The sequence below is a fragment of the Carassius gibelio genome, chromosome B24 (genome assembly GCF_023724105.1).
Source record: "Carassius gibelio isolate Cgi1373 ecotype wild population from Czech Republic chromosome B24, carGib1.2-hapl.c, whole genome shotgun sequence".
Classification (NCBI taxonomy): Eukaryota; Metazoa; Chordata; class Actinopteri; order Cypriniformes; family Cyprinidae; genus Carassius; species Carassius gibelio.
In genome coordinates this window covers 3,018,978-3,238,842 of record NC_068419.1, presented here as the reverse complement: position 1 = coordinate 3,238,842, position 219,865 = coordinate 3,018,978, and the positions used below count along the sequence as shown (strand labels likewise).

The window sequence follows — 219,865 nt, the reverse complement described above, 5'->3', positions numbered from 1 at the left end:
TAATTTAAATATTTTTTTACAGTGAAATTACATATTACTATGAAATAATATATTGCAAATATTTTATAAATTTTTTATATTTAGCCTTTTATGATCTGTAAGTTCTGTTAGAGATGGATCAATTTCCAAGGAGCATCTTAGATTTCAACATACTGTAAAACATATTTTTCCAAACAGAACAGACAGAGGATGTAAATCTCCCTTTCAGAGACTGTGAATCACCATTTGCATTTGTCTAAACAGAACTTTTGTGCAGGTCTGCAAATTTGATCAACACTATTGAGTTTGAATTGCTTCTGAAATGATAAAGTTGAGAACCAGTAATAGACCCACACCTGACATAGCCTTATTTCCTCTGCTCTACTTTTTTATGTCTCTCCCTCTGAAATAAAATAGAACGAGAAGAGTCTTCCCATGAGCCTGCTGGGCCAGACAGGAGATTTATTACCCGAGCTGGTATCTGAATGATGGATAGAGCAGTAAAGCCTGGTTATTTTAGATGCCCAGAAGAGGAAGAGGAGTGCAGGTAAAGCGGAGAAGAGGTGTTTCAGCGCTCCAGCTGTGTCCTGATAAATCTGCACTAGCTGCAGAAGATAAAAATCAACTCATACAGATTTATTAATAGTCATAACAAGATGTCCCTTATGTGTTTATGATCCCGAAGTATCATAGTGCTGAGACTGCAGTCATGTTTGACTCCTGGTTTCCACGGTAACGACAGCCCATGATGCACCTGACCTACATATGTTGTGTATGAACACAAACACCCAAAAACCATCAGCTCAAATCACACCCCATAAACACAATGTCTCACACACACACATATGTATACAATACAGTCTCATACTCTCACTTCTGACTAAAAATAGACACGACAAACAGATTAAATGTAGCTGTCTGCTCACACGTGCCAATACTTCATGTGTTTTACACAAATGTACAACTGTTCCGGTTTATTACATTCCAAACACAATGAAAACCTATCTAGATTTTTATTAACAAAATCTTTTAGTCTTCTATACATGTTGGCTTTTTTAAATATATTTAATAAAGTCCTATTAATATAAAGCAAGCATATTCAAGTTTTTATTTAATATGAATATATTCTAGGTTAGTTTTTTTATAATAATGTATTTTGGGTTAGTATTTTCTATTTAATATTAAAATGTTTTGAATATTGAAATAACATTAAATAACATGTCTAAACTATACATTATGAATGATATACTATTAACACAATTTTATGATAGATTTATCATAAATAGATTTAGATCTATAATTTAGTATTTTTATGTAATATTTATATATATATTTTTAAGTTGGATTATGTCAGCTTATTAATATATTCTACATTAAATACAAATATAATATGGAATATATTATTGTTTAGTTTAATATTAATATATTTTTGTTTAGCATATATATATATATATATATATATATATATATATATATATATATATATATGTGTGTGTGTATGTGTGTGTGTTAACGCTACATTTTATTCATTTTATAAAAGTATTTATTATAAGTTAAATAAGTTTCTTAATAACTGTACATTTTCCTAAATTTTTATATTTATTTGTATTTATATAAGTTTTTAAATATTTTATACATTTTTATACTTTAAATATTCTTAAATTTTAAGTTCTCACATCCTTCTTTTCTAATAGAATTAGTTATATGTTTGAATGTATTTCACTTTTTTTATTCTGCGAAGCAGCATTTTATGCATAAAAAGACCTACACATATTATATAACAATATCATGTAGCAGTCAATAACAGACTGATCAATAACTCTATTTAGCTGTAAAATATCAACTATAGTTTGAAGTTTAATACTTATTTTGACATTTATTACTTATTTTGACATGTATAATCACCAGCCAAAATACTTTCAAAATACTTTTTGTTTTTCTTTACTGTTTTCCATGATTGAACATTTTTATTTTCAAAAAAAGCAGCTATCAATCATTTCACATACATGTTGTGCTTGCATGTATCACTACAGCAGTCTGTTATGTGTTACAAGTCGATGATTCAAACATCCTGTGTGCCAGACTGAGTCAACATCTCATTCACAAATAAATGAACAGATGCTTGCATACGCACGCTGAGTACTGAGCCAAACATATCCTGAAATACCCTCCGCTGATGCCTCAAAGCCTCTTCATTTAACATGACAACACTTTCTTATAATCAGCCTGTCAAACACTCCCCAGGTGATCCCAGCTTATATGGAGAAACAGTTCAGAGGATTGAGGGAGAGAGCCCATAAGAGTTCAGATGCCCCGCCATCAGCTCTCAAACTGCCATCAAAACCTGTGTTAGAGAACCAATGAAAGTTAAATGGAGCTCAAACCCATTCTGATATGATCTGTAATCCGACAAGGATGACTGGACAACAAGATGATTTAACAACGGCAGATGAATGAAGCGGAAAAACTGGGCCATCTTTATTCTCTTATACTTTCTCTACATGACTTCTCAAAACATCTCATTACCGTGAGCCATGACGCATTCTCCTGTCCTTATCATGCAGATGTTTTATTAGATTTTTACCTGCCATTTTATATTACTTTAGCTTTTTATATTACTATATTTTAAGTTCGATTTTTCTGTTAAATTTAAGAATATTTTTAAGACTGAACTTACATATTATGGAATTGTATATGTATTAAAATATATTATTTAATATTAATACTTGATGTAATTTTAGATTTCATATTTTATCAAATTAAATAGAAACGCTAAACTATTCAATATTAATAAAGTAGTATGCCAGGGTTGGTTGTTAATAATCTATATGTTAGCTTGATATTTAAAATCAGTAATCAAATATAGTTGGCGTTATCATCACTTATAACAAATATTGTGTTATAGTTCTTTACGTTTTAAAAGTGTAAAATGAAAATGCAATAGAAATGCAACTGTGAAGAACAACACATTAAAACACAAATTTAGCTGACACTAATATGCATCTAAAGCAAATAAAGACTAAATTTAATGATGGATTTGTTTCTTATAAACAAGCAACTTTTCACTTCACAAGACATTAATTGATGGACCGGAGTGGTGTGGATTACTTATGGATTAATCTTTTGTTTTTATCATTCTGACGGCACCCATTCACTGCAGAGCATCCATTGATGAGCCAGTGATTAAATGCTACATTTCTCCAAATCTGATGAAGAAACAAACTCATCTACATCTTGGACATTCTGATGGCAAATTTCCATTTTGTTGTGAAGTATTCCTTTAATAAGGTCAACAAGATATAAACAGATTCAACAGCTCTACTCCACTTAACAATAACAGTTCCAGAGAAGGTGATAATTACAGCTCACACGTCATGCAAGACCTTAAAAAACCTCAGAGTAATTCACTGTACCACCAAAAACATGTGCCGTGTATTTACTTGTGGCTGTGTGTAGGCTGGTTTGGGTGTGATGTGTCTGCCAAAAACAGCTTTTGGCAGATTCTGTAGAATGAGGAACCGGCAGAGTACAGGAATTATACACAGAACAAGGCAATGATGCAGATCAAATACTATCCAGAGAGATCCAGACAGAACGGAAGCAGATTGAGGAGGTGTCTCTTGTCTAGCACACCTGATTCATCTCATCAGCTCATTAGCAGACACTTACATTTTCTGAAACGTGTAAAAAGGGTTGCTGCAATGTTTTGTCAAAAACCCTCCTGTTTTAAATCTCCATTGTGATGAATGAACATGAAGTAATATCCAGATATGATTTTTATACACAATTATACATACAAAGTAACAAAACTGAGTTATTTGACAACAATTGATCATATACTGTTTGCGTGCATGTGTACTGCATACTGTTACATATTCTATTTTATAAATAGTAGGCAGCATAGAATATGTACTGGTAAAGTATTCACTTCGCAGTATAACATACATAGCATGGAATGTTAAAAATCACACATTGCATTGTTTTGTACAGTATTCTACTTAGTGTACAACACATCATGTCAAATTTTGTAGGTCATCTGGGTATTCCATGCATGGAAAATCCACAATCTGTGCACAATATACATACTACCTACCTCTGAGATAATAAGTGTAGTATAGTAGTATGCTATTCTCAACAGAATCCAATACAACACCTAATAGTGTGAAGACAGTGACCCCTAGCGTTGCAAGTGAGAATTAATGGGTGCAGATTTGACGGTTTGAACCGGTTTGAACCCTTTTTTAATGATGTAATGATTTATTATTATTTTAATATTCTACTTTGAACTGCAGAATGAATGTTGGTACAGTTGTGTAAGGTGAACGGGGATTTAAAGTCTGCTATTCTGTGTTAATACAGCGGAATGAAGAATCATAATCCCAAACAGCACACACTTATTAATGGGTCAGAAAATGTCAACACTTACCATGTAACGTTACTTTATGCACAGATAATGGACCTCCTTTTCATGTGACGGGTAAAAAATGCCACACAGGAATTCTGGAGAGAAAAAATTAATGATTTAATCAGGTATTTGTATGATAAGGACAACAGCAATGCTGATAAACTATGTCCAGACCGTAAAAAATTTAATTAACGTTAAGTTACCCAAGAACAATACGTTTGAAGTCACATTTTACCTTTACACATATATCTGGTGCAAATTAAAATAATTCTGTTCATAAGAGATATGTACCTTGTTTTTTTTTCTTTGTTTTCTTTTTCTTGGGCTATTTGTTTTGTCCTTTTAAACAGCTAACGTTACACATTTTATTAGTGGAAAAACTGGTCCGTTGGAAATGACGTCACAACTGTTGAACCGCCGCGTAAAACGGTTTAAAATCATTTTCACATAGGTATTGCATTTATTTCACTCGTTGTTTAGTCTGGGACAATTAAAAAATTAAGGTCATCTGAAACATATAGCAAAAAATGTGAACTTTATATAGCCTAATAAATGGAAACACTTTCACACTGTTGTACTTTTTTTTTTTTTTTTGCAAAGATTTTTGATATTTTCTATCTTAATAATAATATTTACTTTTTAAGTGTGACTTAAATGTATGATTTCCACAGACATGCAGAACGTGATGTAAAAATGTAAAAAATGTAAATAATTCTTCTGCCAAATAATAAATTGAATTTATATAAATATAGTTGTATTTATCCAAATTAATTAATTGAATTTAAATCAGTACACAGTTTTATTTATACCAGTTAATAACAGTATACAGTTAAAAGTAATTCAATGTAATTCATTTTTTAAATATACATTATTTTTTTATTTATGCAAATTAATAAATATATTTAATTTTAAAATAGTTTGAAAAAAGAAATACTGTCATTTTATTTATGCTGCTTATAATATTAGAATAAAGTTGAACTTATTTTATTTTAAAATTTTAAATACATTTTATTCATGCCGATTAATTAATTGAAATAATACTAATATACAGTTTAAAACTAGTTAAATGTTTTTTAAACTTAAAATAATCTTGATTAATTCACTTCATTTACCATACTCCTCTTTTAACACACAAAATGCTGAAAAATGATTCTTGATAAATTCCAAATTTTGTCACTTTTAAGACATAGTCTTATTCTTTTGGATGATAAAGCAGTATAGCCTCACTTTTCTTTAAGTACGGTGGAGTACCATGGTAGAAATTATGGTACCATGAATATTATCATCATTCTGTACAGTGGTATATATCAAAGTACCATCATCTCCTATGGTATGGTATTGTCTTATTTCTAAGACTTCTGTTGTCTTTGTTGTGGGATCGGACCATTTGTAGGATGAATGTGTCCTTGTGTGCATTTTTAGCATTTCAAAAAACATATTATGTTAAAAGCATTCATTGCAACTCATTATGTGTACATGATCTTTTGGCATCTCTCCATGCAGCTGAGCCAACAGGCCAAGACACACTGCTCGATCTCGAGTGTGTTTGCATGAGCGTGCGTGTGAGTGTGGATGAATTTAAGCAGGATCATAAGTGTTTGAGCAATTTTTTTTTTTAAAGATGAATGTGTTTATACTATAGATGAATGCAGGCTCACAGTTTTATCAGAACCACTTTGATAATGCAATGTTGATATTCCAGAGATTCTATTAAGACATCAGGATGTTTGATTTATTCTGTGTTTTATCAAAGGTTCCAAAAAGCATTCTTTTATTGTATTTTTGTTTCATAATGTGACTTTGAATTGAATTGTCATTAGTCAGTACAGTAAAGACTGTAAAAAAAAAACCAACACAATAATAGTTATAACAAAGTAGAAATAATCAACAAATCTTAATTTTCGAAATCAAAACAAGATCATTCCACCATAAAAATCATGTTAGCAGTTTTAAATCTTAGCATATTGATGCATAGCTTTATTAGCATTTAACATGGTGCATCTTCAGAATTGATCTTCTGATTGCAATATTTGCTGTACAGAATCTTTCTGCAGGTGTTGTTTGTTTTATGGGTTTACAGATTTTCTTTTATGCATCTGCACAGCATTATCAGTTGTTCTCTGGGTCATCAGAGCAGTGTTTGTGACCACAGAAGCATCTCTGTGTGTAGAACTAAAGTGGCATTATGGTAAGACAGAGCAAACAACATTAGTTGAAGTTCACTGTTCGCTCAATTCATTTCCATTCTCGGTTCTTAACTGATCTTGAGATATTACAGTGTTCTGTCACTTAATTGTAATTCTAGGACAGCGGTCATGACACTGCATCAGACAGTCAGCTCGGCTTTCTTAAGACGGAGAGCAGAAAAACCCCACACAGGAAATAAAAGGTCGCGAAGGCAAGGTATAATGCTGATCACTCTTTTTGTCAGAGTAGAGGTGTAGAATTGAAATGTGTTCTATTTTGTCCATTTTGAAAGGCAAAACTTACAATTTGCAAAATACAATTTGCAAATGTTGCATTCTCACTGGTTCCTTTTAGGATTATTATTGTTATTGATTATTGATTGTCTTCATCTTTGATTTTGATTACCAGTCAATGTACAATTATTGGAAGAGGAATTTTTTTAATTTTTACAATAAATCTTTTTATTTGTTAAAATAGTATTCATGTGTGTTAATTTAATTGTATATTATTTATTTATAATATATAGATATATAAACATTTGGGGTTGAGATGTTTTTTTATGTTTGTGAAAGTCTATTTTGCTCACCAAGGATGCATTTATTGTACAAAAATACAGTAAAAACAGCAATAATATGAAATTTTATTATAATTTAAAATGCATTTTCTATTAGACTCTATTTTAATAAAATGTAATTTATTTCTGTGATGCAAAGTTACATTTTCAGTATCATTACGCCAGTCTTCAGAATCACACGGCCCTTTAGAAATCATTCTAATATGCTTGTTCTTATTATTATTAAATTAAATTCAATTAAAAATTAATTTATTATGATTCATTTATTATTATTATTATTATTTATTATTATTATTATCAGTGTTAAAAACATGTGTGCTGCTTCATATTTTTGTGGAAACAATGAAACTAATCCAGGATTATTTTAGTAACATTATAAATTTCTTTACTGTCACTTTTGTTCAATTTAATGCATCCCTGACCCCAAACTGACCCCATATAATTATCAATTACTTTTAGTGGTCTGAAACTTTGTCTTATTTCTCAATCTGATCTCAGTCTGTCTTTTCTCTTCCTGTTCTTTAATCAGCACTTCCTGTCCTGTCTGTGTCAAATGCATCTTCTTAAGACACTCACACATTTATTGACCTGCATTATTTTTTTCTGCATTGCATATGCATTTTTGGCACACATGCATGACCTTAGGCTGTCTGTGTTATTTATTTCACACAGCTGAAGTCATACGTCGAAATATGTGTTTTTGTGTTGAGTATTTTTACAGTCTGGTGCTTGTATTAAACGAGCGTGTGGAAGCGTGTGCATGTATGTATGTGTGTGGTTTTGTGCTCATAATGACAGCATGTCAGACGATGCTATGCGTCAAAAGTGCATCTGTGGCCTGCTGCACAGGAAGAGAAGGAGGTGCGACAGGAAGGATAGAAGAGAAGGATAGAAAAACACAGACGTGCGTGACAGAGACATTCAAACAGAGAAAGTGTCGAATGGAGGATGAAGATGAGGTCCGTGAGAAGTAGGGTAGAGACGAGCAGAGGTTAGCAGATGCCAGCGAGATTTCTTGTGCTCAGAAACACACCTGATGCTCCTGCGCTTCAGTTTGTGTGTTTGGAGCCTCCAGATCAACTCCACTCAATCAACAGTGAGTCTTAGCTTTCTTCATCAAGCGGATTAGCTATATTTATATCATTTATTTGTGTATATAAGGTGTTTTTCTCCTTCAAAATTAGCCGTTTGCAGTGAATGCTGGAGAATTTTTCTTTTTGAACACACAATCTTCAATAAAACGGTTTTTGTTTTTAAGGAAATGTTTTTATATACATGTATCTTGGTGTTCTGAATGGTTACTAGAGTATTTAGGATGGTTGCTAGGGTATTCTGGGTGGTTACTAGGATAATTATGGTGGTTTTTATGGTATTCTGGTTGTCAATTTCGAAGATGCTCTGGATATTTGTAAGGATTCGGTCAGTTTTAAACCTATTTTATATAGAGATCTAGTGTATGGTTATTAAAATACCACAAAGGAAGTGACCTAAGGTTGTTTGAACATGTTACGTCTAATTTAAACATTAAACATTGACACTGCTGTTACTGAACATATAGTATGTGAACATTTACATCTTCTTAAATTGATTTTAGGTCAGTAGAATTTATTTTAAAAACATTTTTTTTCAAAATTGACTGCAAAGCATTTATAATGTTACAAAATTGTGATTTTTATTTCAAATAAATCTTTTTTATTAGTCATGAAAGTGTCCTGAAAAATGTATCATGTCTTCCACAAAAATATGAAGCAGCACAACTGTCTTCAACAGTGATAATTATCAGACATGTTTCTTAATTTAACAGCAAATCATCATATTAGAATGATTTCTGAAGGATCATGTGAACTGAAGACATATATATATATATATATATATATATATATATATGTGTGTGTGTGTGTGTGTGTGTGTGTGTGTGTGTGTGTGTGTGTGTGTGTGTGTGTGTGTGTGTGTGTGTATATATATATATATATATATATATATATATATATATATATATATATATATATATATATATATATATATATATATATATATATATATATATATATAAACCTGTAGTCTCATTTTTCAATTTAACTGAGGCTATATTTGATCAGTGATTGCTTATAAATATATCAATTTAAATACGCTGCTAACTCTTTTATGTCTTTAGGCTACTTTGGTTCAAGCAGGAGGTTTTCAGAGCTCTCTGAATAACTTCAACATCTGCAGAATCAAGTGCTTAAAAACTTTCTGCTGATTGTGCTGTTTCTTGTTTCTGGATTACACATATTCCAAAAATATAGTACTTGTAATTAGAATATATTACATTTTAAAATTCTTGTTATCAGATTATAGTTACTTCTTTTATGGATTACATGATATAGTGGCAGTAAATTATTCATAATAATAATTCATTTTGATTCAATATTGATAACAGTTCATATTGATCGTGAAAGTCTGAACACAGATATTTCATACATGGGTGACTTGCGTGCTGATGTTTTTGTGTTTATTACTGTGTGTTTAATGCATGGATTCCCAAACATTTTTTGTCACCCGTAAAATACAATATTTGTTGAAATATTTCAGAAGTAACCTAGGTAATATTTCCATAATTTACAAAACATTTGAATGCTCACAGTTCTCTAATGTTAGTTAATGGTCACACTGACATGCACGTACACAAATACAATATTTTTATTTTTAGTGTTCAAGTGTTTAAATTGCTTTTATTTGACATTTTTATGATTTAATTCATTATTAGGTTATCAATTTACTATTCACTATTTCGCTCTCTAATAATTCACTACTGTAATTTATGATATTGACATCAAAACGTGGAATATATTTTCTTTCTCTTTGCTTTTTTTATATCGATATGGTACGTAAAGCAAGTTTGATAAAAAAAAATTATTCTAAAAGTAATCTAAAAAAGTAGTCAGATTACATTACAAGCAAACATGTTACCTAGATTGCATTACTAACTACAGTTTTCATCACTTAATCTGAAATCTGTAATGGATTACAATTTGTAAGTTTTCTACCCAGCTCTGTCTGTCATATTGGACTCATAAGGTGTTTGAGGGGAAGGCCAATGCTGCAGTTTCTACTTCCCCTGAGCTTTTAATATCTTAGCTGGTATGCAGGTTGTTTTGTTAGAAACAAGGCTTATTGTGGCATAATTGTTGTCTTGCTAGTACAGGCTTGTAAACTGTACCTTACATCTGTTTGGGACAGCTGTCATGCTGTTACCATGGTTGCACAGTGTTTGGTGAAGCATGTGGGTAATGAGGTTCTGTCTTGGTTTCCAGAAAACTGACATGTCCTCGTCAGGACCTTTCTCTGCATGTTTTATTCGAGATGGTTTTTTTTTAATCTGAACACAGTTAGATAGCGTGTCAATGCAATTCCACATTTCATAAATTACTAAATATACATCTGGAGGAAAGTGAGCAGTTTTTATCCGTGCAAAACTTGTGATGGTGACTCTGTCCATTTGATTGATGTGTGCGCCTGAAGATGCATTGTCGGTCTGTGTTACAGGAAAATGGATGCTAGTGAATGACACTGAGGGTCTGACACACACACAGAGCTGGACACTGTTTCCTAGCTCTCTGGGATGGATAGACATTCCCATATCCCATGGCAGGAGTACTGCTACCTGGATCTGAAGTCCAATGCTCAGAAACAAGACACTAGCAAAAGGATGGAAGGTATATATCCCACAAACCCATCACATTTTATGTATTTTTAATTGTTTACATCTTTCTTTCTTTTTTTTACTATTTAGATTACCATCATTTAGCATTAGTTTTACTAGGATAGTAATAGATTAAAGTAATTTTATGTTTAAGTTTTTTATTTTAGATATTTTTGTTTGTGTGTTTGTGTGTTTTTAGTGTTGTAATATTTTCATATATTTGTATTTAAAATGATTTAATATGTATTAATGTAAATTAGTATTATAGATTTATAACACAACATTAAATATTGAAATGTGTAAATATAAAAAAATATATATTTATCATTTTAAATTACAGTATTATACAATATTAAAGATAAATATTAAAAATATATATCAGTGCTGGCCAAAAATTTTGTATTTGTGCATCCACATTTTTTACATTTTATGCATTTATTACACTAAATTATATGTTTGTGTACCTATGTGTGTGTTTCTCAGATCCTGGGTGGTTACACAGACACCAGACATTGTTGCAACGGTTCTTTTCCAGCTCCATTTTGGTAAAAGTGGTCCATCACATGAGAAAGGCAGACCTGCTTAGTGCACAGGAGGCGGGGCTTATACAGGAAATGGGGTCGTTGAAGGATAAAGTGCATTTATTGGTTGAGTTCCTGTCTGTCACTGATCCACATGGCGCCGCCCTTCAGGCTTATCTTCAAAGTTCACACCTGACCGAGTACAATATTATAACTGTACATGGTTAGTATATGTAATAAACATATCTATTGTTCTTTAAAAAAAAATTCTCATGTATGTCTCTTTCTCTCCGTAGAATCTATGGTTCGACGGTATAAAGATGCTCTCATTCAGCGACTCAAAGAAGATGAAAATTCATTGGCGCAAGTCCCCGGCAACTCAAATTCCACATTACTCCTCATAGAGTGCGTATCTGACCTTCAGCAGCGAGAACACGACCTTGTACAGGTGTCAGTCAACAGAGGGGCGGGGCCTCTTCACGGTCGAACACTGGGATTGGACAAGTTGATCGCACCTTTAACGAGAGGTAGCACCGCCCCTCGCGTGACATTGACGATTGGTGTAGCTGGCAGCGGGAAGAGCCTAATGGTCCGCCGTTTCATCCAACTATGGAGCACCAGTCAGATCTATCCAGAGCTGAGTCTCGCAATCCCCATTGCATGCTGGGAATTGAGCAGTTTCGATCGGCTATCGGTCGAGCGCTTGCTACGACTGTTCATTCCGTATGATAACATGGACGTAATTTTATTTAACGAATCCTGCAAAGTGTTGCTCATTTTGGATGGATTGGAAGAATTTCGCCAGTCACTGGATTTCGCAGATGCCCCGCCCACTAGCGACCCTCGACGCGAAATTCCCGTGTCGGATCTCATTGCGAATATTGTGCGAGGTAACCTGTTGCCAGGGACAACACTCTGGCTTTTGTCAAGGCCTGGCACTGGTGCGAAAGTTCCAGCAGGATTGGTCGACCGTGTGACAGAAGCCCCGCCTCTTTCCCGAACCCAAATAAAGGATTATATTAATCACTGTATTACGAACACGCTAGATGCGTATTCGATATCACAAGACAGCTCACCGTCTCAAACAAGCACACCTGTGGATGTTTCCTCCAAAGTGTGGACTTACCTGAATACCCAGAAACCATTGCTCATTTTGTCTTCCGTGCCCGCAGTTTGCCACATTATCGTAACTACGCTATCGCGCCTTCTAAAGTTGGACTCAGATGCCACGCCCCTTCCTCGAACTTTAACAGAAGTCTACGCCCACTACTGTTGGCCACACCTCTCAGGATCAGAAGCACCCAGTGGTGGCATCAGAAAGCCACTTGGCACTCTGGGTCGCCTTGCTTTTTATAGCCTCTTACGACGACGGTATACGTTCAGTGAGACAGAATTGCGAACTTACAGTGTCGATGTACCAACTCAGGGCAGCATGCGTGGCTGCCGCATGCTCCAGCGCAGGCAAAGCTGGTTGTCCGATAGCGTGGCGTGGCAGTTCACACACACGTCTGTGCAGGAGTTCCTCGGGGCACTCTTTTACTACATTTCGTCAAGGCGCGGGATGTTCGATCTGTTTTCGGAAAGCAGCGTTTCCTGGCCCCGCATCGGCTTCCACAGCCACTACCGAGCTGCACTGCAGAAAACAAACCAATCAGACGCTGCGGCGCAAGGCAACCTCGATCTCTTCATGCGCTTCCTGTCAGGGCTGATGTCTCCGGCAGCTGGCAGTTTGTTAGGCGGTTCGCTGGGCGTTGGGCACGAAGAGCAGGTGACCCAGCGCACAACAGCATCAACTTTGCTTCAAAACGCAGTGTCCGGGACAGGAGGCGACGCCGTTAGCATGCGCAGCGTCACGATGGTAACATGTCTAGCAGAGCTGCAGCAGGTGGAGTGGCTACGATCCGTAGAGGACGATCTCATTAATTGCAGCCTGCGGGGAAAGCTAAAGGGCGGAGTTTGTGCTGTTCTCGCCTACTTGTTGCAAGTATCAGACGCATGCACTGAAGAGACGCAACTGTCCAACTGTCTAGACTCCTCCTCCTTGAAGAGGCTCCTCCCACAGCTGCTCTACTGCAATAAGCTGAGGTAAAAAAGTGCATGTTTATGTTAAAAACACAAAACTATATGGCAAAAAGTTAGTCTATACAGTTACTATAGTCCAGCCATGTTACAGATTTGTGTGAGAAACGCACAAGTTTTAATTCTTCTTCTTGTTGAATCTCTTATGTACTCTGTTAACTGAATTTGTGTGCTGTGCAGAATGGAAAACAATGAATTTAAGGAAGGCACCATGGAGCTGTTGGGAAGTCTGCTGAGTGCCAAAGAGTGCCATATTCTGATGCTCAGGTATGGACACAGATATAAACTACTGGTCAAAATATTGGGGACAGTAGTTTTATTATTTGACAAAAAAATTAAGACTTTTATTCAGCAAGGATGCATTGCATAAAACGGATAAAAAAATCAAAAACATTTACATTGTTACAAAAATTCCTGTCAAATAAACATTGTTTTTCTTTTTTTCTATTCATTAAATAATTATGTAAAAAAAACGTTATAACGTTTTAAAAAAATATGAGGAAGCACAAAATTGATAAACGTAAATGTTTCTCAAGAAGCAAATATTAGAATGATTTCTGAAGGATCATGTGACACTGAATACTGAGTAATGATGCTGAAAATGCAGCTGTGCATCACAGAAATAAATTATATTTTACAATATATTCAAAAAGAAAATGGTTATTTTAAATTGTAATAATATTTACTGTAATTTGTGAAATAATTGCAAGCTTGGTGAGCAGAAGAGACTTACAGACCCCAACCTTTTAAATGGTAGTATGTTTTGTTACAGCCTTTAACTTGTTTAACACTCTTTCTGTCTCTTTTCTAGTCTGGCTGATGACTCCATAAGCAGCAAAGGCATTAAACCGCTCAGTCGAGCTCTACTTGTCAACCGAACCCTCACAACCCTGGAGTCAGTGACTTTTTTTTATATACATAATAAAAAATTTGCATTTTCACCAGCAGTTACAAGGTCATTGAATAATATCAAGGAAACTAATGTGATGCGTCTTTTCCTGTGTCCTTAATACTTATAATCCGAATCAACAAGACAAAAAACTAAATTGATTGTTATATGAAACTGATCCATTTTGTTTTAGTCTTCGTGGCAATAATATTGGTGCCAAGGGAGCAAAAACATTGTGCGAGGCCCTAAAAATGAACCAGGTCCTCGTCTCAGTCAAGTAAGTTCTGATTAATCATTTATGGAATTGTTCCTGCTGTGTTTTTTTATGTTGTAATATGTATCATAAATAAAATCTGTTTATTTATTAATAGTATTTATTTAAACAATATATTTTTATATTTTTATTTTTATTAGTGAGTTCTGTCAAACATATAATTGTTACAACTTAATTATTTTTATGTTATAATATTTAATAACATTTGTTTTCTAATTACGATAATTATCTAATAATCGAATTAAAATTTTATTTGTAATTTAATACATTTAATAAAAGAACTAATGAGGTCCTTCTGTAAGTCAAGTGAATTCTGCATGTATAAAAAATATAAATAAAAGTATAAGAAATATTTATAATAAATAAAATTAATGTATTTATTTATAAAATAAAATACATTATTTCTGAAAAAATATATTTCAAATTTAATACATTATTAAATAAATCTTTAATCAATTATTTGATTTCTTTTGTAAATGCTTGTGAGCACATATGAGCAAACTTTGTGTTTTTTTTTGACTGGATGTGTGTGCGTGTTGATTCATGCAGTCTGCAGAATAACCACATAGAGGATGAAGGAGCGCGTGCGCTGGCGGAGGTTCTTCAATCGAACCGAAAGCTCACCACACTCAAGTGAGTCTGTGTTTTAGTGTGCATGTGCGTGTGTGTGTGTGTGTGTGTGTGCATGCACTTCAGCAGAGCACCATAAATACACATCTTCTTGTATTGCAGTGTTCAGAAGAACAGCATCGGGCCGGAAGGAGTGAAAAAAATCGGAGAGGCCCTTAAGAAGAATCAAACTCTACAAGATCTCAAGTAAGAGGCTGAAGTGTCAGCTCAAAATCTGATCAGATTAAACTCTCGGATAAGTATAATTCTGTCTGTATGACTGTCATTGCAGCATCTCCAGCAATCATTTGGGTGATTTGGGAACAGTAGCTCTGGCTCAGGCTCTCATGGTCAACCATGTACTCCACACACTCAGGTAAAACACATTAAATGGGCCAGTTCCTTACAGATGATCCAATCACTTCTGATGTGTCTCTCTCACGTTTTCAGTCTTCAGAGTAACTCGGTGAGTGACAGAGGCATTAAAGCTCTCTCACACGCTCTTCAGTCAAACCGAGGACTCAGCTGTCTCAAGTATGTCAATGTCAAACGCCACAGTATTCATCTGTTTAAACATGTATGTTTTAGTTGAGAAATAATGCTGATTTTTGGTGTCTATCTGATGGCAGTCTAAGGGAGAATTCAATAGGAGTCGCTGGAGCCAAAGACATTGCCAAGGCGTTAAAAGTCAACACTTGTCTTAGAGAACTCGAGTAAGTACACACAAGAAACATGTTTAAGGTCAAAATGAACACATGCCTTTGTCTTTTAACGATTTATATAAAGCTAATGAAGATTAAAAAGAATGTTTGTGTGTATTTTTTCACATATCTATATTAAAAATACTAATAAAATGTTTTCATATCGCAAATGAGTAAATAAAATTTTTAACCTTTAGTAATTATTAGCTATACATATATATTTAAAATGAATAAATTTAGAAATATTAAATTGTTCATGCAATATTTTTTTTTCATTTCAGAATTTAGTTTAACTAAATATTAAATTGTATTTAATACATAAATATTATATCTATTTATGAATTAATTATTTTTTTTTAGCCTTTAGTCATTATTATTAGCTTACATATACTGTATATATTCGTTGAAGCGATATAAGCATTTTTATTAATCTATCAAATAATCACATTAACTTTCTTGGCACAAGACTCAAGCATTTTGTTTCTCAAAGTCATTAAAAAATTAAATTCTCTTTGTGTCAGCATGTATTGAGCTTGTGTTATACTCACAACCTAAATGGATTACAAACGATTCATCAGTGTGTGTGTGTGTGTGTGTGTGTGTGTTTCAGTTTGACTGCTAATCTTCTTCACGACGAGGGAGTGACGGCCATCGCTGAAGCCATGAGGGTCAACAGAGCCATCACCTCCTTACAGTGAGATATATACCTTTTATACACTTAGAAATGAACCTACAAATGCATTAAGACAAAAGAGTTGAGCTTATAAAGATGACTCTTGGTCATGTAAAGAAATAATCAAGGTCAGGATGTGATATCTTGCTATCTATCACACTGACTTAATGTGAAGGTGTTGCTTTTAGAGATCCGTTTCATGTGTAAATGACTAATATATTCCTGTGTGTGTGTGTGTGTGTTTCAGTCTTCAGTGGAACTTCATAAAGGCTGGAGCTGCTAAAGCTTTAGCGCAGTCTCTCATGAGCAACACCTGCATTCAGCTGCTGGAGTAAGAACGTCTACATCTCTATCAGTCCTTTCCTGAGCAAAATCATTGACATTGTGTTGTTTTCTAATTGACACCACATTTTTCAAAATAAAAGGTTCTTCAGTGTTGCTTTGAAGCATTTTAGGATCGTAAGAGCTTACACTCTTAAAAATAAAGCTTTCAAAAGGGTTTCTTACAGTGATGCCATAGGAGAACTATTTTGGGTTCCTTTTTTTAAGAAAAGTTTTAAAAGTCTATGAAACCTTTTATGGAATGGAAAGGTTCCATGGATGTTAAAACCAATTATTCCAACAAAGAACCTTTATTTTTAAGAGAGTTCTTTATTTGGCATTTAACATCCAGGAAAACTGTTCTTTTAAATGTTTTTAACACAAAAAATGAAATTGCTCCAATAATAACTGTTCACTAAAAATGGCTAATTACTGTGAAACCACCCTTTTGGATCCTTTATTTTCAGTTTACTAAGGAACTACAGAATGAAACACTCTCTAATGCATTAGACTGACAAATTGGAAAAAATTAGAAATGAATGTTTATTTGTTCATTGTTACCTTTTATATTGTCATGTAGTGATATCTAGCTGTTGTGTGTTTCTCTGTCAGTCTGCAGGAGAACGCTCTGGGTGATAACGGGGTCATTGCTCTGGCCTTTGCTCTGAGGTCTAACTCTTCTCTCATTATGCTCTAGTGAGTCTCACTTCTTCATTATTTAAAGACTGGTTGCTAAAGCTGATTGTGTCTGACCTTGCATGTGTGTGTTGTGAAGTCTTCAGGGTGTATCGGCGGGGAAATCAGGGGCCGTTGCTCTAGCGGATGCTCTGGTGGTCAATGAAAGCCTTCATACACTAGAGTAAGTCTCTTCTGCTTAGTTAGCCTGCATTTATTTAGACAACATTTCTATTTGAATATATTTTAAAAAATAATTTATTCCTGTGATGTGCAGCTGAATTTTCAGCATCATTCCTCCAGTCTTCAGTGTCACATGATCCTTCAGAAATCAGTCTTATATGCTATTATTTGCTACTCAAGAAATATTTCTTATTATTGTCAATATTAAAAACGGTTGTGGTGTTTCATATGTTCATGGAAACCATGATGCATCTATTTTTCCATAATTTTTTTATTTGATGAATATTTCATTTATTTGAAATAGAAATCTCTTGTAACATTATAGATATCACTTTGGATCAATTTAATGCATCTTCTCTAAATATAATGATCGATTGCTTAAAAAAAAAAGATTCTTATTGACTTATTTTTTGCAACTAGGAAAAAAGAAACAAATAATTGGGACAGTGTATGCTAAACTCTCTTTAAAAACTCATAAATAACTCAATTTTATCATTTTTGTTTAGTCTGCGAGGAAACTCCATTGGGATGGAAGGAGCGAAGGCGTTTTCCAGCGCTCTGAAGAAAAACAGGAGCTTGAGAAGTCTGAAGTATGTCTACAGAACACATTATTCTCCTATGGAATCATATACTCTGATCAAAACATAATTGAGAGATGTTATTAAAACTTTTTTTGTAGTCTACAGGAGAACTCTCTGGGGATGGATGGAGCGATCTTCATCGCTACTGCGCTAAGAGGAAACCATCAGCTCAACTACATCAAGTCAGTCAGTGTGTGTGTGTGTGTGTGGGTCTATGTGTGAACCGCCGTCTGTGTGTGAGAGGTTCAACCACAGCGTGTCTGGAGTGCATGGCACACTGGCTGTGGGTGTGATTCTGAACACTGATCATCTGAATTTTGCTGTGAATGGCACATTTCACCTCAGCTTGATTGATCCGGAGTAAGATTCTGTGATGTGTGTCATCATTTCCTATTTCTGCTTCAGTCTCCAGGGTAACGGCATCGGGGAGTCAGGGGCAAAGGTCGTCTCAGACGCCATCAAAGCTGGCGCACCAGATTGTGTGGTGGATATCTAGCACACGCACAAACTTATTTACAGCCTTATTCGTGTAAATATTCCCAAAGTTTATGTATTAAAGTTGTGTAATAGTAAATGTTTATTTTATAAAACAGAACTGACAAAGATGTTGCCTTAATAAAACACATCATACAACAATTTTGCTGAACTTTCATTCAGATGAATTCAAATAACTACTTGAATACAACACTTGAATACAGATGAGAAGGTATATTCATACATACTGGAAATTACATTTTGTTATTTACTGATATTTATCTTGTTTCCGTGTCATGAAAAAACTTTAATGTGAATTGTTGGTCGATGCAGCAATTTACAGAAGCATTGAAGTATATAAAAAAAATGTTGGGAAGCAAATGCATGATTATTTAAAGGAATAGTTCACCCAAAATTGAAACTTTTTGAAAATTTACTCACTCTTAGGCCATCCAAGATATTGAAGAGTTTTTTTTAGAGCAGATTTGGAGAGATTTCATTTGCTCACCTATGGATCCTCTGCAGTGAATGGGTGCCGTCAGAGTACAACGAGTGTTGTGGATTATTGTGATGTTTTTATCAGCTGTTTGGACTCTTATTCTGATGGCACCCATTCACTGCAGAGAATCCATTGGTGAGCAAGTGACGGAAGCTAAATTTCTCCCCATCTCTTCCCATGACGAAACAAACTCAACTACATCTTGACTGCCCTGAGGGTGAATAAATGATCAGCAACTTTTCATTTTTAAGGGTGAACTATTCCTTTAATGCATGCTGGTTGCAGATTAAAAGTCATTATCGCTCTCCTCAAGGATTTGTGGGTGCAGCAATCGGTTTGAGCGTCCAGGTTTGGTGGAGGAGCCCTCCAGACTGTCATTGTCTTCATCCAGATCCTCGTTTTCCTCTTCCTCCTCATCTTCGTCTTCCTCACCATCTTCATCATCATTGTCTACGTCGATCTCACTGTCCTCTGACTGCAAAGCAAAGCAGATTGTGAATCATAGCAGAAGACACACACACAACACTCAGTGGAGCGGAACGGAAACAGGGCTCAATAGAAATGTCCCTAATTACGAATTATCATTAAATTTATTTTTGCAGAACCACCAGGTGTTCACATTTAGACGCACGTACGTCAGTGTTGCTGTTAATTCAAGCTAAACTATTCTAATTGTTTTTCACACTTGGAGAAAAAAACTAAAAATTGGAATTAGAAAAGGGGCCTTGGCAACTAATTGAAATAAAATAAGTTTAAATGCTAAAATGAATGAAACTAAAATAAAAATAAAGCTAAACAGAAATATTTCAACAACAACAAAAAACACTACAATAACACTGACACACAGAACACCTTTCTTCTCTTTTTCTTCCGGCCGCTGCCGGATAGATGGACTCGTTCCTTTACTCTGGGCTTGAAGAACGAGTGCAGAGAAAGAGAAAGAGAGATGGAGTGAAAACGGAGTGAATGAAATGAGAGCTGGTGGCATTTATATAGTGAGGAAAGAAAATGAAAGCACAGTGACTGTAGACAAGTTCTATAAGATCATGGAGGAAACACATGAAAACGTGAAGAAAGCAAGCCTAGGAAATCATGACTGGCTGAATAATCGGAGCACTGAAGAATATAATGGAAGAAATTATGTTGATATGTTGGTTCAGTCTTGTTATTGTTAAATAAAACTATTAAAAATAGTTGGAAAAAAAGAGAAAGCTGCCTTGGCAACTAACTGAAATAAGTACTAAAATTACTATAAACAAGAGTGAAAAAAAAAATTTAATCTATCCATATATATATATATATATATATATATATATATATATATATATATATATATATATATATATGTACACACACACACACACACACACACACACACACACAAACACACACACACAAACACACACACACACACACACAGTGGTGGCCAAAATTATTAGAACACTAGTATTTTTACCTGCTAAAAAAAAGTTATTTCTATCTTTTGCTGTAGTGTGTCAGTAGGAAATATCAGTTTACATTTCCAAACATTTTTCTTGCCATTGAGATTTTTGTCTGACAGAAGCCAGTGCTCTAAAATAATGTTTGGAAATGTAAACTGATATTTCCTACTGACGCACTACAGCAAAAGATGTAACTGACTTTAAAACCTTTTTTAGCAGGTGAAAATACTAGTGTTCTACAATTTTAACTTCTACAATTTCACTGCATGTATATATGATTGTATCATAGCAACAAAAACTCAAAAACAACATTTCTGAAAAAAATGATTTAAAAAATAAATTAAAATATATTAAAATAAAAGCTATTTCAAAATATTATAGTTTGTAAATAATACTAAATTAGCATTGTTTTAGTTGGTAATCTAGAGAGTGGAAGAGTGTTTTCACCTCTTCACTGTCTCCTCCCCTCATACTGCCAATGAATCGAGCGCCACCTCGACCTGCAGACGAGACAGATCAAGAACAATCAGACGCTCGCATGTGTCACGCGTGTGAGCGAGGCTGCAGATCATGATGGGCTACATACTGATCACCTGATATCTGTGTGTGTCGTGGTCGGGGCTGCTGTCCGTCCTCTATGTCACTGTCAGAGCCTTCGTCCTCTGGTATGTCCACATCGGAGTCTTCATCTCTTGCTACAGAGGAGGAGAACTCATGAGATCTTTTGCAAACATGTTCAGATGTATGTGTGTTTGAGTGTGTGTGACCAACCTCCACTCCTCATGAGCCTCTTCTCCTCCTCTTTTAATTTGTTTTGTCTCATTTTCATTGCCATCTCTGCTTCCTGGAGGAAAAGGGCAGAGGGAAGCATCAGGATAGGCTTTATAAAGTTAATCTGGGTGAAACTGATAGGTAAGGGTTAGCTGGATAAATGAATGATGTGGTTTATATACACGAGCAGCAGAGAGAAGCTGAGATGCATCTGCACTCAAGGTACCTCGAAGCGTTCTTGTTCAGCTCTGTGATAGTCATCTAGCTGCCGCTCCAGGAAGCTCAAGTTACGAAATTTCTCCACGTAGGTCTGGTACTGCTTCTGCAGGTCCTGCTCGATCTTCTCATATTCATCCATAAAGGCTGGACTACATAATGAAACCGCGTCAGAGATGTCAGTTTCTAAATCGTCTGTGCATTATGTTTTACATATATATATATATATATATATATATATATATATATATATATATATATATATATATATATATATATATATATATATATATATATATATATATATATATATATATATATATATTTATAAAGTTGAAGTACTAAAATAACTCAAACTTAAAAGTATATATTAAATAAATATTTAAGATGATAAAAACAGAACTAAATTCCTAAAACTTTAACTAAAATTAAAAATAAACCAGAAAAATATTCAATTCAATATTTGAACTAAATCTATAATAATGTTTCAATAATATGAGCTCACCGCACGCTCTGTAGAGTTTGTAAGCGTTTCTGGTTTCTCTCCAGGTCCTGTTTCTTCTTCTCGATTTTGGCCTCCAGACTGGCCTCATCTGACGATACGTTATTGAGCAGATCTTTTGTCTTTTGGATGCTCTCCTGAACACAGACGAGCAAACACATTCAGATGCCATTCAGAGCCGAAATAACATCCCAATTCCCTAAAGATGTTCCTCCATCTCCCGTTCTTTTGCTTGGTAAATATTTCAAGCACATTGCTCGCTGAATGCGCGCTTTTCAAGAACTGACCTGAAACAGAAGGCTACTTTAAGTTTTTGTAGCCCTCTAGAGACTGTCATAACAAACCTTCAAGAGCATTCAGGGATGAATTTCCTCAGGTTATTTCTCAGTACAGGCAGTTCTTTTCAAACTTCTTTCAGTTTTAATATTCTGAAGCATTGGTTCTCCACCAGAGAACCTCAAGGTGAATTATGATTAAGACAAAACAAGCATTAAAATCAGCTTAAAGATAAAAATCAAGAAAACTAAACAAATCATATGTGTTATATAATGAATTCCCTCAACAATTCCGAGTTTTATGCAAGTATCAGCATTTTTAAGTGCTTGGAAAATCTTGATATATGCAGGAATTTTAAAAAAGCGTGATTTTTAGACCTGGAAATGTCATGAAAATGAAGAAAATCATAAAAAGTCAAATACATTTTTATAAATAATATAAATTGTTCAAGTTATGTAAAGGTCTAAAATAGTTTATAGGGTATACATTTCTATTTGTAAGTATATATATATAAATATAAATATACATATACACACATATATATTAAAATCCCTGTAATCACAAATTACCCTGAAAACATTAAAAAAAAGTTACTGAAATAAACATTAACTGAAATAAAAAATGAAAAACCCTGACAATCATATTTAATTTCAGAAAGGTGCTGATTTTTTTATTTTATTTAAATTTAAGACTTAATATAATATAAATTAAAATGAATACAACTCTGTTCTTTTAACAAAATAATAAAAATGACAAAACGCAACATAATTACTAAAGCTGTAACTACAATTTAAATGAAATAAAACTAAAATAAAATTAATTTAAAATATCAAAATGACATGATCCTGAAGAATGTCCAGTTACTGATACGTCTTGAACTTAATTCTTTGAATTATTAATAATTATTTTACTGAATTATTTGAATACATTGCTACTCCGATATTGTTTTTGGCAATGGAAAGGTTACAAAACACCTTTACAATCCGGAGCTTGTGAACCTGTGCTTGCTGGTTGTTTTACCGTGACATCTTTGACAGCTGCTGTAAGAGCTCTCTCTGTCTCTGTGATCTCCAGCGGTCTAGCTATCGCAGCCGTCCTGCTCTCTCTCAGGTCCTCTTCGAGCCCCAGCAGGTCAAACAGGGCTGCTCCCTTTGCAGTTATTTCAGATCCCAGCTGACGTGCCACCTTTAAATCAGCTATCTGCCACAAAACATCCAAACATGATTCATTATGATGATAATAACTCATAAAAAGTCTGCTCTCGATAAAAGTGTAACACTAACCTTTGACCCCAGATCAAACTTGAACTTGCTGTTTTCGTCATTGTTGTGTTCCTCATCGGTGTTCTCTTTGGTTTTCATGGCATTGTAAAGGATGCTGGTGATTTTCAGCATCTCTTTCACAGCGTAACCGTCTGCCTGATACAGACGCTTGAGATTCAGCTTCACATGAGCTTTAGTTGCCTAGAGAAACACAGAGAACATGCAGCCATCTTGACATATATTTAATTCACGTTGACATTAATAATAATATAGCTTACCATGAATTGAGCCACGGCTTTGATGAAGAACACTCTGTCTGACTCTGTGTCAACATCACTGGGAATTTCCATCTGAGGTTCATATCTAGGGTGAAGATTCATATAATATTGCATAATATATACATATGCTAAGCATTCATATCAGATATAGAAAACATGGTATTTCTCTGCCCCCCTTGCTCTGTTTTAAAACACACATAATATAATATTTAATATATCTTACCGCTTAACAAGCCAGATGAGGATTTCAGCTACTAAAGGGAAGTTTGGAGATCTGAAGTTCTCCATGGAGATGAGACGAGGGTAGCCTAGTGCTCGCATCATCTCTGTGAAATCTACATATCCAAATCAGAACATACTGTAAGTGTTCTACTAACATTCACACACTTTCATGCAAGCATAAGCTTACTTTTCTACTGAAATAGTATCTGGATACACAACAGCTGCTCATTTCTATGATGCTTTATGACCACATACTGAATATATATATATATATATATATATATATATATATATATATTTATATATATGTGTGTGTGTGTGTAAAACATTTTAGTTCACTTACTTCTCAGATCTCTAAAAGACATGATTGCTGTCTTTTATTCAGTAAACAACTTTCACCTGTTAGACGACGAAAAAGGACACATTCCACTAAAAGCAATACAATACAATTGTTAACGCGCTTAATAAGACCTCAAATCTAATCTAAAGCGAATATCTTTTTAAAAATATGTCATTAATATATGAATAACTTCAAGTTCAATGAAAAACAAACTGATTACAACAAGCCACATCAGATAATAGCAGTTAAGCTCGTTTGATGAATAATGATCATCGTTCGATCTAAAATTAATATTAAAATGATGTTTATCGAGAATTATAACAAACTGGTACTGTTTTATTCGTAAATCTGGTCACATATGAGCGAGAATTAGCATAAAAAAGCGGAAATCTTGCCTTTCGTAAGCGTCTGTTGCTGCGTTCGTCACTATGGCAGCCATATGGAGCTACGGGAGCACAAGAAGAACAAACAACACTGCAATTTGGAAACGCGTTTTCAGAGGACGTTAATCTGAACATTATTTCTTGCGAAAATACAGTACAACCATTTTTACAGTACAGACATTTTTACGCTTGGTACCCACGTATATAAATAAAGAGGCATATTTTTTTTCATAAAGTACATTAGTGGTGATTTTTTTTAAATATGATATATAAAATACAAACAACGTCTAGAATGTTCAATAAACAGTTAATACACAAAATAAGACATATTAAACAACAACAAAATTCTCCTTGCATTATTATTTCCTGGATTTTCTCAAAAGCTGTCGTACATTTTGCGATAATGAATGAATTGTGCACAGATAATTTCAAACATCCCCTCTCCATTTCTTCATATGTACAGTACATTTCCACACAATGAGTAAAACATGCGTAAATAAAATAAAATTATATTTCTCTGCATTGTCTGTATTTCGGTGGTCACAGTTTTGGGCGTGATGACGTACGGTTTACGTCATGCCGTTCGAACGCGTCGCGGCGGTCTGCAGCGCGAGAAGATGAACGATTCATCAACTGGCAACGGCACAACAAACTCACAGACCTTCAAAACCCTTATAACTGCGACCAAAACCGAAAATTAAAGTCTGTAGTACGATGAAATGAGGTGCTGTGATTGATAATATCTTTCTGGACTCGTAGGAGACCGAAGTCAGTTAATTCCTGGTAGTTTGTGAGCTAACGTACAGTCCGCTAGCTGTCAACAGGTGAATCAGAACCGTGAAGTAAACAATAATGTCATCCAGAGGTAAGATTGCTTTACCCATTAAACACTTCACTATATGAGTAATAAGCATCTGAAATGGACCTGGACTGAATTAATTTGTTCGTTGAAAGATGGAATATACACTACAGCCCAATATGTACATACAATGCAGCAGAACACACTGTCCAAATCAATATAACGCAGTACAGTACAGATTTTATACCCTTCAAAAGAGGTTTTTAACCCTGCAGATGTCATAGACCCCATAAAATTAAGTGTAATTTTCGTGTATTAAGATTTAATTTAGTTTGTGGAAAATGAACATTATAAATATGTGTTAAATATTATTTAGAGAATGTTTCTTTTCTATTATCTTACGTTTGTAGCTACTATTATTTTATTGTTTATTTTATTTAATTTGTATTTTAATTTATTATTCATATAATTTTGTTCCTACTCACTCCTGAAATGTTTGGCGTTTGTACTATTAATTTATTTATTTATTTTATTTTAATCAATTAATTTATATTAATATATTTTATAGTTTAATCTTATTTGTATTATTTAGGTATGATACACTTTTCTTTTTTCTTTTTTTTTCTTTCTTTTTTTTTAAAGATTTATCTAAACCTTCTCTCACAGTGCTGTTAAAGAGTTAGTTCACCCAAAAATGATGTCATTAATGACTCCAACCCCGTAAGGTTCCAAACCCGCAAGACCTCCGTTCTTCTTAGGAAAAACAGTTTAAGATATTTTAGATTTGTTCCGAGAGCTTGAAAAATTGAAAAATTTATGTACGGTATACTGCTCACAACAGACCCGAAAGAGAAGACAATGCTGAATAAAGTTGAATTTTTTGTTATTTTTGGACCAAAATTTATTTTCGATACTTCAACAAATTCTAACTGCCCCTCTGATGTCACATGGACTACTTTGATGATGTTTTTCTTACCTTTCTGGACATGGACAGTAGACCGTACATAAATTTGACATTTACAGAGGACAGAGGCTCCTGGACTAAATCTTAAATATCTTAAACTGTGTTCCAAAGATGAACGGAGATCTCACGGGTTTGGAACGACATGAGGGTGAGTCATTAATTACATAATTTTCATTTTTGGGTGAACTAACCCTTTAACTATGTACAGCACACATGCAGAGGGGGGTGTATCTAAAATGAACATACAGCAGTGATTGATGTGCCTCTGTCTCTCTATCAGCTCTGTGGCAGCAGCCGTATGTGAATATCTTCAAACATATGAAGATAGAAGAATGGAAGAAAGTCAGCAAAGAGGGAGACGTCACCACATACATGGTAGGAGGTTGTTCCTTTCTTATGAGACTATAATATGATGATGTTACTACAGAGGATTCTCATTAGCATTCATTTTTTGTATTCATATTTTTATTATATTGTACTGTGTTGTTTATCGGTAGGACAAGAACCTGAAGTGCTCTGTGTTCCGGATCCGCGGCTCCATACCGGCCAGTAACTACATCCTCCTGCCCAAAACCAGCAGCCAGTCTCTGTGTCTCACCGGACGATACCTTTACCTGCTGTTCAGACCCAGCCCAAACAAACACTTCATAGTGCACCTAGACATTGCTGTTGAGGTGAAAAGTGTAGTTTTATGTGAATAATTATGCAATGATGCTATGTTTACAAATAAGGCCTTTGATAGTATTTCTATTATAATGATTATACGCATATATTTGGATAATTTTTCTTTTGATTCATCACTCTTTGTTACTTTGTTTATCATTCCGAAAAAATATTTAATATTTTCAGGTTTAATTTTATTTGTAGTTTGATTTTTTTTTTATATATATTTTTTATATTTCTACATAATTTTAATTAATTTATTATTAAGGTTTTAGTTTTAGTCATTTTAGTTCCTCAACTTAAACTTATTTGCATCAGTCGCCAAAGCAAAATCTCTCATTTTTAAATTGTTCATCTAATATTGTTTTATCAATGACCGAAAACGATTTTTAGTTTCTTTAGTTTTAACTAATAATATAAACATTGTTCCTGGTTGATGTAATTATACTGATCTACACATGTGTGTATGATGATTTTTCTTTTGATTTATCGCTATTTGTTGTCTTGTTCATCATTCAGGAGGGTCAGGTGATCCGTGTTTCGTTTTCTAACATGTTCAAAGAGTTCAAGTCCACGGCGACATGGCTACAGTTCCCTTTTCTGTGTGGAGCTGCACACGGTTCAGTGTATGAGAATACGGCCTGTACTGCTAAACAGGGTATCTCACACTTTTAGTTTTTTATTATGATGTTCTCTAGATGCAGCAACCATTTTTTTCTGATTGATAACTTGTGCATTTCAGGTTTAGTGGGCCGTGCGCCGCCGAGCACGAGGTGGACGTGCTTGACAATGGATCTACATTATGTGCTCTCGGTTTACCTCAACAGAACCCACAGTCACCTAAAGAGCATCAAACTCTGTGCCAATATGTCTGTTAAAAATATCATCACCAGCGACCTGCTGTTTGACCCCGGTACATTTCCATCTTAATTGTGTTCATGTGTGGTTGTGTCTGTTATGGTTGCTTATTGTATACTGTCTTTGCACTCTGGAAAGGTGCTATATAAATTACATTTATTATTATTACGCAGTAATTTTTTTTTTGTAGGTCTGTCATTCTCTGAGTTCAGGCAATCTGGTGTGATGTTGTCAGATTGCACTGCACCGATGCCCAGAGAAATGTGTTTCCCTGTACCGAAAGGCCAGAGATGGCACGACTTGTATGATTACATTAGGTGAGTGTAACCTGTTGTGGAGAATTAGGAGAACACATTTCTGTTAAACAAACACCTTGCTGAAAGGAATAGTTTCAGATGTTTTTTTTTGGTGAGCTGTTTCTTTAATAAACCTTTTTGGTATTATAGGTTGTCCATATATGTTTAAGCTTCTCATGTTCACTTGATATTCAACAATAACTATGTTTAAATAAATATCTCATTCCATTTAAGGTGTATTAACTATTAACTTTCTTGAGAGATTCAAGATGCTGTCGTTACACAGTATACTCAGTTATAACATTTTTTTTACTGCCTTTGCACAAATTAGTTAGCACTTTTTACAAATGCTTTTCAATTTAAAAAAAAAATCCCGACAACACTACATAAGACTGAGGTCCTTTTTGTGGATTTTATGCATAAGGTAATTACATGCAACAAATTTCAGTTTAAAAGAAGCATATTCTAGAATTTGTGGAATCAAGATATTGTCTATATAATAATTGTGGAAATCTGAATACTAAATAGAATATTGTTAAATGATTGATGTGCATTTAAATAAGGTCAGTGATTCACAAACCAGTGTTGTTTCATTGTTTCAGAATGTTTATTGCAAACATAGAACCTCTTGTGTGTAACTGACAGGTTTCCCTCAGATGGAACAAAGTTACCATTTGATTCCATACAAAAAGGATCCAGCAGTGAAACTAAAAGTGAGTCTTCTTGAGCATGCAAATGCACACAATCGCAGACAACGCTGTGCATTTTATCTGATGAAACCATATGCTCTCTCCACAGTCTCAGCCGAAAAAAGTCCTCAAAGAGAAGAGCGTCATGCTGTAAAGATCAGTAAACCTGTACAAGACAGAGTCTCCCTCATCCAGCAGATCACCACCCCCAAACCTGCGAGAGTGAGTGTTTGTGTGAACTTCATTTCAGCTTCACTCCAGTGCAACTAATGTTGACATTTACAACCCCCTAATGGCTTTTCTCTCTCTTTCACTTCTTTCTCTCTGCGTAGCGCACTAAGCAGCGTTCAGCAAACCAGACAAAGCTTGTGCCTGAGCTGAATTATGCACACTCTGGAGGCTCAGAGAGCCCGGGGTCACCGGGTCAAAGGTCACAGGTGGACGAACAGGTCACAGTCGTGCATTCTGATGATGCTGGAGTTCATGTCTACGCTCACTGCGAGGATGACGTCTATACTCACACGACAGACAGTGAGGAGGAAATAACAGTACGTAAAGTAGATACAAGATTAGTTTCCTCAGTTGAAATCCTAGCAAGACAAGAATTTGGAAGAAACAATCTAAATCTTTCATCTTAGGTGATCAATGCAGCATCTCCTCGGCCTGTCTCTCTGTCTTCTGAGCAACCAGTGAAGAAACCTCAGGTTAATGCGCATCAAAGCAAGGCTTACATGATAGAGCTGTGTGTATATCTACAACTAGGCTCTTTTTGTGTGATGTGGTAATTTGGAGGGTCTCTGTTTATATTTCAGAAGTTGTATCCTGACCCCATTCTGAAGCTGAACAGAATTATTGGCTTCGGGGGAGCTACAGTGAGATGTGTGAGTGACACACACAAACACACACACAAACACACAATAAAAGGGGCACAAAAATGCACCATCTGGAAATCAACATTTAATGCATTGATTATAGCATGTAATAAATGATTTTAATTGCTTTACCTGATGTTGTGTTGTCTCTCAGGCTGTGTGGACGTCTGATGAAGAGGAAGTTGTGTATCCTTGTCACGCCGTTATCGTCAGCATGACAGTTTCTTCCGGACAACAGAGATTCTTCATTGGACACACAGATAAGGTCTTAAAAAAAAAAAAACATTTTACAAACAAAGCTGCAGTCGGTAACTTTTGACGCTCTAGCGGTTAATAACAGAACTGCTTACCGGAAGCGGTAAGAGAAACAACAAATCAGAGCTGCGGTCCGTAACTTTGTGTTCAAAATGTAGAAAAATGTATATAATAAGCGAGTACACTATGAATCCATTTTCCAAACCGTGTTTTTAGCTTGTCCTGAATCACTAGGGTGCACCTATAATAAGTGTTTATATACGGACTATTTTAGATTGCTTCGGGGATACCGCGGCGGAGTAACCCAGTACCTTTGTGATTCTACAGACATAAACAGAGAGAAGTAGTTCCGGCTACGATGTTCTTCCGCAAGACGCAAGCAGTTCTGTTTATTAACCGCTAGAGTGTCAAAAGTTTAAATAATTAAATAATAGTTTTACAAAATTACAGTAATTTTATCAAGTTTTAGTGGTGGTTTGCATGATGTAAAGTGGAATAAACCATGGTACAGTCACTGTAACTGACAGCTTTCACTGTGGCTTGCATTGCTTTTAAAAAACTGTTACAGTGTACAATAGTAACATGATAAAATACATTGTTTGATTTATATTATATTATTTTTACATAAATATGTATTTGTGATATTAAGTGTAGTATTTAGTACGTATTATTTTATTGACTATTCTTTAAATAACTTATTGTTATTGTAAATATTATGTCAAACAATATAGCAGCTTGTCACATTAGTATAGAGTTTAATTAGTGTGGGGTTTGTATCCAGGCAAGTGGATAACATAGTTCATCCACTAAATATGGTTTATAAATATGGTCGTAACCTTATCATACACACCATTTTAAGTTATAGTTAGTCTAGCTGACACTGATTTCATGCTGATGTGTTCTTATTGTTCGTTAGGTCTCAGCTCTGGCGTTAAATAGCAGCTCTGCTTTGTTGGCATCCGCTCAGATGGGCGCAAACAGTCTGATTCGTCTCTGGAGCTACAGCAGAGGAGTGTGTCAGACCATCATTCCCACACACACACATGCTCTGAATCTGCTCAGGTACAACAAACACACATTTACAGCAGATCTGTCACTGTGTGCCATGCCAGCTGGATTTCTCAAGCTCAGGTGATGTTTTTTTTGTTGTTTCAGTTTCTCTCAGAGTGGAGGAGTGCTGTGTGGCGTAGGGAAAGACAGCCACAACAAAACTGTAAGTGTTTTGCATATAAGGAACTGTACTTAAAAAAAAAGATTGTGTATTTTTGAGATTATGCCTGAAAAGGTTTTGGATTTTTTTTATCATGTGTTAATTAAAAAAAAATCTTATATAATATGACTTGCTGTGTTTATTTATTTATTTGTTATTGTATTTATATGATATTTGTATTTTTTTAATTGTATTTTTGCCATGAAAATAGCTTTGAGTGCTGACATAACATTAAATAAAATAATCTGAATCTGTGTATTTTTGTGGTTTTATTTTTTATTTGCTGGTTTAGACGGTGGTCCTTTGGAACACTCGGCGTGTGGCAGAAGGAAGTGTGGTTCCTGTCTTGGCTAAAGCACACACAGATGTGGACATCCAGACAATGAGAATAGCATTCTTTGATGAAACACGGTGTGCATATATATTTATATTGTTACAGCCATTCAGAACATATTAGATATTTAATGTGGAGTGGGCAAATGCATGTATAGTATGATAGATATAATTAACAGGGTTGTGAATATGTGTTTGTGTGTGCAGTATGGTGTCGTGTGGTTTAGGTAACATACGTCTGTGGCGTGTGCGTGGCGGTTCTCTACGCTCATGTCCGGTGAATCTGGGACAGTATCACAATTTAGAGTTTACTGACCTCGCCTTCGAGCAAGGACACACTCAGGATCGTCCAGTGGATGAGCGCACACTGTGAGTACATTAAATTCTACACTGTCCACATAAATGACTGTAGTTTACAGACCTGCTCACATTAATGATGTGATCTCATCCTGAGGTGATTTGTGATTGGAGCAGGTTTGTCAGCAGTAGGAGTGGTCACATCCTAGAGATCGATTATGTCGCTGTGGCAATAAAAAACATCAGGAGGCTCCTCCCAGCTCAGGAGACCCACGCCCACCAGAGGGAGAAACAGACCTTTAGCACAGGTGAGAATTTATATTTTGTGAGCAGCAATAATAACAAGAATTATTTTCTGTCTAGGGTCTTTAGACACTTCATTATTTGATTTAATTTCGGTCCAAATCCGAATCTTTCATTCCTATCAGTTTTTCTGCAAAAGTAAAAAAAACTTTTTTTAACCTTTTTTTTTTTTACCAAACAGTTAAATTAAATAAAAAATAAAAATTAAATGTGCATGGTGGAATTTATAATTTTCATTAGTTATAATTTTTTTTTGCTTTATTAATCACAAAAAATATCATTGCAATATGAAAAAAAAATTCCAATGGAAATAATTTTTTTTTTATTCGTTTTTTGTCTTTCATCTCTAAAATCACTTTTTAATCATAATTGAGAACTATGGTAAAAAAACAAACAAACGTAGTATTTATTTATTATTGACTGTATTATACATGCATTTCCAGGGGCTGGTATTGCAGTGAATAGCATCAGTGTGTGTGATGAATTCTGTGTTACTGGTTCAGAGGACGGATTCATGCGTCTGTGGCCTCTTGACTTCTCATCTGTTTTCTTAGAGGCGGGTCAGTGCTCTACTGTCAGTCACTCTCACAATAAATTGTCTCGCTTGCTTAAAACTAACTTCATGAATCACTGAGGTTTTGGTGTGTTTGCAGAGCATGAGGGGCCTGTCAGTTTGGTGTGTGTGTCCTCGGATGGCTCGAGGGTTCTAGCCGCCACAGCCACAGGGAATCTTGGGTATCTGGATGTCAGTAGCCGCGGTTATCGTACACTGATGAGGTCGCACACAGCAAGTGTTTTGGGCTTTAGTGTGGACTGCGTTAGACGGCGGATCACCACAGTGTCCAGAGACAGCACTGTACGGGTGTGGGACATGGACACCATGCAACAGGTCAGTTATGGGAATATTTGTATTGAAACATGCATGGCATGTCTGGTGGCTGCACAGACGACAGACATGGACTGGTATTACATTAAAGCAATCTCTTATTTGTCTTGTAGCTCTATGATTTTGTTTCTGATGATGATGAAAGTCCCTGTTCAGTTGCTTTCCATCCCAGCATGCCTCTCTTCGCCTGTGGATCGAGCTCTGGAACTGTCAGGGTGTTTGATATCCAAACATCAAGCCTAATGGCCCAGCACAGGTACGTACACACTTTGTTCTGACAAATCAACACATTTTAGCACTCTGTAATGTTTACTAATTATGTAATGACCAGCACATACACTACCGTTCAGAAGTTTGGGATCAGTAAGGGTTTTTTTTTAAGAGAAATTAATACTTTTATTAAGAATTAACAAAACTAAACTATAAATGTCTTTACTGTTACTATTGATCAATGTCACAAAAGATTTCTGTTTTCAATAAATGCTGTTCTTCTTTCTGTGCGTGTGCGTGTGTGTGTGTGTGTGTGCGTGTGTGTGTGTGTTTGCAGGCAGCACTGTGGATCAGTTGAGTGTGTGATTTATTCTCCTGATGGTCAGGGTCTGTATAGCGCTGGTGCTCTTGGATACTTGGTACTTTATAACTCTTCTCAACATGACCATCATGTGGTCCGTGTTCTGAGTGAGTAAACGGTCGCTCTTACAGCACGATATACTGTAAAGTACACATTTGTAGAGAAGCTTTTCAGGAGATCTGAAATATCTGTGTAGATCCAGCATTCTGAATTATTGTTAATGTTTCGAAGGTAATGCGGTTGCATGGAGTGTGAATTGTGGCCCGGATACTTTGGCTGTGAGCTCTGACAGCCGCTGTCTGGCACTAGTTGGTCCGACCGAATACATTGTCACGATCATGGAAGCTCAGTCACTTAATGAGGTACATCAGAACCAGGAAAGCATTTTGTGACAGCATCTGGATCAGATGACCAGATCCCATTGTCTTTCTCACTGTTTCTTTCCTGTCTACTTACCACCTTCCTATAAAAAATGAAAGCCAAATGAATCTGGGACATTTAACTCTTTTTCCTTTTTTTTTTCTTTTGCATTTTAGTTAATTTTGAATTTAAGCTCAATTTATTTTTCACATTTATTATTGAAAATGTATTATTAAATTGTACTGATTTCAAGTTCAGTATATTGTTTTAAACAGCGATTTACAACCATTGTTATTTCTATACTATTATATTATTTATTAATATTTATTTATTTTTTCAGGTTTCATTTTAATTTTAGTTTTAGGTTTTATTAATTAAGCTTTTATTATTTTTATTTAGCTTTATTTTTTCTTTTTAGTAATCTATTACATAAAAACTTATTTCTGTTACTTGCAAAGGCAACATGTCTAAATTAAATTTTCTCTTTAGTTACATTTTTTATCATTTTGCTGTTTTCTTTTGTCATTATTAGTTTTTGTTTTCAAAACATATGTCTATTGGTATATTAAAGGTGAATATTGTCCTATATAAATATACTTTTAAATGTATCAGTAGCTTTAGTTTATTTTAATTTCACTTTTAGTTTTAGCATTTTTTAATTTAGCATTCCATTACCAAGTTTTTCATGTAATATTAAAATGTTATTATTTGTATTTTATTTCAGCTTTATTCAGATGTTTTAAATGATTGTAATAGTTTGTTTTAGTTAACAATAACAAAACAATTTGTGACATACTGTATGTGCTGAATAGTGTTTATTTGTGTGTGTCACAGTTACTCCGGGTTGATGTGAGTATTCTGGATGTTGAGAGCACAACGCTGGACTCTGCCCTGAATGTGTGTTTCTCACCCACGTCACTGTCACACCTGCTCATCACCACATCCGCCAATAAGATCCTCTGGATTGACACACATACAGGACAACTGCTCAGACAGGTGAAAGACTGAAGGGCGAGCTCTTTCTGAAAACATTTAAATATCAGATTTCAGAATCAATATTCATGTTCTTACAGGTATGTGAGGTGCATAAGCATCCGTGTGTGTCTCTGGCGGTCAGTGAAGATGGCCGTTATTTGCTGACGGCCGGTCAGAACTCTCTGAAGGTGTGGGACTATGACATGCACCTGGACGTCAATTCACAGGTATGTTTGCTTGAATGCTGGATTTGATGATGTTCAGATGATGAATGAGATCAAGAATGTGTCCGTTTCTCCTCCAGGTGTTTATTGGTCACTCAGAGCCCATTAGGCAGGTGAGGTTCACACCTGATCAGAAGGGTGTGGTCACTGTAGGCGACGCCCTCTTCTTCTGGGACTTCCTGGCACCTCCACAGGAAGCTGCGAACTGCAAGTAAGACCTCTATTATGTTTTCCATTATACTGTACATGGTACCAATCAAAGTATTGTTTTGAACTCATCTCTAATTATTTGTTATAAGTAACTAGTATTTGTTAAACTCTTTCTTTACTAGGTCTCCAGATATAAAAGTCTTCCCTTGTAAATCAGGTATGTTAAGCTAAATATTAATCTTGTCTCTTGTTAAATGAAGCTTGTGAATGCTTAGGTCAATCTCACAAATCAGGCAAAATCAAAGGAACAAAATGTTCCTTTATGTTTCCATATAGAAAATTATGTCTGTTTTATGACCTTTAAATTGTATTATTAAAATTATTTTATTATTGCATTATTAAAATTTAAAATAAACATTTTCACTAATGTTATGCAAAAAAAGTGTGCATATGTGTTTTTCATAACTATACTGTGTGTGTGCAATATATATATATATATATATATATATATATATATATATATATATATATATATATATATATATATATATATATATATATATATATGATTTGTAATAGTATACATGTGTATATATACATTTATTTATTTATTTATTATTATTTATTTTTAGGGTTGGTTCAAATGTATGACAGCTCTAAATTTGTTCCCTTTCTTCAGATCACAGTTGGGCAGAGCTAAATGGAGCCGAGCTGTCCAATGAGAGTCCTCGAAAGGCATTGTTTCAGCCCTCCTCACCACCTGTCATGAATTTTCTTTCCAGTGCTCTGAAGGACAGCGAAGGTATGTGTCCATCAGCATTTGTCCTCATTAATGAGTCACTGTTACATCTCGAATGCTTTACTTTTATAGGTTTCCTATGCGATACTACTACTGAACTACAGCTAAGTCCCACCACAGGCCACGCCCACTCCCCTCCTCCCAAACACGCCTCCTTCCTCAGAGTGACTGAGTGGGTGAAGGATGAGGACACGCCCACACTCTCAGCTAACCAATCAAAGATTGAGAAAATACAAGACACAGCAGTCCGTCCAGACTGTTATAAACACTTCACTCCACGTTTTAAGACTTCTGTGTTAGACCGGGTATCTATTTTTAATCCATTATTCATTAATATGTTAATCTCAAAGTGAATTGTGTTTTATGAATATTTAAAGTATTTAAAATACTTTTGTATAATGTGTCTTTTTTGGACCACTTCTTTCCTCAATTATTTTGTCTTTAGAACACAGTAGCTCCGCCCCCAGGACAGGCGGGGCTAAGCCTCAAGGCTGTGATTGGCTATAATGGCAATGGGCGTAACAATATGGTCTGGAATCCAGACACAGGTAAATACTAACCAAGTATAAACACTTTTATGATATCCGTCTCATAAAATATCCATCTTTTTGGCTATTAAAAAAATCTTTGATGCAACTTGAGCAGATCAAATTTAATGCTAATTTAATTTACTTTAACTGCTTTTTTTTGTAGATTTAAATACCATTTTTACCTCAAGCCAATGTTATTTTCTCACCCTGGCATTTGTACGCACTTGTTTTGTAGCTACTGTACATCTTGTGTGTGTTTGTGTGCAGGTTTATTTGTGTACACATGTGGGTGTGTTGTCGTCGTTGAGGATCTTCACACAGGCTCACAGAAACAGTGGTTCGGCCACACAGAGGAGATCTCAACGCTCGCCATCACCCATGATGCACAGGTGCATGATTTAGTATATACTGCAAATACTTTATATAAATCGCACAATCTTCATGAGCTTGCACTAGTAGTTAGTAATACTTTACCAATGATTGTTAGCAAAAATTAGGTGCATCCTTTGAATGAAACCTCTGTCTGATTTACCCTGCAGATGGTTGCATCTGCATCAGGGGGCGGAGCTTCTCACAGCAGCCTCATCTGCATATGGAACGCTTCAGATGGCTCGTGTACAAACCGCCTCTCCTACCACAAGGAAGCAGTGCAGAGCCTGACTTTTTCCAGGGATGACATGTATCTGCTCTCCGTGGGTCAGTGTTTCATGCTTTGCATTATGGGGTCCTGTTAATGGAATATTCTTAGTTAAATACAAGTTTGGCAAACAAATATTTTGGCTGTTTTACACAGAAATTGGAAGTCATTAGAGTTTTTATAGTTAACTAAAACTTAAAACATAAAATAAATGTTAACTGAAGGATGATAAAATAGTATTTTATTATATAAAATAGTAATTTCTCATTAAACTTTTTTTCTTTTAAAAATAGTTAACACGATAGTGTTATTTTAGACCTGTATTTCTGTTCACGAGTGCTACTGTCTATTACTGACTGTTACAATTTGTTATATTGTATTCATCGATGATTGTAATTTGTGCAAATAAATAATAATTCATAACTGTAAAGACATATTTAAAAAAAGAAAACACAACAAAATTACTAAACCTAACTTAAATTAAAGTGAAAACAAATATAAAAATGCAATCTAATTCGGAATATTAACAAGTATATTAAACATACTAAAATAACACTCTCATTTGCTGGGACGAAAATAATCCTGGTTACTTTAGTAGGCTTTTTTTTATGATAACCATGTCAAAAATGTTTAAATAAAACAAACAATTTGGAGCTGTATTTTTTCAATTAATAATATGAAATATATATTATTATAAATATTATTATGTTATTCATTTCAAGGCATTCCATGAAAATCCCCTCAAATAATGACTTTCTTTAATACAGATGATACATTTAGTGTCTTTTATACTGAATAAATTGTAATGGTGCAGTATATTATGCTCCTAGGTTATTTTTCGGAGCCGGTGGTGGCGCTGTGGAGCACACGATCTTTTGAGCTGCTCTGTACCGTTCAGATATCCGTCCCGCTGCATGATGCCTCTTTCTGTCCATTCAGTGCTGATGAGCTGACACTCGTCGGCAGCAGTGCTGTTGTGTTTACTCGGATACAAACAGAGGATAACAGCACTGAACTTCAGGTCCATACAGACACTGTATGAAAGAAACTCAAGTATGCATACACTGCTGCACAGAAGCACAGAAGCCAAAGTAAGCTTTCCTCCTCCCGCAGGTGCAGAAAGTAAGTTTACCTGATGCAGTCGGAGAGGCGGAGATGACATCAGTGTGCTATAGCACTCGCCGGATCCTGTACACAGGCACAAACAGCGGCCACGTGTGTGTGTGGGACTGTAACACACAGCGCTGCTTTGTGACCTGGGAAGCAGATGCAGGAGAGATCGGTGTGTTTGGGGTTTAGCTTTTTTGATCACATTTATGATCTTGGATGCACGGAAGCAGAATTAGCAACTGTTTTTGTTTTTGCATTTGTGTAGGTGTGTTAGTTTGCCGTGAGAATAAGCTGGTCACGGGCAGTAACACCAAAAAATTGAGACTGTGGTCTGTAGCTTCGGTCCAGAGTCTCAGTAATGCAAATAACAAGAGCAGCAGAACACAGGATGATGGGTAAGATGATACATTTTTTAGCATTCTTTGTTGAATAGAATGTAGAATACAGAAGAAAATATTTGAAATATAACTTTTTTTGTAACATTATAAATGTCTTTAATAAAGCATCTAAATAAACATAAAAAAAGAGCTCGAACGATTGTTTAAAGACATTTAAAGAACCCATTTCAACCTCAAGAGTAAAACATTTTAAAAAGTCATAAAAATAATAGATGTAAATTGACATTGTGGAAAATAAAGTTGCAATTGCGTGAAAATAAACAAAACATTTATATCACGCAATTTTCACATTGTGAAATATATAGTTGCAATTAAGGGAAATACAAAGTTACCTTTTCAACGAGGTGGAAACATGGTGTCCATATTTAGTTTGAACATATTTCCTTAGCTTTAATTTTGGCAAAAACAATTAAAAGAGCATCACTTGTTTTGACTCCGGAAGAGCTCAGGTGCAGCTGGAACAAGAACTGCTGTTGGATGGGACAGTGGTCAGTGCAGCGTTTGATGATGTCATGGACATGGGGATTGTGGGTACGACTGCAGGAACCCTTTGGTACATCAACTGGGCTGACAGCACCAGTATACGGCTGATCAGCGGCCATAAGAGCAAGGTACGACACAGCTGTGGAATTCATCCATAGCGAACGCTGAAATGCTTCAAAGAGCAACAGTAAGTTTGTGTTCTCATTGTAGGTGAACGGTGTGGTTTGCAGTCCAGATGAGCAGCATTTTGCCACCTGTGGGCAGGACGGCAGTGTGAGAGTTTGGGCGCTGCAGAGCCACGAGCTGCTGGTGCAGTTTCAAGTGCTGAACCAGGTGAGCATAAACACAGAGGTACTAGCCGCTGGGGCTTTTTTATTAAATGGATTCAATTACAAAATTCACTGACAAACTTCATGTTTGCTCAATCAATGACTGCGTGTCAATAGGAGGTCATAGTAGCCTACCATCTGAGCACAAAATTTGTTCACACGACTTTTTTAATGGATAAAAGTGTTTTCATCCTAGTTCATGTATGTGAATTCCTGCCAAATAATCTTTTTTTTTTTTTTTTACTTCACCAATATATTTATTCGTTTTTATAATTTTGGACATTTTATTCACTTTTTTTTTCCAGAGTTGTTTTAATGCGATAGAGCCATCAAAATTTTCATACAAACTTTGGACTTTTATTTATTTTTAATTTTTTTTTAATGAAAATAATACTTTTATTGAGCAAGTATTCATTAAACTGATCAAAAGTGCCTGTAAAGTCATTTATAATGTTATAAAAGATTTCCATCAGTGCTGTTCTTTTGAACCTTCAGGTTCATTAAAGAATCCTGAAAATAAATCTATCACGGTTTCCACAAAAATAATTGAACAAACAAATAAAATGAAATAAAAATAACAGTTGTCAGCATTGATAATGATCAGAAATGTTTCTTGAGCAGCAGATCAGCATATTAGAATGATTTCTGAAGATCATGCGATTGAAGACTCGAGTAATGATGCTGAAAATTCAACTTTGATCAATAGAATAAATTATATTTTACAATATATATAAATAGAAAACAGTTATTTGAAATGATAATAATATTACACATTATTACTGTTTTTACTGTGTTTTTGATCAAATAAATGCAGCCTTGGTGAACATAAGACATAAAAACATTTTACTGACCTTTTAGCTTTTAAATGGTGGTGTAACTTGTCTAATGGAATCATTGCTAATCTTTTTTCTGGTCGCCAGTCAAACTCTTGAGTATCAAACAATTTTCCATTGCAGTAAATTGATTATTTGTGTCTCTGTATGTTTCTCTGTGTGGCAGAGCTGTGAGTGTGTGTGTTGGTCTCCTCCGAGGGGTGTGTATGAGCCCACCGGGCGTGTGTGTGTTGCGGGCGGTTACAGTGACGGGACTGTGAGGATCTTCAGTCTGGAGTCGGCCGAGATGGAGCTGAAACTGCAACCTCAGCCTGTGTCTGTGTGTGCGCTGCAGTACTCTCACTACGGTGAGTGTGTGTGTGTGTGTGCTTTGTGTCTTTGTGAGCGTTATGTGTTTGTGTTCACTATATGCATGTGTGTGTATGTGTAGGTCATGTGCTGCTGTCTGGTGGTCGTGATGGTCTCATTACTGTCAGCAGTCCCGTCACTGGAGTCACTGTACGCACCATCCGGGACCACAAGGGGGCGCCCATAACTACAGTGCAGTGCACCAGCAAACAGGTTCGTGCTTGTGTGTTTGATTTTGTGGTTTTCAGTTTTGCAAGGCAAATGACTCGACATTGTGTATGATGTGGAATTGTGGGCCATACCTAGAAAATATGAAGTCGTGCTTAAAAATACATGAAATTATTATATTATGAAGACGAAAAGTTAAATTTAGTGAAGGAAAATGATTCTGCAGTGTTTGAGATACAGAGATACAGATATACAGATACTTAATGACATTGTCATATTTTAAAGTGTGACTTAAGTGTCCAAATACTTACAGGGTCGTTGTAACGCAACTGAAATAAAGATCATACCAAGATCATAATATAGCTTAATGCTGTTATCTTAAAGGCTGTGATTTAATTAAATATATGTGCTGTGTGTTTCAAAATGAAGCTTTTCAATGCAATCTGCTCACAATGGTTTAGCTTTTGAACATGAAGAGTTTAGCACAGCCATACATATAAGTATTGTGCAGCAGATGTACTGTGAAATATTTTATTTTTCTTTATTTTACAGTGAAGTATTAAAGTAGTAACAGTTCTAATTTTAATATTTTTATTCAGTAATAGTAATAATAATTATAATGAATAATAAATTGATATTATTATTATTATTAACAGTAATAATATTAATAATTATAGTAATATTGATATAAATTTTTCTTAAATAGTAATTTTTGTATTTTACAGTGAAATATTACAATAGTAAAACTTCTTATTTTTCTTATTATTTTATATATTTTTGTTAGTTTGTAATAATAGCAATAACAATAATGTATTATTGTTATTAATTATAGTGATTTTAATATACAATAACTTTTTTGTTGGCCAGTATTTAGTAATGATGCTATATAAAATAAAATAATTTGTTATTATTGTTAATAATAATAATTATTATTATTAATATAGTAGGTTTGATAAATAATAATTTTTTAACAGATTGTGCAGCCCTACAAACAAGCCCAGCAAACCCGGAGCATATTTTTATTGCATTTTAAATCACATTTTAATCAGAAAACTCCCAATTTGATCCCAACCCCAAAACCGTGTAGCACTGCTGCTGAGTGATGTCATGTGTGCTCATATAAATGTCTACTAGTATAAGGAGTTTGGCCTGGAGGGAAATGAGCTCTGGTTGGCTGTAAGCGCAGACAGGCGTGTCAGCATCTGGGCTGCTGATTGGATGAAGGATAAATGCGAGCTGCTTGATTGGCTGACATTTCCAGCGCCCAACTCACCAAAGGTGATTAATATTCATGAGCATTAGGCCAATAAATATACTTAGAACTTGTTTGTATATTATTTCCACTTATCTCATTGAGCTGCTCTGATTATTCATGTGTTTATTGTAGTTGAAAAGACTAAGAAGTAACTTGTTTTGTCTTTTTAATCAGGATGCTCTGGCTTTACCACCCAGTTTGGCTGCGTTCAGCCCCAGCGAGAGAGGAACGGTGGTCTATACGGGCTACGCTGTGGAAAAAGAGATCATCTTTTACTGCCTTTACAAGAAACAGGTACTGAAACACTTGATATTGGCCTTTCTGCCCATGACTGTGTACTCTCCACACACTTTTATTGTCCAAGTCATGTCATTGGTTCTGTGTGTGTTTTTGTGTTCCAGGTTTTGAGGACGATCTCTCTTGCTGATTGGGCGCTCTGTCTCGGTCTCTGTTCAACTGGAAGACTGATCGCTGTTGGATCAAACCGTTAGTGTGCTGTTTTACTTTAAAGCATAAGAAGGAAAGTCTTTTGAGTTCTATAGTTATATTCCGGTGATGCTTTGTGTTTCAGAGCGCGTCCTGAAGCTGATTCATTCGTCCAGCGGGCGTTTTCAGGATTTCACGTGTCACAGTGACTCGGTTCACATGTGCAGCTTCAGCTGGTCTGGATCTCAGCTCTTCACCGCTGCTCATAATGAGCTCTTCCTGTGGACTGTACACGGATTATAGAGCTGACACAACACTAATGCGAGAGTTTCATAGGTTGAGCCCTGAGTCAGAGTTAGTTTTTCTGTTTAGTAGAAATGTTGCATTGATGTAGCAGAGAAGTTTTGCCATGTTTTACATCCAGTTAGCATGACTTTAAGTTTAAATCTCATGAGTTTTTATTTGTTTTTAATGTTATTGATACACTTGGATAAAGTTGGTTGTCAGTTTTTATACTTTTACACGGTCTAAAATGATTTTGCTAGTAAGAAAGTCTATGGAATTGTTATGCACTTTGAGCTTCAGAAATAAAATTCATAAAAACTGAAGTACTCACGTTGCATTAAATAAGGCCATTACTATCTATCTATCTATCTATCTATCTATCTATCTATCTATCTGTCTGTCTGTCTGTCTGTCTGTCTGTCCGTCCGTCTGTCTGTCCGTCTGTGTCCATCCATCCTTCTATCTATCTGTCTGTCTCTCCGTCCCTCCGTCCATCCATCCATCCTTCTATCTATCTATCTATCTATCTATCTATCTATCTATCTATCTATCTATCTATCTATCTATCTGTCCATCCATCTATCCTTCCATCCATCCATCCATCTATCTATCCATCCATCCATCTATCCTTCCATCCATCTATCTATGCATCCATCCATCCATCAATCCATCTATCTATATCTATCTATCTATATAAATATAGATATTTTATATTTGAACCTTTTACTATATGAACTGTTGTATTTAAATGCTTTTAGTGGAATTACTATGTATTTTCCACAAATTTCTTAAAAACACTGAGCAATATATCCAAGGTAATCATTATTTAACCCCCCTTTTTGTAAGAGTCAAGAGTCAAAAAAGCTTTATTAGCATAACTGTTTATTTATTTTTAGAAATATATTTATTTATATGTATAATGTATTTATAATGGGAAAGTAGACCATAAATAGACCATAAATAAGTAGACCATAAATAAATAAAAACAAAGAAAAAGCGAAGGAAATGAACGGTAGAGGGCGCTCCATTTGGGCTCCAACCGGAAGTCTGTAGCGGTGACAGTTTCTTTGGATGTAATGGGGCTAGCCAGAAACTAGCAGCACCGAGCTTTGAATTGAATTTGAAGTTTACCGAAAGTTCAATAGAGAGCGGGTTGAAATGAAACGCGATGTCCGGATTCTGATGTTGGGGGAACGTAAGATATTGCTTCTCTTAAATATCAAGGGAATTAAACGTGAGAGTTTAATGAAAGTTAGCATGATTAGAGAGCGCTAAACCTCACCTTGAACTGCTGTAGAAATGATTTGAAGTAAACGCGCTGATCTCTAGAATTATCGACTCATTTAGTGCTCTATTTATAAGTTTTGTATGTTAAATCAGAACTCACGAACATGTACTTCATTATATATTTAGCATGTTGTTTAAACAGGCCAATGACAGTTCAAAATGTAATTAGACAGTAAATATCGGTTAATTAAACACCTGCTTTATTTAGTAGATATTTGCAGGTGATACATATTCAGATAAATGCATATTAAAACTCATTACACACTTTCATGTGCACTGTATTTAGTAGACGGTAGTATATTTATTTGCCACTTTATTATTTGTTTTGCATGAAGGTTTTGTTAGTAATTTTGCTTAGATTTATTTCATGTAGTTATATATATATAATATTTGTGTGTGTGTTAGTATATGAATGGGGAAATCTGTTCATTGATTGTTCGGCCAGTGATTAATAATGAAGGTGTTGGCATGGTAACTATCAAGGTGTGGAGTTTGTGCCTAGTCAAACATCAAAAGAAGCTGAAGAGTAAACAGATCCTGCAGCACCTGTGACACAATGCACGTATTCACAGAGAAACTCTGATAACAATACTGTGGATGGAAATATATCCTTCAGAAACTGATATGCTGATTTGCTGCTCAAGAAACATTTAATAATATTATCAATGTTGAAAACTATGACGGTCTTTTAGTGCCACGTTGAAGAAAAATTAAAGTCTGAGATTAAAGTTGATATATTAAGAGTATAGTCAAAATAATACAAAAATAAAGTTTTAACGTTTCGAGAATAAAGTCAAAATACTTAGAGAATAAAGTCATATTACATTAAATTATGTGTCTTACAATAATGTGTTTTTAAAGTTCTTTAATGATCAGATCGATGTATTTATGTGAAACAATTCAATAAATTAAACAGTTTTCTTTGTGAAAATCCCAAATATGTGAAAATGTATTCAGGAAAAATGTTTACTTTATTCTCAAAACATTTCGACTTTATTCTCATAATATTTCGGCTTTTTACACGAAATATTTAGACTTTGTTCTTGTATTATTTCGACTTTACTCTCTTAATATTTCAACTTTAATCTCATATTATTTCAACTTTATTCTCGTAGTATTACGACTTTATTCTCAAAACATTTAGACTTTATTCACGTAATATTTCAGTTTTATTCTCAAAATTGTACGACTTTAATCTCGTAATCTTAGAGAAAAAAAATTCAACGTGACACTAAAACGCCGTCGTAGAAAATGTAGCTGTGCCGCTACATATTTTTGTGCAAACCATGATAGATTTATAACAACAATTATGGAAGTTACAGAAGTAGAGTTTTACCCCGATACATCACGTATGAAGGATTGGAAACACTCGAAATCACAGCAGTGGCTGGAGTCATATAAACTCTGGGAACGTTTTTATTGAGATTTCATATTTTCCCATCCTTTGTTTCCCTGTAGCCAAAGTGGGAAAGACCTCTCTCATCATGTCTCTGGTTGGAGAGGAGTTTCCCGAGAAGGTGAGTTTACCCATGAGCCTCTCTGGTGTGTGTTTCTCTGATGCAGTAAGATGACGCTCGTGATGTGTTTGTGTCGTCAGGTTCCTCTCCGAGCAGAAGAGATCACCATACCAGCCGACGTCACGCCTGAGAAAGTGCCCACACATATAGTCGACTATTCAGGTGTGTGTGCGTGCGTCGAATGATATAATATGTTCCCTGTAGTATTTTATTAACACTTATTATCTCTCTACAGAAAGTGAACAGTCTGATGAAGTTTTGCGGGAGGAAATCGTGAAGGTGAGGATCCTCCTGATCTTGTCTGTGTATAACAAACATTAAATCACGTCTTTTTCATGATATTAATAGTTTTTGTCCTAACCAGCTGTAACCACAACTGCATTAATTTGACAAAAATACAATAATAACAGTAAAATATTATTCAAATGTAAAACAAGTGTATTATATATGAATATATTTTGAAATGTAATTTATTGTTGTGACCGAAGCTGTATTTTCAGCATCATTACTCCAGTCTTCAGTGTCACATGATCTTCAGAAATTATTCTAACATGATGATTTGCTGCTCAAGATACATTTCTGATTATTATAAGTGTTGAAAACATTGTTGTGCTGCTTCATATTTTTATGGAAACCGTGATGCCTTGTTTTTTTCAGGATTCTTTGACGAATAGAAAGTTCGAAAGAACTGCATTTATTTGAAATAGAAACGTCTGGCAACATGATAAATGTTGTTACTGTCACTTTTCATCACTTTAATGCGTCGCTTCTGAGGAAAATATTTTGTTTAGTTAAATAATGATTATTTTTATTATTATGTTTTAATGGTTGTGTATGACCGTTTCCACAAGAATATTATTAAACAAAAACATTTATAGTAATTTTCAACATTTATAGTAAAAATAAAGAATTATTTATTGAGCATCGAATCAGTAAAATTTCACTATGTATTTAATATAAACATAAATATTACTATTTTTAATTTATTTTTGATTAAATAAATGTGTGTGTGTGTGATTATTACATGAATTTGAAATGATTGTTTTCTCATTTTTAGGCCAATGTTGTGTGTGTGGTTTATGATGTCACACAAGAGGAAACCATTGACAAGGTTATCAATTGAACATTATCTGTATTATTTAGTCTCTTTATTTATTTTCCCTGAACTGATTTGATCCGGTTTGTTCTCTCAGATCAGGACTAAGTGGATCCCGCTGGTGAACGGTGGTGCTGAGAAAGGAAACAAGTATGTTCTTGATTTCTGTTCTTACGTCAGTGCATCTGCATTTTTTAGGAGTTCCATAAAAAATGTCTCTTTTCGTTGCCGTAGGATTCCCATCATCCTTGTGGGCAACAAGTCCGACCTGCGCTCCGGCAGCTCCATGGAAACTATCCTGCCAATCATGAACCAGTTTTCAGAGATTGAGACCTGTGTAGAGGTTCGAACCGCTCTCCACACAAACTCAAATGACACAATTCACACATATATTTCACATACAGTACAGACCAAAAGTTTGGAAACATTACTATTTTTAATGTTTTTGAAAGAAGTTTCTTCTGCTCATCAAGCCTGCATTTTTTTGATCAAAAATACAGAAATGTTTTCAATATTGTGATATATTATTACAATTTAAAATAATTGTTTTTAAATTTATTATACTTTTAATTATAATTTATTTCTGTGATGCAAAGCTGAATTTTTAGGATCATTATCACATGATCTTTTAGAAATCATTCTAGTATGATGATTCATTATCAAAGTTGAAAACAGTTCTGCTGCTTAATATTTTTTCAGAACGTGATACTTTTTTAGGATATTTTGATGAATAAAAAGTAAAAAAAAATATATATATATATATATTTTTTTTAATAACAGTATACACTACTGGTCAGTAATTTGGGGTCAGTAATTTTTTCTTTATTTTTTTTCAGTAAAATCAATACTGTTATTCAACAAGGATGTGTTAAATTGATAAAAAGTGATAGTAAAGAAAATATATTATTAGAATTTTTTTTTTTATAATAAATGCAGTTCTTTTGAACCTTTTATTGATCAAATATATTAGACAGCAGAACTGTTTCCAACACTCATAATAAATCAGAATATTAGAATGATTTCTAAATGATCATGTGATCGACTGATGTTACATGTGACACTGAAGGCTGGAGGAATGATGCTGAAAATTCAGCTTTGCATCACATTAATAAATAATTTTTTTTAAGTATATTCAAATAGAAAACTATTATTTTAAGTTGTGATAATATTTCACAATATTACAGTTTTTTCTGTATTTTTGATCAAATAAATGCAGGCTTGATGAGCAGAAGAAACAAGATTCCTCGCTATAGGAAATGAAATATAGACGTTTTTCATGACCATTTTTCAGCCGCTCTCTGACCTGACACTGTTTTTGCAGCTGTACCTTTAAGAATTCTATTTCTAAATGAAGAATACAAATGTTATTATATCAAGTTAATTTAGCAAACTGGAGAGGATGGTTTGCTTTGTGAATGTTGCGGTTTGTCCAGATTGAAACTCCAATTGTGTTAATGGTTACTGATGCTGTATTGAATATAAAAAAAAAAAGTAATGTTTTTTTTTTCTTATAACCTAGTCTGCTTTCTACCTAGATGGCATCTTTGGCCAAAAATACTGTTTATGAATGCATAATATAATATATATGATGATGTATTTGTGTGTGCAGTGCTCAGCAAAGAATCTGAAGAATATTTCTGAGCTCTTTTATTACGCCCAGAAGGCCGTTCTGCACCCGACTGCTCCGCTCTACGACCCTGAAGACAAGCAGGTACACACACACACACACACACACACACACACACACACAGAGCTACATGTCTGCCAGGCTTCATCTTATGAGTTTATAGAAGAAGTCTGAATGTCGGTGTGTGTGTTGTGCAGCTGAAGCCGCAGTGTGTTCGAGCTCTGAGTCGGATCTTCAGTATCTCTGATCAGGATAATGATCACATCCTCAGTGACGCTGAACTCAACTGCTTTCAGGTGAGCAAACAAGAGAATCAGTAACTTCAGAACAAAGTTATCCACCAACAAATATAATCAGGCATACCAAGCAGGTTTTTCACTTTAGACAAAAAAATAAATAAATCAAAGAGTATTCGTCCCTTCAGATTGCGGATTAAACCCCATCTGGAAAATATAAAAGTTGATTTTAATGTACTAAGTCAAGCACACTTTTGTTGTTTTCCTTGCTGACATATTAAAAAAACATTCATAATCATGGATCTAATGAGAAACAAATGATTACCACAAACAACTTTGAAGTATTAGAGAAAGTTTTCTATCATAAATCCCAATTTCTGCAGATGTCAGAGACTGAAGATCGTGTTTCAGCTGGCTTTGTGGTGAACCATCAGAAAGATTCCTCATTATAGTTCAGTTTTCACTGCAGGAGCCAATGCTTGGATTTATCCGCAGCGAAATTTCCTATGAAAGACAGACTCAAAATCTTGTCTTCAGACAAATATGAACATCCAGCAATGGTGGAAATCTGAAATAGTTTACAGTCCTATCCAAGATCAAATTAGAAAACTTTAACTTAACTAACTCTCTCCATGAATACAGCCGAGGTCGCTCACATACTGTTAAATCATAAACAAACTACTGAGCCCTTTATTAAGAGCTTTAAATGGGTTTATTAAATCAAAGAATTTAGTTTTGTGCTGTTTTGTTGTCTTTAAGTGATATTTTTGTTTTATTTATGTACTATTTAAATTAGTTTTTATTTTAAGATTTTCAGTTTTCATTTATAGTCATTATTTTCAAATATACAGTAGATTTTTTCTTAGTTAATTTTCTTACATTTGTAATATTTCTAATTAGGTTTGAGTTTTTTTTTTTTTTTGAGTTTTTTTGAATCTAAACTTATTTTGTTGGTTAATTGCAAAGGGAACGTTTGTCATTTTCTGATTTAAAAAAAAAAATCTGAAATTGTACTTTTAAACATTTTTGAACTTTTGAACATGATTTTTTTTTTTTTATGTAAATTTTTTTTTATTTTAGGTAACATTTCTGAATGTAATTTTTTTAATTAAAAAATGTAATAATTTTTTTAAATATAGTTTAGGTTAACATTTTTACTTTTTAAATTCCTTAGTTTTTAACACTTTCAGTAGGTTTGTTATATCTGTTTCTCTCTCTCTCTCTCTATCTATCTATCTCTCTCTCTCTCTCTCTCTCTCTCTCTATATATATATATATATATATATATATATATATATATATATATATATATATATATATATATATATACCATTAAAAAAAATACCCTCATAGTTATCAAATTGATACATTATAGTTACGGTACTTAATGTCATTCATTCTCCAAACCGATTGTCATGTGAAGAGTCGTTAATTGCTTATAATTAAACACTAAGTAAATATATTCAAATAATATGCATAAATATCCTATTGATTTGTATGAAAATGTTTGTGTTTGTAGAAATTATGTTTCGGGAACCCACTGGCTCCTCAGGCTCTAGAGGACGTGAAGACAGTGGTGTGGAAGAACACCAGTGATGGAGTCCAGGACAACGGACTCACTCTCAACGGTAACACACTTTACACATGTATTCATAATTACTGATGCTCACTCACTCACTCTCACACACGTGTTTGTGTGTTTTCCATAGGTTTCTTGTTCTTGAACACTCTCTTTATCCAGAGGGGACGTCATGAAACCACCTGGACCATCCTGCGTAAATTCGGCTACGATGACACGCTCGAGTTGACCGATGACTACCTCTATCCACCGTACGTCTGTGCATGTGAGAGCATGTGAGTGCATGAACAAAATCCAATATTGAAGTGACCAGTATGTGTGTGTTTCAGGTTACGAGTATCGGTGGGTTGCTCGACAGAGCTGAATCATCTGGGTCATCAGTTCCTCCAGAAGCTGTTTGATAAGTACGACGAGGTGAGCTCTCACATCTGATCCTCTAATCAACTTTGCGTGATTAGAGGTCCGTCCGGCTGATGGTTGCGACTCTCCTCCTGCAGGATAAGGATTCAGCGCTCTCCCCCGCTGAGCTGAAGAATCTGTTTAGTGTTTTACCCTACATGCCCTGGGGCCCGGAGGTGTACAGTAACGTCTCCTTATCAGACGACAACTACATCTCACAGCACGGGTTCTTCTGCCAGTGGATGTGAGTCAAAATAGATCATTGTTCTCATTAATGCATCAAAAACAATCAATTTGGTTTCTGATAATGATATTCTGGTAATATACATTGATTCAACTATGATTTGATTAGTTTAATATATTGGATCACTGGAAGTACTGCTGTTGTTGAATTCTTTCAGTGAATCAACGGATTGAATCATGCAGCAACTCATTAGAATGATTCATTAAAATGACTCGATCGAATGAGTCATTTGTTTGTGAATCAGAGACTGGTTGCTCTGTGTGTTTGTGATGGACTCAAAAAAAAAAAGTTAGTCATTTGTTTGCGATTCGGGCTACAGCGGCTTCATAGGAGTCATTTTATTGTGAGTCAGACTACAGTGTTTAATTTATGATTGTATTAAAACCTGTTAATAAGAGTTAGAGTAATGTGAATTGGACCATGCTGGTTGCACTCTGTATGCTTAAAAGAATCAGTTCATAAGAGTCATTTGTTTGTGAATCAGGCTGCATTGATTGCACTATATGTTTATGATTCACTTAAAAGAATCAGTTCATAACAATAATTTACTTGTGAATCAGACAACACTGGTAGCACTGCAGTGTTTGTTTATGATTAACTAGAAAGTACTGCTTCGTACGAGTCATTTTTCATGAATTAGACACTGGTTGTGTCATATGTTTACGATTCACAAAAAAAAAAAACTTCATAATTGTCAATGCAATTGAATCATACTACATAGGGCCACTTGATTATGACAAAAATCATAATCGTCGATTATTCCCTTGAAATTGTAATCGCGATTATTAATTACGATTCTCACAATTTACATTGAATGATGTTTAAACCATTGTTTGATGCAACTGCGTGCTTTATTTTTATATGAAAATAAACAAGCTGAAAACACTCTTAACTGAAAAACCTTTAGTGCTTTTCTGTAGTATTAAGCCTAAAATGTCAAATATACATGGGATTGGTTTCTACAAATTATAAAAAAGTAAAATATGGTTTTATAATGTTATACTAAAACTAAAATTAAAATAATGGGGGAAAACCCTTAAGATGATATGTAGAATGAAAAAACGCATCTTAAGCATGCACAATAACATAAGAGGACTTTGAATGATTAATTGCCACTTTGAAAGATTACAATGGCATCCATAATTGTAATAGCGAGTAAAAATTAGATTAATTGTGCAGTTCTAATACTACACATGTTGTGCTGTATAATTGTGATTCACTAAAAAGGATCAGTACGAGTCGTTTGTTTGTGAATCATGCTGCATGGGTTGTTCTGTATAATTCTGACTCACTTCTTGAGTCATGTTTTTGTCACATGTTGCGCAGTATGTTTACGATTCACTTAAATTAATTGGAATATCATCATTACACTCACCCAGTTTGGTAGTTATGATTTTATATTTGATGTGTTCTTGAATAAACCGCAGGTTATCCGCTTATTTGGATGTCCACCGGTGTTTGGAGCATCTCGGTCACCTCGGGTATCCCATTCTAATGGAGCGAGAGTCCCAGACCTCGGCCATCACCGGTAATGAGATCCTCTCACAGTCCTGCTTTAAACCCCACATGTGTTTGATCAGATGGATTCTGAAGAGTCTTTTTCTCTGTGCATGTTAGTAACAAGAGAAAAGGCATTGGATCTGGAGAAGAAACAAACCCAGCGCACCGTGTTCCTCTGCAAAGTGATCGGTCCACGCGGGACAGGAAAGACCGACTTCCTCCAAGCTTTTCTGCAGCGAAGCACTGAGGTGAGCGAATGATTTGAAAGAAAAACCACTGTTTGTAATTTTACTTTCCAGAATACGACATAAAGCCAAACAGAACAAACTACCTTCAAATCAGATCCAATCAGAAACATGTATAGTATTTCAAATATTTAGATATTTTTATAGATTTATATGAACACTATAAAAAATGCAGTTTAATTAGAGACAATCCGAACATATTTAATGCTTAATATATTTGTATTTCTATATATTTTTATATACCAGTTAGATTTTTATTAACTCTGTAAATAAAATACAATTAAAATATATTAAATAATTAAATATATATAAATTTCTGTCTGACATTTTTATGAATGCAATGAAAAAAGTAAGTCTTTATCATAAACAATCATATTTTTTATTATTATTATTGTACAATGAAACATAAAAAATAAAACGATAGGAGTAATATTGATATGGTTACAAAATAGTGCTTGTGTTTTAATCTAGAAAGAGGTATTCATGCTTTACCTCTGGTATCTAACCACAGTTTATATTCTGTCCACGTCATATTTATGTACTTTGCACTCCCAATAGTCTTGGTTAGATCTACCAAATATGATCTATTTTGTGTATTTTCAGAGAAACGAGCGTGACCCTGGTCCCCCCACAATATACGCCATCAACACAGTCTCAATAGCCAATCAGGACAAGTACCTCATCGTAAGTGCCATCTCAAACTTTACACAAAGCCTAGTTTATCGGCTCTCGGCTGACGTGTGTGTTACTCCTCGCAGCTGGAGGAAGTGGACGTGGAAACAGAGTTTCTAAAAGCAGCAGACGCAGCGTGTGATGTGGCGTGTCTCATGTATGATGTCAGCGACCCGGACTCCTTCAACTACTGCGCTAGTATTTATAAGGTACGAAACCTCCACACATGCACAGGATGCTTTAGTTCTGGAGTAATGTGTGACAAACTCTGACACACGCCTCACTCATTAACCACATTAAGATTGGATCATCCCTCTGATTTAATAAACCATAATGACCTCGCACAACCTGATATCTGTCAGTGAATAATATATGATGCGAGTTATTTATTTCTCCTGAAATTCATGCACTTTTAGTTAGGCTTAAGTTGACTTAACTCATGGAAAACAGTGCAGCTTTTTTTCTGTGATGCAATTTAAATATATAAAAATTATATGACTGTTTTTACTGTATTTAATTTTTTTTACATTGAACAAATGCAGAAATGTCAGTAGTGGACAAGCTAAACTATGACTTTCAGTGAAGTGTATTTGTGTTCTGTTGCTCTGTAGCAGCACTACATGGACAGTGGGATCCCGTGTGTGGTTGTGGGCTCCAAAGCTGATCTTATAGAAGTGAAACAGCATCATGGGATGAGCCCGTCTGAGTTCTGTTATAAACATCGGCTGCCTTCACCTCTCCGATTCTCCACGCTGCTCACACACACTCACACACACATTTACAGCAAGCTCACCTGGGCTGCCATGTACCCGTAAGTACATATATTTTACAGTGTTTACAAAAAATGACTTACTTTTTTCATTGAATATCACATGGCACTAGTCAATATTTCTGTTGAATAAAATGGGTTAGAAACGTTGCCTGTTGACTTCAAAGATTTGCAGATGCCAGACTAAAATTAGCCTGCTTGGCTGGATGTGTGTCACCAAGGTCATCAGCAATACTGAGTGTATTTAAACTCTCTTCCTGTCTGCAGGCACCTGAACGGATCAGACATGAGCAGCACGTCTTTCTGGCTGCGTGTGACTCTGGGAACCACAATAGCTGCCATGCTGGGCTTCGCTCTGTACAGAGCCTTCAGTCGACACAAATGATGCAGACACTCGCGTTCTCTCACAATACATGCAGATAAACACACACTCACTCGTTTCCTGCGCTCTGTCTTGGCCTTACTGAGTCACTGTGGCTTAACAAGGGCATGAAGCTCTACTAGTTACAGTGACGATAACACAATTAAGCAGATGTTTGTTTGTTTCTTCTCAGCTGGACTAATGTATTGCACATGCTTGGCTTTTATTACAAAAAGTTCCCGATCTTACTGTTTGACTGACATCTGACATTTTTTTCATCATGTTTTGAGGGGAACAATATCAAGAAATGATTTCAAAGGTTACGTTTCGGATTGTATAGAATAGCTTGGGAAGTCAGTGTGGATCGTAAATATATTCCATGTGAATTCATATTCTGTTTCTGAAGTGTGTGTTCAAAGGCAACTCAACGTCGAGGTCGGTTTTTGAGTTTTACCTCAAAAACATAGTATAGGAAATGCACTTAAATGTAATTTATCATTCCCCCTCTCAAAATGTTCTGGGTTAAATAGAAATTAAAGGAGTATTTCATTAACTGACAACTGACTCCAACTCAGGCCATCCCAAGATGTTCTGTATATTTGGCAAAAATCTAGCATCGCTCATTAATGGATGCTCTGAAGTGAATGGGTGCCGTCAGAATGAGAGTCCAAATAGTTGATAAAAACGTCATGATAATCCACACCACTCCAGTCCATCAGTTAACATCTTGTGAAACAAAAAGCTGTATGTTCGTAATAAATCTGGGAACCATTATTTCTGGCCGAAATATGAGTCCATAATCTATTATAACGCTTCCTCCAATGAAGAAGTCTATTCTCTGTTGTCCTCTCATCAAAATCCACCCACATATTTCATTAGACCTCTTTTGGACTGTAAACAGTGTTTAAACTATACATATTTCTCTCATGATTCAGACGAGATTTGTTTTTCACAAAAGAAAGCAAAAATATATTAATGATATACAAGCATGCATTAGTTGTGGATTATTGTGATGTTTTTATCAGCTGTTTGGACTCTTATTCTGACGGCACCCATTCACTGCAGAGGACCCATTGGTGAGCAAGTGATGCAATGCTACGTTTCTTCAAATCTGTACTGATAAAGAACTGAGGATAAGTACATTTTCAGCAGATTTTTCATTTGAGTGACCAATTCCCTTCAATTTTAGTTGAATGCTACAGATTTCAGCCGAAAGCATTTAAGTGCATCTTCTAAATTGGCCGAATTAAAGCAAAATAAGCATCGGTCCCCATTCATTTCCATTTCATATTCCACAGATTGACATTTATATGTTTGGACCACGACTGACAAATAAATGTATGTGTTACTTTTTAAAGACAGCCAAGGCAAAACCCATTGATGATTTTGAGAATAGTTCAACTGGACCGAAACTTGCAGAATCTTGCTTTTCTGTTCGCCTATATTGATTGTAGAGATGAATGATTTCTGATTGTTTAAAATTGCAGTAAGGATGGATGGTGTTAAAAAGTGTATTTTAAATAATATTTTAGTAAGATTAATTGCTCTGATGGTATTTAGAGCCCTCCTGTATAGTTACAAAAACCAGATAACCAGTTTGAATACAGTTACTTCAACCATTATAATGGACTGATATGGTCAGGATGGAAAGTTAAGGATGGCCTGGATTACTGTATTTATAATATTGTCCGAACTTGATTTATCTTGAAAACATTGTGAGCATGTTAACTTTTATTTCAGCCTAAAAGCAAACCCTAAAGCCAGTTTCAGGGCTGAGGTCTTTCTTGCTCATTCACGTTGAATTTGCATGTGAAGATACTCCTTCAAAAAGGAAAATTAAACTGTGGCGGTCCTAATTTCCTGGTTTAATTTTCATAATTCCTATGTTTTGTTCAGTATTAATGGCCAGTATTAACTTGCCCTAAAATCCCCCTGGCCCATGTCTCATCACCCTCAGTCTTCCAGTTTCAACATCAAATGAGATGCTTGGATTGAAGCCTGTATGTTCTAATAGAAATATTTTGTAATAAACTAGCTTTTTTTCTGGTGATTTTTGTTTACTGTGCTCTATCAGCATGCTGAAAATGTAGTGCAATTCGCTTGATCACATGATTAAACCTAAGCAGCTGATTATCTGTGGGATCCATCATACAATACACATTGTGTTATTCTGATAGGTTAGGTTATCCCATTATTTAGCCAATTCATATACTTCTGTAAGATAAGTTGAGTTTTAATGCATGAATGTGTCAGGTCCTGGAGGTTTGGAGCAGGCCCTCTTGTGTTGGTGAACCTGTATCTCCTTACGGTTCAGACTGGAAACAGTGTCATGTTTCAGGAGCATTATGCAATATATATAGAGCAGATCAGAGATGCTTGAAGTGAGTTTTGGAAAGTTGACAAATAATGAAGGTACATGTTTTAACATAAAGGATTAAATATGTGTACTGTAATGGGGTCAAAAAGTCAGACTGCTTGTGAAAATGCTTGCATTCTTTTTAGTTTAATACATATTTACAATAATTAGCATAACCAGTTGAATTACGATAATTATTGGAAATTTAGGGATTTGTTTTTAAAATGCCATAATCGAGTTCTCCAGCATAATTTTATTTTATTTTTTATTTATTATTTTTTTTTTACAGAGCATCTAAAGCTACAAATCTGACTTTGTAGAGTAATTTATTCGCATTTGATTGGAGATGGAAGTCTGAAATATTTAATGATAATACAATGTTTGTGTCAAATAATTTCCAGGGTCAGTCTTAAAAAAATCTCAGGTTTTTAATGAAATCTCAGACTATTGTGTGTGCATAAGCATAAGCAAAGTGGTTTTGATGCTAAAATGTTCATATGTTCTTCTTTTTTTTTTTGAGTTCCCTTAGTCATAGTTCACACTGTTATAAGTTAATGTTTTATGAAACTTTTATATTTAAAATACTTTTACTATCAAGGTTATGGCTTATCTTTTTATTCGTTTTTATGGCACTCAGTTTGGCCTCTTTCCAGTGTTTTGACTTTTGGTAGCCTACAATTAATATTAGTTTTAGTTTAAGTGCCTACATTATTAAGAAAGATCATTTCCAAAGTCCTTGTGTATTATCTATATTTAATGAAGCCAAGTTGTAAAGTCTTCATATTTAAACTGAAATTAATGAGTTTTTATTTTATGATTTTTAAGTCTTTTCTGTTTGAAACTGGTTTTACTTCGATTATATTTAGACGTCACACCGCTTGACACGTCATCTCAGCGGAGCATTTGCATTTACCCCGTCATGAGACTAACAGCTGCAGTTCTCCAATCAAACACCGCGGAGCAGCAGAGAGTCAAAACGCCCCTCAAAACCAAAGATGCGCTTCACCCTTTGCTCTCCTCTGCTAGAAAGTGCGCTCCCCGAAGACCACTGCCATGGTACCCGTTTAAACTCACATTAACTGTATGTGCTCTCCATGGTGCTGCAGTAAAACACTAGACAAAGTACTGCTTGCAATGAGAAAAGTTTATTGATGCACAGTAATGCGAATAACGCGCAATGACAGTATTATATGGACAGCAATGGAACTAGACTACAACAGTCCACGTCACAAGTTAATTCTGTACAGGGCACTGTTCTTCATACAATGACATGTTTTATTATTGTTCTTAACAGTCCTCGAATGACCTAACGTTACAGTAGGAATATATCTTCTAGCGACAAAAATTTAATTGGCAAAATATTTATGTCTGAATGATAATAGTGTGCAAAAAAGTTCAACTTTATAAAGAAAAAAAATGATCGGAAAGAAATCTTTAAAATAAATAACAGTTAAGCCGTTTCGATGTCTGGGATCTTCTTAATAGAATCACAAATGCGCACAAAAAAAGTTTCTGGAAAGATAACGCTGTAAAAATGTGGGGTTGAAGTCCGCGCACACAAAAGACCTTACAAAAATAACAATATACCAAAACATTTGCTTCAAAAAGTGTATTTACACTGAATCAGTTCGATCGATTTGAATTTACTTCTTTTTGCCCGTCCTCCTGGCCGCTGTTTTGGGTTTGGGTTTGGGCTTCGCCGTTTTCACCTTCTTGGCTTTGCTCGCCTTGGCAGGTTTGGCCACCTTCGCCTTCTTCACAACTTTCTTGGCTTTGACAGGCGATTTTTTCTTCTCCACTGCCTTCTTCACTTTCTTCTCGGCGGCTTTCTTGGTTTTCTTGGGGGATTTCGCCACTTTCTTGGGCTTGGGGGCTTTCTTGGGCTTGGCTGCGGCTTTGGCTGGCTTCTTGGCTTTCACTGGTGCTGGTTTGGGTTTCTCTGGCTTCTTGGCGTCCTCGGCTTTGGCCAGTTTGAAGGAGCCCGAGGCACCTATGCCCTTGGTGTGACGCAGAAGCCCGCTGGCCACCAGGCGCTTCAGGGCGAGTTTGATCTGGGAGTCGGCGTTGTCTCCCACCTTGTAGTGGTTCTTCACGTACTTTTGGATGGACTGACGCGACGCGCCGCCGCGGCTCCGATCGGCTGCGATGGCCGCTTTGATCATCTCGGAGTATTTGGGATGCGACGTCGCTTTCTTGGAGCTTTTCGTCTTCTTGGGCCTGGATGCGGGAGCAGCTGCAGTCTCAGCCATGGTCGGTCCTGAAGGAATTCGAACAAAAACAGAACCCAACTGTCAAAAAACTCCCTCACGAAAAAAGTGCTGGAGTTGCTTGTTATATATATATAAATATTTTTATATCAGCTTAGTTAAATGGGTAATATAAAATTAAATTACCACTGCGTCTCACCTTTGTCTTTGTTCAGGTCCCACTTAAAATATGTATTTAAATAACCCACACAGAGCGCCGCTGTAAGTGTGTATATTATTCGTGCGCCTGTACACTATATGAAGCCTCCACGCGGACGTGATTGAGAACACCAACTGCCAGCAGCTGATCAAGCGGGCTTCCATGAAATCTGCGCGGGCTGGTTTGTGTTTCTTCCTCCTCGAACTGAGGCCGAATTTAGCCAGACTCGTTCGGTAGCGACCATCCCAACGCCACGGTCCGAGAGGGGAGGCTTTGGGCTTGGCGTGCGTGTGTCGTTTAATCCCGAATTCATTGCGCCATGAACTTTTTTTCCCCGAAAATCAGCCCAAACCTACGAGAGCGGTGATGTATTTAGCAGAATTCGCGCAAAATTAACCCAAAACAACGACATCGGGCTGGAAACCACCGAATGTTTATGAAAGCCATATCAACACACTCAAGGACAGGACGGGTTTGATTCATTTAAAACGTCGTTTTCGTTTTTAATGAGATGAAGTAGCTGACGAACTAACACAGTCCGGCCACCGAGTCCGCGTGACGTTTCTCCGATTATTTATTGTTAAACCTTCTATAAATCAAATGTGCGCCAAATAAAGTGGCTCTCATATCGCAGCTCTTATTCACACATTTCAAGAGGTGTTAGTGCAATGCATGAGCTATAGATCTAAACGAGTAAAACGTTATAGTATATAAACCAGTAGCTCCAATGCTGAGAGATCTGAGAGAAGAGCTCGGCTGTTAGGAAAGTTGCCAACGACCTAAAACCCAGCTTTACCGATCAGAACCCATCGGTTCCTTGGTCAGGTTCATTATATCGATCAGTGCATGCATTCCTGGTGGTTTGTGCGTTATGGATCCGATTGAGATATTAGGACTGATCAAACTGTGCTGATGCTTTTAACGCTCGCGCATTCTTTTGTTATCTCTCGCTTGGCAGTGACACGCGTATCCCGTCGGGTTACTTTCCCTCATTTTCACACTGTTCACTTATAAAGTCATCTATTTAGTGCATGCTGCTATCGCACAGGTTTATTTCTATCTCTCCTGCTTGTTCTGTTATCCACATTTTCAGGCTTGATGGTGTTTCAGTCGGAACGCCATCTTGAATCTCTTCACTTTAAGGGTTTTCTGTTCACATGTACTGTCTGCAAGCCCCTTTTACAGAACTTTTAATTAGCCTTCTGGATATATGTAATTAAACTCAAGTTGATAAAGCAGATTATTAGCCTTTTTTGTTTTTATTATTTTAGTTAGCGCTCAAGTTGGCGATTGAAAGCTTGACATTAACTCCTGCGCGCTGGAATAAGACTAAAGCGGGACACTATTCTATTTTGTTAATGTAATAACTTTATTTAATCATTTCCGCTAGACAGTTGTGGGCTCTTGAAGATTTGTGTTATGGCGTCTTTTGTTACAGATTTGAACAGAATGTCAGAATATAGTAGGTATGGCGCACAAAGCACATCTCACACTCTCTCTGTGATGACAGCTTCACACGTGTGTGTGTGTGTGTGTGTGTGTGCACGCATTTATGTGATCGACTAGTACATCTCTTTGTGACATAGGGTAAGGTGTCCACATGTGTCTATGCTCAAAACAACACCAGTCCATGGTAATAAGATGCATAGCTATATTGCAATTCCCATCAGGCATCATGCACTCTTAACAAAAAAGGTACAAAAGCTGTGACTGTGGCAATGCTCTTTTAAAATGTACTAACATGCACCATCTATGCAATATGTACACATTAGCTATTAGCATGTATTTTCAAGGTACTAAAATGCAAATTTAGTGGGAAATGGGGGAAAAAGACACACCTCCTCAGGGACTGCTTTTGTTTCTTGAGTTCTGTTCTGAAATATTTCTAAACACTGTAGAAATTAGTTTGTGGCCCACAATGCAATGCATTAATTTCACAAATATAGAGGTCAAGAAAGTTGCATATGTACGAAATATTTAGTTTTATGTATCTTTAACTAAAATTAACTGATATATTATTTATTATTTTTTTTCTGCTGAGATGTGAAAAACTAAATTACAGATTGTTTGTCCTGGTCGGTGTGAGTAGCATCTGTATTGCACATATCTTATGTTGTCATAATTACATAGGACTAAAAATAACAATGTTGCTCAAGGAAATAATTACATGCATATTTTTCATTAGTAGGTCTACTAATTAGTCATGTATTTATCCAGCAAACCTAGCACTAAATACTATAGTTCCCACCATTCCCACCACATAATGTCAGATTTATTGTATTTTGCTGTTTAATATGCATGAACTTTTTTTCTGTCTGCAGTACTTATATCACAGCTATGCATGATGTCAGACTGTAAGGTGAATGAATCCTTCTTACGTGAGCTGCCTGTTAAATACGGTATGTTATGAATACAGTAGCAAAACTTTAGTTATTAAAAGGTTTTCTATGAATACATATGATTTTGTGGTTTGTCATTTGCATTATATGCTATTCAAATTGCACCTGTTGTATAAAGCATATCATTACACATTTGTTGAAGGAATAGTTCACCCAAAAGGAAAATGTGCTAAAAAAAAAAGTAATCTCCTGAGAAATTTAGCATCACTTGTTCACCAATGCATGTACTGCAGTGAATGGGTGCCGTCAGAATGTGAGTCCAAACAGCTGATAAAAAACAACAACATATAATACACAAGTAATCCATTTCTGTCTATCAATTGATGTCTTGTGGAGCCTAAAGCTGTGTGTTTGTGAGATCTATCACTTAAACCATCACTTTAAATAAACTGATTTACATCTCACATGGTCTGAGGTTGAGTACATTTACAGAAAATTTTAATTTTTGGGTGCACTGTTCCTTTAAGGCTAATATTAGAAGAATTTTCTTTTGATCAACATAATATTTGTATATCTTTACAATGTCAAATGAGAGAAATGTGTGCATGCAGATGTGGAATAAAAATGTCTTTGTGTCTGTAAAGAGAATGCTGCACATATGTTTCACCAGTAGAGAGCAGCACTGCTCTGCTCTATTGTGTTTAAATGAGCATAGTCTTTTTAAAGGACATAAAAAAAAAACAATCAAAACCAGATTTTTTAATTAGTTTACTTTCAAACCAACGATTAATAAATATGCACATGAATGCATTATAAATGTGACACCTGGCTATTTTGCTGATGTACTGAGATTCCACACCTAATTGCACACCTCATAGTCATAACAGTTTAATGATATTGATTGATGCTTACTGGGAAAAACTGATTTTGTGGGGTTTTCTGCTCATTGATCAATGCCAGTGCTGTCTTCTATTATGCTTACCAGAGTAGAAAGGTCACAGAGTTCATAAGCACGATGCCAATGATGGATTAGTAAGAATGAATATCATGAGTTACAAATATCTATTTAAGGACCCACACTTTAGTTGATTGAGTCCTGATGGAGACGCTGTAGATGAAACACTCAGAAAATCTCTGCGTCATGCAGGTCGACAGCACAGCGGATGCATTCATAGAAATGATCGTGGCCTGAGTTTAATGGAAATTCTGGTTTATGTTGATCTTGAGAAGAGAATTAAAAATGGTGAACCCACAGGATTGAGTTTTATGTCCATGAAAACTGTAAAATCGACCTGTAAAATCTTAATTAGAGCATGTTAACATAAACATTAGTGTCTAAGAAGAAAATCTGCACAATCCGTTTAGCTCCAGGCTAAAATCTGTCATTGTTAGTGGTGTTTGTGAAGGCTTGCGTCACAGCATTGCTCGTAATTAGGGTTAGAGATGTGAACAAACCCCAACTCCAGCAATAAGCGTCCCCACTCTGTTTCTGAGCTACAGAAACACATATGGCAAAAAAGATTTTTTTTAGTATATAAACAAAATATATGTATGATGGGAATGAATGATATCTCAAATTAAAGTCAACAACAAGAGCATATTGTACTACAGTCCTGTGTGTGAGAAAATCTTCACAGCCTGTTTAGCCTCGGGTGAAAATCTGTTGAGATTCTTAGATTCGCTTTTATTTTTTACAGTATGCATACAGACATAGTCTTAATATGAAAGGAAAAATAATAATTTATTTCACCAGTCTAGCTGCTTTCTAGTCCAGGTTGAGTCAATCCAATGCAAAATGTGCTAAAATTATGACCCAGATATCTAAAAAGAAGAGCAGCATATTTGCACAAGGGGTCAGTCCATCTCTTTACCATCCCATATGCCATCCTAGTTATTAAAAAAATCACACTTTTATGATAAATATTGCTTCCATTAACATCAAATATACCACTTTATTTATTCATATCTTGAATAAATAAGTACTTCGAAGATTCATCTTCACAATTACAATGAAACAGTCTTCAGAGACAGTAACCAAGCCAAAGACTTCTTTAATGAATAAGTTCCACAATATACACGATCATTGGGATATTCCAAGCACAACCAGTGATTAAAACACCCTGAGAATGTGTTTTAGCTTCTGTAGTATCTGCTGCGTGTGATTAATGTCTGATTTAGGAATCCCCGAGTGCGCCTGCGTGCTGTGTGTGTGTGTATGTGTGTGTGTGCACTGCAGTGAGTGTGTGTTTGTGTGTTTAGTCTCTCTTTAAGACTCCTGCAGGGTAGATGGAGAGCTGCAGCTCTTTGGACACGCCCCCCTCGCCTCTGATTGGCTGCAGACCACCGCCTCCTTCCCCTCCTTCATTGGTATTCAGGTAGTACTGTCTTTGTGGAGGACAGAGGAGAGAGAGAGGGAGAGATTTACAGGGGTAAAGGCGACTTGAGCACAACGAGACAGGCGAGCGGAGATGGACAGAGGCGTTGAGGAAGGAAAGTGAGAGAAAACTGGACCGGCTGCAAGCTAGGGGTGATTTTGAGGTGGACAGAAGAGGGTGTGAAAGTGCCGCAAGGGTCTTTTGGGTCTGGTTGGTGAGTGAGACCCTGGATTTGAACCCGGCTGGACTCATCCGAACCCTGGACTGACGGCTCCGCTGTCTTCCCTCATCAGAGGACGTCCTGCACTCCACTGGCCTTTACTGTGTGCGCGTGCGAGGGGTCTCTCTCCCCGCTGGGGAGGCGTGCCGCGCAGACGGACCGCTGGCGAGTGTGTGTGTACGTGTCTCTGCGTGCCATTTCCCCCTATGTCCTTCTTTTTGTGGCTGTGTGCGCACCAGGGCCCAGTATATGGATAGAAGCTCTCTGTTCCAGCTCATACAAGAGCAGGTAAGCAGCAGCAGGTTGCCATGGTTACTGCATCCTCCTGTGCATCGACGTGCTTGTGTGAGTGTTTCTAGGCTGATACAGAGCAAGATGGACAGTCGGAATGAATGAGTACTGAAGTGTGTGTGTGTGTGTGTGTGTTTGAGAGGTCCTCATGTTCAGTCAGTGGCTGTTAGTGTAGTAGTAGTACACTAGACATCAGCACTGGTGCACAACACATGCTTGTTGTATATGCTAATGGATTGAAATATGTGGATTTATACACTTATAACATGCATGCATATTTTTTTAACCTAATCATAATTAAACACACTACTGTTCACAGATTCGGAGCTGGTAAGATTTTTTGTAAGGATGCATTTATTTTAATAAATATGCAGTTATGTGGTGTAATATTATTTCAATTTTAAATAATTAAAAAAAATAATTTATTCCTGTGATCAGATCTGGATTTTCAGCATCATTCCTCCAGTCTTCGGTGTCACGTGATCTTCAGAAATCATTCTAAGATTCTGATTTGCTGCTCAATAAATATTTCAGATTATTATCAATGTTGAACACAGTTGTGCTGCTTCATGTTTTGGTGAAAATGAAGTTTTTGAAATGGAAGTCTTTTGTAACATTATGAATATAATTACTGTCACCTTTGATCAGTTTATTGCATCCTTGCTAAATAAAAGTATTAATATCTTGATAAAAAAAAAAAATCTTATTCACCCCAAACACTGCTGTTTATATTTCAGTATCATCTATTTATCTATTTTAACAGCAGCTGGCAAATGTAAGGGAAAGTAGCGATGCTGCTTTTTGGGTGTTCATGACTTCAACTTAATTTCAGATCAGGTTCATTCAGTTCAGTTCACTTAAGTCAGGTTGACACTTTACCAGTATATATTGTTCAGTTCAGATCAGTTCCATTAAACATCATTATTGCTGTTAACAGTAAAGAATGTTACATTCAGCTCATTTCACTTCCACTTCCGTGCAGCTGCTTTATTAGTTTTGACTATATAAATGGTTAAATTCAGCTAATTTCAGTTCAGCTTCACTGGTAATTTTAATATAGCTAGATATTTCAGTTCAGCTTCACTTTTTGTGAGATGCTTCATTTGTAAAACCTCTAATCGAACCACTGGACGATAAAAACAGGAAAAACTCTGTAAAGAACCAAACCTTGTTAACCGAGTCTCAAAAAGAAGAGACACTCGAAAGAGCACTTCAAGAGATGTGTGTAAGAAACAGACACCAAGAAATACCAAAATATGTTGTTTAGTCATTAAATGACACGTTATGTTAATAGCACATTATTATAATTTTTTTCTTTTACAGCTGTTTTGTGTGCAAACACTGCAAAACGTGATTTATTTATACCCTCAGTCTGACCTGCCAGTTTGCAGAATGCATAACTCTCTACATACAGAAGTAGAAATAGAAGGAGGTCAGTGAGAACTCTTCTGTAAGAGTTTTGCTGTTTAAACAGCTACTTTACAAGGAGGTGTTAACATTGAGATGCTCTGGATGGTCTGCTACTTCTTGCTGAGTTTCCTTGGCAAAACCAAAAAACCAAAAACTGTTTCCAAGTCCTGGCAGCTCACATCACAAGAGTTCAAAAATTCATCAGGATTCAAACAACAGCTTGGATTGAATACATATGCATGAGAATATGCTAATTAGTTTCATTCTTGAAGCAAAAGCAGCTCTTCAGATATAAAATGTGCTTATGTTCAAATATAAAATCTTTTTCTTCCTATCCATCCATTCTCCAAACTATAATTATAATACTAATTAAGTAAAGTCACCTTTATTTATATAGCCCTTTTAACAATGCAGATAGTGTCAAAGCAGCTTTAAACATGAAAATAGTGTGTCAATAATGCAGTACACAGTAAGGCAGTTCATCATTGAATTCAGTGATGTCATCATCCTGCTCACTTCAGTTTACATAGGATCTGTGCAATCAAGTCGACGATATCACTGCAAAACAAGGGATCAGAATCAAAATATATATTTTTCTTCTGAGTAACATAATTCATTAGTTTGTAACAACATTAACAACTCAAAGTTAACTTGACCATGTCTAAAAAAACACCCTAAACAGAGCGACCACATAGTAACACCCTTGCAACCATATACTCTAAATCCTTGACACTTTATTTATCCATCACTGTTTTTTCTTTTCTTTATGATTACCCATAATATATGCATTTTCTCCTAAACTTCCAAGAACATGTGAATTGTAAATGCATGATGTATTTTTAAAGCCATGATTTAATAAGGATGCTGGAAGTCATATTAGGAAATATCCCTGTGTGTGTGTGTGTGTGTTTGATTTTGCTGTCTAATCTATGCTGATGCTGAGAGATTAGGTTGATTGATGGACAGGGAAGGCAATCATTCAGTCGGAGGGGCAGAATTGATCTTTGGGACACACACACACACACACACACATCTGAGAGTTATCAGTGGACTGTTTGTGTGTGTGTGTTAGTATTTTATGGGTGTGTTTCATATATTTTCACGTGCACTGTGCATCTCATTTTGCTTGTACAGTAAGTGTATGCCTGGCAGTTTGCTTGTGTGTGTGTGTGTGTGTGTGTGTATGTGTTAGTGTACGTATGGTGTGAATGTGCTACTGCTACTGTGTGTGTGTGTGTGTGTGTGTGTGTGTAAAGGCAAGATGCTTAACCTTTCAGTTTATTATGATTTTTTTTTTCTGCTGTAGGAAGCAGTGCTGAGCTCAGACTATATCTGGCTCTAATGCACACGCACACAGTTCACACATGGAAACACACACACACACACACACACACACACGCTCACTGTGTGATAAACAGAATTAATGGGAGTCAGTCCTAAATTGCAGAATTACCCAGTGTCTCTTCTCACAGACTGGAGTTTAGTTAGTGGAGCTTGTTAAGTACAGATTGCTGTTGCTTATGCTCAGTGTTAAAGCTTTGTTTAAATCAGGGTTATTATAGTTAAACTAAAGAAGCTTGAAATTTGCCATTGCTTGAAATAAAATAAATGTGAAATAAAATAAAACAAAATAAAACGTAAACTTTTTTTATTTCATCTAGATGCCAGCCTTACTCATTTTTGTTTAGTTTAATTTGAAGTACTAAAATAACTAAAACTGGAAAAATAAATAACAAAAACTATATCGACATAGATATATATTTAAAAAGCCCAATAAAAATGACGAATGACATCAAATAAGTTTAAACTGAAAATATAAAGATAAAAATAAGATGTAAAATATTAACACAAAATATACAAGTATATCTGTGATACTAAAAAAACACTGGTTCAAATTGCTAATTTTAAGTATTAAACTTAGACTTGCATTGAACTTTGGACTTGAACTGTATCCAGAAAATACAAATCATATAAATGTTTTTCATTTCTGATGATTACCTAAACAATTAAGGCATAATATATGCAAAAGCCACCATTTTTTAAAAATGTAATAGGACTTAAATGCAGTTTATCAGACTTATATTTGATGATTATTATTAATCGAAAACAATTACAGTTTAAACTAAATATGAACAAACATGAATCATCATTATAATTAACTCATAATAATATTTAGCTACAGAATATCATCAAATGATGTTTCTTTGTGATGGCTTTCGTTATTTCCGTGCACATTTGCATAGAAAATAGTTTCTGTACAAGACAGCTATTTGCTAACATGATATTGTACACTTTTGCACATTCATTTCCATGCTAAATAATTTATAAAACAGGTGAAAAACACAGATCAACATTTTAAGCACCAATCTGGCAACTTTTACACAGGCACCACTCACATTTTGATCAGAAAATGTAAAAATCTTGTTATATATATATACAGTGTGTGTGTGTTTGTGTGTGTAAGCAGTATTTGCTTTGACACCAGCTGTTCGGAGAGAAAGAGGGCAGTTGATAGTTGGATTGTCGCACCATATTTAGCATTATATTTGCATAAAATAGCAGCAGTTGGTCCTGCGAGACTCTCCGTCAGTGACCAGCTGCAGTGATATGATGTTTCTCCCAGTAATGCGTCTCCTCTAGAGTTTCAGTGCAGTAGATCTATTCATAAAGAATTTCTTATAAAGCAAGAATCCATTAAATTGATCAAAAAGTGTAAAGACAATTGTTACACAAGATTTCTATTTAAACTGAATGCTGTTCTTTTTAACTTACTGATCATCAGTGAATCCTTTAAAAAATCAAATATATCAAAGTTTCCTCAAAATTATCAAACTGTTTTCAACATTGATAATAAAATGAAATGTTTCTTACGCAGCAAATCAGCATTTTAGAATGATTTCAGAAGTATCATGTTGAGTTTTGATGCTGAAAACGCAGCTTTGCATCACAGAAATAAATTACATTTTTTTTTTATATTCGCATAGGAAACAGTCATTTTAAATTATGCAATATTTTACTGTATTGTTAATAAAAACAAGTCTTCGTGAGCAACAACCCTAAACTTTTAAAGTTGTGTGTGTGCATCTTTGGATGCCATTTAAATACCTTCATATTTATCAAAGTATTGTAATATTTCAGCTGAAGCCGTCATTGTACCATGGTAATGGGCCAGTGCTGCTTTGTAAGGTTTACAGTGTAAGCCTAAGATCATTAGTGATGAGAAAGCTGACATATTTTACTACTAACACCATATCATTGCTCAGATGTTTCTGGGCTCAGCCATATGGTGTGTATTTTCAGAAACCATGGCAACAGTGAGGCTCTTTTTAGCAGACTTTAGCAGCGGAGGACAGGCTTTGTTCAGGCTCATGTAATCAATGAAGAGCCCATCAGCTGCACACAGACTCCGTCAGCACAGGCTCCCTGATAACACTCTGCTGTTTACATGCTGGATCTGTGGCGTGTGTTTTGGTGATTTGTGGCGTGAGGTGACAGAAGTAGATCAGTCGCTGGCGGTGTTCACACACACACACACACACACACACAGTGTCAGTCTTTCTCGGGGTGACACGTTGGTAATTTGTTACCATGGTGACGCGGCAGCGGCTCTCCTCTGTGCTGAATCGCCTCACTAACTGATTCTTTCACTTCCATCCTTCTCTCCACATGTGTCTGCTGCTCTCATCCCTCCATCCTTCATCCTCCGCTCATTACACAGAGCCCTCGCATTCACCCGCTCGCCTTCCTCTTCCTCCTCCTCCTCCTTTCTTTTTCTACATCATTACAGGCTAGCACATCATTTATTAGTTTACATGCTTCTTTCTTTCTTTTTCTTTCTTGCTTTTTTCTTGCAGTCTATTCATTCACTGTTTCTAACATTCCTTTCCTTCCCTTCCGTTTCCTTTCCTGTCATTCATTCCTCCCATTTCCTGTAATTCCCTTAATTAATTAATTCATTCATTCATTCATTCATTTGTTCATTCATTCCATTTTTTCTTTCTTCCTACTTTTGGTCATTTTCTTCCTTCCCTTTCCTCTAATTCCCTTTCCTTGCTTCCTTTTTTCTTTTCTTTTTCTTCATTCCTCATATTTCTTCTAATGTTCCTTCCTTCTTTCCTTCCTTCATATATCATTCCATTTTTCATTCATTCATTCATTCCATTTTTCCTTTCTTCTTTCTTTCTGTCACTTCCTTCCTTCCTTCCTTCTGTCTTTCCTTTCTTTTTTTCATTCCTTCTGTTTCCTGTTATTTCCCTTCATTTTCTTTCTTGCTTTTTCCTTTCCTTTCCTTTCCTTCATTCCTCCCATTTCCTGTAAATTCCTTTCATTCATTCATGCATTCATTTATTCCATCTTTCCTTCCTTCATTCCTTCCTTCCTTCATTCATTCATTACATTTTTCCTTTCTTCCTTCTTTCTGTTATTTTCTTCCTTCCTTCCATCCTTCTAATATTCTATCCTTTCTTCCTTCTTTCCTTTCCTTTACTTTTCCTTCCTTATTTTAATTCCTTCTTTCTGTCTGTCCTTTCATCCTTTTCTTTTCCTGTCCTGTCCTTTGTTTTTCTCTAATTTCTTTCCCATTTTTATTTTCTTCCCTTCATTCTCACATCTTTCTACTCTGTTCTTCCTTCTCTGACCTTTAAGCTGTTCATTTTCCTTTTTCTTTCATTTTTTTTCATTATTTCTTCCTTCCTTTTCTTTCATTTCTGTTCCTTTTACTTTCTTTATTTCTTTTTTCTTCCTTCAGTCCACCCATCCTTCCACGCTTTCCTCTTTTCTTTTCCTCTAACTTTACTTCTTTTCTTTTCATCCTTCCATTTCTTTTAATTTCTTTCTTTCTTTCTTTCTTTCTTCCCTCCTTCCATCCTTCCTTCCTTTCTTCCTTCCTCTTCCTCTTTTCCTCATGTTCCCACAGTAAACACAGACAGGAGAAGTAGCCACGTGTGTTCTCCAGGGTTGTCTTTGCTGTTTGGTTCAGTTAGGAAAGTGCTTCAGGCTCATAATTACACACAAACACACACAGTAATGTGAAATACTTTGAGTGTGTGTGTGGCAGAGAGGATGACTACGTTTGAGTCACAATCGTGTTGCTGAAACTAGCTGCATATTTGTCTGACTCCGTGTTAAAGGGGCCAAGGAATTTTCTTGCTCAAACAGCTTGATGTACTATAAAGGCATCTTGCTGTTATTCAGTTGCAGAACATTCTGTAGACTCATCAATCACAGATTCATCCATGTACAGCGAAGAGATTTCACTGCTCACACACTGGGAGTCATTCCGGTTTACGTTGAATGATATTGTTAAATTTGAAATGCATGATATATACAAATATACAAGCAAATGCACAGCATGTGTAGCATGTTACATGTATTCTGTGTGTAATAAACACATTAGTCTTGAATGTGTCCTGTATGTGAATGCATATTAACTCGTTCTCTCGTTCTGTTGGTGTTCAGCTGGACCCAGAGCAGACTGGTTTTATAGCAGTGGAGAACTTCACCAGTCTAGCTGAGCACCATGAGTTACAGCTGGACCCCAGTAAACTGGAGATGCTGCTGGCGCTGGTACAGAGCAACGAACACGGACACGTCTGCTACCAGGAGCTCATAGAACTGGTGAGACGCATGCATTTTATTTATATGAACACGGAGAAACTCACTGTTTACCATGCTGAGAAAATTAGCACTTTTGAGGATGATTGCACCAACTAGTCAGTTAGATCTACTTCTAATGAATGCATTTAGTATGTGCAAACTAGTCATGGGTTACATGACTCACCTCAATATTTGCTTAAACTGCATCCCAGTATAACTGAGTCACATCTCTAATGACCAAATATATGTGAAATAATATGAATGTGACATCTGAGATTGGAGACATGTAATAGTCAAAATATACAATATATATATTCCGTTTTAACTATATGTTCTGTTTTGTTTCTTGAGCTACGCTTATGTTCAAAACTGAGAGATTTTTTCTTATGCTCGCCAAAGCTGCGTTTATTTGAGAAAAAATACAGTAAAAACTGTTATATTATTACAGTTTAAATGAACTGTTTTTTATCTGAATATATTTTAGAATGTAATTTATTTCTGTGATCAAAGCTGAATTTTCAACGTCATTCTAATATGTTGATTTGATGCTCAAGACATTTCGGATTATAATCAATTTAGGTTTTTTTAAATGAATGAATTAAAAATGGAAAAAAATCACATTTTTTTAGAAATAGAAATGACAGTAAATGTCATTGTCACTTGTTGTCAAATGTCATGAGTCCTTGTTGAATGCAGTGAATTTATTGGAGATTAAAAAAAAATCTTCCCAAAGCCTTCAAATGTTATTTTATTGTTTAATCTTATTTTGTGTGTTTGTGTTTATGTGTTTTAATGCAACTGTATGGATCTCTCGATGCACAAATACTGAGTGTGACATTTGATTGTCATGTTATTTCTATGAGACCCAGAGCAGATGAATGCTGTGTGTGTATGTGCGTGTGCGTGTGTGTGTGTGTGTGTGTGCGCGTGCGTGTGTGTGTGTGTCTGCGTGTGTGTTCATGAATGAAGCTCTTCCCACAGTCAGTAATAGACTGCAGGTCTTAGCTCTGTAATTTCGGAACCTCCATGTGATTCCTTTACAAATCCAGCCATGTTCCTCTCAGGACCTTCTTCACTCTCTCACACTTGATACGAGGGGGCGTAAGTGTTTTCACTCTGGCACAGACAGTTGAATCAATTTTGCCGCAGGCTCTTTTAATACACACACACACACACACATGACTGCGTTGCTCTGTGTTGACTGTTCTGGTTCTCTAGCTTGACTCATTTAGAGATGTGATACAAACCCTCACGTAATCACAGCCTGATACACGCGTGTGCACAGATGCTTTACCTTTTCTGTGGCTTGGATTCAAGACGTTCCATGATTTAAAACCATGTTCTACAGGAAGAGAGACTGAGGCAGAGGCAGAGAGAAAGCTATGAATTTAAAAGGATTTGGGTGAAGTGTAAATCTGGGGCATGTGGGAGATGGAGGAAACAGGGAAAAGAAAGAAGAGAGTGTGAGAAATCCTGCATACATTGGTGTAATCTGTAAGAAAGTCACAGTATTAAACTGTTCCGTGTCTCTGTATGTGTGTGTGTGTGTGTGACTATTATGATGGTGATACTTTTGTCAGGATGTTTTGATGAATAAAAGGTTAAAAAGAACAGCATTTATTTCAAAATGAAAACCTTTTGTAACAATAGAAATCTTTACTTCTGTAGAACAATAGAAATCTTTACTTGATCACTTTGTATCAACTTAGCACATCTTTGCTGAATAACAGTATTAATTTCTATTACAAAAAGAAAGAAAGAAATTTACTGACCCCAAAACTTTGAACAGAAGGGTATATTTTATATATATATATTTTTATTTTAAATAAATGCTGGTCTTTTTAAGTTTTTATGCGTCAAAAAATCCTGACTAAAGTGTCACAGGTTCCAAAAAAAAATTAAGCAGCACATCTGCTTCCATCATTGATTATGAATTGGCGTGTTAGAATGATTTCTGAAGGATCGTGTGACACTGCAGATGGGCGTAATAATGCAGAAAATTCAGATTTACATCACAGGAACAAATTATATGTTAAATTATATTAACATAGAAAACCATTTTTTTTTTAATTGCAATAATATTTCACAATATTACTGTTTTTTCTGTATTTTTGATCAAATAAATGCAGCCTTGATGAGCAGAAGAAACTTTTTTTTTTAAACCAATCCCAAACTTTTGAGCGGCAGTATATGTTGAATTACCCTACTCTCTCTCTCTCTCTTTCTTTCTCTCTCTCTCTCTCTCTCTCTCTTTCTCTCTCTCTCTCTCTCTCTCTGTCTATCTCTCTCTCTCTCTCTCTCTCTCTCTCTCTCAGCTGAACAGTAAACGTTCCAGTAGTTTTCGCCGAGCCATTGCAAATGGGCGTCGCACCCTGCAGCGTGAGATCCTATTGGATGAGACGGGGTTGGGCGTGTACAAGCGCTTCGTGCGCTACGTGGCCTATGAGATCCTGCCATGCGAGACGGACCGCCGATGGTACTTCCATCAGAGCAGACTCTGCCCTCCTCCTGTGTTCATGGCCATCATTACCATTGTACAGGTACAGCTCACTGAGCTCGTCTGTCTCTTTCTTCTTTAGGTTGCATTATGGGTTTTTGGTTATGTTAGAAGATACACATATTTCCTCTAAATGAACATTATAATCAAAGTTTTGCTAAAACAAAAAAAAAATCTACTACACGCCCTCCAGCATCAGATTAATAGTTTATAATCAATTATTTTTTGTATAATTGTTTAAACATCTACCTTCAGGTCACTGTTCATGTGTCTTTTTGCTATGATATCTGTACAGATTTTTCACAGAAGTAAACACTTATAACTTTTATATTGTTTGTAATATTTCAGGTTGTGCTCCTTCTGGATTCAAGCAATTTAGGCTTATTTAATTATCCATACATCATTTATGAAAAATAATGTTTAGATGTACAGTATCAAATAGGACCATCAGGCTTTTGAGGATTGTTTATCTGTTCATCTTTTTCTCATCATTGTATTGCATTGTATTTTATGTTTTAAATGAAAACAACAGAGCTTTGGTCATAAAACTAAGCACTGAAGTATATTTTTAGGACGTTATTACAAGAAATAAAAAAATGCATTTAATGTAAGTAGTCTGTTATATTATTAGAACAATTTCATTGATTTACATTACAAGCTATAAGAATATTGTCTTTAATATTGCATATTTTTGCTCAGTTTGTTCATCTTAAATTGAGTTTGCACCCTGTATTCTCACTATATCAGATATGTGAGCCTTTAAAGCCTGATGTATTAAATATGACCATGGACCACAAAACCAGTCATAAGGGTCAATTTTTCAATATTGAGATTTATACATATTCTCAAAGCTAAATATATAAGCTTTTAATTGATGCATGGCTTGATAGAATAGAACAATATTACAACCGAGAAACAACTGTCTGAAAATCTGGAATCTTAGGGTGCAAAAAAAAAGAATTCGCCTTTAAAGTTGTCCGAATGAAGTTTTTAGCAATGCATATTATTACTCAAAAATTAAGTTTTGATATATTTACAAATGTAAATGTATGTGCACACGGTTACTATTGCATTCACTCGATTTATAAATCATGTGCACGTTTTAGTACATTGAAGGAACAAATTAATAAATCGTGCGCACAATTAATTAATTTTTTCTTGCATGTCATGTGCGGGGCTCCGTACTTTTGTGCTCCAGGGTCACAAATATGACACTCAACAAAAGCCACACATGCAAACTTCTATAGATTTTTTTCCTTGAGTTTTGTATAAAGGTTCACTGAACTGTTTCGTTTCCAAACATGAGATTTTTCAGACTTTAATTTGACATATGAGGCCCTACAGTTTAAACACTGCTGAGTGTGTCTGTGTTTGTTCCAGATCATAGTGTTTATGTGTTACGGCGTGATGCTCAATAAATGGGTGTTGCAAACCTACCAGCCAGATTTCATGAAGAGTCCGCTGGTGTATCATCCCGGACACCGCGCACAAATCTGGAGGTTCTTCAGCTACATGTTCATGCATGTTGGGTAAGAACTTTGCGCAGTGTTTGACAGGGCCAGATGAACTCTTGTTTAGATCTCCATTTATAAATAAAAGAGCATCAGCTGTAGTGCACTTGGTTAATTATGCAACTAGCAACTGTTCTTCGAATAAACAGTGTACGCCTTACAAGCTTTAAAGTCAGATGCGAACATATTTCTTCATGCATCTTCCTGGTTTTATTGTGCACGATTTGTTTATTTTAAAGAAAACTGTTTGTCTTTGTCATCTTTTATCAAAATGCAATAAAATACTCCACCTCTGAAATGACTTTGCTTATCAAAACCATTTTTCAGCCCAATCATCTGTCATGTAGAGATGCTTTTCAATCTGCAATCAGTTCCTAATGGAGAAAATTAAGTGCTGCCCACATTTTTCTGAGAAATACATCACATTACAAACTACAATGGCCTGGGATTGAACAACCATTTCACATTGATGTCGACTTTAAATGCACATGAAATCTCACTTTTGTTGTAACAGATGGATAATAGATTGCTTAACAGGTTTAATCTGTCTGGGATCCATAAGGCCTTTATGTGTTTTGTAAGCGTTCGAGCAAGAGACAAAAGTTTGACTTCGACTTCTAAGGCTGATGAGAATTTCTTAGTATTCCTTTGTCTAAATTTAGCTGTACAGACCTGTAACTGCAGCTGATGTTTACATTCTGGATGTGTGTGTGTGTGTGTGTGTGCAGATTAGAGCAGTTGGGTTTCAACGCTCTTCTCCAGCTGATGATTGGTGTTCCTCTGGAGATGGTTCATGGGATCCTGAGGATCAGTCTGCTGTATATGGCTGGAGTCGTCGCTGGTGAGTGAGTTAGTGTGTGTGTGTCCGCATACGTCTTGCTGTCCTTGCACCCTGACAATTCACCAGAAGAATGTGCTAATATTTATGATGGACATGTCACCAGTGGGCAATGACCTAATCAATAATCTCTGAATTATTCACCCACACACACCATCTCTCTCTTGTGACATACACACCAAAGCCGCAAATATACCACACCTCTGGAGACTGTGTGTAGTGTAATAGAATACATTTACATTTTAATGCTAGCTATGTTTTTCTTATTATAAAACAGAGATATGTATTGTCCTCTATCAGGGCTATTCCATTCCTAGAAGGGCCACGTCCTTAAGAGCGTCAGGCCAACCCTAATTAAACACAGCCGAAACAGCTAATCAAGGTCTGCAGGGCAAGTGTATTTAATTATATATATATATATATATATATATATATATATATATATATATATATATATATAATATACCCATTTAATCATCCTTGTTGATCAGCATGTAAATTCTTCAATTAATTTTTTTTCATAGTATTATGTGAATTGTTTTTTATGTTTATAGTAAAATTCTTATTTAATTATTTTGTTTAATTACAAATTTTTGATGATTCTGGATAAATTCAGAATTAACATTTGTATTATTTTTATTTATTTATTTATTGTTAAATTGTGATTCTGAAAAAAACTAAACAAAATAACATGTAATTTATTAGAGGTTAGGACAAAATGTTCATTGATCATTAATAACTTAAACAAAAGTATTACATTTTATAAAATTACACTTCTTAATTTAAATAAAATAAAAATAATACATTTAAAATTTCAAATGTAATTTGAAACAAAAATTTTAAAAAAATTAAAAAAATCATTTTGTATGGAGCCAATGTCTCATTCATAAAGACTTGTTTTGTTTTGTGTCTGTTTGGGTGAAATAGAATAGACATAGATGATATGCAGTGCTTTTAAATTTAAACAACGTTCTGCTGAATTCAAAGCCTAATCAAACACATTCGTCTGTAATTTATTAAATAATCCTGAAGACCTTGATTAGCTGGCTCAGGTCTCTTTAATTAAAGTTCCTGCAAAACCCTGCAGGACGTGGCCCTTCAGTCCAGGAACAGAAGCAAATGATGGAACTACTGCAAATGACATGGACAGCAACATGCTGAAATTAAATGAGCATTATGTTTTATCATATATACTCAAAATATACCGGATACTGCAACTAGTCAGCATTTTGACATCTATAAAGAAAAGTGTCCATGCTGCAGACACAGAACATGAGATGGAAATTAAAAGGAGGAGAAAATAGAAAAAAAGACTATATGTGAGAAAGAGATGAAAAGACAAGGAAAATGTGAGAAATGGAGTGAGAGAAACTTGGAGTATTGAGAAAATGTAACATAAAAAGAGCAGAATGATGAAGACGGTGGTGGAGGAAGAGTGCTGAGCGCAGCACTTTAAAGACTATCTGTCACACACACACAGAGGATATGCCAATATTCAATTATCTCACCTCCTTCTGCTGTATTTTGCATGCATGTTCACTTTCCTGTGAGATTTTAGAGAACGGAATTAGCTTAACTCAGTGTGTTTTGTGCTGCTGTGAGTTTGAATGTTCTGTATTAAATTAAAGTCCACTTGGGAGTGGCTACCTAAAGAGCGCTTTATTATATTAATTAAATGGGTCGACAATAGTGACAGCTGTAATGCAGAAATACAGGTCAGGAGGGGTTTATATATATATACATCATTTTAATTAGTTAATTAATCTTTATTATTATATAAAGCATAACACAATAAAAACTAAATCATGCCTCCTGAGCTGGATGTAAATTCGGTCATTTTTAATTAAATGTATTAAATTAAATACATTTGATGACATATAAATTTGCATTAATTTAAAACACCTTTTGCTATCATAACATTCTTCATGATTTATTAATAAACCACCTACAGGGGAAAAATAATAATTTGATTATATTAAACATGAATACATTCAATAAAGTTAATTAAAACTGTATATAGTTAATATTACATTTATTAAATACACAGTTAAATAAAAAAAAACATAAAATGAATAAAGTCAGTAATATTTAATTTATTAAATTGATTAAATTAAAGAATCAATTCAGTAAATTATATAAAATTACATTCATTTATTAAATTACAAATAAGTTAATAAATCAAATCAAATTACAGTAAATAATTTAAAATAAGAAGTAGAAGAAAAATAATTTAATTACATCTATTTTAATAAAAATGTTTTTTATTTTGTGTGTGCATACATACATACATACATACATACATACACACACATATATATATATATATATATATATATATATATATATAAATATAAATATATAACGTCCTTATAAAAACATAAATTTAGGTTTTATTAAATCATTTTTAAGGCATGTAAGACACTCTCTATTAAACTTCAAATAATCCGAAAAAACATGCAGCAGTGGTGTAACGGTCCCTATGCGGGGTCCCTTATGTCATTACGAGGCAATTATATTATGATTAAATTTGCCTATCAATTTTCTCTATTGGGCAATTTTACTCAATCGAGGCTGTCTGAAATCAGCAAATGTACAGTGTGTACACAAGTGTTTTAATGTTGCACACAAAATGAGAATCGCAGGAAACACTGTATCACATGCTAGAATTTTCAAATGTATCAGTTCATATGATTCCAAATGGAGTCACTACTTGGGGGCGGGGCTTTGTCATATGATTCCTTTTCAGGATTTCCAGGACAGAACCTATCAAATAATGCGACTCTTTGTCATTGGTGTGGACTAACCATGTGTCTCCTCAGGTTCTCTGACGGTGTCCATCACAGATATGCGCGCTCCGGTGGTGGGGGGGTCCGGCGGGGTCTATGCACTCTGCTCAGCACATCTCGCCAACGTTGTCATGGTAACCGAAACTAACTGCTGCCATGGCGACTTGTGTCAGAATGAATGAAAAGGGGAAATCAGGCAGAGGAGAGTAGAGAAACGAGGAAGGATAAATCTCTTTATATTGCGGCTTCCCTAAAGATCAAAGAGTCTCTAATCGACCACACACACACACACACACACACAGACATAAACAGAGTCTGCTGTGTGCTGAGGGATGCGTCTCAACTCTTCCTCTTCCCTGTTCAAGTGCCTTTTAGTGTGTGTGTGTGGATTTGAGCTCTATGATGTCATCAGTGACACGCTGTCAGTCATCACAGGAAATCATTTTCATTTGTTCCTCAAGCAAAAATCCAAGTCCCACCCACTGATCTATAATATAGAATATATTATATATCTATATATATATTAATATTATATATATAGATCAGTGGTCCCACCACTAAAAACAGCCCAAATAACTGTGCTTTTTTATACATAAGAATTCATATAAGCACAAAGTAAAAATTTTTATGACTGGATATTCAGCAAAATAGGTTGCAAATGGCAGTTTTAGTAATTTTATTATGTGCCTTTTCATTGTTTTTATTAAAATTTCTATTCATCTTTAATTTATTTTTGTCTACATTTTAGAAACTTCAGCCTAAACTAACTTTTAGATCTAAGTGTACATTTCATTAAACTGTTTATTTTTTTATTTTATATCGGTTACCTTTTTAGTTTTAGTTAAAAATAACCACACTGATGGCATTTCACATTAGCTTTACATTTGAGCCTTTTAATCAGAAGTCCAGCATAAATCTCCAAAGATTTATTTACATTTTCCAGAATCTCCAGATTTGTTTAAGTTTTACTTTTTATGAATCATTTCAAAGCAAAACACATGCATGGATGAATACAGTAAGATCAATAAGATTTATTTGTAAAATAGATGGAGTGAATTTTCATTATGTTGACTTTGTAAGTCTTCGCTATGCCTTTTAACATGCATATGTTTGTGTTTCAGAACTGGGCTGGTATGAAGTGTCCATACAAATTGCTACGGATGATTCTTGCGCTTGTTTGCAGTAAGTAAATGGAGTTATTGCAGTTCTCATACTTTAGTAAATAGGCTTTGGCTGAATTCACAATAGCATACTAGTGCGTTACTGTGTACTATTGTGTTTTACCATTTGTTATATTCACAATGCAAGACAACAATATAGTAGACTGAATATATATACTAGATACTGCATACTTGAAAAATATAATATTATATGTGCAATATGCAATGATTTCAAATAATTGTATGCTGCATTATTACTCGACCTCATCAATGTTTAATTCAACGTGTTTGTCTCCAATTATCTGAAAAATAAACATTTTTAAACATTTTAATAAAAAACAATTGTCGATATATTAAAAATGGAACACATTGCATCTTTTGCAATGCAGTTTTTATCTGGAATTCCATGCATACAAAAAAAGAGACATATTCCAGAAGTAGTGTAAGTAGTAGAGTCGTATGCTATTCCAAACATCTGCCGGTCTCTTTCTCCGTCTTTGGCAGTGAGTTCAGAGGTGGGCCGTGCCGTATGGCTGCGTTTCTCGCCGCCCCTCCCCTCCTCCGGACCGCAGCCCAGTTTCATGGCTCATCTGTCGGGCGCAGTGGTGGGCATCAGCATGGGGCTTCTGATCCTGCGGAGCTATGAGGAGTCTCTGCATAAACAGTGCTCCTGGTGGGTCCTCATCTTCTCCTTCATCACCTTCCTCCTCTTCGCCATCTTCTGGAACATTTTCGCTTACGAGCTGCTCGGGGTACAGATCCCGCCCCCTCCCTGATGACACGCCCCCTCTAGTGGCCCCCAAAAGCCACGCCCCCCTGTCCGACACAGGTCCGACCTCAATCTACTCCGCTCGACCAGCAGTGGAGACACGGACGTAAAAACCGGAAGGTGTGAAACGAAAACACATACTCACATTCCCTACAGAAGCAGCGAACACAAACCGTGTGGTATTTTTAATGAACACTCGGAGGGAGCTCAAGGGTCCGGTGAGCTTATCTGAACAGACCATCAGTACGTCATACACTCGAAACATGCACACACACACACACACACACATCAAATTTGTTGTGTATTTCAGCCCGAGGCTCATTCATGATGCCTTTCTGTATAGTTTAGATTTGACTCAGCCTGTTATGCATTACAGATGCCATCCGTAGTAGATGAAATCTCACAGACTAAACACAAAGCCTTACACTTGAAGACACAGCGAGGTAGTCCTCAGTGAGGTAGGGGGTTGATGCTGAGGTCATCTGATGCTGTTTGTTTTTGGATAATTACGGATCGGGTTCGTTAAAATTATGTTTCTGAAGCTGTTTCATGCTTTACTTTGTTCCTAAACAGACAGAAACGGAAACATTCACTCTGTTCCAAATCATAGTGGGCTTTCTATGTGGGCAGAATGTAATAAGTGTTACCTTTTTCCAAATATGAGCACAGAATTTTCAAAAAAGCAATTCCAGAATGTATTGCAACAAACTCCAAAAATTCTAAAAATGTTTATAAATATGTTTTTTGAAAGACGTCTCTTATCCTCATCAAGGCTGCATTTGTTTGATAAACAATACAGTATAAATATGAAATATTATTACGGTTTATAAAAAAAAATTATATTTGAATGTATTTTAACATTTATTTTATTCCTGTGATGCTCCGCTGTATTTTCAGCATCATTCCTGCAGTCTTCAGAGTCACATGATCTTCGGAAATCAGAATAATATACTCATTCACTGCTCAAGAAACATTTCTGATTATTATCAATTTTGTATAATAATTTTTTATTTTTTTTTTATTTTATTTTATTGATTTTTTTATGAATAAAAAGTAAAAAAAACTGCATTTATTCAACCTTTAAATTTTTTTTACTGTCATTTTTCATCAACCGAATGCATCCTTGCTGAATAAAATAAATTTTTGACCCCTTTAGAACTACTTCAAAATAGACAACCTAATCTTTTTATGCATATTAGATTATTGTTTTGTAAGTCAAATATGTTTTTGTAGAGCATTTCTAATCAAGTTCTGTTATGATGCAGCTGTAGAAGGGAGCTCACTTGGTTTGGGACAGACTGAATATCTGAAATGTTCCAGTGAACACACAAACACAGGCCAGTGAGAGACTCAGGAGTTTTACAAGCAACTCACTAAGAATTACTTCAGTATTGCAGTTGTTATGATAACTGCCATAACGTGATTAAAGATGCTTTTGATATAGAAACCAGTGTCACCACCACATATACCGAATGTGTTGCAACTCCAGTCCCAGTAAAGCCTACATTTTCAACAAATGATCATGACTGGATTTATATGAATAATACAACTCAAGATCCTCGAGACAAGATTGCAAAAAAAGAGCATTTCATGACCCTTAACTCTAAGACACGCAAATATTACAAAATTCAGTAGTGCCAAGTTATCAATTGCTAAGCTGCTAAAAGATAATTAACGGGAATTAATTGAATTGCTAAAGGAAAGATGTGTATAAGATTGCTGTTCTGAGTTGATTTCTTTTCATTTTGGAAAAGCTTGACCGTGTGTCAGTTTAATGTTGTGGATTTTTATGCCATAGTCCTACATTTATATTTATTGAGAGTGGCTAACAGTGTTGGATTGTGGCGTCTGTAAAGATTGTCTGAATTGTCTGAAACTGAATCATGATGATGATGATGATGCAAAACCCGAAATGAAATGCATTTACACTCACAGAAACGGAAAGTGCTGGAAGCAAAGCACAGAATATTAACAACACAAATGTTTAAATAATAAATTCAGCTGTGCCCAAAGGTCACACTTATGTAACAAAACACTAATGCTTTCCAGGGAACATCTAAGTAATTTGAATATTTTAAGGTCAGCATGAAATGGCACTCACAACCCATAAAAAAAAAGGATATTTGAGGACAATTGGCAAAAAACAAAGGCTTAGTGAATACATTTCAGTAGTAATAAAGTAAATCATGTCATTTTTGGTTTGATGTTGACTTGAAATGTTCTGATCTAGCATCCAAAAAAAACTTTATAGACTTGATAGAGTTCCTGTAATATTAAGCTGGCTGGCACTTTTAGACAGGTGAAAAATGAAACGCTGATGAATATTTATCAGACACACGTATAAACTGAGAAAGAGAAGAGAGAAATGTTATAAAAAGCTAAAAACCATATCGGGATATGTGACCGTAGAAAATGAGATGAGAAAGACGGGACAAATAGCTGATAAAATGGAGAGAGAGCAGTGAATGATTGACATATTATTTTTTTGAACACTCATCATATGGATGCTGAAAGTGTGTGTTTGTGTGTGTGTGTGTAGTTGCTGGTTTACAGACTGTTATAAGCACACATACTGTAGTCTGTATGTGAGTGTGGGAAACACTGAACCTCGGTCTTAAAATGTTGGGTTGTGTTCGGAGTGGAATACTAGCGTATTTACTGCATACTTTGCCGTTTGTACTGTATACTGCCTAATATTTGTTTTTTATATATAATGTGAAACAGTATGCATTTTGCAATCATAACAAGATGATCATGTGACATCGCTGATTAAATCAGCAAATGGCATATATTTATCATGTTTGAAAAACAAATATGAGAAAGTAATGTAGTAAAATTAACTCTTGTTGCATTCAAAAAAAGACAAACTAAATATTAAAAGTTGATTATGTTGTTAATTTATTTTAAGAACTGTTATTTTAGTATTATATATGTACTATAGTTTATATTAATATTTTGAAGTAGCTTTTATTTTTAGATAGTAATTTATAGCTTTTGCCATTTTTCCTCTGCTTTTTGATATTTCTTTTTTTCAGTTTTAGCTTTAGTCATTTTTTAGTTTTACTTTTCTAATTTTATTCTAATTTTTTAAATATTAATGTTTTTATTTTAGTTTTGCCATTGTCATTTTAATGCTTCAATGTATGTTATTTGTTAGCTGCTGAGGCAAAAATGTTATTTTAAAAGTTTTTAATTTTTAAGTTTTTTTTATTTAAATATTTTAATATATTTATTCAGCTCTATTTCAGTCGTTTTAGCAGTTGCTCAAGCAATTTTAAGTTTTTCATATATTATGTAAATTTTTACATCAACTTTATTTCAATTTACAAAAACAATTTTTCATAGTTTTTAGTTAAAAATAGCAACTCTGTTTCAGAATGCAAGGTCGAGTGCATTGCATCTTGAGATATGTTTTTTAAATACTTTACCCTGTATGCTGCACATTTTGGCAAATGTTACCAATAAATCATCCACGTATGATATTTATACTACTGCATTTACATAATATACCAGTGTGCATACTGCAAAAGTAGTATGGTTAGTATGCCACTCCAAACACACCCGGGGTGAAGAACTGTACTCAGTCAATCCACTTAAAACTGGGAACAAACTCATTTACCAAGGACCTCCCCCTTGATCCCACCCACATTACGTCCCAGCCAATAGCTGCTCTCGAATCTCATGCTTAACATCAGTAGCTGGCCAATCAGCACAGATTGCGGTGTCGTGCGTTTATTTTCTCCATGATGTTGTAGGGTGTAGTTCGCAAGAGTGTTGCTTTGAGTTCATCGCTGTGCTCCAGTGAGATCCTCTGTGTCACGCCACAATTGTAGTCCTACTGAGAATCGTAGTTCATTTACTGATTTAAAAATGGTGCCAAAAGACGAGATGACGACTCGTTGCAGTAAAATATTCTGTTTACAAAAAAGCAAAAGAAGCTAAAGCTGAAAATATAATGCTAATAGTTTTTTCTTGATCAGATGATGATAAAAAAGAGATGTAAATATTAATAGTTTCTATCAAATTCTTTATCATTTCATGATGTGTTGTAGCCTACTTCTGAAATATTGGGACTCGAGGCAATTATGTTAATGTAGTTTTAGTTTGTATGGTTTTGTGTTTGCTTTCATTTCTCAGCTGTATGAAATAAAGACCATACTGTGAGGAGATGTGTGAGTGTGAGTGTGTGTCAGTGCTCACAGTAACACTTTCCACCGATGGGGAACAAAGTATGAAACTCCTCCTGAACAAAACTTCCTTCTGTTTCTACAAATTATCAGGAGGTGTTTTTTTGTTTGGTCACCTTAGGCTAATATTATGTACATGGATTATTTTCATTATTTCTTGCTTTATGTGGGGTTTGCCATTTTTCTTTTTTTTTTTTTTTTTACAAATTGGCCATGCAGTAGCAGCAGTCTAAACACTTCATTTAATAATTAAATCAGATTTATAAGAATTTTGTGTACATCACCATTGAAAACAGTTGTGCTACTTAACATTTTTGTGGAAAATTTTTCCCCCAAATTCTTTGAAGAATAGAAGGTTCAAAGAACAGCATTTATTTGAAATATAAGTTTTTGGTAACATTATAAATGTCTTTACTGTCACTTTTTCAATTTAACGAATCCTTGCTGAATAATAATAATAATAATAATAATAATATATATATATATATATATATATATATATATATATATATATATATATATATATATATATATAATATATTTATATATATATAATTTTTTGAAATTTAAATTTCTTAACCCAAACTTTTAAATGGTAGTTTATCATAGTTTTCACAAAAATATGAAGCAGCACAAACATTGATAATAATCAGAAATGTTTCTTGAGCATATATGTACATAAATATATATAGGTGCATCTCCAAAAATGTGAATATCGTGAGGTTTTTTTTGTAACTTATTTAATAAAAGTGAAACTTTCATATATTCTAGATTCATTACATGTAAAGTAAAACATTTCACAAGTTTTTTTGTTTTAGTTTTGATGATTAGCGCTTGCAGCTCATGAAAGTCAAAAAGGCAGTATTTCAAAATATTTGTATATTTCCTTAATTAAGCAAAAAAAAAGGATTTGAAAAAACAGAAAGGCCCAAGTTCTTTAAAGTTATTCCTAGAGTTAATTTATGCACTCAATACTTGGATTCATATATATACATACAGTTTATATACTTTTCAAAACATTAGAAAAAACACTTATAGTTGTAATTTTTTACAAAGGTTTTATTGCTTTATTAAAACATTTATACGTAAACAATTACAAATTCAGAAAAGCAATTGTATTTTGTGATCTTTTTTATAATATCTCAAAAAGACATACTTTTTCAAAGGAAAAGTGCTGAATATAATATTATTCAGATAAGCAGACAGAAGTGCTGCTCTTCAGGATCTCTCCGTCTTCTGTCTCTTCGAGGGCTCTTCATCAGCTGTCTTCCTCTTCTCTGGCTTCTGATTGGACAGAGAAAAGTGTGTCGCATCCATCAGACCAAACTCCTGTAGTAACGAGGGCTGAATCTGATTGGCCACGGCCCAGGCCCATAAACACTGCTCCACCCTGTGAGGAGTCCAGTCCCGCTGGCTGTCCGCTGAGACCACAAACATCAGGGTCAGATCCCCATGAAGAACACTTGAAGATCAACATGCATCTTAAATCTCTTACCTTTATTAAGCTGGGATGTTTTGTTCAGTATTTTCTGGAGGAAAAGTGCATAATGTTTGGCCGTGTACTCGACCGGCCTGAGTTCAGCGATGCTCTCCACTGCTTCATCAGCCATGAAGGCCACTTCACCCGGAGCTCCAGCCGCCAGCACAGCTTATAGAGACCGATTAGATGCATATTAATACAGTTAATGCATGCATGCGTGATCTGATGGGTGTGTGTGTACCTGATGCCGTCGCTGGCCCGACACCTTTGAGTTTGCACAGCTCTGTAATCGCCGCTTGGACATCAGGTAACAAACCGAAAGCTTTGCTGGTCGAGCTTTGAACCGCCTCCTCGCTGTTTGAGCCAATCAGCTGCTGCAAACGAGGCCTGAACTTCCCTTTCTGTTAGAGAGCATCCATCATGCAACCAGTGAGTCACTCGCCTATTTCTGGCATCATGGTTCTTGTTAATTACGTAGGGTGTGAATCTATTTCTGTTGTGCTTACAGTCAGTTTCCACTCCATGATCTTGACGAGCTCAGCGTGTGTGAGGGAACGCTTGGATCGGGTTGAGATCGCTGTCGGCAGCTCCTCCTGAAACCTGACAGAAGATTTACTACATCTACAGTTGTATTCTATTCTGATGCATGTCTGACACAATGTTCATGTGATTTAGAAAAACTAAAATATATATAATGCATGATTTAAAAATATTTTAATTTCTATAGTTTATTATGTTTTTAAATTTGAGTCATTTACATAGACTGTACAAAGGTCATTTATGATTATTAATATATAAATTAATATTCAATTCTATTCTATCAAATAAAGGAAGATGTTAGTAAGAGTGCATTTACGGTTCTGTCAATTTGCAAGTTATGGTTAATTATGATGTATAGGTCGAAAATATAAATTAAAAGGATGCAATTAATACATTCATTTTAAATGTAATTAATTTAACAATATTTAAATGTATTATTTATTTTATAAATACATTTTAGTATTTATATTTGTAATTTATGATTATTTATATATAATCACATATCAAATAGACACTGCTACTAAAGTTGCATGGTTATGACTAATTTTGATTAGGTAAAAATTAACATTATTACAATATATATTTTTATCATTTTATTTATAATTTAATAAAACAACATATAAAGTATTATTTTAAATGTACTGTATCCTTTTTTTTTAGCAATATTGTAAATTATGTAATTATTATTAATACACAAATGCTGCAATGAACCTAAAAATGCATTTGAAGTGTTTGCTTGTAAGAACTCAAACCATCTGTCCAGCTGCAAGAGTTTTCCTGATGTCTTCCCCTTCACAGCTGCCTTGGCTTCTACTACAGTCCAGTATTTTCCATGAACTGCTCTCCACACAGCTGGAGCTTCACAGTTATACAGGCTTTCATTCACAGACATGACTGACAGAGAGAGAGAAATAATGCAAACACAGAGTTCATAACATTAACAAACAAATGTTAGCAAGCGACATCACAGCATATTAACATACCGGGATGTGTTATGACAAATTTCTTTAGTGTGAGGTTTTAAAGGCGTTGTGAACAGACAGTAAAAGAAAGGTTGTGAGCAGATTATGCAGCTCGAAGCAGCGCGCCATGCGACCGGAGGTGACGTCAGCAGCGAACGTAAACAATGCTTCTACATCCGCTTCTCATGAACGGACACAATTGTTTTTAAAAGGGTAAGTTGTTCGCGGTTATTTCAGCGGTATCTAAACTCATATCACGGTTGATCATTAATATTCGAAGGCTGTATTACTGCCTCGTGCTGCATGAGTTATAACCGCTATACTGAGCTGTTTTTAAAGCAGCGTAGCACTTTTATTAAGGCGCGTGACTGCACACCTAACGTTACATCTAATACTGCATGCTTAATAAGATACAGCTATAATATCATTTTGTTATAATACTAAATGTTTTATATTTTTATAATCTCGATTCTCGAAGCCCAGTATGCTTGAGGTGAATATGATGAACTGTGCAAAACCCTTATATAAATAATTACATTTTTAATTGGTATTTCTGTGCATTATAATAACAAAGCACTGCTCTTGTTTTCCTAATGTTAATGAGAAAACAGTATTTATAAACTGGAATTATTGGCTGAACGCAGTCAGCAGCAGATAAAATATTTACAAAACATGCACTCTACCAATAAATCAAATTTGTTGTGTCTATTTGTCTCTTTCTATCACTATATATAACTTTTACAATTTCCCTTATTTTATTTTTTATTATTATTATGTATTTATTTATGTTTTCTGGTATCACTTTTACACTTCATTTATTTAATGTCTTTGTTGCTGATATGTTTTTCTGCTGTTCTGCAGGTCGGTGTGTAATTCCGTGTAAAGATGTTATCCGCGATCGCGTGAAGGTGTGCGTGACGTCACGCACCAACTGTCACGCGAGGTGTGTATAATTTTTAGCTCGAGCTGTGAGCGAGAAACACAGACGGTGAGATGAAAGAAAAAAACACTTGAATTGTGTGTAGTGTTAAATTAAACAGTATAAAAATTCACTTAGATGTTTGTGCTTTTAACACAATAAATGTATGTTTGCATAAATTTACATTTAAATGTGTGCGTGTATGTATGTATATATATATATATATATATATATTTTTTTTTTTTTTTTTTTTTTTTGTGAAATATTAAAACACAATGAAACATGTTTTCTGTTTCTGACTTCATTTTCTCATAGGTTTTGAGTCAGTGAATGAGCAAGTGAAAGGTTATTTTAAAATAATAAACTCAACACAACGGGCTTTGGACACAGTGTAAGTGTGAACCTCTCACTTTATTACTGTATATTTTGACTTTATAAATGCTGAAAAAAGGCTCGTGCCCGCGCTACCTGGAGATGTTCATTGCTCCACCTGCTGGACAGAGAAGGAACTGTTCTAGCTACATCTCTTTCTTTGTGTTTTCACCTCTGTATGCTCTCTTTCTCTTGATTGTGCAGCTTGAGATGGAGAAGATGACCAGGGTCAGCAGCACTATCAGTGGCTGTACCATGTTTTGTCACCTGGATGCACCTGCCAACGCCATCAGCGTGTGTCGGGATGCTACGCAGGTGAACAAATGAGATGAAAATTATATTCACAACACAAGCCAAAGAGACCAATTCAATGGTTGATGGTTCACATTACCAAAATGATCAATATAGAATTTTTACAATAACTTTGACATTTATATAATTTATAATAAATCAGTATTTAAATGTATATAATTTATTCATTATTAAATGATTTATATGTAGTATTATTATCAATTTATTATTATTTAATATTAAATGTATATATTCTAGTTATTTACATGTACAAATTTATATTTACATGTAATTTATATCATATTAATATGTAAATTAAGTTGGTATTTATTCTGTTAATGACTAATATCGGTTATTAATAATTTAATTGTCAATACTTAATATTCACTTTCCAAATACTATTTTTGGATACTATTTTTATAAGATGTAGTTAACCCTTGACTGATCAGAACATATTTCAGGTGATGTTTGATTCTCAAAATATTTTAATGTCTAAAATTGATTAATTTATGATTATTTTTTATTTATTTGTTTATAATTTTTAATAATTTTTCACAACATGTTTCAAGTGATGGTTGCCATGCAAAATATTATAAATATTTTAATTTCAACAATTTGTCATTAAGTTATATAATGTACAGTATATTGTTTTGCTAATTAAATCTAAAAAAAGTAATCTAATTAAATTTAATCAATTTATTATTATTTATTAGTGCTGTCAAACGATTAATCGCATCCAAAATATACGTTTTTGTGTGTATACTGTGTATATTTATTATGTTAATATAAATACACACACATACAAATATTTACATGTATTTATATTCATATAATTTATATTATAAATGTATAGATTTAATATTAACATATTTTTCTGAAATATATACATGCATGTGTGTATATTTATATAGGCATAATAAATATACACAGCACACACACATATATTATGCAAACAAAAACTTTCATTTTGGATGCGATTAATCGCTTGACAGCACTATTATTTATATTTATTATTAATTTAGGTATTGCTATATGTATATGTATATATTTGTCATTTAATTGATTAGTAGTATGTAAATGAATATTCAGTCTGTTATTGATCATCGCATGTTTCAGGTGGTGGTTGCCGGGCGGAATATTTTCAAGATTTACGGTCTGGAGGAGGACACTTTCGTGGAGCGGCTGAACCTGCGTGTGGGACGCAAACCCTCACTGAACTTCAGCTGTGCGGACGTCATGTGGCATCAGATGGAGGAGAACCTGCTGGCCACCGCCGCCACTAACGGAGCCGTGGTGACGTGGAATCTGGCCCGGCCCTGCCGTAACAAACAGGAGCAGCTGTTCACCGAACACAAGCGCACGGTCAATAAAGTCTGTTTTCACCCCACTGAGGTCAACATGCTGCTGTCCGGCTCTCAGGACGGATTCATGAAGTGTTTTGACCTGCGCAAGAAGGAGAGCGTCAGCACCTTTTCTGGTAGATGGGCATCTCTGGCTTTACTACAGCATCTGCACATGTGACCCGTGCTGGCAGAATGAGTGTGAATGCACACGGTCCAAATTTGAGCTACAGCAAAAAGAAGAGAAAAAAGGTCGAATTTAAGGTTTTCACAAAAATGAGTTCATTAAGTCCTCTTCTAGTGACCTCAGTGCTCAAAAGTAATCAAACATCTGAAATGATCTTTAGTTGTATGCTTTCTTCTGGACGACTGCTGCTGCTTCTCACCATAAGTTGTAGGGCTGTTGTTGCAAAGTACTGCATTACAGCTTTGTGGATATTTATATTGAGTTCAAACCATGATGATGTTTGCAAAGCATGTGCATAATCTCCCTAAAAAGTACATTATTGCAAAATATGTCTAGACGAGAGACACACAAACATAATCTGTTCTGTTTTATCTGATGTGTAACATTATATTAGATCCATGCATTACAGTAGGTCCCAATGTTAATTACACTAACATTAAAAGAATAGAGGCTCTTGATTAAAGTACTGTTTTTTGCATCTTTGTTTCATATGTTTAATAACAAAGATAAAAAATAATAGCAATATTGTGATTAGTTATATAGTAATTATTAAAAAATAGAAATAGAAGAAAATATGCAATGTTGCTCGGTGATTTTATTCTTGGGAAAACTTTCACTCGATTTTTCTCAAAAGAAATGAATCTCTGCTGACTCTTGTAGCCTTCAAACGGCTGTTACTCTACAAGTCATACATCATTATCAATAAAAATAACTAATTTTTGACTATTTCCTCATGACGACTCATTTTGCCAGCAGGGGTCACATGTCAAAAATCAAATTCTGTCATGATTTACACATATTATACATCTATAAAACATCACCCAAGCACCTATTTTTAACGAGAAGCACATCTGGAGTATTTTAGATACTAAATCTGACACTACACAGAGACTGTACACAACGTGAACACCAGTCTGTGTTTCGCAGGTCAGTCTGAGAGCGTGAGAGATGTGCAGTTCAGTATTAAGGATTATTTCACGTTCGCGGCCTCGTTTGAGAATGGAAACGTGCAGCTGTGGGACATTCGGAGACCCGACCGATACGAGAGGATGTTCACCGCGCACACAGGACCCGTCTTCTGCTGTGACTGGCACCCTGATGACAGGTCCATGCACAAACATTTAGGCTACAACGGCCGAACGTAAAAGAAGATAACTCGAGAAACATCTCAGTATTGGTTGTTAGTACAATGAAAGTCACTGGTAACCAAAATAGCTTTGTTACCAACAAAATAGGTTCTTCAAAACATGTACTGTAATATAAAGGTTTGAAACGACATGAGGGTGAGCAAATAATGGCAGAATTTAAGGAAGGTATTTTGAAGACTGTTGGTAATAAAGCTGTTTTGGTTATGTTAGATGACATACAGGACTGAAGACAGGGACAGTGCATTAACTTTGTTAAAAAAAATTAATTGCGTTATTTTTTTATAATTAATTAATAAAGTTAACACGTTAAACTGACACCCATAAATATAATATATAATATAATATAAAAGCTCAGAATATAACAATTAGCATACAGTTATTATTGTTAATAATAATAATAATTATTATTATTACTACTTTTATTATTGTTTTTGTTGTTATTATAGTGAAATTCAATTTAAAATATAAAGCTTACTCTTAATGTAAACATTAAGATGAAAAAAAATGAGGGAAATAATAATAATAATACAGTTGTTTTATTACAAATACAAATGTAAAAAATTGTATATTATTATTATTGTTATTATAGTAAAATATAATAATAAAAAATTAAACTTACTCTTAAAGTAAATATTAAATTGAAAAGGGAAAATAAAATGAGGGAAATAATAATAATAATAATAATAATAAAATTGTATTATTACAAATACAAATTTAAAAATTATTATTATAAAAATAAATAAACTAATGACTTATGAAACATACAAAGTGAACCTTTTTTTAAAAGAAAATAAAATGAGATAAAAAATAATAACAATAACAATTGTAAAATTCTTAATAATAACTAAAGAAACTTTAAATAAGAAGGAAGATTAAAAAAACTAAATAGTTTTAATTTGAAATAATTTCTTCAAAATTTCTACTTAATAAATACTCAAAAGCAACTTTTTTTGCCTAATTTTAGTTGGTAAAGGTTACACATTTTTCTCTCTGGCTGTGTTTTGTATATGTAACGCTTGTCTCTGTCTTGCAGGGGTTGGCTGGCCACAGGCGGACGAGACAAGATGGTGAAAGTCTGGGACATGTCGACCAACCGCGTGAAGGAGATCTACTGCGTTCAGACCATAGCGTCGGTGGCCAGGGTCAAGTGGCGTCCGGAGCGCAGATATCACCTGGCCACCTGCTCCATGATGGTGGACCACAATATCTACGTGTGGGACGTCCGCCGGCCGTTCATCCCCTTCGCAACCTTCGAGGAGCACAAAGACGTGACCACGGGAATCGTATGGCGGCACCAGCACGACCCCTACTTCCTGCTGTCGGGGTCCAAGGACAGTACGCTGTACCAGCACATGTTTAAAGACGCCAGCAGACCCGTCGACCGCGCCAATCCTGAGGGACTCTGCTTTGGGCTGTTCGGGGACCTGGCGTTCGCTGCTAAAGAGAGTCTGATGAGCGGTGAGTGACCCGCCCGGGTGGACTGCTGCAAACCCTCCTGTGGTGCTGAAAAACTGGGTACTATTTGTGTGTTGTGTGTTAAATTGAACATCACTGATTTCAATGCAGTTCACCATATTCGACACTAAAGATGCATGTAAAAACAGAAAAACTATGCAAGCACAGACATTTTTTTTCTTCACAATTGTGACTTTTTTCTCAGAGTTGTGAGATATAAACTCATAATTGCATGTAATAAAGTCAGATTTGCCAGATATAAACTTTTGAGAACGTATCATACCCCCCTCCCCAGAGTTTAAATCTCACAATTCTGTGAAAAAAAGTCACAATTATGAGTTTATTTCTCAGAATTATGAGTTTAAAACACAGTACTGACTTTATAACACTGAACTGCGAGTTTATAGCGTGAAATTATATAAAAAAAAAGTCAAAATTGTTAGATAAAAAGTTACCTTTTAAAATGTTTTATTCAGTGGCAGTAAAGGGCTTGCATAGAAAACTTCTAGTTTGTTAGAGACAAAAATTATCAAATGTGAGTTTTAATAATTTCCATCTATTTTATTGTGTTATTTCTATACGGGGTTCGATTTGACCAAAATTATTTTTGCATTCAAAATTAGCTGCACAGATACAAGATATTTTTTGTTATGTATTTATTGTACTTGCCTTGACTTTTTTTTGTCTTTTTTTCAAACTCTCGTGCTTTTAATGGTGTTCATTCTTTATAGCGCCACAATCTGTAGGGGACGTGGGGCGTAAAACCTACCCGGGGGGCGATCGGCGGTACCCCATCTTCTTCTTCAAGAAGCCGGATGTGACGGAGCAGTTTGCGCAGGTGTCGAGCGCGCTCAGTGTGTTTGAGAGTGAAGCGGGCAGCGGTGTCGGGATGGACTGGTTCATTAAAACTGCACAGAGTTACCTGCTGAGCGGGAAACCCTTCGTCGAACTCTGTGAGCATAACGCTCAAGTCGCCAAGAGACTCAACAGACCGCAGGTACGGATGGATTTTAATGGGATTTGGTTGTATTTTAACCTTTTTTGTCAGCTGAACTGCTTTAAACCTACAATATTTTTTTTTTTGAAGTGCCCCCAGAGATTTTAAGTTAACATCTCAATGATTTTAGACATTTGCATGTTCATGGTTCTCTGTTCTCTTTTATTAAAAAACTAAAAAATAATAATAATATATATATATATATATATATATATATATATATATATATATATATTAGTGCTGTCAAAATTAGCGCGTTAACGCATTCAATTAATTTGAAATATTTAACGCGTTAAAAAAAAATAACGCAATTAACGCGGTTGCAGTTTTTTTTATTTCCAGTTGTGGCCTATGTGTGTTCAACGTGCAAAGAAATATGGATAAGACCAAGGAAGGACTTTTAGACGGAAAGTTTCAGTATAAAACTCTGCCGGATTACTCTTCAGTCTGCCACAAGAAACATTACTCTTCATTTAGTCTGCCACAAGAAACAGCAACATTAAAATCATGAACTCAAATGTCATTGTTTAAAAAAAAAAAAAAAAAAAAAAACAATGACTGTAACAGTGCGTAAATCAGACCTTTCTGTAACGCTAACGTTAATAAGCTTAAACGAAAATAACGAAATAATTGTGTAGCGGAGTATTTTTTGTACACAGTGCCGCGAACTGTCAATCACTCCTGTACGCGTGCATCACTGTCCTCCTCAGCTGCAGCAACTTGCGCTCTCTCTCTTCATCAAGCTTTAAAACAAAAAGGGGACAAAAAGATCATATTGTCTTTGTGCATAGGCTATAGATTAATTAGATAAATGAATATCTAAATTTGTGCCTTGCCGTCTACGGTATTTTTTTAGAACTTAGAAAAAAGATGCTGCAGCCAATGAACAGCCACCGGGGGCTGCAGGACGACTCAACCTCCGCAGACAGTTTTTAATGTTTATCAGACAATAAATACTCAAGATTTTGCTTTAGTATAACTCACAACGAGTTTAACACACCTTCTCCGGCCACGTTGAGTTGTTGACACTTAACAGTGGGAAAAGCGACACATGCGCTATTCACTTGTATAACTTAAGGGTGAATGGGTAATGTAGTTTCTGCTCTGGGTGGGATGAATTAGGAAGCTTGCATTGTGAAGGGCGCTCTGAAAATCGGCAGTGCAGGTAAAAGATTAAAACCTCTATTAAAACAGATGTCCAAATGAGCGTACCGGTACGCTAAAAGAGCGTTCTGGGCGCACGGAGAGGTGGCCGTACGCTCAAGAGCTATATTTGGAAGTGGCGGTACTGAGTACTGGTGCGTACCGGCCCACTTAAAGCTCTGGCAATGACTATACTTTGGAATTTTTTTGCAGTCCACTTAGAATTCAACATGGAAATCATTTTTGTTTTTTATTGGCATTGATTGTTTTGAAATTCAAATGGTACTTACATGCCTGTGTTTTTATTTCTGTAATAAATATGGCTTTCAAGCCAACAGTTAATTTGGAGGATATTGATGGTTTATTGCAGGTATGTTGTTTACATGAGAAAATCTGTGTTACAAGTTAAACAAAAATTCCAATAAACAATCATATTTTGAAATTAAATAGTTTCATTGTCTTGAGTTTACATTAATTATTTACATTTTACATTTACATATCCAAAAAGTTTCAGTCTTTTAATTGCGATTAATCGCGATTAATCGCGATTAATTTAAAAAAATGTGCGATTAATTAGTTAATTTTTTTTAATCGATTGACAGCACTAATATATGTATAATATATTTATATATATATATATATATATATATATATATATATATATATATGCAAGTTAACTAAATAAAATAAATATTTAAAAATTAAAAAAAAAACATTTTGCAATTATATAGTGCATAAGGCCAGTATAAAATTATTTAATATAGGCTTCCAGGTTTATTTTTTTAATTGATTGCATATTATTATGATTAATACTGAAAGACTAGCTTATCATTAATTCACAAATCCCCTGCAGTTTCTTTACAAACCCTGTTTTACAGAAGTTTTTATGTTATGTGTTTATACTATACAGGAATCGACCACATGGACCATGCTGCGAATCATGTTTTCAGAGCCAGCTAATCCGTCCTTGTCGTCCAATCACAATCTGAACAAATCAGGAAACCTCCCACTCGTCAACAGGTACTGACATTACCACATGTGATGTTTCATTTCTGAATCCTAACTCTGATATCATTCATCACTGTGCATCTGTTACCTGCGTCATGCAGCTTCAGTATGAAGGAGATGAGCGCTGCTCTCAATGAGAGAAACAAAGAAAACAGACAAGACAACCTCCACAGTCTGGAGACCAACCTCAACAACAATGACGGTGAGACACAGACATATAAACACGCAGCCGTCCTGATGAGAGACCAATAACAGAGGAATGCAAGATACAATCAGCCAGACTGTGTTTACAGAGCAAACTTTGTGCTTGCTCTCTCAAAACGGCTGCATTCCCCAAAGATATGTTGCCTTCAATCACAAAACGTTTACATTTCCTGAGAAATTTTGCATTTACACATAAAACAAATCGTCTTTACCAGAGAAACTTTGCTTTCATTCATAAAACGTTTGCTTTTTCCCAATAAATTAAATAAGATATATGAGAAACATAACTTTTGCTCACAGAGTGTCCGCAATATTGTATTAAATTCCAACTTTACATCAAAGAAACTTTACATTAGCTTTACCAATGTGTTTCCACAATAAACTTGTTAAACCTTATTTTTTTCTTTGAAGCTTTGTGTTTGCTTGCAACTTTTGTATTTTTCCCGAGAAACCTTGCGTACGCTCACAAAACTTTTGTTTCTCAAAAAAACTTAGTGTTTGTTCGCAGAACCTTTTAATTTTCCAGGGAAACTTTGCTTTTCCTTGCAAACCTTTGTTTCCCGAATAAACTTTGTGTTTGCTTGCAAAACTTTTGATTTCCTAGAGAAACGTTGCATTTCCTTGCAAACCTTTGTGTTTTCATTTGCTCGCAAAACCATTCTGTTTTCCCATTAAACTTTGCTCGCAAATAATGTTTTTGCAAGCAAATGCAAAGTTTCTCAGGAAAACACAAAACATTTGTAGGAGACCAGATAGGACCCCCAAAAAGAATAATTTTTTCATCATTAAGCCTCATATAGTTTCAAACCTATATGATCGACATTAAGCAACAGATTCAGTTTAAGTCTGTTCCTCTAGAAAACCGATAATTTTATGGTGCATTTTCAACTTGGAGCAACTTGGACATTTTGCTAAATGTCTCCTTTTATGTTCCACAGAAGAAATAAAGGCCTGGTTTCACAGACAGTGCTAAGACTAAGCAAGGATTAGGACAAGGCCAAAGTTCAAGGCCATTTAAGTATAGTTTCTGTGTGCAGAGAACGAGGAGACGGAGGGCAGCGAGGGTCAGGCCGAGTATCTGTTTGGAGAGGCTGAACTGGACGACGATGATCTCTACAGCATGGAGCACGAGAACCAGGCAGGTTGGTCAAGAAGCTGCAAATTGTTAATATTGCCTGTGAGAAGTCAACAAAACCAAGCATATCTCACAGGTGCATAGGTGTAAAAAGTGAAATGAAAAGCCTGTTCTCTCTCAAGCAGAGGAGCCCGAGTACCTGCTCCCTCAGGAGGCTTTCCCGTTACGCCACGAGATCATGGACCATCCCTCGGCCCCGGAGCCAGTGCAGGAGAAGCCAGAGTCACCCCACGTCAGCGGGAGCGAAGCCGAGAGCACATGTCTGACTCCCATGGAGTCCTTCAGTCTCATTTCCGTCTCGCAGCTGCTGTTCTCGCCTCACTTGCCGCCCAAGTTTTTCTGCCCCATCGTAAAGGAGATGCTGTGCTACTACGCCGAGCAGGGCGACGTGCAGATGGCCGTATCCGTGCTGATCGTACTGGGCGACCGCATCCGTAAGGAGATCGACGAGCTCACACAGGTGAGGAAAACCACCCGCCTTTGACAGGAAGTGTAGCTTTCTGCATGTGGGCTGTATCCGAAATCACCCACTGTACCCTCAAATAGGGAACAGTCATTTTTAGTGTTGTCCGAAACCATAGTGGATGTTTTCCAGTGCAAAAACGAGTGTACAACCGATGTACACTAAGCAGCTAGAGAAAACTCATAATGCACTGATGCACATAATGAGAGTTCCTGCGTCTTGCCAAAAGATGGCGCTCACAGCTGAATCATCCATTAAAGGAACACTCCACTTTAAAAAAAAAATAAGCTCATTATCAAACTCCCCTAGAGTTAAATAGTTGAGTTTTACCGTTTTGGAATCCATTCAGCCGATACTTGGGTCTGGCGGTAGAACTTTTAGCTTAGCTTAGCATAGATCATTGAATCTGATTAGACCGTTAGCATCTCGCTCAAAAATGACCAAAGAGTTTCTGACCTCGCAACTTTTAATTTTCAGTCTGTCTTAGTACACGATGCATCTACAGAAGAGTCAAGTTTCAAATAGGAAAACTATGGAAACTCTTTGGTCATTTTTGAGCGAGATGCTAACGGTCTAATCAGATTCAATGATCTATGCTAAGCTAAGCTAAAAGTGCTACCACCAGACCCAAAGATCGGCTGAATGGATTCGAAAACGGTAAAACTCAACTGTTTAACTCTAGGGGAGTTGGAAATGAGCCTATTTTTTTAAAAAAAGTGGAGTGTTCCTTTAATTGGTGTTAAAAGCACCCCTCCATGCTATAATACAACACATGTACAAATTCATTGTAAATGGACTATTAAATTGTTTAACTAGGCTTTATACCTAATTTCAATGACAGAGTTCAATATAAATCCTTTAATTTTACTACTGGAGCTGCCCATTTCAAATGATTATTAAACAGCAGGCAAACTATTCAAAAGCGGCAGTCTTTCCATTGCCCTCACTCACTCGTTTTCATTCACTCCTTCATGTGAACTGTATGAGTGGACTGATGTAGGTGAATATTGAATGAGGGTACAGCCGTGATGTTTTAATCTGTGTGTGTTTGTGTTTCAGGAGCACTGGTACATGTCCTACATCGACCTGCTGCAGCGCTTCGAGCTGTGGAACGTCAGTAACGAGGTGATCAAACTGAGCACGTGTGGCCCCATCATGTGTCTGAATCAAGCCTCCACCACCTTACACATCAACTGCAGCAACTGCAAGCGACCAATGAGCAACAGGGGCTGGATCTGTGACAGGTACCACCTCCAATCCCTGACTGTATCTGTTTTTTTTTTGCCTTTGTCAAGTCAAAAATCAACTAAACTGTGAGTTTCAGTCCTTATTCTGTTTAAACTGTTTAAAGCTCATTTAAAGGTATATTTTTCTCTTTTAATATGGATATGGACAACTAAAATTAATAGATTTTTGTTATAAAATGTGTTGAAATTATAATCTATTACAAATGTATTATACTTTATCTTTTATGATATATTTATATATTATATACACAGTTTGGATCCACTAAATAAAATGTATATATTTAATTTTAAATTCTAATTATAAATAAATATATTATTATTAAATTGTATAATAGATGTAATAAATGTATCATGAATTTATTATAATTTCTGTACTATATATGAAATGATAATGAATTGTATTTAATCTATTAAAAATGTAAATATCATTTGAAAACTGCAAATAGTTTTAGAGAATTTTACACTATTTTTATTCATTCAAGAAGTAAATAAAATATCTTGTATTTAGAATTATGGTTTATTTTGTATTATATATATACATTTCTATAAAAAATTATTTGTTATAACATACTATTATATCACTTAATTCACTTGATTTAATTTATTTAAATATCATTGTGAAATATTCCTAAGATTTTAGAGAACTTTGCACACTTTAGGCCTACTTATAAATAAAGAAAATTTATATATTTAATTTTAAATTATAATGATAAATATTTTTGTGTAAAATTTAAAATAAAAAAGGACAATAAAATAATGTATTATTATTATTATTTTTTATAATTTATTTAATATTATATCACTTGTCAAGTAATATATATATATATATATATATATATATATATATATATATATATATATATATATATATATATATATATAAATGAATTAAAATCTTGTCATTTTAAAATATGTGAAATATATTGATTGGGCATTGTATGTATGTGTTTGAACTCTTCCTAGGTGCCACCAGTGTGCGAGTGTGTGTGCAGTGTGTCATCACGTGGTCAAAGGCTTGTTTGTGTGGTGTCAGGGCTGCAGTCACGGAGGACACCTGGAGCATATGATGGAGTGGCTGAAACAGTCCAAACACTGTCCGGCCGGCTGCGGACACCTGTGTGAATACACCTGACACACACACACACACACACACACACACACACACACAGGACTCTCTCTAGCAGAGGAGCGATCAGGCTGCTACTTATGAGGAAAAATATGTAGGACTAATGATTTTATGATAATCAAACACAAAGGGAATCTGAACGCAATCATATGTGTGCTGAAGATAGTCAGCAAAGTCTTTTTTTAGTTTTTGAAGAATTTGTTTTATAAATAGTCTAATGTACATAAGAGATGTACCTGCTTTGGGAATGTGTTTCATGTATCTTGAAAATATTCTTGAAAACTGTGTAAATGCAGAACACATTGCATTGAAATCAGATTTATTTAGAAAGAAACGGTGTTGTTTAAGAATAAAGCCAGTCTTTAATTATCATCTCTGTGGGTTTGTATTTATGAAGCCATGGAAACATATTAAAAGTTACTTTTTGGGGAGCAGAATTTGATCTAAATGTGAGCCGAGTTTATAAAACAATAATAATGATTTTTATTAGTTAGTAACTGTAGGGGGCTCCAAAGTCGCAAAAATACACAAAACTACATAAATTTGCTTTAAATGCTTTATTTCCAGACTGGATTCTTCTACCTTTTATGTTACACAATTACAATAAAGACTTTGTTTTCATAATTGATAGATAAGCTGATTAGCATTAAAAAAATATTTTAAAATTGATAGTGTAAAAACAACAACAACGGAACATTTAAAAATAATTAATTGACAGTAGCTCCAATAATATGACCATAAACCTGGACATGAAACACCAGCAGAATTCATTTCTATGTGTCTTTTTGTTTTTAATCGGAGAACTAAATATTATGTTAAAAAAAGTTCTAATTTGTTACTGGATATCTTGAATTGTCTTGTAGAAGTAGCAAGAACAATAATAATAACAAACTATTGTTTTTGTTGCATATGCTCAGCTTTGGCCATACTTTTTTACTTACGCTCATACTGATAAAGCTATTTGAATGAACTGAACTGAATATGGCAGTTTGCATAACAAATGAATGATTGTATTTATAACATACACAGTATTTAAGAAAATATTAGACTAACAATTGTGAGTAAAGATCTTCTGAGGTTTGATTTTATGCAAGAAACTGCTTAATTATTCAGGATTTAAATAGGCTTATTTGAAATCTAATCTAATAAGAGGTTTGAGTCGTTGTACAACAATAAACAGTATTTGTGCTTGCAGTATCCACACACTTCTGTGTGCACTGAATTCCTGACAGGAAGTTCAAATCCTCTGGCTCCGCCCTGTCTGACACAGCTCTGTCTGTGATTGGTCAGTTCTCTTGATGAATGTACCACGTAACTGGAGCACAGGCGAGAGATGCTCTTCGCCCGCTTGTCATTTTTGGCCGCCTGTCGTCGTCTCGGTCCTCGTTCGGTCCATCATCTCCATCTGAACTCATGTTACCGGAGCATGCGACTCCTGCGGCCATCTGTGTTCAGGGTGGTTTTTCACCCTCCGTCGGTAAAAGCAAGTGTCCTACAAGCAGAAACACATCAGAAACACAACTTGAAAATTCAAGTTTCAAACATTTTTTATTGTAACGCACACTATTTTTCAAACATTTGGGGTTGCAAGATTTTTGTATGTTATTAAAGAAGTTCGTTCCGTTCAACAAGGCTGCATTTATTTGATCAAAAATGCACTAAAAATAATAATATTGTGAAATATTTCTAAATAATTTAAAATAAGTTTTCTATTGTAATATAATTTAAACTGTAATTTATTTCTGTGATGCACAGCTGAATTTTCAGCATCATTCCTTCAGTCTTCAGTGTCACATGATCTTCAGAAATCATTCGAATCATTTCTGATGATTATCAATGTTGAAAACTCATATTTTGTGGAAACCCTGATTTTTGATTTCATATAAATGATGTTCAACCAACCCATTCACAGCCGTTAGGATTCTTCCCAGTTTTGTGAGCGCTTCTCTGAAGTGCTGAGATGCTGGAGACTGTGAAGGATTTCCTTCAGACCGTCAGCTGGACAGAGAAACATGATGTGAAGTCACACGTCCACGTGAAGGAAACATTATACATGCACAGAAACAGAAGTCTTACTGAGCTCCGCCATATGAGAGTCCATCTTAGACAGCAGCTGAGAGCAAATCAAGCCATCACCTACCACAGACAGACATCAGAGCGCGCATCAGTACAGGCCATTCAAATGATTAATAGTGTTGATGACATACTTCCTTCAAGATGGTCCAAACAGAAGATGCATATGGCAAGTGATAATATTCTGTGGTTTGCTGTTAGAGTCGTGCATGTTTTGTTTTTGGCTATGCAAAACCATCTTTTTTTTTTTTTTTGATTCTCAATATAATATATATATTTTTTTTTTCAACTTTTCATACTGCAGAAATAAAAGTAAAATAGTGATAAATTAAATTGTTTAAATAAAAATTCATGAAATAAAAAATAAAATGCATTATACAATAATACTGTTAAAAAGTGATTAAATAGGAATCATGATAAAAAAAGTAAAAATATATATTAAAATAAAAATATAATTTTACTATAACAACATTTTTATATAATGCAAATTTTAATTTTAATAAACATTTATAATTGCATTTTGAATGCAAACTAAAGACAAAGACAAAGAAAGGTGTTCTGATTGATTGCAAGGTGGTTGTTAGGGTCTGGGTGGTTTGTAGGCAACCTGACAGTAGGAGTGTTTTCTTAAAAGTATACAGCTTTTCAATGATTCTGGTTGTACTGCATTATTTGCAATGCATTCTGTGAATTATAAAAGCATTGGCAGGTTCAGCACACCTCGAGCGTCCTCCTGCGTGAGAGTGCTGCGTAGAGCGTGTAGTTTCCCGCTCAGCGTCTGAATGCGTTTGCTGTTCTCCTGCAGCTCCGCCTGAACTCTCTTCCAAGACATCTTCTCCTCCATCAGACATCCCTCCATCACAGCACGCAGCTCCTTCTCCTGGGTCACCTGACCCTGCAGAGACTCCACCTCCACACAACGCTACACACACAAAGAAAGTCTTAAAGATGCACAATGTAATATTGACAGCTAGTGGTAGAAATGGGTACCGCAGTCCTCACAAGGGTTGCCGGATTTAATACACAGAACAGTAACGAGTTAAATTCACAATGGAAGGCAACAAGCCTTACACTGTAAGTATCTGCATTTTAATAAGTCTCTGGTCATAGAGCTTTTTATATGGATGCATGTTTTTTTTAAGGTTGGGTAGAATGTACAACCTCTGATCCAGTTCATTTGCTGGCTTTTATGGCTGGGGTACAGTGTTTTCAACCAACTGGCAACCCGGGCTGTTGAAATCCTATTGGTTAAATTGGCCAAGACGAAAACAACGCATGTTTTAAAGTAGAATAACCGGTTGTAGCATGTATTGTTTTGGGAGAAACAAGTATGCAAATGAAGCATGCTTTTCCTAAATATCTCCAATGGTATTATCTGTTTATGCTTTATTGCAGACAAAAAAATACATGCAACTCCTTTAAGAGAACCACCCATTAACTACAGCAAACTTGCAGTTATTATGTGGTGGATTTATGACTGTTTTGTTGCCTGAACAGTACTGTTTTTACAACATCAGTTTTATTCATGGCAACCCTTGAGCTCAACTTATTTTGATGGACTGATTTTATAGCATGTTGTTCATTTTATTGCGACCTATTACACAACCAGATTGACTTTATACATTTACATGCAAAAAGGTAAAACCGGGTTATATAGTACAAACTCTACCTGTTTTACAAGATATGTCTTGTCTCTGCGTGCATTTTAGATTCGGTGTTGATGTCACAGTTCACACTTAATTACAAACTAGGTGCCAGTTACATGGCAGTTTCCTGACTTTAGATACAGTCATGCAATCCTCCTCACATGCAAATGAGCTTTATGAGGTGAATGGAAGTCATGCAGTCAGCACCTTATGAAGCTGAATGGCCATTTCCTGCATCTCGGCCTCCAGTTGGTCTGCATACGCCTGCTCTAACGCATCACTGGGTGGCCGTGCATTACTGTGCCAGCGGGCTATCGCTGATGTCATCTTCCTCTTAGGACCAAACAGACTATAGCGTGAAAAGAGTACAAATAAATAAAACTATTCAAATAAAGTGATAAAATAAAAGGAAAATTATATATATATATATATATATATATATATATATATATATATATATATATATATATATATATATATATATATATAGTAGTAAATACATAAAATCATTTAAAGTAATGCAATTGTAAAAATAAAAAAATGAATAAAATAAACATTGTACAGTACATAAAACAGTTAATGGGATCAAAAATATAAATACATTTTAATAAACCAAAAAGCACAATTTAAAGTGATAAAATAAAATAAAAAACACTGTATAAACAAAATGCAATAAATAATCAAATAAAAAATATATTTACAAAAAAGTTAAATAACTGAACAGGGATAATCAAATGGTAAAAAAATTTATAAATAAAAAAAGTAATATTAATGAACTGACAAAAATTAGTGATACAATTTAAAAATAATAATAATAATTTTAATAAAATAAATGCTTCATTTATTAAAAATATTTTAAGAAATCACTTTAATGAATTTTACATTTGATTAAAACACAAAATAATAAATAACTTTTTAATAAAGTGATCAGTTTTATAGAAATAAATAACAAATAAAATAAAATAGCAAACAGACTCACGTGATCCCGACTTCCTTGAGGTCGTTCTCAGTAAGTGTGAGGAAGATCCTCAGGTCGATGTCTTGTTCCTCCAGCAGGGGAAGGTACTTACTGAACCCGATCTGATCAAGGAACCCTGCGAGATCCTGCAACACATTTAAATACTCTTTATCTGTGCATGTTAACTCACACACACATGCACTGAAGGGACTAGATGAACACACACCTTTGGTCCAGTGTATGAAGGAGGAGGTCCAGAGGAAGACGGAGCCTCGCGGTAACCACTGCTGCTGTTTCCAGGACTCCTGCCTTTGGAGTGCTGGAGTTTGCTGGATCGACGTGGACAGCTCCTCTTTGCTTGATCAGAGTCCTGCAAACATGATGAGACGTTGAGAGAACAGTTTGCTGTGAGCTGCAGTGATGCATGATGGTTCGGACCTCGTTGCTCTCCAGTGACGCCTCCCTGCTGAGTCCGAGGAGATGAGACAGACCCTCGCTGCTGCTGGAGCTGCTCCTCATGGTGGGCATGTCGTTATCAAAGAACAGCTCATCTGCGTGCACAATCACATCGAATCGCATGTTGTCAGCAGATGCATTGCTAAGATGGACATCCTGCTGAATCTCTCACCTCTACTGCTGTTGCTCTGGCCGTCGAGCTCATTGATGGGGGAAGTGACATCACGATTGCAGATTCCTTCGCTCTGATCGCCAACGTCCCGAAACGTCACATATCCAGGGGGACTCACAGGAGCCTCTGCGGTGAAAAAACACATTATATAGATTCAACGTCCCTTTCCACTATTTTTTTCTATAAAAATGTTTAATAAAAAATAAAATAAATGTGAATATAATTTCAAAATTTACAATTTAATCAGATAACTATTTCTTTAACTATTTTGATTTTATTGAATTAAAATGTACTTTTTTAAATATTAAACATTAAATAATTGTAATTATATTTATTATATGCTATAAATATTTAATTTCATAAAATAACATTTCATTAAATATTTTTAATGCAGTGAAAAAACACTTTTCTTTGTCTGTATAAATTCAACATCCATTTCAACCATTTTATATTTTTATATAGATATATTCAACTTAAAATAACTGTGAATATGCTAATAAAATAATTTCAAAATATTTACAATTTAATAAAATATCAATAAAAACATCAAATACACTTTTCTTTGTCTGTATATAGATTCAACATCCCTTTCCACTATTTAATTAAAACGTACTTTGTTTTTTAAAATTAACTTCAAATAAATTTATAAAATACAAAAAATATATTTATAATTAAACAACTATTTCATTAAATGTTTAATGCAATGAAAGAACAATTTTATATATATATTTTAAATATATATAAAATTTTAAATAATAAGGTTTTCACAAAAATATGAAGCAGCACAGCTGTTTTCAACATTAATAATAATCAGATAATATCAGAACAGCAATCAGAACAGCATATTAGAATGATTTCTGAAGATCATGTGACACTGAAGACTGGAGGAATGATACTGAAAATACTGATTTGATCATGAGAATAAATTCCATTTCAAAATATATACTGAAACAGAAAATAGTAATCATATATATATATATATATATAGCATATATAGTGCGAGGACCGTGTTTGGAGCCGACTCTGAAGCGTGCGATGGCTTGAGGGCCGTCGTGAATGCTGGGTCCTCTGGTTCTGCTGCGAGCTGATCGGACTCTAGGAGTCGCACTCTCTTCTTCAGACGAGCTCAGCTCATCATAGATAGCTACAGACACAGATCAGCTGGGGTTATTTTCTGCATTCACAACAAAGAAGGTCAATTACTAAAGCTAAGGTGCGTGACTGACATGATTTGGCTCTCATGACGTGCATGTCGATGAGGCTGGCGATTTTAGTGTGTCCGTACATCATAGCCAGAGCTCTCGCCGTTTCTCCCTTCATGTTCCTCTCCTCCGTCCGGACGCCCTGAATCACAAAGAACCACAAATACTGAAAACACACAACACAAGCCTTTTTTAACATTTGGAGTGTAAATAGTTGCTCTGACTATGATTCAGTTATGATTATGTAGTAAGTGACACTATGTTGAACTTTAGCCGCTATAGCTATATTTAAATATAGCTGTATACTTTTATTTTTAAGAAAGTTTAACTAGAGAGTAAGTTTATACCAAGAAGAATGTTAATAATTTATTATAAGTTTTCATTATGGATGCATTGAGTTGTCATTGTCAGATTGATGCAAATCCATAATTATTCTACATATAATCAGATTTTTGAATGTAATGTAAGTCACGTTTCAGAGTAAGGTCACACTTGCATGGTTGAGCAGGTATTGAACGATGATCTCATGGCCGGATGCAGCAGCTTCCATGAGCGGCGTGAATCCTGACAGCGGCTCTCTGTGAGGGCAAAGGTCAAAGTTGTAACATGTTTACTAGATGTTTAATCAAGATTATGCCCAGAATGAAATGCTAGCATTTACTGCATGCCAAGTAGTAAATACAGACAGTTAATGTATAAACTGTGATGTTGCTGTCACACAAGTGACGGAGAGTTATCATCTTTGAAATAAAAAGATAAAAATTCATAATTTTGGATGCAGTTCTGTGTGAGAGTGCAAAAAAGCTATCAGCAAATTTATGATCAAAATATACATCAAGAATCTGGTGATATCTCATCTAATTTATTCACCATGTCGTATTTATGTAATCTGTTCCTGTAATTTAAATAATGGCTGGTGAAAATCCAGCTTTGTATTGCTGGAATAAATTATATTTTAAAATATATTCAAATAGTTGTGTTGAACTGAAATAATATTTCACAATATCACTGCGATTTCTGTACTTTTAAAACATAAACATAGCATAAATGCAGCCTTGGTGAACATAAAAACTAACCTAATTATTCCAAACTGTTAAAAGTAAGGAAGAAGGCGAGTTCAAGAACATAGATTTTGTATAAATGAATGCACATGTTACTTACTTGATATTTGCATTGGCGTGATGCTCTAATAAGAATTTGACCATCTGCTGGTGTCCAGTAGCTGTGCTGTGCAGCAGAGCCGTCCACCCGCGCACATCCTTACATTCAAGCTGCGCTCCTTGCTAGTGTATAGAGAGATGTTAATTCAGTATTGTATAGCAAGCGCTGGCTTTTTTGCAATCTTGTAATGGTCACACAAATAGACAGTATAATGTAACTGGTTGATAAGAGCGGTTCATGTAACCCTGACCTGCAGGAGGAAGTAGGCGATGCTCTCGTTCCCGCAGCTGGCGGCGAGCATCAGAGGTGTGAGTCCTTTAGACGTGGTGGCGTTGACACTGACCCCCGTCTCCAGCAGCAGGTTAACAATGTTATCATGACCAATATATGCAGCGTACATCAGAGGACTCCAGCCGCCGACATTCTTCCCATCCAGATCCACATCTCCCCTGAATAACCATTGATCAGAATCAGACACAAGTCTGTGTGCTGGCTGCTATTGCTTATGGTTGATAAATGAAAAAGACAGATGTCTGTCTCTCTGTCTATCTCTCCATTTATCAATCATCCATCCATCTCTCTCTCTATAAATAATCTCTAGTTTAGACATATTTATTTAAACGTCCAAGCACACTGAACGAAGAGATGTCAAAAGCTGTTAGATGGAGACATGCACAGAATGAACAGCAGATTCTTCCTCCTGACCTGCGGATGCACTCGGACACCACATCATACTGTCCGATGGAGCAGGCGGTGTGGAGGTCCAGCGGCACGTTCAGCTCCTCCGGGCCGATCAGAGCGTCTCCTCCTCCGGCCTGCCACACGGACAGGCTCGCGCCCAACAGATCCGACTCACTGCTCGCTTCGTCGCTCAGCTCAGACATCCTCCTCTGGAAATGAGGTGGGATATTTAATTTTACAATTATGTGCAATAATAGTAGCTAAAAACGTATGTATATCAAAATAAAACAATGTATTTGATCCCTCTCAAAATAACCCTTTTTTTCAGTGAAATGTTCCGTTATCTGGTATCAGAACTATTATCCGTCAGTCAGTTCAACTCGGATAAATGTTATCTCAAACTCTTAATCATATGTTTATAGCATAGTTATGATACAAAAAAGCTTTAGTTACAAAAGTTATAACCAAACTCTTAACATGGAAATGACAGTCTTTTACAACAACCGTTCATGCCACAAACGTATAACTCAGCAACCCAATAAAGCACCCGACAAATAAAAGCGAACAAACCTTGAAATAATTACAACTTTCCAAACTGGTAAATCAATGTTTTGTTCAGAAATTGCAACAGCAGCGGCAACTCAAGGAAGTTTCGTGTTGCAGCCGGGGCGTGTTGTTAAATGTGTCATAGGGAGTTGTAGTCTTTTGCCTGTTTCTGCTAATACAGTTTAAACGGCCAGTGCACACTACAAGACTACATATCCCATTAGGCTCTGCGTCAGCACTCATAGCTTACACGCCTGACGACATCAGAGAGTAACACGTTTGTTGATAAACTGCAAAATAATTACACACATAATAAAATATCTAAAAATAAAATGCTCGTTTTCACTGAGAGCATTGGTTTAAGATGAAATAATCCCCTTGAATTGTTAGAGAAATATCATGCCATTTCTAATATAAGCCTTTAAAATACGTTGCCATAGCAACTCTTACAATACATCATTCACACGCTACATATACAACATTTACATTTGTATTTTAAATCATCAGTATTAGACAATTAAAAAAAATGAAACCCAGTAAATTAAAATGTAAAATAAATAATATAATAAAAATTGAAACAGCAAAGTTTTGGGCATAATTCATTTATTTTGAATTTTTACTTAAGTGTTCTAATTTAAAATAAATAATATAATAAAAATTGAAACAGCAAAGTTTTGGGCATAATTCATTTATTTTGAATTTTTACTTAAGTGTTCTCTATGAACATTACATTTAAAAAAAAAAAAAAAAAATGTATGCTTAAAAAAATGCATAGAGAACATATCGAAATATTATGCAACAGAGAAACATGATATCTGACCATGCATCTACTTTAGGCACAAATCCTGTTGGCTGATGTTACAGTTTCAGATCATACGTTGAAGTTAAAGCAAAACTCCTCATGTGTTTTAGTGAAAACAAAAGGTTTTGTGTCTCCAGCAGTCTTTGTGTGTTCATTGGTCTCCTGGGGCTCTTGCAGTGTGTGTGTCTCCTGAGATCCGTCTCTTTGGTTTTTGGGGTGTGTGTGTCTCTCAGCTCGCCGGTGAAACACTGGTTTGCACTCAGAGACACTGGTGACCCGGGCGGAGGTCACTGCTGTGGAAAGAGACAGCAATTTTTGTTAAAATATTTTTAAGGCAGTTTTTTTTTATTTTTTATAAATGGCCCCTTTTGGAAAGTTTGTGTTTTTTTGAATGGGGACTGTTAAAACTGCCAAAATAAATAATTTAAAATACATTTCTAATTACCTAAATTAATGAATACACATATATAGATTAATTCTAAAAATATGTATTTAAAATTATTAAATAAATAATAATTTGATTTAAAATAAATGTATAATACATTTATTTTAATATAAATGGTTTTATATATTAATAATGTAACATTAGAAACTAATTAGTTAACAAATATTGTAAATTAGTAAACAAACATTTATAATATTTTGTAAATATTATAGCTTCCCTTTAATTAACCTGCTAACTGTCACTCACATCTACAAAGTGCATGGTCCAAACCTACATTTTTGTAATTCATGACTGAAAACCTTTTGTAACATGATTTTGATGTACCATTTTCATGGTAATGTAATGTTTGAATTTAAAATGGGTTTCAAAGGATGAATTTAAAAATTTTAAGTTTTCAAATGATATATATATATAATTTCTGATCATTTCTAAAGTGTGATAGAGAAAAAGGCAACAAAGAAAACTTTTTTTTGACAAAGGTCAGAACTACTGTTATGATGTAGGCTTTTGATATGCACTCTTGCCATAAATAAATCTATTACTTTTCCTACATCATTTTTTACAAAAAAGATTGGTAAAATATCTATTTAGGAGTCTGAGACCTTTCCAACAATATATAGTTTGTCATGATTAGATTAGGAAGTGAAGTAAACATAGGTGTCCCACCGAGGGGATGGGTGGCAGTTAACAGGTGAAAATATATATATATATATTAGACATCAATTTTCATTTCTGCCACTGCCTTACCTGACTGTATGAGTTTGAACTGCTTGGCTCTTTCCTCTTCCATCTTCTTCCTGTAGTCTCCAGAGACCGCTCGCATTACCTGCCTCTTCTTCACCAAGGGAGCTTTGGAGCTGTGTAACGTCTTCAGAGCGCGGCTTGCTTCTTCCCCTAAATAGAGACATACATGTAAACAAAACAGAAGGTGAGGGTCTCTTCTCAACAAATGTATTATTTGGAATAAACCCCTTGAGATGCATCATCTCGTTTTCAAGGGGGTCTTATTACACAAAAAAAAGGAAAACATAACACAAAAACAAACAATAACACACACACAAAAAACACTTTCTTTTGTCCTGGGTTTGTGTAATATATAGATGTTATATTTGTTTTGTGGTCTCACTCACGTTGTTTGCTGGTGGTTTTTTGAGTTCTCAAGCCGAGCTCGAGCTGTTCGATGCACCAATCCAACTCCTGCCTCAGCTGCTCATCAGGAGTCTAACACACAAACACACACACACGCCACAGGTTATAAATAAATAAATAAATACACACAATTATATATATATATATATATATATATATATATGCTTACCAGTTCTGTGGTCTCTTGTTTGGGTGTTCCCTCATTGCTTTTTACCCCTTTCTGTGGATTATCTTTTCCATCACCTGTTTTCTTTTTCTTCTTCTTGTGTTTTTTAGCATTGGCAGGAGTGTCAGTATTTTGGACTGTTGTTTTGGGGTCCTCTTCACTCTGGCCGTCCGGGTTTTTCTCGTTTTCCAGTATTCTGGTTATTTCTGGAAAGCATTAACAAATTTAGAGCATTTTCAAAGCATTTAGCTGCACCTTTATTGTATGCTATTAAGTCATACAGTGCAAGTCAATACAAAAGTCTGCAAAATCACACGTTAATTCAATATATTCAGCTGATATGGTCTGTAGTGAAATCTTACCTGTTTCAGTTGATTCCTTTGCCATAATTGAGGTTTTAATCTCCTGATAACACAAATGCACTAGTTGTGTTCTTTCAAAAACAAAAAACTATCACCTATCGAGTGTGCAGCGCTTAAGGAAAATATAAATGTGATAGATTCTATTAACTACTTTTGCTTGAAGTGTTGGATTTTCAAATATATTTACAGAATTTAGCTATGCGTGTGTGACAAATCCAAATCCCACATGTGTGCACCAAACAAGAAGCTCCGCCGATAACACATCTACTAACTAAAGGTTCCTACTGCAGAACAATACAATTTGCCCTCTTTTTTAGGCAATGGTTACACAAAGACCGCACTAAAACGTACATACTGGACTGGATTTTTCTTTATTGTTTGCGAAGCAACGATTTTCACAATAATTTGCCAATAATGTTTTGCATTCGCTATTATTAAACGGAACCGTACGGCACGGTTGTTTTTATATGATTATGTAATCACACCAAACTGATTCAGGGCTAGAAAAGGAAGGGTTTTGAAATCATCTAATACAGACGTTTCACGGAGATCATTTATTAAACATTCATATAACGCCATCTGAAATGTAAAAACTGTTTCAGTTTGCAGAAACAGAACGAAAATACGTTTACACCAAAAAAACGCGCTAAAACAATTATAAATAAATACTAAAGAAGAGTAAATCTGCCACTCTCTACTCCAGCCAATGAGAGTCCACATGGGCGTGGCTTAACCAGCGAACAGACTATAAATACAAGGCAGCTCGCGCAGCCCGTGACAGACGTTCCTTGTTTTGGCGTTGACGGATAAATCGATACAAAAAAATCGTAAGTATCGCTAACGGTCGGGGTTAAACAAACATAAACTATCTTATAGTGGGTTTAGTGTTTAAGCATCATGGTTTCAGACATTCTATAACATAGAAAATCTATTTAGACCGCGTTTTGTGTTAACTTGGGTTCATATACGGCGGATTTAGATTATTTTTGTCGCGGTAGCAACAAGCTAAGCTAATGAGGGCGAGCTCGTATTTACTTCTGCTTTACCTCAGAAGTTCGTTAGCTTTTGTTAACTTTCAAATTCAGTTTTTAATACGTAGTCTCTCGCGATTCGCGTTGTTTTCTGTGTATGTGCTTGTAGTCGACAGTCGCTGAATTGTTAGTGTAGACAAAGAAAAGGCTGTAATTGGTTTCTTGGGCGCCATGTTACACATAAAGGCAGAAACGTGTCTGTGTCTCGTCATGAGATGGTGGACTTCACTACAGCATTAATCAAAGCTTCATCAGCTCAATTTACCGGTGTTTTCTCCTCTTTCACCGTCATTGAAGATAACGTGGCGTGAATGTAGTACTAGTAGCTGAATGGTTGAATGGAAGTCGCTGGCGTTTAATATATTTGCCTTCAGGCAGTGTGTGTATTGAATGGGACCCAGTAATGTGTATGTGTGACGTAGTGTCCTGTTGAGTTGTTCATGTTATCAGTTCTCCAATGCAGTGTGCGTTTCTACTTTATATACATATGCGACTTTGAACACACTTAAACTAAAAAGTCAAGTGTTAACAAAATAATTATTATTTTGCCAGCTCATTTACCTTGAAGTGTCCAAATCTCCTAAATCGCGCCCCCAAGTGGTGAAGCGGTTAGTCAGGGTATTGTCGTCATGGTGTCCTTTTTCCTAAACAGAATGTTAGTGCATGACTTTATTAGTGGGCGGGACCCATTTGTGGATGACGTCACGGTGCGCGGAGTTCCCCGCGGCTGTTGTTGTTTCTCATCCGGTTTTGTCTTTCTATCTTCAGGTCGCTTTATTAGAGTGCCATGGCACGTACTAAACAGACGGCTCGTAAATCCACCGGCGGTAAAGCCCCCAGGAAGCAGCTGGCCACCAAAGCGGCCAGGAAGAGTGCGCCCTCCACCGGCGGAGTCAAGAAGCCCCACAGATACCGGTGAGAAACACTGAACACGTGTAGTTGATCAAATTTATTTTTGTGATACACTTAAACTATTATAAATTATTTTAATAAAAATATATAGCAAAATATGGCATGGCTTTAAATAAACATAAATATGCTATAGAAACCCTTTACTTGTCTTCAGCTTATACATTGTTTACGAAGTGAGTTAATGTATCAGATTGTCTAAGTTTTAGATATAAAACCTCTGTCTATACACATACGTGTGTACTCTACATATATATTTAGTAGACAAACAATAATGAAAGCGTTTAAATCTCAATATAAAATCCATAATATTGTTTTGCACATTGTATAGATGTGTATGCATAGTTTATATACTGAAACTTGCAAAAATGTATGCATAATGTATATACATGATGTATTTTTTGCTTTCTCAGTGCATTTCACTCATTATCCTAATAACGAATCGGTAATTTATGGTTATCTGCTTGTTTCCCTCTCAGTCCTGGAACCGTGGCTCTTCGCGAGATCCGTCGGTATCAGAAGTCCACAGAGTTGCTGATCCGCAAGCTTCCGTTCCAGCGTCTGGTTCGTGAGATTGCTCAGGATTTCAAGACAGACTTGCGTTTCCAGAGTGCTGCCATCGGCGCCTTGCAGGTGCGTGTTCTGGGTTGTGTATGATCTACCTCATGCTTTCGTATTGTTTGGTCACTCCTGATGGTGTTTTCTCACTGTGGTTTGTAGGAGGCAAGCGAAGCATACCTGGTGGGTCTGTTTGAGGACACCAACTTGTGCGCAATCCACGCCAAACGTGTCACCATCATGCCCAAAGACATCCAGTTGGCCCGTCGAATTCGTGGAGAGCGTGCTTAAATGCTTTATGTACTCAACTTTTTTTTGTGTGGAGGAATATATGGGGATGGGGTTTGATGTGTGGGAGGGCTGGGTGGGAGGGACATCAGGGTTCTTACACTCTTGACATAAATGCCTGTGTAGTTTTAAGTTTATTTTTTTGTATTTTTTGGTAGTTGCGGTAGGGGAGGGGTATCTTGTGGTTCAAGTTGATAGAAGGGGGGCAGCGTCAGAACATTCCGGGAGCTCCTCAGGGTTTTAAAGTTTGTATTTTAGACTTTCATATACCTCTGCCTAGTCTGCATGCTTCATGATGAATTAGAGTCCTTTTATTTCTATTGTTATTATATTGGGTTTCTCTTCTATTGTGGCCATTTGGTTGTAAATAAACTTTCCACTACCTCAGTGTTGTTTGCTGTTCATTATTTTAGCTTTAGCAGTTTTTAAGGTGCAGTGTTTTTGACCTGTACAAGCTGTTGCTCTTACCATTTTAGGTCCTATAAGTGTTGCTTTAGTGAACAAAGCTAGTAGCATGTTAACTTAAACATTTGTCTCTGTATGAAGAACATGGAAAAGCAAGCCCTTTTAAAACCCTATAAAATTTGTTTTTGGAGTGACTTGTTTACTAGTTAATTGTCACTAGGTTTTGTTTTCTGTGGTTCATACGCCACAAGTAGTTTTTGCATGCCCACTTTGATACTGAAATTATTTCCTTAGCTGAAGAATGTTTTCTATGTTGACTTTAAGTGTACTCAATGGTTCCCTGATTGCATTCAAACTAACAGACACACCACGATTACAAATTATACTTTTCTCCTTTATGGATTCAATACAATGCTGCTGGCTTTACAGTCTTCACTATAAATCCAGCTGCAGATGATACATTCACTTTCAAGAGCACAGAATGTGGACGGTTGATTTGATCATTCTCAGTGAAAAAAAAACCCTGAACAAGAAACATTCCAAATCAAAAATGTCCATTTTAAGCCACTACGAGGGTTTGTTTTTGACACCGACTCCCTCCTGTTCTTCATCGGAAAGCAGTCCTGGTAAATGTTCATAGAGGTTTTTCTCCAGAGACTCGTCGACCTTGGTCTCTCTCCTGAAAAAGCACCAGACGATGAAGCCGACTCCGACAAGGCTGATGGGCAGAACCCTCCACCAGGGCCGCTGGTACGTGCTGCCCATCGAACGGTCCACTCTCCAGGTCCGGTGACTGGCTCTGCTGGTTGAGAACTGGATGGGCTTGGATGCTTCATTATCATCTGGAGGTTCTCTGGACTTTGCACTAAGCTTTGACGTTAAGCACAGCATCCTAATGGCGCATGGTGTACAGAGATAAAGATGTAATGAAACATTACTTTTAAAATGAGAGAAATAGCATTGCATTTATTTCTAAAATCCAGTGGTGCTTGTATTTGCTAAAAACAATTAAAATATCATTCACACAGAGATCCTTCTAGCCAAGGTCAGCTTACAATTCATTAAAGTTTGTTTAAAGAAAAATCGGTCAGGATTCTGTTCAAAATCCATTTTAATACGTTTAAATTAATTAAATGCTTGTTTTAAAGAATGCACCATTCAAAGAAAATTGAGGTAAATACGAATTATTTAATAATCTATGCCAGAAAAATGATTCACTTACCTTAAATTCGCATGTGTTCTGCTGGGAAAAACATCGTGACCCAAAGAAAATCTTGATAAATGCAGGCAGACTTTTGACATCTTCAGGGTTTATTCATAAATGCGTGAATCTCTCAAGTCATATAACAAGAGCTCCTGTAAATTCTGCCCGGAAGGAAAACTACAATGCACTGAAATATAGTTCCGCTTCGATATTTAGTCGTTTTTAAAGAATATAGTTTGCCTGATCACTTCATATAGCATTTATATTTTAGAGTTTATATCTCAAATGTTTTTAAAATGTCATCGCATGAAGCGAGAATCTTATTTTAGGATAACATGACAATACATTTAAGAACTACATTTCCCACAATTCTAATTACCAACCAATCAGGGATGCAGATGCAGGGACGTCATCAAACCTGGTCGCTATTTTATTTCCATGGCGCTGCTCATCCACACGTGATTGTAAGGAAATATTTGAAGATCTTTGTTCTCCTTGCAAGTCACTTTTATATTTCTTTAGGTAAGTCATCTTTATACATTACATCCATAAATACGATAATGACTCTTCTTAACTAGTAATATTAATTTATGTGTGCTGGCGAAGTGCATGATTACATCTAACATCTCTGACGTTACATTTAAATAAATTGCATTTTTTAATGTTTTTGAAAGAAGTTTCTTTTGTTCACGTGATCCTTCAGAAATCAGTCTTATATGCTGAATTTCTTTACATTGTTATTAATGTTAAATGGAAATCAATAGAAAGCTCAAAAGAGCATTTATTTTGTAAAACCGATCAGAAAACGTTTGTGACATGAATGTCTTTACTGTCACTTTTGATAAATGTAATGCCTTTTCGCTGAATAAAAATATGAATAACTTTCAATTGGTTTGTTTTCTTCTAGAATTGCTGAGAACGTGAAGAAACTTGGTCACAATCTGAAGGAAAAAAAGCTCAAACACAGTCTGGATGAAATGACACATGTACAAGATGAGAGAAAAAAGCCAAAGAAAGGCAAAAAGAGAAAGGCTAACGATGAGGTGTGTGATGTAGGGCACACATACATTTATTATAATAACACAGGCTTAATGTTTTCAATAACATGTAGCTTTTGAAAGCCTTGTCTTCCTGGTGAAAAATATATATATAAATAAGTATGTCACAAACGATATACTGTTATGTCACATATATAATTATTGTTCTAAAGCAGTTGCTCCCAAACCAGAATTATTTCTTAATATTTTCGTGGAAACCATTTTTTTTCTTTTTCTTTCTTTCTTTATTTATTGATTTTTGAAAGTTCAAAATAACAGCATTTATTTTAAATTGAAATCTTCTGCAACATTCTAAATGTCTGTGCTGTCAGTTTTTTTTTGATGAATCTAATGCATCCTTGCTGAATAGAAGTATTAAAATATTTATTTCAGTGGATAAAACCAAGGAATTATGCTCACAGTTTTAAAGCTGCTGTGTTTTAATGTTGTCGTCAAGTAGAATGCAGAGAGAGTGTTTTTTTATTCCTTTTTTGAATTCGCAGGACTCTAAAGCAGCTGTTCCTGAATCAGATCTAGTGACACCACAGAACGATGAAACAAACACACTCGCTGCTACAGGGAAAGCAAAAAAGAAAGCAATGATGAAAAAGAAAAGGAAAGCTAAGGTGAGTCAAAATAATACGCTTTTTTTCCTTTACAGTAAAACTGTAATATTGCATAATCACAATTTAAAACAACTGAATTCTATTTGAATATGTATTACAATATAATTTATTCCAATGATCAAAGCTGTATTTTCAGCATCATTCCTCCAGTCTTCAGTGTCACATGATCTTCAGAAATCATTCTAATATGCCGATTTGCTGCTCAAGAAACATTTCTGATTATTATCAGTGTTAAAAATGGTGTCTTTTCAGAATCCGTGATCAATCAATCAATAGAAGCTTCATTTTAAAAGGGTCATATGATGCTCCTAAAAAGAACATTATTTTGTGTATTTGGTGTAATGAAATGTTTATGTGGTTTAAGGTTCAAAAAACAAATAATTTTCCACATATTGTATATTATTGTTTCTGCTCTATGCCCCGTCTTCTGAAACATGTCGATTTATACAAAGCTTATCAGTCTGAAAAAGCGAGGTGTGCTGTGATTGGCCAGCTATCCAGTGCATTGTGATTGGCCGAATACTGTGTGAATCTTCCCACATTGTGATGTAGAGATGTGGGGGCGTGTTAGAAAGAGCCGTTATAGGAGGGCGCGGACAAGTCTTAACTTTGATAAAGAATATCTCTTTGGATTTCAGACTTTGTTACTTTAGAGATCTTCTTCATGCACCAAGAGCACTTCAAAGAGGAAGGATCATATGACCACTTTAAATTATCTTTACTCTCACTTTTTTAAGAAAAAAAGATAACTTGTTCTGTGTCAATACAACATGGCCATGTTTATCCCACTCTGTCACACACACACTCTTGACCCTCCTCGCCGCTTCTTAGGTCATGTTCTTCCTCTTCCTTATTCTCGTGCGAGCACGAATGGTGCGCATTTGTGCATGTTACACATGGACAGGGAGGTGTTGCTCTTGTGTTATGCTTATGCAGACATGGCACGTGGTGCGCGACAAACACCTGCAGTTTCCGTCTAAAGGTGTTTCCCAGCAGGCTGTAGACGAGTGGGTTCAGGCAGCTGTTGGCGCAGGCCGCTAATGTCACAATGTGTCCGGTAAGTGGATAGCGCTGCCACAGATTATGGTTTCCACGTCGCCGTGAGGCATCCGTGTCCCCGTTTAAAAGATGCACGCTAATAAAGATGTTCTCTGGCAGCCAGCACACAAAAAACACGCTCACGGCGGCAACGATCATGCGCAGGGCTTTGGTTCGCTGTGGCCGTTCAGAGCGCAAAAGCACACGTGCGATTAAAGTGTAGCAGAAGCCCATCACGCAAAACGGCAACGCGAATCCCAGCGTCACTTCCAGCCATTGCACCTCAGCCACGCCTGCAAAACAGAAGCCACGCCCCCATCCGTGATGCACATGCACAGTAGCGAATGGAATCAGAGTGCACAAGGTGGCCGCTGCCCATATGGTCACACAAGCCCTGAGTGCAACACGCGAACGATGCGAAATGGAGGCATTTTCAGGTAGCGCTCGCGTTCTTAGGCCGGTCAGCACAAGGCAGCGGTCCAAACTCATCCATGTGAGGGAAAACACGCTGCTGTACATGTTGACCTGGAGGAAGATCGCCATGCATGAGCACAAGACCGCATCGTCGTAATAGTGCGTGCTCAGGTTGAACACTTCAATAAGTGAGTCCAGAACCAACACTAGGTCGGCCAGGGCCAAATTAGTAAAGTACAGGTCCGGCGTGCTCATCCGCTGCCGGGGGTCAAAGTTCACCAGCAGGATCAGGATGTTACCCATGAGGCCGAGCGGGAAGAGCAGGATGGTGTAGATGCAGGAGAGGAGGAGGCTTATGACGTAAATGTCCGAGGAGGTAGAGTTCGTTTCGTTGCTGTTAATAACGGTCCAGTGCAAGCTGGAGGAATTCGACCGGAAATTCGGCGGATCTTCCATCATCTTCCTCTCGATTACTTCCATTGGCACATTGCTTGGAAATATGCCGTTTTCTGCATTTTGTTGTCCTTTCGAAAGTACTAAAAAACACAAAGATGCATGTTTAAGTGCTCTAAAATCATTGTAATTTTACTGGTGAAAAACTCTAAAGATGCTACAGTAAACACCTGTTACCTGGCGGTTAAGTTCCCTTGGGGTGTCAAATTCAGTTTCTGGAGGACCACAGCTCTAATCCTAGTTAAACACACCTGAACCAGCTAATCAAGGTCTTCAGGATTACTAGAAACTTCCCGGCAGGTGTTTTGAGTTCACCAGCAGGACCTATCTAGGACATTTCATGTAGGTTTACAATAAAATACTGTGATCTTAAAATTTACAGTGAAAACATTTACATTTACATTCCCAGAATTTCCTGTTTGCTCTTCACATTTGATGTATTTTCATAAAAAAAAAAGAAAAGAAAAAAGGTTACCACTGTATCAGTTAATTTTTTTTTGACTGTTAACCTAAATTTCAATCCATGAGGCTAAATCTTTAACATTATTTTTTTTTTTACCATTAATTTACCAGAATTTATTTTACAATGGGATTTTCTGATGGTTTGCAATGAAGCATTCAAAATAAAGATCTTACCTTGCTTACTGTATTGTCCAAGTTGATCTGTGTGTACCTTAAAGGTCATTAAGAAATAAATGTAGAAGTCTTTGATTTGTAGATACTCTTTTCTTTCTCCTTTCGGACATATTGCAGAAGGAGACGTCTCTTCTCCTGAAGTCTTGCTGACTCATGTATAAATACGTAAATACAGGAGGACCAGGTTGTGCCAAACAGACACATACAATGGCCGCCTCTGTTTACCCCAAACAATATGATGGAGAAATGCTCCATTACTTCCTCTGCTGGCTGGAAAATTAGACAGATGGAAGATCTAGTGTTTCATAGTAAAAGACAATGCATGTATTTGTGTGTGTGATGGTCAGAAGGGCACATTCAATTGATCTAAAGTGACAGCAAAAACATATAAAATGTTGCAAAAGATTTGTATTTCTAATAGAAAGTTCATTAGGACTTTTTACTCCTTGAATCCTGAATGCAAATATTAAGCAACGTATGATTTTCCGTCTCAGAGTACTGAAGATACGGACACCTCACAGCAGCAGGAACCACCTGAAGCAGAGGATGAAAACGGCTCAGATGATGAGAAAGATCTGAGTCCTGAGGAAAAACGAGTCCTGGAGAGAAAGATGAAGAAGATTCTGAAAAAGGAGGAGAAGAAGAAACTGAAGGAAGAAGGCAAAAGCGTAGAAAAAGACAAGGTCCAGTCAAATCTTGCAGAGAAGGTGGCGCTAGAATACCTCACATGGTGAGACAGATGTAGTTATTTTTATGCATGTATGTATTTCCCAGTTCTACCAGAGGTTGTCAAACAGAGTTTTAATGGGTTAACTTCATGTTTGTGTGCTTGTTTAGCTGGTCTGAGAGACGGGACGAGTGGAAGTTTCACAAAGGCAGGCAAATATGGTTACTGCAGCACATGTATGACACCACGAAGGTACAAGAAACTTCACAATCATCATTGATCTCTACAGCCCTCCACTCAGCACAATAATAAAACATGGGCTGTTCTGCTGATTTTGTTTTAAATCATGCATATGGTTTCTTTTTTTTTTTGAACCAAATAAGTACTTTTCATGAACAATTTTAACTGATTTTACTGCATATGCATGCATTTCTCTCTATTTCAGGTGAATGATGATCATTTCAAAGTGTTGCTAGCATATCTTGAAGGCATGCGCGGAGCGTCGCGAGACATCACATTGCAGAAAGCTGAAGCCATTTTGCGCTGGGAAGGACAAGGAGAAGAGGAAGATACAGCGGATGCTGAAAATAAAAAACAGAGAGCCAAACAGGTCGTCCAGTTGCTGTGATAGATCAGAATATTGTACAAATCATCAGAATTAACTGTTTTTGGTGCATGTATGAATTTGTAATTGTACGTTTTCATTCATTAAATGATTGCTGTGGTTTTTATCTACCAATAGGCTATGCTTGTTTTTTTAAATCACGTTTAAAATGATAGCAAAATAGGTTTGGCTATCATTTAGTATTACACTGACAGTGTTACTTTTAAAAGTAATGCATTAGAATATTGCATTATTGCCTAAAGAAACTAACACATTATCTTGTATGGAAAGCAATGCATTACATTATTTTTGCATTACTTTTTAAATAAGAAAGTTTAAAAATCTTCAGGAAAAAAAAGAAAAATGAAGCAAATGTAATGTCTAAATTCATTTTCAGCAATAATAATAATAAAAGAAACATGTCTAAATTCATTTTTGCTCATTAGTATGGTTGAATTGGATCATAGAAAGACAGCAGCAAAGACACTGGTTAATAAAATGGGATCAAAACATAAGGGGCATTTGTTATTTAATGTATTATTGCAGGTTTGCCTCATATTCTGAGTTTGCATTTCACAGTTTTTACAGATTTTTAGAAATACTGAATTTGTTTTTGTGCAAGTAAGATGAGGATACGCATGTTCACATTTAGTCTAAAACTACAGTAAGCACCATGTTTACATACGTCTCTGTACTTATCTTAACAGTTTTTATCATAGCGTTCAAATAGAAAAAAAAGCTGACTACATTTCCCATAATGCCCTACGTTCACGCGTTCGTTTGACGTCACACGCATCTCGCCAGGTAGGTACAGAAGTCCATCGTGCAGAATGAAAACAACTGTTGCGTAAACTTCATTAATTACACGGAAGCAGGTCGCACGTTTAAACGGATTCACATTTTGGGTAATGTAACGTGACTTTATTCCACGCTTTGTTTTGGTTTTCTCTCGCTGTCGCATTGCAAAAACGACGTAAAGCGAGAGGTTGCAAAATCTCAGACTTTTAGTAGATGTAGACTTTTAATCATCTGCTAATGCAATGTAATCAAAAGATGAGTTTTAACATGAAAATGACCTTTTAATGGTTTTTAATGTGCATTTTAGAAGGATCATGGCAGAGAAACCTCAGCTGGTCAATACTTCACCAGAGGACGTTGAGACTGATGAGTGCATGAGCACATACACACACCTCTACAGCCCTGAGCTTCTCATGTAAGCACAATAAACACCGAAAGTGTCTTTTTTTCCATTTTATATCGATGCATTGTTAAATATGCACATATACATGCATAGAGACAGACTTTTTTGTGTGTTTCCAGTGATCAGGTGGCCTTTATAACCGGTGGAGGGTCAGGTATTGGGTTTCGAATAGCAGAAGTTCTTATGAGGTGAGGGGTCAGTCAATTGTTGTTGTTTTTTTCACACATTGTCCATGACTGAAACTCTCAGTTTGACTTTTTCAGTCACAAATTGCCTTTTTATAGTGACGTACACATTGATCTTTAACCTTGGTGAACTTTGGTTACGCAGTTTTCTCAAACCTGCATCTTCAGATTCATTTCAATATGTTTATGTTAATGTTTATAATCTTGCAAAAATCTTTTTGAAGCTTTTTTTTATTTTTTTGTCCAGGCATGGTTGTGACACGGTCATTGCCAGCAGAAATCTGGAGAAACTCACTGAGGTACTGTTTCTACAAACCAGAATTACTTTGATGAAGTGTCATTCTTCTCATTGTGTGTGTGTGTGTGTGTGTGTGTGTGTGTGTTTTAGGCTGCAAAAAAGTTAACCAGCACTACAGGCAGACAGTGTTTGCCAATTGCCATGGATGTGCGTCATCCAGAGACAATTTCTACTGCACTGGATGAAGCCTTGAAGACATTTGGACATGTTGACATACTCATTAACAGTAAGGCTTGAGTCGGTCAAAGATTTAAGAAAGCCAAACACAGGGCCTTAACCCGTAATAAAATCATATATTCTCCAAAACATGCAGTGCATTACCAAAGAGATCTTGATTCTGTAGATATAATGATGTCAAAGATCAACTAAAACCTTCTTATCATGTTTCTTTTGTTCATTCTCTACTGTGTAATTAATTATACCCTATGCAAGCATATGTACTTATGCAAAAAGTTTGAGAGTTTTGTGGTTTATGATTTTAATTCCACAGATGCTGCAGGTAATTTCTTGTGTCCAGCTACATCATTATCATTTAACGCTTTCAAGACAGTAATGGAGATTGACACTATGGGAACTTTCAACACCAGTAAAGTCATCTATGACAAATGGTTCAAGGTAAAAATATACATTTCAAGAGTTTTATTAACTAAATATCTCAGTTCTTAGCTTTACTGTCACATGTTGAGGTCTCTATGTATTAAGCAGTAATTTATTGTCAGTGTCTTAAATTAAGTGGCTGTTTTCTCTTCATCTCAGGATCATGGCGGCTCCATTGTTAACATTTCCGCCACACTGGGATACAGAGGTCAGGCTCTCCAGGTGCATGCTGGGTCAGCGAAGGCGGCAAATGGTTAGTGTCTTTTTGGTCGATGTTCTGACATAATTTTCAGTTTGTCCTGCTATACAAAGTTTTATGATTGTTTCATAAACTTAAGAATATATAATAAGTATTTAATACGAGTAACTTTTAGAATGGCAGATGGAGAAAAAAAACATACACAAGACAACAATAGTGTGCAGAATAATAAATGTAATTAGTATGAAGATTAATATGTTCCTCATTTATAAAAACGTGGAATAAAATGTATTAGATTTGTGGTTTAAAGATGGCATGAAATCAGTATATCCTCTTATTTCTTTATTTATAAATTTTTTATTCATATTGCTGGTCCAATTGTGAACAATTTATACATGCATATAAATCTTTAACACATTTTTACCCCGTAATGTTGGATAAAATAAATTTTCAAGTCGACTTTGGGGATAACATGTTCTGTTGACTGAAAAGACTAATTTGGCACAATGATGAAAGTTAGTCAACTTTAATTTATTTTAATTTGACATAGTAAAATTACGGAGCCCCACACATGGCATGCAGGGAAAAAATTGTGTGCTAAATCATGCGCACGATTTACTAATTCGTTCCCTTACTGTACTAAAACGTGCACACGATTATTTGCGTTCCCTCGATTTACTATTTCATTCACTCGAGTTATAAATTGTGTGCACGATTTAACAAATTGAGGGAACGAATTAGTAAATTGTGCGCACAATTAATACATGTTTTCTTGCATGTCATGTGTGGGGATCCGTATATAAAATAACTAAAACTTAATAAACTAAAAATAATAAACAAAAACTAAATAGACAAATAATTAAAAAAATGACAAAAACAACAAAATTACATAAAAAGTGAGAACAAAATAGATATTAAAAAATCTAAATAAATAAAAAATATATATAAGTTATACTAAAATTATTCTGGGATAAAATAAGGAATAATTATCTGCATATGTATATGTTTTTTTAGATGCCATGACGAGGCACTTGGCGGTCGAGTGGGGCCCCTGCGGTGTGAGGGTGAACACAGTGGCTCCGGGGCCCATCTCTGGTACAGAGGGATACCGTAGACTGGGTAAGACAGTTGTGTGTGTGTGTGTGTGGCCTCATTTGTAGTGTCAATATACTTTTCTTTTTAAATATCACTGTGGTTTTTCAGGTGGCTCACATTCCGAGTCAGCGGGGGTTTTCCGCAGCATTCCGCTGCAAAGAGCCGGCAATAAGACGGAGATCGCACATGCAGTTCTTTTCCTGGCCAGTCGCGCATCTTCATACGTCACCGGCGCTATACTGGTCGCAGATGGAGGGGCGTGGCTTACCTCAGCCAATGACGTGGAGCGGCTGCTGGGTATTATCTCATCTCGCTCTGCTAAACTATGAACAGACAGCACTGCACACAGGTGTGTGTGCGCCTGTGCTAGAAGACAGTGTTTGCTAGTTATATAGGACTGAACTGATTAACATAAATTAATAATTTTAATAAATATTCAAAACATGCTTGTGAGAAGTCTTTTTTTTATTTTTTAATTCTGTGATCTTATGAGCAAAACAGTCATTTTTTCGATTAATTGTTGTACTACTGAATGATTGACCTGTGAATATTTGGAAAATGTATTTGTATGTAAAATCTCATTCAAACTTTGTTTCTCTCATGTTTCTAGGTTTTTGGTCTGCAGAGAAAAGAAAGGATAAATAGAATGAATTTAGAGGATGAAATCAACAGCAATGAACCAGTTGATCGTGCCAACACCTGTATGATAATTGTTGAATTTTACAAAAACATCCATATTGTTTTTCTACATTAAATTAACTAAAAAATAAAGAAATTATGTTCTGTGTTAAAAAAAAATTAAGCATAATTTTAGGACTTTTATAAATAAACCTATTACTCCCAAATTCAGATTTTCATAATGATGATGTACATTTTTTTAGTAGTAGATTCTCATTCGTTTCATTGGATTTTCAGCATAAATTATCATCAGTACAAAGAACAAATTCCAATTTTAATCAAATTCATGTTTTCCTACTTTATGATGATGAGTTTCTTTTATCTCTTTACAGAAATGACTGCATTTTTATGCAAATATATTTTCCAATTTTCTTCCTTTAATTTTGAGGTGAAATATGACAAACATGTTTTAGAATGTTATGAGATATTTGTAGACACCCTTAAACTGTGTCTTGCCATTACATAAAAGTTATTTACATTTCAAGCATGTTTAACCACAGAGTATTATTAATTATAATGTATTTACTTCTGGTATCATAAATGACCACTTTAGCACTACATTAATGGCGTTTTTTAATTTTCAGTTACAGTACATGTATACATTTTTAAACAAAAATGATTGTGTTCTTATGTACGTAACTGTTGTCATAATAAATCTTTTATAATTACCTTTCTCTAATTATATTTTCTGGGAGTATGTTGTTAGCTGTAATATCTTTGATCGTTCACACGGGGGCGCAAGAAAATCACAGGAACTAACTGAAAACAACAACGTTTGGTTAACAAATCAGCATTTATTCTAAGTAAACGTTATCTACTCTATTTCTGGCAAACTGTCTCGATTTTGTTAACCCTTATTTTCACCTCTAGCAGTCTTCAGTAGCAAACGATGGCATCATAGCCGTCGGTTAACTGATTCGCGGGAATGTGACATTTAAAAAAAAAAACGTTATAAATCTGCATTCCATCATCACCATCGCAACCAAAGGCACAGATAACCTCGCGAGGAATGATTATTGACGCCTGTGGTTTAAAGCTGCAGACTGCGGCGCCGGCGCTGCGCATGCGTGTTGCTGACGTGTGTGTGTGTGTGTGTGTGTGAGAGAGAGAGCGAGAGCGAGAGAGATAGAGTTTGAGTGAGACAGCAGGGGTTGAGTATTGCTGCTGATGAGAGAGAGAGAGATAGCTAAACACAATCCGTCGACTAAAAAAAACAGACCCTCTCATTTTAACTTTTGGATATCTGGTAAACGGATAAATCGCCGCAGAGGGATTAAAATAAAAGGATTCGCGCTTTATGGTGCGATTATCGGTGGTCTCGAGCTGATTTGATCCCGCTAACAGGCTAATAACAAGCGCAGGTGGATGACTCGCGAGACTCGACCTGGATGTTGTCCTGTTTTCGAGAAAGATGACTGAGGAATCAAACCGAATTAAGGATTTAAATCATCTCTGACGGGAATCAGAAACACATCACGGGTCTTCTTTATTTCGAAATGGAAAATCAAGCGGGGGTCGTGTGGGCCAGCTAACGTTAGTCGGCTATTTGGTTTACCTCAGATGTGGAGGATGCTGATGCTAACCGCACTAGAACAGTCTATCATTTAAGGGGTTTCGTTTTTGTTTTTAGTCTTATAACAAACTGACAGCTGTTTAGAACATAGTCTGTTGTGATTAACAAATAAAATAAGTAAAGCTTTATTCAATCAGACTGCGAGACAATCAGAGTGTAATAATTGAATACACTGCCTTGTGTTTATATATCATAACCAGACTTTAATAATTACTATTTAAACCAGGGAAGTGTCAAGCCTGTTATAAGTGTGCACTTATAATGATTTGCTTATGTGGTAGGCACAGTTTTTTAACAGTAGGAAGTTAGGGGTTATGAATTAACTCAAATGGAATTTGGATATAGAGTCTGATGTTTGCACTGATGTAGCTTTCTATTTTATGTAATCTCTTATACATGTATAGTTTCTAAAATTGTATTTTTATGAGTAGCAATCTTAAGCAGTGAAGTAATCTTATTATGTGTTGATTAGGATTTGGATCAGCATGTTTTGAGAAGTCTTGTGTTAAATGGATTAGACTTGACTTTGAATGGGGAACAGGGCCAACAATTTTTTTTTTTTTTGGAGAGATTTGCATATCGGAAAAAAAATATGAGCTGTATTACAGCAGTGAAACATTATCCCCGTGTCTACAGAAGTAAACAGTAGTTGATCATTTACAGGGAGGTGGACGCTTACCCATGGGTCTCGACAAGGATATTTATTTTGGTGCGTATTCTGGAAGAGGCCACCAACTGCTTTTGAATTCCGAACGTTATTACTTTGTGGGATCATAACAAAGGATTCGAATTTCTGGGATATTTCCATTTGTCAGAGGAGAGCACTCTTCTATCCAATGGAGCAAGTTCTCTCCAGCCCTAAAGGGTGTTCTGAGTGGGAGGTGAGCGGGAAAGCTGAGTGGGAATCCGAGCAGAATCCCCTCGGATTTCTCCTTATGGATAAAGACGACATTTCTGTTGGTGATTCTACTAATGAAATATTTCAGGAAAATGCCATAAACCTTGATGACCTGTTTTGGTCCTCTCAGTATTCCGGGCAGACGTATTCCTGGGAAAATGGTTTGGAATGTGTCTATCCCGAATGGACGACTCTGCCTCATCCTTCCCAAGGTCTCAAAGGAGAGGGTTCGCCTGGAGGTTCTGAAATTGTTGATGGAGATCTCATCTCTTTTAATTCTAGATCTACTAGTCCTACACTCTCGAACATACCCGTGGAGAACCAAAACAACTTTTCTGACCTTTCTGAACAGGTGCCTGATTTCCTGCAACCTGTGGAGGTTACTGCCACTTCAAACTCTCTAGATGTGTACACAGGTGAGATGGGTATTATTGACCCCACAATTCAGTCTGACAAAACAATACTACAAGAAACTCACCTCTTTGACAAAACACTTTTAACAAACTGTGAATTCAGCCATAATTCCTTAGAGGAAAGAACATTTGTGAACATCGACAGTCAGTGCTTGCTTCCGCACGGGACGCATCTCACTCTGGAATCTGAAGGTTTGTTGCCCGTTTCTCCTGTGGCATTGTCATGTACAGATACAAACTCAAATCCCAAACCTTCAATTATTTGTCAGACACCTTTATCTACACCAGAACACATCTACCTCCCATCCTCAACCCTTTCCTGTGAGGCCATCCCTCCGACGACCTGTACAGAACCAACTGTCATGTCATTTCACGAGGGTAGCACTCTCCATTCACTGAATGAGATGGAAATGTTGTTACCTGGGCTGCTGGTTGGAGGTCTGTACTCTGAACAGGAGAGTAGTAAGCTCTCGGGTAGTAACGAGACCCATGACGATGATCTTCCGAGCCAAGACACAACAGACGCTAACATAGAAACAACACAACTATCTTCTGAAGCGGATACTGTATGTAGTACTCCATTAGGTGAGTCTTGCAAATCACCTGAACATTGTGAAGAAGTGTTGTGTGATTTATCCACAGAATGGACACCAACGGTTGGAGAAAAGATAGAGGAGGAGGTTGTGTCTAATGCTATAACTGAAAATGTTTTTTCTGAAGCAAAAACAGAACTCACACCAATTGCTTTTGGTGATATACAAGCAGAAGATCCTTCACCTGAAAGCCTGCTTGACAAAGATAAACATAAAGAGTCTACATCAGCCTTGTCCCTCGACACATTTGAAAATAATGCATTAATTGACCTCTCGACTGAACATGACATCTTATCTGAGGATCACAGCCAGCCCAAACATTCAGCTGAGGCTGAAGCCTTATCTGAGGTGTCTCATGACGGAGATATTCCTGATTCCATGTTTGAGATCTTAACAGACAGCATCTCTTGTGAATCTGTGCCATCTTTAGACTCTGTAATTCCACCTGTGACCGATGCTACTGAGCTAACAGAACTGGACAAATGTGATGCAAACTCACCTGATCTTGAATCGAACGCACTCACCCTTGAATTTCAGAATAATGTAACAAATGTAGAAACAGACAACGTAAAGGGTGACCCTGAGGCTATGGAGACACAGCGACCCGATGTTAGACCCACAATAGGTAACACAGAAGACTCAGACGCACTCAAAGTTTTAGAGAGCTCAGATCTGCATCAAAATCAAAAGGCAACTAATTCTCAGAGTAAGTCGGACAGTTTGCAAATAGTTAATTTACACCTAGACGACAATAAAGTTGACAACAATCAAGAACTGAATGCAATGAGTGAAACCTGTCAGGAGCAAGTCAGTGCTCAACAAAAAGAGAGCACGCTTGTGGAAAATCTCACACCTTTGGACCAACTGAATGACTCGTTGACTGCAAACTCGAGTGCAATTGTAATAGATACATCTGAAGAAAATGTAACAGCTCACAATGACGGTCTTAACACACCGGCGAATGTTGAAGAGAAACTTCACAGTTTGTCTTTACAGGGAGGGGAGAGATCAGATTGCAGTTTGTCTACTCAGAATCAAGTCGTACCTCATTGTGCAAGTAATCCTGATTCTTTAGAGTCCACTCCCTTCACCTGTGCAGGTGATCAGCTGACCGTGACGGGTGGACTTGTGGGGCCGGATCTTACAGAGACCACAGAGACTCCCAGCCAATTGCGTGAAGCTACTGGTGAGGGAGAGGCGGAGTTTCCTTCTCAGCTTACACATCAGGAGGATTTCCATCAGCTGACACTATCACAGATAGACCTGGCACAAGAGCAACAAGTGAGCTCAGTCGCCCCCAGCTCTCCTTCCTCACACAGAAATGTCTTTCCCTGTGGAGCCAGCCTGGATAGGGAGGCCTACCTGACCTTGATGGAGAATAATCCTGATGCACCCAACATTCCCAAACATGCAGAAATGACTCTGGATCTGTGCAAGGCCTCAGATGCTCTGCCGACCAAATCGCTCCATGACCAGAGAGTCCCCGTGGATTTGATAAACGTGCCTATAGTTTCCGCAACAGCCCATAAAAGTGAGGAGCAGTCAGCTCTCCGAGCGGTTTTCCAGGCTTTGGATCAGGACGGGGATGGATTTGTCCATATCGAGGAGTTCATCGAGTTTGCAAAAGCATATGGAGCCGAACAGGTCAGTTTTTGGCTTTCCTTGTCAATTTGTGTGAGTTTGTGGTGGCTTAGTTTTGGGTGGTGGGGGTAAATGTTATAAAAATGCTTTATGATTACAGGACAGTGTGTGTCTTCATTTGGTTCCCAAAGCTCAAAGTGAAACTTGATCATGGTGACACCCAAGAACTGCTCTTTTATTATTCAAACCCTCAAAGACTCAGAATACCACTCTTGTCCTCTCACTCTTGTCTTTCATGGCGTCTTTCCTTTTTAACTATCATTTGCTTTGCATCAGTTTTATCAAACTATGCAAGTAGTATTTAATTACATGGTAACTTGTCATAATTTCTGTATCTTAACTTGAACATCAACAGTTTAAAGGAATATTTACCGGTTCAATACAATACAGGATATATTTTGACTTATCCTAAAAACAGTTGTGGTTGCTGTGAGACGTTTACAATGAAAATGAACGGGGCCAATTTTTCATTCAAAAAATAAAAACACCTACTTGCATTTGGCCTTCTTTTAGAAGTTTTGTTTGAGTTGAGCTTCCAAGCCTTTTCAATCATCCTTTTTATAGCTGTTTTAGGGCATTGCATTGTCATGGCGACAAAGTTGTGAAATAACTTTGCATAGGAATTTTAAAAAGTAATTTTTTTGTGGCTATATATTGAAACAGGCAACTCATTTTTTGCTTATTTTAAAGAAAGTGGCGATTAATTTAGTTGTTATCAATATTGTCACATGTTCTGTTAATTTGATTGAGAATAGTTCATAGATGTCATTTAGTTCTTCATTTCTCTAGATGTTATCCATGATTTATTTTTCAATGGCATGCAATTAAACAACCAAATAAAGGATTTCAAAGAAGAAAAAAATGTATTGACTTCCTTCCTGTCACATGAGGCTGTCATCTTCCTACCCCTACTTCCAGGAAGCATGGTGAAGGCAAACCCTTCAAAACAAATGCAATTTTCATATTACTAATACGTATTTTTTGTTGAAGTGTATATATATCTACATAATCATGAAGGTCTCTAGAATCATCCAAACAAAACAAACCTTATAGTTTTTTGTGTACGGAGTCAAAAGTCCAAGCTGCAACTATAGTTGCCAGTGGGCAAATGACTTGTAAGTACCTATCATGCGGAAATTGGTTATGCTGTGTTAACAGGTTAATAAATCAATGTTAATGGTCTTGTTTTCTGCTTTTTTTTCATAATATCCCAGCTAAAACATAACGTAACTCTTTAACTGACATCTCTCCTGCCTCTCTTCTGTGTCTGCTTTTGCCATGAGGAGAGGGAATTTCCATTTTTACTAGTGACAACATCAGTATACATACTTCAGTCACACAAAAGGAAGAATGGAAAGATAATTAATTGCTGTAGATTATCTTTTTCTCCCTTTTATGACATTGTCTTGTAAGGAGGCCCCGGTTTGGATGTGTTTCAATCTGATTGGTCTAGGACCCTAATTCTTTTTATGACTAGTAGTTTATGATTCCATTATGATGTTGAAATTAATTCATTTACATTATTATAATATGAAATCACCTATTATAGTCAGCCATTGAATACTATGGGCCTTAAAATGCTTAACTTTATTTCAGGTATACCTTTTTTAATATATATATAGATGTAATATTTTCTTCGTTCTATTTATTTTTATTTATGTATTTTCATTGAACTTTTCGATACACAATACCCTGTTGGGGCAACTTAATGACTGCATTTTGTTCTGCATTATGTTTCACCATATTAGGACAAATGGATTTGTTGTGTTTTTCATATTCAAGAGATTATAAGATAGATGCCCCCTTTTTGGGTTTGCATCGAATGTTCTTCGACTTTAATGCATAATAAATTTGTTTATTAATAAAGATTGAGCTGTTGAAAGCAGTTATTTTGAGTTAGCTGCCAAAAGCTCTCTTCCTTTTCAAATTTGACATTGAAGGAGTGAATTCAACATACTTGCCCAACGGCAACTATAGTTGCCACATATTCAAATACAATTTTCAAGGAAAAAAAAACTAGGGAAAATGAATGCAGAACATGTTCACATAGGACACTCTTAACATGACTATATGCATGAAACTATTCAGAACAATTTGGGAACAAATGGGTTAACATAAGTAAAAAAACAAAACCGTTCTAGTAAGAATGGATGTGAGTTCATTTAACAAAATATGAACCTCTGTATTGCTTGATGAGCGTTAATGATGTTTAACTAGTGTGTATTTGGCAGGTCAGTACACAAGTGATGCTAGATATTGTGAAGGAGGATTTCAAAATCCCTCTGTGTTTACTTTGCAGTTTAGATGAGAATATAGATTTGAGTTCCTGTTAACTCCTGATCCCCCAGACACGCGCCATTGTGTGTTTAAGAGAGGAGGGATTTGATGCCGGAAGTCTGGCTCTTTTGTGACAGTTAAAACTGCTGATCCGATCAGCTGAAACGATAGAGAGGGGTGCATGGACAAATGAACTCTTGTATTTGTCTTTTCATAATTGCTAGTCATCTTTTCTCAAATGCACTTGAAGTGTATGAACATATGACTTCTTTTTGCATTTGTCTTTTGAGTTTCTTGATTTTGCAGTGAGCTTGTGACGGGTTTAAACTTTAACCGCCCTGTTATGATAAAAACGTCACATATTTGCAACACTAAGCAAGTTTGTGTTCTTTATAAGTTAGTTTATGGTTTCAGGGGTGAAATTGCAAACCGTCTCGGCCTCGAGGGTCATTCCTCTGTCTGCGTGACTGTGATTAGACTCCGTATATAAGTGTACAGTATAAGTGTAATATAAGTGAATGTATAGTTTATGATTAAAAAGCTGGAGAGAAATACACTTGATGAAGAATCAGAGGGACAGGAAGTGATATGATGTCAAAAGAAATGCTGAGTTTGTGTGTGGAGATTTGTATTTGTCTCCGATTTGGTTCAGCACACATTGGTGAGATATTTTGTCTGTGCATTTGTTTTTCATTATGATGTCGTTTCCATGTCTTTTTTATCTGTATGATACGGTTGCTATGGGATCGTGTGACGTTAAATGCAAATTTTTGCCCAGAAGTAGCGTTTTCCAGGAAGGAACTGGTAATTAGCATCAGGCAAAAGAGCAAACCGTCCATGTGTGTGACTCTGAGAAGGCTGCTACTGTGAAAATTAAAATGTAAGAAATGTAGAAAGTGAAAAGAGTAAATAGGAATAAAGAATAATTTCTCTGTATGGAGTTAATTAGCTCTCGGAGACCTAAAAACACAGTGTTTCTAACAAGATCAATGGTCTCAGGTTATTTCTGCTTTAATCGGCAGATGTTATTAATGTGATTCAGTCGGTCACAGTTTTTTTTTTGATGTGTGAAATCAAAGTGACACCACTCATGTGACTGATTCGTGATTCGCCAGTTTTCACACTTTGACTTGTGATGCTTTTATATACAGGGCTGAAACAGCTCCGTGCCTGACCTGCATTACATAAAGCACTCATTTGATTAAACAGTACAATACCAGGAATAATTACCTTTAAATAATTGCTTTTCTTGGCAGAAATGTTTTGATAACTTGTGTACAGTTATTTTAGTATTTTGTGTTCTATTGAATTGTTTATTTATATTTTGAATTGACATTTTTATATATATTTTTTCAGTTTTCATTGTAATTTAAGTTTTGGTAAATTATTTATTTATTTTTAAATATCAGTATCAGTACTTGACTTCTATTTCAGTTTAAAGTTCAGTTTGAATTTTATTTATTTATTTATTGTATTATATTTCAACTTGATTTCAATAAAAAAAACTGTTTATTTTAGTTTTATTTTTGTATTAGTAAACAAAAATAACCCTGTTTCCTACAGTATTTTATTTTTAATTTTAAATTCCCTGTCATTTTTACTCACCATCATGTCATTCCAAATATGTAGGAGTTTCTTTCTTTTGTTAAGCACAAATAAAGATATTTTGAAGAATGTTGGAAATGAAACAATCAACGGTAGCCATTGACTTACAATATTCTCTATGTGTAAATGAATGCCTTTAAGGACTAAAATATCACATACACAAACAGTTTAATGTTTTGATGAGGAGGTATTTGTGGATGTTTGGTTTTTTCTTTGAGAACTCTGATTCTGGAACTCACGAATGCCATCCTGGATATCAGTTCTGCTGTTGCCTGGTTACCAGCTGTGTGGAATTGTGTCCGTTCACTGGAGTGTAACATTACTCTGTGTGTGTGTGTGTGAGCGAGAGAGAGAGAGAGAGAGAGAGAGAGAATGTGTGTTTTACCAGTGTGTTTGGACAGACTTTTGTTTGTGTTTTGACTTTTCTTGAGTTAAGAATGAGTTTATATGTACATTTACATATATCCAAAGCGACCTACAGTGCATTCAGGATATATATATATATTTTTTTCTTTTTTAACAGTATGTGTGTTCCCTGGGAATTGAACCCACAACGTTTGACGCTGCTAATGCAATGCTCTGAGCCACAGGAACTACTAAATGCAGTATAATTGGTTGGAAAAGTACTAAAATGAGCCCACGCCATTTTTGAGTCTCCTAACTCTCAATTTTTTGATTATGTAATTTGTCCAGGAAAATTTTACTTCCTTAAATATGTGTAAATAATATCACATTTCTTTCCTCCTCCTTTTAATTTTTTGCTTTTCGTGGAAGAATCAGTTAATGTTTGTGTGTTTTGGTGTCTAATCAAATCTATGATAATGTAGTCTGTGATGCGTAAGTTTGTGTAAAATGAATAGTTTGTCGTGTTTGTTGAGTGCCGTGTGTTTGTGGTTTCAGGTGAAAGATCTGACACGGTTCTTGGATCCCAGCGGTCTGGGTGTGATCAGTTTTGAGGATTTCCAGAGAGGCATCAGTGCAATCAGCAATGAAGGTACAGCAGCAGCACAGACAAACACTCAAAGCATGCTTTAAATCATGTGGGGAGATTCCCTTTACATATGTTGCTCTTTTTTAGACATTAATTATGTTACAGACTATCCCAAACCCTAAAATATAACTTTAGTCGATTTGGCTAGGAAATTCATCATCAGTTTTGTCCTCAAAATAATAGCCAAGTCAGAAACACAAACATTTCGAGATCAGGATTTTCCTGATGGATCGTTCACATGATCTGAAATACTGTGTAGAAAAACAAAGTGCAAAATAATGAGTCAGAGCATCTGTGAATTACTCACCACTAAAATGGGAAATTTGAGTATCTTTTAAAGACAAGAGTCTCATTTAGAAGAGCTTTTACTCGCCACACAGGAGCATTAACATGACTGATGTAATTAGATTTATAACTACATTAAACATTAACGAAATAGTGAACCATACCTTGACAGAACCTGGTGATAGCTGCAAAGATTATGGGACAAAACACACATGATCATCCTCCTGCTAGAGACAGATGCTTAACATATTTCAATCTGTACTCTAAACCTTCAGCGTAGTTATTTTGGTTTCGGTTATCATGGGCTGTGTTTCAAAACTTGGAAAACTCTTCCTAGGAAAGGAATAGTTTACCCCAAAATTGAAATGTGCTAAAATGTACTTGTCCACAGGCCATACATGATGAAGATGAGTTTGATTCTTCATCAGAGCACATTTGGAGAATTGTATCATCACTTGTTCGCCAATGGATCCTCTGCAGTGAATGGGTGCCGTCAGACTGAGAGTCCATACAGCTGTTAACATCATAATAATCCACACGACTCCAGTCAGTTAACATCTTGTGAAACAAAAATACTGTTTTAATGTAAGAAACAAACGAAGATATTTTTAACTTAAAACCATTGCTTCTGGCTAAAATATGATTCAATAATCCATAATAATAACGCTTTCTGCAGAAAACGTGGTTTAGTCTGAATTAGAAGAGAATTGTGCACAGATCAAACATTGGTGACAAGTGGGAAAAAGTCCAAAACAAATATACGGGTGTATTTTTTTATGTGAGAAGTCACAGGTGCTGGACTTTTTCACTGGAGCAAGCATCATAGTTGTACTTTGGCCAGACTATTTATAGTTAAAACACATTAATGATGGATTTGTTTCTTACAAACATGTTCCTTTTGGCTTCACAAAACATTAACTGATGAACTGGAGTGGTGTGGATTATACAGCTGTTTGGACTCTCATTCTGACGGCACCCATTCACTACAGGTGAGCAAGCAATGAATGCTACATTTCTCTAAATCTGTTCTAATGAAGAAACAAACCCATCTATATCTTGGTTGCCAAATGTTTACATGTATTTATTTAGTTGAAAATGTAGTCTTTGTTGAGTGCTCAATCACTATGTTTCAAAGCAAAGCCATACACTAGTCTTCTCATACACTCCTCATCTATCTTTAAACCTGTTCTGATGATGCTGGGACAGCTTAAAGCACTCTGCTTGGGTTTTCTACTGATAATACTGTTCAGATCATGTTTCTAATGGCCTGCTGGGTGTCCAGTGTTTCACGAGTCAGATTTCTCTCTTCATTAATGGATGAGTAACTGGAGCATCTACGTCTCCCTGCCTGCATATTTGTACTCCATAGTATTTACCAGATTCAAGAACCATTTTTCAGGAGGAAAATATTCCATCTAGCTGAAACAGACTATTACATAAATATAGATTCCTGGACTCCAAACAGCGCGGTTGCTCAGCGCAAGATATTCCATGGTGACTGTTTACAAATGGAAAACAAAAAGAGATTGTGAATGACATAAACCGCTGTGTCTCCAAAACACCCAATAACCTTGTCCTAGTGATGTTGATCAACCCAAAATATAGAGATAGATACACAGATATAAATCTTGAACGTTTCAAATATGTTCTCTTTTAAATCCTTTATCAGGATCTGATCCAGACCTCTACAAGACTCATCTCAGCGCAGAGGAAGTCAGTGGACCTCCAGAGGAATACGACGAGGTATTACACACCAACGCTGGGGTTATCGGGTCCATATCTCCTCCCTGTCTTGTAACGACAAACATAATAAATCAGCATTTCAGGACCCCATTATTGCAGAATCGTGGAATCCAGACCAGCACATTCCACAAATTCCCCAAAAGATTGAAAGACCACAGACGAGCTCAGAACATGAGAAACAGAGCATGTTCTTCTCTCTGCTGGAGCACCTCCTGCTGGTTCATGTGTGTTCAGTTCAGGCATTATTTACTCTGTAAGATACATAATAATACCTCTTCATATTTGCAAACATTCTTTCTGCCATAGATTGTCATAATCCAGTGAGGTTTTTGTGTGCATAATGAGTCAGACAACACACAGAGATCTGATTTCATCCAGTCTGTCTGGAATAACATTAATAAGAATCAGAACTTAATCCAGAAGAACTGTGGAGAACAACTTCTCCAAGATACTTGACGAAACCTACCTGCAAAACTACAGTACTTTGAAAAGTTTTAGGAACTTGTGTAAAAATGTTGTAAAGTGAGGGTGCTTTCAAAAATAATGTCAAAAAGGGATTTTATTTGACAGCTAACTTCTATTAGCTAAATCAAATTATCATCCTTTGCATTTATACTTGCACATAGTTTTGCTGGTAGGTTTCATCTTGGAGACGTTGCTACAGTTCTTCTGTTCTTCACAGTTTTCTCAGTTTGTTCTGTTTCTTCATGTTATTCCAGACAGACAGACAGATGATGATCAGATCAGATCTCTGTGTGGAGCACTGACTGTTGTCAGCAAAAATCTCACTGTTTTATTGCAACTAATAGCAAAATAAATGATTGGAAATGTAAACTGATTTATCCTACTGACACTACAACAAAAGATTAAAATAACTGACTTAAATTCATTTTTGTACAGAGTTTATATATATACACACACACACACACACACCCACTTAGGGTATATTCTAGTTTTTTTTTTCTTTTCTAGTTTTGTTTTAGCCCTTTAGTTTGCTAACTACTTTTTTTGTAACTTACAGCATAGCTAACTTTTTTATATTTTCTGATTATATAAAATTCTGGTTAGATTAAAGGGTTAATTCACCCAAAAATGAAAATGAGCCCATAAATTACTCACCCTGAAGTCATCCTAGGAGTATATGACTTCTGGATTTGTTTAAAAGAAATAAGTCATACACACTTAGGATGACTTGAGGTTGAGTAATTTATGGACTCATTTTCTTTTTGGAGTGAATTAACCCTTTAATCTGTACGCCTCAGTTTCTTTGTGGTCCAGTCTATTCAAAGTTTTAATTATAATGAGGAGTAACATAAATCTTTATAGTTATCTGCATTCATATATTTTGGCACTAAATTCATAAAGTGCAATTACAAAAACGTACTCTTTTCCAAACTGCAAATGTGGTTTATTATTCCCAGCAGTCTTTCAAATATTACTTTTGTAAATACAGAAATGTGCTGCTTTGGGTTCTTGTTTTTGCGATCTGATTTTCCCTTTCCTCATTTCTGTCTTCCCGTCACTTCTAATGAAACACACTCACCTGTGTGTTTTACTGTGGCTCATGAATAGCTGGGCTGTTTCCATGTTTGCTTTAAAAACACGCTGGGCGAGGTGGTTTGTGTAGCACCTCGTCTAGAGGACAGAACACACTTACACACATATTGTTGACAATATACAGGATGGTGATAGATTTTTTTGTTACACACACACACCTGTCGTTCATCAGAACATATGATTGTCGCAGCACATGAATAAGTGTTTTGTGCGCGTTGGGTTTGAAGTGTTAATGACATGAGAACAGATCAAAATGAATAACATCAATCTGTTTTAAAATCTAGTGGGGCACCTGCCTAGAAAGCATTTTTGCAATGATAAAAAATATTTCTAAGTAGGCAGTGCACTAGACTTCGAGTCATAGTCACATAATGTACGCAGACGTTGTGTTTGGTGTGTTGAGAAGTTCTGTTGGCACGTGAGTGTAATGTTAATTAAAGGGGAGTGGTCAGGAACGCAGACTCCGCCCATTCCTGGTCCTCATGCCCTTCAGACTTTGGTCCTCACTTTCCAAGGCTGCAGACTAGCAGTAATTTCTCTCTCTGTTGACCCTATGTGGAGACTGAGAGGGAGACGGCAAACAGCTGTTGTTAGTTTTGAGGTTAGTTAGTGAACCTGTTTTTCCCGTGTGACGGTACTCAAGTAGGAAGAATGGTTCTGGGAATGTCCTCTCTTGTTTTAAGAGCTCCTCACGGACTCACACAGGTATGTTGGGCTCTGAGATGCAGGTTTTCTAAAGGAATTTGATGTTTTGGTTAGAGCTTACTGACCGTCTGAAGGTTTGAGATTCAGTCTTGAACTTCAGTCAAATAATTTGTGATGGTCATCACAGTAGGTAAAATGTTAATCCAGTGTGTTTTTTAATGACTGTTAAGAAATTGAACAAAGAGTCTTGTAACTTCAGTTGTTAAAAAAAGAAAAGTTTATTTAGTTAAAGAGGATATAGGAAAAAAATCAGTGGAACAAGGTTTATACATTTTATGTCATTACTTGTAACTTTTTTTATTTTTTATTATTGATTATTTTTTTAAGAAAATGTATTACAAAGGAGGCAAAGAAGAAAATAAATAGTATAAAAAGGGGCAAAAATCCTGTTTTTGTCTAACTTTTTTTTAATATGAAAATGTTGTGCATAATTAAAAAAAAATGACAGAAAAGGGAAAATAAAAAGTAGAAAAAGGAATATATATTTGTATTATTTAATTCTTTTTTTTTTGTAAGAAAACATTTTACGTAGTATTAGAAATGAGAAAAACTGAGAAAATAAACAATAGAACAACAGGTATACATTCTGTGTATTATTTGTAACTTTTTGATTTAAAAAAATATATATATATTATACATAGCATAATGTAAATGGAAATAGCCATATTAGACAAGATGTATATTTAGTACATTTAAACTTGGCACTAGATAACAACAAATCCTCAGTTTCTCTTGAGAGGGTCTTAAACCCTTGTTTTTGGGCAGTGGAAGATTGACAGGCGAGTAGGCTGTTATCTGGAAATGATTATCATTTACACCATAAATGAAATGTAGTCACTTGTGAATGCATCAGATCATATTGTTCTGTAAACATTCACCACAAGCCTAAATAACTTCCTACCCGTCTGTGATTTCATGTGAAATGGACAAAAAACGCCTTCAAAAATCTGCATTGAAATATATGAAAATTTCTCAACAGATTCTTCCAAAAACAAATGATCTGAGCTGTTAAACACGTTCATTTTATAGCTCTATATTCTTACTGCATGTCAATTATTGATTCAGTTGTTCCTAGGAGAAACCTCTGAGATAAAGTTGATACTTGCAAAGTAAGCTAGAACACCTTTATGTCTCCAAAAGCAATAAAAGTTTTCTAATCAGTGTGTGTGTGTTTGCAGCAGGCGGAGGTCTCGGACAGTGCCTATCTCGGATCGGAGAGCGCCTATAGCGAGTGTGAAACCTTCACGGATGAGGACACAACGGCTCTGGTCCATCCAGAACTTCATGAGGATGTGGAGACCGACAGCGGCATTGAAAACACACTGACGGATGGAGACGATCACAACAGGTAACACACCAGTGCACAGGTGTCAGATAACATACCCAAAGAGACTGGGGTCATAAATCACCCAGATTCATGCCATAAATGCAGTGTTGTTATTAAAGCAACAGCAGACCCAGAAATTAAAATCTGAAATATGCTCATTCTCAGGCCATTCAGAATGTAGATGAGTTTATTTATTCATCTTAACAGATTTGGTGAAATGTATAATTTCATCACTTGCTCACCAATGGATGCTCTGCAGTGAATGGGTGTCGTCAGAATGAGAGTCCAAACAGCCGAAAACATCACAATAATCCACACCACTCCAGTCCATCAATTAATGTCTTGTGGAACAAAAAGCAAACCATTGCGTTCTCCTTAGATTAAAGTTGTCTTGTCTGAAATATGCACAGATCAAGAACGTTTACAACTGAAAACAGTCCAAAGCAATTCAAAACAAATAAATTAGTTGATTGTGATGCATTTTTTTTTTTTTACTGGAGGAAGCATTATTAAGCGTTATGGACTTTTGGCCATAAGCAATAGTTAAAGCAACTTAGTTATGATTTGTTTCTTACAAATACACAGTTTTTTGCTTGTCAAGATATTAATTGATGGACTGGCGTGGTGTGAACCTACTTGTGGTGATTGTGATGTTCTTATTATCTGTTTGGACTCTCATTCTGACGGCACCCATTCACTAGTGAGCAAGTGCTACACGGAATGCTACATTTCTCCAAATCTGTTCAGAAACTAACTCATCTAAATCTTGTATGGCCTGAGGGTGAGTTTTCAGCAAATGTATGTTTTTGGGTGTACTATATTCCGTTAACTAACACTATTAAAAATCATTGCACTTATTTAAATAAAGCTGAAACTTAAAAAGCTTAAATGAAAAGTTGAAATGTTGAAAAAATAAGCTTTAGTTAAAGAAGTACTAAAACTTTTTTAAAACTAAAAGTTAAATAGGAAAGAAAATCATATTACAAACAAAAACCAAAATGAAATTACACACAAAAAAATTTAAATGAAAGCTACAAAACAGAGCTAATTTAAAATAATAAAAAAGACTATATTAGTATATAAAAAAATACTAAAATAGCACCGCAGAAATGTGATGATGTCTAATGGTTACATGGACCTTGTGAACCATGTTGTTTCAGTAGCCTTGAATGTATCAGCCATAATCTCAAAATAAAACTATTTACTGATACAATGTATCACCGCTGGACTCAGTGTTCTCTGGAAAAACACTTTCTGGGCTTTAACTTCCCAACCTCCACAAAAGTGATTTTTTTAATACATATTTGATTGCATTTGTCCCAAATGTTGTGCAGTAAGTGTCCAGTGTTGTTGTGCTTAAGAAAGTTAGTCTATTTGTGTTTATTCAAGAATCTGCTGACTAGAGTTTCTCATTTCCCGAGAGCGGCTAACTTCAGCTCAGCTGATCGGGGTGTTCCTGTTTCCCGTGTTATCGCCGTCAGTCTTTATTTTCCTGTAGTCCAGTTGGAGGAAGTGTGGAGTTTGCTCTTTCTGCCTTCCTAGAGTTTATCCATCTTTCACTCTCTTGGGTCCGTTTCTCTCTCGCTCTTACTCGCCTTCTGTCATTGTAAACTGGCTCTCAGCCCTCTCATGTGTTTCTCTCGATTTAGCATTCCTGCTGTGTCAGGGTCACGCCATCTCGCCAACGCTGACCTTCCCGAAACTCACATGCTGAGTTACGGAAAATGCATCTAATAGTTTTACGGTAACTTGCAGATTTTTCTCTGGATCTTTTGATTTCCGGACTCAGTTATCAGTACTTGGCATTCAGGGTTTGTTCAGATCCCTCAGACATGGTTTATTTAGTCAATTTATTAATTTCTGTGTTCAATATGTGTTTTGAGTGTCAGTTGGACAACGTTAAGTTCATGCATACGGAGATTAAACTGATTATAGAGCATGCCAGCACACACACTGGGTCACCGTTACTGAGCTCTAAATCAGATTAATACGCACACACATCTCCACCCAGCCGTATGGTTTAAGCATATGTAACTTTGCTTGCACAGGAGATTGATTCAGATTTACTGAGTCACAAACGTGTGGCCGTAATGTCCAGCAGATTAAACCCTACATGTAACCGCATGTAAAGCTAGGCTAGTTAGGCTAGATCGTTCTGAGTAAGCAGTGTTTGTTATCAGTCGTGGGAGTTTGGTTTGCATTGACACGCTGTGTGCCCAATTGCTCCGGATCGTCAAAGAAAGGCCGAATCGCTTTAAGATGCGGTCACCGCCTTCACATGTGCTTTGTGTGACCAACCGCGATGTCATAATGAAACGAGGGTGAGTATTTGAGGGGTTTTGTTATGTCGAATATAACAGATTTCTTGTTCCTCTGTCTGTTTTTTTGTATTGTGTGTATGTAAATACTTAGGTCTTGGTTTGTCCTACTTTTACAATCTCATCAAGGCTACATTTATTTGATAGAAACACAGTAAAATACAGCAATAGTTTGAAATAAATTGTTTCGTATTTTTGTGGAAATTGTGATACATTTTTTATGATTTTATGATGTGTAAAAAAACAGCTTTTGACTAATTTCTTATTTTGCTAAATAAGAAATATGAACAAAACAAAAATCCTGACTCCTTGGGTGGTAATGTAATTAATGCATTTAAAGTACTTTAAAAGTTCACGGAGTTCACCAATCAAGCGCATGCCCTGACCTGTCTGTCAGGAAACCAATGATCCAATCAGCTGTTAATAAACTGGAACTTTTGTGATGTTTTTCATCATTAATGTTGTTTTCACGTGACCTGCTCATGATCACTGTCCTACTTGACTCTGTTCACCTTCATGAGCCCTTCTGAAAACACTGGCATTGTGCTGTTTTTGTGCGGTTTGTTTAGGTTTTGTGCTGTTCTTTGTTTAATCTAACAGGAATTCTCCAGACGTTTTTCAGAGCTGCTGAGAGATTAAAGTGAATTATCAGATTATCATCCTCAAGACAAACTGTTCAAGTTCTTCCTCGCACAAAAACACATAACAATGTTATTCAAGGAAGTTGTTCTGTATTTTTATTGTAAGAATAAAAAAGAGCAGATTTTGATCTAACAATCTATCAGTTGAAATTGTATTCCAATTTCAACCTATTAGAAAGACTATAAATATGATAAATATTATAAAACAAAATGAGACAAATAATACTTTGATTGAGCAATGATACATTAAATTAATAAAAAGTGGCAGTAAAGTCATTTGTAGTGTTACAAACAATTTCTATTTAAATTAAATGGTGTTCTTTTGAACTTTATATATATATAAAAAAAAAAAATATATATATATATATATATACAAAAATATTAAACCGTTTTCAGTGCTAAAAATAATAGTAAATGTTCCCTGAGCTGCATATTAAAATTATTTCTGAAGGAATATGTGACAAGACTGGAGTTATAATGCTGAAAAAGTTCAGCTTTGATCGAAGGAATACATTATATTTTAAAATACATTAAAATAGAAAATAGTTATTTTAAATAGGAATAATATTCTACAATATTTTTGTTTTCAATGTATTTTTCTTATCAAATAAATGCAGCCTTGGTGGCCTTATAAAAATATTTTAAAATCCTACAGACCCCAAACTTTTGAGATTCATTGTTAGAATTATAGCCACAAAACTAAAAATATATTTTAATGTATTCATTAATGTAACAAACTTTCACCATTGTTTCAATTATAGGAACAATACTAAAGAGAAATTTATTATATTAGCTTGCTATTTTCAATAGCATTTACTGAACCCAATCAGTGGCTTGATAATTCAGTATATTCCATGTGTTTCTGTTTTAGGTTCACATTGGGCTCTGATTTGAATGGCCACACCCTCGTGGCCGTGATTGGAGGAGAGGAGGAGCACTTTGAGGATTTCGGTGAGAGTAACAACACTTCAGACCTGCTGCTGGCCAATCAGGAGGAGAGAGGGGCGGGGCCAGAGGAGGAGGGAAATACAGAGCCACACCCAGAAAGCCCACTGCCCCGCCCCCTGATGCTGCTCTCGCCTAGGTAACACAAACATATTCTACAAATAGCAGATAGATTGTATAGCTTACACACTCCAGATATAGAAAACAGTGTGCCATTATTCTTTATCCCGAGCTAAACTTGGAAAGTGTAAACATAGGCACTGTAAATGTTTATGTGGGCTAGCTTGACACAAATAGACATACACCATTTCTAGATTCCATACAGTGCTGAAGAGAAAGTGAGTGAAGGTCATGTGCATAATGAGACCTTATAGAGCGACTTCCTGACCACAGACAAGTGTGTGTGTGATAGACAAAAAACCGCAATGATGTCCTGATGAATGCTCTATTATTTCTCTAGTGAGGTGTTATGATCAGCGTGTAAAGGTCGAGGTGTTGTGGTTATTGTTTAACTGTAATGCTGGAGATGTCAGGCGTATGTGATCCAGCACACTCCTAGACACTAGAGAAGAGAGCGTGGAAACACAACACACTCTCAAACCACACACACACTGCTCCTGCTGCGTTACTCCTGCACTGTAGTGCTCACCTCTGTGTAGATCCTCCTCCGTCCTTCTCTTTCTCGTTCTCTCCCTCATTTTTTCTTGTCTTCTACTAATGTCTCCTCTTGCATCTTCTCCCGTCTCCTCATTTCTTCCATCATATCTTCTCTGCTCATTTCTCCTCTCGCCTACTCTCTCCTCTTGTATCCTCTAATTTCTCCCTTCCTTCACCAATTTCTCATGATTTCTCCTCTACCAATTTCTCCTCTGTCTTCTATTTTTCCTCTCCTCTGCTCACGAACCCTTCCCACTGCTCATTTGTCTTTTCCTCTGCTTATTTCTCATCTGCTCTATTCTTTTCCCCTCATGTTCTCCATCGTACCCACTCCTCTCCTCTTGTTTCTCAGCCCCAGCTCTTTTCCTGCTAGCTTCCAGAGTTTCCTTCAGTCGGAGGCGCTGGAGTTTTTCTGCACTCACTGTCATAAGCAGTTCAGTCGTCTGGAGGATCTGTCCACGCGACTGCAGTTGCTAGAGATGAATAGGTAACAGGCCTGCAGCATGTGCACGCCTCCCATGTGTTTGTGTTGTGTTTGACCACTACACACACACTCACCGTCTGCATGTGTGTGCTTCAGGCTTCATGTACAGTGTTGCATGACTCGTGTGAAGGCTCTGTGTTTGTACATTCTGTAGGTGAAGTTTGTGGTGAACATAGATGCTCTGCTGTTGTTGCTGTGGTGTGTGTTGTGTGTGTATTTGATGCATGCACAATAGTCTTTAAGTGCTTTGAGATCAATTTTACCAATATAATTAATACAGGCTACATAATATAAATTCAAAACTGTGTTGAAAGCTTTAAGTTTCTTAAAGAGACAGTTCACTCAAAAACATCAGTGCTGTCTTCATTTGCTTTCCTATATTACTTTCTTCTTCTGTACAACACCAAAAAACCTATATTTCATGTCCAGGGAGCTCTCTTCCATAGACGACAGCATTCATTGACCAACAGAGGTTTAGATTTCACAATTGAGATTTGAGAGCTATGGGCAATGGGGCTGTTTTTCAGTACACATTTGGTCTATTTTATTACTTTAGACGGCTTGGAATATAGCATCAAAGTCATAAAGTCTAGTAGCTTAAGTCATAAAGTTAAAATCTGTGGTTTTGGAATGACTTGAGTTTTCATTGTACTGTACCTTTAAGAACTGTATAACATTGTGTTAACATTCTACCCAAGTTTGCATAAAATATTAAATGTTTTGTTGCATTTGGTTTAGTTTTTCCAAAATCAAGAAAGAAAAAGAGCCTTTTCCTAAATTTGGAAACACAATTTTAACATATTAAAATATGGCATTTTGTTTAAAAGATCATGGAAAATCCTGGCTTGTCTCAAGCAGCGCTAGGGAACTTTGATGAGGGTCTGTTTTTTGGATTCTGAATAGAATAGACAAAGCCACTTCTCTGGGTTCAGACTTGCACAACAAGAACAGAATCTGTTTCCACACATCCACATTACACCTCCATAAATACAGTGTTTATTTCTGTTTGCTGTGAGGTCATTACCATTGAAGAGAGAGCATTGATTCAGCCTTCGAGTGTTTTTTGACCTGCGTTTTTTCTCTTTTCCTAATTTACTTCCTGTTTTTTCTCTTTTTTTTTAATAGTTCCAGCAAGAGGCTTTCCAGTAAGAAAGCAGCAAGGTGAGATCCTCCCTCTTAATGCACCAAAACGTTTTAAGGGCAATCTTTAAAAAGATATTTTGTGATGTGTTTCGTGTCATTTTGAATGCTTTTTTGCTCAAGTTTTGATTTAATTTTTCAAAAACAAGACTTACATCTTAAGTAATCTTGCTTGCAAAATTAGTAAGACTTAATATCTTAAGTAGTAAATGTATCTTCAGTCAAGAATGTTTAGAAAACAAGAGAAAATACATCATTTTTTTTTTGCAGTGTTCTTTGACAGACTATGTCTAAGTTTGCTGCTCCACCAGCAAGAATAAAAACCATGATGGAAATTCCTGCTGGTTTATGGTTCAGCAGGGAACATGTTGAAATGTTTGTGTGTTTTTCAGACACTTGCAGCAGTCTGGCACTCTGGATGTCATGGGAGATCTGTCTCAAGACATTTTGGACCTTGCAGATCGGGACATCACAGACAAGGTTCAGAAATTAATATGGACAATTTGTTAAACTGGTTCAAATGATGCATTTAATGTGGATTAGGTTGCTAGTTTTGTCATCAAATGGCAAAAAGTAATTAAAAAGGTTAATATTACCATGCTACAATATTTTTTTCAACTTTATTTATATATCTCTTTATACAGAACAGATTGTTTCAAAGCAGTTTCACAGTAATAAATAGGAAAATAACAGAATCAATGATGCTACAAGTTCAGTAATGATTTAAGTCAGTTCAGTGTTGATTTAATTCAATGAACTGTTACGTTCATTTATCATGAAAAGTTTAGTTTAGCTCAAAGTTCAGTTATTATTCACCTAAAATCAGTTTAATGTTGAAGTTGCAAAATAAATCCATTGTTAACAATTTAATTGAGGTTCAATTTAATTTAATTTTTTTCTGCTACATTCTCAGTTTCTGTGCATCAAAATGATGCTTTATTTTTGCAACATGTTTATTGGATTAAAATAAAACTATTTTTTTAGTATGCAGTAACAGCTGGATATTATGACAGTTTAAATTCATAAAAGACACTTTGGTTGGAATATGTTACTGGTGTAATTTAGATCTATTTCAACAGATGATTCCAAGAATTTGACGAAATTTGCAACATCTATATTCAGTTTAAAACAAAAATATATTACGCTATTCACTCATAAAGCAACGCAGTTCGGTTCAAGTTTTGTTCTCATCCGACTGTAACAGTGCAGTCAAAAATGCTTAATTATTAACTTGACATGAACATAATGGAAAAACATGTTTTGTGAATGCTAGAGTGATTTGCATGAGGAACGAAGGCTGTGTCTGTCCTGCAGGTGTTGCTGTTGGAGAAGCGCGTGTGTGAGCTGGAGAAGGACTCGTCGGAGAGCGAAGAGCTGCATGCACGTCTGCGGCAGGAGAACCTCACTCTCGTCCACCGCGCAAATGCTCTGGAGGAACAGCTGAAGGAGCAGGAGCTGCGTGAGGAGGACAACTTACTCATGCACACACGTAAACACAGAGATGCTCTGAACAAACTCCAGCGAGAGAGAGACCTGGAGATCGAGAACCTCCAGGCCAGGTGAGGCCAGACACAACAGCTTTAATGATTCATCTGAAATAGGATTTTGAGCAGATCTCCTGTGAGCAACCAACAACATGTCTCATGCAGGATTTATTTATGTCTAGTTTGGACAAAATTGCAACAAACTTATCAGGGTTCAACAGCAAAAATTCACACTTTCCCTGCCACAAAAATGTACAATTATTTATAATTTAAATAATTGTAACTAAATAAAATTACATTTTTATACGTCCTTGAAAAATATTTATTAGATTCAAATTTCTATGCAATATTAATATGCAATACCAGCTTTATATTAGGACTAATGTTACTGGTTGACGGTGTTGGGTAAGTTACTCTAAAAAAAATAATTAATACTTACTAGTTACTAATTACATCTTCAACAGTGTAATAAGATTACTGTACAAATTACTCTCTCCAAAAAGTATTTAATTACTTATTACTTTCTAAATCCTATATCAATCTCGACAAGTAAATACATTATTCTGGTTACTCATATGGTCAAATGCTTACTATTAACTAACTAATAATTATGACTTTTGACTCAATTACTGTTTATTAATACTTAATTAGTTGTTAAGTTTATGAAGGAATTGGGTAGGATTAAGGATTTCGAATAAGGTCTTGCAGAATAAGACATTAATATGTGCTTTTGACGTAATAATAAATAGCCAAAATCCTAGTAATATTCAAGTTAATAGCCAACTAGTTAATAATGAGGATTTGACACTAAAGTGTTACCAATATATTTATTAACTCACCAAAGGTTTTAAAGTGAAGGGTACATTAAAAGCATGCAATTTAAGGTTAGACTTTAAATTTTGATGTTAAATCCACTGTTGTGTTGTGTATAAATGTTTTACAGACTATACACAGTTTAATCACAGTAGAAGTAACTGTTATTAAAATGCAGGGAAAAATAAGAGTCATCCCTTGCTTTACTTTTTAAGGGAAAGGTCATTAAATTAGAGTAACTCATTACTTAGTGATTCGTAACACCCAACACTGCTGGTGGGTTGGGGATTTTAACTGATGATTCCAAGATTGTCTTTTTCTTTTAATTTTGATAAATCTTCATTTATATTATCCAGGTAAATATTGTTACTTTTTGCACAATTTGCAACAACATTCAGTTTTATTGCAAAATAAATAAAACATAAAAATTTTATTTGCGAAACATTTACAAGATCAGATGAGTTCAGAGACTTGTGTGCTTCTTAAGTCTTGCAGCACATACTGTTAAGCACATTTGGGGAGGTGTAATGATACTAACAGTCCTCCTGAGAAACTCATTAGTCCAGGTAATGTCTCTTCAGGGTCTTATAATAGCAGAGAAATATGAAGACGTGCATCACATGCAACAAACACTGTTTCTCACTCTTCATATATTCCAGGATGATTATAGTGTTGTTGTTGTTAACTAATACTAATAAAATGTAAAACAATTATAATAAATAAAGTTTTTAATTTACACAAAACTGAAATATATATCTATTTTTAACTTTTAACGTTTTGAAATGTAGCAGTTAAGTGAATAAAAGTAAGTTTAGTTTATATAATAAAATTACTAAAACTAAAGTTGAAATAAAAATAAATTAAAGCTGCATAGAAAAAAAATAGAACATTAATAAAACAAACTGGAAATATAAAAAGAAAAGCCAGTTTAAAATGTTGATAAACAGTATATAAATAATACTTAAAATAACCCTACATCTGAACAAATTCAAGAACGCTTTATAGGTTTCAGTGTTCATTTGTAACTCTTCTGTGTGAAGATAAGATGTTTGCCATCTGCCATCTAGTGGAGAAAGGCATTAATTAAATTTGATTGGTTTGGTTTGAAGTTGCTCTGAGATTACTTGGCTTGACGTTTAATATAATCCGGCTGTGTTAACATGACTTTTGTTTTCTCTCACCCAGTATTGTGTCTGAATGTTTTCATTGTGCGCTCTGCCCCAAAAGAAAATAATATGGTGCATTTTTGTCTGTTTGCCCGATGTGTTCAGGTTGAATCAGTTGGATGAGGAGAACAGTGAGCTGAGGTCATGTGTTCCCTGTCTGAGAGCCAACATTGAGAGACTCGAGGAGGTACCAACACACGAGTCTAATACGTGTCTGTAGATCACATACAGAGTCCAGCATGACCTGTTTGCTGAATGAATTAAGAAGAGTTAATGACCATCAAACCTATTTTAAAATTATTTTTATTCATTGTTTTAGACAAAAAAAAAGTCCAAGCGGTGTCTAAGGTGGAGTCATTTTTTTTCAGGAAAAGAGGAAACTTCAGGATGAGGTCGACGACATCACAGATCGACTGACTGAAGAAATCGAATCTCGCAGGAAAATGACCGACAAACTGAGCCATGAACGTCACACAAACCAGAAAGAGAAGGAGTGCACTCAGGGGGTGAGATGTCTACTGTTTGTCTTTGTAGGTGCGGTCACATGGTTGTTCAGCACAGCCCTGACTGTTAATGGCTTCTCTGTGTGTGTAGTTGATCGAGGACTTAAGAAAGCAGCTGGAACACCTGCAGCTGTTTAAGTTGGAGACTGAAGCGAGAAGAGGCCGATCGGCCAGCTCCGGCCTGCAGGAATACAACACTCACATGAAAGAGAACGAACTGGAGCAGGAGATACGCAGACTCAAACAGGTACAAACACACTCAACTATCAAACTAGTGTTTTAGAATTAAAAAATAGTTTATAGAACTCTTCCATACATTTGGTGGCAATTTTTCCTCAAACGGACTTAAATCTCATTTTACATGGCATCTTCTTCAGATTTGAAATATAAACTCATGAAATGTCATGAATCAGTGTGGTACAGTTTTTTTTCAAGACAGTTCCCTTACGAAAGGAAAATATATTTACCAATATATTTCTTAAAATATATTGTGATATATTTTAATATATTATTTTCCCTTTTTATTTTCTAATATTTTATATATTTGAATACATTTAATAATATATTGATGGTACATATATTATATAATATATTGCAAAATATACAAACGATTGCTGCTTTCAATATATTGCAATATATTGGAAATGAATAAATATATATAAGAATATATGCCTAATATATTACATGATATTTTCCAATATACTGCAATATATTTTTGTTTCATAAGGGTTCAGTGTCTATAACTTTTTTTCTTTTTTCTTTTTGAGCATTATTAACTGGATGATGGATAGTAAAGACCAAAGGGTCCTCTTTTCAAAGACACCAAACACACATTGTGTGTGTATCACACTGTTGTAAGGAACTGTTACAATTTTAAATCATTTTCTGATTTTCAGAGTCCCGAAATGGGGGGTGCAGGTTAACAGGTTAAACTGGTTAACACAGACTGAAGCACAGACTTAAATAAAAGACTTAAAAACAAAGAAGAACAAGAAAAACAGACTTTTTGGTAAAAAAAAAAGAAAGTTTGGTTTAAAACAGATGAACCCAGACTCAAAAAGATTTAAACAGGTAAACTGACTCAAAATGCTAACACTAACTAAAACAGCTAAACACAAACTCAAAAAAGAAATTCAAACATGTAAACAGGCACAGAAAGGTAAAACACAGGCCCAAACTGGTCAACATAGGAGACAACTGGTCAATAAACACAAACCCTGAAGACTTAAACAGGTAAACAGAATAAAGTTATTCAAGATTGATTGAATAACAGACGAAGACTGACCCAGGAATTAATCTGGTAGTTAACACAGATTCAAACAGGGAAACACAAACTAAAATAACTCAAACAGGTGAACAGAATCAAATTAGTTATCCCTCAGATAACTACACAACCATGACTGGTAAATTCAGACTAGTAAACACACTCAAACCATTAACAGACTGTTAATTAGTAAACACAGACTAAAAACAGGTAAAGACTGACCCAAGACTCAAACTGGTTAACTAAGACAGATAAAAACAGGCCCAAATTGGTAAACACAAACCCAGAAGTCTCAAAAGGGTAAACAGACACTAATTATTCCACATTGACTCAATAGATAAAAACAGGGCCAAGACTCAAACTTGTAAAACAGGTCAAGTATCTATGTTGTGGTTCTCTCTCTGTGTGCAGGATAACCGCAGTCTGAAGGAGCAGAACGACGAGCTGAACGGTCAGATCATAAATCTGAGCATCCAGGGAGCAAAGAGTCTGTTTTCAGAGTCACTCTCAGAGTCACTCGCTGCCGAGATCAACAACGTCTCCCGCGCTGAGGTCTGTATCACACTGTTATGCTTAATGTGCGTTCACACCAGACGCAACTTGCACGAATAAATCGCGCTATTTGCACATAGTTGGATGCTTGAACATTTTGAGTTTATTCGCTTCATTCGTGCATGAAATTCACTTCACAACGAATTTGCGTCATGGGAGGGGCTTCTGCCAGTTGAGCTCACGCAGCATTGTGATTTCAACCACCATTTATTTGGATAAATTTCAAAATATTACTGTTATTGTGTCATGAAATGTAGTTTTAGAAGTATTTCAGGCGAGAATGTAGTTGTTTTACTCTCAAATATGACGTCACTACCAGAGCAAGCTCCTGATTGGTTAACGCGGTGCAAATTTTCGCCAAAGTTCAGATATTTCAACTCGTCTCACCCGAAACGCTCAATTTGCACCGCGTCATTTGCGCGAATCACGTCTTTCACACCGCCTCATTTGCATCTTTCACACCGCAGGATGTCTTTGCATTGACTTAACATGTACATCACTCGCGCTTAACACTTCATTCGTGTCTGGTGTGAACGCACCATTATGTATGCTATTGATATGAACACTTTGTGATATTTAGCATGTTTGTGTACAGCTGATGGAGGCCATCCACAAACAGGAGGAGATCAACTTCCGCCTGCAGGACTACATCGACCGCATCATCGTCGCCATCATGGAGTGTAACCCCTCCATCCTGGAGGTCAAATAATCATTATGGCAACGACCCTGATTTATGAACTGAAATGGGAGGCGAGAGGCTTAAAGAACAGACTTGCAGATGATATGAAGATTTCAATCATTATTTTGATCAAATAATTTAATAATTCAGAGCACTGTTAGTTGAATGTGTGTGTGTGTGTGTGTGTGTGTGTGTGTGTGTGAAGCCCTGTCCTTCGGTTCCTGTGACTTCCCTCTGTTTTGGGATTGAGGTGCCCATTCCCTCTGTATATGTGTTCACAATTAATAGACTGGATTTCATTGTAAGAAACTAGTTTAAGTTACCAGTGTAAGTCTGGTTTAGGCAGTCACAACGTTAGCCCATGTGAGGGACATTTGCTGACCTGAGGGTTGAGCGTGTGCGTACGATTAAAGCTCCTAAATGAGTTTTTTTAAGAATGTTAGTGCTGTTTTCAGTTTCAGTTTAGTGGGTTTTTTTCTTCTTAAAATTCTTATTTATTACAATGATGCAGAAGGCAAAGGATCAAGAGAGGCCGACGCCCACCAAGGGAGCTCGCAGTGTTGCATTGTGGGTAAGGTAATCGGTCCTTTGCAAAAAAATGTTTGCGGAGGATATTCGTCAGCTGCCTCATGTCGGATTCTTTCCAAAAGACTTTGATTTTCTGTACAGAAGACTCTTTAAAACTCACTGGAAATGTTCATTGCACTCTGGTTCATTTTATTTTTTGAGAAAATATTGTTTGCTATTTAAATTTTTTGAAAGAAAATGAAGTTGTTCTATCGATGTTGTCGGGAAAATGAAGTGGACACTTGAAGCACTGAAAGGAAATCGAACCGTTAACTGACACGCGGGAAAAAAATTACTGGCTTCTTTCTGCTTTTCAAATTTTATCTCTCTGGTGAAATCTGGTGTAAATATCGATCTAGAACGTTTGTATTTTTCGTTCTTGGAATCGTATTTGTATGGACAAATGGAATTAAGATTCCGTTTAATTTTGTCTTCCACTTGATCGGTCTCTTTTCATCTGTTCCAGCGCGCCATTATGGAAGTACATCCCACTCATCCGGAACAAGCATGTTTGATTTTTTTATTTCTCTGGAAAATCCAGTGGAGAGTTTAAATGAAAGATTTTTGGATTGTGGAAAAGCACGCTGCAGTTCACATTTTTCTTTCCCCACTGGTTTTAAAACCCATCCTATCAGTTTTTTCTTATAAGACGATGAACATTCGAAGACGCTGCTGTCACGTGACGTCTGTATGGCTGTTTTAAAGCTACTGTTATGACTGATATACCTTAAAGCGCGGGAACGTTGCTTCTGTATATTTTTGAATACGCGCGTTTCCCGCCGTCTGTCTCTTTCCTTAATTTCCTTACAGAGACAATTAGGAAAGAGTTGAATCTACTGCTCTTGACCTGTCTTGTGTTAAACAGCTGTTGTATATGATTTAAGATATGTCAACACGCATTTTTAGTGTCCAAAGACAACATTTCACCGCTTAGGAGTTCTGCTTGCCACTTAGACTGTAATAAAAGACTAATGATAGTTATAAATACATGTTAATAAAACAAACAAAAAAACGACTCCTAGTAATGAAGGATACAATTGTAAAAAAAATAAAATAAGAAATGTTTACTCGTTAAGGTTATTGTATAAATGAAAGATATCAGTATTGTCTTCTGTTGAATGTTTTGCTTTCTTTTGAAGATGCCCCCCACCATAAGATGTATCTTTTATTGTTCGGGGTCTTATAGATTTTCAAATAATTGTATGAAGGTTAAAATACAAGTGAAAATAAAATTAGTCACCAATAAATTAAGTGCAAATAATTTATTTGTGGATGGTTCTTTTTTATGCATCATTTAGCCTACTTCACACAAACACCAAAATAGAAAAGAATAGAAATACAAGTGAAAATGCACGTCCTTATGCTTAACATTGATCAGAGAGACATATTGTTGGGCCTATTTTGCAACTCAACACCATACAATTACACACCCATGTACTTTTTTGAGCTTGTACAGCAAACTGTGCACATAAATGAAAACAAATAAAATGGAAAGACTTTTTTAAAAGCAGATGCAATTATTGAAATTCCTCGGCCTATGTCATAAACGGTAAAACTATTTGATATACAAATCAGTGTGTTTATAATAAATTAAAACTATATATATATATATATATATATATATATATATATATATATATATATATATATATATATATATATATATATATATATATATATATAAAATTTGAATTATAATTTATTAATAATTATAATTTAGCAATATCAAGCAGCATGACGGGTTGTTTTTATACAAGTAAAAAAACTGGAGGCGGATGGCACCGGAAGTCTCGCCCATTCAAGTAACAAACAATACTGATCAGTTGCTTATTTTCATTAGTCACATGGGTTCTGTTTAATTAAGTTTCAGTTAATATCAACTAAATGCTGTTACCCATCATATAATACATATGCATACATAATATATACATAGTGCATATATTAGTTAATTTATTAGTAATTAGTTTAAATATAGCTGATTAATTTATATTAATAATATAATAATTTCAATATTTATGCTGTTTATTCACATATAAGGGGAAACTACTTATTTTTAAATACTATTCAGTTTTTGGGAAGTACAAATGGCTTTGTTAGGATTGATTTACTTATTCTTTATTAACCTGATTATAAATTAATTAACAAAAAGTAATTAACTAAAATACAATAAGCCGTAGAGGGTTTACGTGTCCTGTAGCGCCATCTAGTGAACTGTTATGGAACTGAGTTACTATAGGAACGTTTGTTCTGACGGTCTGCTTCTACACGGACATCTATTAGAGCGCAATCACGTGGAGCTATGTCAACACGACTGACGCTGCCAGATATTTCATGATTTAATATAACGGAATGACTTAAACTATAACCAAGTTAACTCGGCAAGTATGTTTACTATATAGCTATAAACATATTAACATTATGCTATTCATATAGGGTGTATATAGTTATCCCATGAGGTGTTGCAGTTCTGCAGCTCTAATACGTTACTGTTAGTCAACAACTGCATCTTGTGTTTTCATTTAAAATATTATATGTGACCCTGGACAACAAGTACTCAGTCATGAGTAGCACGGGTGTATTTATATTTGTAGCAATGGCCAACAATATATCGTATGGGACAAATGTATAGAATTTACTTTTTTGCCAAAAATAATTGGAATATTAAGGAAAGATCGTGGTACATTAACATATTTTTTAAGTATCCTGATATGACCAGCCTTCGTCCAGCTGCTCAGTGTAGACACTAATATCGTATTTATTCAGTTGCAAAAGTGATGCTGCATTGAACTGGATCTTCAGCCAAGCATCGGTTCCGTGACGTCATGGGCTCAGCTGGTACTGAGGTGGGCTTGTGCTTGAGGACTCTCTCCACCTCACGAGACTCCGCGGAGATCGTGCACGCGCTGCGCACAGTCGCGCGCTACCTAGAGGACAGCGAGTTCACGCGCCATCACTTCACTCACGCGATCCAGGTGCTGGTGAGCGCGCACTGGTTCAGCCGATGGTGTGGAGATAAGGAGATCAAGAAGCTTTGGGATGAGATGTTCCTCAAGGGTCCACCGGACCAAACACTGCTGCTTCTCCTGGACACCATCAGCTCCACAGGGTATGACATCACAATCTATCTATCATCTGGCCTATCTGTACTAATGATGTGTTGTGTCTCTTTTCCACACACAGAGAGAGTGTGGGTCTGGAGCAGAGTGCGTCCGTACTGGAGAAGTTCCTCTCTGCTGGTCGTCTACAGGTGTTGTTGTGGTCCAGATGTGAGGTGGGTGGAGCCTATTCAGACACTGCCCAGCTAAGAGAGACCATCATCATCAGCCACCTCGCAGCTCTGCCCTCTATTACCTGCAACCATCTGCATGCAAACACACCTGACGCCTTCCTACCACAGCAGTACTACCTGCTGCTGGCCACCAGCATACTGGACACACTGGAGAAGACATGCCACGCTCTCAGAGGTATCACACACATTCAGGGTGGAAATACTTGTAAATAAAGGAATAAATAAAGTATCATTGCATCCGCTTCAAATTTTAATGCATAGTTGCAACCTCCACATTTGTAAAGCATCACTGCATATTTTAAAGCATCATAGCAGAAATTACATAATTTACAGAACCATTGCAACCAATATTTTTTTAGTGCATCAAGCAAAGACTACTCACATTTTAATGCATCATTGTAATCACTGCATATTATGCATTATATATGAATGTATCATTGCAGCCACATAAAATGTTCATACATTGTTGCAACCGTATTCTATTTTAATGCATAATTACAGCCACTGCATATTTTAATGCACCTCTGCAACCACTTCATATTTTAATGAATCCTTAAAACCGCTGCAGATTTGAATGCATCATTACAACACTTGCATATTTTAATATGTGATGGCAAAACTACATGTATCGATGCAACCATTGCATATTTTAATGCATTGTTACAACAACATCAAATTTTAATGCATCATTATAACCACTGGATATTTTCATGCTTCATAATCACTGCATATTTTAATGCATCATTGCAACCACTGTGAATTTTAATGCACTGGTGCATCTACCGCATAATTGAATGCATATTTGATGTCCATCTATTTTTTTTTGTATATCTCATGTGTATCTCTCTGGTGTAGCGGGACATGACTGCTCTCTTGGGTTTGTGGCTCAAGTGTTGGGAAAAGTGTGTATTCAAGGATACAGCGGTAAGCTTTATTTTTAAGTTACTAATGCTTTTCCACTGATTGCAACCAGTCTGCTGCATTAGGGTCTGCGTGTGTGTATGTGTGTGTGTAGCTCAGATTTTTGAGACTCTGGCCCCTCGGCTCTCATCCCTGACCCGTGTGGACCCGCTGTGGCAGCGTGTGACGCAGAGACTGCTGGAGAAGGTTCCAGAAAGGTGCACAGAGTGTGTCATCACAGGACTCATACGCAACCTCAGCGGGTAAAAGAGGAGGTCCATTAACGGTAATGAATGAGTTGTTAGTCGACTCTAACATGAGTGTGTGTTTCAGGGCGGCTGCTGTGTCCAGGCTGATGGGAAACCTGGTGGTGACCAATAAGAAAGCTCAGTTTGTTCTCACTCATAAACTGTTACTGCAGCAGTACCAGCATCCAGTGAGTGGAGAAATAAAAGAATTCTTTGTTAAAACACAATATTTTTATGAAGATTGTAATACCAGAAATCTTTGGTTTCTCCTTAAATTCAGACTCGGTTGTTAAAGTCTGTTCTTGGTTATTTGGCTCTGGATTCAGAGCGCAGGACGCTGCTTAAACAGGTATGATGATGGTCTGTTGTGTCACTAGTTTTAATTCTAAGAAGTCTTTTTTTGTATGTAAAAGACGTTGTTTAAGAGGAGTTCTAACTGGTGTGTGTAGGTCCTTCGGAGTGTGTGTCAGGTGTGGTGTAACAGCAGTGCCGTGAAACACACATCTGTTGAACAGCAGCTGTACGTCAGTAAAGTTCTACTGCTGTGTGTGTCTTTCCTCGACCACGCTGAAACACAAGAGCTACGGCAAGGTAATGCATACGCACACATTCAAATGCATGTACAGCTGCAGTTTTCTGGTTTATTATGAGGTTTTGTGTCCAACAGAGATGCTGCAGTGCATGCTGGGAGGTGTCCAGTGTCGCCTGGACAGCAATATTGAGCGTATTCGTCGGATGGGAATGGTTGTGGGCGAGTGTCTCAGTCACAAATTAGACACACCAGGATCACAATTAAAATTCCAGGTGAGCCTTTTGGATCTTTAAACATTTAGATTGACTACAGTTGTGAACTTGAGAGATTTGTTTCAGTCCTTGACTCTTTCAATGCTAATGCAGCTGTTTTATGTGTCAGTATGAGCCGGATGAGGAGATCACAGAGCTGAAGTCATTGGTGGACTCTCCATCTGTTGAGGATGATGAGCAACACCAGCCTGATACCTCCACCAGGTAAAAACACACACTTCACATCAGCATCTTGTGTTTTCTAGTACATTTGTTAAATCGGCTGAAACATGCCGTGGCTTATATTTCAAAGCAACTTATATAATGCAGTTAATGTCAAGCAAGGAAAACATCTGGATTCATTCAGCATTAAAGTTTATTTGAATGGCACATTTCCCACAATCACTTGAAACACATTTGTTTAGTCTTGGGATTTATAATAAATGTCATTTATATGGAAAGCCACTATAATTTGTTTGTTTTCACTACTATTTGTAATTCCTGTTCTGTACACCTTAACATTTAAAGGATTTTTTTGTGAAGTTAAACTGCATATTTATTGAGTTTGTAATGTTTGCAAACGTTTGGTAATTTTTACTGGTTTTTGCAATAAAAATTTTTTTAATTTAGCCCGAACTTTTTTTTTCTTACCATGCAATTTTGAACTTCTTTTGAAATGTATATGAGCTCCATGTGACACCTTATTGTTGTCTCAGTCTTCCACCAGAGTCTGTAGTTGAGGGTTCAGCAGGTCAGTCAGCGGAGCCGGAGCCGGAGGCTGATTCTGAACTGGACAGGTACATCTACACTGTCATAAACACACACGAGACCTGTAAGTTCAGTGGTGTTGCTCGCTAATAACATTTCTCTTCAAATGTCATCTCTATGGTCTAAGTGATGATGATCTGACTCCATATGACATGTCAGCTGATCAGGAGAAGAAGAAATCAGCACCACCCCGTTACATCAGAGACTGTCTGGAAGGTGATCTACACTCTTTAGCATTATTGACCTACTATTATTGTTGTTTTATATATATATATATATATATATATATATATATATATATATATATATATATATATATATATATTGTGGTAGCTTTTATTTTTAAATATTTTCAGTTTTAAGTCTTTTTTATTTTATTTTTTTAGTTTTCTTTAACACAAGTTAGATTTCATTTTCATTATATATGTTGTTTGTTCACTTAAAATTTTTATTTATTTTATTTCTAGTTTCCAGCAATTAATTTTTTTGATCTAATAATATATTAATATATATATATATATATATATATATATATGTGTGTGTGTGTGTGTATATATGTATGTGTGTGTGTATAATTTTAGTAATTTTTGTGTTTTAAACTAATGAAAATGTTTCAATGTTATAACTAACTGAAATGTAATATTTACTTATTTTTGCAGCTTTATTTCAACTAACAAAAATGTTTTTAATAGTTTTAGTTTGAGTTGAGGATAATAGCCCTGAGAGCGAAGATCTGAAAGTGTCTAGTTGCAGTTCAGTTTCATCTGAGATCATTTCTCAGGTTATTGAATTGACCAGATCTTCTCTATTTGCAGCGTTAATGTCGTCTGATGATGCTGAAAGGGTTGAACTGAGTCTGAAAGCTGCGGAAGCTCTTCTTAGGAAGAACGTGAAGGCCACACAAGAGGTCAGAGGTCATCGCAGCAGACCTTTAATGGCTAAAACTCTTACAAATGTCATAATGACTCATTAGCTTGTGTGTGGTTCACAGGTGAGTGTTCAGTTTGGTAAAGTGTTGCTCCACCTGGAGGACAGATACAGCACAGCACACTTCCACACACTCCGGCAGAACGCCATGGTGGCCCTCACTGTTACAGACGTCAAACCGGTGAGAGATCAGACGATGGCATCAGACATCTGACGATGACATCATACATCAGACGATGACATCAGACGAGGACTCAGCTCTACATAGAAGCACATGGAAGTGACTGCTTTTTTTCTTCTGTAGGTTGTAGATTATTGGACGACAGAGTTCTACTCTCTCAACTACAGCCTGAGACAGAGACTGGACATTCTGGAGGTCAGACCGATTCGAAGAATCCTGAAATAATGTCATGTTTTCCACAAAATGATTAAGCGGCACATTGATAATAATCTGACATTTTCTTGAGCACCAAATCAGCATATAAAAAATCATTTCTGAAGGATCAATAATCTATCACTTCTACTATTCCAGGTCCTTGCTCTCTCTGCCCAGGAACTGTCTGAGCCAATCACAGATAAGCACACTGGAGCTCAGCCAATCAGTGCAGTGATGCCTCTGGAGCAGTGTGATGACATCACACACTGGCGGCAGATCGTAGAAAAACGAATCCAGAGCAAAACCAGGCGAATTAGCAAAGTGAGACGCCCTTACAAAAGTGCGCTTAACATGTTAACAGTGAAAAGATGTCTAATATTGATGTCGTTCAGGGTGGGACTCAATCCGTTAGAGCCGTTCCCAACCGCTACGCTCCGGTCGCTGGGTACTTCTTCTTCCCGCTGCTCAGGAAATATGACAGGTCTGTTTGCGTGCACACAATTTCTTTAGCTTGTATTACATTATTGCACTGATTTCATGGTTTGTTATAGGCCACAGGTGACCTTTGACCTTCTGGGGGGTGATCATCTGGTGCTAGGAAGGCTGCTGCACACACTTGGGCTGCTCATGCACCTGGCCGTCAATGCACCGGTACAATCATACACGAACACGATATGCATTACATAATCTGTGCAGAATTAAACATGCTGCAGTATGTTACACTTTTTGAAAATAAATGCAGTAATTTAGCTTTTTTATGAATGCAAATAAAATCGTTGTATAATAAAATATAATTGTTATAGCACTTGTGTATATCATTGCTCTTTTGTTGATTTTGATTGTTTCCACTGTCCTCATTTGGATAAAAGCGTCTGCTAAATGTAAATAGAAGAACAAGTTTCAAAACTGAGAAATTAAATATTAAATATCAGTACTGTAGTTTTAATTTTATAATGTAATACAAATGTATTATTGTTATATTATTATTAAATGCTATTTATTTTACTGTGGAATATTAAAAAAGTAATATTTTGTATTTAGTTTTTATTCAGAATATTATATATTTTTATTAAGTAATAATAATAATTTTCTTATTTTATAGCCATACTGACATGCAATCACAAAATTTTGTCAATTATTTTTTCTATATTTCTCCATTTTATTTAGCAGTGACATTTAGTTTTTTCATATTTCATTTATTTAGTATTAATAATTATTATTTATTATAATTAATCTATTTTATTTTACAGTCAAATGTTACAATAGTAATATTCCGTGTTGTTTTAATTTTGAATCATTCTATATTTTTATTTAGAAATAATATGAATTATAGTTATTATTTTATAGTCATGCTGATATATAATAACAAAATGTAGGCAGCTCTACAAACAAGCACAGCAAACGTGAAATTTGAAATAGCATTTTAAACCTCAATTTAGAATAAAAAATGAAAAACTATTTGATTTATTCCCCGAATGGTGCAGTCCTGTTAGTGATGCGCACTTTATCTAATCACTGCTGTTTTTGCTCAGGTTGCGTCTCAGATGGGCCGAGCTCTGCTGGATTTTGTGTGGGTCGTGCGCTTCCACACTGACCAGTAAGTTTGTGTTCTAGGATGCATTATATAACATGTCCACATGATCTAATGCTCATCTAATGCTCTCTCTCTGGCTTTAACTGTAGGATGGTGCGGAGGGGCGTCATGTTTGCGGTTTGTGCTGTGTTTCTAAGCATGCCGGCTGAAAACTTACTCACTGAACTCGGTGATGACCTGATGGAGACCAGAGCCTGGCTAGCAGGTAAGATGGTGCTTGTCTGACTCTGTATGTGTTTTGGGTATATATATGTTATACATAAATGTCTTATTGTGTGCAGATGTGGCAGAGAATGATTGTGACGCAGACTGCAGGAGTTTGGCAGTACAGAGTTTAATGCTGCTGGACAAAAACCTCAAAACACAGCTGCAGATCCCAGATATGGAGACCTGAGGAGGGATTTAATGATCAAGACCTGCATCCCTAATTACTATGGCATTGTTCATGTTTCATGAAATGTTTAGTGACTAAAATAAAGAGCTTTGAGACATTGAAGACTTCTGTTTGCAAAACAACGTTGTTGTTTTTTTCATATTATGCTGTGGAAAACTAAATTTCATGCATCATTTGATGTCGAAGAAAGCATTTTAGTCTGATGTGAACAGCTGCAGATATATAGCAGGGTCACCAAATCCAACAAGGAATAAATAAAGGTTACAATAATCTCTTTTGAAATTACAAATAAAAGTTCAAAAGGGGTTGGTTGTTCATGACAAACTCCTACTGTCGAGCTGTAGTTAACCTAATGCCCCACATGAGCTCAAACCATAATAACAAAACACACCTCATTAGACATTCCACTCGCTTCACCTCATTGGTTGAGACGCAGTGCTCACGTTTTAGCTCCGCCCCTTCACGCTTCTTCTTGGGGTTGTCTATACGTCTAAATGTGTATAGTTTCTCAGCAGTTTCATGTGTTCCGATGGTTGTTGTGTGTCAAGAAACTTTTCTGATTATTCTCAAAGTTGTATTGCTTATTGTATATTTGTATATTTTTGTGGAAACTATTATGCTTTTTTTTTTTTTTTACAGCATTTATTTAACAGTTTTGTCTTTCATGTCTCTCATTTAGCAAATTCTTATCAAATAAAATAAAAAAAGCTAATAGATTTGATTCCCAGAGCAATGCACTTATTGATTACATGTATATCTTGAATACAGTTCATGAAGGCATGTGCTAAAACACAAATGTAGGTGGTTTTGCAAGTGTGATTTTGTTCAGAAGTAATCTGGATCTTTGTGTTTTCATCTACAGAAGTTCTTGGGGTCGTGTGACATGCTGACTGTGGGTGATCAGAAAGGAGACACGAAAATACACTGGAAACTAAACACCAGCAGAGGTGAAGTGAGCAGTGGCTTTAGATATTTATCACATTATGACATGTGATTGGTTACTACAGACAGTAACTGTGAATCTTGCTTCAGTCTGTGTCCCTTGTGTGGTGATTCTGTCAGAGCATGTGATGTGTTCTCATTACAGCCAGCAGATGGCAGCAGTGCAGCTCACACCAACACAGCTCAGCCTGGCCAACCTCAGCACCTACTGTACTGAACACACACATCAGAGCCGTGAAAGTCACCAAGGGACGATACATTTAACGGTAATTCATTTTTTTTCTCTAAAATTTTACAAGATTAAATACATGATTTTTTATATTTTGGCAAGTAAAAATAAATAAATGAATATTTATTATGTAATTATAAAATATGTATATTAAAATGAGCAATACAATTAATAAAATGTAGCAAATTAAAAAAAAAAATCAAAAAAATTATTCTACGTTATTTTCATATTTGTTTGTACAGGATATTGTGATGGTGTGGAATGATAAATATATCAATGTGTATGTACGATGTAAATAAGGTAATAAATTAGGTAAACACTCATAATCAATCAAATTTTTTGTGATGTCAACTTCATATTTGGAGCAGTTGATTCATTATTTGTATTTTTTTATATGGATTTTTTTAACTTTTTTTTTTGGTCCGTATTAGTTATGACTTATTATGTAAAATATTTTGCATAAAATAAAAACAAGTGTAGCAGTGTAAACTTAAGCTTCTCTAACTTTTGTATTTTATTTTTTTTTTAAACATATTTTAGTCCCTAGATTGTATGTGAATTTACACCTGATTCAGAACAGACACAAATTTGATTAAATCGTCTCTCTCAAAAGTCTTTAAAAAAATCTGAAAAAATTAAATGATGTTTATTTTTATAGTCTTGTTTCAGTTTTTTTTATATATATATATATATATATATATATACATATATATATATACTAAAAGCTATGCTTAAAAAAAAAAAATTATGTATCTCTTCCAGGTCAAAATAGACTTGAATACAGTAATTGATTTAAAGTGTATATAAAAGGTTTTGTCTTTCTGGCAGGAGGACGTGTTGGTGGTGACGTTCTTTGTGTCACAGGAACAGGGTGTCCTCCTGCAGGACTCACAGCCTAAACCGGCTACGCTGTTCTCTCTACTGGCTTTAGATACACCGTATTACTATTATATCTACAAGGTACATACAAACAAGATACAGACACCCCTTCATTCCCCTTTCTGTCATTCTGTATGCATCTATATTTCTAACCCTTTTACAATTTTTTTCTGAATGCAAAAAATGAATTAAAAAAATGTATTCTACTTATATTATTTCAGTTAGTTACCAGGCAACATTTCTTATTTTCAATTTTTTTATATATAATATTTATATTTTATTTATATATTTGTATATTATTTTACTATTTCTACTCGTTTTAGTTAACAACAACAGCACTGTACTGATCATCTCAAAATTATCTTCTCAAAATACTAGTCAGTTAATGCCTTGGTGAATTTATAGGTCCGTCACAACTAAAAGTGCTACCTAGTTAGGCAGCTCACTGGGATTTAAAACACAGACGTTCCCCTTGTGTTCGACTGAGTCGAGTCAAACACTCTCTGCGTTCTGTGGAGGACGTGCACGATGGCATGATCACCATTTACCATCCATTCCAGCGAAAAGGGAGATTCTTTGTAAAAAACATCTCCGTTATAAAAATGATTTCCCACTGATAAATGTAATGGTCATTGCGCCGGATGTTTCTATTGTACGAGTGCTGTCATTGATTTCAGACACAAAATGAATTCCCTGTCATATTTCCAGAGAGGATGTTGTGGTCTAAACACACACACACACACACACACACACACACACACTGCCGTCTCCCTGTTTGAATGAAATATACAGAAGTGGCTTTTGGGAAGGGTGTGTGTGCGTTTCATGTTTATAATGGGAATTGTAATTGTACTTTGCGTGCTTGTAAGGTTACTGATGTTTATATGTAGGTGTGTGTAGCGGCTTCCCAAAAGACGCCGGAGTGTATGAGACCACTAGCGTAGAAGACACAGATTTCCATGACTGTATGCCCGGGGTGTGTGTTCTGTACATTCCTGCTGTATTGTTTCAGTTCATTTTAGCAGCAGATGAAACGGCGAGAAGAGGAAAAGAGCTTGAGTTGAGTGATCTATTGATGCTTATCTTTAACGATCAGATTTTCTCAAGAACTGTGACGGATCCCTGTAGGGTTTGTCTGTGGCACGGACTCTCGGATGTGTTTATATGACTTTTAACCTTTTCACCTTTTGAAGTTTAGTTCACCCGAAAGAGTTCCTTTCATTAGAAAACTTAAAATAACTGTTTAAATATGTTTTCAAAAAGTAATTTCCTGTGATCAAAGCTGTATCTTCAGCATCATTCCTCCGGTCTTCAGTGTCACATGATCTTCAGAAATCAGTCTGATATGATGATTTGCTGCTCAGGAAACATTTCTTAGAGCAATCATGTTAAAAACAAGTTCATATACTTGCAGAATACTTTGTTTCATGATTCTTTGACCCTTTTCGGATGAGCTATCCATTATTCAAACCAGTAGTTTCTGAGCATGTAATGAAATGAATTCCTCTCATGTTATCATCGCTCAAGTGTCAGTCTGGAATCAGGGTCACAGTGGAGTGTAATGTGTGTCTCTGTTCATTTCCTCTCATTCAGACTGTCCTTGACTCTCTTCTGTTCTCACTGATCTCACACACACACACACACACACACACACGCAAAGTCAAACCCAGAAAATCCCCTTTAAGTGTTGAATGGCTTAATGTTTATTTCTTTAATAATATTATACCAGTCCCACTCAGGGTGAAATGTGAAATTTTAATAATATACTTAATATAGCTCTATATTATACTCATATGTGGGTACCACAGGCACAGGTTAATGTCAAATATTAATGTCTATTGTTTACTGAACTCATGTAGTTCCAGTCCATCACTTTCAGATGGTGACTTTACAGAGTTTCCTCGTTGGCATCTTGTAGATTATGTAATATCAGATGTTAGATTTCAGATGAATGCACATGCAGAAGTCAATAAAATAATTTTTGGTACCAAATGACCAGACCTGCACAGAATCTGCACCTCCAGGTTTCCATCTCGTCCCCTTCACGTATTCATAAATTGAATATTTTGGAATCATTTGATAACACTTTTACTCTTTATAACACATTTGGCCATATATGGATGTCATATATATATAAAATAAACAATAATAAAAAAATATATGTTTTGCATAAACAAAATGAAGCAATTAAGCAAATTTTCATGGTTATTAATGAAGCAAAATGTCCCTGCTGTTCTCATTACTGAAAAAAAATAAAATCCATGATTTCCGTCTCATTCCCTCTTAAATTGGTAGATGAAATAAATTGGAGTAATTTGACAAATGTAAAAAAAAAAAAAAGAAATTACATTTTGCTTGAAACGTAGCAATCAAGCATGTTTTCAATTGTGCATACATGAGTTCTCATGACATTATTTCACGGTTTTATTTTATATATTTGTTGTTCTGCTTTAATTTATGGTTGTAATAAAATAAAAACGCTCAAAAGTAAAGCATTTAGACATTGAGAATATGGGGGAAAATGTGCTTATTTGTAATAAATATGTCATAATGCAAAATACTGCAATGTTTCTAAAAATAGATTTAGTTTTAGATTTAAAACTAAATAGATTTATTTATGCAAAACTAGATAGATTTATTCAAAACACACACACACAAATGATTGAACATAGTTATATGAAAATCTTCAATTAGCAGAGAACATGTATTCATGTGCAGATTCCATGCCGGTCTGTAAAGGACTGTATTCAGTTGACCTGGGAGCAATATTCAAATATAAAATCTGAAACTCCATGTTTCATAGAACTACAACAGATGTTTGTGCATGCAAATGTGCTTCTACATTCTCATTATGAACATAAACGTGTCAAGATCCAGCTTGATCTTTATCTGTCTGTTGGATTCATGGCAATCCACGGTGCTGCTTCTGTGTTTAAATGCGTTTCAAAAGTCTTCCATTTAGTCCGAATCCACTTTTTGCAGTCACATGATCACTGCCCTCATCATTCCAGGAGATCGGTTTGACTTAACATGACAGAACTCCTCTCCAGGTGTATTTGTGTTTTGTCTCAGGTGAGATGTGTCTGTGTGTGTCAGCAGGGTGACTCTACGTAGTCATTGTCTAGACGTGGCCTGAAGGGTGTGGTCAGAGATCGGCTGATGAGGATGACCGACGGAGACATGGAGTCATCACGCCGATGCAGGATATTCCAGATGAGCATGGCGGCCGCTAGTGTGGCAAACAAGCAAGCGGCGATGTTAATGTAGCAGTCGTAGGACAGGTAAGTATTGGGGCCGATCCTGTAGAACGTCACCAGACCGATCACCAGCACAAAACCTGCAGAAAGAGAAAGAGAAGCAGGGCTTAGTTTAAGAAGATGGTTTAAAACCAGCCAAAGAGTCAAATCTTTAATCCTTGGGCTGTGCTAATATTCTTGGTGTGTTGGTTATAAATCTCTCATTATGCGATATTATCACTATAGCTTGGATTCTGGCTTTTATTTTTGACCGAGAACTAAACAAGTGTAACAAGCGCTGGAAAAAAAAGTACAAAATTATAAAAAAAATAAAAAAATTTTTTTTTATTTTAATTGTTTCATTCAGTTATGGGAACTTTCCACTAGGATGATTCATAGAATATATTTTATAAAAATACACTTTTTTTTTACACTTTCCACTAGGATGGTTTATAGAATATATTTTTATAAAAATACATTTTTTCTTTCTTTTTTAAAGAAATCATACATTTAGGCATATGATACATGCTGTCTTTAATCAAAATATTCTATATTTCCATTTTTTAATGTGTGATGCTTTTTAAAACCTTTAAAATAGAGCATTAGTTTTATTATTATTATTATAATAACTATTTTTATTTCAGTCAAATATCTGTCAATTTAATGTCCCATCTATCAGCATTGCATTTCAATGGGTTATGAAGAATAAAACAAATCCAATTTTTGGATTTCTTAAGAAATTTTGGTTGTGTTGAACATAAGATATGACATGAGAGCACAGCATTTAAAAAAAAGAAATTACATATCATTAGCTGCACATTTTGCTCTTGAGACTCTTTCCCTTATTCATAAAAAGAAAACATCCTCTAGAAAACATCATTTGTATAATTTTTTTTAACAAACCAAATGATTTTCTTTGGTTTTTGAAAGCATGTCACATAGCTGACCACAGAGCCTGAAGCGTTCCTTTAATTCATAGCTCAGTCTTCTTCCCTTTTGTCTGATACGAGTTGGTTTTGGCTGGTTTTGGCTAATAGGAGTAGTAAGTCTCCCACTTCCTGTAAAGACTCCGAGCACATGTGTTATTAATAACTGCGGCCTGAAAACACAGCAGCAGATTCCCAGAAACACAGAACGTAGAGGATGTGAGATGAATTCAGGGGCAGGAGAGCAACAGAATGGAAAAAGTTACAGTATTCAGATCGCGTTACACGTGCGTGTTTTATTTACGCAGAAACAAAAGCGAGCCGAGGTGTTCATTTGTTCTGTTTTTATTCTGAATGCAGCTTTTTTTGGCTCAGTGTCATCCCTTTTCCTTCCTTTTCTCCTCCATCCTTCCACTCTTCCTTCCTTCCCTCTGTTTCATTCAGTTTCATCTGACGATTCTTACTCACACTTGTACAATTGAACTGGAACATGATGTACAATAACAGGCTCGCAGTCTAGTGTATATCGCCCTTTTACAACAGCTTTTCAAATGGCTTAATCTGATTTTTGATCCAAAACTATTTGTTGTATTATTAAAAAGATACTTCACCCAGAAATGCCATTTGACTTCCATAGTATGGAAAAATACTATGTCAGTGTCTAGTCAGTGCACTTACACAGTGAGAATATGGTATGGGTGTTTATAAGGAGTTGATGGTTTGCATGCATCTGATTGGTTTACTCAATGGAAGCAGTTTGTGTTTGTTTATAATTAATAATGCAGTATGAGGAGGACTGTTTTCATTTGGTCAGACATAGTCTGTCCCTAGAGATCGTGTAAACAGATGCAGTATTGCGGGGACAGTTAATCAGGACACTTGTTTTCTCCACCCATCAGACACACACACACACACACACACACTGTGAGAGATTCTAGACCCGTCCTGATGAAACATGCTCGTCCGTGGCGTCACATATATCCACATCTCTTTCTTCCCTAATGCTCTGCGCTTCTTAAAATATAATAAATTCCCGTTGAAGTCCATGTCTAATAACTCTGACACTCTTTGGCCCCCTCCGTACTGTCACACTCCCCCTCCCCGTCTTTCCTCTGCGGCTCTGGGTTTGCATAACAGGTAGTTACAGACACTTCCCCGTCCTGAGCAGGGATATCCTGGCGCCTGACTGTCGCTCTCTGGAGCTGCCGCTGGTGCTCTGGACCCCCGTCAGCTAAATATAACTATTGTCACTTAAAACGACACACACATTGTGCACTATTAGCTGGACTGATATACCTCACTAGTAACAGACCACCCTCGTAGCACAATCACAGCCATGGACGGCTTTGCTGAAACTTCTAAAACAAGACTATCTAGAGCTCATGATCTTACAGAGGAAATGATCAGAGTGTCTATAGAAAACAACCTCTGTGATCAAAGTGAATGAATAAACATGATTGCGTCCGCAACGCTGGGGTGTTGGTAGGACATAGCTAAGGTGTTCTTGCTAGTTGGTACTATTTAGGGATTGGGTAAGATTGGGGATGTAGAATAAGGAATTAATATGTTCTTAATTAGCACTAATACATGGCTAATATGCATGCTAGTAATATGCATGCTAATAAGCAACTAATAGGTGTTAACTATTCTAAAGTGTTACCGAATTTTCATAATTCCATAATCCGCTGTCAATATCACAAAAAAAAAACTAATACATGCCTGAAAAAATAGAATAAGTCAAGCTCACTGAAGAGAAGTAAAAATAAAATAAATGCATGTTGATAGGCTTGTGGGAAGCTCTCCAACATTTAGCACCACTGTGATTAAGGGCGTCCCGAGTTCGAATCCCAATTTGAGGACCTTTCCTGACTTCACTTCTTATCAGCTCTGATCTGTCCTATCCTAATAAAGGCAAAAGTCCCCCAAAAAGACACTGCATAGTTTTCACTGTGTAAATGAAATTTCTCGTTATTAAAGTTACAGAAGTGATTTTGAGTTTCTCTCACTGTTGTTTAACATGAATAGATAGACAGCTGGAATATTAGACTGCTGTCACTTTAAGAACTGCCCGGATCAATATACTGTTTCTTTCTCAGCCGTTTAATTTAACTTAAGACCTAAATGACTGTGTTTATAAGAATACCTTCAAAGACGGGCATTTTCACACATATAAGTATGTGTATTTAACCGTTCAAAGACAATAAAGCAACAATAACTTCCACAGCAACTGTCCATTTACTGATACTCCATAAACGTATTTATGTGAGTATGCAAGTTAGCATTTAAACATCTATGCATATAGTATAGTTATCCAGCAAGCACACACAATAAAACAAGATAACATCAGAGCTAGCACCCTTTCATGGGACGTCAACAGCATGTTTTGAAGAGACAGGCTTGAGTACGTCCCGAATGGGAGTGGATTTAATTTGTGAGCGGGCCTCGGGCCAGGACTCTGTTGTTTCCTGTTGAATTGTGTGTAGCTTCAGGCCGCTGAGCTTTGTTGATGTTTGTTCTGTTACAGATCCTCAAAGCTCCATCGTTCCTTTCCCAAAAAGCAGAACAAACAAACACGGGACAATAGAGGCCGTATCTCTGAGGACAGACGGTCTGATATTGAAAATTAAAATGTTGTTTGATTGTGGGTGTGTGGTGTTTGTGTCAGGCTTCTTCACGCTCCTCAAAAGGACTGTTAGTGTTTGTTAGTGACTGTAGAAGCGGGTTTAAACACTCACTGGCTAACTGGAACAGGGCAGCGATGGCTTCCTCCCACCACTGAGAATCCTGGGTAATGTTGGTTATCTCCAGTAACCCAAACAGGAAGATTAGCTGACCCACGGTCAGAGCCACCGTAGCCATCAGGTTACACGCTCGCATCATGTCAAACTGAACTGCAATCAGAGAAAAAGATATATGAATGCTCAAATGATTCGTTAAATATTCAGTTGACTTATTTGATTCACATATACATGCATAAGCAGAGGAGTGCGTGTGTGTGTGTGTGTGTGTGTGGGTGTGTAGGTAGAGGATCTGAATCATTGTAAGGAAGATCCAGCTGCAGATGTCTATAAGACACAACTGTGCCAATGTGGGTGTCACTTCCTGAAAGACAATCCTTCACTGTGTCCATCCGTTTCCTTTTTCTAAATCAGGGTAGATGGACAGACGTGCCAGGCTGCATGATACAGGTCAGCAAATCTCTGCTTGCTTGTTCTTTGTGTGATAGTTGCCATGCTTTAATACTAGCCAGACATCAAGTCAAAATGAGCTCTAGACATCTTGAACTCAGATTAAAAATACATTTGATGTAAGATTTTAAGGATGCCAATTCATATGAAAGCAGCTCATTTAAATCTGTAAAAACGGACACTTTTTAGCAAATTGTCTTGTTTATGTTTTTAATTTTATATTTTTAATTAAGCGAAATTGTCAGAAAGAGAAATTGCAATAAAAAAACTATTTCTAAATTAAGAATAGTAAGATTAAATAATGCACAATATTAGATTGCAATGTATATATATATATATATATATATATATATATATATATATATATATATATATATATATACACACATATACATTTATGCATTTAGCAGATGCTTTTATCCAAAGCGACTTATAGTGTATTCAGGCTATACTTTTTTTTTTTTTACCAGTATGCGTGTTCCCTGGGAATTGAACCAATGACATTTTGCGCTGTGAAAGCAATCCTCTACAACTGAGCCACAGGAACTTATATGTGTATAAATAATATATTCCTTCTTTAATACACTTCATTTTTATTATTATGTGTGTATATCAATATCAAAATATATAACAAATATATTAATAAAAGTTGTATGACATTTCTAAGTATTTCAGTGTACTTGTACTAAACATGATTGTTAGTCACATTTTCAGTGCTTTTCCACAACACAATAACTCATGCAATCAAAATCATGCTTAGCTCTCAAATTATTTATTTGTATATGTTTAGCAATATTTTGGTATGACTGTACATTACCTAATGATCTGTTAAAAATATCTGTTAATAAAAGTATTTCTTTCACTGTTAAATAAAGTGCTGAACTGCGATTCCTGCATGTATTCACCGGAGACTCACGTTTGACGGTGCTGCGTGACTCCTGAGACCCCGCGAGCTCCGATCCCCAGCTGAGTCTCTGGCAGGCTGTGTGTTCATGAGTGTGTGTGTCCTCGTGTGCACACGCTCTCCAGAGACCCACGCTCCGCCGCCGTCCGTTGTCTAGCTCCTGCAGCACCCAGCTGGAGTTGAACGTCGCCACGTTGTTGAGCACCAGAGAAAGCAGGGCCACCGCCGCCGCCACCACCACCAGCCTGCGCACGGCCATACACCCTCCTGAGCGCCCGAATTCCTGGAACGTACACGGGTACGCTATGCAGAAACGCAGAGCGGCATGAATGCTGTGAGAGGTTAGCTAGAGGACATCACCGCTCATTCTGGAGTCTTGACATGAGTCTCTAACCCTCTTCCTCAGATTCGGGGGTCACTGCTGCTCGTAAAGCTGGACGCTCGACCTCCAAGGCCATCACATAAACACGCACGCTTTCTTAAAATCACTTCTGCTGCTCTCTGCCCGTCCGTTCCTCCCCCTTTCTCCTCCAGATGTGCGCTGGCTGGTTTTTTCCTCCTCGTCTCCCTGCTGAGGAATGTCTGCGTGATGCGGTCTCTGTTCCTCGTTTTTTCCCACACTCTTTCCTCACTCGTTTTATCTCAGATTACTCAGTTTCCCATGTTCACGTGCGAGCATGTGTGTGCTTTATCCCTGAAAAGCTCAGAAGGACTGAGACGAGAGGGTAGGAGTGCTTGGGAATAAGTTCTCTCTCTCTTGGTCGGTGACGAACATGTAACTCCAGCTACAGGATGTGTTTCCTGGAAGGAAAGTAGACAGAACAGAATGCAACCCTCGTCCTCTTTCTCTCTTTGACTTGGTGAGCTGGTTATAATTGGAGCGGGAGATAAATATCATCGATATCTCTGGGCTAGTTACACTTAAATATTAAAGTAAAAAATAAAGGTGCTTGATTAGCATTGATGGTTCTGTAAAGAACCTTTAACATCCATGGAATCTTTCCATTCTACACATTCTTAAAAAGCTTCACTCTTAAAAATCCCAAAAGGCCGTTTTGACAAAGATGCAATAGAAGAACCATTTTGGGTTCCCCAAAGAACCTTTCAGTGAACATTTCTTAAAAAAAAACTTTTTTTTTTTTTAGTTTTAGAACATTTTAATGATCTGAAGAACATATTTCCACTATATATAAAAAAACTTTTATTGAATGCTTAAAGGTTCTTCATGGAAACATAAGTTCCAAAAAAGAACCTTTATTTTCAAGCATGTTATGTTTTTTTGGCATCTACGGTTCCATGAAGAACCTTTTAACATCCACAGAACTTTTCCATTGCATAAAAAGTTGTTTAAAGTGTTCTTTAGACTAAGAAAAATGGTGAAGATCTGTTTACTGAAACATTCTTTACGGAAAATTTTTTTTTTAAGAGTGTAAAAGTGGCAAAAAAGTTATTTAGACTACTAAAATGTTCTTTACATTAATAAACAGGGTTCTTCATACATTAATGATTCCTCAAATCATTATGTTGTTGAGTAGAGGTGTGCTTTGTGCCACTTACTGGACTATAAAACAAATGACAAATTCCCACAGATGCAGAATGAAGGAGCCAAGAGACTAGAAGATCGTAAAGATTCAAGGTTTTTTTGACTTGAAACAACTCAGAACAATGTAAAAATGTACTTCATTTCCATGTTTTATCCAAAAAAAGTGGAGGGGGTGGGAGGCTGGTCATAATTCTCTTTTTAATTTTCTGTTGTTTCTTTTCCAGTTCTGGGCCCCCAAAGATTCAGGGAATTTCCTGTTGCTTAGCTCTAATAAACGACCCACATCTGCATCTACTAAAAGCCGAACGGAGCGAAAAAAGGAGAGAACGGGGGGATTTTGGATAAATAAAACCAGATGGGAGTGGATATAAAGCAGGGAGGGCACGAAGGGCCAAGCGAGTGGGAGAGAGGGAATGTGGGCCAGAGAGTAATGGGTGTTGATGGGTCATTCCTTGCATAGCTGGGACGGTTCGCTCATGAGGCGGAGCAGAAACACTCAAAGAGCAGCTGCTAAGAGATCCCACAAATATCAGCTTTTAAACACAGATCTATTGCTTCATGTTATGTTTCAGTGCACTTTTCCACACTTTTTTCAGTTTAAAGACAAGAAAACGGTATTTGGAATAATAATAAAAAAAAAAAGAATTTAAACCAATTTAAATGTATATATTTTTTCTAAAGCAGATGCATCAGAATCTCATTAAATAATGACAAAATCTTAGAAAAGTGTGGTAACAGTTGTTTAGAAAAGCTTCTATATACTTTAGCGTAAAAAAACAACAATACTCTGTTGATTTAAAGAACCTGAAACATCAAAGACCTTACCAAAGAACCATAGCAACTCAAACGAGCCACTGTGGAACCTGCTTTACTTTCTTCTGTCTTATGGCCTTCTTTGAGACTCAGGCTTAGGAAGTGAGCTGAATGTGTTGTGTGTATCAGCAGTGAGGCGGTGTGGGAGAACATGGTACGGATGTGTGTGAAGAGTCGCCGTCTGGACGTGGTGTGCGTGTGAAATGAATCATGTCAAATGGCATGCTGGTAAGAATCAACACTTTCCAAAGATGACCTCTTATGTCATATATATGTCTCACTCTGAAGTGAGTCACATTATGGAAGCCTAATACATTGTGAATGACGTTTCATGTCGTGTTTAAAGCACACAAACACAGCGTTGTCTAAATAAACCTAGAACACTTGGAGCCTCTCTGTCTCATTCAGTACAATAACAAGAACTAAACATTTGGATTTAAACGTTTGGGTTTATCACAGCATCTTGCTCTCTTTTTTTTGCAGGAGGATGCAGAGCGTTTGTATAAGTCATGCAGGAGGTTTGGTTTATTGAATAAGTTATATCAGGCGACTGGTCAGTGGCAGCAGGCGTTGGAGGGGGTTAGAAACACACGACCGCATTCACCTCGAACCACTTATTACAGCTACGCCAAACACCTGGAGGCCGTGAGAGACAAGATCCTAGCGCTGGTGTAGTGAGTGTCACAGCTGTGATACACCTCCGAGGTCCAACAAATATCAAAACCATGCCATCATTTATTTTGACATACAAGTATATGTCATTTTTGTTATAGTATAAATGCTATTGTTCAGAAGTTTGGAGGTAGTCACATTATTGGAAGAATTTCTTTGGTCAGAAATACAGTAAAATAGTAATATTGTGAAATATTTTTACTATTGAAAATGACTGTTTTTTGTTGTAATATAAATTCAAATATAATTTATTTATTTGATCAGAAGAAGAATTTTCAGGATTATTGACGCTACCAGTCTTCAGTGTCACATGATCCTTCAGTCATCATTCTAATATTCTGATTTGCTGCTCAAGAAACATTTCTGATTATAATCAATCTGATTATATTTTTTAAAAACCCTTTTTTCAGAATTTGCTGGTGAATAGAAAGTTCAAATGAAAAGCATTTATTTGAATAATATTTTTTTTTGTAACATAAATGTCTTCCATATTTGATCAATTTAATACATCACTGTTGAATAAAAGTATCAGTATTTAAGAAAAAAAAGAAAATCTGCTCCCTAAATTTTCACTCCCAATCAAATATTTGGAATAATTAAGTAACAGCTGCATAAAAATTCAGTTTTGCATCACAGGAATAAATTGCATTTAAAAATATATTAAATTGCTAATCAGTTATTCTAAATTTTAATAATATTTCACAATATTTTTACTTTTAAACAACCCTTTTTTAAAATATAAAGAAAATATTAAAATTGTTGTAATCTCTTTTGTATCTCTGATTGAATAGTATCAATAAAAAGTAATAAATAAAATTTAAAAAAATTTACTAAATGTAAGTCTTTAATATTTTTTTCTCTTGTAGTTAGTTTGTTTGTATATATGCATGTGTCCATGAATGTATTGTATACATTTCCTCTATTCTGTCCCATTCTATAGTTTTGAGAAGTCAGACACACATCGGTTTGAAGTGCAGAGAATGCTGATAGAGGACAATCTTTCACTGGAGATCTACATCAATCAAATGATGACACTGTTATCTAGGAAACAACCAAGAGGTATGTTGATTAAAGTTCCCTTTGTGTCCAAAACAAAATGAACCAAACACTTCACAATGATCTGTATATTTGACACACTCTCAGAAAAAAAAGTACAAAACGGTACCTTTAAGGAACAAAAGCTTGTCACTGGGGTGGTACCCTCAAAGGTACATTATTGTACCTTGAGTCAAAGGAGCAAATTTGTACCTTACTTTTTTGTACCTTCTAAGGGCCAATACTGTACCTTTGAGGATCAATAATGTACCTTAGACAAAGGTACAATAAAGTACCTCTGGAAAAAGGTACAATTTTGTCCCATTAAGGTACCACCCCAGTGACAAAGCCATTTTGTACCTTTAGGTGGCAAAAAAGTTCCTTTTTATTCCCTAAGGAGTGAAAGAAAATGAAGGCAAACAACAACTAACTGCATTTTAAGACATTTATTTTAGTCCTTAAATGGAAAACAGTTTAATTCACAGATTCAATAATAATTCATCTCACAACCATACAATGTAACAACCCAAAATAAAATGTAACAATGTTTAGGATGTCATGTCTGATATAAAAACATTAAAAATAATTAATTACATTTTTTTAAGAAGCATTTCACTGAAAAACTGACAACTTACTGCCACTCCAAAAACAAAATGAACAGCGATATCAGAGAATAAATACAATGGAACCATTTATATTTTCCTTCTTTCAATTTCATGAACATCACTAATAAGAACAGCAATATAGTGCAGAAAAACATGAGTTTTTTATCAAAGACCAAGCAAAACACTTTAGCACACCACACCAAAGTAAAGAGAGTAACATAACGGATAAACTAAATGACACTTGATGTGTTCTGGATTAAAAAACACAAGCTTTGAGCTCATCCACAACCCTCTACAGCCCTCCCAACACAGCTTAACATAAATGCCCCATACTAACAAACAGTTTATCATCGACACAGTATGTATCTGCTGTAGCCTTCTCTGAATGTACCGGGACAGGCTCGAGGGTTAGTGTCACGTTTTCTTTCCACTGCTGAACAAATCGGTTGAATTTGGCTTGCTTCTTAAACGACCCTTCAAAGAGGCATGAAATCATCCTCTCAGTCAATCCATAGTCCACTGCTTCTCCATCAACATCATTATCTAGACAAAAGAGAAAAGAAAAACAGCAATGTTAACCACCACTTTGGTAACAACATACAACAATTTAAAAAGGCAGACTGTAACGTTTGTGTAAGTCAATGGGGAAAAAGTTCGAGTCTAGTTCGCGCGAATGACGCGAATTGAGCGTTTCGCGCGATACGCGCGTTAAGCGCGAATGGTGCTTTTTGTGCATTTAAGCGTTTGAGGCGAATTCGCGTCTGCCGCCCGAGTTGAAAAATTTGAACTTGGGCGTCAATTCGCGCCGCGTTAACCAATCAGGAGCCTGCTAGGAGTCACTCATTCAACATGGAGAAACAACTGATGCTGTCAGTGAGCAGTCAACCAGAGCTTCATGACAAAAACTCATATTTCAGGAATAAAAAGGACCTAACGATATATATATATATATATATATATATATATATATATATATATATATATATATATATATATATATATTAATAGATTAATTGAATAAAGGACAAAGATAAGAAACGTTTCGCTTTACCCCAAACGAATTACATTTTATCTTGAACCACTAGAGACATCAGAGCCAGCGGCAAATGTCAGAAGGTCTATCCGAGCTGAGGCTGCTCTCGGCGGATACATGATGATGGAGCTCCCGCTGATCATGTGGAGCTCATGTCTCCGAGATCGGCGAAACACATTTTTTAAATAGACGCTGTCTTTATAAATAAACCGCATATTTAAAGACTAAATCATACTTTCAAACAGTCACTGGCTATCGATAGACACATTCCGCCCAAATGGCTTTGCTTTAGCTTTAAAATATTCCAGAACAAGAGACTGTTGGGCGGCAAAAAGGTTTTTTTTTTTTTTTAATCGTTCTCCTCTGACGCAGTCCAGCTAACGTTAGCTCACATAAGTCAGAACAAAAGATACGTTACGATACGTTAGCTCGATGGTGAACTGTAGCCAAGATAGTACTGCTACTTATAATAATAATATTTATTTATGCTATTATTATATAATAATATTTTAACTAACGTTAACTAGTTAACGTTAATAATGGCAATCGTCAACGTGAGTCTAGCCAGCTAATGTTGACAGAGTATGAACTTGGCTAGCACTAACATTAACAGTAAAAGTTAACTTCCAACTTTGAATTAACACCACAAACACTGATTAAAAATTCAAATACTTTACCTTTGAATTTACTTTTCTCCTCTTCAGTGACCTCTATCCCCAAAGTAAATAACTCCGTGATTAAATCTTCCGTTGATAAATGTCGAAGGTACGGTGTACATTTTAGGACATCCTCAGACCTCAGTCATCAAATGAAAAGGCGTCATGCCTCAGACTAAAAGGCTTCAGTCATCGGACAAAACGGCATCGCGTCTCTGACTGAAAAGCTTCAGGTCTCAGGAAAAACGACGTCAGGTGTCAGGTCTCATACAATTAACGTTAGGCATCAGACGAAACAGACTCGGACAAAGTGTCATCAGACGAAACGGACTCAGACAAAAAGTCATCAAACGAAAAGGACTCAGGTGGAGAATCGCGTTGCCCCGCCCCATGTGACGTCACACGCACGCCGTTCACAGGAAGTGGTAATGGTTGATTGATGGCAAAAGGAGGTAAGCAGCGTCTGATATTTTATATTTTATTCAAATGTTACACTAATTAAGTTATATAGGGAAGAGAACATGCTTTTTAAGAGTCTTGTGTGCACGTTTAAAAAGTTAGTTAGCCATATTGCAACTAGCCAGCTTTTATTTTGGCCAAGTAGTAAAATTACCCTTACGAAAAAAACATGATTTTACTATCAAAAACAGATTAACCATGGTTTTGCTACTCACCATAGTTTAACCATGGTGTTTGTAGTAAAACTGTGGTTATACAAATGGTACGTTAATCATTACACAAAAAAAAACAAGTTACTACACTTTTACTATAATAAAACCACAATGCATTATATATAGAAAAACTGTTGTTTCATCTCATAAATAATTATAACAATTATACGTATAAAACTTATACTTATTTAACTTTATAATGGTTTATAAGTCTTATATCGTGACATTATTTATTTAAAATATATATAGTATCTTACTATCTTATTGATATTACAATAAATATTGTTAAAATCAAAAGTGCCATATTACACATTCATCTAATCAGATATTTGATATGTTGGTTGTTTAAGGAAAAATAATATTTTTATTTTCATTATTATTGTTGTAATTATGTATAGTGGTATTTGCCTGCTTTGAGTAAAGTAACAAAACAACAATGCCAAGATATGAGACTTGTATTATATCTAAGGGAAACATTCTATTGTAAGTTAAGTGGATGCATTATATTCATTGCGTATTATAAATCATAATCTTAAATGCTATAACCACAAATAAGTAAACATTATAACACATTAAAACTGTTGTTATGATTACTCATGAGATGATATGACATATTACAAAGTTTTTTTTCTAATACATTATGCATTCATTATAATGCCATAAGAATTCTCTTATAATTAGTTTTAAATATGGGCTTCATAGGAAGTGTTACCGTTAAGTTTAATCGATAATGTACTTCTTCACTGATGTTATACAATATCCTTATACAAATGGAAAAAAACAGCATCTAATGCTTTTATCTTGCAGTGAAACACATCAAAGAAGATGAATAAAATCAAGTGAGCCACAGAGATGGCATCGTCCAAGAGCACAGGCATGTATTTTTCTTTTTTCTGCATTGGTAAGAAAACTATTAACTCAAAGAAAGTATATGTAAACATTTAAACATCATATACTAATAATGAACAAGAGTGCAGATTAAGTAACAAATATATAAATGAAAACCACCCAAGATCAGTAAACGATCTTTAACTATTACTGTATTCATTTTATATTAAGGGAGTTCATCCAGAGGCAGTGAGTGAACTTTGTGTCCTGAAACCAGAATCAGTTGGGAAGAAAGGAACCAAGTCTACCCAATTAAAAGGCTTACACAGGTAATTCACAACTCTGTTTGTGTGTGTGTGTGTGCGCACAGCTATAGCTTAATGTCTTCATGACTCATCATTTGTGTTCATTTCTTTAGGTCCCCTTCCAGATCCAGATATCTTGGCTTCTGTTGCAAAACTACGTCAGATTAATCCCAAGCCTTTGCTGCCGCACATACTTGAGGGCATGTCAAAAGTAGAGTTGTACCTCTTGGCAGTCCACTTTCATACCAGTGTCCCCGTATAGCTGCAGGTGTTCCTGATCTTAATTTCCCCCCACTACCTGTGCTTGGTTTTCAGTTTGGCTGTAAATTTTAAATTTGTCCAGACGGACGAGTGCATGATCCATCTGAAACATTCGTTTGGACTAGTGGAGGTAAAAAGCACCTCTGCTGAAAACATTGCTCAGGTTCCATTTATGAAAATTCAAAGAGGACTAGCCAAACTTAAAGAGACCCATAAGTACTACTGGCAGGTACAAGGTCAGACTGCAGTGACTGGTCTACACTGGTGTGACTTTGTGACTGACACACAATCAGATTTCATAATACAGATGATCTGGCGAGATGATGCCTTCATAACATCAATGAAAGTACTGTTATAACGTTTATCTGGATGTGTATCTTTCAGTGGTATGAATGGACAGATTCTGTTCATATTATAGTATGAACCTAAGATTTATTTTTACATTCATAGTAAATATATACTTTATGTAGTTGAGTAGTATGTAGCATATTTTGTAGTAGATCTTTGATAACATATTAGATACATCACAAATTATAACAATAAATATAATGTACTTGCTATTAATTAGATAAATGTACATACCAAGGTGAATACTTTTTGTATTAAATCTTCTGTAATGTATATGATATGCATATTCTTTTACTGCTTGCGTATATTTACATTTGATACATTGTGTGATATAACAAAGAAGATTTTTTTTCATGAGTTATTATAAAAATACTTTTCATTGTCAACTATTTCATTGTGTCTGTCAAATTATTTTCAGGGACATTTTATTTAAATAATTTCATTATACAAAATATGCCATTTTACATTACAATAAAAAAAGGGAAAAACACATTTAATGATGGTAGGTATGCATTGCAACTAACTGAAAAGGTAAAAAAATGTAATAAATAAAAAACTACTATCAAATGTTAACACTGTAACACTGCTATTGTAATAATATACATTCACTGCTCAAGAAACATTGGTCTCTGATAATAAACCATAAAACAGCAATTATGCCAGATCTGATTAATTCTTCCTGACAAGGTGAGTGGCACAACAGAATCCCAGATGTGTATTTCCTTGACCCTTCGAATCACTCTTTCCACCAGAAGTCTGAGGCGTGCAGTGGTCCTGTGTTTTTTCACAGTCCTGTTTGCTGAACTGCTTGGCACATTTGAAAGGTGGAATGATCCAACTAGCACCAACACTGGAGAGCATATATTCAATAGTGAACCCCTTGTCTGTCATAACCACATCTCCACTGCACCACACAGAGCTACCCCAACCAGACCTTTGGATGTGGTAGTGCACTTATAACTTCAGAGTGGAGTTTCAGTGATGTAGGGCTTTCACAGCAGATTTCTGTACAGTCCAGGATGACATGCAGGTTTTGATTGAACGAACAGTAATTATCTGGCATGGAGGAGCTTATTTGTTGCCTGGAAATCTAAATGGGTAGTGAATCCAGGTAATCGTCCTGCTCAGCATAGCCACGCTTACCCAGAAAATGTCAGCGATAACTTGATTGACTGAAACAAACAAATATATATTTAATTATAAGACAGAACCATTGTATTTACAAAATCATTTAATTCAACAACTGGTGTTAGACTCATACAGGTATGTTATAATTAGACCAAGATTTCAATCTAATAACTTGAAAGAATTTGCTTTACCAAGACGTAAAGTGACCATGGTTTTATTATAGTAAAAGTGTAGTAACATGTTTTTTTAGTGTAATGATTAATGTACCATTTGTATACCCACAGTTTTACCACAAACACCATGGTTAAACTATGGTGAGTAGCAAAACCATGGTTAATCTGTGGATACCATGATTTAATTTTGTGAGTGTGTGTGGGTTTTTTTTTATATAGTAAAATCATGTTTTTTTCGTAAGGGTAATTTTACTACTTGGCCAAAATAAAAGCTGGCTAGTTGCAATATGGCTAACTAACTTTTTAAACGTGCACACAAGACTCTCGAAAAGCATGTTCTCTTCCCTATATAACTTAATTAGTGTAACATTTGAATAAAACTGTTAAAATATAAAATATCAGACGCTGCTTACCTCCTTTTGCCATCAATCAACCATTATCACTTCCTGTGAACGGCGTGCGTGTGACGTCACATGGGGCGGGGCAACGCGATACTCCACCTGAGTCCTTTTCGTTTGATGACTTTTTGTCTGAGTCCGTTTCGTCTGATGACACTTTGTCCGAGTCCGTTTTGTCTGATGACTTTTTTCTGAGTCTGTTTCGTCTGACGTTAACGTTAATTGTATGAGACCTGACACCTGACGTCGTTTTTCCTGAGACCTGAAGCTTTTCAGTCAGAGACGCGATGCCGTTTTGTCCGATGACTGAAGCCTTTTAGTCTGAGGCATGACGCCTTTTCATTTGATGACTGAGGTCTGAGGATGTCCTAAAATGTACACCGTACGAAGGGCCATCCTCCCACCTTTGATCGACACTGACAGAGAGAGACTGACAGTTGGATCACTGTCGATTCACTCATGTATCCTTCCGCGCTGCAATATTTATGCTTCCGCCGAGTCAAACTCTGGTTAGCCTGTAGCTAGATCCTTTCAATAGAACACAACTTAAAGCGTTAACAATTATTTGTCTGTTTTATTCTAATATAAATAGGGTAAATGGTTTGAAAATCAAATTCTTCAATACTGTTTGTGAATATAAATGATTACATAATCCTCATTAACATGATTAAAAATGATTCAAAGGGACATTTCACAAAAAAAAAAAAAAAAAAAAAAAAACATTCTGATTTATTTTGCCCATATCTCAAAACTTCACAGTTAATTTAGTTTGACATTATTGCGTTTGATAGTATAGGTTAACTTGTGTTTCTATATTGAGAGATGACATTTTCAGCATCCACTAATTCCTGCCATTTTATATTTAAACATTAAGGTACAAATATGTAAGGGACAAATATGTACCTTACACCTCGAAAAGCTCACAATGTACAATGGAAGGTGCATAATTGTACCTTAAAGGTGCACAATTGTACCTTAAAGATACATTTTTGTACTTTTAAGGGTACACATGCAAAGTTTGTACCTTAGGGAACAAAAATGGACCTGTATTGTACCTCTTTTCCTAACAGTGCAGGCGAGTGAGATAACCAATGAGACGGGCAACAGAGCAGAATTACTTTGGCACTGTTTAGCAATCCAGAAGACATGATGGACACAGCAATATATTATAAAGAGAAAGCAACTCATGTGGGCCGAGCTGTTATGCTTTATCATGAGGTACTGTATATGCACCGTCCAACTGTACCACTAGGTGCCGCTGATCGCTTATAAAATACTACACCTCTTTTCCAGGCAGGTCATGTGTCTAAGGCTTTGAAGCTAGCTTTTGCCAGCTGATCGCAGAGGACCTGAATGAAAACAGTGACCCTGCCCTACTAGCACAGAAAGCTGTGGAATAGTTGGTGGCTGCCAAAAAGGTAATGCACACCATGCTCTGTCATACAATCAATCATTTCATATTCATATCATTTATGCATGCAAAACTGAACACAAAGGCAGTTTACAACAAGAACAATATTCGTAACTCACAATGACTTTGTTTATTTTAAGTGCAAGCTGCAGTTTTGTCAAATGATCAGTCTCTTGAAGCAACATGTATTCTGATTGGCTGCCACTGTTTTATTATTCATCAGCTGGACAGTTTGTTCCAACCATATCATTCCTCTTGCCATTATTATCATAGTTGTGTTCTAATTCCGTTCTCATGGAATTAGAATGATTATTAAAAGTTTATAGTAATAGTAGTAATAGTAGAATTATATAGAAATCACAACAGTGTTTCGTAACTGTATGCACATGGATTTGTGTGTGTGGTACTATGAGGTGCTCCAGTTGTGATTGGACCAGAGTTTGACCATCACAGAGAGTCTGACGGTGCCAAAAGACTCGTCCAATCTGTCTGAGGCCGAGAGAAAGGAGCTGCTGGAGAAAATTACGACTTAGCCACTGAGAAATACACACAAGCTGGAAACAAGATCAAGGTTTGACTTGTGCATTTAATAATCAATGACAGCACTCATTTTGCCCTCACAGAAAGATTTCACAGAATCTTATGACATGGTTCTTGTGAATACTTGATTCTGATTCACTGCATTTGCAGTCAGATATTTCTATATAATGAACAATAGAACAATAGAATTGATGGTTATCCCTTCCATTTTCTACACTGAGCTAGTTTCTCATGTTACGTTCTTCTCACTTAAAATATTTTCAACTCAAATGAACCCTATAAAGCTTGCTTGATTTCTCAATCGTCATTGTATTGCATTGCATTATATGATTCAATGTAGGACATAGAACTAAGCATCTCACTAAGACGTTAATGGGAGCTTTAGAGTTAAAACTAACATTTGTATGTATTAATATGTATTTTAGTAGTCTGATATACTCTTATATGATCTTATTGATTTGACATTACATGCTAACATAATTTAATCTTACTTTATGGCCATATAAATATAGCATCAGCCTCAACCAATTGCATATTTCTTCTTATTTGGGGCCCTGAAAAAATGCATGGGTTTTTACTAGCTATTTTTTTCCTCTTTTATATTTATTTGTTGCTTATTTATATATGCACTTATCCTGAAATTTCAGGATTGGTGAATTTCATTGGTTTCAAACTCACTTGATTCTGTTAAACTCATCTTCCATCATTACAAACATGCAAAGCGAGCATGATAGACAGCACAACGTGATGTGCAGCATTGTGAACTATGTCCATTGCATGAAGCCTTGCAAACGGACTCTTGATTGCACTCGCTTTGTCATCATTACACCAATACAGCTTATTTTTTTTGTGCACTCCCGGGTCTGAATGACAGCTTTTATATCACCAGTTTCTCATGTGAACTGTTCCAACGAAACTGCCAGCCCCCTTATAATTTAAGAGAAAACATAGCCATACTCCGGAGGAATGGTTTTCACCATTATTTACTTTACTTGCCCTCATGTCATTCAAATCCCTCTCGATGCTGTTTTTTTTGTTTTGTTGTTTTCTGTATGGAACACAAAAGGGGTTTGAAGACACTTTATGCAGGTCTGAAAACCTACATTTAATTCTCTTCCCAACACAAATGTTTTGTATGGACCCAAAAGTATCCGAATAAGGTAAAAAAGTTTTACAGGATAACAAATTAGATCACTATAGTCTCTTGCTTGGAATGACATGAGGGTCAATAATGTATTGTCATTTTTGGATGAACTATTCCTTTAAAATCTGTTTCTAGTTATGTTTGATAAAAATAAAAATAAAATAACTGTATGTGTATTAGGCTTGGAGTAAAATAGAGGAATTGAGATCAACACGAGCTTGTACGTGAGTCAGACCGGTCTGGAGGCTCTACAGAGAGACACACACTCATTCTGCCGAGGATGATGAAGAGCTGGAGGAAGATGAGAACGTCAATCATTGAGAGAACGACTTGCTGAGGAAGTCCTTCAATGCACACAACTAGCTTACAGAAGCCTGTCTGCCGGAGTCAAACCTTCCTGAGATTAGCTCACCCATTAAAAAAATAAAAAAGTGCCAGTCTAGTAAATGGGACGTCTTCGATAGGTGTGTGATTTACAGGTCCTTAAGTAGAGTAGCTTGTGTGTGTGGCCTTTGAACAAGAATGCCATGGGACCATTATATTTAAGTCATTTTGTACAACTTACAAATTATTTAATGACCCTGCTATCTTTGTATCATATATCTTGTATACATTTAATGTTTACTTAATCAAATTGAGTGTAGTACATTACCTCTCTCTCAAAGTTAAATGTTCAGGTGGTTTGTGTATTTTGTGGAAGATACGATGTGTTTTAAATATTAATAATGTGTTTGATTTGATTTGATCTGTCCCTGATCTTCACTGATTAACATTATCCCTTTTTAAAATCAGTTAGAATAAAAACTAACGGCTGTTTCCTCAGCGAATCAGTTCGAACTGTTTGTCTCAAAACGGGATTGTTTAAAGTTATTTGTTTTCGAGGTAAGTTTAATTGATAATGGCTTTAATTATAATTTCAGTTCAGTTTGTTGCATTCACGTTTAATTTCATAACATTATACTCATTTAAAACATGTTTTATATTGCCAGACTGGTATTTTCACTTTAGTTTTCGAAGTTTAGGAATTGTTTTAATTTGAACAGGTTTTTAACTATAAAAGTGGACAAAGATGTTTAGCTCTGCTGGGGTTCAGTTTAGTAAAGTTGACTCTTTTTAATGAATCTGTTCACTGATCCAGCTAGTCAATGCCATAATTCACTCGTTTTCGTGTATTAATAAGGTAAATATGCAGAAAAAAGTTTTTTGTTTTATAGTTTATCCTGCATCAGACAAATGAATCATGATTCAGTTGAACAATAGCCGTAAAACGAAACAAGAAAAGCTCTGGATTTACAACCTGTGTCTATTGTAAAGGACAATAGGCTTTTGGACTTTCACAAGAGCCCTTGATATTTACCAAACAGAAGGAACAATTCAGCAAAACTGTTTCCACAACAAAACAGATCTGATTTGTCTTCTATTGTGCTGAGACTTGAGGTTGTTGTTAATGATTCATTTGTTTAGAAAACATTTGTTGAGCAGATCCAGCACAAATCATATCTCTGTACATATTTATTCAGTGTGCTCAGTATTTCTGTTATTTAACGTGCTCATGACATAACATGTCTAATCAACGTGATTTGAATAATTAAGCAACTCTGATGATTCAAATGAATCATCAGAAAGAATCGTTTACTTTGATTCACATGTCTTCCACAGTTTGCTGTTTCTCAGGGTGAGGATCATTATGAACGCCCATGGAGACTCGTGTTTATAGAAACCAGACATAACACACGTCTGACAGCTGCAGAACATGGACTTGAGCAATAAACACAGCTCAACTAACCAACTTCAGGAGCAAACTCACTCTCTGACAGACGAAAATGTAAGATCTTTTCTTGTCATCTGAAAGGAATTCATTAACTCTTTAAGACATTTCATTAAAAGAAAAAACAACAACATTTATTATCTTAGTTAAAAAACAGTCCATTATTTAAGCCAAACTGTTTATATAAATAAACATTTGGACTTTTATCTTTTATGCATTATAAATAACTGGGTTGTAAAAACCCATTGTTTTTAATCAAGGTAAGTGAGAAATATATACTCTACCACTCAGAAGTTTGGGGTAAGAGTGATTGATTTATTGATTTATTTAAGAAATTACTACCTTTATTCAGCACTGACATATTAAACTGATTAAAAGTGACAGAAAGAGAAAAGATATCTATATCAAATAAAGGCTGTTCTTTTGAACTTTCTATTCCTCAATGAATCCAGAAAAATAAAAACCATTATACTTTCCACATAAATTAAACAGCAAACTGATTTCACCATTTATAATCAGATTATTATTATTATTTTTTTTTTTTTTTTTTGAGCAGGAAATCATCATATTAGAATCATTTCTGAAGGATAATGTGACACTTAAGACTGGAGTAGTGATGCTGAAAATTCAGCTTTGATCACAGGAATAAATAACACAGAAAACCGTTGTTTTAATTTCAATTAACATTTCACAATTTAATTGCTGTTTTTAATGTATTTTTAAAATAATTGTAGCCTTGGTGAGCAAAAGAGACTTTTACCAACCACAAACTTTTGAACAGTAGAGTAAAAAAAACATTTAATTTTATGCATTTTCATAATTTTCCTCAGTAATTAATTACAGTAAGTGTTACTGTTTTTACTGATTATTATTATTCTAAATAAAATCTTGATTATACTACTATACCTATACTGGGGGTCACTTAACATGTTGTGATTGATGTACAGGTGCAGCTGCGGGAACGAAATGAAGCGCTGTTTAATAAGCTTGACTCGGTCCAGAACAAACTGGGCCAGCAGGCTGCGTCAAAAAGTGACCTGTCAATCAAACTGGTCCAGTGTGAGGAAGACAAACTGAAGGTATATGGAAATATGGGATCTGTCTGATGTCTGATGCATCGGTTCATATTTCATATTTCAAATGCTCAGACAATATTCAACTGAACAGAGATGACATCACTGAATTCAATGATGAACTGCCTTGCATTATTCACACACTGTTCTCCTAATGAATGTTGTTCAGTTGCTTTGACGCAATGTATTTTGTTTAAAGCGCTATATAAATAAAGGTGACTTGACTTGATGTGTATGTGTTTCAGATATCAAAAGACCTCGTTGATGTGCAGATTGAGGCTAATAAAATGAGAGAGCGGTATGAAGCGGAGATCTTTGAACTGAAAAACATGGTAAGTGCGTGCAATACCAGTTTTAACCAATAGTTGTGCATAACCAAAACTATTGAGTACAACAATATATATATATATATATATATATATATATATATCCTATGTAATCATAGTAATCATCTATGATGTTACTTTATTGCAGTTATGTTATCAACAAACTTTGCATAGGTAATAGCACAAAATACCATTTTACAAAAATAAATATATAAGCAGACAAAAATTGTAAAAAACCTTATGAGGTAGCATGACCTGGGACTCACACTTCAACCCTCCCAGTGTTCAAACCAAAACTACTGTACACCGTTGCACACTGATGATCAAAATAATGATTAACACATTTATTTAACGCTTTCCTCCCCAGGTTCTGTCTCAGGAGGGCACCGCCTCGTCTCTTCAGACAGAGTGTGACCGGCTCAGACAGGAAGTGTCAGCAGCATCGGCACACTTAGAAGTCATCGAGCGAAGTGAGCGTGACCTGGCCGAAGAGTACGGCGTGCTAAAGAGCAACTTCCTGTCTCTGAGCAGCGCTTATGAAAGAGAACACACACACTCCAAGGAGCTCAGCGCCGAGCTGCTCGCCCTCGCACACACACACGACACGCTCCTGCAGGAGAGAGAGCGCACACACAGACACACGCTGGAGGTGGAGAGGGTTCGAGCAATGCTCAGCCGGACGTCCCAGAACAGAGTCAGGGTGAGACGCACATAAACACGCTCATCCTCATCAGATACAGTACAGACCAAGAGTTTGGAAACATTACTATTTTTAATGTTTTTGAAAGAAGTTTCTTCTGCTCATCAAGCCTGCATTTATTTGATCAAAAATACAGAAAAAAAGTAATATCGTGATATATTATTACAACTTAAAATAATTGTTTTCTATTTGAATATACTTAAAAAAAAATATTATTACTATGATGCAAAACAGAATTTTCAGCATCATTCCTCCAGCCTTCAGTGTCACATGTAACATCAGTCGATCACATGATCATTTAGAAATCATTCTGATATTCTGATTTATTATGAGTGTTGGAAACAGTTCTGCCGTCTAATATATTTGATGAATAAAAGGTTAAAAAGAACTGCATTTATTCAAAATAAAAAAAAGTCTAATAATATATATTCTAATAATATATTTTCTTTACTATCACTTTTTATCAATTTAACACATCCTTGCTGAATAAAAGTATTGATTTTATTTAAAAAGAAGAAAGAAAAAAAAATACTGACCCCAAATTACTGACCAGTAGTGTATATTGTTATTACTAAATATTTATATTTTAAAAACATAGCTTTTTTTTTTTTTTTTTTTTTTACTTTTTATTCATCAAAGTATCCTAAAAAAGTATCACATGTTCTGAAAAAATATTAAGCAGCAGAACTGTTTTCAACTTTGATAATGAATCATCATATTAGAATGATTTCTAAAGGATCATGTGATAATGATACAAAAAATTCAGCTTTGCACCACAGAAATAAATGATAATTTAAAGTATAATAAATTTAAAAACAATTATTTTAAATTGTAATAATATATCACAATATAAAAAAAAAATCCTGTATTTTTGATCAAATAAATGCAGGCTTGATGAGCAGAAGAAACTTCTTTCAAAAACATTAAAAATAGTAATGTTTCCAAACTTTTGGTCTGTACTGTATGTCCTCGAGCAGTGTGTGTTGCTCTACACACTCCGAATGTATGAACAGTCACACAGCTTTGCATCTTGGAAAAGAAAGGTCTAATATTACTTAATTTGATGATGCTGAGTTTCCATCACATAAAACTTCTCACAAAGTGAGATTGAAGATTTTTGGAACTCTCAGTATGAATCCGCTTCAATGCAATTATCAAAATAGTAAAAGCAGTCAAATGCCAATAAATATGTATTTAAGATGTAAAATTTAACTTCCAATCGGGAAAGGAGCAGAAAATGTGGAAATCAGGATTGGGAATAAAATCATGTCTTCAGAATCATTCACACACTCTTAAAAATAATAGTGCTTCAAAAGGTTCTTCACAGCGATGCCATAGATGAACCATTTTTGGTTCCGCAAAGAACCATTCAGTCAAAGGTTCTTTAAAGAACCATCTCTTACCTTTTTGTAATCTGAAGAACCACATTTGTGAAACAGAAAGGTTCTTCAGATGTTAAAGGTTCTTTATGCAACCGTTTAGACAAAAGGGTTCTTCTATGGCATCGTGAAGCGCCTTTATTTTTAAGAGTACATGTGAAAATGGGCTGAGGATTGAACAAATAGTTGTAATCTGGCTCAGAGGAAGACAGGAATCATGTCTTTATTGGAGATTTTCTGCTGATTAAGGGATAACACAAGACTTCTTCACCTTACAAATGGTTATCGAAAGAAGAAATGCTATGAAATGCACATATTTTATGAAAAATCAACACCCCAGAATTAGTATGAAACTACTACTGGATTTCAGTAAGCAAATATGATACAGGGTGGTGTGATAATAATAATGATTGCCTTTACAAATCCTGCGTATAAATGAAAGGGAAACAGCAATATTTTTTAATGAACTTAATGAAGTGAATGCAAACTGTGTTTTTGATGTTTGTTTTAACAGCCTGATGAGTTCGAACAGAGCAAAAGCCAACTGGAAAAAAACGTAAGAATATCAGCTTTATATTATTATTACATATTCCCTAGTTTTTCAAGTCAAGACAATTTCATAATTGTTTATTTGTATATTGCTTTTCACAATACACACAGTTTCAAAGCATTTTTAACTGAAAATCATGTTTTAATATCTTAAGATCTTCATGCATCATAGTTGCATTTCGCAGATTAAATCTGGGCAATAATATAGTGATATTTTGCGACAATATGAGATAGTTGAGATATGCTACATAGCATACAGTGAATACAGTATGAATGCCAATAATGTAAGGTGTAATTATATATCTGATGTATATATACATATATATAGATCCGGGCGATAATAGTACATTTTTTTGCAATAATATCAATAGTCAAGCTAATGAGATTTGCTATATTTGATATATTGCAAGCTGTACTGTATTTATGTGGATAAAGCTGAATGCACTTATTTTTTCCAACTTTTAATAAATAGCCATGCAATAATATAGTTTATAGATATAATAATATAGTTTATAGATAAATAATCAAGCAGAGATACGCTATATATCTATAAAGTATCACATTTCTTGTTGTTGTCATGTGCTTATCTATAATTGTTCTGTAATATGGTGTTTTTCTATGTTTTTCAATGCAGGGAGTGCAGAATAACTTGAGAGATGAGTTTGAGAAACTGAGGAAAAGCTACGAGGAACGCCAACGACAGCTAGAGGAGAAAGTGTGAGACACCCCATGACATCTCGGGTTACTAAACACTAGTGGGCGGCACTAAAATTACAATAAACAGGGCCCAAAATGTTTTGTGATCACTGAAACATGATCACAATTACAAAAGAGCAACTGTTTACCTGTCAATCACACACTGTGCTAGAGTTTTGAAATGTTGCCAGATTTGTAAAAGAAGCAAAAGATTTCAAGAAAGCACACACACCTGAAGTTCAGTAAACAACAGGTGCTCAGTTAAAAGAAGAATGTAAATTAGAAACATCTGTTGTTTTTTTAGTGTTTTATAAACATGTTGATATAACAAGTGATGTTTGTACCCATGGTGTTATTGTTAACTAAGACTAAATCTAAAACTATAAAAATGTTTTTTTTTATTTTTTATTAATTGGTTAATTGAAACAAAATGGAAACGTTTAAATGAAAATGAGACATTTTAAAATACTAAAATTACCAAAACTAAACCTGCCATAAAAAAAGATCAAAGTGTAATGCAAGCCAAATAGAAAAATTGAAAAGAAACACTAATAAAAATAGCGAGCACATAACACAATTAATACAAATGGAAATTAAAATAAAGACTGAATTAAATCAAAAGCAGCTCTAAGTTGGTGAAACCAAACTCTGTGCACCTGAGGAGCGTTTATCTTTATGATTGGGGAGGCTCTGATACATGTGTGCACTCGTTTAGTCGTGAGACGAGGGTGCTGAAGGTCAACTGATGTGTGTATATGTGTGTGTTATCTTCCTCTCACAGTGTGGCCATGGGGAGGGAACAGCAGGAGAATAAGAGAGCCATTCAAAGCACCCAACATGAGCTGTCCCAGCAGTCTGCAGTCAGTATATTATCACTCATTCACACAGAAGATGCTGTATATGTGTTTCTGGCCGCTGATTTGTTCCCTCTACACGCAGACGCTGATTATTTCTCAACATCAGCTGAAAGATGCTGAAGCTGAGGTTTCTAAACTACAAAATCATCTGAAGGAGCTCAACAGAGAGTACAGGGCACGACTCACACGCTACATTCAGGACGTTACAGTACGTGTACAAGCCAACAGATATATGGTTAACACACACTTTTTCTAGTGGCTTCTTGAGTTGATGTGTTTTCAGACAAACTGATGTGAGAAGAGACTTGTAATGTGCTGTAGGAGTGTCTCACCGCAGCTGGGGAGGGGGATTTGGGACAGAAGTTGAAGGGGTTTGTTGAGTCCATGCTGGAGGAGGTGAAAACATCGTATCGCTCCAGAGAGGAACAGCTCACTAAAGCCGTCAGAACGTATCGCAAACGCATGCAGGGTCTGAGCAACACGTATCAACAACTACTCATTGCTTACAGGTGCTTGAACAGCCACTGGTTTGCACCTGTCGCTCTTAATGAAAACTATTAACTATTTATGGTTACATGTGTTGATTCAACACAAGGATTCACAAGCCTTTGACCTTTAAAATATTCACTTAAAGTCTGCCTGAGATATTGCATGAATATTTTAATAATTTAACCACACATTCGCATGTTCACCGTTCTGTGGTGTTAGTTAATGATCCTATGACATGCAGGAACACATCAAATATATAATATTACATATAGTATTTTAGTAAGTGTTTTATTTTGAAGGGAAAAACTCACAGTCCGTCTACATTTTCCTCATAGCCCCTATTTAGGGAACGCCTGAATTAGCAAGTGCTTTTAGTGTAGTGTTATTTTAGTATCATTGAGATGCTATTTTAGTTGCTATTAATATTTGAATATTTTTTATATTTCATTAGAGTTTACTAGATTTGTTTCAATTTTAGTAGTTAGCTATATATATGTTTTAATTTCATATGCATATATTATGTATCAAATATAAATGCTTTCAACATATATTTATGTTTATTTTATTTTAAATTATGATTTAATTTTTTTCCGTTTTTTATTAAGACTTCAACACTGAAATTAACCTAAAATTTGAACCAAATACTAATTAGCTTTTATTAAAAAAATTAAACATGCTCCGTAAAGGCTTAATCTTTTTGGATGTGAATTCAGATCATTTTGTCCCTTTCCTCTGTATGGGTGTTTTAATACATTTCAGCCCCCTGTTAAAGCGAAACCTGCCCCCACACACACTAGATCTGATTTGGTCTGATAAGTAGCGTCTCTGTATCCCAGACTGCAACGTGAGCAGATCCTGGCACTCCCTGAACACACTTTAGAGGCCGGACCCCCTGAGGCCCACTTCAGTCCCGCGGGGGCCGAACTGAGAGGAGAGACCGAGAGAGAACTACACAGACTGAGAGAGGACAAAGCCCGCCTGGAGAGCCAACTGAAACTGGCTCGAGAACAGGTGTGTGTGTGTGTGTGTGTGTGTGTGTGTATGTTATTTAATGGATTAGTTCTGTGACTTGATCATGTGCTTGGTATTTCAGATGGCTGAATCTTCTCAGAGGTGAGTATCATTCAGAGTTATATGTAAAAATACTTTTTACTGTCTTATTTTATGTTTTGTTTTTAGCAGGGTTGGACTAACGCAAGACAACTGGAATGATGTTCAGAAGCAGATAAGAGAAATAACCAGCTCCACACAGGTAACCAATAGCAAGTCAGTCCTGGAACCTTACATAAATGATTGGTTCAAGCTAAAAAACTTTGATGGGCTCTGATTGGGTTATAAAAAATGATCATGTTCAAGCACAATCAAATCTGATTGGTTTATAATGACGCTGATCCAGGATAGTAGTAGTACATGCCGCAATAAACCATTAAAGTTAATTAACCATAACTGATAACTATTGCAGTATATTGTATAAACATACACAGTTATCCCCACATGTAACCATTAAAACAGCTTTACTATCATCACCCTGGTAAACACAGTAAATCTCCACCAGGAAGCTCAAGAGAGGGAGCGCGCCCAACTGATCACAAGGGCGACGGTTGCAGAGGAGCAGGTGTCTGAGCTGAAGGAGTATGTGGACAATCACCTGGGCAGGTACTGTATTTGCACATCCACCTGTGATATTAATGAAACTACTTTCTAGGTGGCATGTGATGCTCAGGTGTGGTGTCTTTGTGCAGGTATAAACTGGAGATAACGCGGCTGCGCAGGCTGCTGGGATCACAGGAGGGAAGATCAAATAGTGCAAGAGCCTATAAGCCCCGCCCACTTCACAAACCACTCAAAAGCAGCAGTTATGAAATATAATGCAGCAGTGCATAAGCCCTGCCCACTCCATAAATGAATCAAAGTCAGCAGTTTTTAAATATAGTGCAGGTCTTCATAAGCTACGCCTGCTTCAAAAGTCTCTCTAAAATAGCAGTTATCAAATTATGTGCTGCTATCTATAAGCCCCGCCCACTTTACGTGTCACTCACGAACAGCAGTTGTTAAAATATAGGACTTAACAAACCCCGCCCACTTCTGATGTCACTCCAGAGCAGCAGTTCAGAAATATAGTTGGCAGCAGTGCATAAGCCCCGCCCACTCCAAAAATCAACCAAAAACAGCAGTTTTTTAAATACAGTGTAGGACTTAATAAGCCTTCCTCACTCTGTAAATCAGTCAGCAACAACTTTTATGAGATATAGTGCAGTACATAAGCTCCGCCCACCCTGTAAATCCATCAACAACAGAAGTAACGAGATAAACCACTGAAATATTTTAGACATTTTTGCAGCCTGCAGAAAAACATGATTTGGTTAGTAATTTCAGCTCATGATATGAAACTAATGGTGTGATAAGCTTTCTTAGGCCAGAAGACATGAAATGTCATTTAAATCATTTCATTTTAAAACTAGAAAAAAAATTATTTTGTTTTGCATAGAAACACCTTTATTATGTCAAGGTGTTTTTTTTCATGATGGGGTTTATTGATTTGCATGCAAACCATAAAACAGGTTTATAAAATAGATTGATTTTTGATCATTATAAGGGTTTTGTTGTACAGTTAAATCATCAGAATGAACCAACACCGCAATATGACTTTTACTCCGTGTTTCAATCCTTAAGAAACGTGTGTGTCTGTGTGTGTGTGTGTGTGTGTAACTGAATTTGCTCTTCCTTCCTGAGAAACTATGTGTGGAATGTTTGTGAAGCTTATGTCAATGTAACGGGCTGCGAGAATGAAAGGCTGCTGACAATTAATTGTCTGATGGGTAAGATAATTTCATTACAGAGCTTGTAGTTCACACACATGCTGATCTCTGGGAAACACACGACACTAAATGTGACAGACATGTTATTTGTACACGTAATAAATCAATTGCTGTGGTTTCAGTCGTATCAGTGTTTTACACATTCTGTTTTCAAGCTTTTAGGCATTTAATGCATTTAATGTTTTAGTTTAGTGTTGTTAGAATCAAAAATTCTTGTTTTTTAATATAATTTATTATAAAAAAAGTTTTTTTTGATTAATTATATATATATAATCAGTCTAATTTTCATCTACTATAAAACTTCTTTCCAAAAAGAATTACATAAAAATGTAAAAAAAAAGTAGAACTTTTAAAAAAAACTTTAAAACTGCCCTGTAATTTAAAATACTGCAGGGCAAACTTGAAAGCATATTACTGGAAAGAAAAAAAATGACAGGAATTATCTGCAAAAAGAGAGCGTGGAAAAGACAGAAGGAGAGCGTGGGCCAGACAGAAAGAGGCTGTGGGCTTGACAGATAAAGGGAGAGGGTTTGGGAAATGGGCTGCAGACTGAGGGGCTTCGAACGCCTCTTTATGAGCCAGGGAGAAAATTCAAGATTATGCGTATGGGAAATGGGGTGCAGTGAGTACAGTGGCCCCTGAACCCCTGGGAAAGGAGCCGGGCCGGGGAGGGGCTTATGGGTAGTGAGGGTGATTGCTGGGGGGTTCGGGGGTGAGCCGGTCGGCCGACTGTGTGCCAGCTCACACTGGGTGGCATCCGCACAGACACCCTGACATCATGAGAACATAACAGCAAAGACCACTCTTTACCGCACAGATTTAGCCAGATTGTAATTGAAATAATAATGATTCATATTTATTATTGTATATATGATTTACATTAAAAGTGATTTATATTAATATTATATTAAAACAATATTAAACAGAATATATTTTGTGTATGTACATATATACATACAATACATTTATTATTATACCGAATTGTATTAATAGTATATTCATTAATATATATCTATATCTATCTATCTATCTATCTATCTATCTATCTATCTATCTATCTATCTATCTATCTATCTATCTATCTATCTATCTATATATATACACACACACACAAACTCATTAAACTATATAAAGTAAAATATAGCATTATAAGAAATAATTTTGCAAGACATTTTATTTTATATTTTTATGTTTTTTTATGTTTTAAAATATTGTAAATATATATATTCTTATTTTAATTCTGTATTATTTATCATTATTGTTTGTAAAATGGGATGAACTGAGGTATCACATAAATTCCATATTTGAATATATAACATAGAGTATCATATATATATATATATATATATATATATATATATATTAATTAAACATTATACATTATATATCTGGTGAAATGCTCGCGTGCACACACACACACACATAATTATTTTATAGATTTTATATTAAGATATTTGCACATTATTCACATTATTAATATACATTATATATATATATATATTAACTATAGATATCATATATAGCATTATAAGAAATACCTTTATAAGAAATGTGTTACATATTTGTATTTAAGAATTTATCATTTGTCTTATTATTTATCATTGTTGTTTGTAATTTAGGATTAATTGAGGTGTCTTCAAATAAATTCAGTCTTTTAATAAATAATGAGTGTCATCAGATAGATTTTGTGTGTATATATATATATATTATATTTATATATTATAGATTATTTATTGTTAATTTTTATAATATTATTTTACGTTTTGTATCAAAACATTTACATATATTGTTGTATTATTTTATTATATTATTAATGACATTATTTATTGATTTTATTATTTTTTTATATTATTTTATGTTTGCATAAACAGTCAAACATCTGTAGTATAATGTAGTTGTTTACAGCAGTCATTCATGAATCTGTCTGAGACTGTTTGAGATCTACTCGGGAATGTGTGTCTGATACTTCGAGCAGTGGGAAAATTCTGAATGCCAAATAATATTCCAGCTGGGCATCAGGGTCCATCTTCAGCAGATAGTTCTTAAGATTATAAACCTGCCTGCAGTCTGAATATGAGAAGCGCTGCTTCAGCCGTTTGTTTGGCCTTCACTGCTCATGCGATATGTGCCTAATAAACTCTGGCAGGCCGTGTTAGAGCATGTGTGTGTGTGTGTGAGTGGATGGGACAAGCCTTGTGAACGGCAGTAATTCATGAGAACAGGCTGGGGTTGGGGTGGGGGGGTGAGACAGAGAAAGAAAAAAAGTGACAAAAGCGAAAGAATGTGGGACGCGTGAGAGTGGAATTTGAGCAGAACTCGACTATCAAATTAATGAGTGTGTGAATTCAGACGGACAGACTGAGAGCCAGAGAACATGAATGAACTTTTACCTTTCCAGAGTGCATATACTTTACATTTAACTAGTCTTTTTTTTTATATTTAAATGAATGTAATTATCTTGAGCTTGAGCATAGTTCACATGGTCATAGACAACCTGGAAATTGGGTTTTTTCACCACTTGAAATGAATACAATCTTAAAAGTCCTTGCAAATATATATATATATTTTCTAGTTACCCTCAGTCAGTAATTGCTCTTTTGTTTAAAATGTTCATTTGTAATCTCAACGTCCATTTCTCTCCCACTCTGTCAGAAGCAGCTGCTGGCTGATCTCAAGCGTTCGGAGAGAGTTCCAGCTCTTCACCACGTCTGGAGGAGAGAGAGAGAGAGAGAGAGAGAGAGAGAGAGAGAGAGAGAGAGAGATGGCAGCAGTTGAGTGGGAAAAGGGCCTGCGGAGAGGAGAGAAAAAAGCACAAGAGTTTGAGAGAAACATCAAGAGATTGAGCCGAGAGATAGAGAGAAACGACACGCTGAGCAGTTGAAGGCGAGTTTGAGAGAGGGAGAGGAGGGGTCCCGAGAGTTTTTCCCACACTATGTTCTGTGCTTTAATCCGTGTCATGATTGGGACAAAATTCAGACGCCCTCCTGTAGCCCCTCCACACAAAGAACAGGCATTTTTCTCTCTCACATGAACGAGCCGTCCCGTATCTGGACCGTTCCTCATGTTTTGGCCCCGTTCCTGGTCTCACAGTCCGTTCGCATGTGTTCACACATTCTGGCCATTATCACAGGAGTTCAGCAGCGCCTCTGATCGTACCTCAGGGAAACACCCCAATCACTGATGGCTTTCAGGTGCCGCTGCATGAATCTGGGATCGTAGGATTTGTTCTTTATTACTGGAGCAAACACTTTTCTGTCTCTCTGACCTGAGAAACAGGTCACATTTCCTATCTGTGTCTATGTTTCACAGTGATCACAGTTATAAGTACATAATTTGGTTAATTTATATATCATAAAATGACCATAAAATGAGGTTTAAACTGCATTTATTTTGTGCACCAAACAAATTAGCATAAATAATGATGGAAAAAGTTTTCCGACAGGTTTCTAAACTCGTCCCCCTTTAGTCAAGCCATTTTGAGAGCTCAAGGTTTGGCCGGTTAGCAGTGTTACTACACAGTCTGTATTTATTTTATTTTATTTTATTTTATTTTATTTTATTTTATTATTTATAGTAATTTTTTTTTACCAAAACACTAATTTCATCTCTGTGAATATTATATTATATTATATTATATTATATTATATTATATTATATTATATTATATTATATTATATTATATCTGTCACGCTTTATTTATTTATTTAGTTAGTTACTTAATTGTTATTCATTGTTAGTTTAATCAAAATTTATTTATTATATCATAGTATTTTTTTTACCAAAACATAGCCTGATCTACAGTATGTGCTACAAAATTGCATACTGATATCAGTATTTCCTTTAATACGCAAATACTTACCTTAATCCTAAATTTGATACCCAAAACACAATATTTTATTATTTCTCATAACACAATAATATCAATATTTTCCCATTAAATTTGTATATTTTGTGCATGTGTATTAATGATTTTATCATAGTATTTCTTTTTACCAAAACTCAATTTTCTGATCTCTGTGCTCAGAAATAACACACTAATATCACTATGTATTCATTTATTTAGTTATTCATTCATTAAATCACTAATATTAGTAGATTTTTAACCAAGACATAATCTCATATATCTTTGATTAAGATGAATCGCTCATTGTATTGTACATTTGTAAGTCACTTTGGATAAAAGCATTGAATACATGAATGAATTCATTTAAATCAATAGTCATGATTAGTAATGTGGCGGTGCGTTTGGTATCTCTTAATCCGTTTTCATTTTCTGTCATAGATGATTAAAATCGATGTTTCTTATTTATTGAAATATTGTAACTTGGTTCAAATGTTTGTTTCTCAGAGAGGTTTCTCAAGACATTGACTGATATGTGTGTGTTGTGCAAGTCGGAAGATATGTGACGGTATGTGTTGTTTTTAATATTAGAGGAGGGTATAATATGGTTTTGGGAACGAATTTCATTTTTCTTAGTTTTAAACCTGAGTGAACTCTGAAATTGAGGTAGAAAAGTGTAAAGCTAAAAGTTTAATGGTTGGTATATTGTAAGAAAACTCTCTATTTACGCTGTTAATGTCGTCAAATGATCATGTTTTTGATGTTGCTTTTCTGTGTATCTCCAATTGTGTTTGTTTGAGGTGATAATTGGTCATTTTGGCGGGAAATAAGAAAGACACTGCTCACCCCGACCTGAGGAGCTCAGCTCTACACACTCACACACACACACACACACACACACACACACACACACACACACACACACACACACACACACACACACACACACAAACACACTTGGGCTTCCCTCCGCATTTTAATGGGATTACGGCCATCTGCAGACCCTTAAGGAACAAAAGTGTGTTCCTGGAGAAGTCGTGTTCTCCGGGGGTTGAAGTGTTATGTCAGCAAGCTAACACACACACCGCAGGGATCTGGAGCCTTGTGAAGATAAAACTAAATCATGAACATGCTTTTTGGACAAACATAGTAATCTACGCAACTAGTAATACTATATAGATTTTCTAATGTTTTTGAAAGATGTCTATTCTGCTCAAAAAGGATGCATTTATTTGATCAAAAATACAGAAAAATAATTGAATATCGTGAAATATTATTACAAATTAAAATGTCTGTTTTCTAGTGGAATATATTATAAAATATAATTTATTCCTGTGATCAAAGCTGTATTTCCAGCATCATTCCTCCAGTCTTCAGTGTCACATGATCTTCAGAAATCATTCTAATATACTGATTTACTGCTCAAGAAACATTTCTGATTATTATCAATGATGAAAACAGTTGGGCTGCTAAATATTGTAGTGTAAACCATGATACATGTTTCAGCATTTTTTAAGAAATAAAAAGTAAACAAAATTTTATTGAAAAAGAAATCTTTAGTAACAGTATAAATGTCTTTACTGTCACTATTGAACAATTGAATGCATCCTTACTTAATACATGTGTTTACTTCTTTAAAAATTAAGATGCGTAGATAAAATAAAACAGAAATCTTACTGACCCCACACTTTTGAACAGTAGTGTGCAATATTTATATTTTTTAATATTTATATAAAAATTTTAAATGTAAAATATATTTATTTTATTAAATACATTTATTCATTCATTCAGTGAATGCCTGAATTAATCCTATTATTAAATGACTATATAAAGTATTTAAGTAAAAATGTGTAGGATTTACTTCAAAATAATTTTCACTCAGGAACTGCTAGTGAATTTCACAAAAGAAAGAAAGAAAGAAACAGCAGGGAACACATTAAATTAAATGAGAATTACATTTTAATCAAAGAGACTGAAATATTATTGTATGGAGTACGTTTTTACTCCGAAATATCTTTTTTTTACAATCTCGGAGAATAATTTTTGCAATGTATTCTAAAGGTCTATAATGACATAATGTCAAACTTCTAGTCTTTTCACTCTTTATATTATTAGTGCTCTTTTTATTGCAGAGCAGTTTTGGCAACAGACACAGATTGAGCTGAATAGTGAGTTTTGTGGTTGAAGTGCAGTTTGTGATCTTCTGTTTGTGTGTGTGTGTGTGTGTGTGTGTAGATATAAATGGACACAGTCCAGGTCAAAGAGCTCCTGTCTGTGGGCTGGGTCTCGCTCATTTCCTGTTCTATCTCTGGAGCCCTTGAAAGGCCAAACATATACACACACTGTACACCTGAACACACACACACACACACACACACCCTCGACAGCTCACCAACACCCTTCCTCATTTTCCTGTTATTCACCTTACAACTATAGTAGGTTATACATATGCTAATAATAATCATAAAGTAAAACATTGCCTATATGACAGCAGCACTTTTGGAATCAGTAAGAGTATCAAAAGTGACAGAAAAGACATTTATAAAAGAATCCTGAAAAATTAAATATATCTCAGTTATCGATAATAATCAGAAATGTTTCTTGAGCATAAAATCAGTATATCAGAATGAATTCTGAAGATCATGTGACCCTGAAGACTGCAGGAATGATGCTGAAAATACAGCTTTGATCACAGGAATAAATTACATTTTAATATATATTCACATAGAAAATGGTTATTTTAAATTGTAATAATATTTAACATTTTTATAGTATTTTGGATCAAATAAATGCAGCCTTAGTGTGAAGAAGAGACTTTTTTCAGAAACATTAAAATCAAACTCCAATCTTGTGTATTGAAAAGTATTTTCTTTGATTTATTTAAATTGATTTTCTATTTCATTGTGGAAAATAAGCTATTTTGGATTTTTCTTTTTACAATATCACATCTTGTTGTACTTTAATAAGTAATTAAGAAACCAGACAAACACAAATTCAATGATTTTTGTTCTTTATAAAAAAAAATTGTATATTTTTTTAACCAATCTTTCATACAAACTCTACAGTGTTGACATAATATTTCATCATCCAGTTTTAAAACTCTAAAACATCTTATATACACTGATAACACGTTTTTTACACCCAGCAGTCACATTGGTTTGTAAAGACATTAATAACAAACACTGGCAGCATAAAACATGGCAGCTTTGCATCTCAGCTCACTCTCTACGTTTGGTTGATCCGTTCATTTGTTTAGTGCACATACAACACTGACAAAAATGGATATGAAGCACAAAATAAAGACAAAAGCAGTAGCAGATAACCAGAATTAGATGGAGGACCGTGTTTGCCTGAGACCAGAAGTCAATGCTTTGGTACACAAGTCCACAGTATGAGCGCGCTGACAAGCTTTACAGAGAGTCTGAGAGCAAGAGATGATATTTCAGACCATAAATTCTCTTTATAGTTTATATCATAAGTACATACATCGAAACGACAAATAAAATCCAGATTCACGAGGATACCCTGTTCATGTGCGTTCACACTGAAAACAATTTAACCGTCCAATTAAAGCAATTAAATATTCAGCATCACATGACTTTACATTCTTCACTCCCATTGGTCGTTGCACTGCTGCTCATTTGCATAAAGCTGAGCTGCTCAACTTTGTCTAAATGCAAAAGTCTCAGACGTTAAATGAACGAAGAGAATGAATGTCGTTCGTTGTCAGTGTGAACGCAACGTTGAAAATAAAACAATTTCTCATCAGAGTAAAAGTGCTCTGAACGTGACGGTAAGTTTATATCAGCTTAGCAACATCAAAGCAAACTAGTGGTGATGTTAACCGTGTTAACTAGTTAACCGTGAGGTAATCAGCACGTGCTATCTATAGACACCAAATAATTAAATATACTATTGCTATTGTTTTCATTACTTGATGTTAGCTGCATGCTATCCTCAGCCTATAAGCATATAAACCATAGCTGATTTCATATTATAGAAATATATATTTATATAAAACATCTTTTACTATGCTACATATAGATCCGTTTTGGTTCTCAGTGCATGCAGCGTCCAGATATCGCCATCTTTTCCCTCTGTTCACCAGTGCAAATTTAGAAAAGAGAGGTGAATATATATATATATATATATATATATATATATATATATATATATATATATATATATATATATATATATATATATATATATATATATATATATATACATACATACATATATATACTCTCAATATAGAGTGTTTAAACATTTTTCTTTTCCTATAAAGGCTGACAAATCAATGTTTTTCTGTGGCGTCAAATACTGCAAAAGACGACTGCACTACATGCATTGCACACAGCTTATTTACCAACTTTGGATATTTCAGTGATATGATGTTCATATCAAAGTGTCCAAAGACATGATTTCCTGAGTTTAAAAAAGAGGCCCGGTTTAGGACCCCAAATCTGTGTGGAATTAGACAGACATGGACACACAAATGTCCTCCGTCAGATATCCATCTCGATCCAGTGATCTCTGCTGAGATTTCCTCCTCCAGTGTCTCTGTTCTCCTTAACTTTCTTTCATTTGCTCAGGAGTTTCTCAGATCATCTTCTGCGACAGAATCATGAGTTTCGCCCGCATCTGATCCTGTTTCCCCGTCAGTCGTTGACCAGAGTGCAGGGGATCGTCAGAGATTGTTTGGCCTGCTCGTACACCTTCAGGAAGTCTTTATAGCGTGGAGCGCAGCCGAGCCACGCCTCCCCAAAGTGCACACGGCCGGTAAACAGGAAGCTGCCAGCGCCGGGACGAACGCCACACTGCAGAGGCGTCCGGATCTCCCCTAACCGCGTCAGACGCCCGGATTCAGGGAACAGCGCAAACTTCTGCCGATAAACCCTCGTCGCGCTCACTTTGATCACTGCTGCTTTCAGATTTGAGTCTGTATCCACTGAACGGATGTTTCCTCGAACCACTACAAACACAGAAAGCTCTGTTAGAACGATGGAAAATGAGTGTCAGACTTCAGCTTTTGCAATTTCGGTTGGTTTACGATTTCCTTCTAAACCAGAAAACACAGTTGGAAGCCACTAAATTAAACAGCTGGACTGATGCCAATTGGGTTTTGATAAATTGAGTAAATTAGAAATGTACTTGTATCCAAAGCAGTTTACAGTAGAAAACTGCAAAGAGTAACCATGTGTGAAGAAAACTCTAAAAATGCACTTGAAAAAAGTACTTCTAATTAATGTTTACTAAGCGGAATACTAAAATAACTAATTTTTATTATAATAAAAATTATATAAAAAAATAAATGTGCTAAAATTACTCATTAAAATTATAATATATATAAACAAAAAAAAACTAATAAAAGTAAAAAAAAAATACTAATTTTTTTTTGTTAAATATGAATGCAACATTTAAGTTTAACTTGATGTATTAAAATGACTAAAACTTAAATAATTAAAAACGAATAAAAAACGAATAAAATAATAATTAAAAACAACAAGAAAGTGCAACAAATTGTTATTTTTTTTAAATAAAATAAAAATAAAAAAATCTATATCTATGTCTAAATATATAAATATATGTTCCTGTGGCTCAGTGGTAGAGCATTGCATTAGCAGCGCAAAAGGTTGTGGGTTCAATTCCCAGAGAACACACATACTGTAAAAAAAAGAAAAGTGTATAGCCTGAATGCAATGCAATTCACTTTGGATAAAAGTGTCTGCTAAATGCATTAATGTAAACCTGATCTAAAATAAATAATAAAAATATAATTGATACTAAATTAGGGCTGACCCCTGTACTTGAGTCTGAACCTTTGACCTCCAGATCTTTAACTGAGCCGCTAGAAAATGTGGCATATTGGTAGCTGAAGCTTGTAGGTTTGTGGTTCTTGCTATCCTAGAGACATTTACACAGTTTAGTGGAAAAGTTCTGCTGATTGCTTGGAATAAAAACACATTTGTCCTAAAAAGCAGAACAAAAAATACAAAAATTCAAATACTCACCAAAGTCACTAGTGCACACAGCCATCAGGATCTCAGTGTTATTGCACGGCCTGCAGGCTCCTGTGAGAGAAAGAAGAAAAGAGCATGAGACACAGAAGAACAGGAACGTAACTCGCAGCTCTTCAGCGGAGGTGTGATGGAGATAGATGACCTGCTGATAGGTGTGAGCCACGTCAGCTGATCAAAGTCAAGACCCTAACACTTCACTCTTCCTCTCTAACGTTCATCTGGCTGATCTGGATGGGCTTGTGAAGTAAGAAAACTGAACAAAACCCACCCACACAGAAATCAAACCATTTCTCATTCTTCAAGTTTGTGTCATTTTAAAGATTTTTATATCCATTTACAAAATGTTTCCATGCTAACTGTAGTTTTTTGTCAAAATGCCAGTCTTTAAGTTCAGGGTAAATGGCTTTATTGATTTGAAATGAATGAAAATAAGACTATGATGAACAGACAATACTGCGCTAATTAATACGTCTTAGATTTTATTAAACGTTTAAATTGAAATGTAATTGTAAAATCATTTGAAATAAGATGTATAGTTTCTAAACAAATTGTGATTTTATTTTTTGTTCAATTACAGCAAATTAATGTTTTTGTTTATATTCTTGAAACAATACTAGTAATTATTGAGATACTATTAAATTTTTCAACTAGTTTTATATTAGTTAAAATGTAAATTTTGTTGAATTTTTTTAAAATATGTATACATTTTTATTTCAGTTTTTGTTTTAGTTATTTTAGAACATTAAGTTAAACTAGATATAAATGAGAAATATTTTTTTTTATTTGAGTTAATGTTTACTTTGTTTTATAGTTTTAACTAGCTTTTTTCATGTTTAGTGAATTGTGAGTAAATAAAAACTAAAAACAATAAATTTTTATGTACATTATATTCATTTGTATTGTTAAAAACACGCATTTTATATATATATATATATATATATATACACACACACACACACACACACACACACACACACACACACACACACACACATATATATATATATATATATATATATATATATATATATATATATATTTTTTTTTTTTTTTTTTTTTTGGACTTTCAAAATTATAAAATTCAACAGCACGCTCTCCACATATTTCCCATATTTACAAATTTTATAAGTACAAATTGAGACAATTTTAATAAAAAAAAAACAAACAAAACAAAACATGCATTATATTGGCCATCCTGCGCTCTAAACGTTGGCTAACATTGGTTGAGCGTTACGTAAAGTTGAGCACTATTTAAAGTCATCATTACTGAAAGTTAATTGAATGCATGTTGGCCGGCGGCTACACGTGTGCGCTCTCAAACAGCAACAGGTGTCTGTGTGGGTGTGAGAGAGAAAGTTGTTGGCTCTTTAAAACTTTTAAACGTCTTTCCCTGTCTCCTCTCTGCTCCCAAACTCCCAACAAAAGATCCGCTTTTCAGTTGCGTGGTTAATCCCCAACCCCCCCGTTACCACGGCGACTGCGCTCTCATGCAGGTCTCGGAAACGGCTTACTATGGAGACAAACCCCCGTCCCATTCGAAGCTTTTGTCTTTCTCTCCCTCCCCCTCCGCTCCTCGAATCCGAGCGCTCCCTCCTCCGCTTCCCACAACTGACTGCAAGGAGCTTCCCAGCTGAGACGACCGAACACTATCACTGAAACCTGTTACAGTTAAATATCTGCAGTGCTGCGATTACAGATTGAAATGGAAAGTGCATGTTTGTGCTCTTCAGATGGTGGATCTAAGCTGAAATGCATTACTCTAAAGTTCAAGTCTGAATGAATGTCCTGTTCTTGGCTGGTTTTGTTTGTCTGGTGTTCCTCGTTCTGCACCCCCATCCAGCCAGAGGTCACTCGACTTCAACTCAACTCCTACTTTGCATACTTTCATAACGTTGCACTGAACTTTCCTGCAGAACCATCACAGATTTGCAGAGACATCATCTGCAAGTTAATTCTCAGAAACGAACCCATGTAGATGAGTCTAAAAGCAGTAGAGTTGGTTGTAGTCATTTTTGGAAATTTGGGATTAATTTTGGGATAATATCAAAATGTTTAAGTTCCAGAATGTACAAATGCTCTGTGTTCGATATTTCATGCAGTTTTTAGTTAAATAAATGTGCCCAGTTTCATAGCTTTGCATTGCTCTTTTTTTTGCAGAACCTTCAACATTCAGGATTCACTGCAGGTTCATTCTCAAAAACTAATCTGATTAGATTGTACTAAAAGTGCATAAGCAATTTTAGATTATATTTGGGCAGATATTCAATTATTAATGTTAGTTCCCACTTTTTTGAATATTTTAAACTAATTTTTTGTTTTTGCATGATTTTGTAGCAATTGCACTGCACTTTTTTTTTTTTTGCAAAACCATTAGATAAATTTTTGATTATTTTTGGGCCAATGTTAAATTCAGAAAACAATTTCTATGATTAATATTGGAAGTAAATTTTACTAAAATAAATGTTTTGTTGTCGTTGCACGAAATAGCTTTAAATTTGCTTGCAACCATTGTATACTATGTATATGTTGCATAAATCTGCTGTATCTTGCAGAATATTCACCTTCGCTGCCGATTGGATCTGTGTTGACTGACGGCTGCGCTGTCCAATCGCCTCTCAGCTCGTAGCGAAATGCAGCGATGCGTCTGCTTATGTCCTGGTGAGGCGTCGCTTGCAGGAAGAGAGCCGGTCGTTCTCCAGGCATGGCACTGAAGCAGCGCACATGGGCCGGGCCAGATGGCTCGGAGGTCTCGTCTCCCACCAGAAGCTCCAGGACTCCGTCCCGCTCCACGTAGAGCTGAGCCCCGCCCCAGTGCTGATCCGGCTTGATGCAGGCTGACACCGGGCTCCTGCTGGAATCGCCGGGACCCATGGCACTCCACGGCAGTCGGGGTGAAAGAGTGAGACGCAGTGCTCCAGCGGGGTACAGCCACTCCACTGAGCCCTCCACACACCTCAACCAAACCTGCTCCACGTTCTTCACCGCCTGAGAGAGACCACTGCACAGATGGAAACCAGCAGAGGTTAACCAGAGAAATCTGAACAGGCCAAACCTCTATGAGTCACCGTATCCACATTAAATCTGGTGCAAACACATAAAAACAGTCATTTCTCTTAGTCTGCTTTCTCAAAACTTGAGCCTTGAGTCTTTTGATCCATGCATTAAACTGCAGGAAAAGTTTAACGCCCCCTACTGGTTACTGGTTCCTTTAACTGCAGCCATTTAAACTTTCTGCACTAGTGGAAACATCCTTCAACATCCATTAATATTGAAACCCGTATAGCACACCTTTTTATTACATTATATAATTATATTGTCTTTATACTTTACAAACGAAGTGCTTAACCATTTTTTGCGCTATGACTATGAAACTATGACAAAATATTCACGATAGATAGATAGATATGCAATGCAATTCAAACACATTTATGAGAGAGGATTACTGCACATTATATTTATACAAAATATTTTACGTATATTTACTGTAATTAATTGCATACATTTTGCACACTTTTAATTGCACAGAAATCATGCAAGATGGCAGGAAAAAATCAATGCATTCCAGCAAAACGTTAACATAATGCGCAATATATTTATCAACAAAATCAACCGATATAAAGCCTGCAGCTCTTGTTAGTCTTTACCTTCCCCTCCAGCTGCACTGGTCTTCTGAGTAACTGGCCATCGTGAAACCGGTCAGGAATGAAATCCAAAGCGCAAAATTCCTAAAGTCCGAGAGCTGCATCATCGCGCTAAGAGAGACACTGCGGTTCTCCAGTGAGATGCGTGCGTAAAGTCCTTCTCTTTGCTGCTTTTCCAAATCTATAATTAAACAAAACGAAACCCTGCTGATTCCATACTGTTGTCTGATCTAAAAGAGTGTTCTGTCTTAACTAAACTTTCCCTCTCTTTCTGTAGATCAGTCCGTGCGCGAGATCAGAGAACCGCTGACTTGACCGGAGCTCCAGCGCAAGAGTTTCAGAACTCGACTAAACTTTAAACCCCGCCCACAGCAGGAGGCGTGGCTTCACCACAGTTAAAGTCCAATGAATGGCCTCTCCTTTATTCACACTCGGTTAATGAAAAACGACAGAAGAATGTTTAATCAGCCTGAATGTATGTGAAGGATTTTGAAACATAACACGTTGTTGGCAATAGCGTCCGAATCATTTAAGCGAATCAAATCATTCACGCGGCTCGGTCAGTGAACCGATTAAATGATTCACTGGATTCTGGCATTTAGCGTTACATTTTTGTAGCCAAAATCGCTGTTTGTTTTTGTTTTCATTATTCATTAGTATTCATCAGGTTATATAAATTGCGTTGAATTTATTATTTAAAAATAAGAAACAACACACATGAACTGAAATGTTTTCCAAATATTCTTAATCCAGAAAGTTAATGGTTACTACATTGTTCCAAAACTCACCGTATTGTTTACTGCTATGAATAAATAAATAAAAGTTAATCCACTGATTAACAAAGAAATGTCAACCAATTCTAAAAGAATCATTTCATAGAGTCGGTTCAGAAGAACGTTCGAATTCGTTGTTGAATCAATTAATTTGTGGCGCTCCAGTTTTCAGAGAAAAAGTCGAGAATTATTATTATTTTTAAACATGTTTCGGTTAGCTTAATTAACATGGTTAAAGGATTTAAATCACCATGTAGTCAAAAGTTACATTTTAATTAAACCAATCTTAATTAAACATTGTAATCCAATTAAGATGGTTAATGATTAATTTATGCTTGTGTCTAAAAATCTGGGACAAATTGCTTGAAAACTGAATAGTAGGCTGCAAGAAGCGGTCAAAGCTGAAGTTCAAATCGAGTTGAAGAAATATTATGAAGTCAAAATAAAAGCAGTATAAATCCACTCCAATACTAGTCTTTAAAACTTACGGAGAGATGCAGAGAGCAGGGGGATGGGTGTTGTAGTTGGGATAAATGGAGCTCTCTGCAGGACGTCCTGCCCTCTGTTCGCCCCATGCTGAGGGACTCTTTCTTCTCACTGCATTATAAGCAAATCAGATATTCTTTTGTATCATCACTGCAATCTATCTTTACGGATGGTATGCATGTGTGTGTATGTGAGCGTGTGCCTTTGATGTGGTTATGACAGGACCTTTGACATATTCAAAGCCTGATGTCCAGTAGCCCTGCTGAGGTGTGTGTGTATTGTGTTCCCTGCTGATCTGCTGTGTATAAAGTGAGGCTTTTGTTCTCTGAAGACCACTTCAAAGAATAGACACATGAAAGCGAACGTGAACGTGCATGCATGTGCGTGTGCATGTGCAGTGTTGCATATAGTAAGAGAATTGACTCTCTGAGTCTTTAATGGAGTCTTTTTCCAATATATGCAACAAATCCATAAAACGTTTGTAAATTAAGAAATATGGTGAAGCTAAGTTTGGATTGTCAGTGTAATGTAGGGAAGTACAGATCTGATCAGATTTGACACAGCCCAGCGTCTTAAAATAAAAATGTCTGTTAATTTGCAAAAAATACTTCAGATTGCCTAATTTTATGATGCCGAGTTAAAAAACTGAAATAAAAACTTTCTATCAGGTTTGTTTTTCACAAAATATGAATAAAGATTTTAAAAATGATATCAGCTTTAATGCACTCATCAAAATAACAAAATCAGCCAAATGTTAAATGTTTTAATGACAGAATGAGGTGTTCAGAATTAAAATTTTCATCTGAGTGGAAATTAGGATTGTGCACAACAGAATCATTATATGTGACGTCATAATGGGCAATTTTTCTAAATTGAGATTCATACATCCTCTGAAAGCTGAATAAATAATCTTTCAGTCGTATGGTTTATTAGGAGGACAATATTTGGCTAAGATACAACTATTTGAAAATCTGAGGGTGCAAAAAAAAAATAAAAAATAAAAATACTGAGAAAATCACCTTTTTAAAGTTGAAATGAATTCTTAGCAATGCATATTAGTAATAAAAAATTAAGCTTTTATATATTTACAGTAGGGAATCTACAAAATATCTTCCATAGAACATGATTTATACTTAATATTCTAATGATTTTTTTGGCATAAAAGAAATATCAAAAATTTTGATCCATACAATGTATTTTTGGCTATTGCTACAAATATACCCCAGACAACAATACAACAATAAATAAACAATTAATCACAGAGAAAGGAAAAAAGTCTGAATTGTGAAATTAAAAAGTATCACTTAGCATTTTTTTTGTTTGTTCCATGGCAGAAACAAAAAAGAAAATGAAATTGCAAGAAAAAAAGTCATTTTTCTGAATTATATCTTGCAATTCTTACTTTTTTTTTCTTTATCTCAGGAGGTCAAGAAACCAACTCTGAATTGTAAAATATAAACACAGAATTGCAAGGAAATTATGCCCCTGTTGCAGTTTTTCTGCTGATTAAAGATTTCTTTACCTTAAAAAAAATGCTATCAAATCCATCATATTACGTTTAAAAGTGACATGCTCAAGTTATATTGTGATTCACCATAAGCAAGTATTGAGTTTGATTCAGCAAATATGATGTAGGCCAGTGTTATATATTTCTATAACCATTCATTTAATCAGTCTGTACACAATCAACAGTTTAGCTTTGCTTCAACTTGATTTCAGCTTTGAATGCTTCATCCATGAAGTGATTGGTCAGTGTTTGCCCTCTCATTCAAGCATGTTCCTCAAGTCTGATTATTGGTTTCGGGGGTGGGGTAGTGATGGCCTCTTTAGATCTTGATCCAGCTGTGTTTGCTGTCTTTCCTCTCGACACACACACACACACACATGAGAAAGAGCAATGAGAACAACAGTGTCATTTTTCACAGCTCTCTCATAGGGGCTTGCAGGCAGATACAGCATTGTGTGTGCTTCCTCAATGAAGGCACTACGCTGTTATAATGGAAAGATTAAAGGATATACGGAGGGACAGTGAGATTAGAAGAAGGGTCACACTGTAGAAAGATTGTGTTTATAGCTTCACTTCCATTGTGTGTAAAGTTACAAGGGATTCAAATCAAGTTCGTCTAGCCTGTGTATATATATATATTACATTTCTGAGTAATTTGTTGAAAACCATGAGGGTGTAACACTATAGGTATAACATTATGTGATGCATTTTGGATTATGGTTAACTTCATTACTGAGTAGAAAGGACTGTATTATGGGTAAATGGTCTATAAGATTTTTTTATGTTTTTGAAAGCAGAGGTATTGGTACATTAGTATTGGTATTTAAAGTCAAAATTAAACATTATATAAAAGTTTTTACTTTAATGCACACATGAATGCAGGTACGTGCTTCTCCTTCAGTGTGAAACCCCCCAAACTATTTTATCATCTGCTAAGTATAAGACTCATTGCTAGTATTTACATTTATGCATTTGCATTTGAAGTTCAATACTTGATGTCAGTACACTGAATCCCTATAGCAAAAGTGATGCAGAAGCACATTTAGAGAACTCCTGTGATGTTTCTGGTGTGGAAACGAGAGCTCGGGAGAGTTACTAAAGTGAATCCTCCGTACACACATCTGACGCTAAACACACACACTCTCGTACTAACACACATGTAATAGTGTACTTTCACAGACGCTCTACAGCTGTGGGCTTGTTTCTTTACTCTTTTTCCTCTTAACTGTCGTAGGAATATTTAACATTGCTTTAGCACATCACTGTCAATCATGAAGAAACGATTTCACAAGCAGCTGCAGAACATTCACCGATTTTAGATAACATTCAGTTTTACAATCTTTACAGTCTGCAAATCCAGTGTGCCTAACAGAATTTAAAAGAAAGAAAGTCACAAAAAAAAGTATTTTATTAATGTGTGTAGTTGAAAGACATTGACATTTAAAAGTTTGTGGTCAGTAGTATTTATTAATGTTTATGAAAAATCCTCTGCTCACCAAGGCTGCATATATTTGCTCCAAAATGCATTCAAAACAGTGAAATATTATTGCAATTTAAAATAACTGTTTTCTAGTGGAATATATTGTAAACTGTAATTTATTCCTGTGATGCACAGATGTATTTTCAGCATCATTCCTCCAGTCTTCAGGGTCACATGATCATCAGAAATCATTCTAAGATGAAACAGAACCACATTTATTTAAAATAGAAGTCTTCTGTAACATTGTAAATGTCTTTATTGTCACTTTTGTTCAATATAATGTATCCTTTTATTTATTTTACAGTATTTTTTTTCATACAGTATGACAAACGCTTTGGAAAAACTCCTTGGGTTTTCCTTCAGTTTAATTGCATGTCTCATCATTCTCTCGCTCCATCTCCCCCTCTCTCTCTTTCTCTAAAGCCGTATTTCTGCATCTCATCAGTTTAAGTGTGTCCTCTCTCACTCCCCCTCCTGCCTTCACTCATTTTCTTCTTCATTGACTCAGACGGATATCTCTCGACTCCTCTCTCTCTCTCTCTCTCTCTCTCTGTGTGTCGGTTCACATTAAGCGTGATTAGCTCACACCCTCTCACATACGCACACACACAGCCGTATTCACGGACAATGAGCACATGCCGGTGTAGTTTGACCCCTGAGAGCCTCCTCTCCTCCCCCTGTCATCAGCATCACAGTCTGAAATATCTTCAGTCCTTTCAGACCAGGCCGCATCCGCCTGATAGCACAAATGAGCTGTTCAATATCTCAGATGTTTCTCCTAGACACATTTTTGCATAAGTGTCCTGCTTGTTCCTGCTGAGCCAAAGACTCGTGCATCTCATTTAGAGTTTCAGAAGAGATTTCAGTGATATGCTTAGATTTTCTCAATATCTCTACACTCTTAGTGTATGCTTGAATACTAACTTGGTTGTGTCTGTTTGCATGTCTCCTAAGGATTTTGGGGGAAACATCTGAGACTACTTCCTAACTTCAATGTACTACGATACTACACATACTTCAATGTAATCGAGGACATCATGAGTCTCTTGAGCCATGGGAGTGCAACTTTCCCCTGGTAATGCAGTTTTAAAATACTAAAATATACCATTATAAAGAGAAAAATATACTATTATAGATTTTACTAATATTTTGAATTTTATTTGTATTTTTTTCATTTTCATTTTGTTTACATTTTCGTTTATATCTTAATAATTTTGTTTTATTTTTGACATTTTTATTATATTTTATATTTAAAAAAAAAAAAAATTGTAGTTATGTTAGTGCATCAAGTTAAACTAAATGAAAATTCGAGATTTTCTTTGGCGACTAGCTTAAATACAATTATTTAATAATTTTATTTAATATATATTTAATTTTATGTCTGGTAACGTTTTTTTTTTGTCTAACTATAATAACCCTAGTTGTTAATCCAGTAGGAGATGTATTACATTTTAGCTTTTTAACCCAGTAAACGTTCTCATGCGTTTTGAAAGTGTAATATGATGCATTAAAATATTTGTTAATAATGCATCATGCATGTGAGAGTTTTATCAGCTATTATTAAGAGCTGTCATTGCAAGCGTTTCCTAAGTTGGTGGTCTTTTCACACATGCAAAGCAGGAATAGACCATAGGGTGTCGAATAAGCTGTAAAGGACCTCTGTGAAAGCAGCAATCATTACTTTATTGAATGAGACCCTCTAATTAGTGGTTTCGACTAAGAAAAGCGTTAGTATTTGTCAAAGCTCTAGTTTTCTAAAGTTGAGTGTGTGGTCTTCAGTGTTTGTGAATGATTCCTCAACTCATGTGTGTTTTTGAGGAATGATGTTTTATTATTTACTAAGAGATAAATGCAACATTTTTATTTGCTGAACCATAAAACAAGTGTGAAAACCCCCGCAGATGCACATTGAAAGAGACCAGTATCACACAGAATTGATGTAGAATTAACTT

General features: G+C 35.6%; 20 protein-coding genes across 38 annotated transcripts; 11 read left to right on the top strand and 9 right to left on the bottom strand.

The window, feature by feature from the left end:
• The first annotated feature begins 8,021 nt into the window (after nucleotides 1-8,021).
• nlrc3 (NLR family, CARD domain containing 3) lies at nucleotides 8,022-18,972 on the top strand. Its single transcript, XM_052596016.1, has 19 exons — nucleotides 8,022-8,241; nucleotides 10,674-10,843; nucleotides 11,314-11,574; nucleotides 11,648-13,436; nucleotides 13,611-13,697; nucleotides 14,242-14,325; nucleotides 14,513-14,596; nucleotides 15,143-15,226; nucleotides 15,326-15,409; nucleotides 15,495-15,578; nucleotides 15,653-15,736; nucleotides 15,832-15,915; nucleotides 16,514-16,597; nucleotides 16,824-16,907; nucleotides 17,510-17,593; nucleotides 17,673-17,756; nucleotides 18,262-18,345; nucleotides 18,435-18,518; nucleotides 18,742-18,972. Exons 2-19 carry the CDS (start codon nucleotides 10,750-10,752, stop codon nucleotides 18,830-18,832), a joined length of 3,414 nt encoding a protein of 1,137 aa, XP_052451976.1. The 5' UTR covers nucleotides 8,022-8,241; nucleotides 10,674-10,749; the 3' UTR covers nucleotides 18,833-18,972.
• On the bottom strand, nucleotides 18,896-25,082 carry cluap1 (clusterin associated protein 1). Its single transcript, XM_052596017.1, has 12 exons — nucleotides 25,014-25,082; nucleotides 24,622-24,677; nucleotides 24,280-24,391; nucleotides 24,057-24,141; nucleotides 23,800-23,979; nucleotides 23,537-23,716; nucleotides 22,244-22,377; nucleotides 21,749-21,890; nucleotides 21,523-21,595; nucleotides 21,345-21,446; nucleotides 21,199-21,251; nucleotides 18,896-19,784 (listed from the first exon to the last, which is right to left on the bottom strand). Exons 2-12 carry the CDS (start codon nucleotides 24,641-24,643, stop codon nucleotides 19,596-19,598), a joined length of 1,272 nt encoding a protein of 423 aa, XP_052451977.1. The 5' UTR covers nucleotides 24,644-24,677; nucleotides 25,014-25,082; the 3' UTR covers nucleotides 18,896-19,595.
• Nucleotides 25,083-25,545: 463 nt separating this feature from the next.
• On the top strand, nucleotides 25,546-43,630 carry wdr90 (WD repeat domain 90). 6 transcript variants are annotated; one of them, XM_052596013.1, is made up of 42 exons: nucleotides 25,546-25,866; nucleotides 27,045-27,139; nucleotides 27,262-27,438; nucleotides 27,947-28,085; nucleotides 28,170-28,340; nucleotides 28,476-28,602; nucleotides 29,227-29,294; nucleotides 29,380-29,492; nucleotides 29,603-29,818; nucleotides 29,909-29,974; nucleotides 30,083-30,151; nucleotides 30,297-30,407; nucleotides 31,314-31,459; nucleotides 31,553-31,610; nucleotides 31,900-32,018; nucleotides 32,148-32,309; nucleotides 32,415-32,545; nucleotides 32,984-33,100; nucleotides 33,194-33,429; nucleotides 33,540-33,682; nucleotides 33,974-34,104; nucleotides 34,229-34,359; nucleotides 35,192-35,353; nucleotides 35,431-35,559; nucleotides 35,637-35,767; nucleotides 35,889-35,923; nucleotides 36,386-36,508; nucleotides 36,578-36,810; nucleotides 36,951-37,053; nucleotides 37,303-37,424; nucleotides 37,575-37,731; nucleotides 38,503-38,693; nucleotides 38,786-38,954; nucleotides 39,048-39,177; nucleotides 39,623-39,791; nucleotides 39,874-39,996; nucleotides 40,992-41,172; nucleotides 41,256-41,386; nucleotides 42,476-42,619; nucleotides 42,771-42,890; nucleotides 42,998-43,082; nucleotides 43,168-43,630. In XM_052596013.1, the coding sequence occupies exons 1-42, from the start codon at nucleotides 25,854-25,856 to the stop codon at nucleotides 43,323-43,325; spliced, it is 5,535 nt and encodes a 1,844-aa protein (XP_052451973.1). In that variant the 5' UTR covers nucleotides 25,546-25,853; the 3' UTR covers nucleotides 43,326-43,630. The 6 variants fall into 6 exon arrangements, with proteins under 6 accessions (XP_052451973.1, XP_052451974.1, XP_052451971.1 ...); XM_052596014.1 differs by having other exon boundaries at nucleotides 25,552-25,866; nucleotides 29,615-29,818; nucleotides 35,886-35,923; nucleotides 39,620-39,791; XM_052596011.1 differs by having other exon boundaries at nucleotides 25,552-25,866; nucleotides 39,620-39,791.
• Nucleotides 43,631-44,330: 700 nt separating this feature from the next.
• rhot2 (ras homolog family member T2) lies at nucleotides 44,331-56,889 on the top strand. Its single transcript, XM_052596227.1, has 19 exons — nucleotides 44,331-44,502; nucleotides 46,053-46,111; nucleotides 46,192-46,273; nucleotides 46,347-46,390; nucleotides 47,169-47,222; nucleotides 47,305-47,357; nucleotides 47,442-47,550; nucleotides 48,817-48,918; nucleotides 49,032-49,130; nucleotides 50,590-50,698; nucleotides 50,780-50,900; nucleotides 50,979-51,063; nucleotides 51,147-51,292; nucleotides 52,720-52,820; nucleotides 52,910-53,040; nucleotides 53,641-53,721; nucleotides 53,796-53,918; nucleotides 54,321-54,520; nucleotides 54,746-56,889. Exons 1-19 carry the CDS (start codon nucleotides 44,466-44,468, stop codon nucleotides 54,861-54,863), a joined length of 1,854 nt encoding a protein of 617 aa, XP_052452187.1. The 5' UTR covers nucleotides 44,331-44,465; the 3' UTR covers nucleotides 54,864-56,889.
• A 1,432-nt stretch (nucleotides 56,890-58,321) lies between these two features.
• On the bottom strand, nucleotides 58,322-59,764 carry LOC128013363 (histone H1.0-like). The gene is made up of 2 exons (XM_052596297.1): nucleotides 59,602-59,764; nucleotides 58,322-59,452 (listed from the first exon to the last, which is right to left on the bottom strand). Exon 2 carries the CDS (start codon nucleotides 59,442-59,444, stop codon nucleotides 58,839-58,841), a length of 606 nt encoding a protein of 201 aa, XP_052452257.1. The 5' UTR covers nucleotides 59,445-59,452; nucleotides 59,602-59,764; the 3' UTR covers nucleotides 58,322-58,838.
• On the top strand, nucleotides 59,763-84,376 carry LOC128013362 (rhomboid-related protein 1-like). 2 transcript variants are annotated; one of them, XM_052596295.1, is made up of 8 exons: nucleotides 59,763-62,000; nucleotides 71,694-71,852; nucleotides 74,147-74,371; nucleotides 75,709-75,857; nucleotides 76,568-76,680; nucleotides 79,497-79,597; nucleotides 80,585-80,645; nucleotides 81,128-84,376. In XM_052596295.1, the coding sequence occupies exons 1-8, from the start codon at nucleotides 61,965-61,967 to the stop codon at nucleotides 81,397-81,399; spliced, it is 1,116 nt and encodes a 371-aa protein (XP_052452255.1). In that variant the 5' UTR covers nucleotides 59,763-61,964; the 3' UTR covers nucleotides 81,400-84,376. The 2 variants fall into 2 exon arrangements, with proteins under 2 accessions (XP_052452255.1, XP_052452254.1); XM_052596294.1 differs by lacking the exon at nucleotides 59,763-62,000 and adding an exon at nucleotides 63,546-64,823.
• Nucleotides 84,377-86,629: 2,253 nt separating this feature from the next.
• On the bottom strand, nucleotides 86,630-88,751 carry zgc:112496 (uncharacterized protein LOC541336 homolog). Its single transcript, XM_052596283.1, has 6 exons — nucleotides 88,583-88,751; nucleotides 88,352-88,493; nucleotides 87,566-87,659; nucleotides 87,301-87,460; nucleotides 87,075-87,227; nucleotides 86,630-87,000 (listed from the first exon to the last, which is right to left on the bottom strand). The coding sequence occupies exons 2-6, from the start codon at nucleotides 88,489-88,491 to the stop codon at nucleotides 86,798-86,800; spliced, it is 750 nt and encodes a 249-aa protein (XP_052452243.1). The 5' UTR covers nucleotides 88,492-88,493; nucleotides 88,583-88,751; the 3' UTR covers nucleotides 86,630-86,797.
• Nucleotides 88,710-101,968, top strand: wdr24 (WD repeat domain 24). 3 transcript variants are annotated; one of them, XM_052596279.1, is made up of 14 exons: nucleotides 88,710-88,774; nucleotides 89,423-89,504; nucleotides 89,796-89,871; nucleotides 90,057-90,167; nucleotides 91,260-91,620; nucleotides 92,598-92,775; nucleotides 93,852-94,276; nucleotides 95,005-95,270; nucleotides 97,324-97,433; nucleotides 97,523-97,623; nucleotides 98,663-98,767; nucleotides 98,886-99,220; nucleotides 100,283-100,467; nucleotides 101,434-101,968. In XM_052596279.1, the coding sequence occupies exons 4-14, from the start codon at nucleotides 90,063-90,065 to the stop codon at nucleotides 101,600-101,602; spliced, it is 2,340 nt and encodes a 779-aa protein (XP_052452239.1). In that variant the 5' UTR covers nucleotides 88,710-88,774; nucleotides 89,423-89,504; nucleotides 89,796-89,871; nucleotides 90,057-90,062; the 3' UTR covers nucleotides 101,603-101,968. The 3 variants fall into 3 exon arrangements, with proteins under 3 accessions (XP_052452239.1, XP_052452237.1, XP_052452238.1); XM_052596277.1 differs by having other exon boundaries at nucleotides 98,883-99,220; XM_052596278.1 differs by having other exon boundaries at nucleotides 88,730-88,774; nucleotides 89,423-89,549; nucleotides 98,883-99,220.
• Nucleotides 101,969-102,138: 170 nt separating this feature from the next.
• On the bottom strand, nucleotides 102,139-110,644 carry anks3 (ankyrin repeat and sterile alpha motif domain containing 3). The gene is made up of 16 exons (XM_052596280.1): nucleotides 110,516-110,644; nucleotides 109,970-110,152; nucleotides 109,515-109,713; nucleotides 109,265-109,386; nucleotides 108,600-108,681; nucleotides 108,128-108,245; nucleotides 107,908-108,045; nucleotides 106,902-107,027; nucleotides 106,712-106,824; nucleotides 106,500-106,643; nucleotides 106,295-106,419; nucleotides 105,523-105,664; nucleotides 104,390-104,591; nucleotides 103,673-103,732; nucleotides 103,499-103,594; nucleotides 102,139-103,088 (listed from the first exon to the last, which is right to left on the bottom strand). The coding sequence occupies exons 2-15, from the start codon at nucleotides 110,146-110,148 to the stop codon at nucleotides 103,512-103,514; spliced, it is 1,833 nt and encodes a 610-aa protein (XP_052452240.1). The 5' UTR covers nucleotides 110,149-110,152; nucleotides 110,516-110,644; the 3' UTR covers nucleotides 102,139-103,088; nucleotides 103,499-103,511.
• A 519-nt stretch (nucleotides 110,645-111,163) lies between these two features.
• Nucleotides 111,164-113,695, bottom strand: cb24h8orf33 (chromosome B24 C8orf33 homolog). Its single transcript, XM_052595407.1, has 5 exons — nucleotides 113,416-113,695; nucleotides 113,057-113,259; nucleotides 112,869-112,959; nucleotides 112,486-112,632; nucleotides 111,164-111,586 (listed from the first exon to the last, which is right to left on the bottom strand). The coding sequence occupies exons 1-5, from the start codon at nucleotides 113,438-113,440 to the stop codon at nucleotides 111,363-111,365; spliced, it is 690 nt and encodes a 229-aa protein (XP_052451367.1). The 5' UTR covers nucleotides 113,441-113,695; the 3' UTR covers nucleotides 111,164-111,362.
• A 415-nt stretch (nucleotides 113,696-114,110) lies between these two features.
• h3f3d (H3 histone, family 3D) lies at nucleotides 114,111-116,588 on the top strand. The gene is made up of 4 exons (XM_052595408.1): nucleotides 114,111-114,242; nucleotides 115,215-115,361; nucleotides 115,835-115,988; nucleotides 116,076-116,588. Exons 2-4 carry the CDS (start codon nucleotides 115,234-115,236, stop codon nucleotides 116,202-116,204), a joined length of 411 nt encoding a protein of 136 aa, XP_052451368.1. The 5' UTR covers nucleotides 114,111-114,242; nucleotides 115,215-115,233; the 3' UTR covers nucleotides 116,205-116,588.
• LOC128012845 (protein ccsmst1) lies at nucleotides 116,335-117,994 on the bottom strand. The gene is made up of 2 exons (XM_052595409.1): nucleotides 117,829-117,994; nucleotides 116,335-117,498 (listed from the first exon to the last, which is right to left on the bottom strand). The coding sequence occupies exons 1-2, from the start codon at nucleotides 117,906-117,908 to the stop codon at nucleotides 117,174-117,176; spliced, it is 405 nt and encodes a 134-aa protein (XP_052451369.1). The 5' UTR covers nucleotides 117,909-117,994; the 3' UTR covers nucleotides 116,335-117,173.
• A 211-nt stretch (nucleotides 117,995-118,205) lies between these two features.
• On the top strand, nucleotides 118,206-123,416 carry LOC128012842 (uncharacterized protein C7orf50 homolog). Its single transcript, XM_052595406.1, has 6 exons — nucleotides 118,206-118,332; nucleotides 118,718-118,853; nucleotides 119,351-119,473; nucleotides 122,509-122,744; nucleotides 122,852-122,933; nucleotides 123,127-123,416. The coding sequence occupies exons 2-6, from the start codon at nucleotides 118,788-118,790 to the stop codon at nucleotides 123,307-123,309; spliced, it is 690 nt and encodes a 229-aa protein (XP_052451366.1). The 5' UTR covers nucleotides 118,206-118,332; nucleotides 118,718-118,787; the 3' UTR covers nucleotides 123,310-123,416.
• LOC128012840 (G-protein coupled estrogen receptor 1) lies at nucleotides 119,504-121,905 on the bottom strand. Its single transcript, XM_052595399.1, has 2 exons — nucleotides 121,556-121,905; nucleotides 119,504-121,461 (listed from the first exon to the last, which is right to left on the bottom strand). The coding sequence occupies exon 2, from the start codon at nucleotides 121,403-121,405 to the stop codon at nucleotides 120,254-120,256; it is 1,152 nt and encodes a 383-aa protein (XP_052451359.1). The 5' UTR covers nucleotides 121,406-121,461; nucleotides 121,556-121,905; the 3' UTR covers nucleotides 119,504-120,253.
• Nucleotides 123,417-124,053: 637 nt separating the features above from the next.
• Nucleotides 124,054-128,206, top strand: decr2 (2,4-dienoyl CoA reductase 2, peroxisomal). Of its 4 annotated transcripts, none has more exons than XM_052595402.1 (10): nucleotides 124,054-124,089; nucleotides 124,391-124,498; nucleotides 124,606-124,674; nucleotides 124,919-124,970; nucleotides 125,060-125,195; nucleotides 125,460-125,584; nucleotides 125,726-125,819; nucleotides 126,780-126,884; nucleotides 126,969-127,157; nucleotides 127,471-128,206. In XM_052595402.1, exons 2-10 carry the CDS (start codon nucleotides 124,398-124,400, stop codon nucleotides 127,503-127,505), a joined length of 906 nt encoding a protein of 301 aa, XP_052451362.1. In that variant the 5' UTR covers nucleotides 124,054-124,089; nucleotides 124,391-124,397; the 3' UTR covers nucleotides 127,506-128,206. The 4 variants fall into 4 exon arrangements, with proteins under 4 accessions (XP_052451362.1, XP_052451361.1, XP_052451360.1 ...); XM_052595401.1 differs by having other exon boundaries at nucleotides 124,059-124,190; nucleotides 124,394-124,498; XM_052595400.1 differs by having other exon boundaries at nucleotides 124,071-124,190.
• Nucleotides 128,207-128,456: 250 nt separating this feature from the next.
• On the top strand, nucleotides 128,457-157,620 carry rab11fip3 (RAB11 family interacting protein 3 (class II)). 2 transcript variants are annotated; one of them, XM_052595397.1, is made up of 14 exons: nucleotides 128,457-132,659; nucleotides 137,439-137,532; nucleotides 139,484-139,557; nucleotides 142,998-143,167; nucleotides 146,977-147,189; nucleotides 148,060-148,194; nucleotides 149,317-149,352; nucleotides 149,724-149,811; nucleotides 150,646-150,890; nucleotides 152,900-152,981; nucleotides 153,163-153,300; nucleotides 153,389-153,544; nucleotides 154,973-155,113; nucleotides 155,709-157,620. In XM_052595397.1, the coding sequence occupies exons 1-14, from the start codon at nucleotides 129,948-129,950 to the stop codon at nucleotides 155,820-155,822; spliced, it is 4,398 nt and encodes a 1,465-aa protein (XP_052451357.1). In that variant the 5' UTR covers nucleotides 128,457-129,947; the 3' UTR covers nucleotides 155,823-157,620. The 2 variants fall into 2 exon arrangements, with proteins under 2 accessions (XP_052451357.1, XP_052451358.1); XM_052595398.1 differs by lacking the exon at nucleotides 148,060-148,194 and having other exon boundaries at nucleotides 128,462-132,659.
• A 999-nt stretch (nucleotides 157,621-158,619) lies between these two features.
• telo2 (TEL2, telomere maintenance 2, homolog (S. cerevisiae)) lies at nucleotides 158,620-165,740 on the top strand. 3 transcript variants are annotated; one of them, XM_052595927.1, is made up of 21 exons: nucleotides 158,620-158,737; nucleotides 159,123-159,465; nucleotides 159,540-159,823; nucleotides 160,504-160,572; nucleotides 160,664-160,811; nucleotides 160,882-160,984; nucleotides 161,077-161,145; nucleotides 161,246-161,387; nucleotides 161,464-161,600; nucleotides 161,710-161,804; nucleotides 162,296-162,376; nucleotides 162,475-162,563; nucleotides 163,163-163,254; nucleotides 163,339-163,455; nucleotides 163,579-163,650; nucleotides 163,807-163,971; nucleotides 164,043-164,131; nucleotides 164,202-164,301; nucleotides 165,183-165,247; nucleotides 165,334-165,449; nucleotides 165,526-165,740. In XM_052595927.1, exons 2-21 carry the CDS (start codon nucleotides 159,182-159,184, stop codon nucleotides 165,636-165,638), a joined length of 2,430 nt encoding a protein of 809 aa, XP_052451887.1. In that variant the 5' UTR covers nucleotides 158,620-158,737; nucleotides 159,123-159,181; the 3' UTR covers nucleotides 165,639-165,740. The 3 variants fall into 3 exon arrangements, with proteins under 3 accessions (XP_052451887.1, XP_052451886.1, XP_052451885.1); XM_052595926.1 differs by having other exon boundaries at nucleotides 158,624-158,741; XM_052595925.1 differs by having other exon boundaries at nucleotides 158,707-158,847.
• A 3,627-nt stretch (nucleotides 165,741-169,367) lies between these two features.
• Nucleotides 169,368-197,310, bottom strand: tmem204 (transmembrane protein 204). The gene is made up of 4 exons (XM_052595932.1): nucleotides 197,187-197,310; nucleotides 175,955-176,743; nucleotides 174,586-174,741; nucleotides 169,368-171,025 (listed from the first exon to the last, which is right to left on the bottom strand). Exons 2-4 carry the CDS (start codon nucleotides 176,199-176,201, stop codon nucleotides 170,781-170,783), a joined length of 648 nt encoding a protein of 215 aa, XP_052451892.1. The 5' UTR covers nucleotides 176,202-176,743; nucleotides 197,187-197,310; the 3' UTR covers nucleotides 169,368-170,780.
• ccdc78 (coiled-coil domain containing 78) lies at nucleotides 170,821-200,287 on the top strand. 5 transcript variants are annotated; one of them, XR_008183255.1, is made up of 22 exons: nucleotides 170,821-170,969; nucleotides 174,872-175,038; nucleotides 178,428-178,526; nucleotides 178,782-178,972; nucleotides 179,911-180,029; nucleotides 187,487-187,629; nucleotides 187,705-187,829; nucleotides 188,236-188,393; nucleotides 191,166-191,331; nucleotides 192,222-192,353; nucleotides 192,593-192,679; nucleotides 193,041-193,373; nucleotides 195,267-195,308; nucleotides 195,936-196,018; nucleotides 196,779-196,857; nucleotides 196,937-197,089; nucleotides 197,176-197,363; nucleotides 198,180-198,354; nucleotides 198,437-198,456; nucleotides 198,526-198,595; nucleotides 198,885-198,999; nucleotides 199,086-199,106. XR_008183255.1 is itself a non-coding variant. In XM_052595931.1 (22 exons), exons 9-22 carry the CDS (start codon nucleotides 191,260-191,262, stop codon nucleotides 199,210-199,212), a joined length of 1,638 nt encoding a protein of 545 aa, XP_052451891.1. In that variant the 5' UTR covers nucleotides 170,821-170,969; nucleotides 174,872-175,038; nucleotides 178,428-178,526; nucleotides 178,782-178,972; nucleotides 179,911-180,029; nucleotides 187,487-187,629; nucleotides 187,705-187,829; nucleotides 188,236-188,393; nucleotides 191,166-191,259; the 3' UTR covers nucleotides 199,213-200,287. The 5 variants fall into 5 exon arrangements, 3 of the variants coding, with proteins under 3 accessions (XP_052451891.1, XP_052451890.1, XP_052451889.1); XR_008183254.1 differs by having other exon boundaries at nucleotides 198,523-198,595; XM_052595931.1 differs by having other exon boundaries at nucleotides 196,937-197,062; nucleotides 198,523-198,595; nucleotides 198,899-198,999; nucleotides 199,086-200,287.
• Nucleotides 200,288-208,237: 7,950 nt separating this feature from the next.
• On the bottom strand, nucleotides 208,238-213,990 carry LOC128012921 (meteorin). The gene is made up of 4 exons (XM_052595509.1): nucleotides 213,671-213,990; nucleotides 212,588-213,024; nucleotides 210,018-210,077; nucleotides 208,238-208,978 (listed from the first exon to the last, which is right to left on the bottom strand). Exons 1-4 carry the CDS (start codon nucleotides 213,772-213,774, stop codon nucleotides 208,665-208,667), a joined length of 915 nt encoding a protein of 304 aa, XP_052451469.1. The 5' UTR covers nucleotides 213,775-213,990; the 3' UTR covers nucleotides 208,238-208,664.
• Between the last annotated feature and the right edge of the window lie 5,875 nt (nucleotides 213,991-219,865).

Coding starts and splice junctions, on each gene's coding strand:
- LOC128012840 (XM_052595399.1), bottom strand. CDS start 121,405: ATGGAAGTAATCGAGAGGAAGATGATGGAAGATCCGCCGAATTTCCGG.
- zgc:112496 (XM_052596283.1), bottom strand. CDS start 88,491: ATGTCTGTGAATGAAAGCCTGTATAACTGTGAAGCTCCAGCTGTGTGG. Junction 87,228..87,300: donor CGGGCCAGCGACGGCATCAG/GTACACACACAC, acceptor GGTCTCTATAAG/CTGTGCTGGCGGCTGGAGCT. Junction 87,001..87,074: donor AACATCCCAGCTTAATAAAG/GTAAGAGATTTA, acceptor TTGTGGTCTCAG/CGGACAGCCAGCGGGACTGG.
- wdr24 (XM_052596277.1), top strand. CDS start 90,063: ATGGAGAAGATGACCAGGGTCAGCAGCACTATCAGTGGCTGTACCATG. Junction 97,434..97,522: donor AACCTCCCACTCGTCAACAG/GTACTGACATTA, acceptor TGCGTCATGCAG/CTTCAGTATGAAGGAGATGA. Junction 99,221..100,282: donor AGATCGACGAGCTCACACAG/GTGAGGAAAACC, acceptor TTTGTGTTTCAG/GAGCACTGGTACATGTCCTA.
- ccdc78 (XM_052595929.1), top strand. CDS start 191,260: ATGGACTTGAGCAATAAACACAGCTCAACTAACCAACTTCAGGAGCAA. Junction 197,364..198,179: donor CAACTACTCATTGCTTACAG/GTGCTTGAACAG, acceptor TCTGTATCCCAG/ACTGCAACGTGAGCAGATCC. Junction 198,355..198,436: donor TGAAACTGGCTCGAGAACAG/GTGTGTGTGTGT, acceptor TTGGTATTTCAG/ATGGCTGAATCTTCTCAGAG.
- tmem204 (XM_052595932.1), bottom strand. CDS start 176,201: ATGGCCGTGCGCAGGCTGGTGGTGGTGGCGGCGGCGGTGGCCCTGCTT. Junction 174,742..175,954: donor GTCACGCAGCACCGTCAAAC/GTGAGTCTCCGG, acceptor CTCTGATTGCAG/TTCAGTTTGACATGATGCGA. Junction 171,026..174,585: donor TGCCCTGTTCCAGTTAGCCA/GTGAGTGTTTAA, acceptor CTCTTTCTGCAG/GTTTTGTGCTGGTGATCGGT.
- LOC128012845 (XM_052595409.1), bottom strand. CDS start 117,908: ATGTCAAAAGTCTGCCTGCATTTATCAAGATTTTCTTTGGGTCACGAT. Junction 117,499..117,828: donor AGAACACATGCGAATTTAAG/GTAAGTGAATCA, acceptor ATGCGCCATTAG/GATGCTGTGCTTAACGTCAA.
- decr2 (XM_052595402.1), top strand. CDS start 124,398: ATGGCAGAGAAACCTCAGCTGGTCAATACTTCACCAGAGGACGTTGAG. Junction 125,820..126,779: donor GTCAGCGAAGGCGGCAAATG/GTTAGTGTCTTT, acceptor ATGTTTTTTTAG/ATGCCATGACGAGGCACTTG. Junction 127,158..127,470: donor TGACGTGGAGCGGCTGCTGG/GTATTATCTCAT, acceptor TCATGTTTCTAG/GTTTTTGGTCTGCAGAGAAA.
- telo2 (XM_052595927.1), top strand. CDS start 159,182: ATGGGCTCAGCTGGTACTGAGGTGGGCTTGTGCTTGAGGACTCTCTCC. Junction 160,573..160,663: donor GTGTATTCAAGGATACAGCG/GTAAGCTTTATT, acceptor GTGTGTGTGTAG/CTCAGATTTTTGAGACTCTG. Junction 165,450..165,525: donor GACCAGAGCCTGGCTAGCAG/GTAAGATGGTGC, acceptor TATTGTGTGCAG/ATGTGGCAGAGAATGATTGT.
- cb24h8orf33 (XM_052595407.1), bottom strand. CDS start 113,440: ATGGCAAAGGAATCAACTGAAACAG. Junction 113,260..113,415: donor AAAGGAATCAACTGAAACAG/GTAAGATTTCAC, acceptor AATGCTTTCCAG/AAATAACCAGAATACTGGAA. Junction 111,587..112,485: donor GTTCAAACTCATACAGTCAG/GTAAGGCAGTGG, acceptor CTCTTTCCACAG/CAGTGACCTCCGCCCGGGTC.
- LOC128013362 (XM_052596294.1), top strand. CDS start 64,785: ATGGATAGAAGCTCTCTGTTCCAGCTCATACAAGAGCAG. Junction 64,824..71,693: donor TCCAGCTCATACAAGAGCAG/GTAAGCAGCAGC, acceptor GTTGGTGTTCAG/CTGGACCCAGAGCAGACTGG. Junction 74,372..75,708: donor CCATCATTACCATTGTACAG/GTACAGCTCACT, acceptor TGTTTGTTCCAG/ATCATAGTGTTTATGTGTTA.
- LOC128012842 (XM_052595406.1), top strand. CDS start 118,788: ATGACACATGTACAAGATGAGAGAAAAAAGCCAAAGAAAGGCAAAAAG. Junction 118,854..119,350: donor AGAGAAAGGCTAACGATGAG/GTGTGTGATGTA, acceptor TTGAATTCGCAG/GACTCTAAAGCAGCTGTTCC. Junction 122,934..123,126: donor ACATGTATGACACCACGAAG/GTACAAGAAACT, acceptor TCTCTATTTCAG/GTGAATGATGATCATTTCAA.
- LOC128013363 (XM_052596297.1), bottom strand. CDS start 59,444: ATGGCTGAGACTGCAGCTGCTCCCGCATCCAGGCCCAAGAAGACGAAA.
- wdr90 (XM_052596010.1), top strand. Junction 28,341..28,475: donor CGACCTGCTGTTTGACCCCG/GTACATTTCCAT, acceptor TTTTTTTTGTAG/GTCTGTCATTCTCTGAGTTC. Junction 38,955..39,047: donor AGCAGATGCAGGAGAGATCG/GTGTGTTTGGGG, acceptor GCATTTGTGTAG/GTGTGTTAGTTTGCCGTGAG.
- rab11fip3 (XM_052595397.1), top strand. CDS start 129,948: ATGGAGCAAGTTCTCTCCAGCCCTAAAGGGTGTTCTGAGTGGGAGGTG. Junction 139,558..142,997: donor CTCCAGAGGAATACGACGAG/GTATTACACACC, acceptor GTGTGTTTGCAG/CAGGCGGAGGTCTCGGACAG. Junction 149,812..150,645: donor ATCGGGACATCACAGACAAG/GTTCAGAAATTA, acceptor TCTGTCCTGCAG/GTGTTGCTGTTGGAGAAGCG.
- rhot2 (XM_052596227.1), top strand. CDS start 44,466: ATGAAACGCGATGTCCGGATTCTGATGTTGGGGGAAC. Junction 51,064..51,146: donor TGTTTGATAAGTACGACGAG/GTGAGCTCTCAC, acceptor CTCCTCCTGCAG/GATAAGGATTCAGCGCTCTC. Junction 53,919..54,320: donor ACTGCGCTAGTATTTATAAG/GTACGAAACCTC, acceptor GTTGCTCTGTAG/CAGCACTACATGGACAGTGG.
- cluap1 (XM_052596017.1), bottom strand. CDS start 24,643: ATGTCTTTTAGAGATCTGAGAA. Junction 24,392..24,621: donor GTCTTTTAGAGATCTGAGAA/GTAAGTGAACTA, acceptor TTGGATATGTAG/ATTTCACAGAGATGATGCGA. Junction 21,447..21,522: donor GAGGCTCATGAGGAGTGGAG/GTTGGTCACACA, acceptor CCTCCTCTGTAG/CAAGAGATGAAGACTCCGAT.
- anks3 (XM_052596280.1), bottom strand. CDS start 110,148: ATGTCTGAGCTGAGCGACGAAGCGAGCAGTGAGTCGGATCTGTTGGGC. Junction 105,665..106,294: donor CTCAAGGAAGTCGGGATCAC/GTGAGTCTGTTT, acceptor TTCACGCTATAG/TCTGTTTGGTCCTAAGAGGA. Junction 103,595..103,672: donor CTCTCATATGGCGGAGCTCA/GTAAGACTTCTG, acceptor TTCTCTGTCCAG/CTGACGGTCTGAAGGAAATC.
- h3f3d (XM_052595408.1), top strand. CDS start 115,234: ATGGCACGTACTAAACAGACGGCTCGTAAATCCACCGGCGGTAAAGCC. Junction 115,362..115,834: donor AAGAAGCCCCACAGATACCG/GTGAGAAACACT, acceptor TTTCCCTCTCAG/TCCTGGAACCGTGGCTCTTC. Junction 115,989..116,075: donor CTGCCATCGGCGCCTTGCAG/GTGCGTGTTCTG, acceptor TGTGGTTTGTAG/GAGGCAAGCGAAGCATACCT.
- nlrc3 (XM_052596016.1), top strand. CDS start 10,750: ATGGATAGACATTCCCATATCCCATGGCAGGAGTACTGCTACCTGGAT. Junction 11,575..11,647: donor CAATATTATAACTGTACATG/GTTAGTATATGT, acceptor TTCTCTCCGTAG/AATCTATGGTTCGACGGTAT. Junction 14,597..15,142: donor CAGGTCCTCGTCTCAGTCAA/GTAAGTTCTGAT, acceptor TGATTCATGCAG/TCTGCAGAATAACCACATAG.
- LOC128012921 (XM_052595509.1), bottom strand. CDS start 213,774: ATGATGCAGCTCTCGGACTTTAGGAATTTTGCGCTTTGGATTTCATTC. Junction 213,025..213,670: donor CAGTGCAGCTGGAGGGGAAG/GTAAAGACTAAC, acceptor CCATCTGTGCAG/TGGTCTCTCTCAGGCGGTGA. Junction 208,979..210,017: donor TGTGTGCACTAGTGACTTTG/GTGAGTATTTGA, acceptor CTGTGTTTGTAG/TGGTTCGAGGAAACATCCGT.